Raw genomic sequence first — 259,249 nt, 5'->3', positions numbered from 1 at the left:
TCCCCCAAAATGGCTAAATCTGCCAATATCTTATAAACTACAATAGCCAGGAATACGCCGATAGGCTCATTCGATGTAACTTTTGAATTGCTACAATCTGGTAGCGGAGTTGTAGCTGTAGGCCTTCGGGAACATAGAAAAATCTTGGTCGAATTGAACTTTTCATAAATTTTCATACCCCCAAAAATGTCTAAATCTGCCAATATCTCCTAAACTACAATACCTAGGAATACGCCGATAGGCTCATTCGATGTAACTTTCGGAGTGCTACAATCTGGTAGCGGAATTGTAGCTGTAGGCCTTCGGGAACATAGAAAAATCTTGGTCGAATTGAACTTTCATAAATTTTCATACCCCCAAAAATGTCTAAATCTGCCAATATCTCCTAAACTACAATACCTAGGAATACGCCGATAGGCTTATTCGATGTAACTTTCGGAGTGCTACAATCTGGTAGCGGAGTTGTAGCTGTAGGCCTTCGGGAACATAGAAAAATCTTGGTCTAATTGAACTTTTCATAAATTTTCATACCCCTAAAAATGTCTAAATCTGCCAATATCTCCTAAACTACAATACCTATGAATACGCCGATAGGCTCATTCGATGTAACTTTCGGAGTGCTACAATCTGGTAGCGGAGCTGTAGCTGTAGGCCTTCGGAACATAGAAAAATCTTGGTCCGAATTGAACTTTCATAAATTTTCATACCCCCAAAAATGTCTAAATCTGCCAATATCTCCTAAACCACAATACCAAGGAATACGCCCATAGGCTCATTCGATGTAACTTTCAGAGTGCTACAATCTGGTAGCGGAGTTGTAGCTGTAGGCCTTCGGGAACATAGAAAAATCTTGGTCGAATTGAACTTTTCATAAATTTTCATACCCCCAAAAAATGTCTAAATCTGCCAATATCTCCTAAACTACAATACTTAGGAATACGCCGATAGGCTCATTCGATGTAACTTTCAGAGTGCTAGAATCTGGTAGCGGAGTTGTAGCTGTAGGCCTTCGGGAACAGAGAAAAATCTTGGTCGAATTGAACTTTTCATAAATTTTCATACCTCCAAAAATGTCTAAATCTGCCAATATCTCCTAAACTACAATACCTAGGAATACGCCGATAGGCTCATTCGAAGTAACTTTCAGAGTGCTACAATCTGGTAGCGGAGTTGTAGCTGTAGGCCTTCGGGAACATAGAAAAATCTTGGTCGAATTGAACTTTTCATAAATTTTCATACCCCAAAAAATGTCTAAATCTGCCAATATCTCCTAAACTACAATACCTAGGAATACGCCGATAGGCTAATTCGATGTAACTTTCAGAGTGCTACAATCTGGTAGCGTAGTTGTAGCTGTAGGCCTTCGGGAACATAGAAAAATCTTGGTCGAATTGAACTTTTCATAAATTTTCATACCCCCAAAAAATGTCTAAATCTGCCAATATCTCCTAAACCACAATACCAAGGAATACGCCCATAGGCTCATTCGATGTAACTTTCAGAGTGCTACAATCTGGTAGCGGAGTTGTAGCTGTAGGCCTTCGGGAACATAGAAAAATCTTGGTCGAATTGAACTTTTCATAAATTTTCATACCCCCAAAAATGTCTAAATCTGCCAATATCTCCTAAACTACAATACTTAGGAATACGCCGATAGGCTCATTCGATGTAACTTTCAGAGTGCTAGAATCTGGTAGCGGAGTTGTAGCTGTAGGCCTTCGGGAACAGAGAAAAATCTTGGTCGAATTGAACTTTTCATAAATTTTCATACCTCCAAAAATGTCTAAATCTGCCAATATCTCCTAAACTACAATACCTAGGAATACGCCGATAGGCTCATTCGAAGTAACTTTCAGAGTGCTACAATCTGGTAGCGGAGTTGTAGCTGTAGGCCTTCGGGAACATAGAAAAATCTTGGTCGAATTGAACTTTTCATAAATTTTCATACCCCAAAAAATGTCTAAATCTGCCAATATCTCCTAAACTACAATACCTAGGAATACGCCGATAGGCTAATTCGATGTAACTTTCAGAGTGCTACAATCTGGTAGCGTAGTTGTAGCTGTAGGCCTTCGGGAACATAGAAAAATCTTGGTCGAATTGAACTTTTCATAAATTTTCATACCCCCAAAAATGTCTATAGTTGCCAATATCTCCTAATCTTCAATAGCGAGGAATAAGCCGATACGCTCATTCGATGTAAATAATGGAGTTATACAATCTGATAGCGGAGTTGTAGCTGTAGGCCATCGGGAACATAGAAAAATCTTGGTCGAATTGAAATTTTCATAAATTTTCATACCCCCAAAAATGTCTATAGTTGCCAATATCTCCTAATCTACAATAGCGAGGAATAAGCCGATGCGCTCATTCGATGTAACTACTGGAGTTATACAATGTGATAGCGGAGTTGTAGATGTAGGCCCTCGGGAACATAGAAAAATCTTGGTCGAATTGAAATTTTTATAAATTTTCATACCCCCATAAATGTCTATAGTTGCCAACATCTCCCAAACTACAATAGCGAGGAATAAGCCGATACGCTCATTCGATGTTACTTTCAGAGTGCTACAATCTGGTAGCGGAGTTGTAGCTGTAGGCCTTCGGGAACATAGAAAAATCTTGGTCGAATTGAACTTTTCATAAATTTTCATACCTCCAAAAATGTCTATAGTTGCCAATATCTCCTAATCTACAATAGCGAGGAATAAGCCGATGCGCTCATTCGATGTAACTACTGGAGTTATACAATGTGATAGCGGAGTTGTAGATGTAGGCCCTCGGGAACATAGAAAAATCTTGGTCGAATTGAAATTTTTATAAATTTTCATACCCCCATAAATGTCTATAGTTGCCAACATCTCCCAAACTACAATAGCGAGGAATAAGCCGATACGCTCATTCGATGTTACTTTCAGAGTGCTACAATCTGGTAGCGGAGTTGTAGCTGTAGGCCTTCGGGAACATAGAAAAATCTTGGTCGAATTGAACTTTTCATAAATTTTCATACCCCCAAAAATGTCTATAGTTGCCAATATCTCCTAATCTTCAATAGCGAGGAATAAGCCGATACGCTCATTCGATGTAAATAATGGAGTTATACAATCTGATAGCGGAGTTGTAGCTGTAGGCCATCGGGAACATAGAAAAATCTTGGTCGAATTGAAATTTTCATAAATTTTCATACCCCCAAAAATGTCTATAGTTGCCAATATCTCCTAAACTACAATAGCCAGGAATACGCCGATAGGCTCATTCGATGTAACTTTTGAATTGCTACAATCTGGTAGCAGAGTTGTAACTGTAGGCCCTCGGGAACATAGAGAAATCTTGGTGGAATTGAACTTTTCATAAATTTTCATACCCCCCAAAATGGCTAAATCTGCCAATATCTCCTAAACTACAATACTTAGGAATACGCCGATAGGCTCATTCGATGTAACTTTCGGAGTGCTACAATCTGGTAGCGGAGTTGTAGCTGTAGGCCTTCGGGAACAGAGAAAAATCTTGGTCGAATTGAACTTTTCATAAATTTTCATACCTCCAAAAATGTCTAAATCTGCCAATATCTCCTAAACTACAATACCTAGGAATACGCCGATAGGCTCATTCGATGTAACTTTCAGAGTGCTACAATCTGGTAGCGGAGTTGTAGCTGTAGGCCTTCGGGAACATAGAAAAATCTTGGTCGAATTGAACTTTTCATAAATTTTCATACCCCCAAAAATGTCTAAATCTGCCAATATCTCCTAAACTACAATACCTAGGAATACGCCGATAGGCTCATTCGATGTAACTTTCGGAGTGCTACAATCTGGTAGCAGAGTTGTAACTGTAGGCCCTCGGGAACATAGAGAAATCTTGGTGGAATTGAACTTTTCAGAAATTTTCATACCCCCCAAAATGGCTAAATCTGCCAATATCTTATAAACTACAATAGCCAGGAATACGCCGATAGGCTCATTCGATGTAACTTTTGAATTGCTACAATCTGGTAGCAGAGTTGTAACTGTAGGCCCTCGGGAACATAGAGAAATATTGGTGGATTTGAACTTTTCATAAATTTTCATACCCCCCAAAATGGCTAAATCTGCCAATATCTCCTAAACTACAATAGCCGGAAATACGCCGATAGGCTCATTCGATGTAACTTTTGAATTGCTACAATCTGGTAGCAGAGTTGTAACTGTAGGCCCTCGGGAACATAGAGAAATCTTGGTGGAATTGAACTTTTGATAAATTTTCATACCCCCCAAAATGGCTAAATCTGCCAATATCTCCTAAACTACAATAGCCAGGAATACGCCGATAGGCTCATTCGATGTAACTTTTGAATTGCTACAATCTGGTAGCAGAGTTGTAACTGTAGGCCCTCGGGAACATAGAGAAATCTTGGTGGAATTGAACTTTTCATAAATTTTCATACCCCCCAAAATGGCTAAATCTGCCAATATCTCCTAAACTACAATAGCCAGGAATACGCCGATAGGCTCATTCGATGTAACTTTTGAATTGCTACAATCTGGTAGCAGAGTTGTAACTGTAGGCCCTCGGGAACATAGAGAAATCTTGGTGGAATTGAACTTTTCATAAATTTTCATACCCCCCAAAATGGCTAAATCTGCCAATATCTCCTAATCTACAATAGCCAGGAATACGCCGATAGGCTCATTCGATGTAACTTTTGAATTGCTACAATCTGGTAGCAGAGTTGTAACTGTAGGCCCTCGGGAACATCGAGAAATCTTGGTGGAATGGAACTTTTCATAAATTTTTATACCCCCCAAAATGGCTAAATCTGCCAATATCTCCTAAACTACAATAGCCAGGAATACGCCGATAGGCTCATTCGATGTAACTTTTGAATTGCTACAATCTGGTAGCAGAGTTGTAACTGTAGGCCCTCGGGAACATAGAGAAATCTTGGTGGAATTGAACTTTTCATAAATTTTCATACCCCCCAAAATGGCTAAATCTGCCAATATCTCCTAAACTACAATAGCCAGGAATACGCCGATAGGCTCATTCCATGTAACTTTTGAATTGCTACAATCTGGTAGCAGAGTTGTAACTGTAGGCCCTCGGGAACATAGAGAAATCTTGGTGGAATTGAAGTTTTCATAAATTTTCATACCTCCCAAAATGGCTAAATCTGCCAATATCTCCTAAACTACAATAGCCAGGAATACGCCGATAGGCTCATTCGATGTAACTTTCAGAGTGCTACAATCTGGTAGCGGAGTTGTAGCTGTAGGCCTTCGGGAACATAGAAAAATCTTGGTCGAATTGAACTTTTCATAAATTTTCATACCCCAAAAAATGTCTAAATCTGCCAATATCTCCTAAACTACAATACCTAGGAATACGCCGATAGGCTAATTCGATGTAACTTTCAGAGTGCTACAATCTGGTAGCGGAGTTGTAGCTGTAGGCCTTCGGGAACATAGAAAAATCTTGGTCGAATTGAAATTTTCATAAATTTTCATACCCCCAAAAATGTCTATATAGTTGCCAATATCTCCTAAACTACAATATCGAGGAATAAGTCGTTGCGCTCATTCGATGTAACTATTGCAGTTATACAATCTGATAGCGGAGTTGTAGCTGTAGGCCATCGGGAACATAGAGAAATCTTGGTGGAATTGAAGTTTTCATAAATTTTCATACCTCCCAAAATGGCTAAATCTGCCAATATCTCCTAAACTACAATACCTAGGAATACGCCGATAGGCTCATTCGATATAACTTTCAGAGTGCTACAATCTGGTAGCGGAGTTGTAGCTGTAGGCCTTCGGGAACATAGAAAAATCTTGGTCGAATTGAACTTTTCATAAATTTTCATACCCCCAAAATGTCTAAATCTGCCAATATCTCCTAAACTACAATAGCCAGGAATACGCCGATAGGCTCATTCGATGTAACTTTCGGAGTGCTACAATCTGGTAGCGGAGTTGTAGATGTAGGCCCTCAGGAACATAGAAAAATCTTGGTCGAATAGAAATTTTCATAAATTTTCATACCCCCAAAAATGTCTATAGTTGCCAATATCTCCTAATCTTCAATAGCGAGGAATAAGCCGATACGCTCATTCGATGTAAATAATGGAGTTATACAATCTGATAGCGGAGTTGTAGCTGTAGGCCATCGGGAACATAGAAAAATCTTGGTCGAATTGAAATTTTCATAAATTTTCATACCCCCAAAAATGTCTATAGTTGCCAATATCTCCTAATCTACAATAGCGAGGAATAAGCCGATGCGCTCATTCGATGTAACTACTGGAGTTATACAATGTGATAGCGGAGTTGTAGATGTAGGCCCTCGGGAACATAGAAAAATCTTGGTCGAATTGAAATTTTTATAAATTTTCATACCCCCATAAATGTCTATAGTTGCCAACATCTCCCAAACTACAATAGCGAGGAATAAGCCGATACGCTCATTCGATGTTACTTTCAGAGTGCTACAATCTGGTAGCGGAGTTGTAGCTGTAGGCCTTCGGGAACATAGAAAAATCTTGGTCGAATTGAACTTTTCATAAATTTTCATACCCCCCAAAATGGCTAAATCTGCCAATATCTTATAAACTACAATAGCCAGGAATACGCCGATAGGCTCATTCGATGTAACTTTTGAATTGCTACAATCTGGTAGCGGAGTTGTAGCTGTAGGCCTTCGGGAACATAGAAAAATCTTGGTCGAATTGAACTTTTCATAAATTTTCATACCCCCAAAAATGTCTAAATCTGCCAATATCTCCTAAACTACAATACCTAGGAATACGCCGATAGGCTCATTCGATGTAACTTTCGGAGTGCTACAATCTGGTAGCGGAATTGTAGCTGTAGGCCTTCGGGAACATAGAAAAATCTTGGTCGAATTGAACTTTCATAAATTTTCATACCCCCAAAAATGTCTAAATCTGCCAATATCTCCTAAACTACAATACCTAGGAATACGCCGATAGGCTTATTCGATGTAACTTTCGGAGTGCTACAATCTGGTAGCGGAGTTGTAGCTGTAGGCCTTCGGGAACATAGAAAAATCTTGGTCTAATTGAACTTTTCATAAATTTTCATACCCCTAAAAATGTCTAAATCTGCCAATATCTCCTAAACTACAATACCTATGAATACGCCGATAGGCTCATTCGATGTAACTTTCGGAGTGCTACAATCTGGTAGCGGAGCTGTAGCTGTAGGCCTTCGGGAACATAGAAAAATCTTGGTCGAATTGAACTTTTCATAAATTTTCATACCCCCAAAAATGTCTAAATCTGCCAATATCTCCTAAACCACAATACCAAGGAATACGCCCATAGGCTCATTCGATGTAACTTTCAGAGTGCTACAATCTGGTAGCGGAGTTGTAGCTGTAGGCCTTCGGGAACATAGAAAAATCTTGGTCGAATTGAACTTTTCATAAATTTTCATACCCCCAAAAATGTCTAAATCTGCCAATATCTCCTAAACTACAATACTTAGGAATACGCCGATAGGCTCATTCGATGTAACTTTCAGAGTGCTAGAATCTGGTAGCGGAGTTGTAGCTGTAGGCCTTCGGGAACAGAGAAAAATCTTGGTCGAATTGAACTTTTCATAAATTTTCATACCTCCAAAAATGTCTAAATCTGCCAATATCTCCTAAACTACAATACCTAGGAATACGCCGATAGGCTCATTCGAAGTAACTTTCAGAGTGCTACAATCTGGTAGCGGAGTTGTAGCTGTAGGCCTTCGGGAACATAGAAAAATCTTGGTCGAATTGAACTTTTCATAAATTTTCATACCCCAAAAAATGTCTAAATCTGCCAATATCTCCTAAACTACAATACCTAGGAATACGCCGATAGGCTAATTCGATGTAACTTTCAGAGTGCTACAATCTGGTAGCGTAGTTGTAGCTGTAGGCCTTCGGGAACATAGAAAAATCTTGGTCGAATTGAACTTTTCATAAATTTTCATACCCCCAAAAATGTCTATAGTTGCCAATATCTCCTAATCTTCAATAGCGAGGAATAAGCCGATACGCTCATTCGATGTAAATAATGGAGTTATACAATCTGATAGCGGAGTTGTAGCTGTAGGCCATCGGGAACATAGAAAAATCTTGGTCGAATTGAAATTTTCATAAATTTTCATACCCCCAAAAATGTCTATAGTTGCCAATATCTCCTAATCTACAATAGCGAGGAATAAGCCGATGCGCTCATTCGATGTAACTACTGGAGTTATACAATGTGATAGCGGAGTTGTAGATGTAGGCCCTCGGGAACATAGAAAAATCTTGGTCGAATTGAAATTTTTATAAATTTTCATACCCCCATAAATGTCTATAGTTGCCAACATCTCCCAAACTACAATAGCGAGGAATAAGCCGATACGCTCATTCGATGTTACTTTCAGAGTGCTACAATCTGGTAGCGGAGTTGTAGCTGTAGGCCTTCGGGAACATAGAAAAATCTTGGTCGAATTGAACTTTTCATAAATTTTCATACCCCAAAAAATGTCTAAATCTGCCAATATCTCCTAAACTACAATACCTAGGAATACGCCGATAGGCTAATTCGATGTAACTTTCAGAGTGCTACAATCTGGTAGCGTAGTTGTAGCTGTAGGCCTTCGGGAACATAGAAAAATCTTGGTCGAATTGAACTTTTCATAAATTTTCATACCCCCAAAATGTCTAAATCTGCCAATATCTCCTAAACTACAATACCTAGGAATACGCCGATAGGCTCATTCGATGTAACTTTCGGAGTGCTACAATCTGGTAGCGGAGTTGTAGCTGTAGGCCTTCGGGAACATAGAAAAATCTTGGTCGAATTGAACTTTTCATAAATTTTCATACCCCCAAAAATGTCTAAATCTGCCAATATCTCCTAAACTACAATACCTAGGAATACGCCGATAGGCTCATTCGATGTAACTTTCGGAGTGCTACAATCTGGTAGCGGAATTGTAGCTGTAGGCCTTCGGGAACATAGAAAAATCTTGGTCGAATTGAACTTTCATAAATTTTCATACCCCCAAAAATGTCTAAATCTGCCAATATCTCCTTAACTACAATACCTAGGAATACGCCGATAGGCTTATTCGATGTAACTTTCGGAGTGCTACAATCTGGTAGCGGAGTTGTAGCTGTAGGCCTTCGGGAACATAGAAAAATCTTGGTCTAATTGAACTTTTCATAAATTTTCATACCCCCAAAAATGTCTAAATCTGCCAATATCTCCTAAACTACAATACCTATGAATACGCCGATAGGCTCATTCGATGTAACTTTCGGAGTGCTACAATCTGGTAGCGGAGCTGTAGCTGTAGGCCTTCGGGAACATAGAAAAATCTTGGTCGAATTGAACTTTTCATAAATTTTCATACCCCCAAAAATGTCTAAATCTGCCAATATCTCCTAAACCACAATACCAAGGAATACGCCCATAGGCTCATTCGATGTAACTTTCAGAGTGCTACAATCTGGTAGCGGAGTTGTAGCTGTAGGCCTTCGGGAACATAGAAAAATCTTGGTCGAATTGAACTTTTCATAAATTTTCATACCCCCAAAAATGTCTAAATCTGCCAATATCTCCTAAACTACAATACTTAGGAATACGCCGATAGGCTCATTCGATGTAACTTTCAGCGTGCTAGAATCTGGTAGCGGAGTTGTAGCTGTAGGCCTTCGGGAACAGAGAAAAATCTTGGTCGAATTGAACTTTTCATAAATTTTCATACCTCCAAAAATGTCTAAATCTGCCAATATCTCCTAAACTACAATACCTAGGAATACGCCGATAGGCTCATTCGAAGTAACTTTCAGAGTGCTACAATCTGGTAGCGGAGTTGTAGCTGTAGGCCTTCGGGAACATAGAAAAATCTTGGTCGAATTGAACTTTTCATAAATTTTCATACCCCAAAAAATGTCTAAATCTGCCAATATCTCCTAAACTACAATACCTAGGAATACGCCGATAGGCTCATTCGATGTAACTTTCAGAGTGCTACAATCTGGTAGCGGAGTTGTAGCTGTAGGCCTTCGGGAACATAGAAAAATCTTGGTCGAATTGAACTTTCATAAATTTTCATACCCCCAAAAATGTCTAAATCTGCCAATATCTCCTTAACTACAATACCTAGGAATACGCCGATAGGCTTATTCGATGTAACTTTCGGAGTGCTACAATCTGGTAGCGGAGTTGTAGCTGTAGGCCTTCGGGAACATAGAAAAATCTTGGTCTAATTGAACTTTTCATAAATTTTCATACCCCCAAAAATGTCTAAATCTGCCAATATCTCCTAAACTACAATACCTATGAATACGCCGATAGGCTCATTCGATGTAACTTTCGGAGTGCTACAATCTGGTAGCGGAGCTGTAGCTGTAGGCCTTCGGGAACATAGAAAAATCTTGGTCGAATTGAACTTTTCATAAATTTTCATACCCCCAAAAATGTCTAAATCTGCCAATATCTCCTAAACCACAATACCAAGGAATACGCCCATAGGCTCATTCGATGTAACTTTCAGAGTGCTACAATCTGGTAGCGGAGTTGTAGCTGTAGGCCTTCGGGAACATAGAAAAATCTTGGTCGAATTGAACTTTTCATAAATTTTCATACCCCCAAAAATGTCTAAATCTGCCAATATCTCCTAAACTACAATACTTAGGAATACGCCGATAGGCTCATTCGATGTAACTTTCAGCGTGCTAGAATCTGGTAGCGGAGTTGTAGCTGTAGGCCTTCGGGAACAGAGAAAAATCTTGGTCGAATTGAACTTTTCATAAATTTTCATACCTCCAAAAATGTCTAAATCTGCCAATATCTCCTAAACTACAATACCTAGGAATACGCCGATAGGCTCATTCGAAGTAACTTTCAGAGTGCTACAATCTGGTAGCGGAGTTGTAGCTGTAGGCCTTCGGGAACATAGAAAAATCTTGGTCGAATTGAACTTTTCATAAATTTTCATACCCCAAAAAATGTCTAAATCTGCCAATATCTCCTAAACTACAATACCTAGGAATACGCCGATAGGCTCATTCGATGTAACTTTCAGAGTGCTACAATCTGGTAGCGGAGTTGTAGCTGTAGGCCTTCGGGAACATAGAAAAATCTTGGTCGAATTGAACTTTTCATAAATTTTCATACCCCCAAAATGTCTAAATCTGCCAATATCTCCTAAACTACAATACCTAGTTATACGCCGATAGGCTCATTCGATGTAACTTTCGGAGTGCTACAATCTGGTAGCGGAGTTGTAGCTGTAGGCCTTCGGGAACATAGAAAAATCTTGGTCGAATTGAACTTTTCATAAATTTTCATACCCCCAAAAATGTCTAAATCTGCCAATATCTCCTAAACTACAATACCTAGGAATACGCCGATAGGCTCATTCGATGTAACTTTCGGAGTGCTACAATCTGGTAGCAGAGTTGTAACTGTAGGCCCTCGGGAACATAGAGAAATCTTGGTGGCATTGAACTTTTCATAAATTTTCATACCCCCCAAAATGGCTAAATCTGCCAATATCTTATAAACTACAATAGCCAGGAATACGCCGATAGGCTCATTCGATGTAACTTTTGAATTGCTACAATCTGGTAGCGGAGTTGTAGCTGTAGGCCTTCGGGAACATAGAAAAATCTTGGTCGAATTGAAATTTTCATAAATTTTCATACCCCCAAAAATGTCTATAGTTGCCAATATCTCCTAATCTACAATAGCGAGGAATAAGCCGATGCGCTCATTCGATGTAACTACTGGAGTTATACAATGTGATAGCGGAGTTGTAGATGTAGGCCCTCGGGAACATAGAAAAATCTTGGTCGAATTGAAATTTTTATAAATTTTCATACCCCCATAAATGTCTATAGTTGCCAACATCTCCCAAACTACAATAGCGAGGAATAAGCCGATACGCTCATTCGATGTTACTTTCAGAGTGCTACAATCTGGTAGCGGAGTTGTAGCTGTAGGCCTTCGGGAACATAGAAAAATCTTGGTCGAATTGAACTTTTCATAAATTTTCATACCCCCCAAAATGGCTAAATCTGCCAATATCTTATAAACTACAATAGCCAGGAATACGCCGATAGGCTCATTCGATGTAACTTTTGAATTGCTACAATCTGGTAGCGGAGTTGTAGCTGTAGGCCTTCGGGAACATAGAAAAATCTTGGTCGAATTGAACTTTTCATAAATTTTCATACCCCCAAAAATGTCTAAATCTGCCAATATCTCCTAAACTACAATACCTAGGAATACGCCGATAGGCTCATTCGATGTAACTTTCGGAGTGCTACAATCTGGTAGCGGAGCTGTAGCTGTAGGCCTTCGGGAACATAGAAAAATCTTGGTCGAATTGAACTTTTCATAAATTTTCATACCCCCAAAAATGTCTAAATCTGCCAATATCTCCTAAACCACAATACCAAGGAATACGCCCATAGGCTCATTCGATGTAACTTTCAGAGTGCTACAATCTGGTAGCGGAGTTGTAGCTGTAGGCCTTCGGGAACATAGAAAAATCTTGGTCGAATTGAACTTTTCATAAATTTTCATACCCCCAAAAATGTCTAAATCTGCCAATATCTCCTAAACTACAATACTTAGGAATACGCCGATAGGCTCATTCGATGTAACTTTCAGAGTGCTAGAATCTGGTAGCGGAGTTGTAGCTGTAGGCCTTCGGGAACAGAGAAAAATCTTGGTCGAATTGAACTTTTCATAAATTTTCATACCTCCAAAAATGTCTAAATCTGCCAATATCTCCTAAACTACAATACCTAGGAATACGCCGATAGGCTCATTCGAAGTAACTTTCAGAGTGCTACAATCTGGTAGCGGAGTTGTAGCTGTAGGCCTTCGGGAACATAGAAAAATCTTGGTCGAATTGAACTTTTCATAAATTTTCATACCCCAAAAAATGTCTAAATCTGCCAATATCTCCTAAACTACAATACCTAGGAATACGCCGATAGGCTAATTCGATGTAACTTTCAGAGTGCTACAATCTGGTAGCGTAGTTGTAGCTGTAGGCCTTCGGGAACATAGAAAAATCTTGGTCGAATTGAACTTTTCATAAATTTTCATACCCCCAAAAATGTCTATAGTTGCCAATATCTCCTAATCTTCAATAGCGAGGAATAAGCCGATACGCTCATTCGATGTAAATAATGGAGTTATACAATCTGATAGCGGAGTTGTAGCTGTAGGCCATCGGGAACATAGAAAAATCTTGGTCGAATTGAAATTTTCATAAATTTTCATACCCCCAAAAATGTCTATAGTTGCCAATATCTCCTAATCTACAATAGCGAGGAATAAGCCGATGCGCTCATTCGATGTAACTACTGGAGTTATACAATGTGATAGCGGAGTTGTAGATGTAGGCCCTCGGGAACATAGAAAAATCTTGGTCGAATTGAAATTTTTATAAATTTTCATACCCCCATAAATGTCTATAGTTGCCAACATCTCCCAAACTACAATAGCGAGGAATAAGCCGATACGCTCATTCGATGTTACTTTCAGAGTGCTACAATCTGGTAGCGGAGTTGTAGCTGTAGGCCTTCGGGAACATAGAAAAATCTTGGTCGAATTGAACTTTTCATAAATTTTCATACCCCAAAAAATGTCTAAATCTGCCAATATCTCCTAAACTACAATACCTAGGAATACGCCGATAGGCTAATTCGATGTAACTTTCAGAGTGCTACAATCTGGTAGCGTAGTTGTAGCTGTAGGCCTTCGGGAACATAGAAAAATCTTGGTCGAATTGAACTTTTCATAAATTTTCATACCCCCAAAATGTCTAAATCTGCCAATATCTCCTAAACTACAATACCTAGGAATACGCCGATAGGCTCATTCGATGTAACTTTCGGAGTGCTACAATCTGGTAGCGGAGTTGTAGCTGTAGGCCTTCGGGAACATAGAAAAATCTTGGTCGAATTGAACTTTTCATAAATTTTCATACCCCCAAAAATGTCTAAATCTGCCAATATCTCCTAAACTACAATACCTAGGAATACGCCGATAGGCTCATTCGATGTAACTTTCGGAGTGCTACAATCTGGTAGCGGAATTGTAGCTGTAGGCCTTCGGGAACATAGAAAAATCTTGGTCGAATTGAACTTTCATAAATTTTCATACCCCCAAAAATGTCTAAATCTGCCAATATCTCCTTAACTACAATACCTAGGAATACGCCGATAGGCTTATTCGATGTAACTTTCGGAGTGCTACAATCTGGTAGCGGAGTTGTAGCTGTAGGCCTTCGGGAACATAGAAAAATCTTGGTCTAATTGAACTTTTCATAAATTTTCATACCCCCAAAAATGTCTAAATCTGCCAATATCTCCTAAACTACAATACCTATGAATACGCCGATAGGCTCATTCGATGTAACTTTCGGAGTGCTACAATCTGGTAGCGGAGCTGTAGCTGTAGGCCTTCGGGAACATAGAAAAATCTTGGTCGAATTGAACTTTTCATAAATTTTCATACCCCCAAAAATGTCTAAATCTGCCAATATCTCCTAAACCACAATACCAAGGAATACGCCCATAGGCTCATTCGATGTAACTTTCAGAGTGCTACAATCTGGTAGCGGAGTTGTAGCTGTAGGCCTTCGGGAACATAGAAAAATCTTGGTCGAATTGAACTTTTCATAAATTTTCATACCCCCAAAAATGTCTAAATCTGCCAATATCTCCTAAACTACAATACTTAGGAATACGCCGATAGGCTCATTCGATGTAACTTTCAGCGTGCTAGAATCTGGTAGCGGAGTTGTAGCTGTAGGCCTTCGGGAACAGAGAAAAATCTTGGTCGAATTGAACTTTTCATAAATTTTCATACCTCCAAAAATGTCTAAATCTGCCAATATCTCCTAAACTACAATACCTAGGAATACGCCGATAGGCTCATTCGAAGTAACTTTCAGAGTGCTACAATCTGGTAGCGGAGTTGTAGCTGTAGGCCTTCGGGAACATAGAAAAATCTTGGTCGAATTGAACTTTTCATAAATTTTCATACCCCAAAAAATGTCTAAATCTGCCAATATCTCCTAAACTACAATACCTAGGAATACGCCGATAGGCTCATTCGATGTAACTTTCAGAGTGCTACAATCTGGTAGCGGAGTTGTAGCTGTAGGCCTTCGGGAACATAGAAAAATCTTGGTCGAATTGAACTTTTCATAAATTTTCATACCCCCAAAATGTCTAAATCTGCCAATATCTCCTAAACTACAATACCTAGTTATACGCCGATAGGCTCATTCGATGTAACTTTCGGAGTGCTACAATCTGGTAGCGGAGTTGTAGCTGTAGGCCTTCGGGAACATAGAAAAATCTTGGTCGAATTGAACTTTTCATAAATTTTCATACCCCCAAAAATGTCTAAATCTGCCAATATCTCCTAAACTACAATACCTAGGAATACGCCGATAGGCTCATTCGATGTAACTTTCGGAGTGCTACAATCTGGTAGCAGAGTTGTAACTGTAGGCCCTCGGGAACATAGAGAAATCTTGGTGGCATTGAACTTTTCATAAATTTTCATACCCCCCAAAATGGCTAAATCTGCCAATATCTTATAAACTACAATAGCCAGGAATACGCCGATAGGCTCATTCGATGTAACTTTTGAATTGCTACAATCTGGTAGCGGAGTTGTAGCTGTAGGCCTTCGGGAACATAGAAAAATCTTGGTCGAATTGAACTTTTCATAAATTTTCATACCCCCAAAAATGTCTAAATCTGCCAATATCTCCTAAACTACAATACCTAGGAATACGCCGATAGGCTCATTCGATGTAACTTTCGGAGTGCTACAATCTGGTAGCGGAATTGTAGCTGTAGGCCTTCGGGAACATAGAAAAATCTTGGTCGAATTGAACTTTCATAAATTTTCATACCCCCAAAAATGTCTAAATCTGCCAATATCTCCTAAACTACAATACCTAGGAATACGCCGATAGGCTTATTCGATGTAACTTTCGGAGTGCTACAATCTGGTAGCGGAGTTGTAGCTGTAGGCCTTCGGGAACATAGAAAAATCTTGGTCTAATTGAACTTTTCATAAATTTTCATACCCCCAAAAATGTCTAAATCTGCCAATATCTCCTAAACTACAATACCTATGAATACGCCGATAGGCTCATTTGATGTAACTTTCGGAGTGCTACAATCTGGTAGCGGAGCTGTAGCTGTAGGCCTTCGGGAACATAGAAAAATCTTGGTCGAATTGAACTTTTCATAAATTTTCATACCCCCAAAAATGTCTAAATCTGCCAATATCTCCTAAACCACAATACCAAGGAATACGCCCATAGGCTCATTCGATGTAACTTTCAGAGTGCTACAATCTGGTAGCGGAGTTGTAGCTGTAGGCCTTCGGGAACATAGAAAAATCTTGGTCGAATTGAACTTTTCATAAATTTTCATACCCCCAAAAATGTCTAAATCTGCCAATATCTCCTAAACTACAATACTTAGGAATACGCCGATAGGCTCATTCGATGTAACTTTCAGAGTGCTAGAATCTGGTAGCGGAGTTGTAGCTGTAGGCCTTCGGGAACAGAGAAAAATCTTGGTCGAATTGAACTTTTCATAAATTTTCATACCTCCAAAAATGTCTAAATCTGCCAATATCTCCTAAACTACAATACCTAGGAATACGCCGATAGGCTCATTCGAAGTAACTTTCAGAGTGCTACAATCTGGTAGCGGAGTTGTAGCTGTAGGCCTTCGGGAACATAGAAAAATCTTGGTCGAATTGAACTTTTCATAAATTTTCATACCCCAAAAAATGTCTAAATCTGCCAATATCTCCTAAACTACAATACCTAGGAATACGCCGATAGGCTCATTCGATGTAACTTTCAGAGTGCTACAATCTGGTAGCGGAGTTGTAGCTGTAGGCCTTCGGGAACATAGAAAAATCTTGGTCGAATTGAAATTTTCATAAATTTTCATACCCCCAAAATGTCTAAATCTGCCAATATCTCCTAAACTACAATACCTAGTTATACGCCGATAGGCTCATTCGATGTAACTTTCGGAGTGCTACAATCTGGTAGCGGAGTTGTAGCTGTAGGCCTTCGGGAACATAGAAAAATCTTGGTCGAATTGAACTTTTCATAAATTTTCATACCCCCAAAAATGTCTAAATCTGCCAATATCTCCTAAACTACAATACCTAGGAATACGCCCATAGGCTCATTCGATGTAACTTTCGGAGTGCTACATCTGGTAGCAGAGTTGTAACTGTAGGCCCTTGGGAACATAGAGAAATCTTGGTGGAATTGAACTTTTCATAAATTTTCATACCCCCAAAAATGTCTAAATCTGCCAATATCTCCTAAACTACAATACCTAGGAATACGCCGATAGGCTCATTCGATGCAACTTTCGGAGTGCTACAATCTGGAAGCGGAGTTGTAGCTTTAGGCCCTCGGGAACATAGAAAAATCTTGGTCGAATTGAAATTTTCATAAATTTTCATACCCCCAAAAATGTCTATAGTTGCCAATATCTCCTATAAACTACAATAGCGAGGAATAAGCCGATACGCTCATTCGATGTAAATAATGGAGTTATACAATCTGATAGCGGAGTTGTAGCTGTAGGCCATCGGGAACATAGAAAAATCTTGGTCGAATTGAAATTTTCATAAATTTTCATACCCCCAAAAATGTCTATATTTGCCAATATCTCCTAAACTACAATACCTAGGAATACGCCGATAGGCTCATTCGATGCAACTTTCGGAGTGCTACAATCTGGAAGCGGAGTTGTAGCTGTAGGCCCTCGGGAACATAGAAAAATCTTGGTCGAATTGAAATTTTCATAAATTTTCATACCCCCAAAAATGTCTATAGTTGCCAATATCTCCTATAAACTACAATAGCGAGGAATAAGCCGATACGCTCATTCGATGTAAATAATGGAGTTATACAATCTGATAGCGGAGTTGTAGCTGTAGGCCATCGGGAACATAGAAAAATCTTGGTCGAATTGAAATTTTCATAAATTTTCATACCCCCAAAAATGTCTATATTTGCCAATATCTCCTAAACTACAATAGCGAGGAATAAGCCGATACGCTCATTTGATGTAAATAATGGAGTTATACAATCTGATAGCGGAGTTGTAGCTGTAGGCTCTCGGGAACATAGAAAATTCTTGGTCGAATTGAAATTTTCATTCCCCCAACAATGTCTATATTTGCCAATACCTCCTAAACTACAATAGCGAGGAATAAGCCGATACGCTCATTCGATGTAACTATTCATATTTGCACAAGACAGATGCAGGTTGCACCAGAGCTAAAATTGAACTAAAACTTGAGGGGGTCCGCGAGGGTCCGTGACGGTCAAAAGGGGTCCGCGAAGTTAAAAAGGTTGAGGACCAGTGCTCTAGGCCTTCGGGAGCATAGAGAAATGTTGGTCAATTTCATACCCCCCAAAATGTCGAAATATCTAAATATCTCTTCAAGTACAATAGCCAGGGAAAAGTTATCGCGTGCATTCGATGTAACTTGTAAAGTTATACAATCCGATACCAGAATTGTAGCTCTAGGCCTTCGGGAACATAGAGAAATCTTGGTCAATTTCATACCACCCAAAATGTTGAAATATGCAAATATCTCTTCAAGTACAATATAGCCAGGGTAAAGTTATTGCGTGCATTCGATGTAACTTTTAGAGTTATACAATCTGATATCAGAATTGTAGCTCTAGGCCTCCGGGAACATAGAGAAATCTTGATCAATTTCATACCCCCAAAATGTCGAAATATGCCAATTATCTCTCTAAGTACAATAGCCAGGGAAAAGTTATTGCGTGCATTCGATGTAACGTTCAGAGTTATACAATCTGATACCAGGATTGTAGCTCTAGGCCTTCGAGAACATATAGAAATCTTGGTCAATTTCATACCGCCCACTGATATAGACGATTACCCCTGACGAGTGTCAGCCGAAAATATTCGGGTTCATTTCAATATGAATATACTATTTAATTGTATATTGAAGTTCTGTACCTCCAAGAAGCTCTTCCGATATAGAATTACAAATATGTTTTCACGAAAGTGAATATTATTTAGATTACAGGTTGCATTGCACCGCATTGTCGCCCATGACATATTTCGTCACAGTAAATATGGCCCATCATAACGTTTGAAACTATACCGTTTTGCCATCTAGCATTTACCCATCTTATTGTAATCTAGCAGCCCATGCCGTGTTCTAATCTGGAGAAGTGGGCCCTGATCGACTTTCTGAGCGTTAGATCTATTTAGCAGACCACCGTTAAAACTGTCTCAACAAAAGACATAAAATACATTTCTGCTTTTCTGATGTAGTATAGGTATTTCTCGTTCAATTCGCAGTATCGTTACTTAGAGTTCTAATTGGTTTCAGTTCTTTTGTCTGGAGAACATACATGTTTAAGTTTAAAAGCAAGTGTAGCATTGCAGTCTATTTTCCTAAAATTCAATTACACTATGGCATTTTTACGTTACGCCATATTTTTTATCATCGTACACGAATCGCGCAAAGTGTTAACATCGTGTCCATACAACTTCTCCGTATTGCTCTTCCACTAAACTAAAGGCCATAATTTGCGTGAGGGAACATGCCATGACGTTTTCTAAAACGGGATGTTCGAGTAAACAAAAGATTAGTATCTCATTTGGTCATTTCCATAGCAAAACTATCATTTGCATCTCATGATGCAGTCGAATGCTCATGCTGTCGGAAATCTATACCTTCTGGGATGCATCAATAGGGATTGTAGCCTACATGAAGCTCTTTTCAAAACTACTTACTTACTAGAGTAGATTTAAAGCCAGCAAATTCTACTTCAAGTAGTTTTAGGTTGCTTATGAAAGAAGTACTTATACTCGTACTTGAGTAGATTAGTGCCTCGCTACTTCTACTTGAGTAGCTTTCTTGACTACTTTGACCACATCTGGTCACTAATATATTCTCTAGGTCTCCTCCATATAACGGTTTCGCATTGGCGTTTTCGCTTCTGTTAGGGTTACCATATTTTGGAATTGCGAAAGGAGTACACTTTTACAAAATTTTCACGTTTAATATTGGAGTAAAATCCGGAAATATAGGTAAAGTTACCACGATATTGTGGTTGTTTGACTAAAAAAATAAATGAAATAAGTCAACTTTCCGGCTCAACTCCAAATACAGTCTCAAAGTCGAACCACGAATTTCCTATTCAGCGCCATTTCCACTCGAATCTGTCCATTATCTTAGCTTTAAAAGCTGTAAGGGAGGTCGAATCGCCGAAAAGAGGGACGCGTGGTAACCCTACAATACTGCACCCAGGTAGTAAATTCTACATGCGTGCACTCCAAACAAAACTGCCGTAAACAATGCCTCATCTCTGCTAGATTGTTTCTATTACGAGGCGTATGCTGTCTGAGAGGCTGTGATAGCATAGTGAGTCGGGTGTTGATGTATTAATGACAATTTTAAAATCCGCGCCTCAAAATTAGCGGAAAACAATAAAAAATACCGAGAAAAACTAAAATTTCATTACATTTTGATAAATAGTGTTACACATATCAAGGGAACGTTTTTTTTTGCGTACGTTAAGAACATGTCGTGATAGAATGAAAAATATCGTCGAGTGAGTATGATATTAACAACAGATCAACAAGGAAATATAGATGTAAACCACTGAGCATAAGCTAATCTTGCGATGAAAAAGACATGGCAACTGGAATATGATCAGTCAGAGCTGCAAATCCTGTGATGAACTTGTAGTCTTTGATGACCTGGAACACAGAAATAGTCAGTTTTTCTACTTTTTCAATTACCGACGCCATTTTTGCCTACTTGCACAACCACTTCTAGTTATGACTACTTCTACTTCATAGTTTTTATTTTTTTTACATTAAACTAAGCCTAGAAAACTTGCTTTTTCACTTCCTTGGAAAAAGCTACTTCAGTTCAGTTTATTAAGAATTTTTATCACTTCAAAACACCACGGGACAATTTGCATACAACGAAAAGATAGCAAAGTGGTGCAAAGAGGAGGCATACACACTGAATGAAGAGTAAAATAAACTAATACAAAAGGACAAGCGACTAAAATGAGTTGGCATGTGATGAAATAAGGCGATATCAATATGTCAGGAGTGGTCTGGTAAACTTGAGGGTAGTATTTATTCAGTAAAATATTGCTTGTATCTGGGCTTGGAAATGGACATGCTCAATGACTGTCGAATAGCCTGAGAGATACTGTTCCACAAATCAGGTCCGGCATATTCGATAGAGCGGTGACAACCATACGATGGTTGGACGACGAGGACGCACGGGTGTGCACTTGTGCGCTTTTGATTCCGAGGTAAAGAAGATATTGAAATTTTTAGGGCAGTTACCGCAATGGAACTGATACATAAACTTACCAATTTCAAGTTTACGCACATATTTTATGTTTAATTGAATAGTATATTCATATTGAAATGAACCCGAATATTTTCGGCTGACACTCGTCAGGGGTAATCGTCAGCAACTAGTAGAGAATTGGAACATACCAAATACTACTTGAAATATAAAAGAGAATCAATAGTCATGGTTGAATTAAAACCTTGGATGCAATGATGTAAACTGAAAATTTTTTAATCTAAAACGAAAAATTATTCAAAAACTATCCCTTATTATTGTCAAAATTTATTGGGATTCTGGCCTACAGTGTGAACATTGTTGCTTAAAAGATCGAAATTATGATAAATTTGTCTGTCAGATTTAGTCATATGGAATAAAAGTGAGAGGCACAATAAAGAGCAACAATGATAAAACATGTAATTTTGTGTGATTTAGTTGTGCATCATTATTGAATAGGAATAGGACGCTGTATATTTATACCATTTTCTTATTGTTGCATTCCTTATAGAGAATATAGTCAATCCTTCTTTTTCCGTTTAATGGCTGCGTGTTCTCGCTGTTTGTAGGCAAGGTTGATGCTACATATCGTGGCCTCTGCAGCTCCGAAACTAGCATTCTGTAAAAGCATAGAAGAAAACTTAGTAGGCATGGGCATACATCTATTATTATTCATGTTTAATAGGGCTGCTAAATAAATCTTGCGTGCAAGGCAATTAAATCGTCAGGTTGCCTTAAAAACGATGAACACCAAATTTGCATCCATTCCAACCAGTAATCGAGATGCTTTTACAATTAGAAAATTTCTAATTCATTATGAATTATTCAAAAAAATTCTCAAATTTTACTGGCTGCCCCATGAAATTGTCAAGTTACCTAAATTAACGACGCATAACAATCATGGCTAAATTCCAACTGGTAGAGGCATTCAAAGTCTTGCAACAGTGCAACACCCTTTCATGCTGTCCCTGTAATGCTCAGTGCCAAGCAGGGATACCAGTGTTATTGATCAGGGATTGAGCCCATGACCTACCGATCAAGCAGCCGGACGCTTCACCATTAAGCTATCTTGTCGCTATCTTCAACCCATGCCAACATCGTTGATAAGCAGGCGGCTGACGGCAGATTCAAATTTTGAGTGAACATTTGTGAAATGACAATTAACGCCCACTTCCAGTATCACGATAGGAGCGAATGCGTAAAAGAATACGAAATTCGGCCATGACAAACTTTCTTCTCGTAGTTTAATACACGTATGTACCTACAATTTACAGTTGCTTTTTCTAGTTTATTGCATGTATAATATGTTTATCTACTAATACAATCCACAGTAAACGGATATTGCGACCTATCAGGCAGGTTATAGCCTGCGCAAGTGCGCATAATCTTCAGCAACCACTGATTTCTAATGAGTTGATAATGAAACCGCCATGTTATATTTGACAGTGAAAAAATTTCAAATCGACAGGCTCTCTCTGCAACATGGTGGTATTCTCAGTGATACCATTACATTGAAGATCTACCAACTATGCGACTGAACTACGCGATGTGGATAATGCGATGCGATACTTACAGCATGATGGAAAACCTATATATCTAATACTTGTGATGTAATATCGAGCAATGCATTTTAAACGTTTCTACCGTCAATAACTTGATACAACTTGCTATTCCTTTATGTTCAGTTGATGCCATAGTCCTATGAAGTCGATTAATCGTTCTTCTACAAAGAAATCAATTACTTGACCTATGTAAAAGCGATTAGGATTACTTAGGAATCCGCAATCATCATAATCGATGACAAATCACATGTACCAAATGTACTGATGCCAGTGGTGCATAGGCTCGAATCCAGGGGTTTTCAAACAGGTGTACAGGGTACACGCAAGAGAATTTAGGGAGCATGCACTGTGATCATTTTCTGCCACAACAATTTGAACTTTCATGTACCACCCGAGAAAATATTTCCAGCTTACTAAATGGAGAATTTTACTATACCTGGTTGCGGCCAGACATGGGGTAATCGCGATTAGTAATCTTAATCCATTACGACGATTACAGCATTTTCAAGTAATCGTAATCGCAATCGATTGCATTCGAAAAAAATCCGAAGTAATCGTAATCGTAATCGACTACTTCCCATTTCTAATCGATTTGTTTGTGAAAGAGCGATTACTTTTTATCCGCACAAGTACTATGACATAAACTCAACATTCATGAACAAGGAAAATATATTATACCAGGTTAATGATGGCACAAACGCCTGCTTTACGAACACCACTGCTCATTATTACCTCAGAAATATTAGCTTGGCTCATGATTGCGTAAGCACTATCCACACCACACATTGTAAATAGATATTCAACGTACATTGTAGTGTGATTGTAAGAACACCAGCCATGCGATATATCTGGTTACCATTCTGCCTAGTTGCAAATGGTAAGTTATGTATTGATGTTTGGTTAAAGGTTATGCTTATAGTTAAACGCAGTTTGTCTGTTGGTGTTTGGCGAGCAGCAGGCCTATGCTGTAGTACGTACGTACACCGGGCAAAGATTTGAAATTTTGTACTAGCCAAATAAAACATTACGATTTCCACAACGAAGCATTAAAAATCAACAGCTGCTGCTATATATCATAACCGAACCATTCTTGGCCGTATCTCGTAACGGCAGCTTGCAGTATCTGTATGAAGTAGAAGGAAGACTTTTCTGTTCACTTTATCTTATTCTCAGATGACTCTATACTTTGAACAGGCGTCAATCGTTATTTTGCAATTCATTACCTGCCGCCATAGCCATCCGCTTATATAAGGGTTACCATATTTTGGAATCGAGAAAGGAGGACACTTTTTCAAAATTGTCAAACTTTGAATACAGGAAAAAAATCTTGAAAAAAATGGTAAATTTTTCCCACTTCGTGGTCAGCTGACTAAAGAAAAGTGTGACTTTCCGGCTCAGCTCCCGCAATAGCGGCCGGAGCGTTACTTACTTCAGTGCTGATTTACTGTTTGTCAATCGAAATTTGCCCTATTACCCTATATTTACCCAAAATTATCCAACAAGAGGACTAAATCTCAAAAAGGAGGACATTTAGGCGTCCTTGGGGGACATTTTCAAAAACCTGAAAAAGGAGGACAAATCCTGCTAAAGGAGGACGTATGGTAACCCTAATATGCAACGTTAGCGTCAGTAGTAGCTAGAATGAGGACCAAAACAGCAATTCATCCCTCACTCAAACGCTGGTCTTGGGTCCCAATAAGGTGGTTCATCTTCAAGTTGCAGACTGAATTATCGTAAATAATATTAGTAATTGCATTATAGTACTTTTCATTTTTAATCCTCTCTCAGCCACCGATATTCCGATTTACCTGTGGAGCTGAGGGCACGTGATTCATAATTATAACATCTGGTATGTTGTTGTAATAACTTTATTGTATGTTGCTAATTTGTGACCTCTGATCTGTTATATAATCAAAAGATATTGTAAACACCTAATCGTAGCAGACTAAAAGAAAAACTTTCGTGAAACGCACACAACACACACACATAATTGCCATGTCTTTATTCCTCTGTGGCTGGCCCTGGGGGCATTTGTATTGTGGGCTCAGATCATAAGGATAGGACTATTAGTCACGCAAACCCAGCGCGGCTATTGACAATGGACACATGCTCAAAGTTTTGGCCAAGGTCTTTCTTTAGTAATAACCTTCTCTGAGTCGCATGTTGGCCGAAACTGCATTTGTCTTTTGGTATGTCGTGGCGCAGTAATGACCGGCACCGAAATGCCTATTCCTGTAAATTATGCGTACTTTTTCATGGGGGTGAGAGGTATGAATTTTATAATCAAGCTATCAAGAGACATTCAAATCGCGGAGCCCGAAAAAAATTTCAAGTCAATCAAATCTCACGAAAATACTCTTATAATTTATGTTGGTTTTACCAAATACTTTTGAGTCCCATTCGAGCGCGCTCACCACCCTGTAGGGAAGTTTGGGGTGCGGCAGTTACGGACCTGGCAAGAATGCAAATCGTTGGATGAGATAAATCATCCCCTATAAAGTTGGGCAATGAGTACATTCTGGCGTAACAAGCAAACGGCGCATTATTTATTAAGCCTTTATTAGGCCTTTTCAACGCAATTCTTATAGCAGCGGTCGGGAACCTATGGCTCTTTTGGGTGTAAGATATGGCTCTTTGACAAATGTTTAATTTTCTATTTACTTTATCAATGTTGCCGCAACTTGTTGATAAATTTTCATGACGGCCAGGATAATTATTCTCGTGGCAGCATGAAGATGTCTTTGAGAGGTCAAGACAGTGGGGTATCCAGGGTAAGGGGCTCGTACCCCCTTTTAAAAATCCTCAAATTTAAGTTGCTGTCGCGCCGGCTCGCGCTTCCGATCTACCCACCATAGCATGGCTCTTCGGTCGAAAAAGGTTCCTGACCCGCTGCCTTATAGCCTTCAGTATATCATCCCAAGATTAGTTCCAAGAAGCAAAATAAATGTATTCGTGAGTAATCGTGATTACTTTTCCAACGTAATCGTAATCGTAATCGACTACTTTCTCATTTTACTGTAATCGTAATCGTAATCGCGTGATTCAGAAGTAATCGTAATCGCAATCGATTACATTCATGAAGTAATCACCCCATGTCTGGTTGTGGCTTCCAAAGTTCCGTAACAATAGACTTGACCATCAATTGGGCACTTCTTCGATAGTACGTAGGGATCGAAAAGTGTTCACCATGATCACCAATAAATGTTTCCCATGAACCCAAACAAAAATTTATAAACGTCGAAATAAATCGTTGTTTTTTTTCTGCCTTTGGAGAGACGGATATTAGGGTTGGGGGAAGGGAGATTGAAGGTCGGTTATGGTCAAAGTTGGGGTAGGGTATCCCAAGATCCGGGTGGGGGAAAGGGGTATATTAGGGTTGTGCGAGGGGGATATTAGGGTTGGGGGAAAGGGGATATTAGGGTTGGGGGAAAGAGAGATTGGAGGGATTGGATTGGGTTAGGGTCAAAGTTGGGGTTGGGGTTAGGGTATCCTAAGATTACGGTTGGGGGAAAGGGGTATATTAGGGTTGTGGGAGGGGATATATTAAGATTGGGGGAAAGGGGGATTGGAGATGGGTTAGAGTTAAAGTTGGAGTATCCCAAGATTACGGTTGGGGGAGAGGTGGATATTAGGGTTGGGGTGAGGGTCATGATATCCAACCCTAATCTTGGGATACCGTAACCCCAACCCCAACCCTCATATCCCCCTCTCCCATAACCCTAATATTCCCCAACCCTAATCTTGGGATATCCTAACCCCAACTTTGACCCTAACCCACCTACAATCTCCCTTTCCCACAACCCTAATATACCCCTCCCATAACCCTAATTTCCCCTAAGCCTAACATCCCCCTCCCCAGCCCTAATATCCCCCTTTCCCCAACCTTAATACCCCACCCAACCCTAATATCCGTCTCTCCAAAGACGTTTATAAATTATTGTTCGTGTTCATGGGAAACATTTATTGGTGATCATGGTGAACACTTTTCAATCTCTACCTACTATCGAAGAAGTACTAACAATTGTAAATGGAAATTGGATTAACATCCTTTTAACACTTTAGCTGCCAAGGCCTATTATGGAAATTGCCAGTAAACGCCAGCGAACAATGAATTTTCGACTAGTTGGATATTTGGCTGGAATCGGGCATGCTGATAAGTGCAAACCTTGCGCAACTTATGAAAAAAAAAAATTTTTTCAACATCCAGGAATTATAAAAATAATTCAATTTTTTGGCTGCTCATTTTATGAAAAGCCACCTAGTGGTCAAACCAAAAAAAGGTTGACCTATTGTATGCAAATGTGATTTAAAAAAAATACTTCCGGCAACGAAAATGAGGGTTTATGACAACAAGCCTATTCAGTAGCCTCGCATACAGCCGTAATTCGGGGATAAAACCAATTCCGGACTTTACTCATTTCAAAAATATCCTAAATATAGGATCGCTGGCAGTTTATGGCATTGAGTAAAATCCTATATTTAGGATTGTTGGCAGTCAAAGTGTTAACGGGGTTGGCCAATGGCCATACATGCATATAAATCGAAGAGTATGCAGCAAAAAAAGTCCTAATCTGGCAGTTGAGACACGAGTTGAAGCTGGTTATTATTGAATGGAATTTCAAAACACTGACATACCTCTGCAGTCCATTAGCAGAATTTATAGCGTAGTCATGAAGGTGTTTAGCTTTCAGTTCTGTACCAATCACCCAATTGTGTTGTTGACCGGAATCATCAATGCAAGGATCCCTTGGATAGCAACGTAGCTCGAGATATTGAACGAAATAAAAACCACTTCAGCCTACTTGTATGTCCTATTGAAATCACAATTTCTTTCATTCTGCTCAAAATGCGACTCTGGGTCAAAGTTGAAGTCACCGCAAATGATGTCGAACATCACTACATCATTCGATTTCTGATTTCTGCAAAAAAGAAATTGCCGGATGACACGTCAATAAATCACAACTACCATAAGTCCGTACAATAGGATTTACAATATATCTAGAACGAAAACCTTGGTGTTGGTGCCTATTATAACACAGTTTTGCATGGTCACGAATACACAAAAACGTTATGCAGACTGCTCATTTTGCTGTGATGCGTCAGAAATGCTCGAATAATTGGGTATCTGCTAGGGCAGGGGGGCCAACGCGTGGCCCGCGAGGTTTCGAATGGCCCACAAGCAATGTTCCCTCTAAGCTGCGCACGTGCGCAGTGCTGACACGGTCTCTGCGCACAGAAAATCAAACTTGAGCAAAAAAAACCGAAGTGATAACCTTTTTTTTAGTTGTTACGCACTGTTGTCCAAGGGTCTGCGCAGTGTGATGGTGAATGTGCGCAGACTCGTCAAAAATCAGAGGGAACATTGCCCACGAGGCAATTATCGAAATTAGTTAAAATATATCAATAATAAATTACCCAGAAAATTTCTTGTGAACTTACAAGACCAACCGAATATTTGATTGCGCTGACCGCAAACTTTGGGATGTTGATGACTAAAATATCAGATCCGACATATTGGCGTAGTCAGAGGCCATCCACAATTATCGTAGATCTCCGTATGTAACCATAAAGTAGAATATTTCGTGGCAGATTTATTTGACTCGACATTTTTTGGCACTTCGCGCGGATTATTGTCACTGTCGATTTCTTACTTTCATTATTGGTGCCCTCTCCCTAAAGTGAAAAATACGCCTAATTTAAGGAATTGAGTTTAACTATATTCGAAATTTTGAGAGAACGTGTCATTCAACATGCGACTTCGCGTCTGCACCCACAGAAAGATTGTCGGCGATGAAACCTTTGCACAAAATAATAGAAGCATATTCACCGAGATCTTCTATATTGTTATGTCCGAGTGCCGGTTAATCATGTCCTGGCCAAATGAACCTAGCAGTATACAGAGGCGACCCAAAATATATATTCAACCAATATTATTGACCAAATTCATTCCTTAACTTTAAAAGAATTCTGCACTTCGGGCAGCTAATATATGTTTCCAGAGTTTCCAGGACATAACTATTTTCTCTTTTGAAGCATAGTTCTCTTTTTACCGTTCCCTAATCCGATCCTATCAGATGACTACAAAAAGGTTAACAACATTCAAGTGGCGCGCGCAATAGTTCGCAATTCTCATGTGACCCTTTGACCGAAAAGCTTGGCCACCCCTGTGCTAGGGTAACCATACGCCCTCCTTTAGGAGTGTTAGTCCGCCTTTTTCAAGAGATCAAAAATGTTATCCGTCTTCACAATTTGTCCTCCTTTATAGGTCTGAAAGCCAGGCGATCGTTCCGCGACAACTGAGAAATTCCAAATGAAACGTGAAATTAGCATGCGGACGATAAGGACGACTAAAAAAACATGATGATAAAAGTTTTTCCTACTCATACAAATGTGAAATTACACAGGTTTTTAATGGCCTGTAAATGAGATATCTTGACACCCCCTTTTTGATAGTGAAAAATTTCACGCCCCCTTATCATATCACAAAATGCTACCAGTATGTTATAGCTATACCGACAGATAGTTTGATTGCATGGAAGGTTATGACTAGGGCTGGGCACAATGATTCGAGTACTCGAATCTGGATCGAGTATTAATTTGGATGATTCGAGTCGAGTAGTAAAAGACGATTTTTTCGAGTACTGCAATTATACCCTCCTTGCCCCTGAAAGGTAATTTATCAACGAGAATTATAGTTTAGATACTAATTTTCGCTGTTGATGCCTTGAAACAGTGATTGGCTGCATCGTAGCATACGAAACATATAGTACAAAGTTACGAACGTTACTGGAAATAGCACATTTCCGAACTCATGATCATCCCACAACATTGTCACCTAGCGCAATGAAATCGGCGTGGTCGAAAAAATATCAAAGTATCTTTAATGTAATGGATAACAGGCATTATATCATTTTTGGTCACATAAACGGTACATATTTGAACTTCGGCATATTATACTCTGTTATGACGTCATAATGGGTGATACTCGATTACTCGACTCGACTCGAAGCATTTTACATGATTCAGAATCGAATCACTCAGTTACTCGATTTTTCCCAGCCCTAGTTATGACTGCTGATGAGAGGATTCTCAAACATGCAATTCGGACAATACACAGAGCGAGCAATAACTACGAATTAGAGTTAAACCTAGCTAAAATTTCAGTTTACCGCAACTTCGAGCCCCATAAGGGGTGCACCCCCCAGTTTGAGAACCACTGGTTTATACTGAATAAATTGATCTACCACATCAAAGGTTCTCAACCGGTGTGCCGATTGGAGAGCTCGGGGCGCCGCGACATGATACGGTAAACAAGATTATGTGTATATATATATATAACAAAAATTAAGGAATCCACATTCCCGAGTGTGGCATAATAGACGGTTCTATTAATTTTACCTGCTCAAGACACGCAACGTCTGATGCGATGTAATGAACAGATATTAGTATGTCAAAACGACCAAGTACGGTCTCTCAATCTGCCATCTCCTTCAGTCTAATGCCAGTGTTCTAAAAATCTTCCTTGCTCTTTCCATTCTCTTCCTAGGATTGGTCCTTGGTCGAGTCATTCTCTGGACTTTCTATTGTTAAGACGCTGTGAGCACAACAACGTAGGGGAATAGAATATCAGATAAATACGGATATGGACGGAAGGTGATGCCGATACAAAAAAGTCACCACTCGGCAGAACCCGGGGCTGAACAGGGCCATTACATAGGTTGATGACATTTTTCTGTTTTCTTAGTCATAATCTTGCCAAATCTTTGACACCTTATCTTATGGTCATTGGTAATTTTATACCAAACCGATATTGCTCATTATGATTCCTGAGCTACCAACTTAAAGTACGGTCCAATTTGACATGTAGTAGTAATTTCTTTGTGGCAATGTAGCTCTTGAATGATTCTTCTTAAAAGCATGGCAGGTGATAAAACAAGGTTTGAAATGGCTAAACAAATTTTATAGCTCTATATCGTTAATTGTGTGCTATCAGTGCCGCAAAGTCAATTCACATTCGTACTGGACTCTGGAGCACTGTCATGAACCATTCTCTAATATTTCACACGTAGACAGGCAAAGACATAAGAAATTTATGATATAGGATGAGCATTATTATACCAACCTTTGTTGAAATTGATCGAGCCAATCCTGGATCAGGTAAAGTTGCTTGCAACGTACTTCAGAAGCTTTGGAATGACTGATGGCTTGCAGATGAGTTGTTGCTAGATAGCCAACATGACACCTACCATCTCCTGATTCGCCAAGATTGATCTGGTTAAATAAAATCTTTCATAATATACAAAATTGACTACATTAGCAAACAGTAATTCATTTTGTTGCTTCCAGAGTTACTGTGATCATAATCAGAAAACAGCGAGGGTGCATACAGACATGAGGAGTTTACTACATCAATTTAATTGATGTCCGTTATTCCGAGGACCAAAATTATTCACGCTATCTTACATGACGTAGGTAATTATATCAGATGGTTTTGAAAAAGTGTAAATGACATTGATCTTCTTTTGGTTGGCGTGAGCTCAGCATTCAATCATTCAACTAATGAAGTCGCCATTCCAGTTCATTCCGGCATTTTTCTTCCTACCGACAGGGGAGAATTATAACATTTGTCACTCTGCTCATCCGTAAGATCCGTCAGATTTTTGTGGCTATTAGCTAAGGAAGTTTGCTGAAAAAAAAATTGCACAACAAATTTGGCTCAATTCCAGCCCGTAGAAGTAAAGTAATTGGATTGCAAAATTTTGGATGTGAAAAAAATGGTATTTACGGTGGCCAATTCTTCTATTATTTATTATTGATCATTACCTATCGTAAATACCATGATTGATTCTTGAATGAATGCCATGACTTTGATTCTACAGGATGGAATTGTGCCAAATTTGTTTTGTAACGTTTTTTTCAGACAACCCAACAATTTCATGGGGTAAACTGTTAAATTTTTATCAAATAGGCCTAAATCCAAAATTTTATATTTTAATTATTTGGCTTCCACGAGTTGCAATTGAGCAATTGGTGTGTAGCATTTTTTTAGGTAACATAACAAATATGTCAAGTAGCCAGTAAAATTTTTTTTTTCAAGTTATTTTTGAACTGGGCTTACTGATTCAAGCACGGAGAGACAATTTTTTTCAAGTAATGAGCATGGCACCACAATGAATGGCGTTGGAATACTTGACACAATATCAATTATGTCGGGTTCCCAGAACTATGTAGGCTACAATATATCAACAGCTGCATTCCACAGGAGACTTTCTAAGTCCTGTTCAACCAGTGCCAATTCATGCCTTCTGGGTTTGGCATTTCCCTTGTTTATATGATATTAATCGGTGTGTAGATTGACATGAAATTTCGAGCAAAGTATGAAGGGAAAACAATTTTGTCAGCGTCATAATGAAAAAGGATACCCTCCAATATTTACAAGACTCCGCTGTGAAGCATACCGGAAATACTATTTATATGGTAGCGAATACCTTGTACCAATCCCACCACCTGGGTAAGGGGGTTGTGATTTTCATTGGTAATCTGCGACTTCTGATGGCTTACCGCTTACCTCATCATGTCCAGTTGGATTAGTATTAAATTCTTAAATTATCAACAGGACATAAAGGGTTTGTCAAGTTTGAATATCGATACAGTTGGTGCAGGGCAACATTGACTGTCAACAGCTCTCAGCTTCGTTAGCACATCTATTCCATCCCGTTTCCCTTATATGAACTACGATCCAGTGATAACCATTAGAATGGCAACGGTGTTATGGTCTTCTCAGGCATAGGCTGTTTATAGCTATTAATGAATGCTTAGTAATTGTCTAAAGCACTCGCCATGACCATCTACCATAGCAAAAAATGTCATGCAAACACAAAACCTTTGTCATGAGAAGTCCTTTACAAGCAAGTTGATCTTCACGGTACCCGCACGGGAAGGATTTGAAAGCAATGTTCAAAAATGGAAACTTGCTGGCAATGCACAGGCCACTGTTGAGTAACTTTATCCGACCACTTTGCAAGGGCCACGTAACATCATAGATAATATGCGGATACCTGTTCGGAAGAATTGAGATGTTGCTGATCATCTGCTAGTTAACTAAATTCTATGGTAATAATGACAACTTGAATGGGAAAGATTCAATAATGAAATGGTTCCCAACCGGAGGTAATTCCCCACTAGGGGTAGCTAAGGACCATGGCCCACCGTTTAAAAACAGCTGTTTAGTTTAATACATTTTTTTCAGCGGGGACCCCAAAATTTTTACCTTCAAGCAGAAAATTCATTAGTATAACATCGGTATATGAACTGCAGTATCGTACATCTATTGATATTGATATCGGATCTAGATATCAAATAAACCAACATTAATGACCAATCCTTATTCGATTACTTTTACAGCAAAGCTTATTATATCTGAGTGATGCATAGACGCCAAATCGGGGTATGTTATGATAGACTTCGCTTTTATGCTGTAAAAATCGAGGTTATACACTTATGCGTCCCATAATTTCATCATCAGCACAACCGTGCTAGCTATTTGTGCTGTTCGATACAAGTGACCACTATATAGTTCGCAAAATTCGCTGTTGCTTATGAGCAAACTAAAAACCTTTCAGATATACAAATGTACAACACTAATTAGTAATATGAAGGGCAAGATTTTGTTGCAGTCAAATCCGTGGCAAGTTGCACTTATTTTTCACAAAAGTTGCAGTAAAAAGTTGCATTCATGAGCAAGTTGCTTGTAATTATTAGGGTTTGAGATACTCGAATCGTTCCTTATCCAAGGCACTGTAGCAAAGCTCAATATTGGCGAGTTATACAAAACCAATAGCCTGAAAATATAATTTTCAGCGGTCTAGCCTGAATGTACGTAGAATCAGAAAGGACCTCAAATCTAAACGACAGTGCAATAATCAAGCGATCTATTTACATATAGTGTCAAATATTTTCAGTAAAAAGCTAGTTGCATAATAAATCGAAAAAGACTTGCAAAAAGTTGCAGCATTTATTTTCGATTTTTCATGCAACTTTTTGCAAAAAGTTGCAAAATAAGATTCCTCCAACAAGCTTAAAACACCACACTACACAACTTCTGAGTATCTAGGAAGCTGCCGAAAGTTGTCAAAAAACTTGTAAAAGTTGCAAAAACTTGCCCCAATAATAGAAGTCATTTTCGAGATTCGGCGCTCTGGGAAACCTTTCTCATTACTGTTTATAGTATCATAACATGACGAAAGGAATTGTGGACTAGTGTCCGAATTCAGCGAATAAACGGATTGTCTGAATTCGACTGTGTATGTTTTGGAATTACCCAAACGACTATACATTCATGCAAATATTAGGGACTTACGTACTTGGAGCCCAACACATTCAATAAAGCAGAGGCTGCGCTTTGATCGAAGACTTCCTGCAAACACAAGAAGTCACTTTCTGCCGGAAAAGAGTTCGATATTGCCTTTGCTTCGGGTGAAATTACTGCAAATATATAATACAAAAACAATTTGAATACAGTATTAGATGAGTTTGAGGACGAAAATCAATCATTTCGCAAACTGAGATGTCGAAGTTTTCTTGTACCATGTTATTTGATACACCGACAAGATAGCGTAACGGTTTAAGCGTCCGGCTAATTGATCGGTAGGTCAAGGGTTCGATCCCTGGCCGGATCAGACGAAAGACCCGACTAAAAACACTGGTATCCATGACTTCCCCGCTTGCCGCTCATGCATTACTGGGATAGGTTGCACGACTTAGCCGTAAAAGGCTATATCTGCAACGTCCTTTCCAGCGGCATATGCACATCACACACTCATGATATGCACAGATCGTGTGCATGTATATCATGAGTCGGTGAATATGCCACAAAATATCGAGGACAAAAATAAACCACGTCCTTTCCTTATCAAAGTAAAGTATTGCTTCTTCCTCCAGCACAAGCTTAGGCCTACTGATGTCATTGTTTTTGTTAGTTTAAATGCAACGTTTGTTTAAATGCAACGTTTGTTTAAATGCAACGTTTGTTAAAATTAAATACAGCTTTCTCCCGATTTTAGTGGAACAAAAACTTGCACAAGTCATCACCCACACTCCGAAAATTAAATTTGACTTGACGCGTGACTCTACTCTACTCGAGTCACCTTTGAAAAATGAGTGACTTGACTTGACTCCAAATGACTCGAGTCACCTTCGACAATCGATTGGCTTGACTTGACTCGAGCCAAAATGGTCAACGACTCCAGATGACTCGTGAGCCGACGGTAGTGACTTGATCCCAACACCACCACCACTTGATGGTGAAAAATGTTACGCCCTCCTTATCGCCATTTCAAAATATATTAAAAAGAGCAACCATGTTTTCTACCCAACACATAGTTTGATGGCATGGACGGTTATGACTGTTGAGAGAGCTCTCACATATTAAATTCAGACTATGAGAGCAAAAATTATGAGACTGGGAGGTACATTTTTTCGGTTAAATAATTTGCCAGAAATAATCATGTAGGCCTACAACGATAATGTGACACTTCTTCACGGTACAAACAATTTATCTCAAGCAGAAGCTGGTGTTCGGCAAGGGAATAATTCAATTGATTAGGTGTGGCTGTCATCGGTGCAAGGCTGGGTAATGGGTATTGGGTATCAGTCACAATCTAGCACCGGTGTACGGCTGGTACGACACAATTAGGACATTTTAAATTGTAATATAATTAGGAATATATATAGGCCCACCATTGAATAGTAGCCTATATTCATATTGAAATGAACCCGAATATTTTCGGCTGACACTCGTCAGGGGTAATCGTGAGGAACTAGTAGAGAATGGAAAGAACAATGTCTGGATCAACAATAGCATCACAAAATATGACATCCACGGCATGCTCTCCCTCCCCCGTCCCCCCACTTCAAGAATCACTGGTTTAAATGGTATAAACTGGTTTAAACATGTGGGACTTCCACACATCAGAAGTAGAACACAGAGATATTGAGTACCTATAAAAATAAGGAAAATGTATCAAATATGGTATTGTTTCGAAGAATGTTGCCATGGTAAGGAAATTTGTATGTAGTATGGCATGGAACTAAAAAATTATTCAGTGATTAATAAATTGATCACTGTCCATTGTTGCAAGGATGATGCTTCTAAGTCGAATTGTATGACAGGAAATGATCTCAAACAAGGGATAAGACAAGCTGAAACCTCCAGCTCAACAGCAAGGTTTCAAGAGGTCAGTACGAGTCATAAATTTCTCTACAAACAGGAACATTTACCTTCACTACCATATGAGGAATCAGAGTTGTCTTTTACCGGAAGTTCCGCATCCAACTCTTTGTCTTTTGAAAATTCTAAAGATGGGCTGGAAACTCCCTCCAAGGTCGAATGCTGTCTACAGAGTAACCGGGCCATTTTTTCTGCTCTTTCCACAGTATTGCTAACATTGTTCATTTTTGCAAGAAATTCGGGCATCAAGCATACGTTTCCAGTGATGACAGTAAATGTTTTTTCATGTAGGGATTTTATAGTTTCCGGCAGGTTGCATCCAAAATTTGAAAAGTTCCTTTTTCCAGAGTATCGTTGATAGTCGATGCTGGCGCCATCAGTATCGGATTGACAGGCATGCCAAGCGGAATAATAGCAATATGATCTTGGACGTAAAAATTGCAGCGGCACCCATATAAAGAGTGATACGACAGCAAAAGGAAAGAGTATTGTCAAGCAACAAAATAATCCAATCACCTGTAAAATAATAAGTGTTCGATTAAAAGATATTCAAAAGTAATGGTATTGTCAAGCAATAATAATTCTAAATATATCAACCAAAGTTGGCAATCGGCTGATTACATTATAACTTAACAAGGGCTGTAATGCATACCCTCGGAATTGTCCAATATTTACAAATGTTCTTTTTTGAATTCTGGGTACATTAAAAAAATTAGATTGAAAAATTTCCAGCAGTTCAAAAGATAATTAGATTCAAAATTCTCATGTCAGTAGGTGGCGCTACATGCAAAAATCTTTAAAATCCAAATTTTTTGCTGTAATGATGGTGGAGAATCAATTAAAATGTCTAATTATACATTGTGAGGCCAAGGAATTGAATAAAACCAACATTTTTGCTCTAAACTCGAAGCAAAAAAAGTTACGGACGAAACAAAATTGGGGGGGGGGGGAGCAGACTTGAAAATCCATGTAGGATTCCGTTTACACAAAATACAATTATTGCAAAATGTACTTTGATGCAGTATGATTGATAAAAAGTTGGATTTTCAAATTAATCTCTAGGCCTATTCTTCATGGAAATCACAAAAAAATTTATCTTTGCGTTGCGTAATTGGTCATAATAGTAGTTGTGGTGGGCAGCAGTGCAAAGCTTTTTTTGCTTTGAGTTACAGCAAAAAATATGGATTTTAAAGATTTTTGTATGCAGCGCCACATAGTGACATGAGAATTTTGAATCTCATTATCTTTTTAACCGCTCGAAATTTTTCAATCTAATTTTTTTTTAATGTACCCAGAATTCAAAAAAGAACAACATTTGTAAATATTGGACAATTCTGAGGGTATGCATTAGAAATGTCAGAAAATTTGCTAAATTATAATGGAATGAGTCAATCTTGAAGATAGATCCTGGTTTAATGCAAGATCAGTGGATTCCATATTCCTAAGTTACATCAGTCTGTAATGGCACCAATTACGGGTGATACAGACCTGTCTTATTTTTTGATATCTGGAGCCTAACACACATCCTTTTGATCGTGGTGTCCTAACAAGGCAGATTAATTGCGCTAATTCGATGTTATTCAGATTCGCGATGTTAGTCTTCAACCAGGATGAATCAAACAATCGCTAACAGGCATATAAGCTACTAAACGAGATCGTCACCAAGGAGAGAAAGGAGGCAAAGCATGTTAGGCTTATTGCAAACACTATACGAATGCAAATGAATGCATACAAATGAAAACAATATCCAATCCGGTAGTTTAAACATTTTGGCTGCGTAAGTTTGCGCTTATGCTCAAAGGAATGCCTTACACTTCAACAATTGATATCAGATTATCAGTACATCACTGCATTGGCACAGGTATATCATTAGAAGACTGTAATCAAAGAAAAAACATTTGAAAAAAGCTATCACAGTCCAGCCTTCTTACAGTTGACTTAAATGACATTAACACAAAGTCTTCAAAGATTTTCTTGCTGGTAGGTGGGAGAGACTGAAACAAATGATGGCCACTCTACCACATCCTCTAGGAAAGCATAATTGTCTGGTATTGATTGGTATCATAAGCCTACTGAGGGCAGATCCCTCGGAATTTTATACCTTTCGAAGTTACTTACAACTTCATGTGCTTCCCAAAAAGTCTCAATTTCCACTGACCTTGGTTAGAAATAAGCATAAAGAGGAATAAGACGAGTCTCTCTGATTTGAGTGGTTGGATGTTTCCGTTGTATAGACAAATACAGCAACAAGCAGGTCCAAGCAACGCCACCAGTGATGTGATAATAGCAGGCAAGCAGCATTCAGTTTTCTTATCGGAAGTCCGCATGAAGCGTACGAATCACCATGAATGATGCTGTTAATTGACCACTGGAGCTTGCTCTCAATATATCCATCTCTTCCGTGCATCCCTGTTGATTAGTTAGACCTTGACAATTCAAAGTATCAAAGTTATAGAGAAGTACATCCTAATCGCTGATTTTCAAGCAAATAAAAACTATAGTGGATCCCAAACATTTTGACACATGGCCCCCTTTTCAGCTTACCGCCCCTAAAAGCTAAAGGACATCAGTAAAAATGTGCTTCTACTGTTCCATAGTTCAAAAGTAAGTCTTATCAAATTGTTTAACCTACTTGAGTAGTTGTATTCTTTTCTCTTCACCTTTTCAAGCTGGTTATGTCTACTTGTTTCACTTACACAAGTATTTTTGTTTCTGTACTACTTCTACTTAAACAGGAATTTCATGCTGAAATATTCATTTTATCTACTTGATATTGACTAGTCAAAATTGGTTTTTGGATTCGCTTCAACACATTGCTATGAAATTGAGATTATTCATGACCAAATTCGATTGGTATAATATGAACCGAATTTCTCCGATTTAAACCTTTCACCTTCCGCAGGATGGAATGAGCAAGTGCTGAGTATGTTTTCTATCAACATAAATCAATTATAGCCTATATTGAACTTGGCAAGAAACTATAGACTGATAATTGCAAAAAATTGAGTTAAGGTTCTGATATTTTAGCGGCCCTTATAGATCCCTTTGAATGGCTTTGAACCGTTATTATTTTGAAAAAAGACAATGTTCTGAATTCTAATAGATTTATCTCGTTATATCTTATAACAGAAAACATCTACCCCTTCCAGTAGGCCTATATTAAAATATAGATTTGTATGGATTATTTTCAATTCAGTAACGATATGTGAATAATGAATTACTCACAAAGCAGGGAACATGAACCACAGAAAGTCTCGACTGATCACATTGTGCATACACTGTCCTTATTGTAGACTAACACTGCCCTTATGGTACTAATTCGATTTTGTTGGACCAATCAGCATTTAGGCAGCAGTGGCAAGTGAATATATCGTGCCTCTTCTGATGCATTTTTTGCAAGATTGATATGTGAATGTGGTGACACAGAGGCCTATAGTCTACAACCGACTATTACAGTAGAGATCTGTATAATTTTAGAGCCGCATGTTACAATATGCAGAGTTGTCTACATACTAAACAGATCGAATAAATTTGTTCGGAAGAATATACTGTAGGGTAGCGGCGATATAGGGCAGACTAGCAGGTCCTGATCATTAGCAGCTGTCAGAATTTTGTTGTCAATGTCAAAATTGTACCCGCAGGTATCCTATGGTCCCCGCACAATGCTTGGTAATCTTGTATTTGGTGATAGTTCTTCATTCGAATGACGTGCATGGTAGTAGTACCACCGTATATAAACCAGCTGCTAGTGTCAAGTTTCTCATGCACATGGTAAATAGCAATGGTGTAGATCCGAAATCTTGATACTTCCATGCTTTAGTTGCTGTTGCTACTTGCTGCACCTTCACTAGGTCTTTGCAACGGCTTTTTTTAAAGACGCTCAAGATACCATACTGGTATAGCTATCAAGAACACAGCCACTGTATTTAAATTTATACTGTAGGTCTGCCAGCTCATGGTCATGGGGAGCACCGGTATACCGAACACGAAGAACAGCCGATTCTTCTTCTATATAGTAAACACGAAACTTACGATTCATTACAAGTTTGCCCCACAGGACAGCAGCACAACAATACCACCACCAGAGTGAAGATGCCACCACCAGGGTAATAATATCGAAATAACTAAGAATAACGAATGTAGAGTAAGCAATAGATTAAGATAAATAACCTAGGTATGTTAGTAATATCTATGTAAACATCAAAAGCGGCCCCGTGGATATACTAAGCTATCGCAGCTATCACTTCACTACCAGTGTTGCCACTCTACGTTCCCGGAAAAACACAAGATTATGTCGTGAAAAAACACTAGATTGGCGAAAAAATCACTAGATTACTAAATTGCAGGAAAAATTTGCCCTTGCCAAGTAATCTTGATGACCACGGTAAAAATCCACAGACAAGATGTGTTCATTTTCCATGGTTCCACACATGAATAGGCCTTTTGCAGGACTTCGATCACGTGACTAGATACGCATAGCAACAACAAATTGGTTAGCAAGCTACTTTCTCGCGCACCTGCTTCAGTGCTAAATATCGCATAGTGTACTGTTGATTTCTGGTTGTAAACGTTTCGGAAATTTGTTGTAGAAGTCATCAGAGATTTACCTATGCTAGATGTCAATCCTGTACAAAGCACATAGAATGATATCGTCAGAATTACGCAGAAATCCCTCGTTAACGTAGCCGTATTTCGGATACAGTAATTATCGTTTTCGGGCTGTAAACGTTCGCAAGTGTCATGGAGATGCGCAAAGATTCAAATATGTTGGATGTCTTTGATTCATGAACTATGTAAACTCCTTGCGTCAAGATGATCGACATTGTAGCCGTTATTTGGTAGTCAACTATGATTTTATGACACAAAATTCGACATTGCAGGACATTGACTGCGTGATATTTATTGCAGCATTAAGTTAGGTGTGGATAGTATACTATAGTTGTATTGTAGCGGTAGTTGGTAATCATTGCAGCATTTTGATGATTGATATCGATCGCAATATATATAGGATACTGCTATTTTTAAGCCTAAGAGACAATGACTGCCAGTGCCAGTACGTTGATGTGTTATGAATTCATGCAATGTGCTACAAACCATATATATATATAATATCCTAAGCTATTGTATGACTTCGCAGTTGAACAATTCAAAATATTTAGACCTCTACACCTATATTACAAGTTATTGATCATTCTGTCATGCTGCCAAGTGCCACTACCCGAAGGAAAATATCATCAGCTCCAATTGAGGGTGAAACAAACTGTCCCGGGGCCTGGATTGCTTGATTGATTGCCTGGATTGGATTACTTCATTCTATGGCACAGTGCAAATATTTTGAGTGTCAAGACATACGGCTATACCACATGCATACGGATTAATGATCTGATGGATTATCCCAAGAGAGCCGAACATAGGCAACTAAGAAATTGATGAGGCCCTCGTCAAGAATTCAGCCTGGAGCCAATTATTATCACCACATAAAATTTGGTCATGCGGTGGAAGGCAGCGTGGTTTCATGCCAACAGAAAATGTCAGCAGATGATCTGACCACTGACTAACTGTCCTGAACTTCTTTCCCGATTTTGATGTCTGCTTTGAAAATGATATTTCATTTGTGTACAGCAAGACAAGCGCTCTTCCGTGGATGCTATGAATATGTCTAGACAAGTGGCTATGGAGGTAGTGGAAAATACATAGGCATAACCGTCTCGGCAGTTATTGAACTTGATAAGGTTAACATCCATTTTTCTTCAACTATTTCTTATGCTCTGGGTATCGAATGCACAAAAATTAATAAATCGATCTTCTTTGCAAGTTTATTTGTAAATTCAATGAATATCATAAGTTCAGAATATTACAATGTCAATGCGAAAGAAACAATGTTAGTCGTCTTTAGAGGATGTTTCTGAGTTGGTTGAGCCAATACATAGAGGGGGTCAGCAACGAAGTACCGTACTATTTTACCTGAGTACTAGCGTCAATATGAGTTTAGGCTACTTCCACTTCTACTTGACACTTTTTAGGTAGTACTTTTTTGTCAGGTTTGGGATTTTGTCAACTAGAAAGTTGCTTTGGCGCATGATTGCATCCCCTTCAAGCGTGAGGTTGTCATAACAACAGGGCAAAATAGCCCCAGTACCACGGTAACTAAATTAATTTTTGAAAATTGCACTTATTTGTGGTGTCATCACCCTTTTGCGTTGATCAAGAAGATGCAACATGCAATGTTTACAGTTGTCACATGGCATCAATTTCTAAAACTAAGTGACCCTCAACCAAATCTACTTCATGTAACGAATTTCTTGACCGCTTTTCAGAAATTCATTTCTACTTCCACTTGAAGTACTTTGGACATGTCCTGGAAGTAATTAGTGCTACTTGTACTGGAGTATAAATTAAGGCATTACTTCTACTCGGTTCCCAACAATGACCAGGTTGACCACGTCTGGGTATAGGATGACCGATCTTGTCACTGCGTTTGAGCTGCTCTAAGAGTAAAATGATAGTTACTTCCCTTAGTTCGCTAAATATCGCACATATTGACATCAACTATTCATCAAAATCGAGTGTGATTTGCCAAATCCACTTCAATCGCAGCTGCGAAGTAGTGGTAATAAAATTGGCATTGTATAAGGCAACAATAAAGTGCACTGATTTGCTTAGTCTTGACGGCAGGTTCTCCCAAAAGATACTTCCGATGTGTTCAGCGACATTTGTTTTATAGCAGCACGCCAGCACCCAAACCAGCAGACAGTATATCCTGATCCTTGCGGGTCCCGGCTGCTTCAGCCATATCTTCCATCCAAAATCAGGCTCCACAACAGACAAATAGTACTGCTTGAACTAACAAATACTCCTACCAGAATATAAGCCAATCGCTTTACTTCAAATGCATAAATTTAAGTACATATGATCAGAGTTGAGTACCGTAATACGACTACGTTACCGATGGATTTCTGCGTAATTCTGACGATATCATTCTAAATGCTTTGTACAGGATTGACATCTCGCATAGGTGAATCTCTGATGACTTCTACAACAAATTTCCGAAACGTTTACAACCAGAAATCAACAGTTCACTATGCGATATTTAGCACTGAAGCAGGTGCGCGAGAAAGTAGCTTGCTAACCAATTTGTTGTTGCTATGCGTATCTAGTCACGTGATCGAAGTCCTGCAAAAGGCCTATTCGATACATATGCATTGATATACTGCATGATTATTCAACGAAAATTAATGAAACGAAGTCCACAGCGCAAAAAAAATCAAATTTGTCGCTTTCGAATTGTGCGGCATCATAAAAATTATCATTCGATTGTACACCAATCATCAAACATAAGTATCTTTTGTGGGGCATCTTGCTCACTACGGGCATCCCTAAAAGACGGAGAAGCGGAGGCAGCGGAGACAGCGGAGAATGGAACCTAAAACGCGGAAACAGCGGAGAGAGCCAAAAATGCCAATTCCTAAAAGACGGAGATAGCGGAGGAAGCGGGGAGCGGAGCTTTCGGTCATTAACCTTTATAGACACGCGCGACATATCGGATGGATACTGAAAGCGGAGATTGGGGCCCCGCGAAATGGACATAGCGGACGGTTATATCATAGTGTCCTATATGGTGTCGACACAAGCAAATCGCACGGTTCAATGAAATTGTATCACGTAACAGTTTCCATTTGGCTACAGGCAATTTGACGGTGATTTTTGACCGGCTTGCCGAGCATTAAATTTGATGAATCGGGTATCAATCGAAAGCAGACTCTGCACTGATTACGAAAATATAAATTTTATTCCGCTCGCAGCCCTGGAACCCCCACAATCAGCCCCAAATTATTCATTGTCGAGTAGATTGGCAGTGTGACGCAACAATGATGTCTGGCGAGACTAGCTCAAGAGCAAGGATGCGGCCGAGCGGCGAGAGTGGGATCAGCTGACGCCGCGGCAATAGCAATGTGTAACCGCGCCAGAGAAACGCTGCGCTGTTGATACTTTTTCTATGCGTTTCGGTACAAGCGAGCACACACCAGCCTTTCCTTGACTTGTAAGGGTAGAACTGGGTCCACAGAATGTATTAGGGCCCTACCAATTTTCGCGCAATATCCTTCAGCTGATAGAGATATGTAGGCTACGTCTAACTCTAAGTAGTCTACATTGGATATGTCAGATTATTATGATATCGATTGCCTTAGCCCGCTTGTTGCGTAGGGCTCCAGAGATGCGTGGCGCTGTTGATACTTTTTCTATGCGCTTCGCTAAAAGCGAGCACACACCAGCCTTTCCTTGACTTGTAAGGGTAGAACTGGGTCCACAAAATGTATTTGGTCCCTACCAATTTTCGCGCAATCCTTCAGCTGTTTTCTAGTTTCTATTTCTAGTAAGAAAAATATACTTTCAAGTAATTAGATTCACTCAAGACAGCAAATTTAGATAATGTAAAAATATCATATTGTAGTAATACAACTACAGTGTTGAGTTTTCACTCTAGTCCCCATAAGCACCACGTCGGTGACCTTGCCAAATTCCGAGAAGGCGAAAAAGTGCAAACTCTGTTGGGCCGAATGGACAATGGACATTCAGTTATTCACAGATAGGGCTGGGCAAAATCGAGTACCTGAGTGATTCGATTCTGAATCACGTAAAATGCTTCGAGTCGAGTCGAGTATTCGAGTATCACTCATTATGACGTCATATCAGAATGTAATATGTCAAAGTTCAAATATGTACATTTTATGCCACCACAAAGAATATAATGCCTGTTATCCTTCACATCAAAGATAGTTTGGTATTATTTCGACCATACGGGTTTCATTGCACTTCGTGACAATGTTGTGGGATGAGCATGACTTCGGAAATGTGTTATTATCCGTAAAGTTCGTTGCTTTGTCTACATGTCTCGTATGCTGCGATACGGCCAATCAAGGTTTCAAGACTTCCACTAGAGAAAATTGTATCGAAACTATAATTCTCGTTGATAAATTAACCTGCAGTGGCGAGGAGCGTGTAATTTCAGTACTCGAGAAAATCGACTTTTACTACTCGACTCGAATCATCAAATTTATTACTCGATTCAGATTCGAGTACTCGAATCATTGTGCCCAGCCCTATTCACAGATGCAAAAAAATACTGCAAATCCGTTTTACGTAAGTTACATTAGGAATATATATACAGGCTACAGAATGAATATAATTCAAATATCTGTGATACCATTGTATTACTTTTGACGTAAAAAGTCCCGGCATTCAAAAAAACTGTTTGGTGATTGAAAAATGCTAAACCAAATTCCAACGTCAACGTTTATAGTGATATCAGATATATTCCAATGAAAAACAAAGGTATGAATTTGGTGGTAACATTTTGGAATCATTTGGCAGGTATGGCCCGCAAGCTTTCTAGTAACGGATTGAATCCGGACAGCGATACCAGTTTAATTCGACACTCCTGTTAAACTTTATTCAACAATCAACATTTTCCCTGCTGCATTCGCGGACCAAGTCCTACCCATACGGATCAAATAAAAGCTTGTAATGTATGCTCATGCTGAATGCTCCTTGCTCACACTTAACCATAAAAGCGACTATAGAAAGTATCGACACCTGCCATCAACAGCGCGACGTGTCTCTGGAGCCCTACGCAACAAGCGGGCTAAGGCAATCGATATCATAATAATCTGACATATCCAATGTAGACTACTTAGACGTAGCCTACATATCTCTATCAGCTGAAGGATATTGCGCGAAAATTGGTAGGGCCCTAATACATTCTGTGGACCCAGTTCTACCCTTACAAGTCAAGGAAAGGCTGGTGTGTGCTCGCTTGTACCGAAACGCATAGAAAAAGTATCAACAGCCCAGCGTTTCTCTGTGGCGCGGTTGCACATTGCTATTGCCGCGACGTCAGCTGATCCCACTCTCGCCGCTCGGCCGCATCCTTGCTCTTGAGCTAGTCTCCCGTTTCGCCAGACAGCATTGTTGCGTCACACTGCCAATCTACTCGACAATGAATAATTTGGGGCTGATTGTGGGGGTTCCAGGGCTGTGAGCGGAATAAAATTTATATTTCCGTAATCAGTGCAGAGTCAGCTTTCGATTGATACCCGATTCATCAAATTTAATGCTCGGCAAGCCGGTCAAAAATCACCTGACTTCTCCGTTGTTCTCCATTGCTTCGAAACATCTTCCGATACGCCATGATCTATGCTTTCTATATTATATAACCGTCCGCTATGTCTATTTCGCGGAGCCTCGAACTCCGCTTTCAGTATCCGTCCGCTATGTCATCTCATCGACGGGCAATCAGTCGCCAAATTGGCCTTGAACTCGCATGGCTGACTTCTCCGTTATTCTCCACTGCTTCGAAACATCTTCCGATACGCCCTGATCTCCGCTTTCTATATTATATAACCGTCCGCTATGTCTATTTCGCGGGGCCTCGAACTCCGCTTTCAGTATCCGTCCGCTATGTCATCTCATCGACGGGCAATCAGTCGCCAAATTGGCCTTGAACTCGCATGGCTGACTTCTCCGTTATTCTCCACTGCTTCGAAACATCTTTCGATACGCCCTGATCTCCGCTTTCTATATTATATAACCGTCCGCTATGTCTATTTCGCGGGGCCTCGAACTCCGCTTTCAGTATCCGTCCGCTATGTCATCTCATTGACGGGCAATCAGTCGCCAAATTGGCCTTGAACTCGCATGGCTGACTTCTCCGTTATTCTCCACTGCTTCGAAACATCTTCCGATACGCCCCGAACTCCGCTTTCCTTGTATTATATAACCGCCCGCTATGTCTATTTCGCGGGGCCTCGAACTCCGCTTTCAGTATCCGTCCGCTATGTCATCTAATCGACGGGCAATCAGTCGCCGAATTGGCCTTGAACTCGCATGGCTGACTTCTCCGTTATTCTCCACTGCTTCGAAACATCTTCCGATACGCCCCGAACTCCGCTTTCCTTGTATTATATAACCGCCCGCTATGTCTATTTCGCGGGGCCTCGAACTCCGCTTTCAGTATCCGTCCGCTATGTCATCTCATCGACGGGCAATCAGTCGCCGAATTGGCCTTGAACTCGCATGGCTGACTTCTCCGTTATTCTCCACTGCTTCGAAACATTTCCCGATACGTCCCGATCTCCGCTTTCCTTGTATTATATAACCGCCCGCTATGTCATCTCATCGACGGGCAATCAGTCGCCAAATTGGCCTTGACCTCGCATGGCTGACATTCTCCGTTATTCTCCACTGCTTCGAAACATCTTCCGATACGCCCTGATCTCCGCTTTCTATATTATATAACCGTCCGCTATGTCTATTTCGCGGGGCCTCGAACTCCGCTTTCAGTATCCGTCCGCTATGTCATCTCATCGACGGGCAATCAGTCGCCAAATTGGCCTTGAACTCGCATGGCTGACTTCTCCGTTATTCTCCACTGCTTCGAAACATCTTCCGATACGCCCTGATCTCCGCTTTCTATATTATATAACCGTCCGCTATGTCTATTTCGCGGGGCCTCGAACTCCGCTTTCAGTATCCGTCCGCTATGTCATCTCATCGACGGGCAATCAGTCGCCAAATTGGCCTTGAACTCGCATGGCTGACTCCCCCGTTATTCTCCACTGCTTCGAAACATCTTCCGATACGCCCCGAACTCCGCTTTCCTTGTATTATATAACCGCCCGCCAAACAGCATTGTTGCGTCCCAATGCCAATCTTTCGTTTCGCCAGACAGCATTGTAGCGTATCACTGCCAATCTCCATAGCAATGAAAAATTCGAGGCTGATTGTGGGGGTTCCAGGGCCGCGAGCGGCATAAAATTTATACTTTCGTCATCAGTGCAGAGTCAGCTTTCGATTGATACCCGTTTTACCAAATTTAATGCTCGGCAAGCCGGTCAAAAATGACCGTCAAATTGCCTGTAGCCAAATGGAAATTGTGACGTGATACAATTTCACTGAGCCGTGAGATTTGCTTGTGTCGACACGATATAGGACACTATGCTTTAACCACCATAAGGGGGGACGTGTTTCAAAAAGTTTGAGAACCAACTTTCCAAGGTAAATACTTCCTATATTCTTTTTTATGTTTAATTCCGGGCGCGACAGCCCGATCTAAGGGCGCACACAGTTTGAAAGGTTTCAACTGCTAAACATCACAGAAATCCTAAACGAGATTGACATAATTCGGATCACGCGTGGGATTTCAAATTGGCCACTCCAGTTTTAATTATTTCAGTGATGTACTTGCAGTGATTCGCGCGAGTCTCAGGTAGATTCGTTCTCTTTATTCGTAGACTTGGGGCATTTATATTTTATCTACAAATAGTAGAAGCGTGCTTGAAGCTGACATAGTTATTATTCTGTGAGCATTGTGTGTCCTGGAACTGAACCATAGGTGAAATTAGCAAATCTACGAACAGATCACTGCTCACAGATTTAAATTTTAATCCTGTTATAAGAATTGGAACAGCCGACTTTCATCTTTATAGTTGTGACAAATTGGTTATTGAAGTCGCCCAGCCTATCAAATCTCGCCACTATCTTTCTGACCCGTGTACGATATCATCAAAACAATGCTTTTTTTGTTTTAAATAAGCACATATGTTATCTCCATGTCCTCACTCTATAATCAAATACCAATATTGCGTTTTCGTTTATAATCCCATTTTATATACTGCGGCCCGCTAATGGATTAAGATGTTGAATGCGGCCCGCGAGCTCAAAAGTTTACCCCCCCCCCTGCCCTAGGCCCTATTAGGGTTTAGGAAAAGCCCGGTTGAAAAGCCCTGGTCTACATCAAACTTTTTTCATCGTGCGCTTCAGAACCATGTAATGCCCAAGCAGTCATGCTTCAGTTAGGATGTTGTGGTACGCTGACCATAACGTGGTACGCGGTATACATGTTGACCATAACACCGTGTCAACCTATTTGTTTCATTTGACCGTTGATGATTCACAATGAGCAGACAAGGGGTCGTATACAATGGTAGGCTTATAAAGTAGGCTACAAGCGGTAAAATATCAAGTGATAAGTTCACAGACAGTACAAAATCTACGATACAAACGAAATGCAGAGGTCAAAATTTTTTTGACTTGGTAGACAATTTCGAAATGTCAAAAAAATTGCCCTAATGATGACATAACTTACCAAGAGAATCAATAATATGGAATAAACGGCTGTCAATGTGAATAGCTATGTATTGAAATTTCTGGTATACCAACTTTTCTAGATTCAATCATTGTTGGATCAGCCTATAGATCAGTGGTCGGGAACCTTATTTTTCTGAAGAGCTATATTTGCCTTATTTTCTCCATCTCTACGCCCAAAGAGCCATACATGTCAATCAACTGTTACGTCACAATTGAAAATTGTTGACGTCATCGTAGCACTTATTCGAACTCCCTACGTGGGATTCCTTGTGTACGCCATATTTTCTCTGCATAAACTGGTATTTATTGTTCGAAAATAAAGCTAGAAACGAGATGTAAGGCACAGAGCCTCACCATTGATAACGCAATTCATCGTAAGTAGCTTGGAATTTATTATAACTGATATTAATCGAATGTGACTGTCACACTGATTCCGAAAATCTATATAGGGCCTACTACTCAATTCTCAAAATATTTGGTGGTAACATAACGTTCGGTGGTCAGTAACGAAGTACTTCTACTTTTTCGAAGTACTCAAGTAGTTTTCCTCTACTTCTGGTATTACTCGGGTAGATCTTTTTTCGCTACTTCTACTTCGTAATATTTTGTGAACTACTTACTTACTTTTGGCTATTTTCAGTTTGTCAAATAGAAGGTAATTAATCGCTCCATGAGAAAAATAGCCTACGGAATTTTGGGGTTGTTTTCACGTAGCACAAACATTTAATTTCTATAAAAGTCATGTAATACCCAGAAGTTTCGTTGCGCCTCGCGCACAGTAGATGATGTGAGAAATGTGTTTTAGCGAAAGTATCGCTGATTATAATCTAGTAGATATCGGGTTGCGTGGTTCCGTCCACACCGCATTGTCGCCAACACCAAATATTTCATCACAGTAGGCCTAGGTATGGCCCCCCATAACGTTTGAACCTAATATAACCTAATCCCATGACGTGTCCTAATCTGAAATACTGGACTGACTTTTCTTAACGCTAGACCTGTTTTAGCAGACCACCGTTGAAACTTTCTGGACAAAAGACATGAAATATATTTTCCGCTTTCTAAAAGTATTGTTTGTATTTTTCTTTCAATTAGGAGTAGAGCCCGACCGATATTGGATTTCTGAGCCGATACCGATAAGACCGATATCCAGTACCTCCACCGATAACCCCGATATATTCAGCCGATATTCAAAAGATATGGAATCTAGCTCAAGGCCCATATTTAACACCTCAGAGCATTTCTTTCAACAACTTTACAGCCATTGATATGCTTGAACATGAAATAAATGATCAAGGAACTATAAAAATGTATCAAAAGCACCAATCCAGCAGTTGCAGATTACAGTTCACGAAGCACAATTTCTCGGCCCTTTCTCCAAGGAGTGAACTTGTGTGGTCTTCCATAGATGATGTATATAGTACTTAACACAGTGAGCAGTCTTTCACTTGGTAGCATAGTTAGTGGCACAGCAGGAAATCTTTCTTCATTTCGGTTCCACCGCTCCCTTGCAGGGGATCTTTTCTTCAATGGTTTAACCAAATATTGATATTCTTCTGACAATGCACCTGGAGCCTTCAGCACATCATTAACAAATAGCTGATGAGAATGTGCAAAGCAACTCAAATTGTCCACGTCTGCAACTGCTCCACCCATCCCCCATGGGCCTTTGACCAGCATTTCAACAATCAATTGATCAATACTTGACACTCTTTTGTCAGAATTGGCCAATGCTATCATGGAATCAAAAATTTTCGTACCAATTACTGGCTTTATTCCACGTTTGCTTGATTTTCTTGCCCTCTATGCTCGCATATTTCCTATCATGGTGGCTCCGCAGCCGCAGGCCTCAGTCAGACGACTTCATACATTACTGGTATAATTAGCTCTGTTGGCACCGAACCGGGAAATGTTTCGACGCGACGCTTTTCTCTATCATTACGAGGGTCAGTCCAGCATGATTGAGCCGATAATCGGTCGGGCTCTAATTAGGAGTATTATACGTTTAGTTCTAATCATAGTTTCAGTTCTTTTGTCTGAAAAACATACATGTTGAAGTATAAAAGCAAGTCTTAAACTTTCTGAAAATATACCTATATACAGGGTTGCCATCGACATGGACCCAAAAATAAGGACAGTCGAAAAATTAGATCAGCATTAAAAGGCGTTTTTGTACATACGTTGTATTTATACGAGCCGTGGCATATCACATTCCAGAAAAAAACTGCTCCAACAACTCCGTGTTAGTTAGGATTATCATATTTTGGAATCGGGAAAGGAGGACACTTTTTCAAAATGTTCAAACTAAGAATACTGGAGTAAAATCCGGAAAAAACGGTACACATTTCACGATATTGTATGGCAGTGGTTCTCAACCGGGGGTCCGCGGACCCCTGGGGGTACACGAAGCATTTCCAGGGGGTCCGCGAAGCCTCAAAATAGTTGATAACGTAATTTGTATTTTTTGTTAATTCGGAGAATCACGAGGCAGTTGCGCTTCGTTAATAGTAAAACTCCAGAGCTCACATCAACAGAATGGCCTTCTGAGATGAAATATCCTTCCGTGCAGATTCATTTTAATTGCTAAATTGTCAATAGCCTACTGATACAAACAATTTGCTGTTTAGACATGTTTTGTTGGGATTTGTGGAAAAACAAAGTTGATGAGTGAGATCAATCACGGTGACTTCGAAATGTTTACAAACATCCATTTGTTCTTTTGATATAGGCTTACATAACCATTTTTTCCACAATAACTTCAAGATAAGCTGCTGGATAGAAATGACCAGGCTCGACGTTATATATGTTCATCAAAAAAATTGTTTGTCAATTTTTGGTGGCATATTTGTTGCGATCATACCCAAATGTGTCGTCGGAAGCGTTACGCGTTATTATTACATTAGCCACCACCTACATGTGTGGAAATGGAATTTTGGCACTCGTTCATATCAAATCGAATGAGCGTATTATCAAGACACGACCACGTATTTCTAGAAATGCAGTTGCAGAATTCGCTTTGAAATAATAGAAGTCAACCATATTTCTACATGAATAGTAAGATCTTATTTTCAAGAAAAGTCATTTTGTTGCTGTTTATCACTAAGCCTACAGTTATCATTTGCACGAGACAGATGACTATTGCACGAGAATTAGGCAAAATTTGAACTGAAACTTCGTGAAAGTCCGCAGGGTCCGTGATGGTCCGAAAGGGGTCCGCGAAGACAAAAAGGTTGAGAACCATTGTTGTATGGTAACTCTATTGTTAGTATAAAGTGCTTCGTGGATCTCACGACGTCTCAGGTCTAGGTTTATCTTTACTCAGGGCCGAAACAGCACTTCGTCAGCCCCCCCCCAAAAAAAAAAACATGTTGGTCTTGGGCCCTCCATGCGGTGATAAACCAAACTTCTTCACCTAGTGGTGATTAGAGGCGTCAACCAAGATGGAAAAAGGCCGGACAAAATCCTTTTTTGAGCGTGGAGCAGGAACTCGAGTAGAAATGCTTGTAGTCTACGTCCTGGCCGGAGCAAACTTCTTGGCAATGTCGGAATGGGGGAATATTGCTTTGAACAATTTCGATGTGCAATCATTGGTACGGAATGATTGCTGGTGTTTGCAGTATGGAATGCCCAGATACCCTTAGCAGCAGCTGCCTTGTAGTCCGTGGTCGTTGGTGCTGATCGACTTGTGAAAAAAAAATTCATCGACTGGCTCGAATTAATCATTATGACACATTTCTTGTGTTTTGGGGTATCAATATGAGTTGAAATAGCGGTCTTTCCTATGGCCTCCAGCTGCAGGTTAATGTCACAATTGCAGATATTGCAATGTGCGAAACACTCGCCCTTCAAGCTTCGTTTGATACCTTTGAATTCTCTCTCATAATCGTCACGAAAATCGTTTTTACGCCTGCTCCTTAACTACCAGATTTAGCCTTATTAGAAGCTAACACTATATGTACAATATAATTTAGATAAATTTATCAATGATTTATAGCTTTACGTTTTAACTCAAGTGTCGAAGCCCTTTTTCGTACGTGAAAAATGCTGCCTTCACTACAGCTTATTCTGCTTTAGACTAAACAGCAGAAACCTGGTACTGCTGTTTACTGTTAAAATGACGTTCGCTGCAATAGTTTGGTACAGCCGAAACTGCTACACCACTCACTGCCCTAGCTAAGCTATCGCACCCCTTCGAAGTCAAATTCTATGGTGCGTACGCCACAGGAGTTCCTTTCATTTATGATGTCATAAAATCTCGATGCTAAAGCATAATTTTGAAATATTATGCAACACAGATAACAGAGGGAAATGATCGAAGTTCTATAGTTGTTGAAAATAAGACAAAATAAGGACGCAAGTCGAAAATAAGGACATTTCTTAGAAATAAGGACAGTTGAGTTTTCTAAGACGTGGCCCTTCAAAATAAGGACAAATCTTAGAAATAAGGACGGTATGGCAACCCTGCCTATATACTATATGGCACTTTTACGATTTGCCATACTTTTAAGTAACGTATACTAATCGCGCAAAGTGTTAAAGCCGTATCCGACACAACTTCTACGTATTGCTCATCGACTGAACTAGGGACATTATAATATGGGGAGGGCGCCATGCCATGATATTCTCTAGAACGGGGTGTTCGAGTAAACAAAGGATTAGTATCGCATTCCATATCAATACTACTATCATTTATTTACATCCCATGATATGGACGAGTGCTTCTTCTGTCAAAAATTGACACCTCCTGGGATGCATAAATATGAATCAGGCTTTCTACACCTTCCGCATACGTCAATTTGCAGCTGTTGACTGTCCAAGTGTCCATGTGAACGAATTACGATCGTTTTCAAAATTCACTACTTACTTACTTGAGTAGATTTAAAGTCAGTCAATTCTACTTCTACTTCAAGCAGTTTAACGTTGCTTGTGAAAGAAGTACTTCTACTTCTACTTGAGTAGCTTTCTTGACTACTTTGCCCACCTCTGCTGATTACTAAAAAAATGGTCAGCACGTTTTCCATACTTACTCGCAGCTTATGGTAGAAGCTGATTAAGTTCAACATCTTCGCGATCTCCAGAAAAGGGCAAGCGAACCCAGGCTTGAGAACCCTTATCTTTGACTAAACATCCAAACAGCCTTACCGACACAAGGATATATACGGCTCTATTAAAATTGCGATTACAATTAGTCTTATCACAGTGAATGATAGGTATTTTAATTCATTTTTATTGTAGATTTTGTGAGGACAGTGGTACCAATGTTCCCACTGATTTTTGACGAGTCTGCGCACACTCACTAACTCATCGCGCGCAGAACCTTAGATAGCAGTGCGTAACGACTAAAATGGGTCATCACTTCGAATGTTTTGTGCGCAACTTAGATTTTCTGTGCGCAGAGACCGTGTCCTCACTGTGCATCTGCGCACGTGCACAACTTAGAGGGAACATTGAGGGCTACCCATACTAAAACTAATAAATATGACACTCGCGCTGCGCAAAGAGAAACTTCAAGTAGCATAAATCTTCCTTAAAATAAGATATTGTTTATGTTGCTTTACGAAACAATTTTCAGCTCCCTTAAACCCTTCAAAATTCCGGACATTTAGGCATATTTCAGCTTTCCCCCCAACACGCAGTTTAAACAGTGAAATTCCGGACATGTGGGGGAAATTCTGGACGTATGGCAATCCTAAACTAGAGTGAAACCACAAAACTGCTGCCAGATGGTCATAAAGTGACCTACATGAACAATGAACATACACAACATTTACAGCTTCAACGGTTTATTTCATAGAAGTATTTCTTACAACATCTCAACATTTGTTGGAAATGTGCTGGATTAGGCAACTATTTTTCAATCTACTCAGAATTGCTTTGGGGGCCGAATGAAATAGTCTTGCGGGCCGTATGTTTGACACCATCTGATCTATGACATATAGCAACGATACACTGGTTAACTTAGGGTAACGTGTGCGAGTAACATCTTTCGTGGTCTCGCTCAGCTGAATTCCGCGCGTACGGGAATGCTGTTTTCCGCGTATCTGTTCGATTTAGGGTACGAGTACGACAGCTTTACGGTGTCGTTAACAACTACACCATTATCATATGCACGATTACTATTTTATTAAGTCGTCATTATATTGAAGAATATATAAATACAAAAATATGATGACTCCGCTAGTAGCGCGGAAAGTGGTCATGTCCAATTGTCCATCTTTTAAAATCTTCACCTGAAAATTCAAAATGGATCATACTACGTAAAAGACTGCGGTGCAATTAGTCAGTGCCTCACCAAACATAAACGTCGCAATCGCTGGACAGGAATTAAGTAAATCGCAAACCCCCACGGTAGTTTAAGGTTCAAAACAATGCCTTCTTTCTTCTTCGGAGGGGGGGAGGGGGATTTTGAAATTGTTAGGGGAGAATCTGACTGTAGGGTCGTAATGCTAGGTATATCGATTCAACGCAAATCCATTGCAAGCGAGCTTGATGATTGATTTGTAGTAGGCTGCTACCCGACCGATAAAAATTAGACCAAACTTAACGCAATGTTACCACAACGGAAAGTGATGACTTACTTTATTTTGATTTAGTTAATTTCTGAACAACAATATAAACCTAGTAATAAATAATTATAAATTGCTATGGAAGTAGCCCGCGGTACTTTACCAAAGTGTCCGCATTCGGCTTAGTTTTGGCACATCTGAATATGTCTGGGCACATATTGCTCAGTCAACAAATGGTTGCGTTAAAAAAGCTGCTTTTTTTAGTCACAAGGCAACTTATGGAGGGAAGTTTGGCTCAAATATCGATCAAGGGGTCCACAAGACGAAAAAGGTTGGGATACCAGTGGTGTACCACTGGATATGTATATAATGCAACCCCTAATATCTCAACCAAATTGTTTTGAATATTAACCAGGAAACCCAGGAAAAAAGTAATGTATATACATATATAAATATATACATGCTGCCTTTTCCGCGAAGCTTTGGTATCTACTGGTCTACTCCGGTGCCAAATATGAAATTTTATTCTTTTGACCTGATAATACCACACTCAAGACTCAACTACATAAACCTATTTCATATTTTACCCTTCACACGCCTCTTCTTCAAGAGCGCGGCGCAACATGTCTTGTTTTTTGCAAATGCGATCCCTCTTTCTCTTTTTTTTACACCTCGAGTTGCAGCCCCTTTTTCCTTTATTGTAATCCTTCACCTTGTCACATATCGCTTGAGTCAGCACCTTTTCAATCAATGCGTCTTTATCAAGAAAGTACCTGCGAAATAAAATAAATTCGAATCGATACGTGCACGCAACCATTAATCGAAATCGATCACAAAAATTACTGCGATCATAATCATTCATCATAAATTATCGGATCAGTGACTAATACCACTGGTCAACAAAACGAAAACATTTTTTATGAAGAATATTCTGGAGTGTTTACTGCTTCTTCAAGTTGCTGATCACAAATATGACATTGGTCTTGCCATATTGACTCTGGTTTAGAAGATACCTATACCCCGAAATAACCCAATCTACTGTAAATAACCTGAAATATCTCACCTATTACGATTTAAATCGTAGCTTTTTGACTTCTATATTTCACATGAACAGAAAACTAACTATATGAAGAATCCCAATGTGATCCTTAGTTATGGAATCAATTCGATGCGATATCTGTGTTAGTCAATAGAGCAGAGCAGTCTGTCAAGCCTTAATAATTGTACTTTTGCAAAATAAGAAATATATTGTCTGCTGTATCAAATGGTAATTCTACCAAGATGAAAGAGCAGTAGGGAGCTATGTAAATTTATGCTGGTAAAGCTTTACTACAATAGTCATATGCTGATCATCTCTGTTGACTTTTAAATGGTCAATTTTCTGCGGGGGTTCAACAGAGTAAACCCGGTATCCCTATTTTCCATGCAATTGGGAGAAAATGGCGAGAATCCAGCACTGGCGCAAGAAACACTGGTTACAATGAGCCAGTTGTCAAGTTGGAACAGCTTTGTAATCAATGAACATTTGGTACCAAGGGATAGAATTACCTTTCCTCCTCTGTACAGCGGATTAGGGGAATGAAGCAGTTCGTCAATCAAGGACAATTGCGTTACGTACATCAGCAGGCGGTCACGGGGACTCTATTTTATGTACCTCAGAATGGAATGAAAATTTAGTATTTCAAATTCATATGAACAGAAATGAGCCAACTGCACAAAATTCCCCATGGATGTAATAAGGAAAACATTTTGGAAAATCATGAAACACCACTGCAAACAGTTGGTCCGAAATTGTTACCTGCATATGGTAAACTTGGAGCAAACATGAGCATTATGTTTCGCTTCGTGTTCAGTAGTGTTAATATATTTACTGATAATATTGGTAATTGGAGTAAGGAGCAAGGAACTGCGTTTCACAAACACATCAAAACAACAGGGTAGATGAAATGCAGGGCATGATTTTTCGGTGACTCGACTTAACTCGAGTCATTTTTTTACATGCGTAAAGTGACTCGACTCTACTCTAGTCAATTTGTGTATTGCATCGACTTGTACTCGAGTCATTTTACATGACTCCATCCAAGTCATATGACTCGAGACTAGGACGACCAAGACAGACATTTCATTGTAACTTCGAAGAATAATAAAGTCACCGTTGGTATTTCCTCTATCAGTCCTGATTCTTAGAAAAGACGGCCAGAAAATGTTAAGACTGAGGAAAATTACGATATTATGAATGCGAGCCAGTCCGTATCACTCGAGCGGAATTGAAAAAAGCTGGTTGAACCTGATTGAACTCAAAACTGAACAGTTAACACAATGACTTGAACTCGGACTCGAATTAAAACACCCGGACTCGACCCTCTACTCACTTACTTGGATTCGGACTTGACTCGGCGATGAATCGAAAATGACTCAACTTGACTGGAGTCAAAACTATAAGAGGGAGAGTGACTTGTGACTCGTAACCTCTTGACTTGGTTAAAACCCTGATGAAATGAACACACGTTCGCGGACTATTGCTGAAACCTTTCGAGAAACTGCCTAAAATTACTGACATGCGCATATCGTATAAGAAGCATTTTTATTTTAAGATAAATTATCATTATTATTGTATTCCAAGTGATATTTGGAATTTACAATGGGTGCGTCATACGTCAAAACCAATTGAATTTATACAATGTCATTTTAATATCTATGTATAGATACTTATATACGATCTGGCTTTATGATCGACCCCTTATCTAGCTGGACACAATTTTTTTTCCTCTATATTTACGGATCCGAAATACAGGACATATAAACAGGAAATTTATTCACCAAATTGTGAACGCTGGTAAATTGACTAAAAAAAGGTCATTTTACCGATTAGGTGCTCGGAAAACCTGTTTCTGCGCCTAATTTCCGTTTTGAGTTGACCTTTTTTAGTCAACTTTCGCGTTATATACAGAATAAGCCGTTTTCTCGTGCATTTTTTGGTCGTGTTATGTAAATTGATCTCACTGGTCGTTATAACATTTTCGCCCCTAATCGCCCCCTCTCGTATTTTCGCCGATTGTTTCTCACAATCGCCAAACGGGGGGGGGGGGGGGGGGGGGGGGGGGCGACGATTATATGCCCGCGTTGAAAACCACTGATCCAGCTCGTACAGAGAGATGTGAGATCTTAGTTTAAAATAGCCCCATGGGTTGTAATCACAGCCATTGCCAATCTGGATAAACTAAGGCCATATTCGGCATCAGTGCCATTCAGAACCCCCAAAACAATTCTTACGTTATCAGCCCAAAATATATGTGTTAACGAGTTTAATGCCTATCATTGAAAAATGATATTTGAACTACGATTGGTTAATATCTGGTATTTCTCGTGGTATAAGAGTGTTGTGAGCTTGTGACCGCCTCTACTCATAACCGAAGTAGAATAAAAAAGCCTCCTTGTCCGTTTTATACTCGTATATTCACCGATATATATCTTAACCTTGAACGCCGTGTCGAGTGATAACCACCCAATAATATATATATAAATTGTCCTTATTATAAGTATAAAAATAGGTCCTTTATGTGAGAAAAGCTTCAAATAATATCGTCGTAATTTTATACCATCTAGTTTAAAATGTGTCTCCTTTCTACGTCATTGAAATAGAAAAGGAAATTTGACTGCATTCAAGTAGAACAAAAGATTTGCGCACATGCCACAACATTACATAACATACGTCATAACACAGAGGTGGTCAAAGTAGTCAAGAAAGCTACTCAAGTAGAAGTAGATGTAGCAAAGAAAAAAATCTACTCAAGTACGAGTAGAAGTACTTCTTCCATGAGCAACCTAAAACTACTTGAAGTAGACGTAGAAGTGACATACATTAAATCTACTTAAGTAAGTAAGTAGTTGTGAAAGCGATCGTAATTCGATTACATGGATTTTCAAAAGCTGCAAATTGAGCTATGCGGAAGGTGCAGAACTTGATTAATATTGATGCATGCCACGAGGTATCCAATTTTCGACCGCATAAGCATTCGTCCGCATCATGGGATGAAAATTATAGTATTGATATGGAAATGCGACTCTAATCCTCTGTTTACTCGAACACCCCGTTTTAGAAAATATCATGGTATGGTACCCTCCCCCATATTATAAGGCCTGTAGTTTAGTCTAAGAGCAATACGGATAAGTATGGTACACTGTCAAAGTCAAAACAGACTGACCAACACCAAATTTTGCGAGAAATATATTGAGGAATAGACTGATCAAGATCAGCGGTTAGCCGACATCGAAAACGAAATAGCTATCGCACTTGACAGGGGATTGTCAGCAAATGGCGTTAAGGCCACAATTACAGGGTGATATGGACACTTGAAAACATAAAATTAACTACATATTCTTACGCAAACCGCGAATCTTATTGAAATGTTTCATGAGATCGAGATACACCATGCGAAATCTCATCAACTTTCTCAATATGGAACACAGTTAATATTGTGTAAATATTATTATGTGTGCCCAGACCAACACCGGGTTTTGCATAACATCTGCAATGTGGTAGGTAAATTCCATATCAGCGCACATCTCTACCACACTGGAACTCGATAACGAAATTACTTCCCTAATCATTGAGTGTCAACCTTGAGACTTGGCACAGCGTTCTAAACTGAAATCAAGACAAATCTCATGATCGATATCTGTATGGAACATCGTTAAACTCTCTAGAGACCAATATCTGCTTTTGACTGAAATCTATTTGCGATAGCCTACATTACGACTCAGCACAAGCTCAACTTTCGACTTCGAAATTGCTACCCTATTCCTTGAGTAGCAACCCTGAAACTTGGGCAGGGTTGGATACCACCAACACAACATATACCATACCAAGTTTAAAGACTTATCATGGTAATGAATATCGACATGGTCCAGCAGCGGTCAATTCAACACATAAGATAGTAACGTAGTTCATATACTGATACATTGTTACATCACACACGCGGGGTAAATCGCAAGGTTGCCCCACCTGCTCTGTAATAAGATGAAAAGAGAGAATAATAGGTGTTTCTTCATTGTGAGCGTCTTCAAGAGAATAGACAGGAGACGCTTGTTATGAGCGCTTCCGGGGCGCGAGTAAGGTATGCCCGCTTCGGCGTTTACAAGCAAAAACGCATAACATAGTGCTAATTTGCCGTAATCTCGTTATATATTGATTGTTGTGCGTCTGTATATGGTAAACCATGGTAATAACACAGAATTTTGGATGGGGCAACGCCCCATAACGCCCCAGTTGCCATATTGGACGGCCGCCACTGCTATAGAACAACATACGTGTCTGATCCAGAAGACGCCTTTGTCTCGACAGCGATGCCACGTACCAGGTATTCATTGTTGACACTGAAAAACGGCTGATCCTGAAAAAGTAGACTTAATCAATATTGCCGCTTAGATAGCGTAATGGTGAAGCGTCCAGCTTCTTGATCGGTAGGTCGTGGGTTCGATCCCCGGCCGGGTCGAACCAAAGACCTCATTAGTAACAATGGTATCCATGACTTCCCTGCTTGGCATTCATGCATTACTAGGATAGCATGGAGGGTTGGTGCATGACTTAGAAAGCCGTAAAGGCTATATCTGCACTTCCTTGTCCAGCGGCATATGCACATCATCCACCCATGGTATGCATATGCATTAATCGTGTGTATGTGTATCATGAGTCGGTGTATATGCTGCAAAAAGATCAAGGACAAAAATAAATTACGTCCTTCCTTCCTAGGTAAAGAAACTGAATTCCATAAGCTGGAAAGCTGAATATTTTGACCACGTTCTTTACTCACCCCCTTGTCGTTAAATGCATTTTCGAAACAGTCATTTCTAATAATGATCGTTGCATTCGAATCCGACTCGTCATTTCTGTTTACTGTGCACGAATCAGAAAATTAGATTTTGGCAACGATGAATTTAAATATCACCAACCATCTCTGTTGTAGAGGTTTTCCAAAATTGTAGACTTCATTTTGACGTATAGTGGCATAGTTTCCTTGTCGATGCCATTAATCCGAATAATGTACGCATACTTTCTAAATTCAGTGATGGCACCAATAATGAATTATTAGTCAGAATATCGAATATTTACAATATTTACACGGTTCTAGTTTATGCACAATAGCATACTACCATCAAGAACAACAACAACGAGCTATTATACTTTAATCTCATATACCAGGAACCTCTTGGTTTTGATTTATTCAACGCTTTTCAACTTCAGATTTCGGCAGTAATATAAACCCAATACTTTGACGATATAATCAATTATGATAACGTAGGGCAAGTAGCCTATTTGTTGGAGTCAAATCCGTGGAAAGCTGCACTCATTTTTCACAGAGTTGCACTAAAAAGTTGTACTAAAAAGTTGCATTTATGGACAAGTTCCTTGAAAAGGTTCGGGTATGAGATACTCGAATCGTTATGTATCCATAGTCCACTGTAGCAGCTACTTTAACGAAATCCGTAGCCTGAAAAAATTGACCCAATGAAAAAAATCAGAAAGGACTTCAAATTTAAACGACACTGAAATAAGCAAGCGATCTATTTACATATCGTGACAAATATTTCCAGTAAAAAGTTGGTTGCATAAAAAATCGAAAGAACTTACAAAAAGTTGCATGCAAAATCGAAAAGAGTTGCAAATAGTTGCATGAAAAAATTGCAAAATGCTGCCGTATAAGATTTCTCCAAACACCTAAAAACACCATACTACAAAACTTCTGAGTATTTAGGAAGTTGCCAGATGTTGTAAAAAAAGTTGCAAAATTGTAAAAACCTTCCCCAATGCTTAGCAATAGACGAGTACACTGAAGATACAGTCCAGTGATTTCCAACCTTTTTCGACTCATCGCCCCTTATCAAGGTCGAGGCAAATTTTGGCCCCCATATTTTCGGAACCAAACCGAACCGAAGACATATAAACGGGAAATTTTTAGACAACTAAACTAGGATCGCCGTTGAATTGACTAAAAAGGGTCATTTTTTCGACATGAGTATCGAAAGATCCGTCTCCGCGTATAAATGGGCGGGAGTTCACCATTCTTCAGTCAACTTTCGACGCAGAACCAGAACAACCCGTTTTCCACTTGCATTTTGTGTCGACCAGTCAAATATAAACGTTCGAACATTTTCGCCCCCTATGGCCCTCTTCGTACGCATACAACCCCTTCGTTATTTTCTCACCCCCTGTTCATCAAAATCACCCACTGGGGGTGATATTGCCCAGGTTGGGAACCACTGATATAGTTTATATTTCAGGGTTGTCAAATTTCTGACTCCCCGGCTCGTTGTTATCCGTCAATTCAATTTAGGTGACCCACAAACGTATAAATTCTCCCGCTTGATCTACGTCAATGGTGTGCCCTATACGGCAGCGTTGTTGTCAACACATTTCTTGTCCAGTCATGGGATTCCCATAGCGTACCAGTGACGATGGTAATAAATCTCTGATATCAGCGACGTAATTCCTAGCAAGATAGTTTCGATTTGTACGTTTTGCCTGTCATAGGTTCAGCATGAATCCATAATTTAATATCGATTAGGAAGAATTATTGGGATTAGCTACCTGAACACTCTCCTAATCTTACCTGGAGCAAACTTCATTTAACAGGCGCGCCTTGGTTGATTTTATTTGCTGATCTCTTGTCCTGAAATATGGGAAAACTGATATGAAAGACCGAACAAAACCTTGTACCATACGTGAGTTGGTCATCATGACGCAAAAGACTTCTCCTTCATCATTTTTTGGTGAACGATATTGGTCGCGAGATAATTTGGGCTCGCTGTCTAATTACGACAGGCGTGACAAACTCAATTTGGTTCAAAGGACGGATTCAAATCGAACAATTGAGCCGCGAAAGAATTGCGAAAACGAGTGTGAATAAATAATTGCATCTGTACTATTTCTACGCTAAGAGAGATACAAAAATAGGCCATAAACCAGCGAGCCAGACTTCCTGTTGTTGCAACTGCTAGCAAGATAGTGTATTGGTATCACAGCTACTACACAAATGGGTTGCGGGTTGGAGTCTGACTGGAGCCGACTCCAGAATTTCTACGTAAATCAGTGGTTCTTAGCCAGGGGGAATTACCCCCAAAGGGGTAATACACCAATGTTCGAGGTATAATTCAAATTGACGTTTTTCATATAGGCCTACTTAAAACGCTGCACTGAAGTATATATTCAAAATTAAATATGAATGTAGGCTAACATATATTTTTGTGAGCTTGTATATATTTCGATCCACTTTACTATTCTTCGAAGTTACAATGAAATATTTGTCTTGGTCGTCCTAGTCTCGAGTCATATCACTTGGTCCGAGTCATGCGCAATGTCGAGTCAATACAAGCTCACAAATCGGGTGTCAATGTTAACGAATTGAGTGGCAACTAGAGTGAAACCACAACGCCGTAGTGCGGTGGTTGTAATTTTGCCTACGAACACGGAAATGTTCGACATTTGCTGTCTTGAGGGAATATTTTATGGATGTATTTCCTGCAAAATATATCTTATCATTTGCTACAAATGTGCTGGATAATACAAGATATTTCCAATCAGCTCAGAATTGCTTCGCGGGCCGTATGTTTGACACCCCTGATATAGGGCATACCTGTGTAGCTTAAAAAGTAAAAGTACATCGTTACTGATGACTAAGGTGACTTTTTTACCTAAAAAAATAAGGATTTTGACCTAAAAATCAAAAATTTGATATTTCTTGAATATAAAACGTGATTTCAAAAAAGATTTAGCCCTCACGTATGTAAATTAAGCGTTCCCGAACATAATGTTAGAATTGTACTACTGATCTACATTTCTGGTTGGAACTGTCTGTCCTTACGAAGTACTTTGTCCAGAAAAAACTCTTCTGACGCAAAACATTATTTTAACTAAGGCTGGACCTGAATGAAGTAGTTATATCACGCGTTATGGTAGAAGTAATGAAAAGTTGTTGTGGTACAACGAAAGACACTGGTACTTTCCTACATTCTCGGGTTGAAAGATGTCAGTCCTTGCTAAGTAGTTTGCCAAGAATGGAGAAAGAACGTTCAACATACGAAGTTTTTTGTTGGCTGTCAACACTGAAGTTGTGCGTACACGGCTGGTGACACACAGTATTGTTTCATTCTAACAATGTTGTTTACATCAGCGGTTCTCAACCTTTTTCACCTCGCGGACCGGTAAAACTTCAAAAAATACATGGCGGACCGATGGATTTAAAAAATTGAAAATAACCAAAAATGTAGAGTAGGCCTATGCCACTTTCTTTGCGAGTATATGGTGCTAGAGAGTCACATTTTGAGGGTTTTGATCGAATTAAGTATGTTCAAGATGGCATCCATGCGATTTTACGATAGTGAGTCTGCTGAGTCGAGATAAAGTTGCCCCGTCCAGAGCAATGTGCTACCGCCGAGAGTCGTTCACAGTCTTTCGTGCCGATGGCCGTGGATTTAACCGACAAAGCTAACTCGAATATTATTATTCATATCGTCACAAAATGAGGCGAAGAAGCGTTTCGGCGACTAACCAAGGACTTGTCGTGCTACCTTATGCGTTGCCCACTACCACCAGACATAGGCTACAGTGGCTACTACGAATACAATGCGCCGCACGAAAGCACCTGACAACTGCTATAATTCTCCATTGCCATCAGCAAAATACGGGCCGAAAAAGCACTTCGTCATCCCACCCCAAAAAACACGTTGGTCGTGGGTCCCCCACAGGGTGGTATTCCCAACTACTGTTTTCACCAGTTCTTGTGAGTACATTCATTCTAGGGCGTTTTTTGACATGACAAAATTTGTCAAAATTGCTTACAAATTCAAATTATTTTTGACCTCTGCATTTCGTTTGTATCGTAGATTTTGTAGTGTCGGTGAACTTATCATTTGACATTTTACAGCTTGCAGCCTACGTTATAGGCCTACCGTTGTAAACGGCCCATTGTCTGCTTATTGTGAATCATAAACGGTCAAATGAAGCAAATAAGTTGACATGGTTTATGGCAGCGATTCCCAAGCGCGGCCCCGAGGGCCGCATGCGGCCCCCAGATAGCCTTCTTGCGGCCCCCAAAATATATTAAGAAATCGATTTATGACAAAAAATAAAATTCATAGTTATAAAATACTCTTGCTTGGCTTGGCCCCTGTAGTTTTTAATTATAGAATTGTAGGAAAGTTGTGAGTATAGACTGCTAACGTTACGTCACTGCTGTTTCAATGTAATGCGCTCTAACTTTCCAGTTGAACGAGCAGTAGCTATAGATATAAATAGGTATTGATAACTTTCAAAACAGAAGGAAAATCCTGAAAAAATGGTAAATTTTCCCCACTTCGTCGTCGCTTGACTAAAAAAGAAAAAGAGGCTCAACTCCCCGAAAATACAGTTTTTCTTTCACATTAATAGGTGGTTGACTGAAGAAAAAGGTCAACTTTCCGGTCCAGCTCCCGAAATAGCCGCTGTAGCGTTCCTACAGTGCTGATTTAATGTATATCAGTCGAATTTGGCCCTATATGTAACCAAAATCATCAAAACAGAAGACATTTGGGTGTCCTCCGAGGACAGTTATAAAGAAAAGAGGACAAATCAAATTAAAAGCGGACGTATGGTAAACCTATGATAACTAGATGTGCAACACGTGACTCACGGTTGAATACGCCGGGATGCATACTGCTTAGCCGGCTAAAAGCAGCATAATTGGTAGTCCTATAGTCAGGGCCGTAACTCCCGCAGCCCAAACCTCCCAATGGAGGGGGGCCGAGGTTCAAGGGGGCCCAAATTTATTTCGTTAATTAGCATAACTTATATAGTATTTTTTGAAAATTTTGTGCAACTTTTTCAAAAAATTTTCGCGCTATGCGCGATTTCAATTCGCCATATATCTTGATTATTGGGTACTCTTCCCAAAAAAAAATACGCAAGATTTATAGAAATGGGCATATCAGCGTTGGCCATGACCGCCCCACAACGCATCAAGACATATAAAGTTTTAGGCCATATAACATGTGACTCCAAGAAATGTGTCAGAACGATCGGCAGCGAGAAAGCCTTGGCCGTAAAGGACTGCATTTACACTGACCAAAAACTTCGAAATACGAAAAACTTTGTTATATATACAAAATACATATAGGTTTAATTGTCCATATAGGCGCCTAAATAACTGGCGCCGAATGTTCTTGTCTTGGCAATCTGAACCTCACAAGACAAATACCATCCCGCAGGAAAGAAAATTATATGCCAGTGAAGAAATACCTATCTGAAATCGTGTTCTTTCAGTTTAGTAGGTTTGGGCAATTCTACATTTTTTGATATAGCAGACAGGGGGTCACGAAATAACATCATGTAAAGAAGTCATACCTATGGGTTCACCCGCCCGAAGATGTTTAATTTTACTGGGTTTGCAGTTTCAAAGACACCCCTCACTCAGCTCTACCGGTAAATCTGATTACATGGGCAAAGACAACCATGGACAACCATGCAATTCCCGATCTTATTCACTGATTTTATCATGAATTATCGAAATATTCGCGCGTCGCGCTGTCTCACTCAACAGTACAAGTTTAATTTCGTGGCAGAAGCGAACAACGTGATGCGGGGTCAGTTTATCCGCCTATGGGAGCCCGGGGTATTGATGAAGTGCTGCTACGTTCCTGCCAACGGGTATACCCCCGTAGATGTTTATTTACTATTGAGGGGGCCTATATTTTTTCAAACACACCTCACTCAGCTCTACTGGTAAATCAGATTACGTGAACAGAGACAGGATGAAAATTGATAGCAATACATGCAATTCCCGATCATATTGACGGATTCAGTCATTAAACTAATGAAATTTCTCGCGCTTCGCGCGTTTAGGCGAGAAAAGTTGATTCACTCAACGGACACCCAATGCAGCAGATAAGCAGCGGTAAACAGTGTACAGTTTTGAAATCTCGCCAAGGCAATAAAACTACTCCGAAATAGCCATGATGACTGTTTGGGTCCGTTTCATAGCCGTAGTATTCGTGCGGCTCCGACCGTACTCTGAAATTCTAAATTTGGCCCTCACACCGAAAAAGTTTGGGAACCACTGGTTTATGGTCATCGTACCGCAATATCCTGTAACTGAAGCAAGACTGCTTGGGCATTGCATGGTTCTGATATCTAAAAGCGCACGCTGGAAAATTGTGATGTGAAAACATTGTCAGAATAAAGCAACATGATGAGTCACCAGCAGCGTACGTACAACTTCAGTGTTGTCAGCCAACAACTGCTGATCTTGAACGTTCTTTCTCCATTCTTGGCAAGCTACTTAGTAAGGACAGACAGACACTTTCTACCCGAGAATGTAGGAAAGTATCTTTCGTTGTACCACATCAAATTTTAATTATTTCTACCATAATACGTGATGAAACTCATTGAATTCTTCATAGGGCCAGATTTCGTTAAAATAGTCGTTTTTCATGTAAAAATTTCTCAGTTTTTGAGCCAAAAACGTTTTTTCGGACCAAACTACTTCGTAAGGACAGACAGTTCCAACAAGAAATGAAGATAAGTAGTACAATTTTAACATTACGTGCGAAAACACCTGATATACATGCGCGAGGTCAAAATATGGTAAAAATTCAGTTTTTTTTGGTAAAAAAAATCAAAATTTAGATTTTTTAGGTCAACATTATCCGATTTTTAGGTAATAAAACGCCCTCATAGTAACCAGTGTAGGCAAAGAGTTTATGTAACCTAATCGCTCGAAGCTGGAAAATTTTCTATAATTTATGACTGCATCGGTCAGTAATATTTATAATTGAATGTATATTTCTATAATCTTTTTTATCCGTCCAGAATTATCAGAATTTCTGGTAGAGCCGAGTGAGGTGTCGTCTTGAAAAATTCCAGGCACGTAATTAATGATTATAATTATACATATTCGGGTGGGCCTGTTGGAATAATTACTTCGTTGCATGTTTTTATTTCGTGACCTACTGTCTGTTATATAGTGAGTTGATATTGAAATCGCCCAACCGATTCCAAATCGGTATTTCATCACTGGCCAATATTTTTTTGTGGTAGGGCGTTCGTCCTGTGGGGTACAGATTGCCAGGAGATCGAGATTAGTTCCCAGCCATTTTTGGCGCCAATGGACAATTAGGCATATGTGGGACAATATCGAAGTTTTTGCTCAACATATCCAGTCCTTTCACCGCCAATGTTTTCTCGCTGCCGAATGTTTTGACACATTTTTGTGAGTCCTATGTTAGCACATAAACTTCATTATGTGTTTGCGCGTCGTAGCGGGGTATTAGCTAACGTCGAAATGTCTCTTTTTTAAATCATGTGAATTTTTTCGGGAAAGGGCACCCAATAATTAGGACAATTAGAGACACTAATTGGACACGAAAGTTGGATCAAGCTTCAGTTCAAAAAAAAAGCCTACTCTATAATCTATTCTCATTCACGAAATAATTTTGCGTCTCTTTCAAGCTCGGTCTCGCTCCAATTAGGTGTTCGGGGTGCTGCATAAAATGCATGAATCGAAAGCGAATGATCGTGCAAACTGCACGGTTTAGTGAGTCAGCTTTTATCAGGGATATCTAGTTACTAGATATCCCTGGCTTTTATTAGTCCCTCGCATGTCGTCAAATGACACGTCCTGAACTTCAAGTCAAATCTCACGAAGTTCTGAATCAGTGTAAAATTGGATGTTTTGTTCATGTTATTAATGGACAAATCTGCAATATAATGCATCTTCAAATTAAGGTAAAGTTTTTGATATAACTGGCGGATCGGCAGGAAAGACGTCGTGGACCGGCGGTTGAGAACCACTGGTCTATAACACAATTTTTCATCTTGTGCTTGACTCGGTGGTGAATTGAGAATGACTTGACTTGAGCAAGAACTATAAATGGCAGATTGACTAGTGCCTCGGAACCTTGTGACTTGATTACAACCATGATTTTATTGAACTCCCTTTCATAGCCCCTAACCCCACCAGCAATCGTCGTCATTGCAATCAGCAAACATAGCTTGATCACTCGGACGGCTAAATAAAAAGACTGCAGTGTTTCTCGGCTCGAGAAGCCCGGCGCAGCTCGCAACTCCACAACACGGGGAGAACTACTTATCTCTAGACTCGGCCGGGCGACCATGGCGATGCTGTATCTCGAACAATATGGACATTGTTAATATATCATGCGTCGAACGTCTCGACTGCTTGCGAATTTATTTGCTGAATATAGTGTGATCTGTCATATTCCCGTCTGTTTACAACTGCCGAGAACCAGAGGGATCGAGGGTGCTCAGATCAGCGGGTGTACTATTGGCCTAGGAGGTTCCCGTGACTTCAACGTAGGATTTTTTTGAATTGCAGCCATGTTAAAACATATCCGACTACCAGTTGAATAAAAATTACACGAATAGAAATCTGCCTGACCATACACCTTTCAAAATAAAAAAAAAACAGACTTTCAATGCGATAATATATTTACTTGAACGTAGGGCAGCCACCATCCATACATCTACATATCGGGCGACCAGTTGAACGGCCAGACTGGTTTCGCTTAGTGCAATAGCTTCTTATTGACGGAGACCGTTGTGGTTCGGAGTAGAGGGTGGTGCATCGACTCTGGAAATACATATGAGTGAAGTACTCTGAAACTTATAGATGGTGTAGTTGGGATAGTGCTTACATAGTAGACCAATAGTTTCATATATACCTGAGATCTAATTACAAATTAATATTCGACAAAATCTGTCAAATCTCGAAAATTTTTAGACGCGAGTTGCGCGAAATATATATCGAAGATGTTTGTAACATGTTTTCATGAATGCAGTGGTTTATTATAAATAGTGTTTTATGAATTGTGCGTGCTTTTAGATCGCAATTCCCCATTATGCCCGTTACGCCATAGATCCGGTTATTCTCCACAAAATGTTTCCAACTACAGGTAGGCTATTGTATCAGGGATCGCACAGTGTGTTTGTCGAAATCGAAGAAAGAGGCACTGTAGTGTATACCACTTTTGAGAGTGAGAGCCCTGTGTACATTAAAAAATCTTCGAAGGATTTTAGCCAAAATTATTAACTACCGTATATATACTTGTATTTGAGAGCAACAAAACCAAATCGTCAAAATACTTATTCATTGTATCGTAATGAATGATCTGACAGAAAACCTCACATAAATGTTGTATAATATGGTTGCTTTTTTTGGAATGCATTCATGTTAAAGTTAATAATTGAGTGCAGGACTAAATTTAATGTCATCAAAGTTGTTGAACATATTCTCAGTTGATTTGTAGTCAAACAAAGCAATAAAACAAAGCCCAATACAATCAACTTCCTCGTATTGCTAATCGCAGAGATGACCTCGTGGTGTGTACACCAGGCTCGAACCAGGACCCGTACCCGATGGTTGTTATAACAACCTTGATTTGATCCGGATTATGCCACATACAATTACTATATCGGTAATTATTTGAGCACGATTCAACAGCGAAATATTTCAAATAGTGATGTCTCATCTCAAAAAGATCGACCGGACTTCGACCTCTTAGGCATTGTTTGTTTTTACTACAAGGAGACGCCAGACCTAGACAATTTTCGAAAAGGTGCGCCGATCGGAAGAGGTTAAGAAGCACTATGCTTAAAGTTATCTACTGGGAATACATCCCTACTATATCGTTATTGGTTGTTAGCCTTTTTGACCTTGCGGGCCGGTGAAATATCAAAATAAATACTGCCGACCGACGAATCTTCAATAATTAAAATTAATTAGACGTGTTGTATATGATAATGCCGACGTTTCTGCAAGGCGAAGACCTGTAAAATACGGCTAACCCTAATTTCATTTATTGGTTTCTTCTGGCAGGAATGCGAGTTTGTTGTTTACTATATAGCAGGCGTGAGCAGACCTGCTTCATGTGCGAGCCGCATATCAAAAAGGTTGGTATTAAAAGAGCCGCAACACAAAAATTCTAAAATACGAATTTATTACGTCACAATGAAATGTGGGCTAGCGAATGAAGTTTATTATTGTGTGGTGATACGTCAAACGATGCGTCTCCACCAGGGATGCAAGGTGTTTGAAATTAGGCTGATATTACGTCAAAGCAGTGCGGAGCAGGGATCAGTTCCTTTATGTGACACTGGGCATTTACAGAGATTTCAGCTCGGTAATCTTATTACTAGATTAGATTAGATTACTAGATAGTCCCAACCTGAAGAGACCGGCGGGATTTCGACCTCTTACCAATTGTTTTTTCACAATCCTTTAAATATGGGTGACGCCAGCCTTCCGCAATGTTCGGAAGGGGGCACTGGAGGGAGACAGCAGCCACTGGGCTATAGTTATACATTCCACTACCTCCATGCGTTGAATACTTATTCAGAAACAAATGAAGTCTTCAGTCGATTTATGGGGAATATGCAGTTACCCTCAAATGTTGTAACCATCAGCCAGAATTGAGGCGGCATTTTATGACTACATTTGAGTAAATATGTTACATTTCTTGAACATAGCTACCAAACGTTCTCATCTAGCTTATGTAATAACTTTAGAGCATTTCAGTTTTTTAGCGTATCTTTCAACAGTCCCCAGGTCCTGTGTCAGGTTACACACCGGGTGGGATACGCTGGCTCGTTTGAGCAACAACTTTTAAACATTCATAAATAGTTTTTGGAGATGTCGGAGATTACAGGATATGTTCGTGGTAGGTAAAGCTTTCACCCACCTGTGAGCGAGCAAAATATCTGTGGTTTTCGGCTGAAGGTTTGACGGTCAGAGAGGAGTTTCCATTTCTATTTATATCGGTTCCATATTTTCCCCAATAAGTATGGGTAGATATTATATACATTCAATGAATTGCATCAAAAAAGAGCATCAAAATATGCTAGTATTTCCCATGCATATATTTATTGCATAATAGCAGAGTGAAGTGAATTCTAGACAGGTCGCGACTCACAAGTAAACATACCTTCTCAGGATTGTAGTAGTCATAGACATGAATCTGTGCTGGATTCGGATTTGCAACATCCACGCTTTTTGTCATTTTAAATCCCAGTGCAAGAGGCTTTTGTTCAAATTTTTCGACGTAAATAATAACGTTTGTTTGTGATATTTCGTATTCATCAACTGTAATTACAGAAGGAATGTATAAAATGCAGGCAAACAATCTTAACACTCAGTCGACAAAACAACACTTTTCATGTATAATCTGCAAAAGTTCGTAGTCTATTGCTCTCGACAGAAGCATGGCGTCACCACAACGCTTATAGTGAGTAGGCTACGTCATAAAATCTGTACTGTTTGGCTACATAACACCACCGTAAGGTCACTGCTATCGCACAATATTGTCCAATATCAATAAATTACGACTGCTTTCAAATTCATCCAAAAAGTAGAATGGTTCAAAGAAAGGTACTGGTGGAAGAAAAACATCTTGTCTCGCCTTTATTATAAAACGGAGTTCTGGCTTGCTGTAGCCAGAGAAATTGGGATCTCAAGAGAAAATATTACAGATTAAAACGGTTAGCAGCCATATAGCCACTTGGGATGATTTTGAATAGGAAGTCAGGCTCAGACGGACATAAGAAGATTTCGCTTAGAATGGAAAAGATTTCGAAGAGTGAAGTAACATATCCATCAATATCCGGTTGAATGAAAAGTAAGAACATGCTGTTGTTGTCAATTTTGATATTCAGGATGTTTCGACTACATTGGTCATTTTATACCAGGCGAATATTCTTTATTATGATTCCGTTTTTACGGACATGTAGCACGGCCCGCTTCTAGGCCTTTATAAGACACGAAGTTCGCGGATCACATGGCGCAGAGGAACCCTCCAAAACATACGTAGAAATTAACGAGTCAACCTCGGCCGGACTCAAACTCGCAACCCATTGGTGCTGTAGCTGTTGAACGTTCCACTATGTGCTATCTCGCAACGCAGCAAAAATGTTGAGCTGTCTCATCGACTCCAAGATCTGGAGCTACCATGTTGATGTGCAGCCGTGTCTCTCCTGATAGTTGATATCCCAATGTCTCTGGCTATAGCATTCACTGGACCCACCCTGCCTAACAAAGTCCAGGCAATTTGTACATTCTTTTGAGCAATGCTAGTTTCTGAATTAATTTTGCAAGTCGTCTAATATCTGAAAGAATGATCAATCTTGTGAGATTTCAGCGACCTTACTATTCAGGAAACAGTAGCTTATGATGTAGGCCTACTATAAACCTTGCGGTCACGTGATGCTTTTGTTTGGAACAGCAAGGTACGAAGTACGAACTATCAACTGACTAATATTTTGGGGTAATATGTATGACCTCCAAAATGGCCTTCCATTCATTAAGTGATTGAAATGTGTGTGCCAAAGGTCAACATTGTGCATCAACGCTTTCTCATACTCAATCCGAGCAGATCATTAGGGTACAATATTTAATGTCATAAACGATAGCGATCCTCAACACACTACTCCGTGTTCTACTGCTTTGGATTTCTATCGAAAGTTTTCGGACGATAGCAAATGGATACAATGGATGAAAATACTAGACAATGATTGATCTTACCGACGCCATCCAGTGGTCTTTTAATAGCTTCCAATGTACCCGGAACAGGTATATATCCTGTCATTAAGCTGATATCAATTATTCCCATACGGGAATAGCTGGGAGATTTCTTCGTTATATTCAACTGAAAAAGACTGTACTGATCAGGCACAATTTCCAACGCAAGACTACACGGATTTGGAACACAGGAATTTTAACAACACAGCTTTGGATGTCACACAAAAAATTTTTATACATACTTTAATCAGAAAACCGTTATCCTCGGATTCAGTTTCGACGTTTATATCGTAATCGCATTCCGAATCAGGCGCAGTTGTTCTATATGTGCATTGATATGACAGGACCCCTCTGCCAACGCCTGAAACAATGAATAATATTTGTATTTATCATTGATGAGACTGAGAGGTAGGCCGATGGTACTAAATGAGAGCCCGCAATCCCTTAGGGCAGGCATCTCAAGCACGGTGCCCGCGAGCGCTTGCGCACATTTTGTGAGGCCCACGTCGAAAGTTTGGATTTTAAAATATTTGACAATATTCAAGTTCCTGAAAAAACTTATCAATCTTCACTATCACATCACTTTCAGTCGCTACCACATTCTTAGCGAAAAGAGTGTGTATTTCCCCATTGTATCACCCCCGATACATGGGTGTGAATATACCCCCATGGCACACGAATCCAAAGCGTGAACCTTCCTTAGACTTATACCGCGGTATAAATCGAGTACAACATTTATTCCAAATTATGAATGCGCCTGGGAACGTAGGAAGGTATATGCATGCACGTATCCACGTAGGACTTATGACTTATAATTCTGAGTTAGGTTTTGTTTATTTCTTTCTGACCTTTCGGCGTGAATATACACTCTTTTGCTAAGAGTGCATGCAGTTGATTATCTTCTATTACGTCTCATATTCTCTTCATTATATGATATAAAAATGTGACCCGCAGATGATTTGTGAATGAAAATAGAGACTTAGACGTGGCCTTTGGTAGAATTAATCGGACTCGGGCTAACTTGGTGACGAAATGAAAATTGCTCGGTTGGTTCGGGTCAGACTTAGCGAGTAGCAAGGAAACTGGCCCGTTAGCAGAACCGTGTTCAAGGCCCCTGCATTAGATAATGCTCCGATTCAGTATACTACCAAAAATCCCTGTGAACCCACATCATTTTAAACATAAAAACCCATTTGGAATCAGATATATATGTATCAGGAGCGGGAAAACTAGGGCTCTCGAGCCGCACGCGTGGCTCTTTTAGCCTTTGATCGTGCCTCTTTTATGATTACACATGAGTTTGGCCAGTTTGCAAAAGACGTTTAGCAGGATTATAAATTGATATATTCTATCTCTATCAAGTATGAACCATATGCGTATTGTTCTCGTGTAATTTCCTTCCTTATGGTTTACGTAACACTTGTAAAATTTAGGGGAAGGTGGCACTACGCGGTAAGAACTTTGCAATTGAACTCTCGAATCAACTTCATATGAACGTTTCACCCGCAACAATGGTGCATGGTCAATGGTTATCAATCAATGAGAAACCATCGTGTTCAACAATGCACTTGATAATTAGCACAGGCCACAATGGTGAATACGGCACTTCCATTTGTACTGCGAAGGCTAGCAATAGTTGCAGAATTTGGCCAAAAAATGTTGTTGAGCTATTATTGCAAGAAAAGAAAGTATGAACAGGAAAATGAAGCTTTTAAAACAGAATGAGGACGTAGTTGAGAGGAATAGTTTAATGATAATGGAGGGCCGCCATTGTGCTTTATCTGTCAAGATTCGCGCAATAATTGCAGAGCTAGTAACTTGAAACGTTATAAAGAAACCGCACACCAATACGTTGCCATGTGTTACCCAACGAAGACAGACTTAGGCGGTAATAATATTATCGAGCTGTGATTTTCTCTAAATGCTCAGCAGCAGTTGAACGAATTTCTTCGCACTTTGTCATTTTAGCCTGATTCCAAACCCCTTGCAGCCCTATAGTGGAGACGCACCGCATCACGACAAAATAATAAACTTCATTCGAAAGCCCACATTTTATTGTGACAAAATAAATCCGTATTTTTGAATTTTTGCGTTGTGACTCTTTCAAAAGTCAGACTTTTGATATGAAGCTCGCCCAAAAATCAGGTCTGCCCACCCCTGGTATATATGATACAGAAGCTCGTGACATACCGGTAATGTCAGATGCTACAACTGTCGGTGAATCGTTAATGACGCGCTCAGGGACAGCGATAGTCTCTCTGTAGTATTTATGCGATCTATCCAGCAACATAACGCTATTCCAAGCTGCATTTGAAGAGCTTATGGTAACTTGCAGGCGGGGATCTTCCATATACGGTTCCTGCAATATAGAAAACAGCGGCGACATAAGCAACAGATATTGAGAGACATGTAATGTTGTCGCTGAATCAGCATCATCGTCCTCAGTGGAAAAAGTGGGGAAGAAAATTGAAAATGCCGGCTTATAGCCAAAACTTTCATAGACGGATTCGTCTATATAGGTTAAAATTGATATTATTCCGATTTACCTGAGAGGCAAGGTTTGTCTGGCAATGAATATTATAAGCTCTAAATATTTAGACGGAGAGACAGTTTTATTGAGTAAAATTGTATACAAATTGTATTTGCTATACTTGATCACAAACCACATATACAGCACACAAACGGTTCAAAATTTCACAATTGTTCTTTGAAACATACGGAAAACCTTGTTCAATATGGTGGGAAAAAATGACAGACACGATAGCATCCGAAATTATCTAAGGTAAATGCTACCTCACGCGACGTATTTTACAACGTCGGCACATGCTTTCTTTACGAGTGATTGGAAATGATGACATCGCCGAAGTCCCGCAACGTTGTTGCCAGGGTTGTAATGACTCGAGTCATGACTCGACTCGAGTCAGACTCGAGTCACGATTTTCAGATGACTCGACTCGACTCGAGTCATTTTCTTAAAATACGGAAATGACTCGATTCGACTCGAGTCAATCTGTGTATTGACTCGACTTGAACTCGAGTCATTGCGCATGACTCGAAGCAAGTCATTGACTCGAGATTCAGACGGCCAAGACCGACATTTCATTGTAATTTCGAAGCCAACACAGTATTGGGATATCGTTTGTTGGTACTGGTGCTTGAAAATGCGACCAGAAACTGCTAAAAATGAGGAAATTTGATATATTATAAATACGAACCATTCAATATCACCAAACAGAGTTAAAAAAGTGGGTTTAGGAAGACTTTAACTGGAAACTGAGCAGTCAACACAATGACTTGGACTTGGACTCGAGTCATAATACCATGACTCGGACTCGGTCCTCTGTTCGCTGACTTGGACTCGGACTTGACTCGGTAGGAATTGAAAATGACTCGACTTGACTCGAGTCAAAAATATAAAAATGAGATTGACTTGTGACTCGGAGCCTTGTGACTTGGTTACAACCCTGGTTGTTGCTGACGAAAATTTATCCCGTTAAACCTGCTTACCTTCGTCTTCAATGTGATATCACTGTTTATGGTCAAAGAAAACTTGTCAATGAAGCGCGGGCGGTAGAGGCCTTTTCCAGCCAACTGGATGACATGGGATGACTTCTAACATCGAACTATGACTTGTCAGAGCTCTGTCGTCTAACATATCCCGTCTCCAGTTCTACCAATCATCGAAGTAGCACTATAGTAGGGGTCTAAAACACAAATGTGCTAGCGGGCCAATAGCCTAGTTTTTGATGACGCCGCGGGGCGGCTGCCATCGAGTCAGTCCGAGTTCCAGTAAATATACGAAAGATTGTGCGCATTTTGAAATCACAATTTTCAGTCATGAATCATTAATGTTTCATGATTTATCATCGTGGACTGGTAATGTGACGCCAGTGACGTCGAGCAGGGGAAGCAAGTGGTGTACTGCCTCACCTGTAACCTGGATGAGTAAAGATAATTGTGAAAAACTCTATTGACTATTGATATTGACCTAAATTTGAATATTTTCCCATCCAACATCACCAAATTTCATACTTATAGTTCAAAAATGCAGCGTGAAAAGGTTAGGTGAGGCACAGGTGAGGCAAGGGCGGGTCGTGCCTCACCCGTGACAATGCAATTCACCATGAACAGCTCAGAATTCGTTATAACTGGTAACTTACAAATGGTATTGTCGCACCGATTCCGAAAAATCGAATATTACCTATCTCAGAGCACTGGAACCCCTTCAAAATCGCCAAAGAGTGTGAAATTTGGCTTTATTGCGGACAATGGCAGCGCCGAGAAACAATTGCCAGGGAAGTCAGAATCGAATCTGCCTCACTCACTCTCCGCTAACAATCCGGCAATCGCAGCACAGTGAAACGCGCTATCGATTTCAGAAACTGACGGTGTTGTATGAATTGTATAGTAGTGGTGGCCAATACCAATACGTAATGCGGAACAAATAGATTCCGTTACTGTTTTACATTTCCGTATTTTCCATCCATAGCTACGTTAAATCGTGGTATGTGAGAGCTACGTAGGCACATATAGCCTGCGCTGTCGTTGTTTGTGGCCTTCATGGTGTTGTCGACTGCAATAGTCATTGCTTGAACTTGTAGCACGGCCATAATCCAGGTTTTTGTAACACACCGCATATATGAAACAGATGGCAAGGAGTAGTTTGTAGATAGCCTGTGTGAGAAGCTGCCTAATGGCTAAGAAACCGGACGCTAACTGAATCAGCTAATCTTGTAGGTTTTATATATTTGCGAATCTTAATCCAAGGAAATTGGCATCCCTAATCAAATCAATAATCCAACCATGGTTTTCCACAGTCTGAATGATGTCTTCAACCAAATTTGATGTTAGTGTGAGTGACATATTTAGTTTTGCTAATACAGTGTCCATTTCAATCTCGTAAAAAAGAGATTGGATGAGCAAAGGGCAATAGAGACTATAAAACCGACATTAGGACCTTTAGTAGAATAATCGTTGAGCAATCTGTATTAAATAACTGAATATTTCACCAAAGGGAATATTTAAAAATGTACTTTAGAATGAAGAATCGCAACGGCTAACAGGGTGCAGAGAAAACGCTCTCGCCATCCTCTTTGCTTGCTGTTGTTGTTTACATATTTGTGTATCTTTATCAGGTACTTTACGTGTGTGTGTGTGGCGGAAGGGGTCAGTGCCTCTCCAGCCATGAACCTCACCGCATGTCACTGTGTGCCGCTATAGCACAGTGGTTCCCAGACTTTTCCAAAAAAAATGACGAAACGTTCCCTTTGTAAAATTTCTAAAATGACCTGCGTTCTGTTACAAAATCAATAAAAACAGCACGACCGATTTCATGGCGTCAACGTAACGGCTGTTAATATGATATTTGCGACCAGCTTGACTATGTATGCCGACGAGGGGCACTAAATTGCTTTCGCAGGCCGGGTGCTCGAGACCCCCGTACTATAGTAATGTAGAAACCTGCAATTACACGATCCGATTTCAATTCGTAGCCGAAAATGGTGAAGGATCACCGGTATATTCTATAGCAGTGGTCGGGAACCCATATGACTCGCGAGCCATATATACGGCTCTTTTGGGCATAAGATATGGTTCTTTTCGAAATTTTTATTTTAGTGCCTAATTTGTCAATATTGCAGTAGATCTACATCGAGAAATGAACTGCCGTGGAAGTGACATGATTCACAATTTCAAATTCAAATTACAAACAACGCCATTGTCTTAAGCTTCGAAAAATTTCATATGCCTCTCAGTGAAATACAGTTAAATATATCTAAATTACAAAAGATCTATGTAACTCAAGTTTCGCAAACTCATTACTCAAATAAGGCAACCAGTATGATTAGTACGAGTTTTTACAGAGAAAATATGGTGCAAACGACGAATCCCATCCAGAGATTTCGAATTTGCGCTACAATGACGTCACGATTATTTAATTGTGACGTAGTAGTAGATCGACAGGTATGGCTCTTCGGGAGTTAGAATGGAAAATATAGGGTCAATATGGCTCTTCGGCTTCGGTTCCCGGCCACTGTTCTATAGATTTAAGAGATAAGCATGAATTTGGAATTTAAAAGTTCGGAAACCTCATTACAGGCCCCATTACACGCTAGCTTGTACGGCGAACGCCAGTTGGTAATGTTTTGGAAGTGAGATATTTGGCACGCTGCATACAAAAGGTTCCCGACCGCTGGTCTACTATAGTGGACCATGATGCGTCCATAATTCAAAGGCACGAAATTCACATTAACTAGCAATCCGACAGTTCAGAAAGCGTTTTTTTATATATATTTCAATGCCTACTTGATTTGACTAATTGAACTATCACGCACCAAATTCTCGATCCAAATTGCATATTTCACCATTGCCTGGATAGCAACCACCGTTGTCTGGGATGTGATGAATCCCCCGCTACTGTCCTGCTGATTTACCAGCCAACGATAAATTTTGTTTATTCTTTCAGCTTCACTTTGACCAACTGGTGCGCCTGAAAATACAATATTGCCGCAATAGCCACATTTTCCATTAGCGCACAGATAAACGCATGGACTCATAAACATAAACTCAGGAAAACAAAGCTGGACTTATCTGCTATTAGATAAAAGAGAGAGAGAGAGAGAGAGAGAGAGAGAGATGGAGAGAAAGAGAGAGAGAGAGAGAATCTATTCGTGTACCACTGTATGTAACACAGTGAGATGCGACATGCAAGGTGGATGGGAGGCTTTATAAGTTGGCTATATGCTGTTTTCTCTGGAGATACTATAGTCATCCTTTCTTACGTTTAATAAATCACGGTGAACATCGATGTTTGTTTATGACTGGTATCGAAATAATGCCATATCAGGAGAAGGACTAGGGCGATAATTTTTTGACCAGCAAAATGTTAAATCTTGGCAGGTAGGAATGCTGTTTGTGGTGTTCATGGCATTTTGACAACAGTGGTCATTTACATTGGAATCACATTCGTAGTCGGTATATTGTAAAGGCCTGGTGTGGAGTCAGAGTTGAAGCTGGTCGGAAAGTGAACCAACTTTACAGCCCTTGGCGTACAGGAGACAGGAAACACCATGGAGGACAGTGTAAGTAGTAGCCTCATTTGTTTTCTCAGCCACAAGGAAAGATATAGGCCTATTGTGTACTAGTCCGCACCTGTTTCAGGTCTATATATTTCTAATTGCGCCAATAATGCATACGCTGTGGCTTCGACATCAATCGACGTCTGACGTCGTCCTTGCCAATTCCCGATGTTACGATTCACTTCGTTCGAGCTCTCCCAGTGAATTGTATCGTTGCTTTCATTCTTAGTCTCCAACAACCTGCACGGAATGTCTTGATTATCGCCATGAAGTTGCTCCAGCGTGAGTTGTCAGCGCTTACGGAAGACTATCCGATAGAGCGAGTCTTTTTTCATCCAACCTAAATACTTTACAATAGGGTCACCATACGTCCTCTTTTAAGAGGATTTGTCCTCTTTTTTGACTTTTTTGAAAGTGTCCCAAGACAGTGGTTCTCAACCGGGGGTCCGCGAAGCATTTTCAGGGGGTCCGCGAGCCCTCTAAATTTGCAAAATGGTGGAAACATTTTTTTTTAATTTGGGAAATCACGAGGCGGTTTGTTTTTATTACTACTAAAACATCATGACTCACATAAATAAAATGGCCGTCGGAAATCAAATAACCTACAGTGCAAACTCAATTTAACTGCCAATAAGTCTACTGATACAAACATATTGCTGTTCAGAAACGTTTTGTGGGGTTTGTGGAGAAAATAATAAATTGAAGCAGTGGGTAATGTCTTCAGGGTGACTTCGAAGGATGTGCAACCATTCACAATCTTCTATGACAGAGGTTCTCAAACTCTGATGAGGTGAAAGCATCTGAAGGGGGGCGCAAAGCCACAGTTAAACGAACAAAATTTTCGCGCTTGGCGCGATTTACATACCATTAGTAGTTATTGCTCTACTTATAACTTCGAATTTCATATTTGAGAACTCTCTCTTCGACAACCATAACCTTCCATGCCATCAAATTATCCGTTGGGATGTTAGCATTATGGTTGCTTTATTGCTAGCATAAGGTCGACATTTGCACAAGACAGATAACGGTTACTCGAAATTTGAGCTAAATTTGATCTAAAACTTGGGGGTCATCCGTGGTCTGTGACATTCTTAAGGGGGTCAAAAAGGTTGAGAACCACTGTCCTAAGAGGACAACCAAATGTCCTCTTTTTTGAAAATTTTAGTTAAATATAATTTAAAATTCGACTGAAATATAGGAAATCAGTACTCAAGTAACGTTCCGGCGGGTATTTCGGGAGATGAGCCGGAAAATTGACTTTTTTTAGTCAACCAACCACAAAGTCGGGAAAAAGGGTTTTACTCCAGTATTGTAAGTCTGAAAATTTGTTAAAAAAGTGTCCTTTTTTCAGATTTCCAAATATGGTAACCCTAATATACAAACGAGCAGCAATATTGATGTTATATAACAAGTCGCATACATAGTATTCGGCATCAGATAGAAATAATCGTAACAAACGATAAGAGGTAACCAAGTAGAACTTTTTTAATCTACCGATACGGCAATTGATGTTGTGGTCTAGTGTAATCCAAACGATAGGTCGTAAGGGCTGGGCAAAATCGAGTATCTGAGTGATTTGATTCTGAATCACGTAATATGCTTCAAGTCGAGTCAAGTAATCGAGTATCACTCAGTATGACGTCATAATATAATGGAATATGTCAAAGTACAAATATGTACCGTTTATGCCACCACAAAGAATATAATGACTGTTATCCATCACATTGAAGATACTTTGGTATTTTTCGACCATAACGATTTCATTGCACTTGGTGACAATGTTGTGAGATGACCATGACTTCAGAAATGTGTTGTTTCCAGTAACTTTCGTAGCTTTGTACTATATGTTTCGTATGCTACAATACGGCTAATCAAGGTTTCAAGGCTTCAACAGTGAATATTAGTACCGTAACGATAATTCTCATTGATAAATTAACTTTCAGTCGTGAGAAACGTATAATATCAGTCTCGAAAAAATCACCTCTTACTACTCGACTCGAATCATTAAAATTAATACTCGATTCAGATTTGAGTACTCGAATCATAGTGCCCAGCCCTAGTCGTAAGTAGTCAATATGTCCCTTGGTTAAGTTACTATATCAAATGGTGCTAAGTAAATATATTCCGTCCTGATCATATGGTAGTTTTTCTTCATTGACGCGCGTGTGCTGTACTTGTGCGCTTTTGATCGACCGAAAAGATCATCGCTCTATAAAATATGCCGTTCCTGATGTGTGGAGCAGTATCCCGCCGGCCATCCGGCAGTCGACGAGCATGTCCACATTCAAGTCGAAATACAATCAATTATACTAATAAATAATTACAGTCCATCCTCAAGATTACCGGACCACGACTGACCTATCGATCTCGCTTCCCATGACATGCCGCCCTATTTATTGTCGCTTTCTTTTTTCTATACTATCTTCTTTACTTTCATTCAGTGTGCATGCCTCCTCTTTAGATCGCCTAGGCCAAGGTGGGTGTCAGATTCCATAGACTGCTCCTTGTCGCTTCGACATCTTCCTGTCTTTTCATTGTATCGCATTTTTTGTGGTGTATTGAACTGATAAAATTGCTAATAAACCAATGATGATGATGATGATGTGACTTGTGTCAGAGAGAGCAACCAGTCATCCACTGATTGTACATTTCACTGATCCTCCATTTGAACATCACAAATACATTGTCCGCAAACGAAATGATCACAGCTTACGTTGATGTACTAGCAGTAGATAATTGTTATTCTAATAGCAACTTTTCTCTGTTTCTTAGACGGCCCAGTGCTTGAAATGCGCACAGCTCACCTTAACCAACCCTTTTGTAGGATTAAAATTGAACGGATATAGTTTATGCGTTTATATTCTCACGAATGTGTAGATGCGCAGTGTATTGTACCATATAAAATTGTTTCAACTTCTCGAGGCTTCGTATTCTACACTCTATTTTGGCTCACGTATTTTATCAGCGGTTCGGCGTTTGCCTGAGCGATACAACCCCTTTTTGCATGTGTATTTAACTTTATATTCGTCAGTCATTTGATTCAAGATAAATTACCAATCAATGTCTTTCCCACATCTAGCAAAATGTAATGAATTTGAATCATCACGCATCCTTCGAAAATTCCACTTGACTTGAATTGTAACTTGACTCATGATTTGACTTGACTTGACTCGAGTCACATTCTAAAACAGATTGACTTTACTTTACTTGACTCGAGTCAAAATGTGCAATGACTCGAGATGAGTCGTTACTCAAAGGTAGTGACTTGATCTCAACACTGGAAGCAATCAAATCCAAGGTTCTAGATATAATCGAAATAATAACTAATTATATGTTTAATAATTATAATTTTGTTGGGACAGTTGATTGCGAATGAAATTTTACTATGACGTGACAATGACACCATGAATCCATGGTGATGTAGCGATGAGCTCGCACGTTATACGTTATTTCAATCAAACATATACCAACTTTTGCTGGGCAATGACCAACGCATCTCGTGATCGTACTAGAGCAAGAGCATATGTAGTGAGTGCGGTTGTGAAGACATTCGGCAGACTATTGATCGAACTTTCCAGGAATGTCTTTGCTCGATTTCTGAAAATAAATTTCAGTCAATGATCCATCGGAATACCTGAGTATAATCATATATCAATAACATTATGGAGGAACGGGAGTACGAAAAGGTGTTCCTGCAGTTTCATTGGTGAATTTTTATTGATATAATGAGATAATAGAGAAATCCTCAACAAAGTTCTGCGATTTTTGCAATAGTTATATAGTTCTTCTCACTCAGTTTCTCAATCTACGTCATCGGTCGGCGACCTCTGGTCCGCAAGGAGTTTTTTAGCGGTTAGCGAAAGGATTTATAGATTTTTTATAGATTTGCAATGAAGAAAAGGTCAAAAATTATTGTGGTTAAGATCACTGATAAAAATTTCAAACTTGCACGCTAATATCGTAAATCAAAACCTGTGTGTTAATGCTGGTAGTGCAGGCAGCAACAAAATCGAAATCGCGAAACAGATTGTACGTGAAAAACGCATGGCGGATGCCATCATGTTGTAAATTCGGCGTCTTGTCCCGCACAAGCCCCAGGCTCTAATTAAATACCGACGTTACCGTGTATGTGTGTATGAATTAGAATAGATTTTCAATGTTGAAACCAGCTATCCATGAAAAAAAATGCATTTCAAAACCGGTCCTCGGAGTAAAAAAGGTTGCCGATCCGTGATCTGGCCTGTGATAAAAATATGTATATATGGCTGCACTAATATTACACTTGGTTATTACTGAATAAAAAATAGGTTACATAGGGAACAGCCATGCACTTTGCACATGAACGGCCGCCAGTCTGCTGCGTGAACCATACATCGCAGACTTTCCACAATTTTGAATCAGAGTACAACTTGCTACATCGATCAAATTCTCCCATCCTGTTATATACGTTAGAACGGCATTTCCGAAGCACAATACCCCATGAATTTACGTTAGTCTGTACTGTGGGACAGTGAAACCGAATAGCTAGTAAATTCAAAATAAGAATCAATCTTGAGTTGACCCTCAGCTGGGAAGGTATATTGAGTATAAATCACCTCATTGCATCGATTTGATCGATTCGTGGGCAATTAATGCTCTTCTCACTCAGACTTACAAGTACGTAGGCTGTTAGAGCAATGTCAGCTCCTTCAGCAATCTGCAGAATAAAAGCATTATCACTTGACAATCACATATTATACAAATGGAACTAAATGATATATTTATTGGACAGTACTAACGATACAAAAGAAAATATCGGAATCTGTTTTTTTATCCTGTCACAATAGATCCCCGACGCTACGACATTGTTAAAAGTTATACCCTCATATTTTCAGGAACGCTTATCCAGTGTTGGCATGACTCAAGTCATGACTTGACTCCAGTCAGACTCGACTCACCTTTTTCGTATGACTTAACCCGAGTCACTTTACTAAATTGACTTGGCTTGACTCGGCGTATCACAAATGTGGATTGACTCGAGACTCCGAGTAAAATTCACCAGTCAATTTCAAGTCATCGAGTAATCGATGTCGATACAAATCACTGTATCTTTCATATGTTCAGATTGTTCGCGAAACGCTGGTGTAGCCAGTGAGAGCGATCAAATGTGTGTTTTACTGAACCTCCATTGTTCTCTCTCAAATAAATAGAGCACAAACAAAGTGATCGATCGAAACTTACAGGTTACTTTGTCGTAAAATAGTAGTTACGTAATTGAATAGCAAAATATTCCTTTCTGTTCTCTGTTCTTACCTTAGCCAAAGCTCTTGTTTTATTGAAATTGAATTTGAATATAGTTTATAACTATTGGCGCAGTCTCAAAAATTGTATCATATCGACATGTAGATGGGTAATGTATTGCATCTTATCAATTCGTTCATTTATTTTGGCAGGTATCTACAAACTGAGGCTATGCAATAAATTACGTAGTTCAACAGTTCTACGTATATGTGATTAGGGTTGTCATACGTCCGGAATTTCCCGGACATGTCCGGAATTTTACTGTAAAGACTGCGTCCGGGAGGAAACTCTAAAATATCCCCAAAAGTCCGGCTATTTGAAATTTTTCTTCGCGCTGCGCGCGATTGAGTGCAGCGTATTTTGATATTAATATGGGGACCACGCACTGCCCTCGCAAAAATGTATCAAAATATATGAAAACAAATATCGTTTTCTGAAATAAGTCTAATTCTAATCGCAATTATGAGATAACGGTATATTCCTAGAGATGGTTAAGGCCGTTCGGATGCTTTAGTCAGAGACAATTTTTCAAAACCTTGAGATCGTTTGCCCTAATTCTGGAGATCGCGAAGAAAGTTCGACGTTATCAGCTTCAAAAATAGGTTGTGAGTAGAGCCCGACCGATTATCGGCTCGCCGATAATATCGAGTCGATATCCCACTTGGAAAGAAATATCGGTATCGGCCATTGGAGGTGAAAAAATATCGGCCATTTTCGTGACGTCACAGCGTAGTAGTAGGGAGTCACGGAGGACGTGACATATCCACTACATATCAGTAAATTATAAAAATGAATGTTCAAGCAGCATTTATAGGTCAATATGTGAAAAATATAAGTTCTCCGATACGCCCCGGTGATTTCAGCGGGAATCCCCTGCGATGACCGAATACCGGAGAGCACAGAGCAGACCATCGAGTCGATGAATTTAGTTGTTTGCAGAATACTTCAACCTAAGAACGTCCTTTAAGCTGACCATCGTGATGACGGAGAAAAGCGAGGTGTGGAAGTATTTTACTGCAGATAGTGCTGGTGGTGTTATATGCGATCAGTGCAAGAAGCCTATAAGCCAAGGCTCTGGACCAACAAAGCGTAAAAATACCAGTAATCTATGGAGTCACCTGAGGGGACACCATGGTGAGGAATACAAGGGCATAGAGTGTAAGAAAATCAAACCAAAGAAACGCCCAGCAGAGCCAACAATTCGTAGGGATATTTTTGATTCTGTGAGAATATGGGCCAATTCGGACAAAAGAGCGAAAAAGATGGATCAATTGATTGTAGAAATGCTGGCAACTGACAACCTTCCTTTTTCAACTACTGAGAAGCCAGGATTTATCAGGGTTATGGCAGCAGCTGAATCACGCTATAATATGAAATCAGAGAAATATTATAGAACTCAAGGTCTTCAAGATGTTTACAGCAGAGTTGAAAAGAAGATAAGGGAGCTACTCAGTTCAACCAAGTCGAGCAAGCTGTCCTTCACAACCGATTGCTGGTCAAACTCCACCGAAGCCCTTATCAGCTTAACTGCTCATTTTATAGATGAAAAATGGGAAAGAAAACAGGTTATTCTCAATGTGAGAGCGATGGAGGGTTCACACACAGGACAGTACATTGCAAACTGCTTTATCTCAATGTTGCAAGATTGGGAGATTGAAAGTGAGCGAGTCTTCCTGGTTTTGAGAGACAGTGGAGCTAACATGGTCAAGGGGATGGGTCTAGCAGACGTGAACAATTTGAGTTGTTTTGCTCATTCACTTCAGTTGGTTGTTAACGATGTGCTGAAGGCTCCTGGTGTACTGAAGGAGTTGTTGGCAAAGTTCAGAAGCATAGCAACCCATTTCCGTCATTCTGTGTTAGCCAAGCAGAGACTATCAGGCATTCAGAAGTTACTAGGGATGGATGAGCATTCTATTCTACAGTCTGTTCCAACCAGATGGAATTCAGATTTGCTAATGTTGGAAAGAATGCTTGAGCAGAGACGTGCTTTGGCCTTGTATGCTAGCGAACATGGACGTATAGTATGTCCCACCAATGACGAGTGGGGTATCGCTGAACAGTTGGTTGGGTTGCTGAAGCCATTTGATCAAATTACCAAGGACATCAGCCACGCAAGTGCGAGTCTGTCTGTATTCATACCAAGTGTGAATGTTCTCAAAATGCTGCTGCAATCACCTGAGGTAAATACCCTGTATTCTGGAATTTCTTCTGTCAGGGCCGCACTGCTGTCAAGGCTTACTGCAAGGTTTTCACACATTACCGATTGTAAATTTATTGTACTTGCCTGCTTTCTCGATCCACGGTACAAGGATAGACTATTCGATAGTTTGGCAAAAAACAGATGCAGGGATTGGATTGCGGAAGAAGGAAAGGAAGTTCTTCAAGCGTCGCCACAAATTGATACGCCCGTACCTCCAGAGGAAGCAATGGGACTTTTACAGAAAGCGACTGCATTTGACCATATATTCAACACTCTGCTCTCTAATAATGACACTGCTCATTCAAACGAAATGTCCGAGGTAGATCAGTATTTGCTGGAACCATTGAAGGAGAGAAGAGAAACAGATCCCCTGCAGTGGTGGAACCAGAATAAAGAAAGACTTCCAATTCTTGCTACGTTGGCGAAAAAATATCTTGCTGTGCCACCGACTACAGTACCGAGTGAGAGACTTTTCAGTACTATAGGCCTCATTTATGAAGACCACAGAAGCTCCCTCCTGGGAGAAAATGCCGAGAAATTATGTTTCATGAACTACAATTTGCGACTTCTAGACTGGGACTATTGATATCTTTTTATTGCCCCGCATCATTCATTTTATGTTCAAGCATAGCGTTGGCTGTAAAGCATTTGAAATACACGCCGTGAGTTGTTGGATATGTGCTTTGAGCTAGATTCCATATCTTTTGAATATCGGCTTAATATATCGAGGTTATCGGTGAAGGTGCTAGATATCGGCTTTATCGGTATCGGCTAAAAAATCCAATATCGGTCGGGCTCTAGTTGTGAGTAAGTCTGGGCAAGCTCAACTCTTTTAGAAATCAAAACTCAGCCTATCAATTTTGAGCTGGACACGGGGCCATTTACAAATTGGAAATGAGGATGGACGTGACCATAAAATGTTGGAAATCACCGGATGTGCAACCTGCTGGACGTGCTGGTGCATTTCACAGTAAAATATGGAATGTCCAATATTATTGACAGAATTCATTAACAAAATTTAACAACCAGATACATAGTAAGCACCAAAGCAGTCGCATCGATTACCCTATGCTCGGCCCAAGATCAGTATTTTTTTTCGGCGAAGGGGGGCTGAAAAAAGTTGTTTCGGACCTGGTTACAACACACAACCAGGCAACCGCACCGACCTAACAGTATAGCAGGGCTGTCAAACAGACGGCGGACCGGATCAGGTTCACCGGGTGATTTCATCCGGCCCGTGAAGATATCTGTTGCAGACTCAAGCAATCATCAGTGCTCACATTAGAGATGGCTCAGTTCAGAACCTATAGGTTCAACTGATCGACTCCTATTTACAGTCGATAGGCGAAGCTTCGTTAGTCTGACGTCATATTGTCTGACAGTATATTCATACCTCATTGTAAACCCCGTTAGGTGGTGCTAAAGAGTCCGGAATTTGAGCCATAAACATATGTTAACACTTTATGTGATCAATACAGCGCCTTCTTGCGTGTTATTCAACTCTATATTCGAACACTCAATCCGTGTTTCAGACAGCTAGCAAAATGCAATGACGTAATCATGCCTGAGATTCGAAAATCCAACTTGACTAGAACTGTGACTTGACTCGTGACTTGACTCGACTTGAATCGAGTCACCTCCTAAAATTGAGTGACTTGACGCGAGTCAAATTACCTTCAAAATCGATTGACTTGATTTGACCTGAATCGAAATGTGCATTGTGCAATGACTCGAAATGGCTCGTGACTTGAAGGTAGTGACTTGATCCCAACACTGCGCTTATCACATTTGTTCCAGTCTAAGCATACGTATGCAACACTACTGCCGTGACTTTTCACGTTCACTGATGTTAGTCACTTACAATGTGACGTCTCATCAGCATCCACATCTGACATTATTCGTTGTGTAATAATATTAATATTCTTTCTCACATTGGTCCAATAATGTGGGGAGTGATGCTCATGAAATTTTCCCGATGGTTTTTGTTCCTGAATTAACCAATTGATGGATTCGCAGACAGGCTCCATGCCCAGTTCATTCCAAACGTCATACGCATGCAGGAATACTTTGTCCACATAAGCGTTCAACCTGGAGTAAGGATGAACATCCTATGACAGCACGTACACTACTGCGTTATTCTATTACATACCAGATTGTGGGTTCAGCGGTTTTCCATATAGCCCATCTACCATTATTTCTGTGACCGAGCTCCTTCGTGTAGCCTGTAAGATGCAGGGAAATGCAATTATTCTTGAAGAATAACATTTCCTGGCGACAGGGTCTCTATCTAACAATACCCCGAGGGATTAACGCATCACCTCAAAATAATATTACATAACGATCCAGAGTTTAGGATCAAACCGCTTCGTCTCGAACCACCCAATTGATGCAATTGCTATATCAATCTTCCTGCCTTTAAATTACACTATGTAACAAAAATTTAGTTGAGCCGAATTTCTGATATTTCCTATACCATATTACTTATTAAAATATGTTCCTGGCATTTATTCGCCTCAAGTGTCGTTTTAAAATGTCATTTTAAGCTTTTTAAACTGCCCGCACCATGTTTTTCAAGCTCCTTATTGAGATTCCTATTAACTGTGACGTCATATTGATATATCATTCAATTCATAACGATGGTCAACAAAATAAATAAAATAATTTTTGGCAGAACATCTGAGAGCCGTTTTTTGGGTTTTCGAGGTTGCTGATTACGAATATCACATTAGTTTTTCCAGATTGGCTCTTGTTCGGGAGATATTTATACCTCTAAAATAGCCGAAAATTACTGTATTTACCCATGAATATTTCACTTGATAGTAAGATAATCGTAGTTTTTTCTAATTTTATAGTGCGCATAAATAGATAATTGACTATGACGAACCCTCATGTCGTTCTCAGCCATTCTATCAATATTAACATGACCTGGTGCTAAATATTTTTTTGTCAAAAAAGCAGTTGGTCAAGCCTAAAAATTGTAGAGGAGACCGGGGACAAATGTAACTAGGGGCAAATGTAACAATCGACCTCACCGCTAGTAGGATGGAGAAATCAGCTTGATATTTTAAGTGCGCATGCAGTAGTTATCTCTCCTATTATACCTGGAGTTCGGTTGAGCTACGATGCGAAACCCCGGAATAATTTGCAAAAAACGAAATTTTATACCCTTGAGTAAAGTTTTTCTGGTCTGGAATAATTTGTCTAGACGAATAGTACCTCTAGTAGATACAACGTAATATATGTAGCTGGAACAATGTTACTATAGTCTACCGTGATGATGGAAAGAATAGGACTTGCATCGCCGGGAAGGTACCATACTGATACACGAATCATGGTCGAGCGTGTCAGGGGCAATCGTAACACTCTGTTACTTTTGCCCCGTTACCATATGTTATCAATTGTGAATGTCTTTGTTCATATGTTGGTTTTACCATTCATCTACTGCAGAATAATCTTGCAACAGCCAGAAGTTCACCAGAACAGATACTACCTTGCGATACCAATTCTAACATGATCATCTGTCGAAACGGCCATACAATAGTGGTGATGTGAATCTGACGGTTCGGTTATTTTCGTGATTCAACCACCCTTTCTCATGTTGATCGACTTTTGGTGTGTCGAACTTCAATGGTCATGAGTGAATTCTCGTCCTCTGACTTTGATCATGGCCCACTTACATTTTGATATTTGATGTGAATAATTTATTTTAATTTTGTACAGCACAGAAGAATGTCATTATAGCTTTGACGCCACACAATGTTGCGTCCTCGTTTTGCTATACTATCATGCATTGGCCCATTCAACCAAGATATATTAGCCAGGTCGGTTTCGCACCTTCGCAGGTGACCGAATGACCAACCCATTATGCACGCTGAACAACAGAACCTTGGTAGAAGAGGCCGAATATGTGTAGAGAGATGATGGAATGAATGTGTCTCTTGTACAGCTTAAGCTTGAACAAGACACGAAGGGTGATATTGCATTCAGATGCCATAAATGCGATGGGGCGTAGCCTGGAAGCGTTCAAACGTCTCTTCCTTTAGTTTCATGCAATATTACAATTTGTGCTTTCGTTTTCGTTGTTCATTTTGTTTGTGTTTAGTTATAAATAACACTGTTACAATTGCCCCGCAAGGGTGGTACAATTGCCCCTGGGTACGGGGCGATTGTAACATTTGAGCAGCGATTTTTGCGACCCAAAATTTATATGATTGATTGTTGATTGAGTTCCAATTTAGTTTTTATATCAACTATCGAGTTGTTGGCTTCTTTATATAAAACTTTGAAAGTGAAATTTCCACGAGAAAACCACGCAATGTGGGAAAATACAAAAAGTGTTACAATTGTCCCCGGTCTCCCCTACTTTTGCACAACGGAAGTACATATTCCCCTGTATCACTTGGTCATTCTACCAAGATTGAAGAGGAAGTATAAAGCTATGAAATTTGTCCTTAATAAGATTAACTACAATACTCATATGAGTTTCATTTCTTTTGACTTGTAAATGGATACTTTTCCGCTGAATCAATAAAGTTGATATTCCCCTAGTGTTCCTATCAAACGTGAAGCTTAAATCTGATATCTTTGATAGATTTCCGATTCGAATACTGATGAAAGATTCCAATTTCATATTAGGAAGCAGTTCACTGCATGGCATTTATCCTAAGATGTCGTAATAAAACTTTTCAGAGGATCACTGATCACACACTCAACTACAAACAGTCAGTCCGAAAATTCGTATCTGCATATGGAAAACTTGGAACGAGCATAAAAGTTCACTTCCTGTTCAGTCATCTTCATATATTTCCTGATGATCCTGTTGATTAGCAAGTGAAGAGGTTCCATCAAGACATCAAAACAACAACAGAAAGATATCGGGATATATGAGATGAATATATTACGGCAGACCATTGCTGAAACCTTTCGGGAAACTGCACTAAATTGCTTACAGGCAAAATCGTACAAAAAACAATTGTGCTTTATATCAAATGAATAATATTATATTCCAAGTGATTATTTCAAATTTACAATGGTTGACGGAAAACTGATTGAATTATTGCCACGTTATTTGAGTATCTATGTCAATACTTATATACATGACTGGAGTATATATACGTACATGATATCCGTGAAAGGCAGGATTCTTAATCTGGTTCCAGCCCACCCATTAGGGGTGAAAGCATGGTGTCCTAAATGGTGCGGGCACAGCGAGTTTGAACGGCTGACTGCATTTGGTTTACGTCATACTTTCCATTTGTCCAAAGGCAATTTTACGACCATTTTTGACTGGCTTGTCGGGCGCTAAATTTGATAAAACGGGTATCAATGAGAAGCTCCCGCAGCACTGATTATTAAAATATAAATTATATTCTGCTCATAGAACTGGAACCCCCAAAATCAACCACGATTTTTGCATTGTGATCGAGTTGAACATTGTGACGTAACAAACTGTCTGGCTATTTCTGAGCTGTGTAGTCTCGATTTGCCAGACAGTCTTGTTGCGTCGATGTTCTTAAACAAGTTAACCTTCCCAGGACTCTTCCATGCGAGTTGGTAATATTAAAGCCACTTGAAGTGACAAAAGTCCTCCGAAAATATATCGGTAGACTGAAGGAGAAATGATAGTCGGGCTACTAAATAGAATGTGCTGAGAGACAACACAGGAAACTCCTGGAAAAGGATCGGGAAGAAAAGTCTTTCCGCGATGAGATCGATGGCACTGGCGAAGTGATCTCTTTTCATGATGCATGGAAGCAAGTTCGGCCCTCCAGAGATTTTGAAGCTCTGAAAACCTTTTGTGGATGACTGGCAACATAATTTCCCTTAACGGCTACTGTTGAATCCGATATTTCCCAGATTCGCTGGGCGAGAAATGAATTTAGCAGAAACTTAGCTGACCTGAGTTTGGAAGCACTGTTACAGTGCTAACGATTTAAGTCTATTCAACAGCTGTAACAATCAGCTGTTGAGCGTGTTTGTTAGGCTTTTCTTTCTTTTTTTTTTGCTTATTGGCACCGATTCCGATGGATACTGCACATTTTGTGGTTTCGTTTGATATTATTAACCTATGAAATCGTTAGGTTTTTTCTTCTTCTTATTGTTTGTTGGCACTTGTTTCTGCGCGGCAGTCTGAATCCTGCGCTGCCGATTAGAGGCGCAGAAGCCTGTCTATGGGGTTATCTACGGATGCTAATCGTTGTAATTCATACACGTGATCCATGACTTTAATAACACAATAGCACGCCCAACTTGATGATGATAGCTGACACATAGCACAGCAACAGCAACAGCAACATACAGCCGGCGAACGTAACAGAATCAAGATAAACGTAACTAAAGTAAGATTTACAATTAATTTTGCGTCAACGTAAATAACCAACAAATGGTGGTTCGCAGACGCTTTATATAGCGGTAAGAACAGCCTATCTGAAAACGCTTGATTACAAATGATTACTAAAATCAGGATTAACAAATGAAATGCGCAAGCGCGAACAGCACTGATTATACGTGGATGCTGCAAATTTTGTGGTGTCTTTTGACAAAGTAGCCCAAATAAAGCGTTTTTGTGACTAATTCGAGGCTGAAACTATCTATTTAGAGGAGGATGCCAAAACTGCCAAAAATAAAAATCGAAAAATGCCAAAAATAAGTTATTTTTGGCAGTTTTGGCATATGCCAAAAATAACACGGCCTGGTTATATCCAAAACAAGAGCCAATTTAAAAAAAAAAACTAAGATCATATTCGGAATCAGTGCCCTTCAGACCCCCCTGCTTTGTCTGCCTAAAAATATGTGTCGACCAGTGTAATAGTTGGTTGTTAGTAACAATCATCTTCCTATAGTCTCAGTCAGCATTGGCTACAGCAAGCAATCTCAATTTCCTTTTCGTTTCGTTCTGACTGTGGATCTAGTGAGTATAATATCTCATCATCAATGTCAACATCACAAATGTATTCTGCCTGCTGGCTGATTTTGATATATATGTGGCCCGTTATATCAGTTTGAAACAAGCTAAGCACAAAATATAGATAGAAGTAAGGTTTTGTGTACTTATTAAATTTACTTTGGCATGAAGATTTGAAACCAAGATAAAAACTGGGCATTTCATGTAATATGCGAAACTCGCGGATGAAATATGGATGCCTGGCTAAGGGGAGATCGGCATTCAATGTCATTGGCTAATAAAGAAGCTGAATGGAAATTCAAAACCTTAGAGATGACCGTTATTTCTGCATGGGTGATATTCGAAGGTTAAGAATAACTAGAAAATGACTTGACATTGCATATCCTTCTATGCCAGGGGTCACCAACACGCGGCCCGCGAGGTCATATTTTGCGGCCCGCGACCTAATTTGAAATTTCAGAAGAACGCTTAGTAAAGCATTTTGAAATGCTGAAGTTGATTTCAGTTTAAACATATTGCTGTTTTTTGTTCGAAGTAAGCCATTCTCCTGTAACCAATATCGCTATTTCTTACTAGCTGATGGTAATATTACTCCACGGAGGGAGAATTTGCTGATATGAATGGGCTGAACATATTATCTTGAAGTTCAATGGCGCACCACTGCCAAGACCGACACGCTTCGAAAACAACTTCAGGCTCCCCAAAAGACCTTGATTTACTAGAAGATAGTTTTCCAGAAAGTACCGTGTCCGTGTCTAGCTAACCCCAATATCGATTCTTTAATCCGGTCGGGGGGGGGTGGCCAATCTGCGGCAGTAGAAAGAAAATCGTGCGGCCGTCAACATGCAAATTGAATTCACGAATTGGGTCCCTAATTCATGAAAGGTTTTAATTATTCTTGACATTTTCTTCGAGACAAGCGCGGTTCAATGCGAGTCAATTTTCGATTTTGATATAGTTGTGTCCTTTGTAATCTGAACCACAGAGTACAGATGCGAACAGCAGAGGAAAATGCTGCGCCCCATAAAGAAATGCCAATTTGAGAGCGTGTTCTCATCACGAAGGAAATATATTTCCGGTATGCCTACGTTTGGCGAATCCAATATTTCCACTGTACCGACAATCCTGATGGGAGGTCAAGAAATAACAGCATGCAACAAAGCGGACTTATAACAATTGGTCCACCCAAAGATGCACCACAATTATTACTAACTACCCTAAATTTGCGAAGACACCCCCTGCATTAACTCTACCGGTGAATCTGATGAAATGGGCTGGGAAAGGATAAATATTTGATAGTAATATGTGAAGCTATACTGATATTAACGACGAAATTCAGTCATGAATAAGAGAAAAATCTTCGCGTCTCGCGCGACTTGAATACGGGTTCCTGTGCTTATTCATAACATGACTTGACTACTCACGATTTTCTGAGCGCATTGTAAGCCGATATGATGGGCAATTGGACAATGTAGACAGCGTTGTACTGACGCAGAGTTATCAAAACGTGGTTACTAAACTGCGTTGCCTATTTTTATCTCGATATTGAAGTCATGCGGCCCGCGGCCTTCACGAATTTTGAAAAGTGGCCCGCGACTCGTTTTGAGTTGGCGACCCCTGTTCCTTGCCATCTACTCTTGAGCACCTGTTCCGTATTGCAGTGAGTTTTCACTTCCCAAACTATCGGCCAAAAAAATCTCCAGAAGACTCGACAGGGTTTAAAGACACAGAAAATGACTCTAATGACGACTTCAACATCTCTCATGTAAATATAAATCCAAAACCACACATTCCTAACCAATACGAACTTGATGATTTAGTCGGGACTCACTAAATTAAATGCGGAAATTCTGAGTCCAAAGTTGAAACGTGGGGGGGGGGGGGGGCGGATGTCCTTCGTCGAGAAAAGAGCATGAACGATTTTCACGGTTCCATAATGTCAGCAGATTTCTCAGTCTATAGACCCAAATCATGCAAACAAAACCACTTCCGAAAAATTTTGAAGTGTTTTCATCCTTTTACAATCTATGATGGCCACTATTTGTGCATATTCCTTCGTTTTGTTAGTGGATTACGGTAGTGCGTCCAATAAGGAATTATGCGTATTATTACAGGGAAATTTTGAGTAAAACGATGAATCACAAAAATTGACATTTCTCAAGGACTAGGGACACTTCAGAAGAAATTTTTGTATTTTAGGGCTTGGTTTGGAATAGCAAAACACAATACATAAAAAATTTTAATCAAATATAATTTTGCAAAATTTTGTCCAATGGTGTTATTTTTGGTCCATAATAAGAAAAGATTTCTCATTTCACAAACGCAAGTCACGCAAACAAAACCACTTCTGAAAATTTTGTTACATGGTGTTATTTTACAAGTCATAGTTATGAAATAATGTCAAGAAACATTCACGATATCCATATTTTGAGATCCAGAAAATGGGACACTTTTTACGAATCACAAAATTTGTAATATCCGACGGGAAAACGGGTAATTTGGATATCTATACAGGAATTATTGTTGTGTTGAAAAAGTCATTTTTACACTTCTACTCCTTAAAGACCCGCTTAAACGTCCAGATTCGACGTGTTTCTTTTTGTGCCTGTACAAGTGCACATTGCACAATCACCTGGCTGTCAAAGCTATAAAGAATGACGAATTGCCAAAGATTTGGGCGTCCTCGGGGGACATTTTCGATTTCCTGAAAATGGGATGACAATTCTTTCCAAAGGAGGACATAATACTATTCCCAGCTATAATGGTTGATTCGCTCGCAGTATGGGCCTTGGATGATACAAGGCAATAGCGAAATCGAACATAAGTTCAAGACCCAGATAAATACCTGTGGCGATATATTTCGTTACATCGCTTTGGGAGATTTCCTTCTTATTATGCATCAAGTACTTGTATATAAAAACATTAGGCCCCAGACTCTTCATAATTTGTTCACCACAACCATTTGGCAATTTCACGGTGTTCGTCAAATCCTTTGGCTTTTGTGTACTGGGTTCGAATTCCAACAGCGGCCCCAAATCTGACACTGAAATAAGGCATTCACATTACACATTTGTAGGAGAGAATAGAAGCCGGCTTCACAGTGACTGCCTGTTGATTTGGCTGGTGTGAAGCTGAACTGACCAATTTTAGATTTTGTCAATACACTTGTTTTGTTACCCAACGCATTCGCCACCTTGTGGTGTGCGAATCTGTCAGCATAGTGTCCTATATGGTGTCGACACAAGCAAATCGCACGGTTCAATGAAATTGTATCACGTCACAGTTTCCATTTGGCTACAGGCAATTTGACGGTGATTTTTGACCAACTTGCCGAGCATTAAATTTGATGAATCGGGTATCAATCGAAAGCTGACTCTGCACTGATTACGAAAATATAAATTTTATTCCGCTCGCGGCCCTGGAACCCCCACAATCAGCCCCCAATTATTCATTGTCGAGTAGATTGGCAGTGTGACGCAACAATGATGTCTGGCGAAACGAGAGACTAGCTCAAGAGCAAGGATGCGGCCGAGCGGCGAGAGTGGGATCAGCTGACGTCGCGGCAATAGCGATGTGCAAACGCGCCACAGAGAAACGCTGCGCTGTTGATACTTTTTCTATGCGTTTCGGTACAAGCGAGCACACACCAGCCTTTCCTTGACTTGTAAGGGTAGAACTGGGTCCACAGAATGTATTAGGGCCCTACCAATTTTCGCGCAATAACCTTCAGCTGATAAAGATATGTAGGCTACGTCTAAGTAATCTACATTGGATATGTCAGATTATTATGACATCGATTGCCTTAGCCCGGTTGTAGCGTAGGGCTCCAGAGACACGTCGCGCTGTTGATGGCGGGTGTCGATACTTTCTATAGTCGCTTTTATGGTTAAGTTTGAGCAAGGAGCATTGAGCATGAGCATACATTACAAGCTTTTATTTGATCCGTATGGGTAGGACTTGGTCCGCGAATGCAGCAGGTAAAATGTTGATTGTTGAATAAAGTTTATCAGCAGGAGTGTCGAATTAAACTGGTATCGCTGTCCGGATTCAATCCGTTACTAGAAAGCTTGCGGGCCATACCTGCCAAATGATTCCAAAGTGTTACCACCAAATTCATACCTTTGTTTTTCACTGGAATATATCTGATATCACTATAAACGTTGACGTTGGAATTTGGTTTAGCATTTTTCAATCACCAAATAGTTTTTTTGAATGCCGGGGACCTTTTGCGTCAAAAGTAATACAGTGGTATCACAGATATTTGAATTATATATTCATTCTGTAGCCTGTATAAATATTCCTAATGTAACTTACGTAAAACGGATTTGCAGTATTTTTTTCGCATCTGTGATTAACTGAATGTCCATTGTCCATTCGGCCCAACAGAGTTTGCACTTTTTCGCCTTCTCGGAATTTGGCAAGGTAACCGACGTGGTGCTTATGGGGACTAGAGTGAAAACTCAACACTGTGGTTGTATTACTACAATATGATATATTTACATTATCTAAATTTGCTGTCTTGAGTGAATCTTATTACTTGAAAGTATATTTTTCTTACTAGAAATATCTCTAACAGCTGAAGGATTGCGCGAAAATTGGTAGGGACCAAATACATTCGGTGGACCCAGTTCTACCATTACAAGTCAAGGAAAGGCTGGTGTGTGCTCGCTTTTAGCGAAGCGCATAGAAAAAGTATCAACAGCGCCACGCATCTCTGGAGCCCTACGCAACAAGCGGGCTAAGGCAATCGATATCATAATAATCTGACATATCCAATGTAGACTAGCCTACTTAGACGTAGCCTACATATCTCTATCAGCTGAAGGATATTGCGCGAAAATTGGTAGGGCCCTAATACATTCCGTGGACCCAGTTCTACCCTTACAAGTCAAGGAAAGGCTGGTGTGTGCTTGCTTGTACCGAAACGCATAGAAAGAGTATCAACAGCGCAGCGTTTCTCTGTGGCGCGGTTGCACAATATTGCCGCGAAGTCAGCTGATCCCACTCTCGCCGCTCGGCCGCATCCTTGCTCTTGAGCTAGTCTCTCGTTTCGCCAGACATCATTGTTGCGTCACACTGCCAATCTACTCGACAATGAATAATTGGGGGCTGATTGTGGGGGTTCCAGGGCCGCGAGCGGAATAAAATTTATATTTTCGTAATCAGTGCAGAGTCAGCTTTCGATTGATACCCGATTCATCAAATTTAATGCTCGGCAAGCCGGTCAAAAATCACCGTCAAATTGCCTGTAGCCAAATGGAAACTGTGACGTGATACAATTTCATTGAACCGTGCGATTTGCTTGTGTCGACACCATATAGGACACTATGCTGTCAGTCAATAAGATTTGCCGAATTCCAATCTATGCACGGCAGAGATGAGCATTGATTAAGATTGGGATTTCGGAACACCAGATTTGGAAAATTTTAGCTGGATTACGATTAGATTAATATTTTAAGATTCTATTATTATCGGATTTGGATAAGGATTTTAGTTACCGATTTTCGAATGGCGGAAAAGTTTTACGATCTGGCTAGAACGATTTTACAAAATTATCAGTTCATGTACTTTTACACTCATTGAGCGTTTCATTTCTCTTCACAGAATTATACAGGCATAAGATGTGGGGTATGGCTTTCTAAATCGAATTCCAAGTTTGAATCGGATTGGGATTTGAATATACAAAAGTTCTGGAATAGGTTTAGGATTAGGAATCGAGGCTTCGGATTTGGATTGGATTAGGACATGGGAATTTCAAATCCGCTCATCTATGATGCACAGGTTCCACAATGCCAACTATTCACTTACTGTATCCATGAATCGCGCATTTTCTTGACCCCGGCACAACATTAGAGTCTGGAAAATCGAATTCCATATTATGACGCTGTCCTGGGGTTTTCGGATCAAGGGACCATGTCTTTGAGAATTCTTTAATCTGACCAGGCTCCTGCATACAAAGAAATATTTCACCAAATCCACATATAGATATAGCCTACTTACATTAGACTAGTTGTCGGCACATAAACCACACCTCTATTCTTCAGAGGTGGTTAGTAGTGAAGTATCCTACCACTTCTTTCACGTGTCTTTTAAATTGATATTTCTACTTATATGGTATTTCCCCGGTCGTTACATATAACAGTGGTGATAGTTATTGAGCAACGATCCATATTCAGCCTAACTATGTAGGCAACTTAATAGTGAAGACACGCAGATGAAGGACACAGTTTCAGAAACACCTGCTATACTGATGAAGGTATGCTTTTGTTGTTAGTTTGAGGTATTCATGGTGTTTGTCAACTACTATGGTCATTTACACCAGGCCGATATTTTTGATTTTTATTCCGTAACTGCAGACTTATAGCACGACCCACTTCTAGGCTTTTTGTAAGACACCGCTTACGCGGATGAGGTGGCGAGAAGGGGCCTATAGATCAGTGGTTCTCAACCGGAGGTCCACGGACCCCTAGGGGCCGCAAAGCATTTTCAGGGGGTCCGCGAAGCCTCTAAACTTGCAAAATGATTGATTATTACAAGACAGTTTCGCTTCCTTACTGCTACAACTTCATGACTCAAGTCGACATAATGGCTGTCTGAGATGAAATATCCTACTGCACAAGCTCATTTTAATTGCCAAATTGCCCATTGTAGCGTACTGATAAAAACCTATTGCCGTTTATAGAGGTTTGTTGGGGTGATATACATAACCACTATCCCAAACCAACTTCATAATGAGCTGCTGGGCGAAAATGACTAGGATGGACATTATGTGTTCAATGAAACATCCGAGTCTCAATTTTGGTGGTATATATGATGCGATCATACTCAAAGGGGCCGTCGGGGCCCGTTATTATACCATTCGCCACCACTCATATTTGTAGAAAAAAAAAATTCGGTACTCGTTCATACCCGTCATTCGGCGGATTTTCAAGAGACGACCACGTATTTCAATAAAGGCAGCTACAGAATTCGCTACCGTCTACCCAATTTCTACATGAATAGTATGATGTTACATTGTTGCTATATTTTGCACTAGCCTGCAAATAATATTCGTAAAACACATATGACAGTTGCACGATAATTGAGCTTGTTTGTAGTATTCATGGTGTTTGTCGACTGCTATGGTCATTCACCCCAGGCCAGTTTTCTACATTTTTATTCCGTAGCTGCCGACTTATATCATGACCCACTTCTAGGCTTTTATAAGACACCGCTTACACGGATGAGATGGCGAGGAGGAACTTGGATAAACCTCCAACAGATGGGTAGGTATTCTGGAGTCGACCTCGGTCGGACTCGAACCCGCAACTCAGTGGTGTTGCTGCTGTGGATTATACCACTACGCTATCTTGCCAAATTGAGCGTAATTTGAACTAAAATTTGGGGGGTCCGCGGGGTCCTTGACGGTTCAAAAGGGGTCCGCGAATACAAAAAGGTTGAGAACCACTGCTATAGATAAACCTGCAAAACTGAGGTATAGGAATTCGGAAGTCGACCTCGGTCGGACTCGAACCCGCAACCCATTGGTGTTGCAGCCGCGGATAATATCGCAGCGCTATCTCGCCACAAAGTATGCTATTGAAAGCAAAGCAACACGACCAGCTATCAGCTACTGATTTGCAGGGCATAGGATTAGAAGCCAGAAAGGGATCTATTGAGTAGCCGACTTTGTTGAGCTGCGAGAAACAGTCCAAGCCTGCTCGTCCCGTCGTACAAAAACGTGAAAGGAAGTGTAGTGTCGTTTTCCCTGGTGAAGAGGTCTATATATTTAGAATAGGGTTACCATACGCCCTACTTTGAGAGGATTTGTCCTCTTTTTTCAGGTTTTTGAAAATGTCCTCCGAAGACGCCTAAATGTCCTCCCTTTTGGCAATTCATACTCCTTTACAGCTTTTAAAGCCAAGATAATGGATAGATTCGAGTGAAAATGGGCATAAATGACGCTAAATAGGAAATTCGTGGTTCGAACGAAAGTGACAACCTTTTATTTTTTAGGCAGCCAACTTGAAGTGTGAAAGAAAAACTGTATTTATGGAGTTGAGCCGGAAAGTTGACCTAGTCAACCAACTAACCACATTGTCGAGGAAAATTTATCATTTTTTCCGGATTTTACTCCAGTATTCTAATTCTGAAAATTTTGATAAAGAGTCCTCCTTTCCCGATTCCAAAATATGGTAACCCTAATTTAGAATATCGTGTCTAATCGGGAACGTCTCATGTAGGGTCACCATATTTTGAGATTTGAAAAAAGGAAACACTTTTCATAAATATTGAATGCTATAATAATGGAGGAGAACTCGGGTGGGTTGGAAATTTTTTCGAGTAATAATATTAGGTTGACTCAAAAATGTCATTTTTACGATCTCGCTCTCGAAATACCAGTCGGGCCTTTTTATTTTCTTGCCAACGCTGGCGTTCGCTGCGTCGGAGTTTAATTTTTGCTCGAATCTTAATATTTTTTCTAGAAAAAGAGGACAAATTCCAAAAAAATAGGACAATTGAGCGTCCTTCGAAAACACATTCAATTTCGTAAAAAAAGACAAATCCTGTTAAAAGAGGGTGTATGGTAACCCTATCTCAAGCATATCTCACTTCAATTTTCAATATTCTTTGAACTCTATCCAAAGTGGTATCATTCTTCGAGACTGGATATATTTCGGCCTCTATCTGCGACCCTTGATTTTCCGGTGGTACTTTATGCGCGATGACAAGGAACTGAATGGACACACTTGAATCGCTGGCGATCGTAAATTGTCCTTGTTCGCGAAATTCACCTTTGTAACAAATCGTCATACAGTAGATAACTTCCTGGCGGATACAGGGTTGTCATTACACTGGTCAAGACTGTTAGAGAAACAAAGACTAATTGTTATAAAATTACATTCAATCCTATGTCAAGCTCGTATGTCCGGTAGAAATTTGTTTAATTGATGGATGCGACTAAATGTTCCACTCAGTTTATTAACAAATGATGTACGGAATAAGGGATTTCTTGCATAAATAACACTGGCAAACAAAAAAATTTGATCACAGTAGCTGAGAACGATTTTAGGGTATATCGGGGGACGCTGAGCCCGGAAATGGCATTGGTTTCTGCAGATTGGCTCAATTTTTCAAGATATCACCGAATTCGGATATTTTAAACTATATTACATTTGATTCTAACAGCCTATATTAAATGGTTTAGTACTGTTTACAGTTTTACAGTTCTAGTCTCAACTGAAAACACGAGAATGTGATAAATGTAGACAACAATTAGATCGGCGGAATGAAACTGTGCTGCCTAAATCTATCCTTTTCCATATATGTAACACAAAAATACCCGAAGATTTCTTCGTATTTTCATCGGATTTTCCTCTTATATTGTGATATGCGACAATAAGTTTCCTATACTGATAAATGTACTTGAATTGAACAACAAATAACAGTAATTCGGTAATCACAAAGCAAGTATGACTGAGCCTACAAAACAACGACAATTTGTAAACACAGACGAAATAAATAAACAAGCAAGCAATGTTTTTGTTTACAAAGGAATATTCAAATCTTCTCGTAGAAATTAATCAATATCGGGATCTGCATTAGTGAAGTGCTTAGATGCAACTCCTGTTATTAACTCAAATTAGATTGAAGTCAGGAAAGTACTCTTGTACGATTTTGACGGGGACAGATTGGCAATAGGCAGCTGGCAGTAATCAGTCATAGTGTGAGCATCCCAACTATCTTGGTATCTCTTCTCCATTCATTTCATTTATAGGAGAAACTTTCCACCTCGTTCCTCGCTCATATTACCCAGGTTTTCGGGGAAGCGATAACACTGAAATTTTATGCTCATGCTTATCCTTGATTCAAACGTTCATGAACATCACTTTAGCGTTATAAACATAGTTTTTTGTCGTTTCAACCCACGAATCAGAGCCCACAAATCATCGGTGATGTCATAAGTGTCATTTGACTCTTTCTGTAGACAGATGAGGGGGGAACTGACCTGATCTGTCGGAAAATAGTCTCCAAGTGATAATTTTCCGGATAAAACTAACTATTGCTTTATCAGTGCACTACAACGCACATGTTAGTACTAGATGGGATATGATATAGACTAATCTAAGCCCGTATTCAGCTCCTGAAGAGCGAGATAACCCATTTTGCCCACAAATGTGCTATTTTTCATGGCATATGTAGGAGAGGTAAAAAATAGAGCAAATTCGGCAAAAGTAATGCCATTGTCGAACTCACCAGCCTGATATACCCCTGAATCGATCTCACATATCCTGATTTTAGGAAAAAACTTTTTTTTTGCCCCGTGGAATATATTTTTCTTATCTACAGAAATATAGTAAAGGGATATTTCACTGATAATTTACCCACGCCAAAATACAGGTTGACTGTGATGTCGTTTTGGGAATGTTTAAAAATATGCATTCATACCTTGTGACGAGGCGCTGCACAAATATCCGTCTGTTTTCATCCGAAGACCCACCTGTGGAAAAGCAGCCCGATTACTATATTAGCTGATCACATCAAAACTTCAATAGGTGTAGGAATATCCACATATACCCAGTTGAAAATGGTTATATCGCAGTTACTGCAAGAGCCGAGGTGGATTCGGTCGGTGTACAGTGGATTTGAACTACATAAGCTTATAATATTGACGTAGCTCAATTTCAGTAGTTCTCAACCGCGGGTCCGGGCATTTTCAGGGGGTCCGTGAAGCCTCTAAATTGGCGAAATTGTTGATAACCTCTAATTTTTATTTCTTTAATATAGCGAAATCATGAGGCAGTTTCACTTCATAACTGCTAAAACTTGAAGACTCACGTCCACAGAATGGCCGTCTGAAATGAAATTTCCATGGTGCAAACTCATTTTAACTGCGAGATTGCCAATAGTCTATTGATACAGCCATATTGCTGTTTAGAGATGTATTGTTGGAGTTCGCGGAAAAGTAAATATGTTGGGGTATTAAGGTCAAGAGGGTTGACTTCTCCTGTGATATAAATACCCATCAAATCAGAATAATTTCGGAGAAGATCTGCTAGATAAAAATGACCCGGCTTGACGTTATATCTTCATTACGAAATCTGTTTCTTCATTTTGATGCCATCTATGTTGCGATCATCCCCAAAGGTGTCGCCGGAAGCGTTTACCGTTATCATTACATTCTCCACCACCTACCTTGGAGGGAATGGATGTTCGGCACTCGTTCATATCAAATCGAAGACGCGAAGTTTCAAGACACGATCACGCATTTCAGGAAGTGCAGCTAGAATTTACTTCGGAATAATAAAACTCCCCGATTTCGACGTAATAGTATGATGTTATTTCAAATAAAATACCTTTTGTTGCTGTTTAGCCTAAAGTATATATTTACACCAGACAGATTACGGTTGCACGATAATTGAGCCAAATTTGAAAAAAATCTTGTGGGGGTCCGCGGGAGTCCGTGACTGTCCAAAAGCAAGGTTGTTAGGACTCGAGTCCGACTCAATTCGCAATCTATGGTGACTTGACTTGACTCGAGTCACTCGCTAGACTAGAATATCGAAAAATTACTCGACTCGACTTGAGCCAATTTGCGTATTTACTCGAATTGTACTCGAGCCATTGCGCATGAATCGACCACGTCATCTGACCCGAGACTCGGAAGGCCAAGACAGGAATTTTCGTTATAAATTTTAGGTATAGTATGATACCACATTATTGGTTTTTCGTGTATCCGTACTGGTGTTTGTAAAATATGGCCTGAAACTGTGTAAAGTGAGGAAATTTACTATATTATGATTGTGATGCATTCGATATCACCTAAACAGAGTTGTGAAAACGTGAGTTGAAAAGAATTGAACAGTGAGCACAATGACTTGGACTCGGACTTGACTCGATGGTGAATTGCAAATGACTCGACATGACTTGAACAAAACTCTAGAAGTAGAATTGACTTGTGATTCGTGGCCTATAGCAATTCGTCACTTCACCATCATTACATTTTCTTCTACATACAAACTTTGTCAGTCGTCAATATTGGAACGTAAAAAATGTCAAAATTTTTACAAAGTTAAAAAAATTTTGCAGCCTTCATTTCTTTTGTGTCGTAGATTTTGTACTGTCGGCTAACTTATTATTTGTCATTTTTCAGCTTATAACCTACTTTATAGGCCTATCGTTGTACGCGGCCCATTGACTGCTCATTGTGAAGCATAAACATTCAAATGAAACAAATAGGTTGTCACGGTGTTATCCTCAACGTACCGCAATATCCTAATTGAAGCAAGACTGCGTGGGCATTGCATGGTTCTTATATCAAGAAGCACAAGCCGGAAAATTGTGATGTAGACACCATTCTCAGAATGAAGAAACATGGTGTGTCGCCAGCAATGTACGCCCATACTTTAGTGTAGTCACCCCATAACTGCTGCTGTTGAACGTTATTTTTCCATTCTTTGCAAGCTACTTAGTAAGAAAAACAGACACTTTCTATCCGATAATGTAGGAAAGTATCTTTCGTTGTTCTACGACAAATCTTGATTATTTCTACCATAATATGTGATGTAGCTACTGGAATTCTTCATAGGGCCAGATTTCGTTAAAATCAAGTGTTCTCATGTGAAAATTTGTCAGTTTTTGAGTCAAAAAAGTTTCTTCAGGCCAAACTACTTCGTAAGGACAGACAGTTCCAACCAGAATTGAATATAAGTAGAACAATTCAAGCAATATGTGGGGAAACACCAAATTTGCATACGTTACGTCAAAATTTGATCAAAATTAAGTTTGCTAAGGTAAAAAAATGTCAAAATTTGTATTTTTTAGGTAAAAAAACACCCTACTTAACACACTGGTGAAAAACCGTTAGCAATATACGACTGTCGCGAACCCACGTCGTGCAAACATGAAAATGATACGATCGTACAGTCAAATTTTATATATAGCGCATCATGATTAGGTCCGACTACATGTAGAGGCTTCCTAATTAATTTGCCGGCGAGATTTTTTACCAAATTTGAACAAAGGGAGTATTACATTCTGTAGATTTCCAAAAGGTACTGTAGCGCGTAGCAAATTTTATCGCGAAGGACGACGATCAACTGCCAAAGTTGACATACCGAAAATAGACCAAAATCTTTTTCGGCAAAACTAATAGTTTTTCATTGTTTTTTTTATGGGGTTGTGGGTGAGGAACACACTATATGTCTATGGGTCGATTCCTCAGATGTTGGTTAACGCCTGATCATTGATTAGCACCTCTATTTGATCACGATTTGAGCACTGGTTTAAAGAGCAGGCATGCATACCGCTCACGTAATGAAAATAAGTAATTGAAGATAACCTAAAAAAGGACAAACGACAAAAATGAGGTGTGGTGTGTGATGGAGATGTCGATATATTAGATCGTAGTCTGGTAATCTCGGTTGATTCTGCTTGTATTTTGACTTGAATGTGGACATATTCGTCGACTGTCGGATATCGTTCTACAGCAGTGGTTCCCAACCTTTTTGTCTTCATTCCCCACTTCAGATTTATTCCGAGCCTTCATTCCCCACCAGTAGCCTATACCGAAACAACACTTCGTCAGCCCCGCCCAAAATGCGTTGATCGTGGGCCCCCACAGGGTGATAAACCTAACTTTGAGTTACATTGAGTATACTGTTTAGTGCGTCGCCCTTTTTGAACGCGCGGAGCGCGGAAAATTTAGATATTTCATTTTTGAATCGGTAAATATGATCGGGAATTGCATCGCCCAAACTAAAATGCACACTCGATTTCAAATTGGTATTGCTTTACTGGCAAATAATTTTTCCCTGCGAGATGGCGTTTGACCCGTGTAGTTCAGATCGCCAGGACAGGAACATTCGGCGCCAGCCATTTAGCCACCCATGGACAATTAAACATATATGTATATTGTATATTGCATATATATCGAAGTTTTCAGTCACCATAAGGCCATTCCTTCTCGGCCAAGGTCTTCTCGCTGCTGATCGCTCTGGCACACTTCTCGGAGTTGAATGTTACGTGGCCTTGGTGCGTCGTCGCGCAGTAATGGCCGACACCGAAGTGTCCATTTCTATAGATTCTACGTATTTTTGTGGGGGGAGGGTTACCAAATAATAAGATATTCCGCAATATTAAATCGCGCACCCAGCGCGAAAACTTTTTGAAAAAGTGGCATAAATTTCAGAAAAATACTTTAATTTATGTTAATTCACGAAATTATTTTTGGCCTCTTCGAGCTCGCCCCCCCCGCCCCAATTGGGGTGTTTGGGGTGCGGCAGTTACGGTCCTGCTCTTCCCCCTATACCCAGCACTTTTGCCATCACAGAGCAGCTATCTGCTGGTTTGACAGCACAAGACACACTACCACACCCTTACGCAAGACAATCGCCTCAAACTGCAACATAAAACGTATTGTGAACCGATACCAGTAACGCTCAAAATTTCGCAAAAGCGGTATTTCACGTCAAACTAGTCATGCTGGATGCGTTTGTGACGCCATCATTGGCCACCTAGAGGTAAAAGGGAGGTTTTGTGAACAACACGCAATATCATTTTCGATACATACATTCTAGAGCAGTTAACTGGTAACGGCAATTGCGCATGTGTCTCCGTGAATATGTAGACTGTCCTGTATATAATTTTGAACAAATGCGTCTATTCCCCACCAAAAATCCTCGAATTCCCCACCAGTGGGGAATTCCCCACCGTTTGGGAACCACTGCTCTACAGTATTGGCCTGACATACTTGATGGAATGATATGTGTTTTCATGCCTACCATATGATAGTTGGACGAAGAGGACGCGCGTCGCGTCGCAGTATGTCATCGATGCGATGAAGACCAAGGATTCATTCGGAAGACCAGTGTTACTTACCACCTTTGAGCAATACCTTACTGACATTTGTGACGAATAATAATCTCGATAACAGCAACTTCATAATAATGACAGAGCAACGCCGTTTCCTAGCAACCTACGTCAAATGCGTCAATGATTGACAGATTGACAGAGAATCAGCATCTCTGGAATGGATGACGTATTATGGTGTGATCACTGATTACTGATTCAGTGATTACAAGATAATTTGACCGCGATCAGAGAAATCGACCCTATAGGGCAGAAAACATCAGATCACTCATAAAATGAAATTGCGGTATACGTTACGCTATATCTTACCGTTACTTCAGATTGATTATAGTTGAATATTGCAGCTCGAATTTGTACCTCTTCCATCACTTTTATAGAATAGGGCAGAAAGAGTCGGACGAATACATTCTTGAAGACTCTTAGTTTTGCGGTCTTGGCAACGCACATCCCTGGATATTATAACTGATTAAGGCTAAAAGTTGTCGCAAGTATGAACTTGGGCCAGCCGGCCTCCGTAGAGAATTCGAGAGGAATAGGATTGTCTCCCAAAAACAATTCCCGTTGGCGGAGAGATTTATCTCGAAATGACTAAACTATTCGCTTACGTAAAGTCAGATCTCCGCGATGACCAACCATTTAACCCATTGGTCCCCAAAGTGGGCTCCAGCACCTCTTTTGGGTGTTATGTGCAAATTGGGTGATTGGCAGCGTTGAGAGTAGATATGGACGCTATGGATTTTATTGAAAACTAATAAGGCAAATCCGTAAATCAATGGCTCTCTCTGTGCATCAAAGTACGATTTATGAGTATGTGGTCAGTATACCCGTGAATACGCACTGTATGAGCTAAGAGTGGTTGCCTTCGGTAGGCTATATCAAATGATCCGCTTGATTACCTTCCTCATCATGCACACTGATGGCGTCTATCAGATGAGTCGTGATACTGTCTGGTGGAGATTGATTGTGCATCTCATATCGACCAGATGGTCTGAAAAATATCGAAGGTGTGCTGAGCGAGTGGCAATTGTAAATTATTCGCGGTTGAATTACCAGCGTAATCTGCTACCACGTCACACATGTGGTCGTGAAAATTACATGAAATTAGATAACGTATCGATTCCGTGTTGCCAATATAGTATGGGATGCTATAATTCAGGAGTTAACAAACCTGGCACGCGTGTGAATTGTAGCACGCAAGATCATGTTGCATGACTTGACCATCTCTTAGATTGCGGACGAATTGAGTTACTTTCCCATTACACGATAATCCAATATAATCGACTCCATATTACCTATTAAAGTGTTGGAACTATTCCTAGGCTCCTACTGACCATCCGATCAGTTTTGTAACAGCACTTCGTCAGGCCCTCCCCCCAAAAAAAACTTTGGTCTTGGGCCCCCCATAGGGTTATAGACCGAACTTCTGGGGGGCTTCGCCCCCCAAACCCCCCTCCCGCGATACACTGCTCACCGCTATTCATCATGTTCGTTGGGAGTTTGTTTAGCGAATGAGCTTTGGTCGCCTAAGCGCGCGAATCGCGGAAAATTTCTAGAATTCATGATTTCATCGGTCAGTATGATCGGGAATTGCATATATTGTTATCAATTTTTATCTTCTCTCTGCTCACGTAATCAGATTTGCCGGTAGAGCTGAGTGAGGCGTGTTTGAAAAGGTGGGACCTGCACTCAATAATAATAATTAAACATCTTCGGGCGTATACCCGTTGGCAGGAACGAAACAGCACCTCGTCAGGCCCCCAAAAACATGGGTCTTGGGCTCCCATAGGGCGATAAATCGACCCCCCATCACGTTGTTCGCGTTTGTCACGAAATTATCTGTACTGTATTGTGAGTCAGCGCGAAGCGCGAAAATTTTCGATAATTCATGATATAATCGGTCAATCAGATCGGCGATTGCATATATATTATGCTATCGATTTATTGACCTCTCTACTCACGTAATTAGATTTACCGGTAGAGCTGAATGAAGTGTCTTTAAAACGGGAGGGCCCGTAAATAATGATTAAACATCTTCGGGCGGGCGGACCCGTTGATATGACTTCGTTACATGATGTTATTTCGTGACTTCCAGTCTGCTATATCAAAATATATAGAATCGCCCAAACGTAGGCTTCTAATCTAAGAGACGCACACGATTTCAAATTGGTATTTCTTCACTGGCATAAAAATTTTCCCAGCGTGATGGTATTTGTCTTGTGAGGTTCAGATTGCCAAGACAGGAACATTCGGCGCCAGTCATTTAGGCGCCTATGGACGATTAAACCTATATGTATATTGTATAGCCTATATAACGAAGTCTTCGGTCTGCATAAGGGCATAGACCTTTTCGGCCAAGCTTTTCTCGCTGCCGATCGTTCTGGCACACTTCTTGGAGTCGCATGTTATATGACCTAAAACTTGATTGTATGTCTTGGTGGGTCGTGACGCGGTAATGGCCCTATGCCCAATAATATAGATAAACGGTAGTAGTGTAGTCGATCGCTCTGGGGGTGGCAGGGGTTCTTATGGGCCCGCTCGCACATCGCCTGGAAACTCGTGTTGGCATATCGCGCTTTTAGACCCCCTTCCGCTCGCACATCGCCATTGGTTCTTATGGGAGCGCTCGCATGTCGCAGTTTCAGGTATAGGCATCTCTCGCACATCGCCTGGAAACTCGTGTTGGCATATCGCGCTTTTAGACCCCCCTTCCGCTCGCACATCGCCATTGGTTCTTATGGGTGCGCTCGCATGTCGCACTTTCGGGTATAGGCATCTCTCGCACATCACATGGAAAACTCGTGTTGGCACATCGCCCTTTCGGTATAGGCATCTCTCGCACATCGTACTTTCGCATGCCGTACTTTCGCGTATAGGTTGTGTTGGTGATTCCCCATGTGTTCTTATGGGTGCGGTCGTGAATCGTACTTTCAGGCATCTCTCGCGCGGTGTTGAATATGTACGAGTCACCAACAATAACCGCACAAACGGAAACGTGGCTTGTTGTGAGGATTAAGCAGTGCGTGTGACCTATATTTCGAATGACCTGCGCACTGAATTGTTTCCCGGCCAACTGCGTGCTACTATCGATTATTACGCTAGATCAGTCAGTGTGAAATAGTTTGATCGTAAATTATGATATATGATGTCGTAGTTTAGTCGTACCAGATGACCGATCGTGTTCTCTTTCCTCGCTATTGATTGCTACCTGAATAATACTTTCGGCTTATTCACACCGCTGTTTCGCGCCTACAGAATAGTCTGCTGTTCACAGTCACAACTTCATCGCGATAGCACAATTTTCACACCTCGATCAGTAGAACAACACCGCACTAACCCAGTTGTCGAATCACATAGGTCATACATTTTACGCGAAATGAAATATTGTATTGTGGTATACAAATATGCAAACTATTCTTTCAATTCGACAAGTCTAGTTAACGAATCGATTTTCAAGCTGCCGACACAGTTTTTAACACGAGTGAGTTGATATTTCTTCCCGGGTACGAGCGAGGCTTTGTTCCATTGATCCAAAACCACCTCACCAGTATCATCCTTCAATGTAAAACTGTATAATTTCAACTCCTTTCCGGCACCAGAATTGACCGTCTTCTCCTCTCGAGAAACACAAGTAGCGGCGATCGAGACGTATTCATCTTTATTTCCGTATACCGATTCACAGGTCAATAATGGGTATTCTTCAGTCGTATGTCTCGATTTTCCATGCAGAGTTACTGACGAAGCCCGTCCCAGTAATACAGCAGGTTTTCCAGTAAACTTGTCAATTTGGACCCAACCGGATTTGACCATGAGTTTTTTTCGTTTGGAGAATGCTTTCTCAATGACCCCGAACAATTCACGATTGAAACACGTGAAAGATATCTCTTCGTTATTGCCGTCGATGAATATACCTTTGAGATATTGGCTAACGCCACCTCTTTTGGGTGATGAGACGAATTTGACGCCGACGTGAAAATTTGAAGTTGCTCCGACTTGTATAGTGTTGACGCTGTTCGATGTCATATCGTTTGATAAAGTGTCAACTTGAAATGTAACTCACTACACAAATCGAGTTGAATCGTATTTGAATGTATTGATTCGACCCAACTCAAATCCTTTGACAAATCCTATTAACGCGATCTGTTGAATCGAACGTAACCTGAATATTACTGACGCCAACATTCACCCGCATCGGATCATTCACACATTCCACGCCGCTGTTTTAACACTTATAGAATCAATACCAACTATCTCTAACCCGATAATATTCAATCATTTTGGTAATTTGCCAACTTTAAATCCATTCGCAGGATGTACTAAAGGTAAATCCAAATAATCCAGAATGAAATATTTGGACTTTGACATTGCGTGAATTGAAATAGGTTTGACAAACATGACTACCAACTTTCACCCAGTCACATTTCAAGATTCTACTTTGAAACAATCCTTGAAACTGACAACTCTATTCACGACTCCGTTTCCGTTTGTAAAACAGAGTTTCAGAAATACTATCACTATGACAACTCAACATTTTAACATCTCGCCATGCACAAACGAGTAAAATACAAAAACCTTGGTAAGTCAATCCGTTTGTAGTAACTCACCAAACCGAAACAAAAAGTGTCCGTATGAAAAGTAGACAAGACTACGCGAGTAATCACTACAACCCACAAACATACCAACTCAGTTGTATCCATATCCCATATTTTTTTATTCAACTGTAAGATGAAGTAATTACTACTTGGCGCGCGGTTTGAGATTAACACATTACATTTGAGTATACGAGATTTGAATGTCTGACCAACGTAGTTGAGAATTCTTACAATCGAACGATGGTGTTATATTCAAAGTTATCATGCTGTGAACATAAGGATTGACGCATTGATTTGACATATGAGATTTGTAATAGTTGATCATTACTTGATTATTAAATTATGACATTATTAGACCAGGGTTGTGTTGAAGGTTATTACGATACCAACAAACTTTTCAGAAACATTGTTATTAACATATCGATTTGTAAAACTAGATTAACATGTCTGAAATGTTTTGGTTGGGAAGATTAAGCCGTGTTCGTAAAAACCACGCAGCGTATTGTGGAAATCAGGAAATAATTTACAAATGTAATTGTCTCCAGTAACCAAGACTAAAGATGAAACAACAATTTTCTTTGTTGAACAATAACCGGTACAATACTTTATCGTCGTAATCTGCGGTGGGAATTGAAACACTTTCGCACATTTCCCGGTGTCAAGATATCACACTATAGGTGAATTGACATATCACCGCTTGATTAATGAATAATCCGTTCGCGCCATTTCACACACTTTGATCATTACAAAAAACAAATTGGAATATGTTTGCTAGATGCATTCAATTCAGTTAGAAATGTCTAGTACACAACAATCGTAATATCAATGAAGTACTTGCTACACTGTAATTCACTTAACGTGTTTTGCATTGTTGTTCATTTGTAGTATTGATTGTTTTTGAACCCCCAAATAATAATTCCCCGACATGAAACCAAACCGTTGAAAGTCGTTACCATCACAACGAAACAATTTGTACGATGTTTGCTAAATGTATCCTATAGTTAGGTGTACTAGAATTATTTGTCTAACACATACACCGACAATGCAATCGAAAATTTTTCCGTTGTCATTGCTAGAGTAAATGTCATCACAATACTCTGTCACTAAAATACGTTACTTGTATGTGATTGAATCCCTAACAATTATCTCACTAAACCGAACTCCAAAGAAATTGTACTCACTCGACGGATATGAAACAGCGTCGCTTAATCGGTCTATATCGTTTTTCTAAAGGTAAATCATATCCATCCAATAGAAAACAATTTTCACTAGCTTGGTAATGAAACCGAAGTCTTCAGTCGATATTTTGTTTGTGTCAAATACTTTGTAATAAACACATTTGAGTGGTTGAGCTTTACATCATCAAGCTGTCATCTGTAAATCGAGATTACATCCGACTTGTAACTCTATCGTTTAACTAACCGAGTTGTATGCACAGTTTGATATTTTGGTCATTTAGTGATTGCTGAACATACCAAACGATGCACACCCACCGCCGAAATACTGCGTTGATCTTAATTTCCATCATCGTGATAATCGAAGTACATTTCTTTCGAATTCGTAACAACCGACTACGACATGATAAATTTTTGACAAGTTTACTTAGAAGGTTTGTTGCATATCGCGAAAAATAATATACCACTCATATTGATACTGTTACTTCATTGATCGATATTTTCAAACGAGTAAAATTTATTACTTGAGTTTCTCCGCTTAATGTAAATGTAAACTCAGTCGTCTTTTAACATCACAAATACATTGATAAAAAGTAGGCAATCAAACACAACACTTTGTACGACGCTAATTATTGTTCCACACATCTCATTTCATACTAAGTGTATACGAAAGATATTCACGACACATGAAAATATTCGCTCATGCTACGAACATACGCAATGATTGGTGGTGCTTTCAAACTGTTTCGATATCACAAGAACTTTATTGTCTGAATGGGTGTTCATGTATCTTAATAATCAAATAGTTCAACACAGAACTAGTACTAACAGAAACATCAGAGAGTTGTTTACACAAAAGTTTGTATGTGTACAGTATGCGAATACCATGTGTAAGTCCAGCACAATTGCAGTATCCATCCGAGTTTAGTCAACACAAATTTATTACAACGGAGCCACGTAAACTTTCGTGAAAGAAAAGCATACTCACTTCCAGAGGGTTATGTCAACACCATAGCAGTAAATCAGCTACTCCAACAACAAAGTACATATGTTTCTAGCCACGATCCTTACATCTTTCACATAGATCAATCTAGTTTGCTAACGAAAAGTGCTGAGTCATCACATGATCGCCCTCACAACAAAACAACTAGTAGATATTATCATTCAAAATATTCCTAACCCTTTACACACCAGTGACAAATCATACAACGAATATGTTTTGTGGGTCGAATTGTTGTTCAGTGTCAAGTCCACCTGTTGAAACGTACATTAAAACAGCGCAATTCAATTAAAACCACGAATCTATTTTCATTTCCTCACAAACTGTCACATACAGAAAAATAAATTTTATTCCGCCAAAACATACTTGTAACCAATCGCTTTCATTAAACACACAACACCATAAAAGTATTTACTTTCTACAACATAGACATTCCGATGTAGTCAAGAAATATTTTTATTAATCAAAATCATCGACTTCTGTTTACGGCGTTAGTGTGTGCATGTCATACATGTGGGATCCGTATTAAAATGGACACGACACGACTGAATGTAAGGAGATAGAAGTCTATCGCATAGATTTACATGTGGTCTTCGCTACGGTTTCAAACAACGAATCATCTCTTTTGCATTGATCGAGACCGAGCAAGTTAGTTAATGGCCATGATTGTGTTTGTCATATGCGAATGATAGGGTTACTGTCAAATCTACATACAACAACCTTCTGGCACTCATAATAGCAATTTCATTCTCTCCCTTCGTAATTGTAGACTCACGACAAGTATATTGTACAACTCGACAGCTACGTTTAACAACACCAACGACACGAAACATACGATACCTACCCAAGTAAAATTACCATTTTCACCTGGAGGTCAGTCGTTACCTGAGTAAAAATACCATTATTCTTTGGAGATTTATCGTTTAATCAGAGTAACAAAACATTTTCACTTGGGGGTCTATCGTTTCCAAGAGTAACAAGCCCCCTTTCCTTTGAAAATCTATTTTTTCCCTGGGTAACAAACCTTTTTCACTTGGAAATATATTTTTTGTCTGGATAACAAACCTTTATCACTTGGAAATATATTTTTTTCCCTGAGCAACAAACCTTTTTCACTTGGGAATATATTTTTTCTCTGGATAACAAACCTTTTTCACTTGGAAATATATTTTTTCTCTGGGTAACAAACCTTTTTCACTTGGAAATATATTTTTATCCTACAGCAACAAACCATTTTCACATGGAAAACTACTTTTACCTAGAGTAACTAATCATTTTCTTTTGGAAATATATTTTCTCCCTGGGTAACAAACCCGTTTCGTTTGGAAAACTATCATTTACCTGAGTACCAATACCGTTTGCACTTGGAAATCTATCTTTTCTCTTGGTAACAATACCATTTTCATTTTGAAATCTGACAAACACACCTGACAATTTGATATTTTTGTATATTGTTACAACGGGCAGTGACAAAATATACACCAACAACGACTCCGATACATTTGTGCAATCGCATATTTACTTGTGTTGGTGCATCCCATCAAAATCATCGGTTACCCACATGCAATGTGCTCTTGTATATCGAAATGTATGTTTGGGAAATTGGACAATAGGTTTCGATAGGTCTGTGATGTCCGGGTTCGTGCTTTGGATTTTCCAGAGTCAAAATGTCTGAATAAAACACCTCCTTGACGATGGTTGGTATGTGGATAACGGTGTTCGGAAAACGATTGGATTTATGTCACCCATCGCGATAACAAATTCCAGGTCGAGTTTTCCCCCCGCGTGTTTACTATATTGTGTCTTTATTGGTCATGTATGTCTCGACATTCAGTTTGAAATCGGAAACTCTGATAAAGTACGTAACCGGATCCGGATATCAACTCTGAATCGATAAACCAATGAACAATATTCAAAGTAAACATGTTACACCCTCTGTTTCCACGAAAAAATACCATCCAGGCATACGTCGCGCTTATTTGCCCACATCAGTATACGCGTAAATGGAGGTGTGTGACATTGCATGCAATGTGTTGGTATACAAACATCGATCCACAGACATTATCATAGCCGGTAGTTTTGATGTAGATCGAATGTCATCACACCCGATAACAATACCAATAAGCCACATTGCAATGACTCTGAGTCCGCGCTATGACATCGATATCTCGACACCGTTCACTGATTTACTCGATGGTGTTATCGCGTTGTAACATTACAAGATAGTCATGGTCCTATCTCCGGACAGACCACCCAGACCAATTGGATATATCGGTCAATATCCATCGTGTTGTCAACACCGAAGTTTTCTGCTGAGACTGCAGCGTTTGACCAAGGTGAACTATCGAATCACGGGTGCTCGAAATGATTGCGATCAGTCTTTCACTAAATCACGATGCATGGATGTCACTACTCCCACATAACGACTCCAGATAAATATCGTGAACAGTGATTCTGAAAATCTCGGACTGATACTGTGATCCAATAAGGTGTGTTTCTGTGGAATGAAGACTGCAATCGTACACCACAATAGAACACTACCTCGCGATTTCACACGCAATCATAAAACACATCATCGTAAGGGTCCAGTTCGTCCGGTGACATTTCGAAACGGTCGTCGCCACAAGAGATCGGTATCATTTTGAAACGACATTGTCACAAGTCTATTGACGTCGATTCTGTTGGTCATGTCAATCCGTTTCACAATCCACCGTTTTTCAACTCCCCGCACCATAGTGTTACGACACAGACAAGAAGCGTCGGTGGAAATAATAAAACACGGAAAGCACACTTTGGTGTTATTTGACATGGATTTTACACCCGACGAACCTCACATTCGAGCGACGAATTGGAATGACCTTTGTATTATTGACGTCGAAGGGAAAGAAATGTATCGATTTATCGGATTTGTACATATCCAACAAAAATCTGGGTATATGATTGTGCATGGTTCGCATATTTGACTGTGAACGCTCTATTGGTATATGTTGTACAGTTTAATTTCCCCGTCGTGCGAATAACCATGTCAAGGTTCCATGTTTGTGTGTCTATATGTCATACTTCAGATTGACTCAGAGTCATTGCAATGTGGCTTATTGGTATTGTTATCGGGTGTGATGACATTCGATCTACATCAAAACTACCGGCTATGATAATGTCTGTGGATCGATGTTTGTATACCAACACATTGCATGCAATGTCACACACCTCCATTTACGCGTATACTGATGTGGGCAAATAAGCGCGACGTATGCCTGGATGGTATTTTTTCGTGGAAACAGAGGGTGTAACATGTTTACTTTGAATATTGTTCATTGGTTTATCGATTCAGAGTTGATATCCGGATCCGGTTACGTACTTTATCAGAGTTTCCGATTTCAAACTGAATGTCGAGACATACATGACCAATAAAGACACAATATAGTAAACACGCGGGGGGAAAACTCGACCTGGAATTTGTTATCGCGATGGGTGACATAAATCCAATCGTTTTCCGAACACCGTTATCCACATACCAACCATCGTCAAGGAGGTGTTTTATTCAGACATTTTGACTCTGGAAAATCCAAAGCACGAACCCGGACATCACAGACCTATCGAAACCTATTGTCCAATTTCCCAAACATACATTTCGATATACAGGAGCACATTGCATGTGGGTAACCGATGATTTTGATGGGATGCACCAACACAAGTAAATATGCGATTGCACAAATGTATCGGAGTCGTTGTTGGTGTATATTTTGTCACTGCCCGTTGTAACAATATACAAAAATATCAAATTGTCAGGTGTGTTTGTCAGATTTCAAAATGAAAATGGTATTGTTACCGAGAGAAAAGATAGATTTCCAAGTGCAAACGGTATTGGTACTCAGGTAAATGATAGTTTTCCAAACGAAACGGGTTTGTTACCCAGGGAGAAAATATATTTCCAAAAGAAAATGATTAGTTACTCTAGGTAAAAGTAGTTTTCCATGTGAAAATGGTTTGTTGCTGTAGGATAAAAATATATTTCCAAGTGAAAAAGGTTTGTTACCCAGAGAAAAAATATATTTCCAAGTGAAAAAGGTTTGTTATCCAGAGAAAAAATATATTCCCAAGTGAAAAAGGTTTGTTGCTCAGGGAAAAAAAATATATTTCCAAGTGATAAAGGTTTGTTATCCAGACAAAAAATATATTTCCAAGTGAAATAGGTTTGTTACCCAGGGAAAAAATAGATTTTCAAAGGAAAGGGGGCTTGTTACTCTTGGAAACGATAGACCCCCAAGTGAAAATGTTTTGTTACTCTGATTAAACGATAAATCTCCAAAGAATAATGGTATTTTTACTCAGGTAACGACTGACCTCCAGGTGAAAATGGTAATTTTACTTGGGTAGGTATCGTATGTTTAGTGTCGTTGGTGTTGTTAAACGTAGCTGTCGAGTTGTACAATATACTTGTCGTGAGTCTACAATTACGAAGGGAGAGAATGAAATTGCTATTATGAGTGCCAGAAGGTTGTTGTATGTAGATTTGACAGTAACCCTATCATTCGCATATGACAAACACAATCATGGCCATTAACTAACTTGCTCGGTCTCGATCAATGCAAAAGAGATGATTCGTTGTTTGAAACCGTAGCGAAGACCACATGTAAATCTATGCGATAGACTTCTATCTCCTTACATTCAGTCGTGTCGTGTCCATTTTAATACGGATCCCACATGTATGACATGCACACACTAACGCCGTAAACAGAAGTCGATGATTTTGATTAATAAAAATATTTCTTGACTACATCGGAATGTCTATGTTGTAGAAAGTAAATACTTTTATGGTGTTGTGTGTTTAATGAAAGCGATTGGTTACAAGTATGTTTTGGCGGAATAAAATTTATTTTTCTGTATGTGACAGTTTGTGAGGAAATGAAAATAGATTCGTGGTTTTAATTGAATTGCGCTGTTTTAATGTACGTTTCAACAGGTGGACTTGACACTGAACAACAATTCGACCCACAAAACATATTCGTTGTATGATTTGTCACTGGTGTGTAAAGGGTTAGGAATATTTTGAATGATAATATCTACTAGTTGTTTTGTTGTGAGGGCGATCATGTGATGACTCAGCACTTTTCGTTAGCAAACTAGATTGATCTATGTGAAAGATGTAAGGATCGTGGCTAGAAACATATGTACTTTGTTGTTGGAGTAGCTGATTTACTGCTATGGTGTTGACATAACCCTCTGGAAGTGAGTATGCTTTTCTTTCACGAAAGTTTACGTGGCTCCGTTGTAATAAATTTGTGTTGACTAAACTCGGATGGATACTGCAATTGTGCTGGACTTACACATGGTATTCGCATACTGTACACATACAAACTTTTGTGTAAACAACTCTCTGATGTTTCTGTTAGTACTAGTTCTGTGTTGAACTATTTGATTATTAAGATACATGAACACCCATTCAGACAATAAAGTTCTTGTGATATCGAAACAGTTTGAAAGCACCACCAATCATTGCGTATGTTCGTAGCATGAGCGAATATTTTCATGTGTCGTGAATATCTTTCGTATACACTTAGTATGAAATGAGATGTGTGGAACAATAATTAGCGTCGTACAAAGTGTTGTGTTTGATTGCCTACTTTTTATCAATGTATTTGTGATGTTAAAAGACGACTGAGTTTACATTTACATTAAGCGGAGAAACTCAAGTAATAAATTTTACTCGTTTGAAAATATCGATCAATGAAGTAACAGTATCAATATGAGTGGTATATTATTTTTCGCGATATGCAACAAACCTTCTAAGTAAACTTGTCAAAAATTTATCATGTCGTAGTCGGTTGTTACGAATTCGAAAGAAATGTACTTCGATTATCACGATGATGGAAATTAAGATCAACGCAGTATTTCGGCGGTGGGTGTGCATCGTTTGGTATGTTCAGCAATCACTAAATGACCAAAATATCAAACTGTGCATACAACTCGGTTAGTTAAACGATAGAGTTACAAGTCGGATGTAATCTCGATTTACAGATGACAGCTTGATGATGTAAAGCTCAACCACTCAAATGTGTTTATTACAAAGTATTTGACACAAACAAAATATCGACTGAAGACTTCGGTTTCATTACCAAGCTAGTGAAAATTGTTTTCTATTGGATGGATATGATTTACCTTTAGAAAAACGATATAGACCGATTAAGCGACGCTGTTTCATATCCGTCGAGTGAGTAAAATTTCTTTGGAGTTCGGTTTAGTGAGATAATTGTTAGGGATTCAATCACATACAAGTAACGTATTTTAGTGACAGAGTATTGTGATGACATTTACTCTAGCAATGACAACGGAAAAATTTTCGATTGCATTGTCGGTGTATGTGTTAGACAAATAATTCTAGTACACCTAACTATAGGATACATTTAGCAAACATCGTACAAATTGTTTCGTTGTGATGGTAACGACTTTCAACGGTTTGGTTTCATGTCGGGGAATTATTATTTGGGGGTTCAAAAACAATCAATACTACAAATGAACAACAATGCAAAACACGTTAAGTGAATTACAGTGTAGCAAGTACTTCATTGATATTACGATTGTTGTGTACTAGACATTTCTAACTGAATTGAATGCATCTAGCAAACATATTCCAATTTGTTTTTTGTAATGATCAAAGTGTGTGAAATGGCGCGAACGGATTATTCATTAATCAAGCGGTGATATGTCAATTCACCTAGTGTGATATCTTGACACCGGGAAATGTGCGAAAGTGTTTCAATTCCCACCGCAGATTACGACGATAAAGTATTGTACCGGTTATTGTTCAACAAAGAAAATTGTTGTTTCATCTTTAGTCTTGGTTACTGGAGACAATTACATTTGTAAATTATTTCCTGATTTCCACAATACGCTGCGTGGTTTTTACGAACACGGCTTAATCTTCCCAACCAAAACATTTCAGACATGTTAATCTAGTTTTACAAATCGATATGTTAATAACAATGTTTCTGAAAAGTTTGTTGGTATCGTAATAACCTTCAACACAACCCTGGTCTAATAATGTCATAATTTAATAATCAAGTAATGATCAACTATTACAAATCTCATATGTCAAATCAATGCGTCAATCCTTATGTTCACAGCATGATAACTTTGAATATAACACCATCGTTCGATTGTAAGAATTCTCAACTACGTTGGTCAGACATTCAAATCTCGTATACTCAAATGTAATGTGTTAATCTCAAACCGCGCGCCAAGTAGTAATTACTTCATCTTACAGTTGAATAAAAAAAATATGGGATATGGATACAACTGAGTTGGTATGTTTGTGGGTTGTAGTGATTACTCGCGTAGTCTTGTCTACTTTTCATACGGACACTTTTTGTTTCGGTTTGGTGAGTTACTACAAACGGATTGACTTACCAAGGTTTTTGTATTTTACTCGTTTGTGCATGGCGAGATGTTAAAATGTTGAGTTGTCATAGTGATAGTATTTCTGAAACTCTGTTTTACAAACGGAAACGGAGTCGTGAATAGAGTTGTCAGTTTCAAGGATTGTTTCAAAGTAGAATCTTGAAATGTGACTGGGTGAAAGTTGGTAGTCATGTTTGTCAAACCTATTTCAATTCACGCAATGTCAAAGTCCAAATATTTCATTCTGGATTATTTGGATTTACCTTTAGTACATCCTGCGAATGGATTTAAAGTTGGCAAATTACCAAAATGATTGAATATTATCGGGTTAGAGATAGTTGGTATTGATTCTATAAGTGTTAAAACAGCGGCGTGGAATGTGTGAATGATCCGATGCGGGTGAATGTTGGCGTCAGTAATATTCAGGTTACGTTCGATTCAACAGATCGCGTTAATAGGATTTGTCAAAGGATTTGAGTTGGGTCGAATCAATACATTCAAATACGATTCAACTCGATTTGTGTAGTGAGTTACATTTCAAGTTGACACTTTATCAAACGATATGACATCGAACAGCGTCAACACTATACAAGTCGGAGCAACTTCAAATTTTCACGTCGGCGTCAAATTCGTCTCATCACCCAAAAGAGGTGGCGTTAGCCAATATCTCAAAGGTATATTCATCGACGGCAATAACGAAGAGATATCTTTCACGTGTTTCAATCGTGAATTGTTCGGGGTCATTGAGAAAGCATTCTCCAAACGAAAAAAACTCATGGTCAAATCCGGTTGGGTCCAAATTGACAAGTTTACTGGAAAACCTGCTGTATTACTGGGACGGGCTTCGTCAGTAACTCTGCATGGAAAATCGAGACATACGACTGAAGAATACCCATTATTGACCTGTGAATCGGTATACGGAAATAAAGATGAATACGTCTCGATCGCCGCTACTTGTGTTTCTCGAGAGGAGAAGACGGTCAATTCTGGTGCCGGAAAGGAGTTGAAATTATACAGTTTTACATTGAAGGATGATACTGGTGAGGTGGTTTTGGATCAATGGAACAAAGCCTCGCTCGTACCCGGGAAGAAATATCAACTCACTCGTGTTAAAAACTGTGTCGGCAGCTTGAAAATCGATTCGTTAACTAGACTTGTCGAATTGAAAGAATAGTTTGCATATTTGTATACCACAATACAATATTTCATTTCGCGTAAAATGTATGACCTATGTGATTCGACAACTGGGTTAGTGCGGTGTTGTTCTACTGATCGAGGTGTGAAAATTGTGCTATCGCGATGAAGTTGTGACTGTGAACAGCAGACTATTCTGTAGGCGCGAAACAGCGGTGTGAATAAGCCGAAAGTATTATTCAGGTAGCAATCAATAGCGAGGAAAGAGAACACGATCGGTCATCTGGTACGACTAAACTACGACATCATATATCATAATTTACGATCAAACTATTTCACACTGACTGATCTAGCGTAATAATCGATAGTAGCACGCAGTTGGCCGGGAAACAATTCAGTGCGCAGGTCATTCGAAATATAGGTCACACGCACTGCTTAATCCTCACAACAAGCCACGTTTCCGTTTGTGCGGTTATTGTTGGTGACTCGTACATATTCAACACCGCGCGAGAGATGCCTGAAAGTACGATTCACGACCGCACCCATAAGAACACATGGGGAATCACCAACACAACCTATACGCGAAAGTACGGCATGCGAAAGTACGATGTGCGAGAGATGCCTATACCGAAAGGGCGATGTGCCAACACGAGTTTTCCATGTGATGTGCGAGAGATGCCTATACCCGAAAGTGCGACATGCGAGCGCACCCATAAGAACCAATGGCGATGTGCGAGCGGAAGGGGGGTCTAAAAGCGCGATATGCCAACACGAGTTTCCAGGCGATGTGCGAGAGATGCCTATACCTGAAACTGCGACATGCGAGCGCTCCCATAAGAACCAATGGCGATGTGCGAGCGGAAGGGGGGTCTAAAAGCGCGATATGCCAACACGAGTTTCCAGGCGATGTGCGATCGGGCCCATAAGAACCCCTGCCACCCCCAGAGCGATCGACTACACTACTAACGGTTACTTGAATTCGCGCGCAGCGCGAAAAAATTTTGAAAAAATTGCATAAATTTTCAAAAAATACTCCATGATTTATGCTAATTCACGAAATAATTTTGGGCCCCCTTCGAGCTCGGGCCCCCCCCAATATGGGGGTTTAGGGTGAGGCAGTTACGGTGCTGCATCCGATCCATGTAACCAGTATCCTTCAAAAGCCTAGGGCGAAAGTGTGACGTGCTAAAAGTCAGCAGCTCAGGAATCATAATGGAGGATATTGCCCTGATTCAAAACAGCCAAAGTATAGTCGAAACACTGTTGATACTGAAACAACAACAGCGACAAACCCATATAATGCTGATAAGTATAAATTTTGCAACGTTAAGTATAAATTTTGCTACGTAAACCAGGTCTAAGTACCAATAGGTACGACACAAGCCTATCCAAGTTGCCATAAATTGCTCAAGTCCCCCTCTAAAATTGCGCAAGAGGTGTTACAGCTTTAAATCGATGCGAAATTTATTGTTCAACATGGAATATTTTTGTCATTTGGCACACGGTACTGTTGTCGACCTCCAAGGATTCCCAATATTTCAGCTTGCGGACCGGTCAACTTTCAAAAATTAGAATTATCCCAGAATATATTTACAAAGGAAGAATGCAACTCAAACAAAGAATTTAATATTTATTTAAAGAGATATCTGCTGCGGTCTCGTCGATATATGACATGTGATGCGTGCTTCGATTATTTTTTGTGCGAGATGAAGCTTTGTTTCTCTAATTTATGGACAAGCTTTCAAACTCTAACGTCTTGCAATGGAATATATTTAGAACCACTTCTGTAAACAACAAGGGTTGCCTATCGTGCGATGCCCATAGAACAGTATGCAATTTTGATAGTTTCGTTATAACTTGAAATCATTTGGCTGTCGATAACTGTGGATAAGAGAGAGAGAGAGAGAGAGAGAGAGAGAGAGTCTTTATTTTCATCGAACCCAAATATATAACAAACGGCAGTGATGGCGGTACAGAAAATATGCGTGCACAGTATTCGGTATTAGATAGGAATGATCGATAAGACCGTGAAGGTCATCTAGTCTGATCGCACCAGCATCAAACAGGTACACTTGACTCTGAACAGTCTGGCTGTAAAAAAATGTTTAGTTAAGAAAGGAAAATAGAAAAAAATTTAAACAATGGTAGCAAATGATCAATGAAGCAATGTTTGGGCGAGGTAGGGCAACAGTGTTAGTGTAACGACAAGAGGTGATCAAGTAGGGCTTTTTTGAATCTATTATAAGGCAATTCACGGATATGTGGTGGTAATGCATTCCAGATGATAGGTCCCGAGTAGGGCTGGGCACAATGATTCGAGTACTCGAATCTGAATCGAGTATTAATTTTAATGATTCGAGTCGAGTAGTAAAAGACGAATTTTTCGAGTACTGATACTATACGCTTCTCGCCACTAAAAGTTAATTTATCATCAAAAATTATAGCGTCTATACTCTTTTCCACTGTGGAAGCCATGAAACCTTAATTGTCCGTATTGCAGCATAGAAAACAGGGCATGAAGTACAAGTATACAAAGCTACGAACGTTACTGGAAATACCACATTTCCGAAGTCATGATCATCCCACAACATTGTCACAAAGTGCAATGGAATCGGGATGGTCGAAAAATACTAAGTATGGTTAATGTGATGGATAGCACGCATTATATTCTTTGTGGTGGCATAAAGAGGTACAAATTTGAACTTTAACATATTACATTCTGTTATGACGTCATAATGAGCGATACTCGAATACTCGACTCGACTCGAAGCAAAATACGTGATTCAGAATCGAATCACTCAGGTACTCGAAAATGCCCAGCCCTAGTCCCGAGTAGTCGATAGATCTCTTAGTTAGGTTGCTATTGGGTGGGGGTAAGTAGATGTTTCCTTTAGACGAGGATCTCGTGTAATGGGAATGGACATGTTTAGCAGGTATGAAAAGTCATCGACCAAAAAGTCAGCGGGGTATAAAAATGTGCTTTAGCAGTGGATAATTTCATAATATTTTATTGACATATATCGCAATTAGACTATGCACTTCTGTAATTGCAAATCAATCATTTTATTTATTGATGTCGGTAGATTTAAAGAGCTTCTTTGGGGTACACAACTTCAATATACATATTGAATAATTCATATTGAAATGAACCAGAATATTTTCAGCTGACACTCGTCAGGGGTAATCGTCAGCAACATACCGAACCAACAACCAAATATATTTTTATCCATCTACCTTGGATTTGTCCTATTTCCACCCGCTTTAAAAACAATTTATTTCCGCGGTCAGTAAGTGTGACGACACAGTGAGAATTAACGTGATTGTTACGACAAAGTAGCTGCTCCTTTCGACACGTAAAGACGTGCTTCCTGCACTCCAACAAAGTAATGTGGTGTAGGGATATAACTGCCACTGTGATTGTGGCTGCGTAGGAAGAACGTCGACGCGTTTGCAGGAACGGATAAACCAGCACGTCCCTAGATTTATCAGAACTCGTGCATCAAGTTCGGTGAAAAGCTCGCCCTTGACTCATTCACTCAAGCTTGATTCTGATCGATCACAGGCCATAAACATTTGCAAATATCTATTGGACATTTCCCGTTTGTGCAAAAAATTATAGAGACGACAGATTTCGCGTCATCGGAAGGGGCTGCTCACACGTTCATCTGCGCATCTTGAAGTCGATATTTCTTAAGTTATATCAGCCCAAGCTTTGTCTACAGAAGGAGTTCGTGCACCATCTTAAATACAATTGATGAAATAAACGCGAATATTTTCGGCTGACACTCGTCAGGGGTAATCGTCAGCAACTGAGAATTGAAAAGAATATCGTATATCAACAATCGTATCACAAAATATGACGTCACCAGCATGAAACGTCGAATACGAGAGCGTTCAATGTACTATTTTAGTTGATACATGAACTCTTTTTGTTGACACAGCCTTGGCAAATGTATTTTGATAAAAGTCGACCCCAAGGCACAAAAATTAAAGTGTGAACGACCCTTTCCGAGTATGCAAATTGCAAAATCTGTCGTCTCGATAATTTTTCGCACATGCGAGATTATCCAACAAGCGTTTGCCAATTGCAGAATTAATGGGCTTTGATTGTTCCGCATCAATCTTGAGCGGATGAGTTACGGGTGAGCTTTTGACCGAGCGTGTTCTAATGAATCTAGCAGGGACATGCTGATTTACTAGTTGCTGACGATTATCCCTGACGAGTGTCAGCCGAAAATATTCGGGTTTATTTCGATATGAATATACTATTCAGTTGTATATTGAAATTCTGCACCTCCAAGAAGCTGTTCATCTTAAAATAGCACATTGAACACTCTCATATTTGAGATTTCATTACAGGCTGGCGACGTCATATTTTGTGATACAATTGTTGCTGACGAGTGTCGGCCTAAAATATTCGGGTTCATGTCACTAGATTTGTATGACAAATACTTCATGTTTCACTTCACAGCAAAATTATTCGGGATTTCCAACAGCACATGTACATTTGTGCAATGTACATACATATTACTGACGCTCGCTAAGTGTGGAAATGTAAGATACAATATATTGGCGTTACTTTAACGTTTCTTTCGCCCACAGCCATCCCACAGCAAAATTGTCTCTAACGCCTTTTTTGGGTGCTATGCAGACATAGCTTGAAGCCACATCAAGCCTCTCAACAGATGTTCGCGAAAATTGTTGCCTCAATTTCGTTGTCAGTCTGAAATGTATGAAATAGTTATTGGGAGAAGAAAAAATGAGATACACACCTATTTTGTCGCTACGATGACTGCAGAACTGCTATAAAATTGTCGTACACGTTTTGCTACGCATATTGCATCGAAAATCAAATGATCGGGTAGGCCTCCCTATTCACAGGTCAAATGAATAGTGTGGAATCATATATAGGCTCTAGCCATAGGCGCCGACTTTTATTTTTTTACGAGGTGGCGAAGTCTTGTGACGTCATAATTGTTCCGTGTCGATGACGTCATCGTCGCACTAAAACGCACTTTCCTAAATGCCGCTGGTGTACGTGCAGAGTACCAATCACTGATTGATTGATTGATCAGCGTTAACCACTTGCGTTTTACGTTACGTTTTAATATCGACTCTGCACTCATTATTATCAAACCATGCAGTCAAGTTATTAAGTGGAGTCTTAAAACGGTACGATCATTCGTCAGACGATGTATACGATGCATTCCATCAGGCGCAATGCATCGAACAGAAATCAGAATTTACGTCACTAAGAATTTGAAGTTGCATCAATGTTATCAACTCGCAATGCGTTGTGTGAGTAACGAAATACACCACGCACTGGACTGGCAAGTTCGCAAGTAACACACGACAACTCTCGAATACGAGGTTTCAAACCGACAATAATGATGATTACAAACGTGAAATCGCTCAGCTAATCAGCAATTGTCTCGTGCGGTTTTTGGCTTCGCATTGAGAAGCTCGCATCGCGGCAATGGGGCTGTTCCACTTCATTTTGAACACGCGGTGGCGACAAAGGTAACTCGACCCAAATCTGTTTTGTTGCTATATGCTTTACTATGGGAATGGACTAAACTTGGACCGAATTTCGTCTCTTGGCGTACAACGAGGATGGTGAAAGTATCCATATCAATATAAGTCATCCATATGGATATCAAATAACTCTTAGCCGACGAAAATGAGGCTATTTCTTGGCGTCTTGTCCTCGTGCTGGACATTGGCACCCTGGCAGGTTGCAGCTTACCGGTACATTGATGTAAATTTTCCGAGAGTCGTTGATATGGCAAGTGTTATATGCCTCATTGTGTAAGGATGACGGTCATTTGATCACAGAAGATGCATCAATTAGAAACAAAAAGTTATCAGGAGGATGGGTTCCGTTTACAACGAAGAGGTATGGATGCCTGGTCCTCTCCAGGAAAAGTAGTCTGCAGAATATCATTTCACCAGCATGATTTATCCTGCTTCCGCTGCAGTAAATCAGTACCCCCATGACTGTTGTGTGTTGTGGAAAATTATGCTATGTACAACATTGTACATTTGCTGCTGTGAGGTCCTACAACATATAAAAATCATGCGTTTGAATTACAATGAAGCTGATGAAACTTCAGTCAAGGCAGCCTCATCTATTCTGTTTTCAATGAAAGAGGTTGCAGAAGAGACGTCAGTGTCAAAAGCTGTTGCAAAAGAATAGACCGTACAAGTCATCAGTCACGGCATCTTGTTCTGACAATTCAACAATTCGGAAAAGGGGATAGCTGAATCTACAGAGATTCACCCGTTATTGAAAGAAGCATACTCTATAGTTGATAGTGTAAAGCAACCATCATTCCAATTATAAATCCTGAACACTCAGCACTGTCGGATATTGAAAGCATGGCGTCATTTGTGTACTTCCAACTGAAAGACTTGGCAATCAGGCTTAGTTGTAAGACAACTATCTCATATTACTTCAACAAAACAGGACTATTGTCGGTTGCTCACTACATGGACTCTTATTATACGAATCTGATTATCTGATAGCTATTTTGTTGGTAGCACAACAAACTTTGCTACAACCTTCAAGATTTTCAAGTACAAACTCGATGATCAAAAATGACCAAGGCTCACAAGCTCATATTTGTGTTTTACAATTCTTGGATATGGTAATGCTATTTATATCAATTTGGTTTACACCATAGTATTTTGCTTTTTGTCTCAGTCCCATACATGAGTTTGTCAAATAGCAGGTTGACATTCCTTCTTCCTAAGAATTATGGTAATGTGTAATAATAAGCATGCATAAATCCGTTGCTTAGAATGTTATAATCCAATATTTATGTGCTTACCATACTATTTATTTTCGGGTCGGGCAAAAAAATATTCGACAACCTTTGCTTTATAGACTATATACGCTTTGCGACTTCAGTTTATAACCGTTCCATTTTATTCAACAAAATAACGGCAACAATACAACTGGTACATCGTTTAATTGTCAATGATCAGAGAGGATGAGATCTATAGTTGGTATTATTAGTATTATAACTGCTACAATATTACTGGTACACTGTTGAATTGTCAATCATCAGAAAGGATGAGATCTTGTTGGTATTATCATTTAAAAACACCAACAGATAGTGATGAGATTGAAGAATAGGAAGGTATTGGAAGGACATTAAGTCTTTCAACTAGACAGCTTTTTGGTTAAGGTAATAGTATATCTAGAAAGGGTTTGTGTTGAACCCAGTCCAACCTGGTGTAGTATTGGGCGCTAAATGGCGAAAATGATAATGATAGAACCATTGCAGTTGGTGATAAGGATAGAATCATAATTTCAGCACTTCCATCACGAGGACAAGACGCCAAGAAATAGCATCATTTCGTCATCTAACAGCTATTTGATATCCATATGGATGATTTAAGTTTATGTGGATACTTTCACCATCCTCGTTGTACGTCAAGAGACGAAATTAGGTCGATGTTTAGTCCAGTCCCGTAGTAAAGTATATAGCACCAAAACAGATTTGGGTCGAGTTACCTTTGTCGCCACCGCGTGTTCAAAATGAAGTGGAACAGCCCCATTGTTTGCAGATTAAAACAGGGATTTTGGCGGCGTTGGTGCATTTCCCGATTTACGTTCGCTAAGAATTTGTGGAGTACATCCAGGCGCGAAGCCAGGGGGTTTCGGGGGTCGAAAGCCCCTCCTTAAACGCGAAACCCCGCCCTTTTCAAATGAGCGCTCTGACGGTAATACTCGGTTGCAATTCAGTCGTATTATCAGTGTTACGCGCGGCCAATTAACGAAAGGCGTGTCGACAATAAGCGAGATTCGTCGTTCGTCAGTACGCACTGCACTACACAATGTAACGCGACACGGTCTCCCGCTGGGATAATTGCGGAATTAGGTCATTCATTGCCCCGCACTCGGCAATTGTTGGTAGCCTGATTTATCGCGTCACCTACAAGCCTAATTCCGCTGGCTTGAATAATCGCATCTGCAATAGGCCCGGTGCGCACGATATCATCGTTGGCTTACAAAATCGCATCTGCATTGGCTTGGTGCACACGAGATCATCACTGGCCTACACAATCGCATCTGCAATAGGCCTAGTACGAAAGATATCGCTAGCCAAACTACCGCGTCTCGGGCCTACCATGCTTTGGCTCCTACTTTCCGATGGCGATAGCTTGGATGAAATGCCGTTAAGTGTATGCTGATTAGCGATTGTGGTTAAAGAGTGACTTCGCGAAACTGAATGACATCGAATGGCCGCAAACATGTGCGGGCGTGCGTACATGCGTAATTGATTTCCGCTAATACTTGAACATAACCATCAGAAGCTGTCATAAGGCTTGAGTTAAAAAATAGGAAAGGTTTGAACCACCTGAAATCGGCGTCATTGTAGCACATATTCCAAATAAACTCGTACATTTTGACTTGCGCTAATCGTCGCCAACGCTACATAAGACGTAGGACGCATTGATAAGCGCGCGTATTTAATTGTTCACGACCGATCAGGGAGTCGCTAATTAACAGCACTTCCGGACTATTCGACACGCTTATCATACGAGTATGCCGTATAATCACCAACACGATGATATCGTTCACACCAGGCAAAAGCCGCCAATGCAGATGCGATTGCGCAGACAAGCGATGATATAGTTTGAACTGGGCCTATTGCAGATGCGATTGTTCAAGCCAGCGGAATCAGGCTTGTTCGAGATGCGATAAATTAGGCTGGCGACGATTGCCACGCACACGGCAATGACTGAACTAATTTCGCGACCATCGCAGCGGGATATCATCACAGACTCTTCGCGCTGATTGAAAACTTGCCTCTCGCAAATAGGCCGCACGGAACAATGATAACACAATTACTGAATATTGGAGTTAAAATGGTAATTTCGAAATGACGGACTTTCGCGTTTCAAACAGGGGGATTCGAAACCCTGGCTACGCGCAGTCGCGCATGGTACACGCGCGTATAAATAACGAAGACGTCTGTAAGGAGGTCGCATCGATTCGCCTGATTACTAATTACTGGTCACAAACAACTTGGGCGTTTGAGCATTTCGTACGAGGTGGCCGCCACCTTGTAAATATGGTGACGAGGTGGCTGCGCCACCTCGTAACCTCGTAAGTCGGCGCCTATGGCTCTAGCTATCAATGCCATGCTCTATATGCAGGGTTGCATTTACAATGAAAGTCAATTTAAAACAACCATGTTTAAAACTTGGCCCTTGTTTAAAACATGTTGTTTATTGTTTTTTATTAGTCAAGACATCACGTGACGTCACAAGGAAATGACTTTGACAATTGAAAATTCGGGGAAATATCGCTCTTTTGTCGGAAAAGGCTTCCGATCTCGGTGCTTAACGGACCAAAAATATGTTTGACCAGGTCTACAACGTTAATGCAGCATTTTGATGATCGCAGATCATCATTATCAAAACATCCATTCCGTACCAATGATCCAAATCTATTTACTATAACTGTTAAACCGACGACCATTCCGAGGGTTCCAAGTTCCAACCATTCCATATCGTGTACTATATCGGGCGAAAATCGTCCGTACGCTCATACGACATGCATTTTCGAAAGTATTTACTCAGGTATGGCATTATTATACAACTTTTTAAAGAGATTGTTCATTTTTAAAATGGCAATGTTTTAAATGTGTTTTAAAGTGTTTTTAAACACCATTTGTTTTAAATGCAACCCTAACTATATGTATCAGTATATAGTCAAACCATGTATTAGGTTTTTGAGTTAAGTAAGCTATGGCTACGCATTGTACAAAAATAACTGACAATGAACACTACAGACTAATGCGTTCCTCAGCCAAAAGAGTTTTGATTGATCGCAAATGATAGATAAGAAAATATTTCACATGCATCATAACCTTGAAGTTATGATGTGAATTTCTATGCTTGCGCAATCGAGGGTATACATGTAAACAGGATAATATATGAATGCATATGCCAAGCTGATCAGGCATACATCGTCATTCTGATAATACGAATGGCTACAGTATTTTTAAACTCGTCAAATCAAATTTCCATATTATCTCAATTTCATTTTAGCGAAGTAGTATTTCTTACCTTATCCTTCGACCAGTCTCACAACCTTCTTCGAACATAGGCAAACAATTCTCGTGTAAGGGATCGGTTAGTTTTCTCCTTACAATCTGCGACCTCTCGCTGCAGGATAAGCCACCAAGGTTTCTTTTCCTACCATCATCATAACACCCTTTCGCGAAATCACTCGCTTCCCAATATGAAAGCTGCATGGCAAGTTCTAGAAAAGTCGTTTGGAAAATATGTTAACAATAGTGCGGCATGTCATTAAGGTAAATGTAACAATGAATATCTCGATCAGACTTGTACAAACTATCAATCTAGTTTTTAGACGGTCAGCTAACTTTTCTGTTTTTCTGAGTAGTTCTAGTGTTCTAATTGTGGACTTTTTAAAGTTCTTCTGGGCAATTAAAAACAAATCAGCTCTAGGTTTGACTAGAAAGCACGTGTTCTTGCAGCCATCGCCATCTCAGAGTCACTACTGCTAACGGTGGCGTAATAACTGGGTGGATTTTGGGGGGTCGAAACCCCTCAAATCTCAAACTCGAAACCTCGCCTTTTTAAAATGGCTGTTATTTACAATATTTCTTAGCTCATTTGCAATTCAGTAATTCTTGGTAGGTAGTAGCTAGTTGATTTTTGGTTGGTTCGTTTCGGATTTTCAAAGGTCGTTATAGTTTAGTTCTAATTGTGCATTTTGAAAATACAGCAGTTTGTACAAGTCTTCCTGGAACATAGCAAACGCTAAATTCTCATTCTCAATGCGCGAGAACTAGTACGGATGGTATGGACGTAGGGTTAAGTCCGCGTTCAGTGCGTGAGCCCACGAAGCTAGGAGGATCACGTTCACCTTCGTGGGTGTATTGATATCAGGCAATGAGAAAGTGACAAAAATGTTCATTCGTCGTAACAATTTGAAGTTTAAATTTTAAACCAATGGTAAACATGATACATTTTAAACTCTTTTTAACCCACAGACGCGTTTTTTATTAGGGCATTGAAATATATTTAGGATACTACAAAGCTTGCCATGGTCGCTGCCTCCCGAGCAGTGTGCAGCTTGGTGAAAAAGCCTTTGTTGTTGATGAAAACTAGCAGTGCTTCCGATATTAGGCCTTAGCCGAATGTCTGTGTTCATGTTTTTGCGATATTATAGACTTAATTATACTCCATGGCAGTCTGCTAACCGCGAAGGACGGACTCACCCCTTACTCCAGTAAACAAATATTTAGTGCTCTAAATCTTTTTGAAATTTCAGCCGTCGGCCATCCCCTTTCTTATTTGACCGCCCGTTCATAACTAGCACTGAATGACAGATTGTTAGGGATTTGGAAACGTATCACGTAACAATTTCGTGTAAATTTGACAATGTCAACAAAGAAGGTTTGAACGAAACTATATGGAAACCGTGTCTTTTTGTGACCGTCATTGTTACGGCACACTTTACTACATTAGCTTATTTTGAATCACGATTACTCGTATGACACGTAGGCTACGTGATTGCGGTACATAAATAGACATGCTATACGCTTCTTACTATAGTAAAGGAATGTCCGGTTCAGTTTATACAGCCTGTGATTTCAGTTTAAGGATAAATATTCAAAAGTAGGTTCTAGGCTTGGAATTCTAGGTAAATTTCCACGGACCGCGCATTGCCCAGGTCTGGAATACTATATCTATTAGACATAGTGTGAATGTGAGGTTCAAGTTCGCGTTCTGTGTGTGAACCTCTGAAATTTGGAGGTTCTCGCTCGCCAGGATTGTCACCAAGTAACATGGTTCCGTGGGTTCCGAGTCATAAGTCAATCTCACTTTCATATAGTTTTGACTGGAGTAAAGTCGAGTCATTTTCAATTCCGAGTCCAAATCAGCTAGTAGAGGGTCAAGACCGAGTCCAAGTTATTATGCTCACTGATCAGTTTTCAGGTCAATCCGGTTCAACCTAGTTTTTCAACTCTGCTCGAGTTGACCCGGCTCAACCCTGACGTTCACAAACGAGCCTTGATAGGTTCCGCACTGTGAACCTTTTTCATATAATACAATTTGCCACATCCTTATGCTGTCTTTGGTTGAAATTCTTTGCATTTCTACTTTGGACCATTATCGTAATGGCCATAATTATCGCCAATTAAAAAACTATCTGCTAGAAAGTTTGCTCGCAATATTCAGCTTTCTGCTTGTGAATCTTTAGCGACTCTCTGCTGTGAGCTTTGCCAGCAATCACACAATAGCAAGAACAAAACACACTTCATGTGGGAAGTCAACGAATTGTGCTTAGTCAATCAATCAATTATTTAAATCAACGAAATTGATATAAAGAGTGCATCGATGTCTATGTAAAAATATATTAGGCGTATGGATCCATCTTGACTTGATATCCTTATTGTACCATAAAAACGAAATCTATCCGAATAGGGTGTTGGGCTGTTGGATACTGTATAACTTGTTTTTGAGTATAGAAGTATAGAAACCGCTGGTTCACTCTTAAGAATAGATATGTCCGGTCTAGCCGAGTCCTTGGGAAAATTATTAGGCAAAGCGACGGAAATTTCCATTTTGTGGAATTATTATAGCATTCGATTATTCCAGTCGATACATTTGGTGACGGGTAAAAAGTCAACATTGTGGCATAATATGACCCGAGTCTTCGCTAGTTATCATGTGCATTTTTATATTTTTTAAGGAAATGTGGGGGTTGGAATTAGCAATATAACATCACTTGACGTCATAAGTTCACGTTTGCATTCACACAGAACTTTCAAAAGGTTCGCGTTTACAAGAACTAGAACCTTGTAAGTGTTCGCACCATCCATAATATCTATCACCTTAAATATCATTCCATTTTCTTTATTTTGAATTATGCTCACGACGTCTGATAGTATTGATACAACATCTTCATTAAGGGACTCTGATGGTTTCTGTGGTCCTTCACTGTACTATTCCCATAATCTTCAATAGACAAGCATTAAGTTCAAATACGTACGATATATGTCTACCTGGATCATTGGAAGGCCGTGGGCTTCTTTTTTTCCTGCTACTACCGTCATCACTGCAGTTAAGACTTCGATCACTTGGTGTTGATTGATCTCTTGTTAATGCACCAATCCCGGCATTCTGTTGCAAGAATATGAGTTCGAATGCGTTGGAAATATGGAAAGTGGCAGGTAGATTTGTTCAACTAGATAGTTTTGAGTATCTAATTCAGGGGCGGGCAACTTCTTCAGTCGGCGAGTCGGCCATCGGAGAATGAAGTAATTGGCGGGCCGGATTCCTGTAGTTATCCACCTATACTAGGGTTACCATAGGTCCTCTTTAATGACGATTTGTCCTATTTTTCGACTTCTTTGAAAGTGTCCTCGGAGGACGTCCAAATGTCCTCTTTTTTGAGAATTTTGGTTAAATATATGGCAAACTTAGATACAGGAAATCAGCACTTAAGTAACGCTCCGCCGGGTATTTCGGGAGCTAATTTTTCTTAGTCAACCACCTGATAATGTGAAAGAAACAACTGTATTTTGGGCCCTGAGCGAGAAAGTTGATTTGATTTGATTTGAAAGTTCATCTAATTATAATTGTAATCTAATTTCTGGTTTCTTTAAATGTTACAGGAGAACTGTATAGCATAGTGCGAAACGAGTCAAGCTTACTGTACCGACATTGGCAATGACATTGACGATGACATTTCAATATCCTACTTTTCGCGAATGCAGTAATTCTAATTCTAATCTAATTTGGAAAAACTGTAGTTATAATTTTAATTCTGGTATCGTTTGGAAAAAAGTGCGGAAATAATTTAATTCTAAGACAATTAGTAAAAACTGAAAAACTTGAAGCTGTCAAAGTATCAGGCTTTGCTTGCATTGGGGGGATATAAATCATTTGAAGGCGGGCGCAAAGCTGCGGTCAACTGAAAAAATGCTGTGTAATCCGAATTTCGTATTTAACAATCCTCTCATCAACAGTCATAACCTTCCATGCCATCAAACTATCCGTTGGATAGTTCATTTCAATTGATAGCCCTCGCCAATCTACAGAAGTGCAATGTGCAATTTGCATTGTGCATGCTTTTGAATTAGCTGGATGGTGGGATCCTGAGGTAGGCTAGCTGCCAACAAATCTTCGTTATAAGTACTCGAGTGTTCCATGCGGCTCCGTGCGTACTCTGAAGATTGAAATACGGCCGACATCCAAAAAGGTTGGGAACCACTGGTGTACACTATCAAATGTACTGTATTGTAATGTATTGTTTTCATAAAAAAATAAGGTCATCACTCTGATTCGGCTCTCGAATGATCCGCATTACATATTTCGCATTATTTATACCGGCTAATTGCCTGCAGCCAAGACGGACGTGCGGTCACGGATCGTATTTGTATGCGTAGAGTGTGTGTCTTGACCTCCACCCCCGCCCCCCTGCTCTGGTCACAGTAGAAGGAATTCTGTGGCGAGGACACCAAATTATGAAGATGGGACACGACTGTAAGGTAACCTAGTCTGCAACTCCGATTTTTTCTCCTCCATGCTATCCGTGGATGATGAGCGCCTAGCACAGTGGTTCCCAACCTTATTCCACCCGCGTACTATTTCGAGGTTTTATGCAGTGCTCGCGCACCACCTACATAAGTTACTCGCGCCGGAGGCGGTCAAAAATGTTTCCAGTGTTGAGCTGCCGAATGCAAGTAGCCAGAAAATATACTGCCCATTTTAAGGCACGGTATATGATTTCTGTAATGGATCCATTTAGAATTCCTGTGGTCAAATATATTAAAACGGAATTCGGTTAGGAAAGAATCCCAATGCTTTACGACTAGATTTCTTCCCCGTAGGCCGTCATTGGTGGGATTGCCTCTACCCACGACAACGACCTCACCACGATGACTTCAAAAAACTCTAAATCAACCCCATCTGAACTATAATAAGAGTAATAACTCCTTTCGGTCGAAAAAAGACAGAATCTAGTCGCGTACCACCTGGAAGACTTTCGCGTACCACAGGTTGGAAACCACTGCTAGCAGAATATAGCTGCGGATACCAGTTTTCGAGTTTTTGGTATGACCCGGCCTGGGACCGAACCCATGACCTGCCGATCAAGAAGCCGGACGCATCATCATTAGGCTACACTATCTCGCGTATGTTAGCCGTATACAAAAAAAATCCACAGTTTCTTTAAAGTGTTAGGTTGGCTCAGTGCAGCGGTTCATTAACCTTTTTTTATTCCGTGAGCCAAATTCGTGAAAACCCGAATGATGATATATTGAAAATTAACCAAATTCGCGCTTCCAATTAAATCTTTTGTGGGGAAAGCGAGTGGCGCAGTTGGTTAAACACTGCAGTCACGACATCGATGGTTGATGGTTCGAGTCTCAGCTCTGCCGTGTTTCTATGTGTCGGAGGTTTATCTGGGCTCCGCATCGCCGATCCCGCTGTGATACAGCGCATTGAAAAGCTCAGACGAAGAGAGAGAGAGCCGCACTCTTGAAAGGAGGCAGCAAATGAGCCGGAAAAAGAGTCAAGTCAAGCGGACAAAAAGACATTATGAAATTCACTGTGCGGGCGCAAATGTCCGCGTTGTTGAAAGCGCCAATTATATGTGTGTGAATAAAACAAATCTTTTGTGTTCCTGACACCGCATGTGCGAGGTCATCATCGCATCACGGCTAAAACAAGGTGGTTATTTTCTATGTAATCAAGTTGAAATATTCACAAGATCTGAGTTACCTTTAGCACTGATAAGTCATCTGTCTCGTCTCGGCTGTCGCATTCCATGTCCAGCCTCTCCATTTTTTTGAACATAACATCGCGACTTATATCTTCCTCATCATTGAGAAAACGAGCGGACTTGTCAAATCCTCGAATGGCAAAGTGCGCATTTGGCTGACCTGCAATTAAAATGGTCAACACCGTGGGATTTATCAAAATTTGATCAGTTACCTAACCTTGCAAAAGAATATTCACCCTTTCCTCGATCGGTTCCACGCCGACAGTGAGTTCCTGTAATAAACGCCGTATGTAGATTGACTGTAGGGATGCCAACGAGTTACACAGCTGGAACATCACGACGATAAATTACATAAAACAAAAAAATATTTAACACAAGTCGAGGACGCCGCGAACGGTCATCGATGGTTATTTACAGCTTGATCGGAATGACATCAGAAAATTCCCGATCCCTTGATGACATCAAAAATTCCCCGCTCAATTTATACATGTCTGCCACTCACTCTGCTTATGCAAGTCTCTTCCACGGTTATTGATACCGAATCGGAAATCATAGTGTCGCCACTCATGAAGTACCCGACAACCTGGATCTTAGGAGACATTTTCCTGGAAATCGGTATCGGAACAACTTTGGGATTGGAACCGCTCATCGAGATACGTTTACTTTCTATTATACTGCCTCTGCAAAGTATCTGAAAAGAAGTGAGATTACTCAAAGAGTAACTTCATGACAGTGAACATAATTTCGGGACTTATGACGAGTGGATTACTCAGATGACATTCCAAGTACGAAAATCCTTTTCAAAAGATGATTATATAGAAAACAAGTAAAGCTTCACTGTTCTAAACGCTCAAATGGTGAAATACTCTGAAGTTTGCCTCTGTGCATTCTAAAACCCGTCACCGATTCTTAGGATGGTGCACAAGGACAGAGAGAATATTTTTCAGCTAGGCTGGGTCTCAGCGTAGTTGGAATGGTCGCTGGTCTCGGATAATTGCCTGTGGCATATCGATTTACTTTACAGCGGTGTTGGGATGAATCGAGTCATGACTTTATCCGAGTCATACTCAAGTTAACCTTTAAAGATGACTTGACTTGACTAGCGAGTCACGTTGAGCAAAATTGACTTGAGTAGACGGAAATAGCGTTTAGGAAGTGAGGATTGACTCGTCACTCGGAGCTAAATTTTCGAGTCAATTTCAACTCATCAAGTAAGCGATTAATTAAATGTGCCTTGATTGAATAGATGAAATCATAATTTGAGCCCTCGAGAGTTTCATTCAGTTCATTCGATTAAATTATGATGATTGAAATATTAGAAAATAGAATTATATCGACTATATGGGTGTGAGAGGAAATGAAATCGCAGGTCGCGTTAGAATAGTTATACCGTCGTTATATCGTGTAACGATTACCCGGTACAGATGCGACAACCTTAATGTTTCACCATTGTAATTCGATATGGAATGGGCAGTACCGAAAGACAGACATGACTGTTACTTATGGGTATACCAACCAAGCATTGACGAGGCAATACCAGAACAGCCATCGAAAAGAAATGAATCTAAAGATGTTTTTTTTTCGATTGCGAACGGGACCTTCCACGAAGGCGTTAACTATATATTTCCTGACGGAATACTGGGACAGCGGCGCCGGATACTTAGAGCCATTGCATAGCGAGAGAAAATCCCGTTCAACTGGGGCCAATTATTAACTGATACCAATATTTTAGAACATGTACAGAACAGTTATCAATTTTTTTAGTTGCAACACGACGAAGTATATAATTATGGACAATCACCTTAACATTGTGAATAGATTATAGATATCGACCTTTACAACATTATTCAATTAGCTTTTGTTGTTGATGAAAATCATTAGTTTTTGGTACAAAAGACCTTCGTTGCTATGATAAAAAAAAGTTCATTCAATTTCATTCCAAAGAATTAAGAGATATCAAAGTCCCTCACTGTATAATATATCGTTCCGGGTGGGTTGGAGACTTGTGTCCGAAATTCAACTTCGAAATCTCTTTCAACTTTTGCATGACTGAAAAACAACACATAATCGATTTTTTTTTAAATCTGTTATGTGGTACATGATGAATCACCACATATTCTACTTCAGAAATGAAATTACTGCCCTAATCATAGTGTAGCAACCTACAAACCCGGATCACGCTTGGATATCAATATGTGGCAATGCATCCCAAGTTTCAAGAGTCGTCTCTGTGCGAACCGCCATCAACCTAAACCTAAACTAGCACGTTCGACTCGATGCTTAAGGTACAATATTGAGTTCAGATATATATACTGATATATAGACCTTCGTTGCATCGGGGAAAATCTGAAGTTGTCCGTAGAGCTCACTGAATTCGCCGAGTGAGATATAGAAAGATTTTAAATTGCTATTTATCGTTGGCTTGTGAGTATAAACATTAGACAACTACAGTTAGCTATGAGTAGGTTTTACCATACGTCCTATACGTCCTGTGTTAGGGGGATTTGTCCTCCTTTTTCAGGAAATCGTAAATGTCCTCCGGGGCTCCGAGGACGCCCAAATGTCCTCCATTTTTATGAATTCATGCACCCTTATATCTATGACATGTAGGCTATCGTACGGGCACAACTAAAAGACGCCATAAATGACGCGAAACCTGGAATCTGAACGTTCCAGCGGTTCTATCGGGAGTCGAGTTGTGAAAATGACGTTTTCTTAACCAACACAAGAGTATTTCCTGCAAAATTTTTAAAATTACCCGTTTTTACGTGCGATTTTTATAGATTTAGTGATTTGTAAAACGTGTCATCCTTTCCAGGAGCCTTGGCTATGAGCGGTACCGGAGCAGGAAAATATAAGATTACCCCACCAGACATTTACAAGCGAAAGCACTTCGAATGCCGCCGGAATTTAGCAATTCATATTGCTTTGTGTCTATAAACATTATGTGTTGTTGGTAATATTGTCCTGGGTCGAGCATCCACTGATACCAACCTTTCTGAATTTATTAGGATATATCCATTCCGGATGTCGCGCTCTATCAATGTGAGTGGAACGTGGAGACCGCCAGCTGAAATCTTAAAAGTAAATGGTTAGCGGAATTTAAAGTGACTGCTGATCGACGTACTCAATAGTGCCAATTAATTAAATTTTACGGGTACATACTGCTGCACGAATAAAATTAAAGGTAATATTGAAATTATTAGAAGTTAGCCTATTTCGGCATGGACAAACAATCAAGGCAGTTTTACACAAACATTGTCTTCGCTTCATACGAATTCAACCATGGGTTATTTTCCCATATTGGCACCCGGTATATACTCGGGGAAATCTGTCCAGCGTTCGCGAAATCAAAATGGCTTTGGTCTATTACATTTATCAATTGTCGAATGCAAGGTGGTGACGGCTGTGGTAGAAGTAGTAAACCATAAAATTTTTATTTGATTTAAAACTTCAACGGCTGCAGCGAATCATTGGCTTTGTAACATAGAGTTATTTGGCGACTTTGAATTTATTCCGATTGCTTATCGTAACTCGAAGTGACACCCCAGGCTTGAACAGCAAGGCATCACCAGGTTTATAATTTCTGCAGAGGGCTGCGCATGACAAGAGAACGCATGCTGCGTTGTAACGGGCGTTGAAAGGGTGTAGGGTTCGAAAACGTCAGTGGTTCCCAACCTTTGTGCGTTCCAGCATTTATCAGTGAACGTAGAAAGTCACTTTCACATGGTGTTAGGTAAATAGATTTTTCTTCCGCCACACAACTGCCAAATGTATAGTGTCTGCCTGACGAACAAACTGTGACATAGGGATGGTAGGGACATAGAGACAAACGAGCTACACTTTATCAGGGGTCGGGAATCTTTCTCGTCCGAAGAGCCATATTAGTCCTATATTTCGTATTGTAGCTCTCAAAGAGCCATACATGTCAATCGAGTGTTACATCAGAACTAAGAATTCGGGACGTCATGGTAGCACTAAGTCGAAATCATTAAACATAGGGTTACATTTAAAACAGAAATAAATTTGAAACAAACTTTTTTTTCGTTTTTGTTTTTAAGCTAGGACGTCACGAATATTCATTGGGACGTCATAGTGGATTGACAATGACAATTGAAAATATAGGGTTAATATAGCTCCTTTGTCGAAATATCTAAGTACTATAGCTCTTGAACCGACTATTTTGAGGGTTTCAATCACCCCATATCGTATACGTCGGTCTTATCAGGTGGGATAATCGTCCGCAGGCTCATACAAAATGTTTTTGGAAAGTATTTACACAATTATGGCATAATTATAGACCTTAAAAAAAAGTATTTTCAAAAAGGTCTTTGCCTAAAATATTTTAAACAACCATTTGTTTAAAATGCAACCCTAACTATGCATGGGATTCGTCTTATTTTCTTTGTGAAAACTCGTACCAATTTTGCTTGTTGACTTGGATTTGGATTGGATTACAAAGAAATCTGGATTAGGACTATGATTAGGATTTGAAGCTTCGGATTTAGATTGGATTAGGACATAGAAATTTCAAATCCGCTCATCTCTGATAATCAGTGAGGTTAAGCGTCATAGAAGCGTTGAGACGTTCGTCTGTTGAGAAAAACAACAACAACAACTCACATTCGTTGGTGGAACCAAACATGGTAATTACAGCGGTATATACCCTCTGCAGGGTAGGATGCGTCAATAATGTGGCATCAGGGAGTTACGTGAAGCAGTACCTTCTTTACTTGCCGTTCGAACGCTGCGGCGTAACGAGGAAAATCTCTGCTGTCAAGATGCTTTTCACACTATCAACCTTAAGTTGAGGCCACATCATATTTCAATCACAGTGCCGCTGTAACTACGGGCCTTGCAATACGGGGAAAGGTAATACCATGACTATTTCTGCCTCAACTTGAGCAGATTTCTTGACTACTTTGACCACCCCTGCCATCTTCATAACGAAGCCAATAAAATATTTAAAAAAGAATTCGGATCTTAGGTTCTTGACTACAGGTAACCTGTGTTTGATAAAGTTTTACAACACTAACCTTAATTGGTGCGTTTGTGCCAAGATTCCTCGTATCAAGGATGAGTCGTGCTCTCCCCCGAACATCAGTCCTTTCAGTTTGAATTGTAGTGTTGTCTTTCATGAAATAAGACACGAAATCATTACTTACAAACAGAATATACTATTTATCCTATGTCGTATAACAGAAGGGTGAAGTGAAAAATGAAAAATTTTGAATTTCAAAAAAGTGTCTTGACATGTGGTGCCAAATAGCAATTAAATGAATCATATCATATTTTTGGGTTCATGCACCCTCTAGTGATCGTGCATTCTCACCGAACGAGCCGGAAATAGCTAATTTCGCTATATCTTGATAGCCGCTTACACTAGAAAGCTAGTTTTGGGCCTAAAGGATGCAGAAGCAACATGTTTGTATCTCACTTCCTTAGAACTTACTCTTAAAAATGAACAGAAAAAAGTTACAACCAAATTACCCTACCTCGCCCAGACATTGCTTCATTGATCATTTACTACCATCGTTTAATTTTTCTTCCATTTTCCCTTTTTAACTAAACATTTTTTACAGTCAGTCTCAGTCTCTCTCTCTCTCTCTCTCTCTCTCTCTCTACTGATTTTATAGGTAAAATTAAGCACTGAAGCAGTGAGTATGAAGTCAAAAGCGTGAACTCGCGGGCCGCATTCAACATCTGAATCCATTCGCAGGCCACACTATATAAAATTGGGATTCTAAACCAAAACACAATATCGGAATTTCATTATATAGTGCGGACATGGAGATAATATAGAATTATAGATGCTTATTTAAAACAAGCTCTCTCTGTGGTGATATCGTATACACGCGTCAGAAACTGTGGCGAGATAACCAATTTGTGAAAACTATAGAGATGAATGACGGACTGTCGGTTGCCCCGATTCTTAGAACAGGATTGAAATTTAAATCTGTGAGCAGCGCTCTGTTCATAGATTTACCAATTCCACTTTTTGTTCAGTTCCACAACACACAATGCTGACAGCATCACAAGTTCATAACCATGTTAGCTTCAAACACGCTTCTACAATGTGTAAGATGAAATATGAATACCCTAATTTTACTCATATAGAGAACGAATCTACCTAAGATAAGACACGCACGAATCGTTTTTATAAGCACATCACTGAAATAATTGGAGTGGACAATCTGAAATCATACTCGTGATCCGAATTATGTCGTTTAGGATTTCTGTGATGTTTAGCAATCGCAACCTTTCAAACAGCGTGAGCCTTGAGATCGGGCTGTCGCGCCAGAAAGTGAAACATAAAAAAAGTAATATGGGAAGTAGGCCTATTTACCTCAGAACAGTGGTTCTCAAAAGTTTTAAGACACGCTCCGCTTGCTTATGATGGTGAAAGATTTCGCGCCCCTGTAGTATCCTACCCGGTGTCCTATATCACACGTATATGCAGTCTTATCCCGATCCTTTATTCACCCCGCTCTCACTCTGTCACCCGCTTCACTACCTGTCTCATGCATACATACGCGCGCACCGCGGTCATGTGACTCCTACCCACAATGCCAAGACTCTGCACCCCCTTATCGTCATATCACAAAGCGCAACCAGGATGCTAGCAAACCTAACGGATAGTTTGTTGGCATGGAAGGTTACGAGTGTGGATGAGCTATTTTTAAATCTGAAATTCAGACTAAATACAGAGCAATAGTTATGGATTGGATGTAAATCGCGCGAAGCGCGAAAAAATTTCAGTTGAGCTCAGCTTCACGCCACCCTTCAGATGCTTTCTTTTTATCAATATTTTTAAGAAGTGTCTTTAGACTCTCGCGGGCCGCACAAAACGGTGTTGCGGGCCGTAGTTTGCCCACCCCTGGTCTAGTGATTAATCTTATGACCGAGCAACATACCCCATCAATTACAATGACTTTTCGAAACTTTCTAAAACAAATAAAGCCCCCCCCCCCCAAGTAGAAATAGGGCACGTGCATCGAATAGTGACTGCTAAAACTATATTTAAAACAGCTTTCATCGGTAATGCGGCCTCGCGATATCGATGAGTTTAAAACAGTGACCGTCAATAGATTTCTAACCAACATGTTGTTGTCGGGTTTGTATCACAATTATCACAAAGCTGATTGAAAATACAAAATTGGAAATCCACTTAAAAAAACATAAACATCTATTCTATATTGGAAACAAAAAATATTTGTAGTAGTATCACAGGTTATCAGGCTGCACACATATAAAAATTATGTTATGTATTGACAGATTTGATCTGGTTTTGAGACTTCGGTTTTTGTCTACACGTTTAATAAGTTGCCAATTTGATGGAAAGATTCAGCCTCGATGTTGAAAATTGGAATTTGGAAGAATCTGATGCAGGTGTCAATGTTGCTGTTTTAAGGTTTGATTTCACTTGTTTTGCACTACTACGCATCAGATATAAGTCGCCCTGCATGCTATTTTAGGCAAAGGATTTGGGGTATTCCCTCTGAAGGAGTGGGTAGCGCACATTGGGACAATTTGGTTTGGGCACTATATAGCCCACTGATATACAGACTGATTTCACAAAATACATAACTATCAATAGAGTCAGCAGAAGCAATATCATCCGTAACACACCATAAAAATATCCCTTGAAGTGCCGCGCAATAAACGGAGGACATTAGGGTTATTTTTCCACCACTTTTAATCAATGTGGATCGAAAAGCCGGTAGAAATGTTCGTGCAAGATTCATTACGATACCAAACTTCGTGATGTATACTAAAACTGGTCTTGGACACCTGCTTGCCCACCTTTTTCTTCAACAGTTCTCAGTTTCTTGCTAACTGATGCGGTGCTAAATTTTTAATGCTGTCCCATTTCCCCCACCACTTGTCCCATTGTACCCGGCCTATGGGACACAATGGGACGGAAATTGTAAGTTTTTCAACTGGTCGTGCTTTCGTTGTGTTTACGTATTTTCAAATCATTTTTCTTTTGAAGTATGCGTTTTATGTTCATCCGTGGTTTTGCTGAAGTTCATTGTTATTTCTGAATTCCAAATATTTTTATGACGTAGCCTAAAATGTCATTTTGGGCTCATTGTACCCCACGGCAGAGCCACAGTGGTTTGAATGATTCAAAACGCTAAATCGCGAACCATCAATTGATAGCAATTGTACCACCATCAAAATCTGAGCAACAACGAGCTGCGACTTGTTGCTGAGGCGTTTGAAATATACCGGTAGCAGATGAATGATGAACTATGAACTGATGAACTGATCAATCATTGCTGCAAATATTCCATGTAGTAGGCCTACATTCCAACCACGCGGTGCTGAGGAATTTATAAATATATGATTGTTCATGCTTCAATTTTAATCCATTACCTCTCCGTAGCAAGGATACTTCAATATCATTTCCAACGGGGTCTCCAGTTGCTTTATCCAGGACAAGAACCTAAATAAATACCGTTTGAGATATACATCAATATTGAAGATCAATATAGCCTAAATATAAATGAATGCTGAATGTCTGATTTCCGGAATACATTACGTATGCTGCTGCAATTTTTTTCCCTATATAGGATGAGGGCGAATCGTTTCATGCTTGGAAAAAAACTAAAATACTGCTGTTGAACTTTACAAGTCTTACAATAACGAGAATAGAAAAACCCCACTGAATCAGTAGATATAGTATATACTTGTCTACATTATTGTTGAACGACCTCACAATTTTGTAATAACGAAATAACATGCCCTTACCAGGGATGAAACCAGGTCCTGTTTGCATCCAACGACAAATAATATTCATAATCGTATAAAAACCCTATTGGGACAATGAAAAACAATAAGCCGAGAATGGAGCTTAGAACGCAAATGTATACATTCTATACAATCAATGGTGTAACACAAGCATGTGGGTCCGAGTGGATGGTTTGTCATCCTGTGATTTGTGCTGCAGTGTTTACAAATTAAGACCATAAAATCGATTGTAGCATTTAATACCAGAGGTGGTCAGTAACGAAGTACTTCTACTTTTTCGAAGTACTCAAGTAGTTTTCCTCTACTTCTGGTACTTACTCAAGTAGATCTGATTTTCACTACTTCTACTTCTACTACGTAATATTTTGTGATCTACTTAGTTACTTTTCTCTATTTTCAGTTTGTCAAGTAGAAGTAGTTTAATCCCCAATACGAAAGATAGCCTGAGGAATTGTGGGGCTGATTTCAAGGAGTGTCAACATTTAATTTTCCTAAAAGTTGAGTAAAGCCCAGAATTTTCGTCGCGCTTCGCGCTCAGTGGATGGATACGGAGTAACCATGCAGTATGATTTCACGAAAGTAGGCCATCGGTGAATATAATTTAGGCAGAGGGTTGGTGTGGTTCCGTTCACACCGCATCGTCGCCCGTAGCCCATATGAAATATTTCAACATAGTATATATGGTTCATCATAACGTTTGAAACTGATGTTTCGCAATCCAGCATTTACTTATCAGATCGTAATCTAGGAGTCCATAGCGTGTCCTAATCTGGAAAAGTGGACTCTCACATTTTTTAGTTCTAGAGCTGTTTTAGCATACTACCTTTGAAACTTTCTGGACTAAAGATATGACATACGTTTTCCGCCTTCAGAAGTAGTGTTTGTATTTCATTTTCAATTCCCAGTATCATATACTTTGAATTCTAATTAATATCAGTTCTTTTGTCTGGATAACATACATGTTGAGGCATAAAAGCAAGTGTAGTAATGCCTTTAATTTCCGAAAATAAAACGACACAATATGGCATTTTTACGATCCACCATATTTTTTATTCACGTTTACTAATGGCGCAAAAGTGTTTACACGTATCCTATACAACTTCTCCGTATTGCTCTTCGACTAAACTACGGGCCTTATATTATGGGGGAGTGCGCCATACCATGATATTTTCTAAAACGTGCTGTTCGATTAAACAGAGGATTGGTATCGCATTTCCATATCAATACTATCATTTTCATCCCATGATGCGGACGAATGCTTATGCTGTCGAAAATTGAACACCTCCTGGTATGCATCAATATTAATCAAGCTCGGCACCTTTCGCATAATTAAATTTGCACCTATTGACAATCCCTGCGAACAAATTACGATCGTTTTCATGACTACTTACTTACTTGAGTAGATTTGAAGTCAGTCAATTCTACTTCTACTTCAAGTAGTTTTAGGTTGCTTATGGAAAAAGTACTGCTACTCGTACTTGAGTAGATTTTATCGTCGCTACTTCTACTTCTACTTGAGTAGCCTTCTTGACTACTTTGGCCACCTTTGTTTAATACTACAGTTCACATATCTGCAACAGGGATTGGTAAACGTTATTCGTCAGCGTGGACCCATAATTAATGACGGGTTCGCGTGGTTCCCCTTTACAGTACTAATATGAACCGTGGTATATTTATTGTTATTGTTACCGCCGTTGATATCAAGTGCAAAGTGTGATTCAAAACCATTCATTATTCGAGTAGCCATTCAGTATATCACAGCTTATAATATTCGAGTACCGGTAGGTCGTTGTTTGCTGGGAATACGGCCTTCTACAGTATTCTACGAGTGCCAAAATTACCGACATGCAAACGCAGTACAATTATACTTAACACAATAATTCAAAATGATTGCTTACACGATTGACTCGCAGCCTTCACTGCCTAATCGTGAATGCAAGGCTTCAATTTTCAATATATTATGGAGGATATATATCCAACCGACAGAGAAACGATAGGCAATATATTTAATTTGGTTGAACCTTGTCGGTAGCAAACTAGCAATATGGAAATGCGTTGTCATTGTGCTAAAACCACAGATTACACTCCAGTTCAGGGACTTCAAATATGTTGAATCGCAATTCTTGGCACGGTAATCACCTACTGCCTAATTACCGGATCGATCAATCTACTGATGGTGTCTTAAGCCTAGAAGTGGGTCGTGCAACAAAACATCATGAATACTACAAACAGCAACAACACAGATCGGCTGTAAATCCGGGCCTCGGCCTTGAGATTTTTATTGGCCTTTCATGGACTGGACACATTAGTTCCAGTTTCGAAACCCCCGAGGTAAAATAATTGGTATATCATACAACATACGTCGACAACATGTTCCAAGCCAGGAATGTAACGTTTTGAATTGCCCAACAGCTGGAGATCGTACGGGGAGTTCGTGATAATTATTCCATCAAGTACGCCCCTTTGTATTGTACCGTCAGCCGCGCCTGCAAACATTGAACAATTACAAAAAAAAGTTTCTTGACGTACCGAGTGCGCCTGTCACATGTTCAAAGGAATTTTGGGGGGGGGGGGAATTAATCAGGATGAAATGCAAAATCTCAAATCCTGACTACTAAAGACACAAATTTATAAATTAGAACTTCATTGACGACTTGACGACCATAATTTCATGGGCTCGGTTATACTGTAATAATGTATGCCTCCATATATAATCTCTTTTACATGCATGTTCAGGACTCGGTAATTATGTGAAGCATCATTTTTACAGTAAATGACTTTATTTGGCGAACTGCTGGCTTGAATAACTTATTCGACATCGCACAAAAAATCGGCATAATCTTCTTGCTCGGTTTTGAGGTTCCAGAAAACTTTCAAACTCACCAAATTTTATAAGCTGTAACGAAGCGCAGCAACGGGACGAGGGAAGTGGAATATCATTGAGTTGAAACGATCAAACGATATGTGACTATCATATAGACGAGGGTTTGTAGAATTTTACTTTGACACCATTATGTCCTAATTCGGTTTACGGTACGACAAAATCTATAGTATTTGAAATCCCTATTTACAACTCAAGTTAATGGCAAACGTCCATTGACAGCTCAAAGACGATCCTAAAGTGTAGCCTTCTCCGTATTGGCAACCTCTACGATGCAGTAACAATTACATACTCAGTTAGTCTTCGTAAGAAATACAGAAACATTAAATTGTTTCAATATCACAAGCTCGATTGGATCATATGTGCAGACTTTGAAATAGTGTGTTTCTGTGTGGTCAGACACCAAGGATACGCATGTACTACTTCTACTGTTATATGTGTATGTGGGACAGCAGACATTCAAAAAAGCAATAGGTGATGAGGAGTTGACCTACAAGATTTGACTTCGAATCTGTTGATCGCAATATTTTACAAGAGCCACTTGTTGAGAGAGAAACAATTACTTCCCCGACCCATGCATTTTGGCCTAATGAAAATATCATTTTGGAAGGCAGGAATTGTCAACTGAAAACAAGTGTTCCGTTTATAACTTCACTTTGACCTTTACTGGGAGTCATTACAAAAGTAAACTTGTGCAATTGTGCATTTGTTGGTTCATAAATTCTGCAACTCATCACAAATTAGAGTTTCAGTGGACCAGTCTTAGATTTTGAAGAAATACTTGGTTATCATTTGAAAATCTTTTCATGAGATAGCATGTGACTAAATTGACATAGAATTGTATCGAAATTGCTCAGAAGCTATTACAGGCTTCAGCGAACCCATCTGCAACATATACATATGCAAGCATCAAAATACAAAGCATTTCGGCAAAGACATCTCGCTAATTTCCCGGAAACATTGGCGTAGTCAGCGATGGACAAGGAGAAAGCTTCCGCCAAAAACTGGAGGTGATGGGAGATAGATACTAGAGTAGATTGGAGCTTACATATGTTCGCTGACTGTTGATCGAGTATCAAGCGAGACAGCCAACTAAACTAAGAGTTATCAGCATAAATCTATACCCTAAAACTCGCACTTCATTTGTTCTTCAGAAGAAATGTCAGTTTAAATCAACCAATTAGGGCAGTAGTAGTACATACGTTTATTTGAAGACTATTGAGTTACTTTCGGTTTGTGGTTTTTGAAACGTTTTATGCAACAAACACATAAGCGGTACTTTTATATGGACTATGTATGAGACAATGTGGTGGATGCCTAACCCAAAAACTTGACGTGATAGAGAAAAACTGAAGTCCTTTTTTAATTCGGCGCCCAAACGTTAGTCAAAAACAACTGTCAGATCGATGTCAAAAAAATTGTGCGGCCCCGTGTAATCATTAACTTAACGTTCACGAGCGTGAACGCTGGCCATGCAATGGGCAATTAGGGGGTGCAAGCTATAAAATTGGGCGGTAGCCTAGGGGGGCGCAAATGGGGGCGGTGTAGGTTTAGAAAGCAACTGATGCTGCGTAATGTTGAAACGATTGATAAATAAAGCAGCCACATACGCACTAAAACTGCAAAATCCATTCAGTCAGGGCAATTTAGGGTCGTCTGACTGTCTATTTATCCATCTATACCGGAAAAGTCCATCGTTACATCACAATGTTGATCTTGTCCATCAACGGACTAATTTAGCAGTCGGCATAATCCCTATAGACAGCGTGGTTCATTGTGTAGGCCTACTGTGATAACTACGAAGTATTTGAGCACTTATTGCTCACTGCAATATGTGATGGCTTTTAAGAGTAACTGTCGTGCGTGATATTATTCTCTGTTTCAAACGATCGTGGATTTTCCACAGTGCTGCGACCGTGGCCTTCGACACGGTGTTTTGGTTGGGAGAAACAATATCGCTACTACTTGACGGCCATTTTTCCAAAATTTATGAGTAGAATATAACCGTTCTTAGAAATGATGAATCCTGATAAAGGGGAAAAGGAAAACTGTCCAGATTCAGTGCTAAGGCCGCGATATTTCACCGAAATTTTGCGACACGTGAGCTGTTTCAATAGGCCATTCGCAGGACTTCGATCACGTGACTAGATACGCATAGCAACCACAAATTGGTTAGCAAGCTACTTTCTCGCGCACCTGCTTCAGTGCTAAATATCGCATACTGTACTGTTGATTTCTGGTTGTAAGCATTCAGGAAATTTGTTGTGGAAGTCATCAGAGATTCACCTATGCTAGACATCAGTCCTGTACAAAGCATTTCGAATGGCATCGTCAGAATTACGCAGAAATCCCTCGGTAACGTAGTAGTATTGCGGTTACTCAACTCTGATCATATGTACTTAAATTCTGGCATTTGAAGTAGAGCGATTGGTTTATATTCTGGTAAGAGTATTTGTTAGTTCAAGTAGTACTATATGTCTGTTGTTGAGCCTGATTTTTGATGGAAGATATGACTGAAGCAGCTGAGACCCGCAAGGATCAGAATATACTGTGGGCTCTGCTGTTGTGCTGACATAAACAATGTCGCTGAACACATCGGAAGTATCTTTTGTGAAAACCTGACATCAAGACTAAACAAAGCAGTGCACTTCATTGTTTCCTTATACAATGCTGATTTTATTGGCACTACTTGATTGACTACGTGATATTTAATGCAGCACTGCATAGCCTACTAGTGGTAGTTGGAAATCATTGCAGTATTTTGATGATTGATATCGTTTGCAATATATATAGGATACCGCTATTTTTAAGCCTTAAGAGACAATTACTGCCAGTACGTTGATGTGTTAGGAATTCATGCAACATGCTACATACAATATATATATATTAAACATCCTATGCTATTGTATGGCTTCTCAGTAAACAATTCAAAATATTTAGACCTCTATACCTATATTACAGGTTATTGATCATTCTGCCATGCTACCAAGTGCCACTACCCGAAGAAAAGTGATCATCAGCTCCAACTGATGATGCAGCAACCTGTCTGGATTACTTGATTGATTGCCTGGACTGGATTACTTTACTGTTTGGCACATTGCAAATATCTTGAGTTTCTAGACTTGGCTTTACCACATGTATACGAATTAATGATCTGATGGATTATCCCAAGAGTGCCGAACATAGGCAACTAAGAAATTGATGATGCCCTCGTAAAAAATTCAGCCCGGAGCCAATTATGATCACCACATAAAATTTGGTCATGCGGTAAAAAGCAGTGTGGTTTCATGCCGACAGAAATGTCAGCAGATGATCTGACCACTGACTAACTGTCCTGAACTTCTTTCCCGATGCTGATGTCTGCTTTGAAAATAATATTTCATTTGCGTACAGCAAGATAAGCGCTCTTCCGTTGATGCTATGAATCTGTCTAGACTAGGGTTGCCATACGTCCGGAATTTCCCGGACATGTCCGGAATTTCACTATTAAAACTGCGTCCGGGAGGAATTTCTAAAATATGCCTAAATGTCCGGAATTTTGAAGGCTTGAAGTAAGCACATAATTCTTTCGTAAATCAACATAAACAAAATTATTTTTGGGCAGATTCATGCTTCATGAAATTTTTCTTCGCGCTGCGCGCGATTCAGTACCATGCATCCTATATTGGTTTTAATATGGAGGCTACCAGCCTCGCAAAGACTGCGATCAAAAAATAAATAAAAAATAACATTCATTTACAAAATGAAGTCTTATTGTAATCACGATTACAAAATAACGGTATAGTCATATAGAGTCGGTTTTGGGTCGTTTGGATGCTATGTTCGAAGATGGTGGATCTAAACCTGGGGATAGTTTGCCTTCATCCTGGGGTTCGCGAAGATGTTGAACGTAATTAGCTTCCAAAATAGGCCGTGAGTAAGTCGCCTGGGCAAATGTGCCAACCTTTAGAAATCAGCTCATCAAATCATTTTGAAATTGCATGGTAATGGAGTCGCGATCATAAAAAGTTGGGAACCACCGGATGTGCGGTGTTTATATAGCTCAGTGGTGCAGTGCGCACAGGCATTAGGCTGATAAATAATCTTATCGGCAGGGCCGTAACAGCTTCGTCAGCCCCCCCGCTGGTCTTGGGCCCCCCATAGGGTGATAAACCGAACATCTGGGGGACTTCGCCCCCCTCAGTCTCTACGCTATCTTGGCTACTTATCATCTATATTAAGTGTGGGTAACATTGTTTCGTCTAACCGCGCGAAGCGCGAAAAAATTGTATAATTAATGATTGAATCGATAAATATGATCGAGAATTTCATATATATTGCTATCAATTTTTATCCTCTCTCTGCTCACGTATTAAGATTTACCGGTAGAGCGGAATGAGGTGGGCTTGAAAAGGTAGGACCACCCAATAATAATAATTAAACATATCCGGGCGTATACCTGTAGGAAGGAACGAAACAGCAGTTCGTCAGGTCCCAAAAGAGCTTGGGTCTTGATCTCCCATAGGGTGATAAACCGACTCTCCCCCCTCCATCACGTTGTTCGCTTTTACCACGTAATTAGCAGTACTAATTAGTGAGCACGCGCCAAGCGCGAAAATTTTCAGTGATCCATAATATAATCGGTCAATAAGATCGAGAATTGCATATATATTAGTAGTGTTATGATCTACTTTTGTTACGCACCAATCACAGAAGGCCACGTCACCTTAATTGCCACGCCTACATTGCCACATCATCCGCCCATTGCCGCACCTATGGGACGCCCCTTGCCACATCATCCACCCATTGCCGCACCTATAGCACGCCCATTGCCACATCATCACCCGCGCTCATTGTCACATCATCATGATTATGCGTACTGAGCTGTTTTTGAGAATATGAATTCTCGCGTAATACACTAAACGTTGAACTAGATTTCATAACGTCATCACAGAGGAATCAGCCAACTATCTTGATCTAGGTTGTAGGTTCGAACCCTGTAGTCATCGCATTTCATACGATTCAGCGCTTTTCATGTCTCCTAACACTTTACTCAGTCTCATTGAAATAGCATTGTATAGTGTACGAGTTTATTTTATTTCGAAAAAAGAGCATATCAATGATATCGTTGATCGTTATTGCGTCGATTCGCGTGCTGAAATCCTCCAGATCGGTTGATGTTCCGAGATGTGCAAATTGTAGCTTCCGTTCATTCCCGTCATAGCAGAGGTAGAGTTCATGCATGGGTAGGGTATGGTGTCGTCACTTGTAACTGTTGCGGTTGGTGATGATGTGAACCCAGAGAATGTCGGTACAGTTGCAAGGGATTGCCTGGCGGAGACATCGATCCTATCACGCCCTGTTCATTTTTACAGGCGGTCTCATACACTTTGGTGCGTCTGAAGTAAAATTTCAGCGTCGTTGTTTGCTATAAGCCGGGAAATTAGAGTCGCTGCTTCGCACCATTTTACAGGCAGTCTCACACACTTTGCTGCATCTGAGCTTCATACTAATACATGCATAATTTTTGCATGACGAGAATACGGGTGATACGCTCAATAAACGCCGGAGGCGAGTCATTTAAACCTTGTTGCTAGATAATACCGCATTCGGCTACGACAAAGTTGCCCTGCAACAAAAAATAGAAGCCCTAATGATCATGCAGAGGAAAGTTCAATTAAACATCGAATTATTCGAATAGACCAGTGCTTTTCAACCTGTGTGACGGTTCGCACTCGTGCGAATGAAAATAAATGCAGTGCGAATGACGAAGATGGTGCGAACGGTGCGAATGAAAATCCCGGATGAGTGCGAATGACGAAGGTGGTGCGAATGGTGCGAATGAAAATCCTGGATGAGTGCGAATGAAAATCGTGAATAATAATTGTTAATTTTTATGACCTGGAATACCTAATTAGAAATTCAAGGGTAGTGTAACTTTTGTTGTTGCGACGCAATTGTAAAAACTTGTTTAACTTACGACCCACCATACTAATCGTAGCTCTCCCAGGCCGTCATGAATTGATATTTTCGCACTCTAATTATTACGTAACCAAAGGCCTGGTTTGGAAGCTTGTGTAGTGGCAGACATATACAGTATATCAGCCAGTCTGAGCCTGCGACAGGCTGGAAAAATGACGTCAAATTGACTTTATGCTTTCTTTCGCTAAACAATCATCATACTTTTGTAATAACTGTTCGATTTGTGCGAGGCACGTGGATAGTAGTAAATACCATCATTACAGACTCACAATTGCAAGTTAGTGTATTGCAAATTTTACCCCTTCAAGGGTTATAAAAGTATGGGCGGCAAAAGGTATAATTTTTGGTCGACATGGTGCCTTAGCTATCTGTCAATAGGTATGTAATATTTGTTGAAATAGTTGCTATTGATCATAGACCAAGCTTGCTTTCAGAGCTGGAAACTAAACGCATATGAAAATTTACCTAGGTGTTCCCCACACGCATCAAATGTAGGCCTACTCAAGTGTTTATGAGGTGGCGAATAGTTCGACGGTTGTTGGCATGCAAGGACGTCACATAGAATTGTGGAGTATTCTGTAAACTATAATCCAGTGATCTATTTTCAATCACTATATTTTTCATTAATCTAAACTAAGTACTGCTAGTAGGCAAACCCTAGGAAAGTATATCCTCTGATAAAAGCAGGAGTAACTTGTTATCCGTGAAATAAATAGATGGTGCGACTCTAATGGACATAAAGAAATGAAAATTTTGTAAAGTAGATATTTTTCGGTATGCTAAATTCGGCTACGCGGTGCTAGACTTCTTGGCCGCATGAAATAGGATGTTTTAGCTTCAACCTCTACGCATTAGCACACCGAATTTAAATATAGGCGATAAATAATATACAGTAGCTCCAATTTTAATGAAAAAATAAAAATAAAAAAGCGTGAAAAATTGCATTTATCCTGGAACGCACCAAGAAAAACCGTATGAATTTGTAAAGTAGTTAGAAAACTACACTATTCCGCTACACTAAAGACTTAAACAATCCGGATTTTGTATGGTGTATACTAATTTTACATTGCGGAGTATTCAGTAAAGTTCAATCCAGTGATTCTCCATCTATTTTCAATCACGATCCTCTTATTTGTCTAGGCTTCGAACCCCCTGTACCCAGTACGTTTTATGGGGATTAATATTTTCAGAGTAAAGTATATGGTATCGAGACTTCATGAAACTTACCTGCAAATAGTTACTTCTACCCTAATTTAAAAGGTTTCTCAGATATCGATACAATGGAACTGGGTTGAGCGAGCGGTTAAGGCGTTGGACTTAAGTTTCAATGAACAGGTGTTCACGTGGGTTCGAACCCCACACCCAGTACGTTTTACGGGGATTAACATTTTTAGATTCAAATATAGCGAATCGAGTACTTTTTTCTCAACTGTAATAAAAACTTTTAGACTCTGGATTTTGTGTAGTAGGCTATATACTAATTTACAATACCACATTTGTAATTTGTGCAAGAACAGGAATATCATAGTTCTTGTAACAAAGTTGTCTGCGCACAATATATGTTAATCATAAGTCCTACACATTCATGGTTTCGTCCAAGTTTGAGTTTTAGAAAATATTATACCGACATCGCGGCATCTTTTAAAAACAAAACCATGATCAATGCTTGAGAGACCATTTTGCTATTTTTCATTGACATAAGTCATTCTGGAACGCGAAAACGCATTGTACGATATAGATGAAAATTAGGCAAATCCTAGGATCCTCATTTTCAAAGTAGCTTAGATCTCGAAATAAGCTTTGACTCGCTATTCTCCTCAAACCATGGAATTATCACGAGTATCAGCACCTTCGATCACTGAAGAAAAGGATGAAATTATATCCGAAGCATATTCCTTGACCAGGAATTTTATCATGTACGAACTCGACGGCTCATGCTAATATGTGACTCCTCACCTTGAAACTTGGTACGTAGTTGTAGGAATTGTGATTATGCAGCATACCAAATTTCCTCACGCATTTCATAATGGAACAACTTTAAAACTAACGCGGTTCTACATCGACTTTTTGCGTACATCTGTTTTGCGTGGGGGCGTATAGCACGTACCTATACATAGTCAACTTTAACAACGGAATTACCATGCTTAACATTGAATCCCAACTCGAAACTTGATACGTAGTTGTAGAACATTATGGCAATGCACCATGCTAAATTTCATCACACATCTAATGATGGAACACCTTTAAAACTAACGCAGTCGAATACCGACTTTTACGCATATCTGTTTTGCGTGAACATAGCATATACCTATACATAGTCAATTTTAATAGCAGAATTACCGTGTTAAACATTGAATTCCCACCTTGAAAGTTGGTACGCGGTTATAGGAGATTATAACAATGCACCATACCAAATCCCATCACACATTTCATGATGGAACAACTTTAAAACTAACGCGGCTCTACATCGACTTTTTGCGTACATCTGTTTTGTGGGAGCGTATAGCACGTAGCCTACCCATACATAGCCAACTTTAATAACGGAATTACCATGCTTAACATTGAATCCCAACTCGAAACTTGATACGTAGTTATAGGACATTATGGCAATTCACCATGCTAAATTTCATCACACATCTAATGATGGAACACCTTTGAAACTATCGCAGTCGAATACCAACTTTTACGCATATCTGTTTTTCGTGAACATAGCATATACCCATACATAGTCAATTTTAATAACAGAATTAGCATGCTAAACATTGAATTCTCACCTTGAACGTTGATACGCGGTTATAGGACATAATAACAATGCACCATACCAAATTTCGTCAGACATTTCATGATGTAACACCTTTAAAACCAACGCAGTTCTATACAGACTTTTGGCTAAATCTGTTTTTCCGTAGCGTAGCACGTACCTATACATAGTTAACTTTAATAACGGATTTAGCATGTTAATAATCGACTTAGTTTAAATAAAATACGGAATATAAACTAATCGAAAAATCCGGTAACCAATTTCGCGTAGGCTATGCATGCATACAAATGAGGAAAGTTACATCAACGCGTGTTAAAGTAGCTGTATCGAGTTATCGAATGATTTTTCCTTACATCAAAACAACTAGAATGTATAACTAAATTAAAAAACGTATCTAAATGAGCTCCAGGGCATTGTGATTATGCTGCATACCAAATTTCATCACACATTTCATGATGGAACAACTTTAAAACTAACGCAGTTCTATAGCAACTTTTGCCTAAATCTGTTTTCGGTAGCGTGTACATATACATAGTCAGATTTAATAACAGAATTATCATGCTAATATGTGACTCCTCACCTTGAAACTTGGTACGTAGTTGTAGGACATTGTGATTATGCAGCATACCAAATTTCTTCACGCATTTCATAATGGAACAACTTTAAAACTAACGCGGTTCTACATCGACTTTTTGCGTACATCTGTTTTGCGTGGGGGCGTATAGCACGTACCTATACATAGTCAACTTTAACAACGAAATTACCATGCTTAACATTGATACCCAACTCGAAACTTGATACGTAAGTTGTAGGACATTATGGCAATGCACCATGCTAAATTTCATCACACATCTAATAATGGAACACCTTTAAAACTAACGCAGTCGAATACCGACTTTTACGCATATCTGTTTTGCGTGAACATAGCATATACCTATACATAGTCAATTTTAATAGCAGAATTACCGTGTTAAACATTGAATTCCCACCTTGAAAGTTGGTACGCAGTTATAGGAGATTATAACAATGCACCATACCAAATCCCATCACACATTTCATGATGGAACAACTTTAAAACTAACGCGGCTCTACATCGACTTTTTGCGTACATCTGTTTTGCGGGAGCGTATAGCACGTAGCCTACCCATACATAACCAAATTTAATAACGGAATTACCATGCTTAACATTGAATCCCAACTCGAAACTTGATACGTAGTTATAGGACATTATGGCAATTCACCATGCTAAATTTCATCACACATCTAATGATGGAACACCTTTGAAACTATCGCAGTCGAATACCAACTTTTACGCATATCTGTTTTTCGTGAACATAGCATATACCCATACATAGTCAATTTTAATAACAGAATTAGCATGCTAAACATTAAATTCTCACCTTGAACGTTGATACGCGGTTGTAGGACATAATAACAATGCACCATACCAAATTTCGTCAGACATTTCATGATGTAACACCTTTAAAACCAACGCAGTTCTATACAGACTTTTGGCTAAATCTGTTTTTCCGTAGCGTAGCACGTACCTATACATAGTCAACTTTAATAACGGATTTAGCATGTTAATAATCGACTCCCCACCTTGAAACTCGGTACGCAGTTGTAAGACATTATGACAATGCACCATGTCAAATTTTGTTACGCATTTCTTGATTGAACAACTTTAAAACTAACGCAGTTCCATACCGACTTTTGCGAGTGCGTAGCACGTACCTATATGCATACTCAACTTTCATAACGGAATTACCGAGCTAAACGTTGAATGCGCAACTTGAAGATTGGTTCACAGGTGTAGGGCAGTATGACAATGGAACACATCAAATTTCATCACACATTTCATGATGGAACACCTTTAAAACTAACGCAGTTCTATACCAACCTCGCGTGAATCTGTTTGCGGGAGCGTAGCACGTACCTATGCGTGATCAACTTTAGTGATGGAATTACATATGTAATTAGGTTTCAACACTTTTACAATGATTCGTCTTGCTTCCTATAACATCCCACTCGAGAAAATGCGTCGTAGGATATAGATGAAACTAGCACCACTCATCAAGACCGCTGAAAACAGTACATTTCAACATTAAGTAGCAGTAAATTTCTAGTAAAGTACAAGACGTGATGATTTCCGAGTGAGCTAAAAAGTAAGTATTGCAGGTATAGTTTACCTGATAACCGAATACTCTGAAATAGAAGTAGATGCAGTGTAAATAGTTGATCACTTGATTAAGTTTAGTGCAAGCAGATAAAACCTATACTTGAGTAGTACAAAATGCACGAGTACTTCGCTATCGCCTCCCTCCACGTAATAAGTGTCTACGGTTTAAGACTGCTTTTACCGATACTCGTCCGTTTCAGTTTTAGATAGAATTCGGAAACCAAATAATTTCATAAACATAAGCTAATTTAATGAATTTACTCGAATGTACTATGCTGCGCTGATAAGATTAATTATAATATACTTATCATGTTACAGCGATTTTTCTAGCGTAGAAAATCTTTAAAATGTAGTAAGCAGGCCAAATGAAGATATTCGTTGAGCTGAATAAACATAAAAATACTCTAGACTACTTTATCGGTACTTTACAGTTACAGTTTTAGATAAAATTTGTCCCTTTCACCTATAATTACAACTCCTCGCTATCTAAACATGTTTAGAATATATTATTTGCGATGATACGAAGCCGTGAAGTACTCAAGTTGCTTTTCGTAGGATATAGATGAAACTGACAACACTCACCAAGACCAGTGATCCACTGAAAAAAGTACATTGTAGCAGTAAAGTCCTACTAAAGTACTAGAAGTAATGATTTCCCAGTTAGTTAAAAAGTAAGTATTGAGGTATAGTTTGGTCGAAAAAGCGAAAAACTCTGAAATAGAAGTAGATGCAGTGTAAATAGGTAATCACTTCATTAAGTATAGCGCAAGCAGGCCAAACCTATACTTAAGTACTGCAAATGTACAAGTACTTCGCTATGTTCTCCCTCCACGTAAAAAGTGACTAGGTTTTAGAGTACTTTATCGGTACTCGACAGTTTCAGTGTTAGATAAAATTTGGTAAGACTTTAAATTTTAAAGTAGTTTGAGCTTACGTTTGTATCACCTTGACAAGTAACATTATCAGACATGAAAATGATACTATCACCGAATATAGAAGTTAACACGCGTCAATGTGCTTCGGAATGCACGAGAAATTGCTTACTAAGAGAAGTATATTGTTGTATACACAATAGTGGAGAGAATATTTAAAATGTAGTAAGCAGGCCGATGGGTATTCGTTTAGTTGTATAGGCATAAAAAAACATTCCCGCGCGCGTCTTAGTATTAGGTGGTAGGGTTAGGAAGTGTTTTGTTTAAGAGCGCGCGGGAATGTTTTTTTATGCCTATACAACTAAACGAATACCCATCGGCCTGCTTACTACATTTTAAATATTCTCTCCACTATTGTGTATACAACAATATACTTCTCTTAGTAAGCAATTTCTCGTGCATTCCGAAGCACATTGACGCGTGTTAACTTCTATATTCGGTGATAGTATCATTTTCATGTCTGATAATGTTACTTGTCAAGGTGATACAAACGTAAGCTCAAACTACTTTAAAATTTAAAGTCTTACCAAATTTTATCTAACACTGAAACTGTCGAGTACCGATAAAGTACTCTAAAACCTAGTCACTTTTTACGTGGAGGGAGAACATAGCGAAGTACTTGTACATTTGCAGTACTTAAGTATAGGTTTGGCCTGCTTGCGCTATACTTAATGAAGTGATTACCTATTTACACTGCATCTACTTCTATTTCAGAGTTTTTCGCTTTTTCGACCAAACTATACCTCAATACTTACTTTTTAACTAACTGGGAAATCATTACTTCTAGTACTTTAGTAGGACTTTACTGCTACAATGTACTTTTTTCAGTGGATCACTGGTCTTGGTGAGTGTTGTCAGTTTCATCTATATCCTACGAAAAGCAACTTGAGTACTTCACGGCTTCGTATCATCGCAAATAATATATTCTAAACATGTTTAGATAGCGAGGAGTTGTAATTATAGGTGAAAGGGACAAATTTTATCTAAAACTGTAACTGTAAAGTACCGATAAAGTAGTCTAGAGTATTTTTATGTTTATTCAGCTCAACGAATATCTTCATTTGGCCTGCTTACTACATTTTAAAGATTTTCTACGCTAGAAAAATCGCTGTAACATGATAAGTATATTATAATTAATCTTATCAGCGCAGCATAGTACATTCGAGTAAATTCATTAAATTAGCTTATGTTTATGAAATTATTTGGTTTCCGAATTCTATCTAAAACTGAAACGGACGAGTATCGGTAAAAGCAGTCTTAAACCGTAGACACTTATTACGTGGAGGGAGGCGATAGCGAAGTACTCGTGCATTTTGTACTACTCAAGTATAGGTTTTATCTGCTTGCACTAAACTTAATCAAGTGATCAACTATTTACACTGCATCTACTTCTATTTCAGAGTATTCGGTTATCAGGTAAACTATACCTGCAATACTTACTTTTTAGCTCACTCGGAAATCATCACGTCTTGTACTTTACTAGAAATTTACTGCTACTTAATGTTGAAATGTACTGTTTTCAGCGGTCTTGATGAGTGGTGCTAGTTTCATCTATATCCTACGACGCATTTTCTCGAGTGGGATGTTATAGGAAGCAAGACGAATCATTGTAAAAGTGTTGAAACCTAATTACATATGTAATTCCATCACTAAAGTTGATCACGCATAGGTACGTGCTACGCTCCCGCAAACAGATTCACGCGAGGTTGGTATAGAACTGCGTTAGTTTTAAAGGTGTTCCATCATGAAATGTGTGATGAAATTTGATGTGTTCCATTGTCATACTGCCCTACACCTGTGAACCAATCTTCAAGTTGCGCATTCAACGTTTAGCTCGGTAATTCCGTTATGAAAGTTGAGTATGCATATAGGTACGTGCTACGCACTCGCAAAAGTCGGTATGGAACTGCGTTAGTTTTAAAGTTGTTCAATCAAGAAATGCGTAACAAAATTTGACATGGTGCATTGTCATAATGTCTTACAACTGCGTACCGAGTTTCAAGGTGGGGAGTCGATTATTAACATGCTAAATCCGTTATTAAAGTTGACTATGTATAGGTACGTGCTACGCTACGGAAAAACAGATTTAGCCAAAAGTCTGTATAGAACTGCGTTGGTTTTAAAGGTGTTATATCATGAAATGTCTGACGAAATTTGGTATGGTGCATTGTTATTATGTCCTACAACCGCGTATCAACGTTCAAGGTGAGAATTTAATGTTTAGCATGCTAATTCTGTTATTAAAATTGACTATGTATGGGTATATGCTATGTTCACGAAAAACAGATATGCGTAAAAGTTGGTATTCGACTGCGATAGTTTCAAAGGTGTTCCATCATTAGATGTGTGATGAAATTTAGCATGGTGAATTGCCATAATGTCCTATAACTACGTATCAAGTTTCGAGTTGGGATTCAATGTTAAGCATGGTAATTCCGTTATTAAATTTGGTTATGTATGGGTAGGCTACGTGCTATACGCTCCCGCAAAACAGATGTACGCAAAAAGTCGATGTAGAGCCGCGTTAGTTTTAAAGTTGTTCCATCATGAAATGTGTGATGGGATTTGGTATGGTGCATTGTTATAATCTCCTATAACTGCGTACCAACTTTCAAGGTGGGAATTCAATGTTTAACACGGTAATTCTGCTATTAAAATTGACTATGTATAGGTATATGCTATGTTCACGCAAAACAGATATGCGTAAAAGTCGGTATTCGACTGCGTTAGTTTTAAAGGTGTTCCATTATTAGATGTGTGATGAAATTTAGCATGGTGCATTGCCATAATGTCCTACAACTTACGTATCAAGTTTCGAGTTGGGATTCAATGTTAAGCATGGTAATTTCGTTGTTAAAGTTGACTATGTATAGGTACGTGCTATACGCCCCCACGCAAAACAGATGTACGCAAAAAGTCGATGTAGAACCGCGTTAGTTTTAAAGTTGTTCCATTATGAAATGCGTGAAGAAATTTGGTATGCTGCATAATCACAATGTCCTACAACTACGTACCAAGTTTCAAGGTGAGGAGTCACATATTAGCATGATAATTCTGTTATTAAATCTGACTATGTATATGTACACGCTACCGAAAACAGATTTAGGCAAAAGTTGCTATAGAACTGCGTTAGTTTTAAAGTTGTTCCATCATGAAATGTGTGATGAAATTTGGTATGCAGCATAATCACAATGCCCTGGAGCTCATTTAGATACGTTTTTTAATTTAGTTATACATTCTAGTTGTTTTGATGTAAGGAAAAATCATTCGATAACTCGATACAGCTACTTTAACACGCGTTGATGTAACTTTCCTCATTTGTATGCATGCATAGCCTACGCGAAATTGGTTACCGGATTTTTCGATTAGTTTATATTCCGTATTTTATTTAAACTAAGTCGATTATTAACATGCTAAATCCGTTATTAAAGTTAACTATGTATAGGTACGTGCTACGCTACGGAAAAACAGATTTAGCCAAAAGTCTGTATAGAACTGCGTTGGTTTTAAAGGTGTTACATCATGAAATGTCTGACGAAATTTGGTATGGTGCATTGTTATTATGTCCTATAACCGCGTATCAACGTTCAAGGTGAGAATTCAATGTTTAGCATGCTAATTCTGTTATTAAAATTGACTATGTATGGGTATATGCTATGTTCACGAAAAACAGATATGCGTAAAAGTTGGTATTCGACTGCGATAGTTTCAAAGGTGTTCCATCATTAGATGTGTGATGAAATTTAGCATGGTGAATTGCCATAATGTCCTATAACTACGTATCAAGTTTCGAGTTGGGATTCAATGTTAAGCATGGTAATTCCGTTATTAAAGTTGGCTATGTATGGGTAGGCTACGTGCTATACGCTCCCACAAAACAGATGTACGCAAAAAGTCGATGTAGAGCCGCGTTAGTTTTAAAGTTGTTCCATCATGAAATGTGTGATGGGATTTGGTATGGTGCATTGTTATAATCTCCTATAACCGCGTACCAACTTTCAAGGTGGGAATTCAATGTTTAACACGGTAATTCTGCTATTAAAATTGACTATGTATAGGTATATGCTATGTTCACGCAAAACAGATATGCGTAAAAGTCGGTATTCGACTGCGTTAGTTTTAAAGGTGTTCCATCATTAGATGTGTGATGAAATTTAGCATGGTGCATTGCCATAATGTTCTACAACTACGTATCAAGTTTCGAGTTGGGATTCAATGTTAAGCATGGTAATTCCGTTGTTAAAGTTGACTATGTATAGGTACGTGCTATACGCCCCCACGCAAAACAGATGTACGCAAAAAGTCGATGTAGAACCGCGTTAGTTTTAAAGTTGTTCCATTATGAAATGCGTGAGGAAATTTGGTATGCTGCATAATCACAATTCCTACAACTACGTACCAAGTTTCAAGGTGAGGAGTCACATATTAGCATGAGCCGTCGAGTTCGTACATGATAAAATTCCTGGTCAAGGAATATGCTTCGGATATAATTTCATCCTTTTCTTCAGTGATCGAAGGTGCTGATACTCGTGATAATTCCATGGTTTGAGGAGAATAGCGAGTCAAAGCTTATTTCGAGATCTAAGCTACTTTGAAAATGAGGATCCTAGGATTTGCCTAATTTTCATCTATATCGTACAATGCGTTTTCGCGTTCCAGAATGACTTATGTCAATGAAAAATAGCAAAATGGTCTCTCAAGCATTGATCATGGTTTTGTTTTTAAAAGATGCCGCGATGTCGGTATAATATTTTCTAAAACTCAAACTTGGACGAAACCATGAATGTGTAGGACTTATGATTAACATATATTGTGCGCAGACAACTTTGTTACAAGAACTATGATATTCCTGTTCTTGCACGAATTACAAATGTGGTATTGTAAATTAGTATATAGCCTACTACACAAAATCCAGAGTCTAAAAGTTTTTATTACAGTTGAGAAAAAAGTACTCGATTCGCTATATTTGAATCTAAAAATGTTAATCCCCGTAAAACGTACTGGGTGTGGGGTTCGAACCCACGTGAACACCTGTTCATTGAAACTTAAGTCCAACGCCTTAACCGCTCGCTCAACCCAGTTCCATTGTATCGATATCTGAGAAACCTTTTAAATTAGGGTAGAAGTAACTATTTGCAGGTAAGTTTCATGAAGTCTCGATACCATATACTTTACTCTGAAAATATTAATCCCCATAAAACGTACTGGGTACAGGGGGTTCGAAGCCTAGACAAATAAGAGGATCGTGATTGAAAATAGATGGAGAATCACTGGATTGAACTTTACTGAATACTCCGCAATGTAAAATTAGTATACACCATACAAAATCCGGATTGTTTAAGTCTTTAGTGTAGCGGAATAGTGTAGTTTTCTAACTACTTTACAAATTCATACGGTTTTTCTTGGTGCGTTCCAGGATAAATGCAATTTTTCACGCTTTTTTATTTTTATTTTTTCATTAAAATTGGAGCTACTGTATATTATTTATCGCCTATATTTAAATTCGGTGTGCTAATGCGTAGAGGTTGAAGCTAAAACATCCTATTTCATGCGGCCAAGAAGTCTAGCACCGCGTAGCCGAATTTAGCATACCGAAAAATATCTACTTTACAAAATTTTCATTTCTTTATGTCCATTAGAGTCGCACCATCTATTTATTTCACGGATAACAAGTTACTCCTGCTTTTATCAGAGGATATACTTTCCTAGGGTTTGCCTACTAACAGTACTTAGTTTAGATTAATGAAAAATATAGTGATTGAAAATAGATCACTGGATTATAGTTTACAGAATACTCCACAATTCTATGTGACGTCCTTGCATGCCAACAACCGTCGAACTATTCGCCACCTCATAAACACTTGAGTAGGCCTACATTTGATGCGTGTGGGGAACACCTAGGTAAATTTTCATATGCGTTTAGTTTCCAGCTCTGAAAGCAAGCTTGGTCTATGATCAATAGCAACTATTTCAACAAATATTACATACCTATTGACAGATAGCTAAGGCACCATGTCGACCAAAAATTATACCTTTTGCCGCCCATACTTTTATAACCCTTGAAGGGGTAAAATTTGCAATACACTAACTTGCAATTGTGAGTCTGTAATGATGGTATTTACTACTATCCACGTGCCTCGCACAAATCGAACAGTTATTACAAAAGTATGATGATTGTTTAGCGAAAGAAAGCATAAAGTCAATTTGACGTCATTTTTCCAGCCTGTCGCAGGCTCAGACTGGCTGATATACTGTATATGTCTGCCACTACACAAGCTTCCAAACCAGGCCTTTGGTTACGTAATAATTAGAGTGCGAAAATATCAATTCATGACGGCCTGGGAGAGCTACGATTAGTATGGTGGGTCGTAAGTTAAACAAGTTTTTACAATTGCGTCGCAACAACAAAAGTTACACTACCCTTGAATTTCTAATTAGGTATTCCAGGTCATAAAAATTAACAATTATTATTCACGATTTTCATTCGCACTCATCCAGGATTTTCATTCGCACCATTCGCACCACCTTCGTCATTCGCACTCATCCGGGATTTTCATTCGCACCGTTCGCACCATCTTCGTCATTCGCACTGCATTTATTTTCATTCGCACGAGTGCGAACCGTCACACAGGTTGAAAAGCACTGGTCTATTCGAATAATTCGATGTTTAATTGAACTTTCCTCTGCATGATCATTAGGGCTTCTATTTTTTGTTGCAGGGCAACTTTGTCGTAGCCGAATGCGGTATTATCTAGCAACAAGGTTTAAATGACTCGCCTCCGGCGTTTATTGAGCGTATCACCCGTATTCTCGTCATGCAAAAATTATGCATGTATTAGTATGAAGCTCAGATGCAGCAAAGTGTGTGAGACTGCCTGTAAAATGGTGCGAAGCAGCGACTCTAATTTCCCGGCTTATAGCAAACAACGACGCTGAAATTTTACTTCAGACGCACCAAAGTGTATGAGACCGCCTGTAAAAATGAACAGGGCGTGATAGGATCGATGTCTCCGCCAGGCAATCCCTTGCAACTGTACCGACATTCTCTGGGTTCACATCATCACCAACCGCAACAGTTACAAGTGACGACACCATACCCTACCCATGCATGAACTCTACCTCTGCTATGACGGGAATGAACGGAAGCTACAATTTGCACATCTCGGAACATCAACCGATCTGGAGGATTTCAGCACGCGAATCGACGCAATAACGATCAACGATATCATTGATATGCTCTTTTTTCGAAATAAAATAAACTCGTACACTATACAATGCTATTTCAATGAGACTGAGTAAAGTGTTAGGAGACATGAAAAGCGCTGAATCGTATGAAATGCGATGACTACAGGGTTCGAACCTACAACCTAGATCAAGATAGTTGGCTGATTCCTCTGTGATGACGTTATGAAATCTAGTTCAACGTTTAGTGTATTACGCGAGAATTCATATTCTCAAAAACAGCTCAGTACGCATAATCATGATGATGTGACAATGAGCGCGGGTGATGATGTGGCAATGGGCGTGCTATAGGTGCGGCAATGGGTGGATGATGTGGCAAGGGGCGTCCCATAGGTGCGGCAATGGGCGGATGATGTGGCAATGTAGGCGTGGCAATTAAGGTGACGTGGCCTTCTGTGATTGGTGCGTAACAAAAGTAGATCATAACACTACTTATATTGCTATCAATTTCTTGTCCTCTCTGCTCGCGTAATCAGATTTTCCGGTAGAGCTGAGTGAGGTGTCTTGGAAACTGTAAGGCCCGTAAATAATAATTAAACATCTTCGGGCGGGCGGACTCGGTGGTATGACTTCGTTACATGATGTTATTTCGTGACCGCCGCAATATCAAAAAATGTAGAATCGCATAAACGTATTAAACGATAGCACGCACACGATTTCAAATTGGTATTTCTTCACTGGCATATAATTTTTCCGTGCGGGATGGTATTTGTCTTGTGAGGTTCAGATTGCCAAGACAGGAACATTCGGCGCCAGTCAGTTAGGCGCCTATGGACAATTAAACTTATATGTATCGGCATAAGCCCAGTACTTTTCGGCCAAGGTTTTCTCGCTGCAGTTCGTTCTGGCACACCTCTTGGAGTCGCATGTTACATTACCCAAAACTTTATATCTCGGTGTTACGTGGCGCGGTAATGACCAACGCCGATATGCCCATTTTTATAAATCTTGCGTATTTTTTCTTGGGTGAAGGGCATGATATGAACATGACTTAACGATGTAACCTACATTTACGCTACTTGCATTTTCGAAGTCATCATCCTCCACCAGCTCTACCGCCAACTCTGATCATGTGGGTGGAGAGAGGATCCAAATTATACAGTATTATATGGAAGAACCAATATTGTTGACACAATTCATTCAAATAATTTAACGACCAGATGCATATAGTAAGCCCCCAGAAGTTGCATCGAATACCCTACAGTGGGCCCAAGATCAGTGTTTATTTGGGTGGGAGGGGGCTGAAAAAATGTGACTTCGGCCCTGGTTACATCTTACAATACACAACCACATACTCCCCAACCGGATCGTGACCACCTCTAGTCGAAAGACAAAGCGTTGCTGGTGTGACGTCATATTGGTCGACAATGTGCTCACAATTTACTTTGAAATCCGCTAGTGGGCGCTGAAGAGCGTCCGGAATTGGTGAAACAAAAATATGGTAACCCTAGTCTAGACAAGTGGCTATGGAGGCAGAGGAAAAGACATGGGCATAAAGTGTCGGCAGTTATTGAACTTGAGAAGGTTGACATGCATTCTTCAACTATTTTTTATGCTCTGGGTATCGAATGCAAAACAAAAATTAATAAATTGCACTTCTTTCCAAGTATATATGTAAATTCAATGAAGCAAAGAATATAATTTGTTCAGAATATTACGAAGTCAATGCAAAAAAAACAATGTTCGTCGTCTTTAGAGGGTGTTTCTGAGTTGGTTGAACCAATATACAGAGGGGGTCAGCAGCGAAGTACTATTTTACCTAAGTTCTCGCGTCATTATGAGTTTAGGCTACTCCCACTTCTACTTGACACTTTTTAGGCAGTATCTTTTTGTCAGACTTGAGATATTGTCAACTAGAAAGTAGCTTTGGCGCATGATTGCCTCCTCTTCAAGCGTGAGGTTGTCATAAAACCTGGGCATAATAGCCCCAGTACCACGGCAACTAAATCAATTTTTGAAAATTGCACCTATTTGTAGTGCCATTACTCTTTTGCGTTGATCAAGAAGATGCACCGTGCAATGTTAACAGTTGTCGCCTGGCATAAATTTCTAAAACTAAGCAACCCTCAACCAAATCTACTTCATGTAACGAATTTCAGAAATTTATTTCTACTTCCACTTGTAGTACTCTTAACCTGTCTTGGAAGTAATTAGTTCTACTTGTACTGGAGCATAAATTACGGAGTTACATTCTACTTCTACTCGGTTCCCAACAATGACTACGCTGACCACCTCTGGGTATAGGATGACCGATCGTGTCACTGCGGTTGAGCTGCTCTAAGATTTATTTGATAGTTACTTCTCTTAGTTCCCTAAATAGCGCACATGTGACATCAACTATTTGTCAAAATCGCGTGTCATTTTCCAAATCCACTTCCATCGCAGTTGCGAAGTAGTGCTAATAAAATCAGCATTGTATAAGGCAACAATGAAGTGCACTGCTTTGTTTAGTCCTGATGTCAGGTTCTCCCAAAAGATACTTCCGATGTGTTCAGCGACATTGTTTTATGTCAGCACGACAGCAGAGCATACAGTATATCCTGATCCTTGCGGGTCCCAGCTGCTTTAGTCATATCTTCCATCCAAAATCAGGCTCCACAACAGACAAACAGTACTGCTTGAACTAACAAATACTCTTACCAGAATATATACCAATCGCTCTACTTCAAATGCCAGAATATAAGTAGCCTACATAGCCTATGATCAGAGTTGAGTACCGTAATACGACTACGTTACCGAGGGATTTCTGCGTAATTCTGACGATGTCATTCGAAATGCTTTGAACAGGACTGACGTCTACCATAGGTGAATCTCTGATTACTTCCACAACAAATTTCCGAAACGTTTACAACCAGAAATCCACAGTACAGTATGCGATATTAAACACTGGAAGCAGGTGCCCGAGAAAGTAGCTTGCTAACCAATTTGTGGTTGCTATGCGTATCTAGTCACGTGATTGAAGTCCTACAAATGGCCTATTCTCAAACTTGCATGAGCAACCGGTCCAGCTCGGATACCCGGTTTTGATAGAGAAACATAAATCAATCATCTCAGAAAACTGCACTAGGGTATAGTGATTTGATTCCAGGATATATACCAATTAGAAATTCGTTATCGAATAATCTATCCATTCTGTAAAGTTTCCGAGCATGATATGATTGATGAGCCGATTAGAAAAATTTTGAGAGTTTAACCCAAGTTCAATATCTACAATCAATCATTCTGGATACACATTACCCAATTAAATCAAACAAAAATAGCATACTGTCACTGGGGTTGGGTTGACTTTTTCGCCGTTGCCCTTCCCCGCTCATATTTAATAAAACGTGTTGTCAGTGCCGTGACTCACCACAGCGAAAACATACTTGATGGTAGGCTACTACGGGACGTGGAGACAGGAGATTTTAGAATGAGATTGTTCTTATCGAAACTCAAACACGACAAACGAGGATGATGATAATAAAAACACACCAGCTTCATCGCTCTCATTTAGCTGTAATAAATGCAGAACAACTTACGTTTTATGATTTAGGCGTGGTGTAGGGGGTCGAGGGGCGCTAGAACTGTATTCATTGTTCAGGGGGCGGTAGCTCAGCAAGTTCGAGAAACATTGCTTTAAATTGATGCATGCGGCTCTTTTTATCTCCTTATCGGTCTCGTGTGCCAGGGCCACGATTTAGGTAGCATATCAATTCTCGACACAGCAGATGACATGCCAATGGCACACAGCACGACTGCATTGTAATACTGATCTGCATTCCCACCTCCGCTACAACAAGTTAGCAGAAAAGTAGCCTACTGTACGGTAGCCTTCGATAAATTCAGCGTCGTTTTGTACCGCGCCGTGATTTCGTAATTTTCGCCGAATCGAACTGCACCGTACCCTTTCCTGCCTTGCCTATGAGCAGGGCATGGTATGGTATGGCATGGTATGGAAGTATGGTATGGTATGGATCGATATTTTGGTATGGAATATGGAACAATGCAAGTATGGTATGGAATGGAAAATTTTAATCTATGGTATGGAACGACATTTCCATACTTCCATACTTTGGTGTTTTATACATGTTATCGTGATCTGTGCAAGCTTCATGTAGCGTACCGTACGTTGTTCGCTGTTCACGGAATACGATCGCTTTTATTATGTGTGAACGTGAACTATTGAACGCTGTGTAGGATCAAATACACTCTTGTGCAACGGTTTTAGGAGCACTTGGAATGGCGTGATTTTGTGATGTAATAATGACAACAGTAATGTTGATCTTCTATTGCAGGGGCTCTCAACTTCCCTTGTATAACGGGCCGCATTTTAACAGCAAAAGACGCTGCGGGCCGCAGAACAATGCTACCTTGTATTCATTGGCTACTATTAAATTTAGGCTATTGTAGTCTATTTACCAGTCGTATACCGGCATTTAGTACATTTCTATGCATTATAAAGTAATAATGGACAGCGTTCGTAAGTTTGCAGCTGCTGCTTGTAAGAATATGTATCTTCTAGCGGCGCATGTAAATCCCTTCATGGAGCGTGCATTACATTCGTTGTCAAGTCGGTATATGCAACTTCAAATCCTTCCACCAGAGAGCCGAACTCTCTGTTCCAATGCGTGGTCGAGCAAGTATAAAATTACTATAACTTTTACAGAGACCATTATCACATTGAGCTCTGAGTGATATGAGAAGAAGTCTGGTGTTTGGGGGCATTTCTGAGCAAACCAATCAACCTTTCTCCTTTCCGTTCATGCCTGGGGCCATGTACCAATAGTTACAGAAGTCAGCTTTGTCAAGTTGATATTTTTCGCTGGTCCCCTCCCCACGTTTGCCCAGCCAACATTTCTCTGCATATGTCCACTCTGATAAAATTCAACCAGATAATTAGTTATACAATGTCGGTGGATTCATCCAAGGCTGTATAAAAGTAGTCTACGCGGCAACGTGTTTCAGAACAGGCGAAAAAAGATTGACTGATATTGATGTTACTCGTCTGGTCAGGATTGAATCAGACGATTGTATCTTCGAAATTTGTCAGGTGATGTTGTCCTTGCTGCTAAGTTCCGGAAACAGCAAATATTCGCAAAGTATGTTACGATTTTATTGAAATCACACCTTCTATATCAGATTTCTTGGGTTTAGCGATATTCGAAGCAATTTTAAACGATGCTTCTGTAACGTCACCGGCAATCTCAACAACCGTTCGCAGTGAGTCAAACACTCTTTCGAAGTGTAGGCCTAGAAGTGTAGTGGGATTCTCTTGAACCAGAGTCCAGCCGAATAACGATTCAAAACAATAACAATCTGAAGTCGAGCATATATCAAGAAACGAGAGCACATTGAAGCAGTGGTTGTCAAACTTTTTTTAGTCACGCCCCCTCCTTTTGATAGGGAAAAATTTCGTGCCCCCTTATCGTCATATAACAAAATGCAACCAGAATGCTAGCAATACAAACGGCTAGTTTGATGGCATGGAAGGTTATAGCCGTTGATTAGAGAATTCTGAAATATGAAATTCGGACTATACACAGAGAAATAACTATGAATTGGGGATAAATTGCGCATAGCGCGAAATTTTTTTCCAGTTGACCGCAGCTTCGCGCCCCCTTCAGATGCTTCACGCACCAAAAGGGGCGCGTGCCCCCCGTTTGAGAACCACTGTCGTCAAGAATGAGTAATCAAACGAAACAGAGACGGTGCGATAAAAGAGCTAAGTATCTAAATTAATTTGTAACAATACGGTGTCATTAGTAATTGTGTTTATAATGAAAGACGTCGCGGGCCGCAAAATATACGTCTGCGGGTTGAGAACCCCTGTTCCATTGAGTCTAGACACGACATCTCCGAGCATAGTCTATCATGTGACGCAATAATTGGTAATGTTGGCTACTCCAACTACCTCATTCCTTGAGTGACGAGAGCTTACAAGCAATCATGATGCAACGTACTCAATGCTCAATAAGATTGATAATTACATTTCTTCTGAAACATCCGCACATTTATACTATTTACATACCGAGATATCTTATTGGTCATATTTCAAACGCTCTCGCATTAGGATTATAGATCAGGGAGTGGGGTAGATTTAGTTTGAAATTCTCGCCACACCAAACACAACCAAATACTGTACTAATAATCACGCAGATCGCTGCAGTATTGATCGCCTGCAGCTGGGATATTTTATGGGTGCGCCTATATTATTAATTATTTTGCGAGTATTTACTTCAAACTTGAACGTGCCTCATGCCAATGTACCGGAAATGCGATAATATTCTTATGGAGCAGGGGCGTGCAACTTCTCTAGTCGGCGGGCCTGATATAGGAAAATTAAGTAGCCTACTTGGCGGCCCGATTAGGCTACTGAATGGATAAATTATTCGCCCATACATACAAGGAATATAAATCGTATTTATTGAATGTATTTTATCGACAGCAATGTCACTTCAAAGTCATTTCTCGCCGATAATGAAAATACAATGTGGATTTGAGAACAGCATTGTCATACAGGCACCGCCATGTCTGCTTCTCTCTGATCAACTAACTCATAGTGCAATCCTTAATTAAGATATCAAAGCGATTGATAAGCCCCTTTACCCAAAATTTACCAAGATATCAATTCATTAGGGTTGAGTACATCGTAAATGCCGATAATGCAAGTCTTTTCGCTTCTAAGAACTTACCCGTAAGCTCCACTCTCGCACGCTGCGCAGTGGCGCAGACCTATGTAATAACATGCGGTCACTAAAATTTGACGTTTAGGCAAGTAGTGGGGAATCTCGGCAGACTGGGGCGGCGGGCCACATTATCATGTAAGACGGGAAACTGTCCGCGGGCCGGACAAAATCTCGTTGCGGGGCGCATGTTGCCAGTCCCTTTTATGGACGGTCGTATAGATAACAATCTGCTGACTATCTCAATTTGCTCGCGGAAGCTGTAGAGTAGAGGTACACGGCACCTCACCAATGTGAACTAAACCTCACCAAAACAGACTCTGTGAAACTATTACCAGGAGTTAGATTCACATCATGGCTAGTTTAAGCAATAATGACATCCGAAATATCAATAATACCGGTGCTAAAAAAGGTAGTACTTTACTTATGATATTGAAGTATTTGAAAGTATGGAATATGTATCAAGTATGGTATGGAACGATGTTGGTATGGTATGGAAAATTACAAGTATGGTATGGAGAGAGTAAGACAAGTATGGAGCATGGAAAATTCTCGTTCCATACCATACCATACCATGCCCTGCCTATGAGTGCCATGATAATTAGAATGTCGCTGTCTCGAACCGCGTGTATATGATCATTGAACATATATATAATATGTATAGGCCTTTGGGTTAATGTTCACAGTAAAGGTCATTCATTCACATCGCCGCACCTCGGACAGACACTGAAACAGATATCGTAGCTCCTGCTTCAATGAGACTTGGCCATGACATTCCGGAACGCGTAGGAGCATCTCTTGTTCGAATTCTCCTCAGTCCTTTCCCAGCATCCCGAGGCCGTAGCTGACCGGGCTGTGCAATACTTGAGCTCATTAGTGCAGACAGAAAGACACTTTATGACGTCTTCAATTTACCTATTAGGCTACTTTGGGAGACAATCGTACTTATTTTTGTAGCAGTTGGGGGACGAAAAAAATAGGGAGACAATTTTGTGTCCCCCTAATTCTTGGCGACATTTTTCCCTCAGTTGTTATCGTCTGTTAAGCAAATCCGTTTGGGACCACGCTCATTAGTCCCTCATTTGCCCCTTACAAAAGAAATCAAGCCATGAAGTAGCAGGAATTTAGAGTTACAATGGCGACATTTTGACCCCTGTATAAACCCCGTATTTTGAAAAGTGGCATTAAGTCGACAACCAATAGGGGGGATTTTCTTCCACTTTTCGCGTGTATAAAATGACACCGCTTTGCATACATGATAGTTTTTGTTTAGGATTCACTCAGTTCGAACCATTCCGGTATATATAGGGATTTTAAGCATTTATACACTGTGTTAAAAAATGACGACACAAAAAATGCTGACCACCATTGTGATGACTCAACATGAGTTCTAGTTGCGATTTTGGTAGACACCGCGGGTAGTACGATTTTAATGTCGACTCCTAATATTTGGGCCCTTATTAGCTCTTAGCATAGACGAAAAGGCACTACATCATTGTTACATGTTGTTCAACACTCGTGATACACATTGTGAAAAAGAATTACGGCTTTACCTTAATACAGCTCCATCAAATATATGTATTGGTTATAGCATGATAAATATTCTGTAGTATTTCTCGCACCCAATATATTGAGCTGATAGGTCGTTGATTTGCTTGTGTCAAGGCCGCTTGAAGATGCTCTGTCAGTTGCGAGCATAAGGAATATACCTTACGTCAGTTATTCTCAACCTTTTATGTCCTTGCGGACCCCCTTTGGACCGTCTCGAGCCTCCGCGGACACCCGACTTTTATTTCTAATTTAGCTCAAATTATTGTTTCCGCTCAAGCCAGACAATGAACAGTGCGGTACAAAAGATGCATTGCGAGATATTGAACAAAGAGGAGAATGATGAAACTACGAAGCGCGGTATTTATTAAGGGTGCCAAATATTATTTCGTGAATGAACAATTAATATTTGAAAATTTTTGCATCTTTTTAATTCTGCTCGCACTATACGCGATTTCATGTAGATAAATGTTTTGATTATTAGGCACCCTTCCTCCACAAAAAATACGCATCATTTATGAAAGTAGGCATCTAAGCGTTGACCATTACCACGCCAAGATGTAAGAAGATATATGAAGTTTGGGCGAGCATGGGTCTCATAGAAGTGTGCCAAAAAGATCGTCAGCGAGAACACATTAGTCGAAAGGGATTGCCCTTATGTTGACCGTAAACTTCGATATAAAAATGTATTTGTACGGGTGCCTAAAGTGCTGGCACATTATATTCATGTCGTGGCAATCTGGACCCCACAGGGCAACTGACATCCCATCCCGAATTATTATTGAACAGTGAAAAAATACCAATTTTGAATCGTGCGCTTCTTTTAGTTTAGTAGCCTGCGTATAGGCGAGTTCAATATCGTTTGATTACATACCGCACAGGAAGTCGGACTGAGAGGATACAAAATTTATAGCAATATACCCGCAATTATCAATATTTTATAGACCTAATCAATCATTAATTATACAAACATTTTACCAGGTCCACGTGGTCGCATCTAAATGGAGACTGCATAGGTCAAAAGTGCTACATTCGGTCAAAGTGGCGATCACCGAATAGATATAGGATTCTTAATTGTATCAATGTGAGGCGAGATGCTATGTAACAGTCCCTGGATTTATGGCTTTTACACCTATACAAGAATAATATATTGCTCAGAACGCAGTAGTCAAAGCAGATGAATATAAAATGTGACCTAATATGGCCGCGGGTGTAATCATCCCCTCTCCACATCCACAACAATTTCGTTGCTAGAGAGAGGAGAACAGCACCAACTAGCATAATAAATAACAATATATCTCGTAATTTTCGAATTATACGCAAGGTCCAACGGACTATGTGACCCCAAACAGCTTTCCATACTTTCGTAAGTTTGTTTTATTCCATAAATTATTGTAATCACCCTATCATCGTCACCAGAAACACATATCTGAGTCGAAAACGCCTGACATCAATCAAGCGTATACGTTTTACATTAAATTCAACTACGTAGCTCATGTCATCCGCTCATACCATGCAGGAGTGTTGATAGAAAAATCGAGCTGGTTTATTCGTCATCACATACACGGATAAAATGACTCTGCAAAAGCTAACATAAACAAATAATTATGATCAGGCTGAAATGTGGCAACATAGGATTGAAAAGCAGCCAAGTGCAAGTAGTAAATTAGTTGACTTGTTTTTGTCATTTCATAACGTCACAATGCTGAGGCAGGAGAGCGTCAAATCAAACACTTATCAAACATATTATGGTATCAGCTAGGGATGGTGTGAACGTGAGGTTCACGTTCGCGTTCTGTGTGTGAACTTCGGAAATTTAGAGGTTCGCGTTCACAACAGAACCTTGGTAGGTTCTGCACTGTGAACCTTTTTCATATATTGCAATTTTCACTTCATTATAACATCATTGGTTCAAATCTATTGCATTTCAACTGCGGGCCACTCCATGCATGGCGCTGGCAGCATTCAAAATCAACACTAAACGAGCATGCACCTTGACAATCTCATATGTTTTACTTGCTTTGTTACAAAAGTTTGCGCGAATTATCCAGTTTTCCGTTTGTGAATATTTAGTGACTCTCTGCTGTGAGCTTGACCCGCAATCACACAACATCACGAGCGAAATACGTAGTCAGCGAAGGATACTTATTCAACCAATCAATAAGATTGATATCGTTTTCTGATGTAAAAATTCGAGAAGGCGTATGGGGTCACTTTGGACTTCATATCTTTACTGCATCATTAAAACCAAATCTGTGCGATTGAGGAGTTGGCTACTGTTGTATAACTTCTTAATGAGGTAATATCGGTAGCAAATATAGAAACCCATTTTACACTCTGATCAATATCAATGTAGCAATACTCAGACACCGAATACATTGTCCGGTCTGGCCTAGACCGATAAGGGATAAGCGTATATTCCCTGGTAAGTCCTCTTCAAAATTGTTGGCAAAGCGACGAAAGATATTGATTTTATGGTAGTATTATATCCTTTGATTGCCTCAGTTGATACATATAGCGACGTTTAAAACGCCAATATGTACTTCAGAATTGTTGCATTATGTGGCCCAAGTCGTCGCTAGGTATTGTGTACATTAATATAGGCTATAACTTCATTGAAAGATAGGGTTGGAATTATCAATATGACGTCACGTGACGTCATGAGGTTCACGTTCGTGTTCACACAGAACCTTTTAAAAAGGTTCGCGTTCACACGAACCTGAACCTTTCAGGGGTTCACACCATCCCTAGTATCAGCTTTAAATACCAGAGGATCGAATTCGCACAATGCGTCGGTTACAACGCTCAGTATAGGCTTACAGCCCACAATTCTACATTGTATACGTTGCACTAACTAATAATTTCCACGAGTACAGATATTTTAGTTTCCCTATTATAAAACACGGTAAGAAGCAGTCAGATTCGGGTATCAATTACGACCCCGTCAGTTCAAGCCAAGGCAAGGCAACACTACATATATTGACTGACTGATGTTGAAGAGATCAGAGCGTATAACGTCATCATCGTTGCTCATTATGGCAGACTAGGGAGTGATATTCACATTTGCGTCTGATTATATGAAGCCTCCGCAGTCCGCATTGAACAGCTCGACGGCAAATTCATTGGAGTGAGTTCCCAGCTATCTTGACGTCTCGATTGTTTGTAGTGGCTGAAAAATAATGCAGCGATGTAGTGCCAAATTGGTAACTACATGCACAGTACACTCGCGTTTGGAGATGATACACAACTTCAGTAAATTTCAAAACAAAAATGCAGCATGATAAGTTGCTTCATCAAGATTGAGCTACTGAACGGCGGGCCTATATGCAAAAATTTGGGTGGATTCACAAAACTGATCATAAAATCCGAACCCCGGGACTTGTACCAACGCCTAACGTACCGCCAGATTCTGCGTTTCAATGCTCAACCAACTGAGCTAATTTGACGGCGACTGCGATGGGATATCATAGTTTAATTATCCCGAGGGTTCTCGATTTCTCATCTGAGAAAAGAGAAAACTGGTATTCATTTGGCCGTGACGCCATTTCTAATCCTTATTATGTTATAGTGATCGCTTGACCGAATTCTCAGCTGTATCATCTATCGAAAGAGTCCTGAGTGACGTGTTTACCTTATGCAGTTATCAAGTAATGAACTCAGACGTACATGCGATTTGAGCGTGCGTGTTGCGGTTTGCGTAAGATGACTCACACCGCGTGTCGATTACACAACGCGGCAGCCACTTCACAGTCACTAAGCTATTGTTTTTGTGATCAATGATAACTAATGATAACGAATAAAGTATTGTTATCCATGGCATTAGACATCTAGCAAATCTGCCAATTCGAAAGACAATCATAATACAGGGTATATTGTCTCACATAGGTGACACGCGGGCGTCGTTTCTACGCAGTATAAGTGATGTTTCTTTCATATCAATATGAAAGGCAATACACATCACCACGTGCGATTTATTGGCGTCATGATCGGCATACGTCCTTTCCTATCCAGAACTTATGATATCGCTGTTTATGGCGCGTTATTATATACACCAGTCAGCTAAATTACGGCAAAGTCTGCGGGCTCATTTGTACGGCCTCACCAGTCACGTTGGCAATTTTTTGCTACGCCAGTGTCCAATAGATTGATAGTAATGAATTCTTTTGAATTGCAGCTATCTTGTACAATTTGCAAGTGCCTAAAAGTCTCATAAAAGCAAATATGTTGCCATGGCGGACGGGCATTTGTGAAAATTCAATCATGCCTGCCGACATCGTTAGCCACGTAATGTTTTGCCGTATAGAACCTACACTTTTAACAGGTTTTATCATCATAAAATAGCTTATAAATGGCTGGGTACATGTGTGTCGATAGAAGCCATCCACAGCACAGTACTGCAACATCATAAGACCATCATAACGCATTATATCTCCGATTAGGTGAAGCGTGTTCAGGGAAGACTTTGCATGTCTGGTCTTACCGACACGCGCAAAATTCGTTTTTCTGTATTCAACCAGCATTTGAACAGGTTATACGCTGCTCGCGTATATGATATATAGCTTGATGTACGCGTATTGATAAAAATTATCATTACAAAAAGACTGTAACCGTCTATGACCGGTACAACGCCAGATATCTTAGATCAAAGGAGGCGTGTTAGTGAACAATTGCGTCCGTCTCACGACCGAGACAATCGTATCGATCAGGCATAGGCCACACACTGGATTTTAAAAAGAATCAATGAAACGAAAATGCAGATGTTATCGTAACTATATGCTCTCTCAAACAGCGTTTAAATACGATTTATCAATATTTAGAAACTATCTAGTTGAACTATTTGAAATTAATCGGGAAACAATATAAAGTTAACGCGAAATATAAAGTTAGCGTGAAATATAACACAACAGAAGAGAAATGCATTCTTTACTCAATACTCACTTTTTGTCATGGAAATGGAGTCGGCGTGGCGATCCATTTTTACACGCTATTTGTACGCAGAATTCAGCAGCTATGTAGAATACTCTTCTATACGCACAACGGATCGTTCGATGAAAACACTGATTGGGAAGTAACTCCATCACGCATGGCATGTTTGCATCTTAAACTTTTCTTATGAGATTCGTGTTTATAGGATTCATGCTAATATACTTGTCATGAAACTTGGGGGCCATGAGCTGCTAATAACATCATCTTCATCATTCTACATCATCTGCTATTACATCTTCCAAAGTAACGTCCATTTACTATAACCTGCTAAAGTGCTAAAACGCTGAAACTAATCCTTCAGTCACTCGGTGACAGCGGACATGAGACCTTACCAGTTGATGGCACGCAATTGGTCGCACGTACGTATACAACACTAAAGTCATCGACCTAATTCAACATTGTGAATTGCGCCTATCTCTGTAAGTAAGGCGGCATGTTAAATTTTTTGTGATAAAAGTAGGCTATTCCTAAGCTACTGATCGATCTGTATATTCTGCGAATTCGGTAGCCTTTGGGAGACAAAAACCGACTTTTCAAACGCCAATACCGGGCCAACCCCGGGTCCCAAGCCGCTGAATCGGATATCATCGCGTTCAGTTCGACGAGAGGAAAACGGGGATAACTCTGTCGAACCCCTAGGACCAGCGGTTGTCGATCGGTATTTCGATGTCTGTTCTGATACCGACCGATCGAAAAACCAATTGCGTAACCCGTATTGGCGTACCATCACGGGTTTTTGGAAGAAAACTTTTTCTACGCGTCCCAGCCCCATTTCCTGGGCATCGTTGGAATCGTAATCGAATTACGCGTCTGCCGGTACCAAATTTATCCTGCTACGATATTCGGTTGGCGAGAAATCGGTGATTAAAAAAACTGTGAAAAAAGCGCTATACACTGTTTTTTGAAGGCCGATTCCAAGTCGGCTGAAAGTCCGATACGATCGTATCGGGTATCGGTCTACGCGGGGCCCGAAGACGAACGCAGCGGTACCTCGTATGGCCCAGTGGTGTGAACGACCGAGACGGAACCTCGGATAGCCCGCCTATGAAAAACGTGAACTTCTCGGATGATCCACCGATCCAGGATAATCCGAGGATTATAATCGAAAAACTCACATAACTCCGCTTTTACTGGTCGGAATTGAGTCAAATTTGTTTTGCATCGTCTTTGAAAACAGCTCAACAATTTCATGGGGTTGGCAGAAAAATTTGATTTTTTTAAAAATTTTACCTAATAAATTAAAAATTCTAATTTGATCTGCGGAGTCCTATGCTTGTTAGAATTGAACCAAATTTGGTGTGCAGTGTTTTTTTAGAGTAAGCTGACAATTTAATAAGTGAATGGCTGGAATCCGGAATTATTTTTTATGACATTTATGATCAGTGCGGGATTTGAAGCATAGGCCTGCAGACATGGGCGGAGCCTGGAGCCTATTAAATCATATTACGTCGCGTGCAATACCTCGGTTACAATGATGATGACCCCATCAAGCGCCAAGGTAATCAAGGAGGTTCGCAATTCGAAATGAAGATAGGTTGGGATTGGTTTATACAGGGTTTGACGCTTTGGCCATGTTGATAATTGTAATTATAATTGATCGGGCAGGGTCATTACCCGTAACATTTATGATACCTTACAAAACGCGTATTCAACGGAGTATTGGCGACAAATATAGCTTTAGTTACGAAATTACACATGAATGAAATCTATCGGTATCAAGGTCAATATTACATGACTTCACTATTTCGAATCTGGTTTTACTGGTGGATGGCTGCATCAACAAACCCACTCTGACTGTTTTAGTATAGATTAGTGAAGATTCATTCGACTCCGAGCCGGTAAATCTAGGTTAATGTGTTTCAACTGCGAAAGTATGAACAGTGAACATAGACGATATCAGATCGATGCGATTCATGAAAGCAATTCTCACGCCGCAATATAGCGTACCGCAACAATTTTGGTCGTTATTGTTTGATATTCACGGTGCTCGACTACATTGTTCACATTTTACACCATGCCGATGTTTTTTATGCCATATTTACCTTCATAAGACAACGATTACGCGAATGAGATGCTACGTAGAAGCCGAGATAATCCTTTATTACCTTAGTACAAATTCTGGAGTCGACCTCGGTCGGACCCGAAACCGCAACCAGCTGGTCTTGCGGTTGTGGATTATTCCACTATACGCTATCTCGCCACGCTCTCACTAGCGAGCGTGATTGAATTGGAGATCTAGGCGTGTCTATGAATGCGGCGAATGTTCGGTTAGGTTTGCTGGATTTCCCGCTGCGTAGAAGCCGAGGCCAGTGAAATGCAAATTTCGGTCATTTTTGAAATAATAGTATTTACGGTGACCAATTTCGTCACACCGACATGACCAAAAATCGTGTTCCATTTATGCCTGAAGAGGCAGGGATGTCCCTTAGACTTGTTTTGATCTTGACAAGGGCCTACATCGCCAGTAAATGAAAGAAATTGATGACACATATTAGCTGTAAATTAGTCCACTTCATTGAAATAGACACGTTAAAACGATGGTGAGATAATTTTCCAATAGAGTAGTTTACACACTGAAAATCACGACCACAATAAGCACGCAAAATACGGGTAAATATATTTTTCAAGTGATAGTCAATATCTATATTCTTCATCGGTCCAAGGTGGATTCCTTCACGCTACAATTTGATATTTATGATATTCTATCATTTGCTCTGCAGCACTCCTATAGTACTCTTACAGGCGGATTATAAGACTAATTGGCATCGTGACGGATCTTATTCCTATCAAAAGTCATCGTCCTTTTTTCATGTCATCCTCCACATTCGGTGAATACCATCTAATAACTAATTGTATCCATATATCGTGTTAAATCACCAATGTTTTTTATTACTTTATGACAAGAAGGGGGTTCTGGTGATATTGAAAGACCAGAAAATATCTAATGTGCTTTATAAGCTCAGTGGGTTACCATTTCGTTTCCCTGAAGCTCGCAAAGTTTCCAGCACATACACAGCTCTAGTATCAACGCCTAAGTGAAGTACCATAAATGCTTTTTCAACTCATAAATACCATTCATTGGCATAGCCCATTCTCAATTGCAATCGGCATCATTTACGCCCTGGATCAGTCAATGTCAAGTGGCAGAGAAATATTCGAACGCTGAGTTGCTGAGGAATGCAATTGATGTCTCTGTGGATGAGATTTTAGGAATGGCGACTTTGCAATCAGTAAAAACTTCGAATCAAGGCAGAGAGACATCGGTGTGCCCTGCATAACTGGGATTGATTTCATGAAATCTAAATTGGTCCGACAAAAATACATGTTACTATCACTGGAGAAATATATTTACCCGTATTTTACCTGCTTGTCAGCTCATTTCATTTTCGTCGTCCTTAATTTCAAAAAATTATCCCACCACCCTTTTATGGAGTTATTTTAATGAAGTGGACTAATTTCCAGCTAATCCGTAACGATTTGAAGCGGCTTTAACATGACGAGAGTCTGAGATAGGAGGTAGAGACATGTTAAAGTGGTCTTTATTCGAAGGTTTCTGTCTTGCAGCACTAGTAATAATTGATCAAAAAGTGTGCCTTACGTTAAGCCGAAAATTGCCTTATACCTGCTAATACACTCCAAGTCCATGAAACAAGAAGCTTCCGATGGATATTAGGGTCGATTATAATAAATGAATATATTTATTATTTTATGGTAACTGAGATCTGCTATCGCAGCAAGGTAGCTATTGAATGTCGTAGTTATTTGCATACTAGCCGTAGAGAACTGGTGATCTAATCTGCAGCATGGCCAACTGTAGCTTCTTATAAAGACACATGTTCCGTATTTTCACTGCAGTTTTCAAACGCAAATATGTGCGTGGTGAAATGGCGTGGTCATTGGTATAATCCACAGCTGCAACACCAATGGGTTGTTGGTTCGAGTCCGGCTGAGGACGACACGAGAATTCCTACCCAAGTGTTGGAGGTTTATCTAGGCTCCTCGTCGTCATGTGATCCGCGTAAGCGGTGATTTATAAAAGCCTAGGAGTGGGCTGTGCTAAAAGTCGGTGAATACGGAATCAAAAAATGAATATAGGCATACTCTAAAACTACCAAATTAGTCAAAACACCATGAATAAAAAACTAACAAACGGCGAATTATATATCGCGATCATCGATATCGTACAAGGATGACGTCGTGGATTTCAAATAGTGACGTCATAAGTGATTGTCATTGGTAAATGACTCTTTTGACGAAACCGGTTCCCGAACCTTGTCATATAATACGACGTCAATGTCCACCTAAGTTCAGTAACAGCAATGGTCATGGTCTGGTAATTCAAAATGGCGAATTGTCTCCCTAAGTAACAAATGTCCACTAAAGTGGTCTATTAGATATTGCAAAAGTTGGGAAAAATTAGGGCGACCGCAGTTGGAGGACATTTCGTGTATATTCTAAACGCTGCGATATAAACCGCAAATCACCAGTGACAAAGCGCGGAATCGATATTCCAAAACCAATCGAGTTATTTCAAGCCGCCTAGCTTGTCTCCTTCTGTTGGCGATAATTGTCGCCCAACTGCTTCAAAACAGGAATGTCCACCAAAGTAGTCTAATAGGTAAATATATATATTTATATATATATGATACTGGGGATGACAACAATACCTGCTATGACATTACTCGTCACCTCAATGCAGTAGATTATAGCCATGGTCGTAATGACTTGAGTCCAACTCGGGTCGCAATTGTCCGGTGACTCAACGTAATCTCGAGTCATTATTTTAAATATGGAAAACGACTCGACTTGAGTTGCACTCGAGTTCTTACTTGACATGGGCCTATGGTGGAGTTTGGATGAAGACATCGCCAGTTAACGAAAAAAATACATGACATGTATTAGCTGGAAATCAGTCCGCTTCGTTGAAATAGCTACGCTAAAAGGATGGTGAGATAATTGTCAAATGGAGGACTTTACCCACTTAAATTAACAACCACGAAAAGGAAATAAACTGACAAGCAGGTAAAATACGGGTAAATATATTTCTTAAGTGACAGTCAATATCTAGAAGTACTTTTAGACCAGGGGTCGCCAACTCAAAATAGGTCGCGGGCCACTTTTCCAAATTCCTGGAGGCCGCGGGCCGCATGACATCAATATCGATATAAAAGTAGGCAACGCAGTTCAACAACCACGTCTGATAACTCTACGTTATTACAACGCTGTGCTTTCTAACATAGGCGACGGTTATAGTCACCACAAAAGAACTAATATTTTATTGAACAAACACAAATACAACAAAAAGTATCATGATCATCAATGTCATTATATTTTGGACTATGAGCTGTACACGATACCTGACAATGACAACACTCTTTAGCCGCTAAAACAGGGGTGGCCAACATTTTTGTAATTCACGGCCGCATTTCGCGTACTCATGTAGCCTGCGGCCGCATACCGGTGGTTAGTCGTGATAAACTAGCTGGGGCCAAATACCCACGTTATCATGTCCATGTCCATTGCCGGTACACTCCGAACTAATCTACATGCACATATCGGCTTACTATGCGCACCAAATCGTTAGTAGTTATGTTGTAAAGAGCCACAGAGAACCAATCTGTAGTCGCGCGAAGCGCGAAAAATTTTTCATGTTCATGAGTGAATTTCGTCAATAAATATTAGTATAGTTTCACATATTACTATAAAATATTTATCCTTTCTCGGCCAATGTGATCAGATTCCCAGATACAGCTGATGCAGGGGGTATCTGTGAAAACTTAGGGTTGTTATTACAAGTGTCGACAGCCGCATAATTTTCCTTCTACTGCTGCAGATTGGCCACCCATGGATTGAAGAATCAATATTGGGGTTAGCTATACACGGTAGGCCTACTTGCTAGACAACTATCTCCTCGTAAAGCATGGTCTTTTGGAGCGCCCGAAGTCGTTTTGCAGGCGTCTCGGTCTTGGCAGTAGTGGGCCATTGCACGTCAAGGCAATATGCCCATTCGTACCAGCAAATTCTTCATCCATGGAATGATATTACCATGCCGAAGCCGTATCAACTAGTGAGTAATAGTGATAGTGGGCACATAGAATGGCTCACTTTGAAAAACAACAACATTATGTTTCAACTGAAATCAATTTTAGCGTTTCAACATGATTTACTAAGCGTTTTTCTGAATTTTTTTCAAATCAGGTCGCGGGCCGCAAAATAGGACCTCGCGGGCCGCATGCGGCCCGCGGGCCGCGTGTTGGAGACCCCTGTTTTAGACGGACCAATGTAGATTTCACGAAATCTAAACGGAGTTTGTGAATGTATTCTTCACAATGCATTGCGATATTATGATATCATATTATTTGCTTTACAGCTCAGCACTCCTATATTACTCTAGCACGGGGGTTCTCAAAGAGTGGGCCACAAAGCTATTTAGAAAATTTTAGAATCAATGTAAGTTTAGTTATATTTGTTATATTAATCGATAAAATATATTCATATCATTTAATTATACGTAGGCTACGTAAAGCTTTTCATCCGACTCTGATGAGACGTATAGTGGCGCGTATGGAGTCAGCATGTTCAAGTCGAAAACGGGAGAAACGGCGGCTTTTTCCACTGGCTATGACAACCTACGGCTAACAGCAACTGAAATAATTTCGAGTATATAATAACTGGAAGGTAATGTCGAAGTAACCAAGTATTCCGGCAGGGTCATATGTCGTATGCCGTTGAAAGGGGTGTGCAATGAACCCGGAATGAAGTCTAATTGATGTATAGATTTACTGTACTTAGGCAAGTTGTATTATTGTAAGATAATAATAGCCATTGCTAATTATTAGCAACCTCTGGTGGAGGTATCTGCACCACCGCAACGAATCGTAATGGATTGAGGATTTAGCGGAGCGCATCAATCGTTGAAGTCGGTTTGAAATGTCCGCCCTAGAAATCATAGTACATAATGTAAGAGTCACATGAATTGATTGTATCATTGGATTGAATATTCTGACATCGCAACTTCAGTTGATTTGGTACAAGGCATACAATGTGCATTGTACAGCATGCATATTAAATAAATCTTTCTCCACTTCTCTGTAGTACCCTATTCGCCAAGGAATTGTTTGAAGCTGACTCTGAATTATTATATTATTCCCCACAATAGTGGAACTAAAATCCCAATCACACAGCGGATGCTTGGATTTGATCATTGTGTTTCGCGACGCGAAACGAGCAGCGGACGATCATAATATACACAGAGTTTTAGCCTATGATCTACCAGGGCCGTAACTGTTGCGCCCAAACCCCCAATTGCGGTAGCTCGAAGGGGCCCGAGATTATGTCGTTGGTCATTTGTTGGAGGATATTTATTAGACAATAAAATTTTCGTCGCGCTTTGCGCGATTTCATGGGCCGAAAGGTCTACATTTAAATATCATCAGTAAATTCAGAGAAAAATGCACATATTTGGGAGAAATAGGCATATCGGCGCCGAGGATTACCACGCATTGAACAGGATTACGACTCCAAGATAAGAGGTGGGCCACAGCACATTTTCAATCCGGAAAATGGGCCACGGGGACAACCAAGAAAGGGCTGAGAACCCCTGCTTCAGCAAGTGAATTGTGACGTATGGAAAATAGTTTCTATTTTTAGTGGAATTTGATTATCCTTCATTATATGTAGTGAACTTGGGTATATATCGATACTTCGATAGGATGCTCGGGGAATCTCGTCCTTGGCTCATAATAATCGTCACAATTTTTCCTACAATCAAAAGATTTTGTATTCTTATCGTTTCATGTAATTTGATGTGCAACGTTTTTTAGGTAACCTGACGAAAAAGTATTTTTTAAACACCCCCTACTGTACATTGTAATCTGCGACGATGAAATGTGATCCACGTTTTTATCAACTATAATCGGTGGTTCCTACCTTTTTTTCCTGCCAGGGCCAACTTTCCGAGATAGCATAGTCTCGCGCTCGCGCATTTTAAAACGGCTGTGGTGACTACGCTGAGGTAATGGACAAAGTCAGGTCGAGTTTCCGGGTTCAAGAGCGAATTTGGAAAGTTTGTTGGGCCTGGATGACCGTTCGACTGATAAACTAGGAAAAAATCATATTCTTTTTCGGGCATAAATAAGCTTGTCATTGTGCCAAACCTATTGCGTTCGAACCCAATATACAGTCCAGTGCCGTAACAGCACTTAGTCCTCCCCACCCCCCGAACAAACGTTGGGATTTGGCCCTCATAGGATGATAAACCAATATTCTGAGGGGCTTCGCCCCCCAGACCCCCATCAGGGTGTACGTTTTCACCGCTACTTGCGAATGAGATTCGTTATGTTGATTGGCGAGTCACTTTATATCGACTAATCGCGCCAAGCGCGAACATTTTCTATAATTCATGATTGAATCGGTCAAAACTATCGGGTATTGCGTATATATTGCTACAAATTTATTTGTCCTCTCTATGCCCACGTTATTGAATGTACCGGTAAAGCTGAGTGACGTGTTGTCTTGGAAAGGGTATGGCCTCGAAATATTCATAAAACATATTCGAGTGGGCCCGTTGGTATAATGACTTCGTTACATGATGTTATTTCGAGACCAATGTTCCCTCTAATTTTTGACGAATCTGCGCACACTCACCAACTCACTGCGCAGACACTTGAACAACAGTGCGTAACGCAGTGGCGGCTCGTCCTGTAGGACAACTGGGGCATTGCCCCACCTACAATTCTGTTCAATAACAATTATTTACCATTTATAGACGCACAGCAATCTATATATACCGAAATCACAGCGAAAATCGTCTTCTTCCTGCCTTTCGCTTGTAAATGCCGTTATATGTCGAAGTCTCTGCGAAAATCGAATTCTCTTCTGTATTTTCGCTTTGCAAATGCCTAGCCGGGGCATGCCCCGGTAGCTCTCATAACAAGCTTTCACTGTCTATTCTCTCAAAGCCGCGCACAATACAGAAACGGTGATTTACTTTATCCTATTCATAAAATTACCGAGCAAGTGGGGTAAAATAGGTCTGTGCCCCTAAGGTGTGATATAATCGTATCTAGTCTGAACTCGGTTACCGTCATATGCGTTTAGTCGACCTTTGCTGGTATAGGTCGATTTTGCTGTTGTTTCCCACTATGATAATTCTTGAAATTTGGTATGTCATGTCGTGATGGTGGTATTTAACATTGTCCCAAGTTTCAGGGTTTCTACTTGAAGTTTAGGGTAGTAATTCCGTTTCCGAAGTTGAGTGTGTGCTGATCCGTCATGTATCGCAAACAGATTTTACGCAAAGCCGGTATTGGTCTCTATTGATTTTAACGTTGCTCCTTACCTAGATCCGTCACAAGCTTTTGCACGTATGTCTTGATTTTAGTATCGAACGCTGTGCCAAGTCTCAAGGTTGACACTCAATGATTAGGGCAGTAATTTCGTTATCTAGGTCGAGTATGGTAGAGATGGATATGGATTTCACGCAAAAGCCGGTGTATTTGTGCTAACGTTAACTGTACATTCCATACTGAGATAGGTGATGAGATCATGATATCATGAAACAGTTTACTAACATTCTCGGTTTGCATTCAAATATTTACTTATATCTTATATTCTCCAATGTCAATTTCACCGTGAAATTGTTGCCTTAAAGCAATTTGCTTACAACCCTCTGTCAAGCACGATAGCTATTTCGTTTTCGATGGCGGCTAACAACTGATCACTTGATAAGCCTATTCCTCAGTAAATTTTACGCAAAATTCGGTGTTGGTCTGTTCGTATTAATTTTGACAGTGTACCATACTGAAAAGGGCCATGAGGCTACTTCTCGATGATGTCATGTAACATTGTACTACGTTTACGGCTTTCATCCACGTATTTATTCGGTAATATGTTTCCAATCGCGATTTCGCAGCAGACCAATAGACAGCAATAAAGCCGTATGTGTCGTGTTACAGTCTCCAGTTTCAAGCCCAAAATCTCCTATATGCTGTACCGAGACCGAATTTCCGAGGCTGCTATTCTTAGTTCTTCAGAATGATGTTTTGGATTCAATATGACAGGCCCAATCTATGAGATAACAATTGCGTATGTGTCCGAACTCGTTGACCTTTCCAGTTAGGCTTATGCAATCTCCCGAGTTATGGTCATTTCCATTTCTGCAGATAATTAGTCAGGTCAAGTGTGAACATGAACCGTGTTGAATCTTTGTTCCGTACGCCGTTTATGCAGTTACCACACTTCAAGTCACAGCTCACCGGCAGACCTCTCGTGGCACATACGTAAAAATCACTGTTGTCGGGAAATTCATGTTACCGTACCATCATTAAGTTACTTGTTTACGTTGGAAAACGTCATTGTGAGGTCATCTTGATAAAAAGACACTTGCAGGCCTTGCCCCCCCCCCCCGATATTGTCACGAGCCGCCGCTGGCGTAACGACTAAAAAAAGGTCATCACTTCGGATTTTTTGTGTGCAACTTAGATTATCTGTGTGCAGATACCCTGTCAGCACTGCGCATTTGCGCACGTGCACAGCTTAGAGGAAACATTGTTCGTGACCTCCTGTCTGCTATGTCAAAAGATATTGAAATCACCCAAACGCACTTAACTAAAAGATGCACGCGATTTCAAATTGTTATTTCTTCACTGGCAAATAATTTTTCTCTGTGGGATGGCATTTGTCTTGTGGGGCTCAGATTACCAGGACAGGGACATTAGGCGCAAACGATTTAGGCGCCGATGGACACGGCCAGCATAAGGGCAGTCCTTTTCGGCCAAGGTTTTCTCGCTGCCGATCGTTCCGGCACACTTCTCGGAGTCGCATGTAACATGGCCTAAAACTTCATGTCTTACTGCGCCGTGGCGCGTGTGGCCGACGAATAAATGCCCATTTTTATAAATCACTGGAATTTTTCTTGGGGCCGTCGCACCCAATAATCAAGAAATTCGGCAGCAACAACTAGTGCATAGCGCGAATTTTCTTGTATTAATGTCGCACAAATCGTCAAAAAATACTCCATCATTTATGTTCATTCACGAAATAATTATGGGTCCCCTCTGAGCTTGCCCCTCCCCCCCCTAATTGAGGGGTTTGGAGTGTGGCAGTTACGGTCCTGAAACAGACTACACTCCTCGATTGCAGCTCAGCGATGGGCGATACAGTGTAATAAAATTGGGCTTTGTATTGTGGCATTTTTCGAACACTGAATAAATGATAAATTAGTGCTGGCGCCAACTTCGGGTACCCCTGTACTACGGCAACTGTCACTACCAAGTATACCAACTTTCTTGCACAATAATTGCTTTGATAAACACATATCTTACCCGATAGCGGGAAGGATCACTCGGATATGTATAAATGACGACGGATCTATTCCCGGGGATGTGAAGAGTAGCTTCACAGCTGTACATTCCTACTACATCTTCCCCATAACTGTATCTGGCGCGGAATCGCAAGTTGATATCTTCGTCTGGCGCCACCGTGCGTTTCTCATTGTAGATCACAACGTTGAACGAAGGTAGTACTGAAAGAGTGACAACAATGGTGATTATATTGAGGAAATCCCGATTCAGGTTGCTTTGTACCAGAGTTGACTTTTAATTGTACTCAAGTCACACGTTACGAGTCATAGCGCATCATCCGATTTCAACTTAGGACGCAGTTCAAGTCGCATCATTTAGCTACGCCATCGAGTCTAAGTCATCATTGTATACAAAAAATCAGGTCCTAATCCAAGTCACAGTTTACAGTTATCTCCGACATTCAATTTATGTCGATATTCAGCTTGAGATTTATCTAGTTCGCAATCGTCAATGAATGAGACAAACAGAAATGCCGTGGGCATGACATTTTGATGTGGACAATGTCCTCAGTGTCCATTGGACATTTACATACATCGGTATCAGCTACTATGCAAAAGGCGTACTCGTCGCGCAGATCATATAATTCGAAGATCATGGCGTGGAACTCCGAAATCTTTCCTTCAAGGTGCGATGCTGTCTATTGTGAATCGAAATTTAAATATAAACAGGCGACCAGACGACTAGTCGCGACCAACCTGCAATCCTACAGCATCGATACAAATAGTTAGGCCTAACATATTCTTTATGGTCGCATAAAAAGCACATATTTGAAATTTCTGCCTATCCCTTTTCTTATGAGGTCATAGTCAGTGATACTCGAATGTTCGACTAGAAACATAATAATCGAATCGTAATCGGATCATTCAGGTATCGACGTTGCCCAGCCCTTGTCATGATTGCAGAAACTTTGTCATGCGTGTCAATAGTGGGATTATCAAATAGTTTCATTTGAGTGATTAAGTAAAATAGCGAGGAATTAATGATAACACTGGTCAACAAAATGAAGAAAATATTTTTGGTAGAACATCTAGGAGTCGTTTCTGGGGTTGTCAAGGTTGCTGATCATTAATACCACATTAGTTTTGCCAGATTGACTCTAGAAAAGAAGATACTTATACCCCTAAAATAGCCCAAAATCTATCTATTTACCCTTGCATATTTCACGTGGTAGGAAGTAATAAATCTTGGATTTTTCTACTTTTATATTGCGCATAAATAGATAATTGAATACGAAGAACCCTCATGTCGTTCTCAGCTATTCCATCCATATTAACATGACCTGATGCGAGATCTTTGTTTGTTAAAAAAAGCAGTTTATCAAGTCTAAAAATTATACTTTTGCAAAACGGAAATATATTTTATCCTGTGCCAATTGGTCATTCTACCAAGATGAAAGAGAAAAGTAAAGCTATAAATTTGTCCTCGGAAAGCTTAACAAAAATACTCATACGCATCTCATCTCTTTTGACTTGTAGATGGATAATTTTCCGATGATCGAAAAGAATGGGTATATCTAGTATCCCTATAAAACGAGAAGCCTAAATCTGATATGTTTGATGGACATCAGATTCGAATACGGATGAAGGATTCCGAATTCATATTAAGAAACGCGCTTACTGCATGGAATCCCTTCGAGGATGTAGTGAATCAATCCTTTTTGGAAGATCACAAAGCACCCAACTACATACAGTTGGTCCGAGAATTAGTATCTGTACCTTGGAGCAAACAGGAGCATTAAATCTCACTTCCTGTTCAGTCATCTTGATATATTGTCTGGTAATATTGTTGATTAGAGGGAATAGAAAGGGGAAATGTTTCACCAATACATCAAAACAACAAAAGAAAGATATCAGTGCAGAATTTATTAATGTACATGATATCAGTGAAAGTCTCCAACTATAATAAATCTAATACACTGAAATATAACACTGTTGACGTATTTAGAATTAAAACAGTCTTCAACGTGTGAAAATAACAAGTAGATTGAATTTTGGGGATTTATAGTACGACTGATCCGATTTTTTACCTAGGCCATAATGGATGAAAGATGATATTTTGAATGAATCGCTACTATTAAACTGGATAATTTGAATGCCTCGCCATTACTACAAATCTTGTCTTGACAATTGACACTGGTTAGTTTGAATGCTCGCCTATAAAATGTATGACATGAATCAAGTCATTGAATGTATCCATTGATATCACCAAGTAGAGCCGTGTGTAAGGGCTCGAGCCACTCCAAAGAGACGATTCATTTTTTATTTTCAAGAAGATGACTCGAGTCATTACCCTGCTCCTTAAATAAATCTGGATTGATATTTTGGAATGGAAATGCAAAGCGGGCGCAAAAGCAATTACAGTTCATTTTCAGAAATTGAGAGCAAAATATGGGAACTATATACATTATACAATCATGGTTGAACGTCTGGTACCATTAAAATATGGACGTGTGGATAATTTCGTTATTTTGAAATTTTTTATTTTGAAAACTTTTAAGACCGAGACCTAAATCTGACATTTTATGAACTCGCAACCCACGCCGCCCACATGACACATCCGAAAAGGGACCTGCTGCGTATTTTCGAGCATGTGTGAAATTGACAAGGTACAGACATTCAATTCTAGCAGTTTACACGGTTCTATGAAATTTGATTCATCATAAAAAATCATTGATCAGTATATGATTGATGTCATGAAATGTATTCTTCGTAATAAACAGGTGCAAAGTAGTAGAAGGCCGCTCGAAGAGTGAAGAAAATTTGATAATGGCGAACTGGAACAATAGAGACAAACTTTACGTAATTTGGAACCATGGAATCTACGATTACGTTACTCAAAATGAACGTTGTCGCGACCTAAACTCATGACATTCGCGAACCATTCCTTAACAGCTACCGATTTAAGGGAACCAAAGCTTTAATAACTCTTATAGGACAATGGGTTGCCCGACATATCAGCATGCGACACAATGGAAAACGACAGTTCAGCATGGAACACATCAGCATGCGTCACTTCAGCATGAGATTGTATAACCCAAAAACTTACCCTAACCCTAAACATAGCCTAACCTAACCTAACCTAGCCTAACCTAACCTAAACCCTAACCCTAACCCAACCATAAATCCAACCCTAACCTACCCCTAACCCGTAATTTAACCCACATGCTCATGTGTCGCATGCCAAATTGTCGCATGCCGAAGTCTCGCATGCTGTAATGTCGCATGCTCATATGTCCACGGACCAGGACAATGACTACCTGGGTATGTTTAATATTCGAAGCCAGACTTACCATATTTGTCGATTATGAATTTCGCCACTCCCCTCGAGAAGTGCCCCTGTGAATGAAAGTGTGAGATTTACTTTTCACGAAATCTTTGGAACTATGAATTCTATGATCATGTGACCAATCCTCTCTTTCAGAAAGGGCGGCATATATGTTTCCACACGGTGTGGAATTTGTCCTTACGGCGTAACTATCAGTTTATGTATTTCTTTTGTTGGTATTCTGACTGCTGTATATATATGTAAGAATAATTGGGTAGGCTATAGCGAACAGAACCACTTGCATTGTACTCGCCAATAAGACATAATTAACAACAACAACCGCGAAAACACCAATAGTTTTATGTCTATGCTGGCGACTCTCGGGGTTAGTTGCCGATTATCCGAATTAACCTGCTCCCCATCGTATAGGCCAGTGGTTCTCCCAACGTTGGAGATAATGCCCCCTGGGGGCGATTCTGAGAAACAAGGGGGCGAAAATTCCAAAAGGGGCGACTGGGGGACGATAGGGGGCGAAAATCTTTGAACGTCCGGTGAAATATATTTAATTACCACGGTCAAAAAACGCTTGTGAAGATGGCTTACACTGCATATAACCCGGAAAAGATGTCAACTCAACGGTAAGTCCACGCAGAAACCGGCTTTCCGAGCACCTACCACAGTAATTCCCAAACTGTGTGCCGCCACAGACTCTCAGGTGTGCCGCGAATATTTTTGTAAGTATTATTCAATTCAAGGCATGCAGGCAAGCAAATGCGGAAAAGGCACTCTAACCGCTTCATATCTGATAAATAAGCACATGTGGACATATTACAATGGAATCAATCATGATATTGCCGTTGAGTAGTTTAATTGTCACGTTATTGGGCTGCTATGGGGCGAAGATTCGTTTCACGCTCCTTGTCAAGCATTTCCTCAACGTAAAATTATCCCACAAAACCTGAGCACACTGCCTGGACTTAAACTTGCATTGCAATATTTCGTCTCATGATTTGTTGGTAAATTTAGATGGGTATTCGGTCCACAAGCAATCTCATTGAAGAGCAGTTCATTGATCTATATGAAACATCCTGTTTTTTAAAACGCTGTTTTCACAAATGATTTGTCTCATTTCAAGTCCTGGCCTATATCATGAATGGCACAAAAGCGATCCGAGTCGCATATCCATTTGCATCTCCGTGACTATGTGAACATAGCTGAACTTTGTTTTGAATGATATTAAAAGTTGTGCTCCGGAGAAACTGCTTGAAATTGACGACGAAATACGGTTAGGCCGTCGTCAATAATCCAACGGAACCTCGTTTCAGTCGCATATACGTTCATATAAATGAGCATATGGCCATCGCAATACCACGTAAACTTTTTCTCAAAAAGCACATTTTTTCTAAGTGATTGATAAATTTTCTAGTGAGCCACACGCGAAAAATTTGGGAACCACTGACCTACCACGTCGGAAAACTGACCTTTTTTAGTGAATTCATCAGCGATCAGAGGTAGGTGAATATATCTTTCGTTTATGTGTCCTCTTTTTTTCGGATCCGTAAGTATGGGGGTAAATTTGTGTCGAGATTGATAAGGGGGGGATTAGTCGAAAAAGGTTGGGAGCCACTAGTATAGGCCTTCCCGTGTGTCCTGTTTAAAAGTCCTTGGTCACTAGTTTATTTTAATACCACCTTTAGCGCCAATTAATATTTGGGGGGGATTTTCAAACGTCAATGGGAGCTGCAAAAAGGCTAGCTGGGAGCCGCATGCGGCTGTCGGAGCTGCGGCTGGGAATCATTGCTTTACGTGATGACGAGGTGCATAAATTCTCATTCAGCGACATTGAATCACAATGACAGTTCTAGCATATCTTAGAATGGTACTATATACGACCTGCCAGCAGGAAAGCTGACACGTGACGGCATCGTATCTACATAACTGCTGCTGTGGATCAATTAATTTGCTACAATAAATAAGGCAAGATCCCATAATTTCTCAACAACAATTCAAATTTAGACCGAGCGAATTTATCTAAATAACGCTCCCAAACCTTTTTGGCAATCTTTGCAACTGCGTAGAAAGTACCAGGGATAGAAAGTTCGGTTGTAGGATATTCTGTCGTAAAGAATCCCATGTCACGGTCTATCATGGCAGATTGCCATATTCCGATACCTTCTTCTGTCTGTAAAATACATACATATAATTGATGCCAACACGTATTCGGTTAGTAGGACTCGGCATTTGACACGTGAAGGTATTTTAAAGCAACTTTATTTGAAGTGTGGCAGTGTGGCGAGTCGTATTTCCGAAGTTTCAGGCATGATTGAAGCCACTGCGCCTTGCCAGATGATTGAAGTACCGTCCCATATCTATTATACCATCCTTGTCAACAATTTTTGAAAAGCTGCTGCATCGAACACTTACCAGCTTCCTCGATTCTCACTCAGTCTTACTGAACAACGAGTTTGGACTTCGACAAAATCTTGACACAAATCAAGCAATTCTTGCCCTTACTTCCAAAATTTATCAGAGACATAACTCTGGTACGATTTCATGTGTTGTTTTTCTTGATATTAAAAAAGCTTTCGATACTGTCAATCATTCAATACTATCGTGTTATGGTATGAGAGGTATAGCCTTGGATTTGATGAACAATCGATGCCAATATGTTCACAGTAAGGATCACACACCTTCTGAAAAGGGTGCCACATTGTGTGGCGTACCGCAGGGCTCCGTTTTAGGACCCCTATCATTCAGTCTTTATATCAATGATGTTGCTGCGTGTATCTCGGAGACCTCAGTCTATTTGCTGAAGATACTTGTGTACCTATATTTGCTACAGACATGAACTCTCTTCAAACCAAAGCTAATTCCACAATTTGTAAGATGACTGCTTGGATGAAAATCAACCGACTATATTGATCCAATTAATACTCAAACTTGTTTTCAATTGAAAAGCTGCCTCAAATCGTTCATTAAGTGTATTAGCGCAAAATCAATACCGTTTTATTCACACAAGCGTTCGAACTGCAGTAGTGTTCATTCCGCCCTACAACTATGCACTTTGTCTTTTATACATATTGTTTACATTTATATTTTATTGCATTTTATGTACAGCACCCTAGTGTAGCAATGATATATTGTTATATTCGGGCTTTATTAATTATTATATTATTATGTTATTATAATCTGACGTCATTATTGCACCCTCATCTCAGCATACGAAACACATAGTACAAGCTACGAACGTTACAGTACTGGAAATAACACATTTCCGAAGTCTTGATCAACGCACAACATTGTCACAAAGTGCAATGAATTTGGCATGGTCGAAAAAAATCAAAGTATCTTTAATGTGATGGATAACAGGCGTTTTATTCTTTTTGGTGGCTTAAAAAGGTACATATTTGAACTTTGACGTATTGCATTCTGTTATGATGTCATAATGAGTGATATTCGAATACTCAACTCAACTCGAAGCATGATACGTGATTCAGGGTGCGATCATACCATTATAGTTTTGAGAACTATGTCAACGGTGACGTTGTAATTTTGTTTACTATTTTTCAGTCACCATTCTGTTTTCTCTGAATGGCGGAGACCTTTTGCGCGGTATCATTGCCACGATCCAGCTGAGCACTCACTCTCGCCGCGCAGGCACTCATTTGCTCATGAGCTACGCTCTACTACTCACTTATGCCACTCTCCATACAATAAAAAATTCGAGGCTGATTGCGCGGGTTCTTGGGCCATGAGCGAAATGAAATTTGTATTTTCGTAATCAGTACAGTGGCAGCTTTCGATAGATACCCGTTTTATCACATTCGATGCCCGGCAAGCCGGTTGAAAATTACCGTCAAATTGCCTTTAGCCAAATGGGAAGTGTGACGTGGACCAATTTCACTGAGCCGTGAGATTTGCTTGTGTCCACACCATATAGGACAGTACGCTGTCACAATTCAGCTAGATCCGACCTAAAAGTATGCAACCAATGATGGCCAATATGGAATTTCCTGTTTGCATTGTTTCAATCAATATTCAATACCATTCTGTGAGTAGATAAATGTCATCGGAGTTTTTCGCACCGGATCAAAGTAATTTCTAGAATTCGGCCTAGGAGTTGAACTGGAGTCGGACCAGAGCTATAAAATGCAAGATCGGAGTAGGACTAGCGGAATTGTCGATATGCTCCGCGCTACCGGACATATGGTTCGATAGTCAACAAACTTGAAGTAGCTAGAAAGCATCGTCCTTAAGTTATCGAATCTTAAGTTACCGTTAGTTATTTATTAAAGCTATTGAGAACCGCATGACCGTTTTTCTCACCTCTATGAAGAACTGCATTTTATCATTTTCTGCTGGAAGCATGTGTGGGTCCAATGCAGCAGCTCTGATCTGGACAGTATCACCTGGTCTGCAAAATTACGAAGACGGTTTGACTCATTTCTTAAATTATATGTATTATTGATTATATTAATATTATTACTATTATTTGGCGGATTCCAACATTCCGTTACGTCACAATTGACGATTCGTGACGTCATCGTGGCACGATATCGAAGTGCACTACATGTGATTCGTCGGGTGCACCATATTTCTGTGTATACACTGATGTTATGTTATAACGCCCGCCCTTATCAACTAGTTGTCCGACGTTTTAGCATGCAATATAATGAAAAACGACGTGTGTGCATTGGACATTTTAGCTTGGCATATGTCTGCTTTTCTGTCTGATTAATCAACGCGTTGTACAATCCATGTTTTCTAGGCTTGAAATATTGGGTAGAGTGAATTATGATATTGGGTAAGCTATTGACGGCAACTTTGTTTTTGCCATTTTGTAAACTTCGGATCGAACTTGACGAATTAGACTTGTCCGGTGTCTTCCACTAAATCACTCGAAGATAGCCTATTTACGCTGTTACCAAAAAATCCATAATATTGGACTGATAATAATGACTAATTATAAGCAGCTCATATTTTGTATAAATTGCAAGGTTTTGAGTTTATCAGCTCAGGATGTGTCACTGTTTTAACCTCATAAGACTCGCATCAACAACAAGAATAACGATGCCACTTGTTATGAAAATATATTGAAAACTTGCGGCAACATTGATAAATAAGATGGGATGAACGTTCCTAATTGAATTTTATCAAAGAGCCATAGGTTCCCGAGACATCTGCCATAGGGTGTACCTAGGGAGTACCTCTTGGATGGGGTATACTGGGGTGTAGGCTACCAGATTCCGCATTGCGATATGTCGACTACTGGGCTGTAGTTATCACTATAAATAGGCTGACGTATGCTTAAAAATAGGTTGACTGGATGCACTGGCGTAGCAGCATGTGCTGCCGCCCCTGGCTCTCTTGAAAATGCCGCCCCCTAGGTAGACCGCATCAAATTTCGACATAGATTGATGTTCAAGTAATCTTGTCAATAGGAATAATTACAAATAATATGCCGCTTCTCAGCTTCACCGTCTCGACGTTAATGACGCCAAAAATAATAAAAACAAGAAATAGCGAACGAATGTATTGTACAAATAGAAAATCAATGGCCGCCTCAAAGCAAAAGCAGCGAAACTATCCTCAAATTCAAGTTTTTGAACGTAGTCTCTTTCTATAGACAGAATGGATGGAGCTGATAGCCGATCATTATTCATGAATCATGATAGAACTAAATATATAAGAATTAATCAGTTTGAGCTTTGAGAAGCTCCTCACACAGCTCGCAGTTGAAAACCAATGTTCAGATAAAGTTTCAGACACGAGCATAAATACGGTGTCGAATCAAGTAGCTTTGCATTAAACAACCACTGTAAAACATCAAACGTTGTTGCACTACGATCAAACGTGGTTTCACTGCTCCGCACCAGATTCTTAACCCTTTTAAAATCTCAAGTTGAACAACTTCATATGATTATAACTTAATTTGTGTTCGTCCTAGAGCAGTGGTTCGCAACTTTTTTTTAGACACGCCCCTCTTTAGGATAGTGAAAAATCCCGCGCCCTCGTATCGTCATATTACAAGATCCAACCGGGATGCTAGCAACCCTAACAGATTGTTTGATGGCATGGAAGGTTATGACTGTTGATGAGAGAATTCAAAAATAAGAAACTGGGTCTATATATAGAGAAACACGCGTGAATTGGAGGTAAATCGCGCATAGCGCGAAAAAAATTCATTTGACCGATTCTTCGCGCCTCCTCTTAAGATGCTTTCACGCCCCCCCCCCCTCAACGGGTGCGCGCCCCCCAGGTTGAGAACCCCTGTCCTAGAGGCCTCATATTGGTTTGTACGAAAAACTAGCAATCTTCTGCTTTATGTGATCCCTAATTCGAGGTATAAGGCATGACAATTTTCGCAGCTAACTCCAAAAAGTCCACCTCGTCGTCATAAGTGCTTCTAAAAGCGCTGGTGAATAAATTGTGACTTTCGCTTTGCAGCAGCGCGTGGGAATTCAAAAATCCAAATATATCATTTAAGTGGTGAATGCCGGTAAACCTAGTTTCAGCTTCAAGTTTAAATCTGTCCTATGCTTGAAACATGCATCGTCTAAATTCTTCAACAACACTGAGGCCAGCATCTTCTGTTTGTTCGCCAGACATTCTCCTTTTTCTGCGAACTCTCCGAACAATCGGCCGTGACGGCTATTTCGGAGTGATTCCATCGCCATGTTAACATATTAATTCGTGTTTTCGGAATCAGCGCGACACTAGCTTTCGATTGAGACCTGTTTGATTAAATTTTAGCTGACGGGACGCCAGCTATAGGACTACCAAGCACTCTTCTTTTAGCCGGCTGTCTACACGCCGCGCGAGATAGTGTAATGGTGATGCGTCCGGCTTCTTGATCGGTAGGTTGTGGGCCCGATCCCTGGCCGGGTCAGACCGAAGACTCGAAAACTGGTATCCGCGGTTATCCCGCTAGACGCCCAGCAATCACGGAGGAGAAAAAAACGGGGTGCAGACTAGATGACCTTACTATAAAGTCCTTATCGCATCTCCGTCTTCAAACCATCACGATGATGCAGGCATCTCTCTCACTGTGCAGCCTCATTTTGCCGCCCCCTTGGAGCCTGCCGCCCCTGGCGCAGAGCCAGAACCGCCAGGTGGCTGCTACGCCACTGACTGGATGTACAAGCAATATGGTTCAATATTTATATCAAGTGTATTTCGCTTGAAAATTTCATTCTATTTGAAATGTCATAAGCAAATGCTTATCTGAATGATAATTCCACTTCAACCGTCGGTATTGGTTATTTTAGGAGTAAAACATGATGACGTTAAGACGTGTTAAGCACGCATGTATTCAATTCCACGATTATTATAACCTTAGTTCTCAAATGTGGATATGCTTCCGTTTACAAATGAAGAGTCAAGCTTGGTAAACTTTACCCGTGAACTTATTGAACTGCGATTAGAGTTGGTTTCAAAAGCCTTAGTTTAAACGGTCAAAAAGATGTACCGAATTTTGGGTATCGCTTCACAACTTTCCTCAATATCGGGATCTCAATAAAATAGCGATTTCTGTCCTTGTTTGCATGTCCAGTGTCGACGACATACCCCTATGAGCAGGCCGTGTTATTTTTGGCATATGCCAATACTGCCAAAAATAACTTATTTTTGGCATTTTTCGATTTTTATTTTTGGCAGTTTAGGCATCGTCCTCTAAATAGATAGTTTCAGCCTCGAATTAGTCACAAAAACGCTTAATTTGGGCTAGTTTGTCAAAAGACACCACAAAATGTGCAGCATCCACGTATAATCAGTCCCAACAAACAATAAGAATAAGAAAAAACCTAACGATTTCATAGGTTAATAATATCAAACTAAACCACAAAATGTGCAGTATCCATCGGAATCGGTGCCAATAAGCAAAAAAAAAAGAAAGAAAAGCCTAACAAACACGCTGAACAGCTGATTGTTACAGCTGTTGAATAGACTTAAATCGTTTTCACTGTAACAGTACTTCCAGACTCAGGTCAGCTAAGTTTCTCCTAAATTCATTTCTCGTCCAGCGAATCTGGGAAATATCGGCTTCAACAGTAGCCGTTGAGGGAAAGAATGTTGCCAGTCATCCACAAAAGGTTTTCAGAGCTTCAAAATCTTTGGAGGGCCGAACCGGCTTCCATGCATCATGAAAAGAGATCACTTCGCCAATGCCATCGATCTCATCGCGGAAAGAATTTTCTTCCCGATCCTTTTACAGGAGTTTCCTGTGTTGTCTCTCAACACATTTTATTTAGTAGCCCGACTATCATTTCTCCTTCAGTTTACCGATATATTTTCAGAGGACTTTTGTCACTTCAGGTGGCTTTAATATTACCAACTCGCATGGAAGAGTCCTGGGAAGGTTCGCTTGTTTAAGAACATTGACGCAACAAGACTGTCTGGCTCTGGCAAAACGAGACTATGCAGCTCATAAATAGCCAGACAGTTTGTTGCGTCACAATGTTTAACTCGATCACAATGCAAAAATCGTGGTTGATTTTGGGGGTTCCAGTTCCATGAGCAGAATATAATTTATATTTTAATAATCTGTACTGCGGCAGCTTCTCATTGATACCAGTTTTATCAAATTTAGCGCTCGACAAGCCAGTCAAAAATGGTCGTAAAATTGCCTTCGGACAAATGGAAAGTATGACGTAACCAAATGCAGTCAGCCGTCCAATTTCGCTGTGCCCACACCATTTAGGACACCATGCTTTCACCTCTAATGGGTGGGCTGGACCCAGATTAAGAAACCTGACTTTCACAAACGATCTTCCCGCTCGTCCTGTTAACACAACACCATGAACGAAATACACTATTTGGCAGGCCGTGTTGTTTTTGGCATATGCCAAAAATTGCTTATTTTTGGCATTTTCAAATTTTTATTTTGGGCAGTTTTGGCATCTGGCTCCTGAAATGCCAAAAATAACACGGCCTGCCTATGAGCAATGATTTTCTTCTCTTCTTCAAATTAATGCCCAAAAGGAATTTCTATCAAGGATATTCACACGCTTTTGACAGGACGAGTATTCGAAACAAGTCTGTTTTGCGCACTAGCTGAACCAGGAACGAAATTTTGTACCTGTATGTAGGCTACTAGGTCGCGCATTCGTTCGCTCGTTCTATTATTATTATATTCTTTATTCACAGTAAAACTGGTAGATACACACATAATCCGGGGAGCAACCTGCCCCCAAAGGAAAATGGCGAGTTTGGAGTAAATTTTTAAAATTTCAGTAATACATTCAAATTGTTAATCCTATGCAATACACGGAGAAGTCAGATTACAGAATTGCAGCAGATGAAGAATTGGCAAGGGTTACAGAGCAGAGGTAGAGATGATTGAAGATGAAGAATCGAAATTACAGAAATTATGCTGTGATTCACAAGCGTAATTTTAGTCCAGTGGTGCATTCAAGGCCTTCCGAAGAATGTGCACAGTGCCCAATAATGTGATCTTTTGGATCATGTTATTATTATCATCAATTACGGACAAGGAAACATTGCAATCCAATGAAAATATAGATATGCGTTGAAACGACATGCCGAAGAGTAGTCTTTCAATCGCACACACACGTTGGTTTTAAAAATTTAAACAATAGACATACACGCGGCACAGGGCACACTGAATGAAAAATTTACCATGATACCATAAAAGGACAAGCGATGAGTATGGAATGGTATGTGCCGGATAGGCCAGGTCGACATCCTAGATCGTGGCTCTGTAATCTCGAGCGCTGATTGGTATTTAACATTTCGTATATCCTGCAGCCTTTTCTAGTTCCATATTCCAAGGATTACTACGATTTGGAGTACTGTGTGCACTAGGGCTGCATTTAAAACAGAAATCAATTTAAAACAAACATGTTTTGATTGTTTTTTATGTTTTTTTAAGCCACAAATATTCAATTGTGACGTCATAGTGGATTGACATTGTCAATTGAAAATATAGGGAAAATATAGCTCCTTTGACGAAATATATGTACTATTGCTATTCAACAGACTATTTTGAGGGTTCCAACCATTCCATATCGATATACGTCGGCTATATCGGGTGGTAATTGTCCGTAAGCTCATACAACATGTCTTTTGTGTAGTATTTACACAATTATTGCACAATTTTACAATTACAATTTTGTATTTTTAAAAAAGGCCTTTTTTTTTAAGACACTGTTCAAAACATGTTTTAAGCAAAGTGTTTTAAAACACCGTTTGTTTTAAATGCAACCCTGGTGTGGACTGAGGTGTATACAGTTACATGTTTGGAGTAGGCGTTAAGGGTGTATCATTCCAAAAGGTTGAAGAGCACTGAACTAGGCTAAAATCAACGAATGATATTCCACGATTCTAAAATCATGCTCACTTGTAGATCGGACTATCCGTCATGACAAATATGTTATCACTGTGTCCGGAAACGGCGATTCTGATACGCTTACGTATGTCCGCATATCTCCTTTGAGGGAACGTTATACGGATGTTCAGCATAACCGCGCGTGTATCAAGTTCGAACTCATTTTCAAACCATTTCCCCGGTACCTAGGCAGTGAAGAAGATGATTATCACGTATCGACTAAGCAGTTAGCAATAATATTGTACTGTGCACTTGCCTCTTGACATCACAAAAATGAATTGCTGTAGCTCGAATCGTGATAATTAGTGCAAGTTTTCGTGGCACCTAAATCGCCAGAAAGTTGCACTCAATTTTAACAAAAGTTGCAGTTAAAAGGTGCATTTATAATTTTTGTTGAATTATTCGAGTATGAGATACTCGAAAGGTTCCGTTGTATACCTAGTTCCTGCAGAGCTGTCAAATTTGTTACTTTGCCATTTAACGAACGGTCTGTCAAAACCGCAAAAATTACATTTTTCCCCGGCACACAGCAAGAAAATTACGCAATGCGGAATTAATTTTCCCCAAAAAAGCCGAACAGCATAACGATAACCCCTCCTCCTAAAACAAGTCAAATAACACAAATATCCAGTTCGCGGGTCATTTTGTTAACAATTCAATTTTTGTTGACATGCAATTCAAAACTCAGCTTATCCGATATTATTCTGGTGTGGATTACGCGTTGTAACGTAATCGAAATCGACCCTTTCATCGGAGCAGGGGGCTGTTAACCAAGGTTACGTGTACAATTGAGGTTACGAAGCACCAGAGACCGCAGTTGGACAAACAGTGTCAGGCATAGTTGTGAAGAATGTATTGCAATTCACTTTGTTATGTATATATACAGCCCATAGTTTCACCAAAACGATACTTATATTGAGTAAATTTTGGCATGGTTGTATTGATATTATAATGTCACGGACATTACAACGACATTAAGACGGCAAATAAGGGTATATGAATACGCCATTCTGTCTACCATGATGTTGATAATGGAATTATAACCATATTGAATAACCATATTGAAAACGTAATGATAATGCTGCCACCAAGTTCATAAAGAATTGATGTTCGGCTGACCGGTTCAAAATGCTTTCCAAAGATGTAAATTGACTTGTAAATCGAGCTGAAAAGTTAACGCCGAGTCACGATTCATTTCATATCTCTCGTACATGGAGTCTGAGTCAAATCAGCTCAAGACTCGAGTCATCCCAACCCTGCCACATGACGGTTTTCAGTGCATGCATTCAACATATAAGTTACAAATACGCTGTGCGTAATTCCATTGGCCATTGGCCAATGCGGCGGGAAAATTTCATGAAAGTTCACTACTAGTTCTAAAATTGAACACTGATATAATCATTCGTTCGTATATTATTAGTCCGTCTGTTCGAACGTCTCACTCACGCACACACAGGACACTCACTCACCCACTCATGTACAGAGACAAAAAGGCTTACAATATATGGCAGCCATACGTTATATTGATTGATAAATTATGTATCCGCTTCACAATATCATTTTGGTTAGGTGGAAGTTATATTCAATATATGTACGATATTTTGTATGAAATCGTCGACGGAAGTCGCAGTTCCGGCATAACTTGTTAACTTCATTGGGCAGACTCACCTTAATTTTGAAAGTAATTGGTCGGTCTGCGCTGTCTGAAACACGGGCGGTCACCTGATCATCATTTTGATGACTTCGTCTCGAAGGCTATATATCACATGCAAAATGAATATGATAAATGGGCGAGTCAGTGCTATACAAGAAATACTGATATGCTAATATTATGAAATATTTTGAATATTTTGAATAAATACAGGAGAAATGATTACAACAGGTCGTGCTCCATGATAATATAACGGATAGCCTGTTCGAAAAGGATTAAAATACCGCCGATTGATTAAGTCACATTCCTGTAAAATCTTAATCTGTCTAAAGATTCAAGATTTATGCATAATGCAGGTTATCGTCGTTGTGGTTAATGGAGGGTATATACCTGGACAATGGACTTTCATTCATTACCGACTAGCTTCACGATTTTCGACGTGTATTTGATTATTGACGCGAGTTATCGCACAGACGACTGACTAAGCATAAATAATATCATTGACATATGTTATACCGGCTTCGCACTATACCTATAGCAGGGAACGGGGACCTTCTTCGTCAAAAGAGCCATATTGACCCTATATTTCCAATTTTTAATCCCAAAGAGCCAGACAAGGGTGTCAACTAACGGCTACGTCATAATTGAAGATTCGCACGACATCGAAGTTCACTACCTCAGATTCGTCATTTCATGGTATACCATTCGCACCTGCATCCGCCCCAGCCCGCACTAAGCATGCAGAATGTCCGACATACTTTAGCTAAGCTATGCATCCGTCGAAAACCCTTTGCAAGCTACATATTTTTAACTGTATTTCCATGAGAGCAATATGATATTCTTCGTAACTTATTAGCATGTACTTGTACAGTACATGTACATTTACAGAAAAAAAAAAAAATTGCAGATAGTACTGTAGTAGAAGTGTGAATCTACTGTTGGTTCTTCAGTAACACGCTGCTTAGAATTAAGCGGCTGTTCAAGCAATCCACGTATCACCCGCGCGGTTACAGCCAAGGGGCCGGGAGCATGTGGCTTACGAGCCATATAAGGCTCTTTTAATGATATAATCTGGCTCTCCGAATTTGGCACTTAGTCCGATTCTTTCTATCAACATTTCTGCAACCTATTTGTAGCTCCCCCAAATCGGGATAATGACTTTAGCGACGGAGAATATTGTTAGCTGGTACCATACATTCGTGTACGGAGGAACCAGTCGGTACGTATAACTGGTATCATTAGGTTAATTTTACTACTGGATTCTCAAATTCTTGGTCGGTCACAAAACGTTCCGTTACAAGCCTGCATGGAGATGTTTATAATTTGAGTTACAGGGAAGTTCATTTCGGGCCTATGGTCAAGAAGACAGCGTGCATTTAAAACTGCATTGTGCCTCTGATCAATGCATTTTGCAATTCCAGATTTCAAGGCACGCGCTGTCGGGTTCGACGAATTCGCGAAAGTTTATTGCTTGCAGCTGCGACAGCAATATTGTTTTGCAATTATAAAAACTTCGTATCGAACTCTGCGGATTCGATTTCTCCGGTACAGACCCATAAATTACATGAAGGTACCGTATTTGCCCAATTATAGGAAAGGAACTATCATATTAAACCTATAAATGAGCAAATATCAGCAGGAATTGTTTGATATAGATGTCTAGGAATTTGAAAAGGTAATTGTTCTAGCCCCATAAAATCTCCATCCCCACTGTCTTGACTTCACGTAGTCTCGTCTCGTCAAGAATGATGAATTGGGTCGCTATGGAATTGTACAACAAATCCATGAATTAGATGTGAATTTAGTGTAAAATTGAAAATATATGAAAAAGCCAAATCATATCATCAAAGGAGCCATATATTGCCCGCGAGTCATAGTTTCCCGACCCCTGACTTATAGCATCCTCTAGCAGATTTCTAGACATTCAGTCGCCACTTCATTAGGGATTCCGCGCCGTAGTACTAATAGCGAGCAATGCAGATTACTCGATGCTCAAATCTTAAGTTTTGATTCCATCCAGAAATTATAATTATTGTCGAGGTGTAACTATAGCATGATTTCCCTTGCTTCCATTAACATGTTTACATTCGATACTTTAGTATAAATACAAGGGGCACATGTCAATTGTCAGATCCTTTTTCCCACTTTTTTCGTATAGTAAGTGATACTTAAAGCAAAATATCCGAATTCAAATCGAAACAATGAGTGATTTAACGTTACCCAGTCCATTAGTCTGGAAACCACCCGCTTATCTGTCTTGACCCACGCGGTTCTCCATATTGTTTGTGTACAGTAATATTTACCTGTCAGGATTAACTTCGATTGTGTTTTGTTATTTATGTGAATGCTCAAGTCGTTGAAAATGGGAGGGGTTTTACGTATTCCTGAGAACATCATCTGAACATTTTCTGATATTCCCGAATGACTTCTAAACTGCAATTTTGAAGGTCGGGTTATCTAAAAAGTAATCGCACATTGCCTAGAAAGGAAGCAATACGCTTACACGGGAATAGTGAAAATGCAATCCTGGTACTTTTCGCATATCAGTCATCAACAACCCATGACATTTCGCCTATTTTCGGAGGCTGGTACATGCACGAAACATGAAGAAATGTTCCTATTAAGTTTTGTGTGCTTGTTGAACAATATTGATTCACGAAGCGACACGTTTTTGAAAACGATGTTTTATACTAAGAACTGCATGAGGTTTGGCTGTCTGATTTCAAATTTTATCCAGTGATCGCCACATTAAAATGATCCTGCTATTAGGAACTTCATTGTAATATAAACATGGCTGTTCTGTTTGGACTTGAGTTAAAAGGGGGAAACAAAAGATACGGTTTAGAATTGTCGACGAAATGAGCGGCCCGCGAACGCGAACGTGCAGGGACTCATGTATGTGCTAGCAAAGTGATATAATGTGAAGCAAGTTATATATTGTACATGAAGTACGATCTAATTAAAGCATGAGTGGTTCTCAACCACCGGTCCGTGGCAAGTTTGCTGCCGGTACGCCAAATATATTAGAATTTTTAAACTAAATCCAAGAATGCAAGCAGTTGGACGCTTTTCAATTAATTAAATAAATTAGACCACAAATTTTAAATAGATTTAGATTTTTTAGAAGTTTGGAATGTATTTTTCTGCATGATGTCGCAATAGAGAGTACAATATACATGGTATACCGTACTAGATCGTACGCCACAATGCTTCAAGTGTTGTACGAATGTGTTTAAATGGAGCCTAGAACTCGTTATGTGAACGCCACGGAGACTTTTCAACAATCCGCGTTAAATTTCGACAGTAGGATTAACCGTAATTTGGCAGTATAAAGTTACCTACATCTCTCGTGATTAAATGTTGGATTACCTTTGATTTTTGAAGTTTACCAGTCCGCAGCATTTATTTTGAAGTTTGACAGGTCCGCAACGTCAAAAAAGTTAAGAACCACTGATCAAACGAACCAGTGCAAAACGACGAGTTTCGTAATAGCGAGACATTTAAAATTGCTATAGTTATTCGAAATAGCCCGAACACTATTGGCAAAGCAATCTGTTGACATAAATGACTAATTATAAGACAAGGTAACCTTGCCTTACCTCAGGGATTTCTAATTCTAGAAATCCCCGCCTTACCTATAACGATTACGATAGAACTAGCCAGCTCTTCTGAATATCCCGCTATTTTTAATGTCTAGGGATCTCGCTATTATGATATGCGCAGATTTGACACTCATTAATTTGTCCGGATACCTTCATAGAAATATAGATTACCTGGATATCAGCGAAGATATTAGCTGTTGCGCCGCCGTATCCGTGGAGGTTGATAGCTACTGTTTCGTCGGCGTCAATGCGAAACACTTTCGGGTGTAGTATAACATGATTAATTCTGAATAGAAATGAAATTTCGTGGGAAATAAAACCATACGAAGACGCCCAGTTGCTCACCCTCGAATTCCTTGTAGATATACCAGCAGAGTCGACAGTTTCAGCAATATGTTATAATTCCGCATCATCTCAATAACTCGACTCCCGCATAGCAGTAGCAGCTAGACAAAATTTCAGTTTACAAATGCATCGACTTCAATCGCACTTGGGTGTTATGTTTGACGATCATGGTTTTTGAAAAGGTATTGAGGAAGCACTACAGTCGTGTTGGTGATGACGAATATCATTGAAAATCTGAGAGTTGATTGGTATTGTCGCCGGGAATCTCATATAAGCCTACTTGTCAGACTTGTACAACGTACAAACTTATAATCTGTAGTTAGTTAACGGTCAACTAACTACTGTTCTTTTGAGTAGTTCTAGCTCTAAATTGAGGATTTTGAAAAGTGGGTAGTTCTAGTTGTAGTCCTAATAGCGCGTTTAAGAAAATAGTTTCCAATTGCTATAATAATTCCACAAAATCAAAATCTTCCGTTGCTTTACCAAAATTTCGACGAGCACTCGCAAAGACCAGACCGATGTATTCTTTTGAGTGAAACACCGGTTTCTATAGCTGCGCCAGATATCATCTCAAAAACAAGTTACACAGTCTAGCCAACACCCCAATCAGACTGATTCGCTTTTGTGATACAATAAGGTTATCAAATCAAGATCGTTCCCGTACGTCTGATGATTTTCTTTCATTAGACATCGATGTTTATTATTTGTAATTGATTGGTCGACAAAGCACGATTCGCTGACTTCCTACATCTAGTGTGTTTCGTTCTGGCTATTGCGTGATTGCGGGCAAAGCTCACAGCAGAGAGTCACTTAAAGATTTACAAACGGAAAGTAGAATATTCCGAGCAAACTGTAGAGCAAATAATTTTTGAAATTAGCAAGTTGCATGCTCGTGTAGTGCTGACGTTCTTTTCATGTTGCTAGCATCATGCGGAGAGTGTTCAGAAGTCGAAGGATTTCAACCAAAGACGTTATATTGCCGTGGAAAATTGTAATACATAACAAAGCCCACAGTGCAGAGCCTATCATCGGTTCGTTTAGGACCGCGAACCTCCAAATTTCAGAGATTCGCACCCTCAACGCGAACGTGAACCTCACGTTCACACCATCCCTAGTTATACATTTTCCATGCCCAGTTCACCTAGGTCCGAATTTTCCATGTGCCGAGTTCACTGGTGCAACCGTGCAATTCGACATAGTGTAAAGCGAGACGCGATCTCCCGCTGAGATGGAGTATTCATTCCAATGAGAAATAGTGAAATGTCCTGCTGTGCGCCCGTGACAGTATAATCTCTGGCTTGAACTATTGCGGGTGTTGAACTTTTGGATTAATTCCGTGATGATTAGTGCAAGTTTTTGTTGCAATAAATCGTGAGAAAGCTGTACTTATTAATAAAGATTGGAGTAAAAGTCGCATTTTTTAGAATTATTAGGGTATGAGATACTCGAAAGGTTCCATTGTAATCCAACAGTTTAAGAATTGCAGGATATCTGCTTGTTTCATTTCTTCTTCGCTATTCAATCGATGATGCATACACTTGTATGTTCTTGAGGTTTCAAACCTACATGACAGCATTTCGCTGTAAGCTCCCGAGCTCCCAGAGCAGTCAAATTCGGTACTTCCCACGTGCGAGGCCACCGAAAATGACATTTTGTCCGGTACGCAGCTAGAAAATAATGCAATGCGGAAATAATTCAGTTGGTCCATCCATAAAAAAGTCAAATACCATACCCTAAACATCCTAGGTCTGCAAAATTGTCCAAAGGCAGTGCAGCAAAACTCAGTATCGGGGACTTTGCCAAAATTATTAGCTTGAAAAGGCTGCCCAGTGAAAATATAATTTTCGGCGGTATCGTCTGGGCGTCCGTGAAATGGGATAGGACTTGAAATTTAAACGACAGTGAATCAATGAAACGATCTATTTACACATGGTTCAGGCACTGTCGTGCTTGACTGGGGTTGTTGAACTTCAAGCTTGCTTACCAGCAAATCAAAGAGAGAACCATACTAGAAATAGTTTTTTAGCAAATTCTTTTTATATCACTCCTTTACATCTTGCGCAATACTTGATAAAAGTTACATGATAAAATAGAGAAGGTTTCAATAAGTTGCACTGTAAAATTCCTCCAAACAGCTTAAGACATCATGATACATGAGTATTTAGGAAACTCCCATAACTTGTGAAAAAGTTGCAAAAGTTGCATAAACTTGCCCGAGTGAGGATGATGCCGGGCGTGACAGGCCATTGAGGCCAAGCACAAACAGAATACGATCCCAATTCGCCAAGAAAGTGCAGAGGCCACTTCACTAAATTTTTGAAACCGCTGACTAGTGTTCAATGGAAATGAGGGTAATGGTTCCCTTTAATTTATGTAGAGTCAGCGCACACTCACCAACTTACTGCGCAGACTCTTGAACAACAGTGTGTATCGACTGAAAATAAGGTCATCACTTCGGATTTTTTGTGCGCAGCGTGGATTTTCCGTGCGCAGAGACCTTGTCAGCACTGCGCATTTGCGCACGTGAGCAGCTTAGAAGGAATATTGGTATACCAATACTAATAGTGACCTGTCTGATTTGCAAGCAATTGTAGTGTAGAAAAACTCAATTAAGTGGTCATGACTATTCGATTTCGAATTCGAAGAGCCATCTAACGAACTGTCACTATAAAGAAAGGCTCTGGAAGTGGTTACACATAAGCACGAGGCTTGATCAAGGAAGCATATGTGTTCATATGAAGCGAAGCCACTACGATTTAAACCCTTGTGTCTTAGATTCAAAAGGCATATTATACATGGTAGATGACATAACCTTATAAGAAATTATCTGATTTACACACAACTTTGTGCGTTTATACGCAATCTGTACAGATGCTCGATTCAAACTATATTCCTTGAACCTTATTTCTCAAACTTTATGATAGTGAAAAATGTCGTGGCCCCCTTATCGTCATATCACAAAATGCAACCAGAATGCTAGCAATTCCAACGGATAGTTTTATGGCATGGAAGGCTATGACTGTTGATGAGAGAGTTCTCAAATATGAAATTCGCTCTATACACAGAGCAATAACTATGAATTGGAGGTAAATCGCGACGGTCGCGAAAAATATTTTCAGTTGACCGCAGCTTCGCGTCCCCTTCAGATGCTTTCCCGCCCCCACAAGTGGGCGCCCAGTTTGAGATCCACTGCCTCAATCAGAGAGACCTGGTCGATACTCAGTATAAACTACCATAACCGGTTCACGACTGACTTCAGTAAACAAATGTTTAGGGTGGAAATCATAAAGTTGGATTTATCGATAAAGTCGATTATCATATTCATCATGATTAAACAACCCCGGATTAATGAAGCCGGTTGATTTCAGTGCATAAAGTTAGATTTACCAAACCGTAACAAACTAAAAATAATAGGTTATCTATAAAAACTGCGTAGGCCTACACTGCGTAACATTCCTACGCGCAAATGTATTCTAGGTGGTGGCTTCATGAACTATGTACCCACCATTGCAGAGCGATATATCTATCAATATTTTATAATCCACATCTTCGCTGTACATAACTGATTACGCACGACTTTCATTTCGCGATGATGATGATGATGATTTTTTATCCCCGCCCTTAGTGTTTCAAATCTTGTTGCAATGTCGGCTTTCAGCAATCTTTAATTGGTTGAAACAACATCGGTTAGAGTGAGGATGGCCGCTAATCACGTGCACCGACTTCTAATTTACGAATTAGGATTTGGAAACGTATGACGTAACAGATTGAAGCACAAACAAAAAACAAACAAGCAAACAACATCTGAACTTAAATACGGAAACAGATACTGGTAAGTTTAATTGCTGTGGCATAATTTGCTTTATTGGCTTTATTTTGAACCTGGATTACAGTACAGCAGGGGTTTTCAACTTCCCGTGTATAACGGACCAGCTTCTACGTGTCGGAGGTTTATCTGGGCTCCTCATCGCCGACCTCCCTGCATAGTGCATAAGCGGTGTCGTACGAAAAGCCCAGTCGGATAAAGTGAAGTCAATCTATGAATATCGGCGGCAGCAGATACTGACGTGGACGCACGGAAGAGAGAGAGTAAAAGATGGTGAATGCGTGCGAGACTGGAAGTCGTCCGCGAAGCGTACGAAAGGGAAAAAGATCATCGAACGTTTCATGTTCTGGGCACAAATGACCAAATAGGCGATAAGTGCCAAATGCTGTTCAATAAAAACAAAAGACTGTATTTACCAGTCGTACACGGGCGTTTAATACATTTTTATGCATTCCAAAGCATTAGTGAACAGCGTTCGTAAGTTTGAAGTTACAGTTTTCTGTGTGAATTAGTCATCTTCTAGTTCCACAAGTCAGCTTTGTCAAGTTGATGTTTTTCGCTCGTATAGCGTGTTCTGTTCGTCGGCGCGCGTTCTTCATGGTCCTCGGCTCGGTATAGATAACGTTGTCACGACAGCGTAAGTCAGGGGCGGGCAACTTCTCCGGTCGGCGGGTCGGATATGGCAAGAGCAAGTAGAAGTACTTGGCGGGCCGGATTACAGAATGAATGTGTACATTCATCGCGTATTTATCCACCTATATACATGGAATCAATCATATATAATGTAAACTTCCAGTTTAAAGCAAAGAGACCAAATACAGTTTTTATTGAATTTATTGACAATAGCTGTTGAATTCAGTCAGAAATCAGGGATCGGTCAAAGTTATCAACAAGTTCTCCGAACTCTGGCTGCATGTCGTATGTAGAAACCCATAGTAAAGACTGCATGCGAACATCAGTTATCTTGGAACGCAGCCTTTTCTCGTTAATTTTCATGGTCGAAAATGTATGCAGAGCCGAACAGAGTAGTTTCATGTCCATCTTTCTCGGGTTGGCAAACGTGGATTCATTCCGTGACGCATAAAATTTGTCAACAATTTCAGAATACATTTTCACTTCAGGGTAGAAATGACTCTCAGCGGGTCGGTCAAAATCCCTCTGCCGGCCGTGTGTTGCCCGTCCCAGGCGTAACTGAGTCTTTTATTAAAAACAACGACGATGCTCCTCGGGCGGTGACTAAATGCGAGTGCCACAACAGAGTGCAACACAACAAGAGGTAGCCTATCATGCTAATCAACGAGGGTAATGGTAATCGAATTGGGGTGATCATGGTAATCATTGAGCTATACGCTAGAAGGGTCCTCGATAAAAGCTTCTTATTGCAGCACAACTGTCCCCTCCCACGTGTGCCCTGAATTTCCTATGCAAAGGTGTCCACTAGGGTTGTTCAGAATTGAGCGACTTTCAAAAAGTCATAATTTTCGGTCCGTTTCCCATGCCTTATCCCGTAAAAACATATTCTAGTTACTTTTTTCTGTAATTCATCCCTTGTATCTGTGTACAGTACATGTTGAGCTGGAAGAAAATCGACTGCAAATGGGGGATTCCCGTAAAATTTGAGTGTCGCTACTTTACCTAGCCTACTAAAATGTCATAATAATGTCCGGGTTTAAGCGGCTGTTGTGGTTTGGCGTGATGCAAAACATCACTGCATATATTTTTCCGAATTCAGGACGCTATGTTCATATTGCCCACTGCCTTTGAATTCCTCAAACTTACCTAAAACTTAGCATAATTATGCACGATTCACCATATATAAAAAAGAAGCTGCAAATGCAGCATCCAATTGCACAGCGACATTGTAATTATCTTATATTCTTCAATGAAACGTAAGAACTTAACAGGGAAATGGATAACAAAACAACATTAGAAGATATGGAATAATTTGACAAGCATTCAATAACAATCAGGTGGATGAATGGTTGATTTTTCCAAGTTTTGAAATCCTTGTTGGAGATCTTCCACGGCTTGTAAAAGACAGGCTTGCTGTTTTCTGTCGTCAGGTATGTACATATCGTGGTCGGGATTTAATTTCATCATATGCGCTGCTGTATCGTTAAGTTCTTGACCACTATTCACCAATTCCCTCGGACGGTCACTAAAATGCGACTACCACAACAGAGTCCAATACAGACTCGAGTCAACTTTTTCGTATGACGTGACTCGTGTCACTTTACAAAAATGACTTGACTTGACTTGACCAGCGCTTCAGAAATGTGGATTGACGAGTCAAAATGTGCAATGACTCGAGATCACTCGTGACTCGAACCCAACACTGGATATTACATCGTATTACCGCGGTAATAGCTAATAAATACCCTTAGATTTGAGTATTATAAATCATTCAGGATCCAGGTTTGTTTGTTTCGGCGTATTCAGGCGTTTATCTACTACCATGGTTGTTTACACCAAGCTGGTTTCCTTGATTGTTGTTCCGTAGCTGTCGACTTGTAACACGACCCACTTCTGGGCTTTTATAAGACACCGCTTACGCCCGGATGAGATGGCGAGAAGGAGCCTAGATAGACCTATAATACCGGAGTCGACCTCGGTCGGACACGATCCCGGATCCTGGAGTTACAGCTGTGGATTATACCACTACGCTATCTCGCCACTCATGATACACGTTGTACGCAGTGTATAATAAAAGTCACAGTGGACCGCGGTCGAAAAAGGTTTGAGAAACACTGACCTACATTCAATAATGGCCAAAAGGGGAGTGTCATAACGAATTGCATGTGCGAGTTGAGTGTGTGATGATACCTCCAGCGAAAGCAGATAGCCAGGGTTAAGAACTACTACATTATGGTCCAGTGCTTCTCGACCTTTTTGGCTTCGCGGACCCCTTTTGACCGTCATGGACCCTCGCGGACCCCCTCAAGTTTTAGTTCAATTTTAGCTCTATTATGGCGCAACCTTCATCTGTCTTGTGCAAATATGAATTGTTGACTAGTGATAAACAGCAAAATCATGATTTTTCTTGAAAATGACATCATACTATTTATGTAGAAATTGGTAGACTTTTATTATTCCAAAGCTAATTTTGCTGCTGTATTTCTTGAAGTACGTGGTCGAGTCTTGAAATTCCGCGGCCTCGTGTTGATATGAACGAGGAGTTCCCAAAACCATTTCCGCAGAGATAGATGGAGGCTAATGCAGTATTAACGCATAACGCTTCCGACGATACTTTTGGTGTGATCGCAACATTTATGGCACCAAAATGAAGAAACATATATTTTATGAACATATCACGTCCAGCATCTAGCGCAGAGACGGGGAACATACGGACCGCGGGCCGGATTCGGCCCGCGACACATTTTGATCGGCACGCAGAGAGTTTCTACCGTCAAAGTAAAATCCCAATCTAATATTATAGACAAATTTTATACGCCAAAGAATGGAACCAAGTTTTCCGTCCTGAGAAAGACTGTCATGAAACGACTTGTTCTGTGCGGGTTTACATAAATATTTACGAGCAAACATTTTCGACCATGAACAATTGAACATTAGCAAGACAAGGCTGCATACCAATATAACTGGTGATATAAATTTCAGGGTTGGTGCGTAATGCTTTCATAGCAACGAAACACTCCTTGTTCATCAAATAATCAGCTTGTCAATAGGGCATCCGCAACAAGAATGCGCCAAATCTGATTGCCGAGCTTTAAGAGCAGGTATATCATCGTCCGATTTATGACGAGTGTCAGCCGAAAATATTCGGGTTCATTTCAATATGAATATACGATTCAATTGTATATTGAAGTTCTGTACCTCCAAGAAGCTGTTCAAATAGTGGTTATGTATATCACAGAATAAAATTGACTTCGTGGCGAGGTTTCAATCCCTGCATTGGGACAAATTAGGGAAATACTTCGGAAATTTTTATTTCAAACGACTGATCACTAATTTGATGAGACTGACAACTTCAAATAGAGCAGACATTACAAAGTCACCCTGATTGACGTTACTATCTCCATATTTTTATTTTTTCAACAAACCCCAACAAAACGTCTCCAAGCAGCAATATGTTTGTATCAGCGGGTTATTGGAAAATTAGCAATGAAAATGAATGTCCACACTACGATGGTTCATGTCAGTCCATTATTATGATGATATGAGTCATGAGGTTTAAGCAGTTGTGGTGTGAAATTGCCTCATGCTTTCTAAAATTGAAAAATAAAATAACCGTTTTAAAAATTTAGTGGTCTCGCGAACCCCCTGAAATTCCTTCGCGGACCCCCGGTTGAGAACCGCTGTTATAGTCATTAGTGCTGCAATGTGAAAATCGATTGGATGTAATCAAGCGCTAATGCAACACTACGTAGTGATCTCGGGTTAGGCTTTCTGCAGAGTTTCTTGCTGAACAGCGGTGCTTTGGACAGCTTTCCATTTTAGAAACGACGACATGGTCGAAAAATTCCACTTCAGGAACTAATTGAAATTGATTGATTGGAGAGTGCAGCCGGTAGCGCAGCGACGGGCACTTCCTGATTTCTTCATGGTCAATTTCTATTAGTTCCCGGAGTGGCCCGACAAGCGAATTACAAACTATGAGGCATTTATATGTTCCGGCATTCCTATATGTAGTGAATTCGAAGGAGAGTATTTGCCAGGAATCTCATGTCATTATATTTGCTTAGGAATTATGACTTATCTTCCTTCTACCAAAGAAAACTTCAAATTTTTCTTCGCTGTAGTTGCGATTTACTGTTTGTCCACTTTTTAAGATGCGTACCATCAGCTCCCTGAGAAAAATAAACACATCATTTGTAAATAAAATGGCATTTCAGCGCCGTTCATCACCGCTCCACGACACAGCAAGACTTCTGATGTTTCGGCCAACATGCGAGTTCGCGAAGTGTGTTACCAAATAAAACATTAGGCGAAAATGACCGCCGCGTGTTGACCGATAATATCAATATATATATTGCCAATTGTACATTGTCCGTGCATATAGGCATGTATGGAATAGCCCGGCGCTTGCTATCTGAAGTCACCAACTCATTCAGCTCTGTTAGTAACACATGATTGAGAGAGGATGAAAGAGGAATAGCATTATATACACATACCAATATTAGACAAGATTCTTTCGTGAATATGAAAATTATTCGCACCGGGCGCGACTTTATAACTTACACAGAACCCCTATAACAGTAAAACGTGACTTACTGCTAGTGTCAAAAAGGCCCGTCGCAAAGGGGGGTCTTGGGGCGAGGCCCCCAGAAGTTGTGTTTATGATCCTATGGGGGCCCAACACCAACTTTTGGGGGCTGGTGAAGTACTGTTTCGGACCTGTATATTGCATTGTATCATGGATCACTGAGGGTTTTATTCTAGCAATCTACCAGCACCTATATTTGCGAACAATTGAATTGACAGAAATGCAATGATTGGCTGGTTAAATACAGTTATGAACCTCTAAAACAGTGGCACTAACGACGATATAAGTTGGCAAATTTCTATTCTCCCTTTGCCCTCGTCGTAATCTTCAGTTGACTCTACGCGTGCGTCGTGAGGAATACAATAGATTTAACTGTAAACGTGGACGTTGGAATTTTTCTATATTATTATAAAATGGCGATTCGGGTGTATCTGGAATCCGAAGACCTTTTGAGTCGGAAATGACACAGCGGTGCGATTTGAATAGTATTTGATGTATATTAGTTATATTCTCCATATGAACTGCATATAACGGTTACGCATAACGTAAAAGATTTGCGGAAACTAGAAATCGACAAGTTTACGCATCAGTTTCACTGCGGTCACTGCCCCGAAAACTTCAATGACTTCTTTACCTCGGTATCAAAGGTGCATAAGTACGAGTGTACGACACACGCACGTCCACGTCGTCCAACTATCATATGGTTGACAAAAAAGATCATCGCTCTATCAAATATGCCGGACCTGAAGTGTGGAACAGTATCTCGCCGACTATCCGACAGTCGTCGAGCATGTCATTGTCCATATTCAAGTCGAAATACAAGCAATTTCTGCTGAGTGAATGCTAGTCAGCCCTCACCATTTACCGGACCACGACCTGACATATTGATCTCGCCTTCCGTCACTTGACACTTTATATTAGCTTCTTTTACTTTCATTCAGTGTGCATGCCTCCTCTTTACAGCGCCTAGGCCCAGGTGGGTGTCTGATCTTAAGACTACTTCTATAGTCGTTTCAGCATCTTACTATCATTCATTATATTGCAGTCTTGTGATGCTTTGAAGTGATGAAATTTCATGAATAAACTTGAACCTGAACTTGAATTTATGTGAATAACTACTTTTTGTTCCATTTTTGCTCGGTGTACACTTATTTGACTTCTTGAACTTGAGTGTCAATGTCACCGACTTGTTCCTAGTTGTAACAAGAGCGAAATAACAACACCACATTCGTGTGACTGGCTACTGGCTACGGTTTGGCCTATGAACATGCTCGATATTCGTGGTCTTGAAGGATTATTAAATAGAAGTATCTCGCACAAAATATTTGAAATCTGTTGCAAATGTGCTTGATACAATATATGTATTTTTCAATCTACGCGGAATTGCTTAGCGAGCCGGATGAAATCGCTTGTCGGGCTGGGTGCGACCCACGGACCGTATGTTTGACACCCTTGATCTAATTCTGGCAAACCTCTATACCAGGGATCGGGAATCTATGGCTTGCGAGCCAGATACGGCTCCATTCATGATGAAGTACGGCTCTTTGATAAATTTGATAATTCGGCACTTCAATCATAGCAATATTGCCTCAATTTTTCTTAATAAATTTTGATAACGGCTGGAATCAATATTAATTATTCTTGTTATTGCATTGTTGTAATCTTTATGATGTCAAACAACTGACACATTCTTGGGGGCTTAGGTCCTCAAAAGCCGTTTTCAGAACCTTAAAATTTCTGCTCAACTGTCGTCTTTTACTGTGTCGCATGCTCAAACGTCGAGCAAGCGGGTCCATTAGTGCGTGCGTTCTAACATCACATCCGTGTATAAGCAGAAAATATGGTGCACACGGCGAATCTCATATATCCTGAGCTCAATTTAGTGCCACGAATTAGCGTCACGAATCTTCAATTGTGACGTAACAGTCAGCTGAATTCCTGTTATGTCTCTTTCTGGATCACAATTGAAAATATAGGGTCAATATGGCTCTTCTGAAGAAAAAGCTTCCGACTCATGCTCTACAGGTTAAAAATAAAGACTATAAATTATGCCCTAACAGTATAAGTTACAACTCATTATTTCCATACTCAAGTTCAAATCTTGTTTGTTGTCAGGCCTGTTACGTCACACGTTTCCAAATCCTAATTTGTGAAATGATGCAATCAGTGAACGCGATTATAGGCGGTCACCGTCGCCAAAAAAAGATATTTCGGCAAGCAATAAAAAATGCAGCTGAAGGCTTCAACAAGATTAGGAGAACCAAATATTTGTCTACTGAAGTCAGCCGTGAATCAGTAGTTGATGGCGGGGGTCGACAACCCCCGGCACGCGTGCCATTTGTGGCATGCGGGATGATTTTTCGTGGCACGCAAAATGATTTGACGCAGACGACATATTATTATGTCCATGTTTTAGAAAAATTGGAACAGAAGCTTCTAAAATGTACCCAAAATTATTTCGTAAATCACCATAAAATAGATTTTTTTGGGGCATGTTATTGTTGTTAAAAAAAATTCCGCGCTTCGCGCGATTTAATAAAACCTGCGTGACTTCTTGATTATTATGTGGGAACCCCAATAAATATATATACGTATGTGTATGGAAAATATTTAAAAATAAACTATATGTATTCATAATGTACGGAAATGTTTCCACCCGTATTAGCAATTATGAAAGAACGGGAACATAAATCATATGAAACCGTTTGGATGCTTTAGTTAAGGCGAGTGCGCATTGTGCAGTCTGCGGGAGCGTGACTATTATGAACTGACATTTCTTCGCTGGGTATTTTCCCGCTATAGAAGACACGACCTAAACATAGCGTTTCGGGCAACATCCGTCTCCGTGCGTTACGTGCGCTGTCAAAATGATTGGCGGCGACATAACCTTGAAATAAAATAACATTCGCATGTTGGCCAAAATGTTCGAGATTGATATGACCTCTGTCCAAAATGACCAGCGCCAAATTTTCGAGTGCCCGCAGCTTGAGCCACACGTATCTAATGAGACCTGCCGAGGTAAATAATGAGCCCCGTATCGAAATGCGAATTTGGAATCGTGCTTTTCTCACGAACGGCTAAAACGGAGATATTCTATTAGTTTTGTCTGGTACAGGGAAGTGATTCCAATATATCTGGATCAACGACAGCCTTTACGGCTTTACCGCGACCTTTCAAGCTTTGCAGACCGATCTGTTTTCAGAACAACATTAATGTGACATCACATGGTTGGCACATTTTTCATCATTGAGCCATATCATCGTAACAGCATTGATTAGCCTGTCACTGATTGGATATGGTAGCGAACACAGTGGGCTTGGAAACGACCACCGCCACCGCAGAACTAAAAATAAATGATGCAAACTTTAATTACAAGCGATGTGTCTAGTGCGGTAGCTACCAAAATTTATCCCCTTCGCGACTGGCGTAGCCGATGGGATTCCTTGCTTAAAACGCTAAATAAGACAAAATTAAAAATTATTTTACATTCTTGACATTTTGGCGCGTTACATACAAAAGGCCGCCGTCACCTGGTTTATGGTGATCGCCGCGCAGGTCTCCGTGTTTAAGGAATATAATTTGAGTCCCATTTTGAGACAAATCATGCAGTGAATGCATTGCATACGGTATACACACGGCTGGTTTGTACCTGCCAGCGAAGCAAGGCAGTTTTACCACACCACGCACAGCTAGGGACGCAGCCTAATATTAACTCATCCGCTTAGCAACATGTGTGAACAATGTAATTAATACTTTCAATTTTGAAACAAAACTAAACGTCGCAGAACACAGTCTAGCCCAGGGGTCACCAACACGCGGCCCGCCAAGTCATATTCTGCGTCCCGCGACCTGATTTGAGATTTCGGAAGAAAGCTAAGAAAACCAATTTGAAATGCTGAAATTTACTACAGTTTCAACATGTTGCTGTTGTTGTTTCAAAATAAGCAATTCTCTTGTGCCCAATATCACTATTTGTCACTAACCAAAACGGCCGTGGTGATGGCAACAACATTCCATCGAGGAAGAATCAGCTGATATGAATGGGCATACTGTCTTGACTTGCAATGGCCCAAACACTGCCAAGGCCGAGACGCTTAGAAAACGGCTTAGGGCAGTGGTTCCTAAAACTGGGCTAGCATTCTGGTTACATTTTGTGATATGACGATTTTTGAGTATCATAAATGGGGGCGTGTATAAAAAATTTTGGAAACCACTGGCTTCGGGTTTCCCCACAAGATCAAGCTTTACGTGAAGATGGTCTTTCAGCTATAGTCACGTATCTTGCTAGTCCCAATATCGATTCCTTAGTCGCTGAAAATCGTTTCCAGGGATCGTGCACAGCTCACAGTTAAAAATAAAATAAAATTGATGATAATGATCTTTTGTTGTATTTGTAATCCTTTAATAAAATATTATTTCGTTTGTGGTCAATATGCCCACCATCGCCTATGTTAGGTAGCTCGCCGTCGTACTGACGTAGAGTTTTAGAACGTTGTTGCCTATTTTTCATCGATATCGAATTCATGCGGCCCGCGGCCTTTACGAGATTTGAAAAGTGGCCCACGACCCGTTTTGAGTTGGCGACCCCTGGTCTAGCCAGTGGTTCCCAACCTTTTTGGATGTCGGAGCCGGAGCCAAAGTTCAGATTACGTATGGAGCATCATGAAAACACTCTAGTAGGCTAATTCTAAAGAAAATCTAAAGATAGCTAGCCTACCTATATATCTGGATCTCACCATCCGGATAATTCAAAAGCATGTACAACATAAACTTCTATAGAATCTATATCGGTTATTTTAGCATTGATAGACACAGATTGGCGAGTGCCATACGTGGAAATAAACTGAAAATGCATATCATTACCTCAACATACTATTATGTCGTTATGTGGTAGCTCTTCATGCATTCCAGCACTTAATGCACAAGTTTGCGGGGATTATATGCTGAGTATAATAGACTAATTGTGGACTTAATGCAATTTATACTTGACTATGAGCCGTGTTGATGTTAAAGAAATTGTGTCACAAAGACGATATATAAAGGTCTATGACAGTGGTTCTCAACCTTTTTGTCTTCGCGGACCCCTTTTAGACCGTCACAGACCTCGCGGACCCTCTCAAGTTTCAGTTGGAATTTAGTTCAATTACCATCTAACCGTCGTCTGTCGTATGCAAATACTAGTCATAAACAGCAACAAAATTACTTTTCGTGGTAATGACATCAGTCTATGTGTAGAAATCCGGTACCTGTACGCAGTCATGTCTTGGAAGTCAGCTTCTTTGATTAGATATACAAATATAAAACCCTAAAGATAGCTGAGGTGGAATGTAATATTAATGTTTAAGCTCGCGACAACACCTTTGGGTATGATCGCAACATATGTAGCACCAAAATTGATAAATAGATTTCCATGTAGCGGCTGACCTTGAACTTATTCTGCAATATATTGGTAATGTATATTACAGATGTAAAAAGATTCCGTGGTAAGGTTTCAATCCCGTTACTGGGATTGATTAGGAAAAATACTTCGGGAAGTTCGATTTCAAACTACTGTTCACTAATTTGGTAAGACTTCAAATCCAAGATGATTTGTAAACCTTTCGATGTCACATTGATTGTTCTTACTATGCTCCAACTTGTTATTTTTTCCACAAAATCCATCAAATCACCACGAAACGACAATATGATTGTATCAGTATAGGCCATTGGAACTTTCGCAATTAAATGTGATTTCACAGTAGGATGTTTCATCTCAGACGGCCATGCTTTTGATGTGAGTCTTGAAGGTTTAGTAGGTATAAACAAAACTGCATCGTGAATTCCCTATAATTGAAATAATATTTAAAATTAGGTTATCAATCATTTTTCAAATTTAGAGGCTCGTGGACCCTCGGTTGAGAATCACTGGTCTATGACCAGCAGAGCTCAAGATACATCCTTGTCTGACGAGTATTTAATCTATTCATCCAAACGTTTGAAGCAAGTCTGCAAGAATTCTCTTTCCCGGTTTTCAGAAGCGGCCTTGGACGGCTTTCGAAAATGCAGAAATTGACTATAAGTATTCATAGAAACAAGCAACAACTGTCGTCCATTATATTTTATGGCATGTATTAAGAGGTCAATCGGAGCCGCGGTTCGGAGTAACTGGTCTAAACTTTTGTCTCGGCCGCCGACGTATTTTATGCTTCACATTTGACCGGCGACGCAATTATGGGCGGCCCGCGAAAATTTCCTTGAAATTTAGACTAATCAATGTATTTATGTTAATGTATGGACAAAATCTACCGTATAAACTTATCCAGAAATACATTTACTTTGAAGTTTATTTATGTACCGTAATTATACGTAACCTACAAACGTCGCGTGAGTAATAATGGGTCAAAATAACGCCAATATAGCAAATCATGCCGTAACAATTAAAATTACAAGACACTGTTTCCATATTCAAGCTCAAATCTTGTTTGTCACCCGGTCTGTGCTTAATAAACTGATAAGTCATAAGTTTACAAATCCTAATTCTTAAAATAATACAATGTGTGTACATGATTGGCGGTCATCCTCACTCACAAACGATGTTATGTCAAGCAATGAGATATGCGGTTGAAGGCACAATATGTGTTGATCATTGTTTCTTCGTGGATGGTGTTGATTACCCGCACGTTACCCACCTACCTATTGGATGTTTTGTGTATCGCGTTTAGTTGCTTGAGTATTCATCCTCACTCACATACGATGCTGTATCAAGCAATGAAAGATGCGGCTGAATGCCTACATTACAATAATATTTGGAGGACTTAATATCTGTTTACTGTTGTTAGTAGTTGTTGTTGGTGTGTTGTTGTTGTTTGTGATATTCGTGGTGTTTGTCGACTACTATGGTCGTTTACACCACGCCATCTTTCTTCATTTCTATTCCGTAGCTGCCGACTTGTAGCACGGCCAACTTCTAGGCTTTTATAAGATACCGCTTACTCCAGGGGCGTCAAACTCAAATTGCATCGCGGGCCGGATTCAAATCTTCAAATCGCTCGCGGGCCGGACCAGTTCCAATATGTTACCTCATACCCTTATTTTACACTTGAACATTTATTATCAAGTACAATGAATAATATTTTGTATCAAGAATAATGCGGACTTTATTCTAATAAGTAGCAACAAGTTTATTCACGAACAATGGAATTGGTCGGTTAAATACAGTTATGAACCGCTACAACAGTGGCGCTAACGACGATACAGGTGGACATATTTCTATGCTCCCTCTGCTTTGATCGTAATATATGGTGAATACAAGAGATTTAACTGTAAACGCGAACGTTGGAATTTGGTTTGTTATTATTAACACTAGATGACTAGAACGATCAAGTGGCTTGTTTGACCCATTTTCATTTTTGAAGAGCTGGCATTCAGTCATATCTTACGCTGTTCGGCTGAAACTTCTTGACTTTTATTTATTTCATGTCAGCCACCTTACCTATGATTTTCATCACCCATCTACTACAAATAAAAAAGTTATACACATAACTATCTGGAACTACCGAGTGGCCTTTTTGACGTATTACGGTTTTTCTACCTTAAGGCATGGCAGTTTCATATTATTAAAAGTGGTTATGTATCTGCTAAACGCAGAAAAGTCGTTTATAACAACAGAACTTTGTTCGACTTGGTCTATCTGTGTTAGCAACAACACCCCTTGTAATAGATGGCTTTGGATCTTTCTCGTTCCGAGTTACCAAAGCCATGTAATATTATATTTCTGAAGCTCAGCGTGTTTCAGGACATGACATATGAAATGTACCATTATACCAAGCCGACATCTGTATTGTCCATACTAATATGCTAGGGTTGTGCAAGGGCAAAGGGCCTTTGCTCTGGTCTACGAGATGGATGTTCGGGGAGGAGAGGGAGCTGGATCTTGTGAATTGAATGCATATGAGGACTTGGGGCATGAGTGCATTATGTTTAGTCAGAGGAACTCGAGGAACAAGTTTATGGAAGTCATGAGCTTTCTATTGACATAAGGAGTAAACAAGATGTAGACTCGATGAAAATAATATTGTTTTCGTTTATTACATGGTCGCAATGGCAGCAAATAATTGGGGTAAAATGTCAGATGGTGGACGCTGCTGCTACTAAGTAGGTATTTGTACCAGGGCGTCTCATATTTAGGCGAAGATAGGACATGGACAACTCTTCTATAATCTCTACATTTGCCAAGCATAGTAATGCGAAGAGTCCGATGTAATCCATCTTGAAACAATGTTACGTGAATGTGGCTGTATACGCTTGGAGAAGCAAACAAAGTCCCAGTTGACACTATTGCCAAAAGTTGCTTGAAGCTACCAATGACCAGAATGAACACAGCAGGCAGCTTCATGTAGCCTCACTTTTCAAAGCTATCATCTTGTTGATAAGCGTAACGGCGGGATGCCAGTGTAGAGATCGAAGTTGTACACATATTTATTGAGTTCACTCCAACCGGAGGTAACTGTTTCCTTCAGAAACAACACAAACAAGAAACCAGTGAATTTTATAACGAAACAAAACCAGGGGAATATCATTGGCCAGGTTGCAAGGCAGTATTCTATGAGGGTACCAACAAGTCGACGATGATCCGTGCATGTTTTCTTAGAATGTGAATTATCTTCTACTTGCAAAATGCCGATACTATAGAAATATGCAAATCGAATATTAGTTGCGAGATTGCATTTATGCAATTCTTATCTGATAGGCTTTGTGATATGCCAGCAATAACCAAGAATGGTGATGTGGCTAAAGCGGGACTGGAACCTACTCCAAATTTTTAAAGAACGTGCTCAAATACCAAATGCGCACCAGAACAACACTTATATGTTACACCAAAAAACGGCGATTTGTTATATATGTATTGCACTAAGGTGTGTCTAAAATATTGCACGTAGCTGTGAGCGCAATAAAGTGAATAAACCATGGTTTCTGATGCCGTTTGTTGAGATTTGTGCTGATTTTTAGCTCCGTTGAATGCATTTAATCGAAGAAAATTTAACATGCGTCAAAAAAGCCACAAGGTAGTTCTAGGTAGTTCGAAGTTCCGGTAGTTCTGGTGTTAAATCGTGATTCGGTTTTCTCTGGAGTCCGGGGACCTTTAGAGAGGAAGTGCGACCACAGATATCTAATTGTGTGTTTGTGTAACTAACATATTCTCCATGTATACCGCATATAGCGGTTCCGCATTGCCGTATTCGCTTCTGTGGATAACTAACTACCTAAGTCAGGGGCGGGCAACATACGGCCCGCGGGCCGGATCCGGCCCACGGACAGTTTTCCGTCTTAAATGATAATGTGACCAGCGACCCCAGTCTGCCAAGATTCCCCACTGCTTGCTTAGTACGTCAAATTTTAGTGACTGTATATTATTATATACGTGTATATGCGAAGCTGCGCAGCGTGCGAGGGTGGAACTTACGCGTAAGTTCGTCGAAGCGAGAAGACTTGCATTATCTGTGGCGAGATAACAGTGGTATAATCCACTGCTACAACACCAATGGGTTGTGGGTTCGAGTCCGACCGAGGCCGACTCCAGAATTCCTACCCAAGTGTTGGGGGTTTATCTAGGCTCCTCCCCGTCATCTCATCCGCGTAAGCGGTGTCTTACAAAAAGCCTAGAAGTGGGCCTTGCTACAAGTCGGCAGATACGGAATCAAAAACAAGGAATATCGGCCTGGTGTAGATGACCATAGTAATCGATAAACACCATGAATATCACAAACAACAACAACTTGTATTACGATATAGGCCTACTCAACCCTAATGTCGTTTGTGGTAATCGTGGGGTTTGTCGACTACAACGGTCATTTACACCAGGCTGATATTTCTTATCTTTGATTCAGTAACCGCCGACTTGTAGCACGGCACATTTCTATGGGCTTTTGTAAGACACCGCTTATGCTAGGGGTCGCCTACTCAAAACGGGTCGCGAGCCACTTTCCAAATCTCGTAGAGCACGCGGGAATGCATTCAATATCGAGATTAATTAGGCCACACAGTGGAACACCGACGCTATCTCGTCAGCTACTCAACCTTAATGAATTGATATCTTGGGAAATTTGGGGTACCGGGCTTATTGAACACCTTGAAATCCTAATTAAGGATTGCACCGTATGTTGATTGATCATATAGAAGCAGACATGGCGGCGTCTGTACAACAATGTTATTCTCAAACCCACATTGTCTTCGTCATTATCGGCGAAAAATGGCATTGAAGTGACATTGCTGTCGTTAAAATACATTGATTTGATACGATTTATTCCTTGTATATGTGGATAGACGGGCGAATAATGTATCGATTCAGCAATCTGGCCCGCCAAGTACTTCATTTTCCTATATCCGGCCCGCCGACTGGAGAAGTTGTCCGCCCCTGACCTAAGTTCATTTCCCATAGATCTCTGAACTCAGTGTGCACTGTTTTCCCTTCTCAAATGGGGTGTTACTTAATGTCACCGACTTGTTCCTAATGGCGACAAGAGTGAAACTGGAACAGTAGGGTTACCATATTTTTGTGGCTGAAATTACGGACAGTCGTTAGCGCCGAATAGCTCGTTTTACAATGAGTTCTGGTGATTGTCTGAGTCTGCAACAGATTTCTTCACGGTCAGGATGGTATCGTCTGGTGGACCGTACCCGGTCCGCCTGTCGTGCGTTTGACAGTCCTGCTATACTGTTCGGTCGGAGCGGTTATTTGGTTGTGTGTATTATAACCAGGTCCGAAACAAAATTTTACAGCCCTATTTCGCCCAAAAAACTCTGATCTTGGGCCCACCATAGGGTAATCTATGTAACTTCTTGGAGGCTTACTATATACATCTCGTTGCTAATTTAGTGAATGAATTCTGTAAATAATATTGGTTATTCCATATGTTGCTATTAAAGGCACCAGCAAGATGCACATTCGAGTGTTTCCAACATTTTTGGTCGCGACTTCATTCGATAGCCTACATGTTATCGCAACGTCATAAATTGTTTTTTGTTTTTGTTTTGTGGCTATTGTAATGCTAAGATTTTTGATATGCGACCCGAGCATGAAGCAGGTCTCCCCACCCCTGTTATAGGCACTTTTCAATCTACTCGTAATTGCTTCGCGGGCAGTATTAAATCGTCTGGCGGGCCGGATGCGACCCGCGGGCCGCATGTTTCACACCCCTGGTTTCTCGAATTTTTCTACTGTATTCAGCCGTGAAACGGTCTGTTTACTTTATGATGAGTAACGAGCATCTCTCCATGTATAAGAAATATAATTAGAGTCCGCATTATCAGAAAAATCATGCAGTGAATACATACACTTGCCAAATGCGGACCTGCTAGCGATTAGCGATAGCAAAACTGCAAGGTTATATTTTACCAAGCCACAATAGAGCTAGGGACGCGGCCTAATATCTCATCATCCACTTAGCAACATATAAGTTAACAATGTAATTCGCTTCTTTCTATTTAGAAACAAAAACTCCACGCCGCAGAACATAGTCTAAACTTTTGTCAAACAATTACAAACAGAAAGTAAGACTATAAAGTCATAAAGAGCGGATGGTAAGTGTAAGAGTAGACTGCCGACCCTCGCGGTCAGCCAAATATGCCAAGGCATATTGTAATCCAGATGCCGGGACGCTGAGTATCAAATGGAGACTACAAATGATGCATCTTCTCTGAGGAGTCTGTTGATCAACCTAGTCTTCTGTTTCGCCTGATGCAGGATATATGACGTGCCATATTACAGCTACCAAAATCGACATTAAGTTTGTAATGTTCAACAACAAATCCGACCCTCTGCAATGTGTCGGAGAATCCATGTCCACTGTTCCTATGCTTTTCTCTACTGGGAATGGCTGTTCAATAGAAAGTGTAGAATCATCGCAAGCGCTCCACTTCACCGTCGTACAGTCTTCGTTTATAGGCAGAGGTCCTTCTAAGATACTGCCATCTTCTGAATAACTCCAATTATCTTTAGGACTCCAATGGGCATCGATGTTGTGGTAGAACATTGAGCTACCGTTACCGTCTTCGTTTATAGGCAGAGGTCCTTCTAAGATATTCCCGTCTTCTGAATAACTCCAATTATCTTTAGGACTCCAGTGGGCATCCATGTTGTGGTAGAACATTGAGCTACCGTTGCTAAAATCAAGTAACTGATATCGATCAGTGTCGAGATTTGACCATTCTGGAACTTTTGCGCATTGGTCCCCCACAGCAGACTCCACAGGCACCACATCGCACGTGGTCTCCGCATATTTGACAGGAAGAGTCATGATGAGCAATGCAAGATTTTCTTCGACCGCTATACAACTGAGTACAACACTTCCAGTTGTTAGGTATAGATTCACCCTCAATATATTGCCTCAGCGCCTGCATGTATTTAAACTTTTCTTATCAGTACAATTTAGTCCGCCAGTGGGTGGGAAGCGACTGTAGGAAGCGACTGTAGGAAGCGACTATCATTTGTATATTATCGCTATAACTGCTGGGTCGCGTCGTCTTTGTGAAAGCGCAATGACGATGTATTACACCTGCATATAGATCCGCATTGCTGTTATCTATACGCTTTAGATTTTGTGCATTATCGCATTTTCAATACAATAGGTTTTTATGGTGCAGACAACGACATTGTTGACACAACATAGGATCTCGATTATCTGCGATCTGATTGCGCTAGACTCCAACGTCTAGACATAGCAAATTAGCACATCTCATTCAGATAGCCTTAGACATAGATAATATACTAGGAAGACATGCTTAGGCTTTCGTTAAGCCCATATGCACCGAACTCCATTGATGCGCCGTGATTTGAACCTAATTCCAGGACGGACAGAATTCGCTTTCGAATTGAAATTTCACACAGTTCAGCTTATTCCAAGGTTGGGCTTTACCAGAATTTAGTGGATGTGACATTCCTAAATTTCAACGAAACTTGATATCAGCTACCGAATGGGCAATATGTACAATATTTATAGAATAAGCTTTATATATCATCATCATCGGAAAGACACGAACTAAACTTTTGAGAGCAAGCTTCTCGCGATAGACTTCATCTGTGTAAAGATAGCCTAATATGCATTGACTTCTACATCACTTCGAATTATGATATGGTTTATGGGAGACCAATAGATACAAACCAGAGATGAATATCATACGGATCCGGATAGCACTAGTACCAGATTTTGCACAACCTTATGGCAGTCGAATTGGAATCGGATTCCATTTCAGATTTTTGTTTTGGATATTTTGGGATACTACTATCGTTTACCGGACCATGACATGATATATCGATCTTGCCGTCCGTCCTGTCTTTTCATATCATCTTTTACTTTTCATTCAGTGTGCTACTGTGCAAGCCTCCTTTTTATCGCCTGGGCCAGGTATGGTGTCAGATTTCGAAGACTATGCTCCAATTCGTTTCGATCCACTCCAATCTTTCATTGTATCACAGTCTTGTGGAATATTGGAATGATGAAATTGTTTACAATAAATTGAATTGAATTGAGGTTCACGTTCGAGTTCTGAGTGAAGGTGTGAACCTCTGAAATTTGGAGGTTCGCGTTCACAGACGAACCTTTGGTAGGTTCTGCACTGTGAAACTTTTTCATGGATTACAATTTTTAACGTCATTATAACGTAGTTGGTTGAAATTCTTTGCAAACCAACTTCGTACCACTCTCGGCATGGCGCTGGAAGCACGAAAAGAAATGCAACACTAAAAAATTTCGAAAATTACTTGCTAGATAGTTTGCTTATGGACGGAATATTCAGCTTTCCGTTTGTGAATCTTTAGTGCCTCTCAGCTATGAGCTCTTCCTGCAATCAGACCACAACAACAACAACAACGACGAAAAACAGCGAATTGCGCATATGGTCATCAACGAAATAATTATCTATTTACATCAACGAAGTTGTTATGTAGAATGCGTCGATGTCTTGTAAAAAACCTATCAGGCGTAGCCTAATACGGGATCTATTCTGATTTAATATTCTTATTGTATCATAAAAACCATATCCGTCCGATTGAAGTGTTGGCTACTGTGTAACTTGTTTTTGATATAATATCTGGCGCAAGTATGGAGACGGTGTTTCACTCTTAAGAGGACTAGCAAGTCAAAAACCTAACTTTCAGATGGCTAACCCATCACCATGAAATTTTCATAGTCGCTAGATGTCGCTATGCCATATACAAAAAGACAATAAAATTTGTTTTACCAAACATACGGCCCGCGAAGCAATTCAGAGCAGATTGAAAAATTATTATGTTTTCCAGAACAATTGTAACAAATGTTGAGAAGTTTTGTAGGAAATATTTCTATGTTCATAGGCCCCATTATAATCACTCGACTACGGCGATGTGCGCTGTGGTTTCACTCTAGTTACCACCAGTCGCAAAAGTCGGTGAAATTGTCATCCAATTTTAAGAAGGCAAAAATTGCACACTCAAGTTCAGAGTCTTATACAAATATGGACCAAAAAGTAGTTCACAGAAGCGGAAACGTCAATGCGGAACCGTGATATGCAGTTTACATGGAAAATATATTAGTTACACAATTATATAATTGATTATGGTCGAACTGCCATGTGTCACTAGCTCAGTGCTTTCGACCCAATAGATCCCTGAGAGAAACCGGACTCGCGGTTTAATACTAATAAACTGAATTCCAACGTCCGCGCTTCCAATGAAATATCTTGTATTCCTCAGAACGCATATGCAGGGCTAACACCAGATTACGACTAAATTAGGGTTGCCATACGTCCGGAATTTCCCGGACATGTCCGGAATTTCACTGTTAAAACTGCGTCCGGGAGGAATTTTCAAAGTATGCCTAAATGTCCGGAATTTTGAAGGCTTGAAGTAAGCTCATATTTTTTTGTAAATCAACCTAAACAAGATTATTTTTGGGCAGATTTTTGCTACATGAAATTTTTTTCGCGCTGTGCGCGATTTAGTATCATATATATTGGTTTTAATATGGGTACTACCGCCCTTACAAAAACTGCGATCAAAAAATAAACTACAAATAACATTCATTTACAAAAAGAAATCTAATTGTAATCGCAATTACAAGATAACGGTAGTCATAGAGTCGTCGTTTTAGGTCGTTTGGATGCTTTATTCAAAGATGGTGGTTCTAAACCTGGGGTAGTTTGCCTTTATCCTGGGGTTCGCGAAGATGTTGAACGTAATTAGCTTCCAAAATAGGCTGTAAGTCTGGGCAAATGTGCCGACCTTTAATTAGTAATCAGCTCATCAAATGGGTCACGGAAACCACCGGATGTGCAGTGTTTATATAGCTCAGTGGTGAAGTGCACACCCGCAGTAGGCTGATAAATAATCTTTTCGGCGTGACATGAACATGACTTAACGATGTACAATTACGCCCCTTGCATTTTCGAAGTCATCATCCTACGCCAGCTCTATTCTACCGCTGACTCTGATTATGTGGGCGGAGAGAGGATTAAAATTATACAGAAATATATGGAAGAACCAATATTATTGACACAATTCATTCAAATCATATAACGACCAGATGCATATAGTAAACCCCCAGAAGTTTCATCGAATACCATACGATGTGCCCAAGATTAGTGTTTATTTGGGCGGAATGGGGCTGAAAATATGTGGCTTCGGCCCAGGTTACAACATATAATACACAACCACATACTCCTGAACCGGATCTTGGCCGCCTGTAGTCGATAGACAAAGCGTTGCTGGTGTGACGTCATGTTGATCAACAATGAGCTCACACCTCATTTTGAAATCCGCTAGTGGGCGCTGTTGAGCGTCCGAAATTTGTGAAACAAAAATATGGCAACCCTAGACTAAATCAAAGGGAGAATATATAGAATATGCCAACTTATATCGTTGTTAACCTACGCCACTGTTTTTGCTATTCATAACTGTATTCAACCGGACAATGATCGTATTTTGCCAATTTCGTTGTTCGCGAATGAAGTTGTTGAAGAATTGCTACTTTAAAAACCCTATGATCCGTGTATTATCTATATTCAAGTGAAAAGCAAGAGCACGAGTTAACATTTTGGAATCAGTTGACTGGCCCGGCCTGCAAGCGATTGGAAGGCTCGAATCAGGCCCGTGGCGCAATTTGAGTTTGATACCCCTGCTCTTAAGAATACATCTGTCCGGTGTAGCCGAGCCCTCGTCGAAATTATTGTTTGTTCCAGTTACTATACATTAGGTGACGTTTAAAAAGTCAACATGTAGGCTACTTCAGTATTGTTGCATAATATATGGCTTGAGTGAGTCGTATAGTTAGTTAACATATGCATCAATATATTACTTTACGGCAGTGCTTTTCAAGCTGTGTGACGGTTCGCACTTGTGCGAATGACGAAGTTGGTGCGAATGGTGCGAATGAAAAATCCGGATGAGTGCGAATGAAATCGTGAATAATTGTTAATTTTTCTGATGTGGAATAAATCGAATAAACCTAATAGAAAATTCAAGGGCAGTGTATAACTGTTGCAGTTGAGACGCAATTGTAAAAACATGTTTAACTTACGACGCACCACTAATCGTAGCCAGACATGGGGTAATCGCGATTAGTAATCGTAATCGATTACGACGATTACAGCATTTTGAAGTAATCGTAATCGCAATCGATTTCATTCGAAAAAATTATGAAGTAATCGTAATCGTAATCGACTACTTCCCATATTTAATCGATTTCTTTGTGAAAGTACGATTACTTTTTATTTGTACAAGTGCAAGGACGACATAAACTGAACATTCGTGAACAAGGAAAAGAAAGGACATAGTTTATTTTTTTCAGGTGTTTTTTGCGGCAACATCGACTCATGATACACATACACACGATCTGCGCTTATGCATACCATGAGTGCATGATGTGCGTATGTACGATGTACATCTGCCGCTGGACAAGTAAGGTGCAGATACAGCCTTGCATGGCTTTCTAAGTCTTGCACCATCCCTCCATACTATTCCAGTAATGCATGAGCGCCAAGTGGGGAAGTCATTGATACCAGTTTTACTAATCAGGTCTTAGGTCTGACCAATCAAGCCCACGACCTACCGCTCAAGAATAAGCCGGACGCTTCACCATTACGCTATCTTGTAGGGATGGTGTGAACGTGAGGTTCACGTTCGCGTTCTGTGTGTGAACCTCGGAAATTTAGAGGTTCGCGTTCACAACAGAACCTTGGTAGGTTCTTCACTGTGAACCTTTTTCATATATTACAATTTTCACTTCATTATAGAAGATCTTTGGTTCAAATTTATTGCATTTGAACTGCGGGCCACTCTATGCATGGCGTTGGCAGCAATAAAAATCTACACTAAACGAGCATGTACCTTGACAATCTTAAAAGTTTTACTTGCTTTGTTACAAAAGTTTGCTCGAAATATCCAGCTTTCTGTTTGTGAGTATTTAGTGCAGTGGTTCTCAACCTTTTTTAAACACGCCCCCATTTTTGATAGTGAAAAATTTCGCGCCCCCCTTATCGCCATATCACAAAATCCAACTGGGATGCTAGCAACCCCAACAGATTGTTTGGTGGTATGGACGGTTATGAATGTTGATAAGAAAATAAAAATATATGAAATTGGGTCTTTATAGAGAGAAACACGCGTGCATTCTAGGTAAATCGCGCAGAGCGCGACATTTTTTTTCAGGTGACCACTTCTTCACGCCCCCCTTCAGATGTTTCACGCCCCATCCCCCCCAAGGGGGGCGCGCATCGCAGGTTGAGAACCCCTGATTTAGTGACTCTCTGCTGTGAGCTTGACCCGTAATCACACAACATCACGAGCGAAATACGTGGTCAGGGAATGATGCTTATTCAACCAAATAATGAGATTGATATCGTTTTCTGATGTAACAAATCTAGCAGGCGTACGGGGTGAATCTTGGCTTCATATCTTTACTGCATCATTAAAACCAAATCCGTGCGATTGAGGTGTTGGCTACTGCTGTAGACCTTGTTAATGGGGTAATGTCGGTAGCAAGTCTAGAAACCCGTTTTACACTTTGCTCAGTATCAATAGCAATACTCGGACGCCGAATACATTGTTCCGTCTGGCCTGGACCGTTAAGGCGTAAGCTTATATTCACTGATAGGTCCTCGTAGAAATTGTTGGCAAATCGGCGTAAGATATTGATTTTGTGGGAGTATTTTATCCTTTGATTGCCTCAGTTGATACATTTAGCGACGTTTAAAACGCCAATTTGTACTTATGCATTGTGACATTATGTGGCCCGAGTCGTCGCTATAGGTATCGTGTACATTATTATTATAGGGTATCACTTCATTGAAGATAGGGTTGTAATTAGCAATACGACGTCGCGTGACGTCATGAGGTTCACGTTCGCGTTCACACAGAACCTTTCAAAAAGGTTCGCGTTCACACGAACCTGAACCTTTCAGAGGTTCACACCATCCCTACTATCTTGTCGGAGCAGATATTGTACGAGGTTATTGATAGCACAAACGTCTGATTTTCAAACGTCAGTGCTCATTATTACGTCAGAAGTATTAACTTTGCTCCTCATTTCGTAAGTATCCACACTACACATAGTAAATAGATATTCGATGTACAGTGTAGTGTGATTGTAAGAACACGCACCGTGGTGAATATCAGGTTATCAATACACTCGAGACGCCACTAACTAGAAGCAAGATAATAATCACCACTCTGCCTAATATCAAATATTAACTTATGTATTGATGTCTCGGTATGCTTAGTTAAACCCAGTTTGAGCGTTGCTGCTCGGCGAGCAGTAGGGCTATGTAATACGTACACACTCGTCGTACGTACACTGGACAAAGATTTGAAATTTTGTACCAGTCAAATGAAATATTCCGGTTTCCATAACGAATATTTAAAAATCATCAGCTGCTGATAAATATCATAACCGATCCGTTCGTTGCCGTTTCTCGTATAACGATAGCTGGCAGTATCTGAATGGAGTTGAAGGTAGAATTTTATGTTCACTTTATCTTATTTTCATATGACTCTACTTCAAACGGGCGCCAATCGACATTTCACAATTATTTACTCAACATTTCGACCTGCCGCCATAGGCCCTTCGTTTATACCAGTGGTTCCCAACCTTTTTCGACTCATCGCCCCCTTTTCAAGCTCAACACGCCGATCATCGCCCCCCAGATTTTGTGAACCGAAAAATCGGTATACAATTTGTAATCATCGACGGGTTGACTAAAAAAAATGTTCATTTCTCCGACTTGACTCATATATAGCCGTTTTAACGCGTCATCGCCCCCTATTGCCCCCTTCGCTATTTTCGCCCCCCGTCGCCCCCTTTGTCCATTTTCGCCCCCCTATCGCCCCCTCCGTCATTTTCGCCCCCTAGACCGCCAAATCGCCCCCTGGGGGCGATATCGCATACGTTGGGAACCACTGGTTTATACACCATGTTAGTGAGAGGTGTATCTAGAATCAGAAGCAAATCATCCATTCGTCCCCCACTCCAAACGTTGGTTTTGAAACCCCATAGGGTGGTCAATTTTCAAGTTCAAGACTGAATTTCGTCAATAATATTGATAATTGCATTATAATATTATTCATTTTCAATCTTCTCTCAGTCCCCGATGGCCAGATTTACCCGTAGAGCCGGGTGACGTAGTTCATAACTATAACACCTGGTATGTTGTTATAATTAATTTATTGTATGTTGTTAATTCGTGACCTCCGGTCTGTTATATAATCAAAAGATATTGTATTCGCTCAAACGTAGCAGACTAAAAGAAAAAACATTCGTGAGACGCACAGACAAATTTCCATGCCTTTATTCCTATGTGGATGCTCCCAGTTGGCATTTTCATTGTGGGCTCAGATTGGAAGGACAGGACTATAGTCACGCCCACACAGCGCTGCTATTGACAATGGACAAATACCCTAAATTTGGGCTAAGGTCTTTCTTTAGCAGCACACTCCGTGGAGTCGCATATTGGCCGAAACTGCATATGTCGTTTGGTGTATCGTGGCATGGTAATGACCGGCACCCATCATGCCTATTCCCATAAATTATGCATGTTTTTTCTTAGAGGGCGAGAGAGCTATGTACTTAAAAATTAAGCTATCTTGAGACATTTAAATAGCGAAGCTCGAAGAAAGTTTTCAAGAAAATTAAATCTCTCAAAAATACTCTATAATTTATGTTGGTTTATAAAGTACTTTTGATTCCCATTACAGCTCGCTCTCCACCCTATTAGGGAGTTTTGGGTGCGGCAGTTACGGACCTGGCAAGAATACAAACCGTTGGGTGCGATAAATCGTCCCCTATAAAGTTGAGAAATGGGTACATCATGACGTAGAAAGCAAATGACGTGTCATTTATTAGGAAAGGTGTGATCTCATTAGACCTTCAAATCGTAATGCTTATATTGTCTTCCAATATATCTTTTGAGATTGGTTCTGAGAAACAAAATAAGTGTAATCGTGAGTAATCGTGATTACTTTTCCAATGTAATCGTAATCGACTACTTCCTGATTTCGCTGTAATCGTAATCGTAATCGCGTGATTCCGAAGTAATCGTAATCGCAATCGATTACGTTCATGAAGTAATCACCCCATGTCTGTTCGTAGCTATCACAAGCCATAGTGAATTAATATTTTATCACTATAATTATTACGTAACGAAAAGCCTGGTTTGGAAGCTGGTTTAGTGGCAGACATACAGTATATAAACCCGTCTCAGCCTGCGACAGGAAATGACGTCAAATTGACTTTTTACTTTCTTTCGCTTTTCCGCAAAACAATCATCATATCTTCGTAATCACTGTTTGATTAGCGCGAGGCACTATAGGATAGCAGTAAAGACCATAAGTACAGAATCACATTTGCAAGTTACTGTACCGCAAATCTTCTCCCCTTTAAAGTTTATATGGATCGTAAAGGATATAATTTCGGGTCAACACCATGCCAGAGTTATCTGTTAATATGTATGTGATATTTGTTGAATTCATTGCAAAAAATCCTTCGATAGTTTTCACATATCCAAGGTCATGGTAAGATTTGTCCGACTGGTTTTTCTGGAAAACATAGTCGAAGACCGTTGGGATGAACTAGTGTGGGGGTGAGCAACGAGCGAGTTCAGGCCTATGGGACTCATTCATTTCGACGCCCCAGTACCCACTTCTGCGCCGGGGCACATGAAGACATAAAGTTTTAGCCTACAAGCCGCTGGTAAAATGTGGTCCCTAAAACATAATCGGCGACAAAACCTTGACCAAAAAATGAGTGACGCTGCATGGCCAAGCCTTTCGACATGGGTATGCTCCGATGTCGGCACTGATTAATCCCGTTCTTGCAATCTGAGTAGACCATTAGTTACAGTAGTACAATGGCGACACGTAGACGAATTTAATTCACTATAATTTGAAATCGCGTGCGTCAGACATGTTTCGTAGAGCTGTTTTGGGTATGGAATTGGGTTCTGCATCACGTCATACATGTCCGTAAAATGGTAGCTTACTACTGTATTATTTAAAATGAATTCCTTTTCATAGGTGAGGCTCGGGTCGCGAGATGCCACAAAATATCAGGAATTTGTGGTGTGAGTTTTTCGTTGACAATTCTCGGATCATCCAACGATCAAGGATAATCCGAGAATCATCAACGAAAAACTCAAATAACTCCGCTTCTACTAGTAGGAATTGACTCTAATTTGTTTTGCATCGTCTTCGAGGACAGCTCATCAATTTCATGGGATTGACAAAAATATGTGATTTTTTTTTCAATTTTCCCTAATAAATTAAAATTTTTAATTGTATCTGCGGAGTCTTATACTTGTTAGAATTGAACTAAATTTGGTGTGCATCGTTTTTTAGGGTAACTTGGCAATTTAATCAGTTAATTGCTGGAATCCGGAACAAAGGTTATTCTCAACAGCCCTGAGGTACATGTACAATGTACATGTTTTGTTAGAAATGACGCGTTTAATTGAGCTCTTTCTTTTTAAATTTCCCCATTATGAGCGAGAGAGAGAGAGAGAGAGTCTTCATTTTTATCCTCAACCAAAATAGCCTACAGAACAGACAGACGGCAATAATGGTGGTAAAGAAAATATGTATTCGGCTCCAAGTTCAAGTTGATTCATAAAATTTCATCATTTCAAAACATCACGATACAATGAAAGATAGGAAGGTGCCGAAACGACTTGGAGTAGGTCCTTGAGATCAGACACCCACCTTAGCCTAGGCCCACCTAGGCCTATATAGGCGGTATCAGATAGGAATGATCGATACGAGCGTGAAGTTCAACTATAGTATGATCACACCCGCATCAAACAGTTATACAATTGTCTTTGTGCTTCGAACATCGGCCTATACGCCAGGACCTGCAGCATCACTAACCGCCAAATTGTGTGTGCGGGTATGCTGGTTTCGTAAGTATAAACATAAAATATTTTTGAAATATTTAATCCACTTGAAATTTTTCTTCGCGCTTGCCGCGATTTATATTCTCCAGATTTTTTGATTTTCATATAGGTACCATCAGGCAGAAAATGCGATAATTCATAAAAAAATTCACTGACTGGATATGCAATTATGGGAAAACGGTGTATTCCTAATATCGCCTATGGCCGTTATCTTTTATAATTTAAGTAGGCTATACGTGTATCATGTTAGTGTAGGGTTGCCATACGTCCGGAATTTCCCGGACATGTCCGGAATTTCACTGTTCAAACTAGCGTCCGTCATTTTTAAATCCGCTAGTGGGCGCTAAAGGGTGTGCGGAATTTGTATCACAGAAATATGGTAACCCTATGTTAGTGACTAATTGACTATGTAATGCTATAGTGACTTTAGGGTTGCATTTAAAACAAATGGTTGTTTAAAACACTTTGAATCCTTCAAAACATGTTTTGAACAGTGTTTTTTAGGTTGTATAATTGTGTAAATCATGGGTCGGCAACCTACGGCCCGCGGGCCGGATCCGGCCCGCCAAACGAAATCGTCCGGCCCGCGACATAATAATTAGTTATCACAAGAATACGGCCCGCCGCTTCATAATGAGTTTCAATCTGCAGTGCAGCGCTGCATGAAAAAAATGCGGCATTGCTACGATATAATAGTAGCCTACATCGTATTAGTCTATTGTTACGCCATTAAACGAAGGTGGTTGAAGTAGGAGATGGAGATAAACTAGACTGGATCAGTGCTTATCAATCGGGTGTATCTCGCAACCGAAGGTGCTTTATGCTTTTTTAAAGGGCTAATCACTCTAACGGGGTGTGACAATAAAGGTGTTCTTCCTTTGCTTCAAAAACGCTTGGAGCATCTCAGACGCAATGACGGAATCTCAAACTATTCAATTATAGATAACTAGCCTCCGTATGTTAGTTAGCCTGTCTATGTTTGATTTTCCAGAAGGCATTGTGTGCCAAGACAAAAAAAGTGAATAGTGTTTTGGCCACAGTGCGGAAAACTGTTAATATGATTTTTGTCTCATCAACTGAATCAGTTGCGCCCGATATTACTAGAAGCAGAGAATCAATATGGCGATGTCATGTAGGCTTATATCTGTCATGTTCGCTGATTGAGTCGAGCAGCTATGCTTACACGAGTGTATGAACTGAGAAATGAAATAGCAACTTTCCTCGAAAATACAAATATCGCCGACTCGTAATCTTGTAATCGAAAATGGGTATCTCATCTTGCTTTCCTGGTACATTTAACGTCACATCTGAACAAATTGAACTTGCAACTTCAGGGGAAAAACAACTACATACATGAGATGTTGAGGCGCATTCAAAACAAATCTGTGACTCTGGAAATGTCAACAGTACAAAGAAAATTATGCTCACTTTCCTATACTGGAGGAGAGAAAACCTAGTACCAACATTACATTTGTAACTGTGATACGAAATTTAACTACTGAATATTCAACCGCTTTTCCGACATTCCTTCTCTACAAAATGAATTCTCACTATTCAGTACTCTGTTTAATGTGGACGCCAATACCATTGCCTGAAAATTTCAAATGGACCTTTCTGAAATGCGATGCAGTTGAATTGAATGACAAATTTCATATAAAGAGCATATCGCTGCATGACTTTGACAAAGAGCACGTTCTTGAAATTGGTCTTTATCCCAGCTTGACCAGCAATGCAAAAGAAATTGCATCGATTTTTGGAAGCACGTACGCATGTGAACAATAGTTTTGAACAATGAAATTCACGAAGAGCAAGCTAAGATTACGTATTTCGGACGTCCATTTTGAATAGGGTCTGATTCTTGTTTCATCTGACTTGTTACCAGAAGTCGAAAACCTTTCACAGAGCAAGCTGCGTTAATTGTCACAATTATTCTGTGTCGTTGAAGTGTAAATACATGTGTCTTCGGATTGGTATGATTGAGATTGCAGCAATGTAGGATAATATACCGAAGTGAGCGTAAAATATAGTACTAAGAAAACATCCGGCCCGCCAATGGGTTGTACACCCGAAGTTTGGCCCGCGACTAGCAAAAGGTTGCCGACCCCTGGTGTAAATACTTTCCAAACAAACATGTTGTATGAGCCTGGGGATGATTACCACCCGATAGCCGCTGTGTACGATATGAGATGGTTGGAAGCCTCAACATAGTCGGTTCAACAGCTAAAGTACGTCTATATTTCGTCAAATGAGCTTACCCTATATTTTCAATCGTCTATGCTAATACACTATGACGTCACAAATGAATATTTATGACGCCATGGCTTAAAAAACAATATAAATTTGGTTTAAAACAAGGCCTTGTTATATACATATGAAGTTTTGACCATAACATGCGATTCCGTGACGTGTGCTGCGTAAAAGATCGATGATCAGAAAATTGACCGCCAAATGTTGGTCCAAACCTTCGATAGATTTAGTATTACTATGTTATATATATGTAGGCCGCAGGCCGGCGAAGAATAACCCTGTCCTTGTAATCTGATCCTTAAAGTAAAAGACCGCAGAGTAAAGTGATGCGTCCCGTGTAGCCTAATTATTATATTGACGTGCCCTATATTTTCGAAGACACCATCGCATCCATCAGCTGCATCGGTGAATCTGATTACGTATGGGCTGAGAGCGGGTCCAAATTTTATACCAATATATACATTTACCAATGATATTGTCAAAACTCGTGATTGAATATGATGTTTTTTCGCGCAGGTCGCGACTAAACGGCGAAAACGCACTGAGATGGTACAACATCAATATAAGCGATTACTATGAGTTGTAAGCCGATTTCCCCACCATAGAAAGGTGTTATCGGGGGTGATGCCCTCCAGAACTTTGGCTAATTACCAGTTAGGGGCCCAAGCAGTGGCGTAGGAGCATGTGCGGCCGCCCCTTTCGATGAAAATGTAGCCCAAATTTTGAAATAGTTCAAATCTTTTCAATTATACTTACTGGAAATCTTGTTGTGTTGACTAAAAAAAGGTCATCACCTCACATTTTGTCGCCCCTAGCAGCCTGCCGCCCATGGCGCATATTCATATGCGCTAAGTGGCTTCCACGCCACTGGGCCCATGACTATAATGTTTTGAGGTGGAATGAAGAACTTACCTGTTTCGGTTCTGCCGAATGCGAAGGTAGGCTATATGATAATTCTGAGATTAGTTGCTTTCACCGACCTTGTCTTATTTAATGGCAGTTTACTGATCAAGGGTGATAGAAATAAATTCCGATGGACGGACATCGGACAAGGATGCATTGATAGAGAGGCTGTGTCTGGCTCATTCAGTAATCAAACGCACGAAACTGAGTATGTTATCGCCACCGCCCTCGTCTTAATTAATGAAAGTTTACGGATCAGGGTGATAGACATAAATCGCGATTTACTAGGATTGAATATTTAATAGAAGGCTGTCTGCTTGGCTCGTTCAGTAATCAAACATGCGAAACCATGTATAGGCTATTTCTCCCACCCCCCACGTCTTAATTAACGGAAGTTTACTGATCACGGGTGATAGAATTAAAGCGCTATCGACAAAGATGCATCGAATATTGAAAGGAGGCTGTCTGGCTCCTTCAATAATTAATAATCAATAATAATAATCAGATTATATTTGCAACTGTCAAAGACACACATTGTACAATGCGATATACAACACACACACAATGCGGTGTAATGAACATATATAGGGCAGACCTGGGCAAAGTGCCGCCCGCGGGCCAAATGCGACCCCCGCGAAGCAATTCTGTGCGGCCCGCGAAAGGTTGTTTGGAATTCAAAACATAAAACTTGCTGTTTGAATGACTAATCCCTAGGTTGTATCAATTGAACTGGAAATTCGTTTACTTTGAAGCCTGTTCATTAATATGCCACGATTACGCTGCCTGCATAGCCTCCCTCGCATGCTTAATCCAGATTCAAAATAAAGGCATGTGGCAATGAGTAGCAATTACAGTCGCAAGGAATCACTCTTTCGATATAGTTTAGCTCAAACCTTCTTTGTTGCCATTGTCACATTACGCATTATATGGTATATGCGTTTCAAATTGTTACCTGATATGTTTCCTAATCGCTAATTCGTAAAACAAGTCAATCAGTGCTCACGATTACTATATGATTATTGATTAATCGTATCTATCACCCATAAAGGATTAACAGGAATGCCAAAACAGAGGCTGAAAACTGAAGTTCAAAGAAAGTTTAGACTCTAGATTACTAAATATGTGTATACTGGAGCCAGGGGTTAACCCATCGTTCTAGTTTTTGCCGAGCATGTCGCCGAGATTATGGACTTCGATTAATGACAAAAACACGAAACACTCAGTCAAAGGATGGCGATGTTCAGAAAAACTGCAAGCTTCGCTCAACATAAAGGCTCTTTCAGTTTCAGCTACACACTGCTCGGAAGGCAGCGACCAAGACAATAAGCTTTGTACTACTGCATACATTTCAGTGCAGTGGTTATCGAACTGGGGAAGGGGCGTGAAAGCATCAGATGGGGCGCGAAACCGAAGTTTAATGACAAAACTTTTCGCGCACCGCCCTATTTACCCCCAGCCTATATACTGTTTGCTCTGTGTATTGTCCAACTCTGATAGTTCAGAATACTCTCGCCAACAGCGATATAACCTTCCATGCCATCAAACTATCCGTTGGTAGGCCTATTGCTAGCATTCGGATTGCACTTTTTATTGTTTTGCGATGTCATGGTAAGGGGGCACGAGATTTTTCACTATCATAAAGGGATGCGTGCCTAAAAAACTTTGAGAACGTGGATAGGGGCTTGAAGAGAGTTAAAAATGTATCATTATTTCTAATCATGACGGCAATATAGATATTTTTTTTAATTTACCGTCCCTTTCTCATTACGTAACAACAACACATTCACTGAGCAGCATTTATTAACAATGTAATTTAGAAATAAAATTAAAGTACGCCGAAGAATATAGCTATAATTTTTCACTCGGCCCGCCAACGTATTTTCTACTTCTCATTTGGCCCGCGGAGGAAAATAATTGCCCACCCCTGATATAGGTGGACGACCAACCAGTTGGGATATCCTTCTAACAGTCATCCCCCTCGACCTAGTGCCCGATGTCACGGTCTTCTTCGATGTTATTCTTTTCTTGTTGGCCTTTTTTAGAAGCTATTTCTTGCTCTTTTTTTATTCTCGGTTCTTTTTTCTATTTTTTGTCACCGTAATAACAGCGACACAGAGGGCGAGGGGCCCAGAATAACCTCCGACGCCTGAAGCTATTATGTATAGGCCTATTGCATATGGTGTCAACCGTTCTTTCAACCATCCGCAGGCAGGAGGAGTGAAATGACAAAAAAAAATAATACGGATGTGTCTCATGGAATTTTCAACCCGGAAAGAAGTCTGTGGACATCTTAAAAAAATCCAATTCGGCGACTTTGATTTGCACAAATTTCAAGAACACCACACATATTAGGTAACATGAAATGCCGCGAAAAACTTGCCATTTAATCCTCAATTAGTTATTCTGAGCGTAATAATCGCTGAGTTGAGGGGAGGGGGGATTAAGGCCGTTTAATCTGTAAAAAAAACGATGCACTTGAAATACTTGTCACACAATCACAAAGACGCTCTTGGGGAAAATTGCCTCAGTGTAGAACAATGAAGTTGCTCGCGTACCCCGGTTTGCGAACACCGGGAATAGACGATATAAAATAAATGCTTGAAAAATGAAAAGGAGAGGCGCCAAAGATGCAACAAGAATTATCTTTCAACATACTCCTGCGCACGCAATATGCATGCTGGAGAGTGATTATATCCTGTTCTGAGTTCTATCTAAATGTTTCTGTGATATTTCATCACTACAGTTATGCATTCATATTCAGTAACTTGCACTCTGAACAGATACCTGTATTTTGACCAGCAAACAGTCGGTTACGTAAGTTTTACATAGAATTTCTGAATGTAATGACCCCTGAGCATAATTTAATGATTCACCTGCTCACCGTTTCTCGTCGAAAATACAATCAAATCAAAGATGTGTATTCGCGCACGTGCTTTCTGCTGAGCAGTTTTGATGCAGTTCTGTTGATTTTCCGTTTTTTTATTGATTAGTTTACTCTATCGTCTCGTTTGTTTCCTGTTGTCTGATTCTGGATTAGGGCACGGGCTGGCGCAACGATTTGAACACTTGAATCCGAGTACAGCATTGATTGTTATTTACTTATGACGAGAGATTTATTTCGTTAACCGATGACGCCAAAATAAATGAAACACGTATAAAAATGTATAGTATTTAATGAAACTATGCTTTGAAATGTTTCGTGATTCGTTTCCAAATCCTAATAAGTGAAGTATTGTAATCAATGCGCGTGATTAGCGGCCATCCTCGCTCACAAACCGTAATAAATGATGTTATATCCATATGATATATTGATATATTGTTATGTCAAGAAGTCAAGCAATGATTCAATGATTGGTGCGGTTGAAGGCCGGCATTTTAACAAGATTTGGAGCACCAGTTCACTAAAGTCGGCCGTGAACCGGTATTTTTAGTTTGCAAATTGATATGGGCGCTGAGCCGCTGACTGAGCAGGTCTCTCAGAGACCGTCTCTGCGTGTTTTTTAAGGAATATAATTTGAGTCGGCATTGAGAAAAATCATAACTACCAAATCTCTCCATTCTCCGCCCTACTATAGTGGTGAGGTCGATTGTTACATTTGCCCCTATAGTTACATTTTTATCCGGTCTCCTCTTCTATTGTTCTATAGATCAGGGATGGGCAAACTACGGGTCGCATGCGCCATGCGGCCCGCAACACCGTTCTGTGCGGCCCGCGAGAGTCTGAAGAAACTTTTAAAAATAGTGATAAAATGCGTATTAAAAATCGAATAAAAGCAGGGAGTTGAATGAACTATTTCTTAGTATATTGCACCATGATAATTTGAATGCTTCGCGCGACCTACATCCAGTTTATAATTATTGTTCTGTATATATTTAGTCTGAATTTCATATTTAAAAACTTGAGAATCACTGTTCTGCGGTAAATACTTCCTATGTTTTTTTATGTTTAATTTCCGATCACAAGGTCTGCGCAGTTTGAAAGGTTTCAACTGCTAAACATCACAGAAGTCCTAAATGAGATTGACATAATTCGGATCACGAGTGTGATTTCAGATTGGCCACTCCTGTTTCAATTATTTCAGTAATGTGCTTATAAAAAAAAATCCGTGCGTGTCATGGTTAGATTCGTTCTCTGTATGCGTAGAATTATGGTATTTATATTATATCTACACATAGTAAAAGCGTGTTAGAAGCTATCATGGTTATGATGCTGTCACTCTGTCAGCACTGTGTGTCCTGGAATTGAACCATAAGTGGGTTTAGTAAACAGATCGCTGCTCACAGATTTGAATTTCAATGATTTTCTAAGAATTGGGACACCCGACTTTCATCTCTATAGTTTTGACAATTTGGTTATTGAGGTCGACCAGCCTATAAAATCTCGCCACTGTTTCTGACGCGTATACGATATCATCAAGGCAATGTTTGTTTTGTTTTAAAAAAGCATATATATTATCTCCGTCCCAATTTTATATAGTGCGGCCCGCGAATGGATGCAAATGTTGAATGCGGCCCGCGAGCTCAAAAGTTTGCCCACCCTTGGTCTAGATATTCCTGATGTTTAGAGGTATTTTATCCCGCAGCAGACAGAGTGTTGAAATCGAACTGTATCAATGTTAAAGGGGCACTGCGCTCTAAAAGTGATGTGGTCTCAAATTGAAGGTAAAAACGATCAAAAATTTTTGGCCGCGGCCATTTCCTTCAGAACGCCACCGTAATGGAGCTACAATTTATTGAAATTTCTACAAGACCAGCTGCCGGGGCTGCTTAACCCGTTACATGGCACGATATCTTCACTGTCGCACTTTCTCGACGCGATTAGGCAGTCACGCAGAGAACGAATTTTAGATAGTTGTCAGCCGATGTTATGAAGGAAATGTGTCTAAGTTTCGTTCTCTGCGTGACTGCCTTATCGCGTCGAGCAAGCTCGACGATGAAGACATCGTGCCATGTAACGGGTTAAGCAGCCGCGGCAGCTGGTCTTGTAGAAATTTCAATAAATTGCAGCTCCATTACGGTGGCGTTCTGAAGGAAATGGCCGCGGCCAAAAATGTTTGTTCGTTTTTACCTTCAAATTGAGACCACATCATTTTTAGAGCGCAGTGCCCCTTTAAGACTAAGAGCCCTTTGTACATGTAAGGACACTTTTAAGCATTGTGGTCAAAATGATGAACTAAGTATATTTGCATACGAGAGCTACAAAGTTAAATCTTTAGAATATTTCTTCATCGTAGCATGGAGGATGATACTGTTTCATGTTGTGACCAGCAACCTCGCAAGATAAAATATGGATTGCTTTGTTCGGAATTCATTCATGTTGAAGTTAATAACTGGGTGCAGTACTAAATTCATTGTGGGCAAAGATCTCTACCACTATCTCAGTTGATTTAGTCATAGAAAGCAATAAAACAATACCCAATAATATTAAAATCCCCATATTGCCAGTTGACGGAGGTGAATTCGGTATGTGTACACCAGGCTCGAACCTAATGCTACGAGCCTGTACCAGATGGTGCTTTTGACAACCTTGATTTGATGCTGAACCTGTATGGAATCGGTGTCCTGTGCTCACACCATGTTCTATTTTTTAATTATTTTTTGTTAAATTACTTCAACTCGGAAAATCATAGCTGCTCACCTGATATATCAGGCAAAAAGGCCAATGATTCCAATCAGGATGCTGAACATAGCACATACATTTAATATATCTTTAAATAGTCAAGTTGTCCTTGGGCGCAAAGTCCCAACCCGAAAACATAATTGCCTAATGCCCACCCCTGAATATAGTGAGTGGTATTCAAATGATACTTGGCTCAAAGCTAGATACTTGACGCCGAATCGAATCAATGAGGTACTTAATTAGGGCCCACCCTCCCCACATTACATCAGCGTATTCCGCAATTTACAGTATGAGTACATGTCTTTTTACATGTTTCTTTCATTTCTGAATAGGTATTATTACAAATTTTCTTTGTGAATTGCACTTTTGAGGACATGGATAGTTGCTTGCTCATCCTGACCCATCTCGAAGAAGATGGGTGCAATTTCTGGGCGCAGAAACATTCCTCTGATAGCCAGCCAAATCTCGATCTGATAACCAATTCTCTGGAAAGTTGCAAGTCTGGCGCAGTCAGTTTGAAGACTGCAAACGAATCTTATTTGATGTCGAAAACATTTGCTTGTCAGTATATTAACGAAACGTGGTACAGATGTCGTGTGGTGTGCACAATTTCAAAAAACAAATGCTTGGTGCAGTATATTGACTTTGGAAATTGCGAGGAAAAGTCACCGGCTTCTTTGGCTGAGGTGCCTTTGAACATGCAAGAAACAATCCTACCAGCATTGGCCCAAAGATACCGTTTTCACAATGTTGCCATAAATCAAGGTAGCAGCGAAGATGTTTTATCTTTTCTTGAAGCAACTTGCTTCAATGTTGTTTTGAAAGCGGAAATAATGGAGGAGTCTGACGACCCCAAATCTTCAAGTCAGGTTAAAGTGTATGATACGGAAGGGGTACGTGTTGGCAGCAGGCTCATTGATTTAGGATACGCAATTGAACAGAATGAAACTAAGCCCAAACCAAGCAAAGTTATAATATCTTCCCCGCCGGTGCCCCCTGCACAATTATTCCGGAATCCGTTATGCTCCAGTGTTGAGGATTTGAGTGATCAGAATTCGTTTGCCGAGCTGAAAAAGAACAGCTATGGCCAGCAAATGCCATCTGCATGTGATCGACGCAATAATACTGGTGACACGGTCAATCCAACGGTTACAATGCTTCGTCACGATCTGGAAATGACACGCAAAGAGAATTCCGAATTGAAAAAAGCAGTACATCACTGGAAGACATTATATCTTGATTTGAAGCAGGATCTTGTCCGTTCTGAATTTCAAAGCGCTGTAGTTGATGGAGTGGATTGCAGTACACCTTGTAAAGTTGATACTGTCAAAACAAACGGTGGTCGTATAAGCCCCAATAGTTCAATGGATGTTGATAAATTGATTGCACGGTCTCAAAATAATTCATTGAAGCAGTCTGGAAAGAAACATGATTTAAAGCAACAAATCTCTGAGAAATTTCAAACTCCCATTGAAGCCATTTCTAATCAGGTCGGAGCTCTTGAACTGGATATCTCTCGCACACCAGCTGATCGTGTGATAGACCGCACCGCCCTGGCTCCATTGATGATGAAAACGATCATTCCCGCGTTAAACTGTTACAAGACACTGTCAAACTGGACCACAATTGTGGAAGACTGCTTGAAATACGAACGTGAAATGAGTGAGGTGGTCACGCAGATTAAATCCCATATCGACACCGACGGCAATTGCAACGCTGTTACTAAGCTGGGTCTCATTACCAAGCGCAACACCTTGATGGACAACTTGAGATCAAGCCTAGAGCAAGCCGTGAAAATTCTATCCAGCCCGAATGACCAGATGAGCACCGATGTTTCAGATTTCGTCAAACTACTCGGAGAGTTATCCCTCAAATATGGAGAGAATGTGTTGAAAGAAGAAAATGTCAGCGAACTGTCTGTCGCTGATCTGGAATTGGAAAAGAGAAATTTGAAAACGAGAGCGGATTTGGTGGGATTATTGGACAAGATTATATTCAGCCTTAGTCGGAGATGGGAAGTGTTCATGAAATTCAAGGATTATCGCATGCAGTTTCAGGCCACCATCGACGACGTGTCCCACTTTGAGGGGCAGGAAAGAATTATCAACAGCCTCGTCAAGTTAAACCGCAGCATTCGCAAACAGAAGCAGGCCATACGGCTTCTCGTCACTGAAATCAAAAACACGACCGAAGAAAAGCAGGATGCGCCACCTAGCGAGCACGATGACTTGAACGTAAGCATCGAATCGGCACAAGGGAAGTTGTCAAAACTCCGTTTCGATATTCAGAATTCTTTCGAAAGCAAATGGGAGCAAATGGAAATCATCGCCAACACGGTTGAAAAGTTTTGTCCCGAATGGCTGATTGAGTATCCGGATTTGGGTTTGGCCGATTATATCAAAGGAGAGGGCATGATTATGAACGGCATGGAGATGGACCATTTTGATGTTAACGAGGGTGATGTCGAGGAGTATATGAACGCCGCTGTGTACGCTACCGAGTATCGCGGTGAAAAAATAGCTCTCCACAAGTATAATGTGTGCGGACCACAGAGAATTGCAAAGGCGTTGAAGAAAATATCGTACTATCGCAACGTGGTGTGTCCCACTATGACTATGCCGATGGGAGTGTTCACAGATTCAAACGCGACATTTGTAATGGTGTCCGTCCCATCTGTACCTACTACCCTGATTACTGAAGCTGGCCTGTTAAGCATTGAGGTGCGTGAACAGATCTTGAAAGACGTTGCTTCCGCTCTGCTCTCTC

At 40.0% G+C, this 259,249-nt stretch overlaps 3 protein-coding genes and 2 long non-coding RNA genes across 9 annotated transcripts; 1 reads left to right on the top strand and 4 right to left on the bottom strand.

Annotated features, from left to right (window-relative positions):
- The first annotated feature begins 7 nt into the window (after window positions 1-7).
- Window positions 8-6,568, top strand: LOC145443783 (uncharacterized). The gene is made up of 2 exons (XR_013916534.1): window positions 8-5,606; window positions 5,958-6,568. It is a non-coding gene; the product is annotated as an uncharacterized LOC145443783 (long non-coding RNA).
- A 13,900-nt stretch (window positions 6,569-20,468) lies between these two features.
- On the bottom strand, window positions 20,469-40,884 carry LOC145442457 (sphingomyelin phosphodiesterase 5-like). 4 transcript variants are annotated; one of them, XM_080320373.1, is made up of 10 exons: window positions 40,723-40,884; window positions 38,364-38,614; window positions 36,256-36,721; window positions 34,341-34,461; window positions 32,861-33,035; window positions 31,100-31,248; window positions 27,780-27,896; window positions 27,613-27,723; window positions 21,899-22,034; window positions 20,469-20,805 (listed from the first exon to the last, which is right to left on the bottom strand). In XM_080320373.1, the coding sequence occupies exons 1-10, from the start codon at window positions 40,799-40,801 to the stop codon at window positions 20,719-20,721; spliced, it is 1,692 nt and encodes a 563-aa protein (XP_080176499.1). In that variant the 5' UTR covers window positions 40,802-40,884; the 3' UTR covers window positions 20,469-20,718. The 4 variants fall into 4 exon arrangements, with proteins under 4 accessions (XP_080176499.1, XP_080176500.1, XP_080176498.1 ...); XM_080320374.1 differs by lacking the exon at window positions 40,723-40,884 and adding an exon at window positions 40,238-40,417; XM_080320372.1 differs by lacking the exon at window positions 40,723-40,884 and adding an exon at window positions 39,841-40,194.
- A 14,565-nt stretch (window positions 40,885-55,449) lies between these two features.
- LOC145442453 (A.superbus venom factor 1-like) lies at window positions 55,450-216,436 on the bottom strand. Of its 2 annotated transcripts, none has more exons than XM_080320365.1 (43): window positions 216,278-216,436; window positions 216,104-216,218; window positions 212,348-212,434; window positions 210,692-210,864; window positions 204,661-204,748; window positions 202,385-202,516; window positions 200,360-200,405; window positions 197,032-197,231; window positions 179,888-180,026; window positions 152,917-153,041; window positions 150,181-150,250; window positions 146,838-146,932; window positions 144,796-144,878; window positions 143,772-143,850; window positions 142,304-142,492; window positions 142,019-142,073; window positions 141,801-141,961; window positions 139,079-139,196; window positions 136,107-136,302; window positions 130,603-130,746; window positions 111,624-111,715; window positions 111,037-111,176; window positions 106,306-106,357; window positions 104,470-104,651; window positions 101,686-101,824; window positions 98,723-98,920; window positions 91,123-91,195; window positions 90,905-91,061; window positions 86,089-86,189; window positions 84,965-85,090; window positions 81,567-81,733; window positions 80,750-80,904; window positions 76,608-76,776; window positions 74,660-74,778; window positions 74,421-74,544; window positions 72,829-72,986; window positions 70,342-70,478; window positions 63,468-63,527; window positions 61,810-61,913; window positions 61,671-61,753; window positions 61,168-61,250; window positions 56,445-56,630; window positions 55,450-55,581 (listed from the first exon to the last, which is right to left on the bottom strand). In XM_080320365.1, the coding sequence occupies exons 1-43, from the start codon at window positions 216,343-216,345 to the stop codon at window positions 55,578-55,580; spliced, it is 5,172 nt and encodes a 1,723-aa protein (XP_080176491.1). In that variant the 5' UTR covers window positions 216,346-216,436; the 3' UTR covers window positions 55,450-55,577. The 2 variants fall into 2 exon arrangements, with proteins under 2 accessions (XP_080176491.1, XP_080176490.1); XM_080320364.1 differs by having other exon boundaries at window positions 72,829-73,005; window positions 74,434-74,544.
- LOC145442458 (uncharacterized) lies at window positions 182,244-197,021 on the bottom strand. Its single transcript, XR_013916074.1, has 2 exons — window positions 184,122-197,021; window positions 182,244-183,890 (listed from the first exon to the last, which is right to left on the bottom strand). It is a non-coding gene; the product is annotated as an uncharacterized LOC145442458 (long non-coding RNA).
- An 837-nt stretch (window positions 216,437-217,273) lies between the features above and the next one.
- LOC145442584 (uncharacterized) lies at window positions 217,274-219,877 on the bottom strand. Its single transcript, XM_080320533.1, has 3 exons — window positions 219,783-219,877; window positions 218,010-218,160; window positions 217,274-217,944 (listed from the first exon to the last, which is right to left on the bottom strand). The coding sequence occupies exons 1-3, from the start codon at window positions 219,835-219,837 to the stop codon at window positions 217,707-217,709; spliced, it is 444 nt and encodes a 147-aa protein (XP_080176659.1). The 5' UTR covers window positions 219,838-219,877; the 3' UTR covers window positions 217,274-217,706.
- Between the last annotated feature and the right edge of the window lie 39,372 nt (window positions 219,878-259,249).

Source organism: Botryllus schlosseri, chromosome 7 (assembly GCF_051294905.1).
Source record: "Botryllus schlosseri isolate E-star chromosome 7, Bs_hap1, whole genome shotgun sequence".
In the NCBI taxonomy this organism is placed as follows: Eukaryota; Metazoa; Chordata; class Ascidiacea; order Stolidobranchia; family Styelidae; genus Botryllus; species Botryllus schlosseri.
Note: the sequence above shows the minus strand (reverse complement) of the source record. Positions and strands in the feature narration are given on the sequence as shown.

Bases quoted from the DNA above. Each gene is read 5' to 3' on its own strand.
- LOC145442584 (XM_080320533.1), bottom strand. From the start codon at position 219,837: ATGTACAGCGAAGATGTGGATTATAAAATATTGATAGATATATCGCTC. The intron at 218,161-219,782 runs GTGGGTACATAG...TTAAATTTCAAG, and splicing joins AGATATATCGCTCTGCAATG to TCCTATCCCATTTCACGGAC. The intron at 217,945-218,009 runs GTATGGTATTTG...ATTATTTTCTAG, and splicing joins GCAGACCTAGGATGTTTAGG to CTGCGTACCGGACAAAATGT.
- LOC145442453 (XM_080320364.1), bottom strand. From the start codon at position 216,345: ATGATGCGGAATTATAACATATTGCTGAAACTGTCGACTCTGCTGGTA. The intron at 81,734-84,964 runs GTTGGTATATGT...CATTCCGTGCAG, and splicing joins TTGGTCATTGCCCAGCAAAA to GTTGTTGGAGACTAAGAATG. The intron at 63,528-70,341 runs GTAAATATATTA...CCCATATTTCAG, and splicing joins GGTGGCTGCCCTACGTTCAA to GACAAGAGATCAGCAAATAA.
- LOC145442457 (XM_080320372.1), bottom strand. From the start codon at position 40,018: ATGGAAGTATCAAGATTTCGGATCTACACCATTGCTATTTACCATGTG. The intron at 33,036-34,340 runs GTACGTAAGTCC...TCTTCCGAACAG, and splicing joins TTGAATGTGTTGGGCTCCAA to GTATCCGCATATTATCTATG. The intron at 27,724-27,779 runs GTAGGCTGAAGT...TTGCTATCCAAG, and splicing joins GATTTCAATAGGACATACAA to GGATCCTTGCATTGATGATT.